Raw genomic sequence first — 237,253 nt, forward strand, 5'->3', positions numbered from 1 at the left:
TCCCTACGCCATATCTGAACTAAGCGTCTAATCTTACAGAAAAAGTAAGTAATAGCAAGGAAATGCATTAGATTATCTTTTGTTTCAGTTTGTGAATTTTCAATGTGCTAAGAGGGAGGTTTATCCGTTTTTGTAACCTTAAAGTTTTGCCTAGAGGGGAAACCCTCTGTGTTTCGAATCTGATTGCCCTATGAGATTATTTTCCATCCTAATTTTACACAGGTGTTCCTTTTACTTTTTAATAAAGTTCTGTTTTCTTTAAAAGAAGAGTATTTGTGGCACCTTAGAGACTAACAAATGTATTAGAACGCTAATAAATGCTCTAATAAATTTGTTAGTCTCTAAGGTGCCACAAGTACTCCTGGTTTTTTTGCGGATACAGATTAACACAGCTGCCACTCTAAAACCCGTTTTCTTTAAGAATCTGATTGGGGTTTTTAGTGTCCCTAAAAACCCAAGGTTGGTCTGTGCTTATCTTGTTTATTCTCAAGCCTCCCCAGGAAAGGGGGTGTAGGGCTTGGGGGGGGGGGGGGGGAGATAGGGTTTCAAGTGGCCCTCCCTAAATGTTTGAATCACTTGGTGGTGGCAGTGTTTACCTAATCCAAAGTACAAGGGGAGAATGTGCGCCTTGGGGAGTTTTTACCCTAAGATGGTAGAAATAAGCTTAGCGGGGGTCTTTCATGCGGGTCCCCACATCTGTACCCTGGAGTTCAGAGTGGGGAGGGAACCCTGACATGCCCAATTCCACTCCACCCGAAGGGTCTTGAGGCAACCTGGTTAGCAACTACAGGGGGAAGGGGGGGACAAGGGGGGGGAAGAATAGCATGACTGGCTCCGATGCTGGGAATCGTGGAGCCAATCTCCAATTCAGAGGAGGATGAGTCACCCTGTGCACACCAAGGGGGCCGCTTCTGAGGGCATCAGAGAACAGCGTCGGGTCGGCAAAGCGTGTAAAGCAGACAACATGGCGCGCTTCCCCTTCCAACAGGGCTGACGGGCATGAAGTCTGAAGCACAAGAGGCTGTCACACCACCAGGTACTGCATCAACCACACTGGTGCGCCTGTCTGCTGGTACTGGGAGCACAGTATCCTGCACTGCCAGGGATACCAGCACCAGCAGGCTCAGCAGATCTCTCGCTGCTGCAAATGCCTTCTGCATGGTTGGTATCGAGACAACCTTGGGTTGCTGCAGTACTGCAGATGTAGAAGGTGCCATCTTTGGCCCTGGGACTTGATGGTGCCCGCCAGTGCTGCAGTGAATGGTGCCCATCATGGCGCCACCTGAGAAGAGGAGTGCTTGGATTTTGGAATCCACATGCTTATTAGATTTAGGTGTTGGTGAACTTCCTCCCTCGGGGCACTGGAGAGGGTGAGCCGCCCTGGGTCTTAGGCCGCAGAGGAGGTGCACGCCTAACCGAAGCCCTTAGTGCTGAGTCAGGATGACTGGGTTCTTAAGGAAGTCTCAGGGCTGCGTCCATAAGCAAAAACTTCAGCCTGGCTTCAATCTTTTTTCAGTCCTTGGCTTAGAGTCTTTGCAATATTAGCAACAATCCCAAATACAAGCTTCCCCCAAACACTTCAAGCAGTGTGAGGGTGGGTTGCTTAAGGGCATCAGCCTAGAAAAGAAACGCAGGGTTTGAAGCCCGGTGACCAAGGCATCCTTCGTACTAAAAACCAGAAACCCCAAATCTGGGGCCTGAAAAAGGAAAGTGCTACAGATCGGATTAGTTACTAGGTACAAAGTAACTATAAAACTGGCTAACTATTTACAAGAAATTTACAATGAGCTGTACACAGAGTACCTGCTAAGGCAAGCCAAGGAATTCCAACGACTCTCATGATGGTAAGAAGGAACTGAAAGGGGCTTCAGGGCTGCTGGGTCCTTTATACCAGCTCATAGTGGCGTGCGAGAGCAAAGGGCTCTTAAGCTTCCCCAACGAGTACAACTGAGGGAAACGTGAGTGTGCGCAGGGCATACACGCACCAAGAGTGGAGTGCACACATGCAATCAGTTGAAGAAAAACTACTGAGGTAAAGCTTAGAGCCACAGCCATAGGAATGCAACTGGCCATCATGGTATATTTCATGAACCAACAGTTTAAACTACAAATGAACAGGGTAGATTGTCCATCTAAGGTGGAACCAAAATACTGAGCAGAGCATTTTGGTTTGAACACAACTTGCCCATTATCTTCTTAATATAGACACACAAGAAAGGTGAAGAGGGAACGTTTGAGGTTTTGCCATGAATAGAATCTAATAGGGGATGCAATACCAGAGTGAATCTGGCACAGAAATGTGCTTGGGACAGATAAGCTAATCTGTGGTGATTTAAGTGACTACAGAAACAAGTGAAAGAAACACCAGCACTGGTGCAGCTACATAAGACACATGCACCCATTTGTGCATTTACATACTGGATTCAAGTTGGGAAGGGAAAATCCCCATTCTCCCCCCCCAACCCCCCGCCACCCCAACTATCTCATTTGATCTATCCCAGCAGCCTCCTTCAAGGACAGGCTGTTGCATTCACTGTGGATCACATAGCGAAGTATTTCTTGCCTCTACCCTGCAAAACACAAGATTTGGTTTGAAACAAGACAGATAAATTAACTGGGCTCACCTCCACTGATAAGCTACAAAGCAGAATACCCGGTTCCCATCAGCAGTTACTTCAGGGCATCAGCTCACCCTGCACTCAGCCCCCGTCACACACACATGCAGGTGTACTTTGCACTGAGACCGAACTGTCCCTATGGTCTGCAGGGCCAGGGAAGCTATTATCTCAAATCCCTTCAGGCTTAAAATCAGAGGATTGGAGGTGGAATTATGAAGCTCTTCTTCCTGTCATAAGATGAATGATACAGTAACTCCCCACTTAACGTCCTCTCACTTAACGTTGTTTCCATCTTATGTCCCTGCTCAATTACAGAACATGCTCCATTAAAAGTTATGCAATGCTTCGCTATAACATCGTTTGGCTGCCTCCTTTGCTCACAACTGGCAGCTCCCCTATCAGCTCCCTGATGCCCCCCCCACAGCACCTCTCGCCCACTGGCAGACCCCACGGATCAGCACCTTCCCCCTCCTCCCACCCACGGCAATCAGTTGGCTTGCGGTGTTCAGGAGGGAGTGGGGAGGAGTGAGGACTCGGCATGCAGGCTCCCTCTCCCTCCCCTGCCTCCCAAATGCTGCAAACCAGCTGATTGCTGCAGGCAGGAGGCAGGGGAGGGAGGGGGGAGGAGCGAGGGTGCATGTGGAGTAAAGGGGGAAAAGGGGGGGAAGAAGAGGCGGGTGAAGGGTGGGGGCTTGGGGGAAGGGGTGGAGTGGGCGGGCAGAAGGTTGAGCCCCCCCACCCCTGGCGCTTGCAGAGTAGGGGAAGCTGCTGCTGCTGGTGCGCAACGTGCTTCTCCTAGCCTACAGCACCTTCAGCCTCCTGGCCTGCCTCCCTGTCCCCAGTGCCAGGGGCTGTGCCTGTGTGGGGTAAGGCGGGGGCACCTCCCAACTATAGTACTGTACTGTACGGCAAAAAAAACAATTTCCCTGGAACCTAACCCCCCCATTTTTTAGGGGAAACTGGATTCGCTTAACATTGTTTCACTTAAAGTCACATTTTTCAGGAACAAAACTACAATGTTAATTGAGGAGTTACTGTACTTGTCCACGGTTCTGCATAAAACTCATGCCCCCATCTATTTTGGGTACTGCAGAGCTGCAACTCCAGATATGCTGAAGTAGACACTGTACCCTGCTTAGCCTTCTCACACCACCAAGTCAAGCCGGAAGGGTTGGGTTTATTTTTCCCAGGTAGTTAATTTGTCTGCTGGGAACTGGATACTTCCTCTTTGCTGCTAATAGCTTTCCCACAGTCACTAGCTCCAAACATTGTTCACTTAGCTCACAGACAATCTTATTCTTCCGATGCCTGAAGTCTGAGCACTTACTAACTGATGCAGTTAGTTTTTGTTTAATGCCCACGTGCTATGAGAGCCTTTCCATTATGCGCGTTTTAGATTCTCTTTCTTAAAGAGAGCATCAGGATTCAAACTTTTGTAAGCGTTTCTTTGCCTTATCATCACAAACATTTAATTTAAATGTGAACTGTAAAGGCAATCACTTTGCTTGATCATTTATGCCTTTATTGTGCTCAAGCAGATTAAAGAGTGAAGCATGATTGTCACTGCTATTTTCCTTGCTGCATCAGTATAGGATAATGCTGCTGCATTTGAGTTTGATCATGCTACAGTAAGACAAACACTGATTTCATTGACGCTTGGTCTGAAAATCTCTGACCACATTGGATCTGGAAGCAAGCTTTCCGCTTCCCTTGTGCAACAAACACAGGACGACTTTCGTTAACATCAAAAGGATTTTAAATGAACAGTTTCACGGTGCTCCTTTCAAATCATAAAATGTGAACTTTACATAAAAATGTGTTTACAAATCATTTCCATTTACACTTGATTCTGCTCATTACTGGCTGGAAATTATATACAGAGACTGGCATTGCAGCTTCACTCATTTGTAAGGAGATTGGAGAATTTATTCAGGAAATAAAAACAGGATTTCCCAGTTCCTAGACATTCTCTTCTGCCTGACATGGCTACTCACAGATGCAGTAGGAGCATGCTAAGCTTTCAGAGAAAAGGGGTACTGCGGATGCCACCAATCCAAGAGACGTACACTGTGCACAGGGTCCAGGACAACTTGTACTCCTTGGTCAAGTCGGGGCTTCTTGCCATTCCAGACAGGAGAATCCTGGAACACCATCCTCACTCTGTGATGTCTCATGTCAGTGCTCACGTTTATTGTGAACTGCAGGGAAGAAAATTGGCAATTTCCTTATTAGACATCTAGGTACTGCTTCCAGAAAATGCCTAGTTTCCCTTCAAATACTATCTACTACTCTGAATGCTGATCCCTGATTCTTATTGGACAAACATTTTCTTTGTGGTGTTTTACATTTAAACTTTATATTTTCAAATAATTAAAAAAAAAAAGCGAAGACCTCCAAGAAGTATGCTTTTTACAAAAAGATACCAGAAAGATATCATTAAAATCTGAAAGTTCAACAAACTCTCTCCTAAAGTTAAAATAAATGTTATTTGGAGCTTTGATCTTATGGAAGTGCAAAACGAGAGAACTTGGACACTATTCTCCAATTCTACCTTGAATACCCGTATGTCATCTAGGATATTTTAGGTGCTGCTGATTAAGATTCCGAGGCACCATGGTAATACAAATCCTCATCCTTCCTTCCCCCAGGAATGGAGCACATTTCGTTGAACATAGTTGTCAAACAGTCCCTTCTAGTTGGGCCTCAAGGGCTGGTGCCATGAATCTACACCAACCGTGAGAGAGTTTAGTGACTTGCAGAAACTAAACTGAAGAAATCCTTGAATGACAGCCCCAATGCACTACGGAAACGCATATTAATTAGTCTGTCGGTGCAGCAAGATTTACAGACAAGCAGTAATGACCAGACCATTTTCTTAGCACATTTCTATGATGCTTACGTGCAGATTTCTTAACACTTACCAAGGTAAGTATCATACCCATTACTACTGGCAGGAAGATGAAGTTGAGGGTGGTGATCTGCAGCAGACAGCAGTCCTGATCAGGATTTGTGTGAACATCCTCATACTGAACAGGTGGCTGAAGACCTCTGCAACAGTTACTCTTCAATCTAGGAGGCTTGACAGAAAGAGAAACCGGTTCATTCAACTAAACTGAAGTCAACCAGAAATTTCACTTCATGTCTAGAGACCATCCTGGCTCAGCAGTGGATTCCTGCCTAACGCCCACCTGTTCGGGCAAAAGGGTTCCATGTTCAATGAAAACCCTGGGATGGAGGGTTTGTAGGACTGTCTCTTTGAAGACAGACTTCAGAGGTCCTGATAAGGTGCTCAGTATTATATGTTTATCCTGAGTCTGGCTAAAGGAGGGTTTCACAAAGATTACTGTCACCTCCTGATCACAGAATCATAGAAGATCAGGGTTGGAAGAAACCTTAGGAGGTATCTAGTCCAACCCCCTGCTCAAAGCAGGACCAACCCCAACTAAATCATCCCAGCCAGGGCTTTGTCAAGCCGGGCCTTAAAAACCTCTAAGGAAGGAGATTTCAACTCCCCGCTAGGTAACCCATCCCAGTGCTTCACCTCCTCCTAGTGAAAAAGTTTTTCCTAATATCCAAGGAAATTAAAAAGGGTTGGTTTTGTTAGCTTCGGAAAGGCTTTTCGTGTGAAGAGATGGAAGACATTAATGCAAAACATTTAAAACTTGGATCCCTAAATGCAGGCCACTAAATCAAAAGGGGCTGGGGTCATCACAACCCCCCCACTGAAGGTATCTGGAGCTGCAGATACTCAGCACCTTGGGTCAGGGGAAGGCAAATCAGCAGCCTAAATATGGACACAGGGATCAAATCCTTTAGACGCTCAAGACTGAAAATGGTGGCCTGTTTTAAAGCGGTAAGAATTGCCTCCTGCTCCAGGTTTCCTATTCAGCAGCTCCACAAGCGCCTTACCTGACCACCTCTGCATTTGGCAATATGTATTTCTTTTACTGTGAGATCGGATATTCCTTGATCTACTGCACCCATCAACAACTCCAGATGAAAAATCATTACAGCTTCAAAACCTGGCCGCCCTGACATTTCAATGGCAAGTGGTTAGCTTTCCTACCTGCTTTTTGAATTTGAAGTTAAATTCCCACATAGGTTCTCGTCTGTTCCCTTCAATCTTTCTGCACCAGAAAAGCACACACTGATATGGAAAAAAAAATACAGCAGGTTATGAGACCCTTAGAGTTAATTATTCCATTTTTTAGTGAAATTCAACACAGGCAAAGAGCTCAAACTACAAATCACAGGAGCAGATGAAGAGATGGCAGCAATCTGGTCCCATTACTTACATTAATGCATACCTGAGAGACAATATCTTTTACTTGACCACCCACCTTCTCTCTAATATCCTGGGACCAACACAGCTACAACTACCCTGCAAACCTGGCATTTTCCATTTGCCAGTCAGAATGTGGCAACCTCACTATATCAGAGGGTGACCCAGCACTTGGGCTCTCGCCAGATAAGCAGTGCTTCCTGTTCCGCTCATCCATTCCATATATAAGAGAAAAGCAGAATGGACTTTGCTCCTCTACATACTATATGGAACAGCCAAATTGAATGGATAAAATCTCAGGTCAGTGTATGCATTCAGCTCACTCGGAATAGAGCAGGAGTGAGGAAGAGCAAACAGCAGACTGGGGAAGGAGAAAACAAAGAGGCAAATGTTAAAAGCGACTGGACAGAGCTGACAAAGCTGGGCGGGGTGGAGAGAGGGTGGAAGGGGCACATCCTATAGAGATGTGCATCTGTGGCACCCAGAGGTCATACTCCCCTTCATTAAGGTAACGTGCTAGTATTTCAAAAATACAAAGCAAAGCTTTGGCTGTGCAGTTCAACCGGTGGCCCAGAACATTGCTTCTTTTCTAAAGGCGGATAAATACATGGGGTCCGATGCCTCATTGCCTCTATGCCAGAGGCAACCAAAGCCTGGATTCCTGGCAAAAGTATCTCAGATATTCTATAGTGTAATCTCTGACTATCACACCTTTATACAGCCGTAGAGCTGTGGGATTCTATGTCCTGGCATGCAATGCTCCAAGAAATAGGAGAGTCTTAGCAGAACTACTGTATTCAAGTGAGGGGGAGGTTGAATAGAGCCCAATATCTATAAGCGGTCAGTGACTGGAAGATGCAGTCATCTGACAGCCATTCAGTAGCCAGTAAGGAGAGAGCCTGACAAATCTCACTCCAGTTGCCAGAGAGCTCGTGTCCAAGTCACAAAAGATACCTACCGTAACAACTGGCCTTAAGTGGGCCTGCTAACAGCCTCAGAAGGAAGGGAAAGAATGGCATGAGTCATGGAGAAAACTCCCCTCTCACTCAGAGATGGTCTTTCTGGGTCAGCGTTAAGGCCTCTTTTGGGTCAATGGGGGGAAACTTATCTGCCAATGCTGTACCTGCTAGCTGCAGTCACTAACACTGTCAAATCTGAGAGGCCGCACCAGCACTAATTGCTTTCATGGACAAAAAAAAGAACAAGGGCGGATGCAATCTGCACCATTTTAATGCAATTTAATTCTAGTTGGGGGTGAGGGACTCATCTGACCCCTCTTGGCACCAAGCCTGGGTCACTCCTACTGTGTGGCTTTGCAGTGATGCAAGGCCTTTCTTTCACTTCACTGCTAAATCATATTCGCAGGCAGGAGTGCGAGAAGGATCTCTGCAGTGGTGAGTCCCCTAGAGGGGAAGCACCAAGCTGAAGAGCAGTTAAGTTCAGGAGCATGGGCTGAATGATCTCCCCAACCGGGTAGCAGCAGCAGACAGTTCTAACCAATTACAATACTGACAGCTCCCTGGATCTTGCTTAGCAGGGGGCATGCAGCAGATACTGCTGGACTTAATTCCATTTGCAGCTGAGTTTGCCGTTCACCTTCTGAATACATCTACACTGCAGCTAGAGATGCAATTCCCAGGGTGGGCAGACCTACATGCGCTTGCTGGAATTAAGCTAGCATGCGGAAAACAACAGCATGGCCACGGTGGCAGCTTAGGCTAGCTGTCCAAGTACCTAACTACCACCTCTGACTGGGTTACACTCAGGCGGTTTGCTCCTCCTGCCACATGACGACACAACCACTCTGCTATTTTAGCATGCTAGTTTGATCAGAGCCAGTGTGTGTACATCTAGAGACCCAGAGCCAGCACGTGCCCTTACAGACACAGCTTCAACTAACAGCTCATGTGATCATGGCAAGTAGTTAAGCACAAAACAGTAAGTACCTCCTAAGGGGCAGAGGATGTCATCCACGTGTCAGCCGTCCTGCCCTTCAGATGTGCACCGTATGGCCTGTCGCTCCACCAAAAATAATGGGGGTGTCTTTAAAGGGCAAACACTTCTGCTGACACCACAACGGCTCCAGTGTCCCACACAAGCTACACTAGGGAAAGAAGAAAGGAAATTAAAGAGGAAAAGCTGGATTCAGTAATATAGGGGTCTGAGTTTCCATTCACTGCATGCACAGTTTACACGAGCATCACCCATCAGTGTTAACAGACCCCTAATGGTCTAACCAAAACCCATGAAAGCAAGGAATCGCAGAGGAAATGTAAGGTCCCATTCAATGTACACCATTGTGCCTAGGCATTGCAGCACATGGAACAAAGAGGACACAGTCTGGAGTCCTGGAGACCAGACATACAAGGCCATTTTTATGCTTTGATGGATTGAAGTCAGACCTCTACTGTTATTCTAACAAAGGCTTATCGTCATTTAATTTCCTTTTTTAAGTGAATGGTAATAAAAAAGTATTACACGCAAGGTATCTTTACAAAACTATTAGTATGGTAGAAGCACCATGAGTGGGCACCAAAGCCGTTATGATGTGAACGTGAATGAATACCAGACACCGACCCTTCCACTGGGGACGGAGGGGGGGTCTCCTAATTAGACCTATAGATGGATGGGGTGACAGGCTGCTCTGACAGGTGGTTAGATTCAGGAGGGACTGAGACTAGACCAGGAGGTTAGTGGAACTGCAGGGTTTTTTCCTTCTTTTTAAGAAAGGCATTGCCTGAACGTGATATTTGGGCAAAGAACTAATAGTTCAGGGAGCAAACAGTTGCAGAGGACTTGGGCACAAAAGGCTGCAAAAGCTCCTTAATCCTGACGTGCAACACGACCTACCTGTTGCTTCTGGCTGTTCTCAGTCTTATCTCAGGGCAACTTGCCACTTTGGCAGTGTCTTCATGTGGGGAGGGACAGAAGCAGCAGGGATATCACAAAGCAAAGAAATGGATTTGTTGTATTTTACATAGAGCAGTGATACTCAGACCTCAGGGGTTCAGGAGCCAAATTACCCATCAACATTACCCAAAAGAGCCACCACCGTGTGAATTCATTATTTCATTTACTATTTACAGCAAAATGACTGCGGGTATTCTAAGTTTGTTAACAACATAGGAAAAGCATCCTGATTGGTTAATAATTAAATGATACAGAGTTTAATGTGTCTCTTGCAGCACATGATGTTAAAACAGCCACCTGTAGCTTGGTTCCCAAGCCCCAGTCTGAGTATCACTGGTGTAAAGTGTCCAACTGAAACCCCACCCTTTGAGACCGAAAACCACGTGTCAGCCAATAGTAAATTAAAGCCAGGCAAGAAACAGACAGAATGAGGGGTTCATGATAAACAGTGACTAAAGAGGGCTAGATACACAAATGCTCCAAGCAAGGACTACAGTGTGGTTTTGCCCAAAGACACAGCAGACAATTCCTCCCCAGCTTCCCTGCCCACTGCACAGCTACACCCCAAAGCAGGCACTTGCTTCTCACACTAGCTCTCCATCTCACAACACTTCCCCCTTCAGAGAAACCGAAGACAATGGTCTGCAGGAGCGTGGTGTGAAAGGACTCTCCTTTTAGAGACTGTCAGAGGCACTTGTGATGCTCTGCCACTGCCCCAGAAGAAACATTCCAAAATAATATAGTTACAACAGTGCAAGTAGTAGACAAAAATGCCTACCTAGCTCAAACTCCTTTTGGAGCCTGGGTTGTGTACAGGAGGGAAGGGGATAATTGTGGATTGTATCAGTGATAGGGCTTCCATCAGTGTAAAACGACATTTTCCTAATTTGTATTACTGGAGTGCTTAGGAGCCCTAGTAACACACCAGGACCCCATTGTGCTAGGGACTGTACAAACACATGTAATTGATAAAGCTTCAGAAGTCAGACTCTTCCTAGCTTCCTATGTATATCACTGATCCAGTGCATGTATTTCACTAGGGTCCAACTGAATCAGATTCATTTCTCTGAAAGGGGAACAATAAAAAGCAGAGAGAGTGTACCAGCTGAACACAGTTTAGTTCACTATCCCAAACAATGCTACTTACTTTGGAATTCTTTAAAGTGCTGGGGGTAGTCTCTGGAATAGCCGGATTCTTGGAGAGACGAGAAGCAAAAGGTTCATACATGTGGTATAACGAACGGATGACACATGCACGGAGGCAGTGCAGCCTTTCCATCGATTCTGGCCGTAAACGAAGAGGCAGGTACGCATCCAGACTGTAGTGCCTAAAGGGAACAGGGACAAACCCAACACCCCTTGAAAAGCCATGACTGTACTGGATTTCAAGTAAATCTCAGGGCGCTACAAAGTAAGTGTTAAAGAAGGTGACTGAATAAAGGGGTCAAACTCTGCTTTTATACCACATCACCCCCTGACATCTCTTGGCTGTCATGTTGCCCCTTCACATACAGCTGGTGTCCAGAGCACCTGCAGCCATCTTCAGATTCTGCAAGGGCACCATACTGTTTCTTCGTTAGATGGCCTGCCAGCCTCAAAAGGTGACTTTGCACCATGATGTGCCAAGGCTGCAGAGTGAGACTTACCAAGGTCTCTAGTATCATTAGTGTGTGGCACAGAGAACAAAGAGGTTGAGAAGCAAGCACAGAAAACAGGGAAGAGTACAAATAGGGAAAGAATGCTGATTTTGTCTGATAAATAACATGCTTGGCAACAGGAATAAATGTCAATCTTCCCAGTGAAAAAGGAGAGTCAAGGATGTGAATGGAGGAAGAAGCTTGAACTTCTGCATAGTGAGCGGACACCTATATGCTCTTCATCTATTCCCTCCTCCTCCTTCTGTACCATCTCCCACTTCTACCATCTTTCTGGCTGCTCCTAAAACCTGGCTCAGTCAGATACAATGCCTTTATTTTCATTAAGTCCTGCTCCTTGTTAATTTATGGGCAGATCACTGCAACTAATGCCTGAGACCAAGAGGCAAAACACCACACAAAAAATTAACCCTTCAAAATCATGCAATGCCATCACTTTCCTGTACGCATTGTGAGAGCGTTGCTCCCAAGATGTGCTCTTATGGGCATGACATTCTTTTGAGCGTTTAGGCCTTGACAATTCGAGCTCCTCATAGTTTTATATCTTGGATTAGACATACAGGAAGATTACAAAATAATGGTTATTTTCAGACTGCGAAACAGACCGGCTAGAGAGCAAATCTCTTAAGAAATACTATTTAAAGTTCTCCAAACAGCAACATTTAATAGAAATAGCCCAGATGAGGATACAGGATGCCAATCACCACCCGTTATAGAATGGCAGTTTTCAGAGGTAAACATGCTGCAACCACATTCAAAAAGAACTATGTTCCAACATCTAGCATAACTGACCCAATGAGGAGATAGATCCCTATTAATAGCTCTGTAGCAAATTCTGCCCAGACACTGCAGGACATGCACAAACACCATAGCGTATGTTTACAAATCTTCATGGTCGCACCTTCTGTAGAGTCTGGTCCAAAAGGCAGCAGTGCAAGTGACAGTCCAGGCTTTTTTGCAAATCAGAGAAAATTTCACTGTATCTTCTGGACGTATGTAGGCAGCCAGCAACAGCCAGATGTCAATGGGATAATCTTCTCCAACAGCCTCATCAGGGTTTTCTAAGCGTAACAAACACACATTAGTGTAACGTAGCTCAGGCATTATAAACCTTAAGGCAAGCAATTTGAGCTGATTGGCTCCTCTCCGTTTGGCACTATTCTGCAAGTGCGCCACGACCTGCCAGTTGCACTAGTTAGCGAGCAGCATGAACTCACACACACTGTAAATGACATGGCTGTGGGACAGCACAGAGGCCATATTAGCCAAACATGGGCTCAGTCCATATGTTTTCATTGCAACCGCTCATCATGAAGAAACTTAAGGCTAGAGGCACCTGAACTCCAAGATATTGTTACCCAATGGAGACTACTGCTCCCTTTGGGTCAGTTTTGTTTTTAAGAGGCATCAAAGCATCATTATGGAGCGTTGGTATCTGTTACACCAAATCGCATACAACGTTAACTTTCCCAAATGACTGGGAAACAAGTGTTTGAGGATGGACCGTTTTTACGTGCTAAGGCCAGGTCTAGACTCTACACTATGTAGGGTATAAGTACCTTGTTCAGAGGTATGAAAAATCCACACCTCTGAGTGACTCAGTTATACTAATCTAACCCCTGGTGTAGACAGCGCTATGGATGAGAGAACTTCTCACAGGCCTGGAGTACCTATGCTGACAGGAGAAGCTCTCCCATCAGCTTGGCAGCATCTTCACTAAAAAGCTACAGCGGTACAGCTTTTTAAGTGTAGACCCACCCATAGGCCCCACTGGTGCTTCAGGGGACCTTCGGGATTTCACTATCAGCATAAACAAAATGTAGAAAAAGAGAAAGAAATGCATTCATCACTGGAGGCTTGTTTAAAGTTTTCCTTTTTGACAGTCATTATCTCTTGGGTAACCCAACTTTAAAAGGTGTTTTGTTTTATCTACATTTCAATTACAACTTCCAAGAAAGCAAACACTTCCAGGAAGGTTTCAGAGTAGCAGCCGTGTTAAGTCTGTATTCGCAAAAAGAAAAGGAGTACTTGTGGCACCTTAGAGACTAACAAATTTATTTGAGCATAAGCTTTCGTGAGCTACAGCTCACTTCATCGGATGCATCCGATGAAGTGAGCTGTAGCTCACGAAAGCTTATGCTCAAATAAATTTGTTAGTCTCTAAGGTGCCACAAGTACTCCTTTCCTTTTTTACTTCCAGGAAGGCTTCTCTACTCATTAACAACCCATTTCCACTCACACAGCGCTCCCAAAACTATTCCACTGAACTAAAGTTTCACATACTTGTTTAATTCCAAATGCACCTAGAAATACCTGTGCACAAAGCACATATATTTTTCCAACAATCTAATACTATCAATGCTGATGGATTTTGCTCAAGTTTTAAAAGACACAGATAGCTCAAATAGATTCTACAGGCCTCACTCAGCATTGAGAAATGTGGGAGAGAACTTTCATTTGGATGTAATAAGGGTGGGTAAAAACTGATGATTATTTCTTTTTTTAAATCCCCGACCAGAATTTTTAAAATTAAATTAAATACAGGTTTGTTTGTTTTTTAAAAGATCCTATTTAAAATTAAATTTGAAATCGACAACCTGTGTTAAGGCCTAAACTTTTTAAAATACGTTAAAATTATTTAAATTAAACACAAAAAATATTAAGCAGTACATATTTGCTACCAAGTTTTAAAGAATGTCAAGTCACTGGCTGAGCACCTGGAACCAAAGTTTGTTAAAATAAGAACAGAAGAATATAAGAATGACCATGTTGGGTCAGACCAAAGGTCCATCTAGCCCAGTATCCTGTCTTCCGACAGTGGCCAATGCCAGGTGCCCCAGAAGAAATGAACAGAACAGGTAATCATCAAGTGATCCATCCCGTCACTCATTCCCAGCTTCTGGCAAACAAAGGCTAAACCAGCTTTTGACATTGCAGGTGCCTTATTGCAAGTCTAGAGAGAGTATTTTCTTCATTTCAGTTTATTCAACCAGTTCAGTCCAATTATTAGTTCATTCAAAGTTGTGACACTGGTTGGGAGTTGAAAAAGCTGGAGAGCTTGTTTTCTTCTTCCCCTCTAGGAATAAAAAAAACTAGATGTGAGAGGGTATGATCTACTAGCTTTAAAACCCTGAAGAACATGACGACCAGAAACAATCAGTTCAATTCATTAACTTAATTATACTTCCTTTGTTTAATAAATGAGTTTTAAATGTAGAATGTTTTGATAACCTTTTTAATCATTTATCATTTTCTACCATGATAAATGTAAAAATTAAGAATCAGAATAAATATAAGTTACGCTATATATTTGTTAAAATAAATGCATATAGATACAGTGCATCTTCCCAGTTAAAAAAAAAGAAGCACCAAATTTAGTATAAAGTCTATACTTAGTTGCAAATGAACTTGTTTTAATGTTTAACAACTAATAAGCATGAACTTTTTTTTAAGAAAATAACTAAAAAGTACAAATGCAAAACATGATCAAAAGCAATGATTAAAAAAATAAAATAAAATAAAAAAAATCAAGGCTTCTCCCGCTTGCTGATTTAAATCACGATTTAAATCTGTCCACCTTGGATGTAGTACGCCCTGTTAGGTTGGGGCTGTATAGGGCCCAAAGATTTCAGACCTAATCTATGGCTAATCCTCAAGGAGGGGTAGAATTTGGGGAAGAATGATAGCTTTGAGATTCAAACTCATGTCTGAAAGTCCAGGTGATCTTGGCTCTTCTATTGACTTATGCCACTTGGGCTTCAGCATGTTTTTTCTTCTTTATGATGGTAAAGGAGCATAGTAAAAAAAAAACAAAACTGCTTTTTTTTTTTTTTTTTACACCTTAGAAATTCAGGTCATCTGTAGGCTAAAATACTGAGTGCCCCACAATCTTTAAGATATTTATCCTCACTCACCCCTGGTGACACAGGGAGGTGCGACTATTCCCATTGTTAAGGCTGTGAGAAAGCGGTTTGCATTTTTTGGTTCAAAAGTTGCTGCCACACTTTGTTAAAATTGCAGTTACCTATCCGGAATATTGCCAGCACCTTTTTCCAAGGCATACAGCCTACCTTCCAAAGCAGGGCAGCAGCACAAATACACTGTTGTCCTGCTTGGCTCCCAAAGGCAAGCATGACGAGGAGTGGCTGGTCTCTTGGCCTTAATTTTGTCATCTCTAAAACTGGGAACTGTTTCTTATGTTACCGGAGTGCTGTGAAGCTAAATTCATTATTATTTGTAAAATGCTTTCAGATTCTCAGATGAAAAGGACCACATAAGTCAATTTCTTTAAAATTAACTACGTTTTTTTATAAAAACTTACAATTTTCCTCACAATTGTATGCAATTAAATTCTGATTGAATTTCAGCTAGGCTATTACCCATTGCACTGTGAAGTTGCATAATCCTGTATCCACAGCATTGCAGCTATATAGTTTATCTACACTGTGGTGCAACTTATATCCTACTGAGCTGCATAAAATAGAATTGCTGAAGCACCGGTTTACTCAGAAGTGACTGGATAAAAAATAAAATAAAAAAAAAGTGGGTCCTTTGCTCCAAATTTGCTCAGTTGACCCTCAAAAAAAAAAATTCACCCTAACATCTTTAATCAACTGCTAGCCTCGCAAACTCAGTCTCGGATCTGAGAGTCAAGCTGGGTTCTTTCAAGCTCATGCATTGTTGCCAGCAATAAGGATTATGCAGAGCAAATGCTGCTCTCAGTTACAGATATACAATTCTGTGTCTTCCATGGGGTTGCACAGATGTAATTGAAATTGTAATTTGAAGACAATGAAGTTGGACCTGATAACCAAACTTAGTTGATAGCTCTGCTGAAGATGAAAGAGCCTGAGCTGTGTTAATTCTGTAAGGCTAACAAAAACTAAAAGTTGTATTTTAACTTTAGTGGCAAATCAACATGACTAATTCCAATACACATTGGGGCTAGCCTGCTGGAAGGTAGTGTCAGTTTACAGTCACTTTTCTGGCTATAACTGCGCTTTCAAAGACGGTGTCCCTAGCCTCTGTTTGCCAGAAGCTGGGAATGAGTGACAGAGAATGGATCACTTGATGATTAACTGTTCTGTTCATTCTCCCTGGGGCACCTGGCATTGGCCACAGTCGGAAGACAGGATACTGGGCTAGATGGACCTTTGGTCAGACCTAGTGTGGCCATTCTTATGTTCTTAATATGAACATTAATCTCCCCACAATGCCCATTTATAGATTTCAATCATTGCTTAAACTGCTAAATATGTAACAACAGCAAAGGTTGCAGAGTTAATGTTGCTAATGGAACCCCTATCTTTTGCATTTCTGGAATGCTTTCGCGTTTGCAACATGACAGGTGATATCCAAACAGGGAAGACATTGGGCTTGTGCTTCGTGATATAAAAGCACCCAACTCTTCCATCAAGGGAAAAGTGGTTTTGGCTTGCTTTTTACATTAGCAGGACACAGTCTCCTGGAATACTGCTCAGAGCTAGGAGAATATCCCCAAAGACATGAGAATGGAATCTGTGCAAGTGACAAGGGCAGCAATTTTTAGCCCAACTGTTTAAGTCTGTTTTTGTTAACAGACTATTTAACTTACATTCCTAACAAACAACTGGAAGATAAGCTCTGTGTGAAAGATACAACACCCTATTCCAGCTGTCAGAGCTCTCACTCCTGTTCTCTAGTCATTCAAGGAATCCTCCCACAAGAACAGGTAATACACTTTATACAAACAATTCAGCAATCCGATGAAGTGAGCTGTAGCTCACGAAAGCTTATGCTCTAATAAATTTGTTAGTCTCTAAGGTGCCACCGGTACTCCTTTTCTTTTTGCGAATTCAGCAATCGCCACCCTTTATTTTTCTTTTAAAAAAAAGGGAGGGATGCTCTCCTCAGACATCAAAATAATAAATAAGGCACAATGTTTTTTTCTTTGCAGGTCTTCTTTCATGTGGCATAACTGTAGGATTTTATATAATGTTTCAATAAAGTTTGCATCTGCAGCACATACATGGTCAAAATCAACCAGTTAGGAATGATTCAATCAACTGCAACAGTCCACCTTCAGTAAGAAAGGGGAGATGACACTCAGGATTGTGGAACCACATCTCCTACCTAGCATTCCTTTGGTTAAGCTTTTGCGCAAACAACTGCATGCACACACACATGCCCAAATGCACTTCACTGAACTCTTTGAAGAGACACATTGCTGATCTGTAAATAGCAGTTATTAGCTTGGCAAATGCAGAAGATGATCCCAGCAAGGACCCTGCAGAGCTGACTGGGCGAGTGAAGGAGCCCTACCTTTGTGCCTCTTGCTTTTCTTTTTTCTAGAGGCAGTTCTCTCGTTGGTGCTTTCCTTAGCATCCATTTCATCGCTACTGTCACAGGATTCCCCAGTCACGGAGAGCACTTCCTCAGCAGGAACACATGAGGCTTCCAAACCACAGAGGGATTTTACTAGAACCAGAAGAAATAGATTTTTTTTTTTTTACACACACACACGGTACACTAGGAGAAGTAACATGAGCTGATTAGGGTCTAAGAGGGCAGGCTGCAGTTGTCAGAGAGGCATCTACATGAGCAATCTTTGCTAATATACTAGAAAGGATATTTCTTCTGATGCTGTAAGAGTGGATGCTTAGTAACGATCCCAATGGCATAACTAGAGTGATGGGGAGTTATGAATGAATCCACCAGTTCCTCTGACAGATCTAACCGATCTTCTGCAAATGACAGACTTTCTTGTCCTGTGGACCCCTTTCTGCCATTTTCAGTTTTGCAAGGACCACGTATCATCTCCAAAACGCATGAATTCATGTTCTATTTTCCTCTATGACTACAGACAGGATGTACTGCCGCTAAGGGAAGACAAAGGAGGGTGCATGGCTAAAGATGCAGGAGAGATTGTGATGGTATAAACTGTATTAGAGCTCTTGTAATTTATCAGCAATTTAATCCCACCAGGTTTCTTTCACCAGTACAGAAACCCATTATTATAACCCATGCCCATAACCAGAGTATGTAACCCATGAGGCTCACTCTTCAGTAAGGGGGATCAATACCTGCAAGACTGGGACAGGCTAAAGAATTAAGATGATATGGAACTGTCTTACAGCACAAAGGATGTGCAAGTGGGACGGATCATGCCTGGGGAGCTGTCACTCAAAGAGGGAGTTTTTAGAAGGGATCACTTGGGGTTGGAAGAGGAGAGTCTCTCAAATATAAAAAGGGACTGATTGGAGGAACAAATTACCTGATACACATTTGTGTTTACTTCCTCAGCTGTTTGGACCGTGGTTGTGACAGATACTGCAACCACATGCAGCATCTTTGAAGACCATATTGTATTAAATTTATGAATGTTCTTTCATTGTGGGCCAGGGATTCCATTCAACTTATGGAAACGGTTCATAGATACTAAGGTCAGAAGGGACCACTCTGATCATCTAGTCCGACCTCCTGCACAGCGCAGGCCACAGAATGTCACCCACCACTCCTATGAAAAACCTCACCCATGTCTGAGCTATTGAAGTCCTCAAATCATGGTTCAAAACTTCAAGGAGCAGAGAAGCCTCCCTCCAGTCAACCATGCCCCATGCTACAGAGGAAGGCAAAAAAACCTCCAGGGCCTCTCCAATCTGCCCTGGAGGAAAACTCCCTCCCGACCCCAAACATGGCAATCAGCCAACCCTGAGCACATGGGCAAGATTCACCAGCCAGATACCCAGGAAAGAGTTTTCTATAGTAAATCAGATCCCATCCATCTAATATCCCATCTCAGGGGATTTGGCCTATTTACCCTGAATATTTAAAGATCAATTACTTACCAAAATCCCATTATCCCATCATACCATCTCCTCCATAAACTTATCGAGTAGAATCTTAAAACCAGATAGATCTTTTGCCCCCACTGCTTCCCTTGGAAGGTTATTCCAAAACTTCACTCCTCTGATGGTTAAAAACCTTCGTCTGATTTCAAGTCTAAACTTCCTGGTGGCCAGTTTATACCCATTTGTTCTTGTGTCCACATTGGTGCTGAGCTGAAATAATTCCTCTCCCTCTCCTATATTTATCCCTCTGATATATTTATAGAGAGCAATCATATCTCCCCTCAACCTTCTTTTAGTTAGGCTAAACAAGCCAAGCTCCTTAAGTCTCCTTTCATAAGACAAGTTTTCCATTCCTCGGATCATCCTAGTAGCCCTTCTCTGTACCTGCTCCAGTTTGAATTCATCCTTTTTAAACATGGGAGACCAGAACTGCACACAGTATTCTAGGTGAGGTCTCACCAGTGCCTTGTATAACGGTACTAAAACCTCCTTATCCCTACTGGAAATGCCTCTCCTGATGCATCCCAAAACCGCATTAGCTTTTTTCACAGCCATATCACATTGGCAGCTCATAGTCATCCTATGATCAACCAATACTCCAAGGTCCTTCTCCTCTTCCGTTACTTCTAATTGATGCATCCCCAATTTATAACTAAAATTCTTGTTATTAATCCCTAAATGCATAACCTTACACTTCTCACTATTAAATTTCATCCTATTACTATTACTCCAGTTTACAAGGTCATCCAGATCCTCCTGTATAATATCCCGATCCTTCTCCGAATTGGCAATACCTCCCAGCTTTGTATCATCTGCAAACTTTATTAGCACACTCCCACTTTTTGTGCCAAGGTCAGTAACAAAAAGATTAAATAAGATTGGTCCCAAAACCGATCCCTGAGGAACTCCACTGGTAACCTCCCTCCAACCTGACAGTTCGCCTTTCAGTAGGACCCGTTGCAGTCTCCCCTTTAACCAATTCCTTATCCACCTTCTGATGTTCATATTGATCCCCATCTTCTCCAATTTAACTAATAATTCCCCATGTGGCACGGTATCAAATGCCTTACTGAAATCTAGGTAAATTAGATCCACTGCATTTCCTTTATCTAAAAAAACTGTTACTTTTTCAAAAAAGGAGATTAGGTTGGTTTGGCACGATCTACCTTTTGTAAAACCATGTTGTATTTTGTCCCATTTACCATTGACTTCAAGTCCTTAACTAATTTCTCCTTCAAAATTTTTTCCAGGACCTTGCATACTACAGATGTCAAACTAACTGGCCTGTAGTTACCTGGATCACTTTTTTTTCCTTTCTTAAAAATAGGAACTATATTAGCAATTCTCCAATCATTCGGTACTACTCCTGAGTTTACAGATTCATTAAAAATTCTTGCTAATGGGCTTGCAATTTCAGGTGCCAATTCCTTTAATATTCTTGGATGAAGATTATCTGGGCCCCCCGATTTAGTCCCATTAAGCTGTTTCAGTTTCGCTTCTACCTCTGATATGGTAATATCTACCTCTATATCCTCCTTCCCATTTGTCATGCTACCATTATCCCCAAGATCCTCTTTAGCCTTATTAAAGACTGAGGCAAAGTATTTGTTTAGATATTGGGCCATGCCTAGATTATCTTTAACCTCCGCTCCATCCTCCGTGTTAAGCGGCCCCACTTCTTCCTTCTTAGTTTTCTTCTTATTTATATGGCTATAGAACCTTTTACTATTGGTTTTAATTCCCTTTGCAAGGTCCAACTCTACTCGACTTTTAGCCTCTCTGACTTTATCCCTACATCTTCTGACCTCAATTAGGTAGCTTTCCTTGCTGATCCCTCCCATCTTCCACTCCCTGTATGCTTTCTGCTTCTTCATAATCACCTCTCTAAGATGCTTGCTCATCCAGCTTGGTCTACAACTCCTTCCTATGAATTTTTTCCCCTTTCTTGGGATACAGGCTTCCGATAGCTTCTGCAGTTTTGATTTAAAGTAATCCCAGGCCTCAACTACCTTTAGATCCATAAGTTCTTCAGTCCAATCCACTTCCCTAACTAATTTCCTTAATTTTTGAAAGTCAGCCCTTTTGAAATCAAAAACCCTAGTTGCAGATTTATTTTTGTTAATCCTTCCATTTAGTTTGAACTGAATTAGCTCATGATCACTTGAGCCAAGATTGTCCCCTACAACCATTTCTTCTATGAGGTCCTCGCTACTCACCAAAATTAAATCTAAAATGGCATCCCCTCTAGTCGGTTCAGCAACTACTTGATGAAGGAATCCATCAGCTATCGCATCTAGGAAAATCTGAGCCCTATTATTATTACTAGCACTGGTCCTCCAGTCTATATCTGGGAAGTTAAAGTCTCCCATGATCACGCAGTTTCCATTAGTATTTACTTTATTAAAGACATTAAAAAGGGCTCTATCCATATCCAAATTAGATCCCGGAGGTCTATAGCACACCCCAAGCACTATCGTAGGAGAGGCTTTACTAGTTTTCTTCCCCAATGTAATTTTTGCCCAGACAGACTCTGTCTTATCCATTGCTTCATGGGAAGAAGATTACCACAACTCCTCTACAAACTAATGAACGGTTTCAGAGTAGCAGCCGTGTTAGTCTGTATTCGCAAAAAGAAAAGGAGGACTTGTGGCACCTTAGAGACTAACAAATTTATTGTATCTGATGAAGTGAGCTGTAGCTCACGAAAGCTTATGCTCAAATAAATTTGTTAGTCTCTAAGGTGCCACAAGTACTCCTTTTCTTAGTTGTAAAAAGGTTCACCTTGCAGTCTATTTAGTAGGATGCCAGTAACTTAAAAAAAAGTCACATTTCTTTCTGAAATGTTTGTTTGAGGAAGTATTTGTAGCACATAAAGTTACTCTAACGGAAAAAAATGAAAGAAAACAGCTCTCCTTTTTTCAATTTATTTTGTACACTTTGGATGCCGACAGTGCCATGGTTTCTTCTGTAGAGGGGAAAATGATTCTGACTATGTGTGGATCTTTCACAGCAACCGGGAGAGGGAAAAAGCTATATATAAAAAAGATAAATGTGATTGCTGGGGACTCAGGGGGCAGGGTCTAGGCCACATGAATATATAGAACTCTCTTAAAAGACTGGAAGTTTCCATTTTATGCATCCCCGTGTTGTCAGCTTTCACGTTTTCCTATCTATAGTCTGTATGTTGTAATGTTCCTGCATCTCTTTATTTTGATATCTGCTCCATGTCTCTTAGGGCTTGTCTACAAGAGGAAATTTTTTCCGCATTACTATATCAGAATAGCTCCCTGTGTGGACACTTATTACAGAATAAAAGTGCATTTTTGTGATTTAGCTTATGTCACATTGGAAGCGTATAACTACAGTGGTATAATTATATCGGTAAATTTCCCCACGTGAACAAGTTCTTAGTTTTTGTTATTAGTATCAATAAATAGTCCATCATTCTATATATGTGACCATTTACTTTTAAGAATGGGAGGTTGACTCAGATTGTTTTCATTGCTCAGAATAGCTGAAAACCTAAGAGCAGATGTTGGCAGCATAGACTATTGATTGCAACAGCCCTCTGAGAAACTGCCTAGCTAGACAAACAGATTCATCAATCAAAAAGAAATCAGAGACACCTCAAAAAAAGAAAAGGAGTACTTGTGCCACCTTAGAGACTAACAAATTACTTTGAGCATAAGCTTTTGTGAGCTACAGCTCACTTTATCGGATGCATTAGCTCACAAAAGCTTGTGGTCAAATTGTTAGTCTCTAAGGTGCCACAAGTACTTCTTTTCTTTTTGCAGATACAGACTAACACAGCTGCTACTCTGAAACCCTCAAAAAAGTAAGACATCACCTGTAATTTGGAAAAGGAATTTCAGCAGCAGTAGCTTAAATACCCACACCTCACCCAGGATTTTTCACTATAAAATTTAATACTGGCAAAGCGTTAGAGATTTCTTAAAACAATATTCTCAGCTTCAGTTAAGAGAGAAGTAGAGTTCTTGCAACACCAGACACAAGATGTTCCTTCCTGTCTAAGGAATCTGTAGATCTAGGTTTTATTTCCAACTCTGTCACAGATTTCCCATGCAACCTCTTGCGTAAATTACTTAGGCCTGGTCTACACTACAAAATTAAGTTAGCTTAACTATATTGCTCAGGGGTATGAAAAACCCACATCCCTGAGCGTCATCATTAAGCCAACCTAACCTCAGTATAGACAGTGCTGTGTCAACAGAAAAATGTTTCCGTTGACCTAGCTACTGCCTCTCAGGAAGGTGGATTACCTATGCCGACAGAACCCCCCCTTTGGCATAGGTGGTGTCTACACTGAAGCTCTACAGCTGTATCACTGCAGCATAGACAAGGCTTTACATTGCCAGCTGTGTGGGGCGGGGTGTGTCTTTTTGTTCTATGTTTGTACAGCACTTGGCACAAGGGGGCCCTGATCCATGCTTGGGGCTCCTAGGCTTTACTGCAACACAATTACTACAATACTCAGGACCAGATTTTCCAAAGCATCCGATGAAGTGAGCTGTAGCTCACGAAAGCTTATGCTCTAATAAATGTGTTAGTCTCTAAGGTGCCACAAGTCCTCCTTTTCTTTTAGCTCCCATTTAGGCACCAAAATAACTATCCAGATTTTCAGAGGGCTGCAGGTGCCACCCCCCACAACCCGCATGGTGCAGGCATTTGACTGGCCAGTGGGAGCCAGAGGAGGGGACAGTGCACAGCTGAGGTGGCGGGATCTCTGGACAGACACACCTTCCTGCAGCACCGCGTTGGCCACAGCTTTTTTCACGCGTCCGGATTTGACGATGGCAGGGTCAGAGTTGGCATAATCTGCCACGGTCACTAGCGGGGAGAGAGAAAGTAGAGGTGTCAGGGAACGGGAGAGGGCTGCCCCCGGGACAGGGAAGGGGTGGGCGAGGCCGGGCGGCGCCCCCTCTCCCCCCCCCAGGGACAGGGGAAGGGTGGGTGGGCGGGGCCAGGCAGCACCCCCTCTCCCCCCCCCGGGGACAGGGGAAGGGTGGGTGGGCGGGCGGGGCGGGGCCGGGCGGTGCCCCCTCTCCCCCCCCCGGGACAGGGGAAGGGTGGGCGGGCGGGGCGGGGCCGGGCGGCGCCCCCTCTCCCCCCCCGGGACAGGGGCCTGTCGGGGGCCGGGAGTGGGCCCCCCCCCGGACGGGGAAGGGTGGGGGGGTCAATCGGGGGCCGGGAGTGGGGCCCCCCCCGGACGGGGAAGGGTGGGGGGGTCAATCGGGGGCCGGGAGTGGGGCCCCCCCCGGACGGGGAAGGGTGGGGGGGTCAATCGGGGGCCGGGAGTGGGGCCCCCCCCGGACGGGGAAGGGTGGGAGGGGTCAATCGGGGGCCGGGAGTGGGGCCCCCCGGACGGGGAAGGGTGGGAGGGGTCAATCAGGGGCCGGGAGTGGGGCCCCCCCGGACGGGGAAGGGTGGGGGGGTCAATCGGGGGCCGGGAGTGGGGCCCCCCCCGGACGGGGAAGGGTGGGGGGGTCAATCGGGGGCCGGGAGTGGGGCCCCCCGGACGGGGAAGGGTGGGAGGGGTCAATCGGGGGCCGGGAGTGGGGCCCCCCCGGACGGGGAAGGGTGGGGGGGTCAATCGGGGGTCGGGAGTGGGGCCCCCCCCGGACGGGGAAGGGTGGGGGGGTCAATCGGGGGCCGGGAGTGGGGCGCCCCCCCCCGGACGGGGAAGGTCGGGCGGGGCCGGGAGTGGGGCCCCCCCCGGACGGGGAAGGGTGGGGGGGTCAATCGGGGGCCGGGAGTGGGGCCCCCCCCGGACGGGGAAGGGTGGGGGGGTCAATCGGGGCCCGGGAGTGGGGCCCCCCCGGACGGGGAAGGGTGGGGGGGTCAATCGGGGGCCGGGAGTGGGGCGCCCCCCCCCGGACAGGGGAAGGTCGGGCGGGGCCGGGCCAGGGGGCTCGGGGAGGGGCGGGGCGGGGGGCGGCGGCCGGGGGTGCCCCGGAGCCCTCACCCCGCTCGGAGCAGACGTCATCGGCCCGGAACTTGAGGCGCTTGCGGGCCCCTCTCCTGCGCATGTCGGCGGCGCGCGGCGCGGGGGTCGGGGCGGGGCGGCTCCGCGGGGCCATGTCCCGGGCGGGAGCGGGGCCGCGCGCTCCGCACCTCCCGGCGCCCGGCTCCGCGCCTCAGCCTGCTCCGGCCCCCCTCTCGCGAGAGCGCCCGCGGGGCGGGGCGGGGCGGGGCGCGGGCAACCCCCGGCCGTCCGCGCGCTCTGACGTCATCGGGCCGGCTGCGGGCGTGGCTGGCCCTGCCACCTTCCTGCTGCTGCGCGAGCCCGACTGTCCGGGCCCGGCGGCGCTTAGCCACGCCCCCTCCGCGGGGCCCCGCCCCCTCGTGCGGGCCCGGGTCTTGCTCCCCAGCCCGTCTCCCCTCCATCGAGAGACAGGGCAACTGTGCTGTGGGGAGCAGAGCCCCTGGCACGGGGGGGGACGGGACACGGTTCCCCGGGCACGGGGGGGAGGGGACACAGAGCTCCTGACACGGGGGGGGGGGAACACGGAACCCCTGACATGAGAGAAGGTTGGGGGGGCAGGGACATAGATCCCCTGGCTGGGGGGGCGGAGCCCCTGGTATGGGGGAAGGTCTGCGGGAGACACAGAGCCCCCGGCATAGGGGAGGGGGACGGAGCCCCTGGCATGTGGGGGGGGAGGGGACACAGATCCTCTTGCTGGGGGGGGCGGCGCAGGGATGGAGCCCCTGGCATGGGGAAAGGTTTAGGGGGACACACAGGGCCCCTGACATGGGGGGAGAGGGAGGGGAGCCGCCTTGGTCAGCAGGGAAGATGCGATGTGAGCTGTCTACACTGAACAAACAGGCCCGCCATACAGCTTCAGAACCCCAGCGTGGCCCTCAGGCCAAAAAGTTTGCCCACCCCCGCGGTAGCGTCACCGTAGCCTATGGGTTCAAATGCATCCGATGAAGTGAGCTGTAGCTCAGGAAAGCTTATGCTCAAATAAATTTGTTAGTCTCTAAGGTGCCACAAGTCCTCCTTTTCTTTTTGCGAATACAGACTTACACGGCTGCTACTCTGAAACCGGGCAAAGAAAAAAAAAGGTTGGAGATAACATTTTCAAAAGGACCCAAATAGCCTGAGCCCCACTGACTTCAAGAGACACTTATGGTCCTACCTGCCTAAGTCACTTTTTCAAATGGGACTTACGCTGCTAAGTGTCTTCGGTGCTTTTGACAATTTTTTGCCCTAGGACTGTGCCATTTACAGTAGTACCGAACCATTCTCAGGTTCAGGATCCCCTTGTGGTAGGTGTCTGCACAGTGGAGTCCTGGTCCATGACAAGGGCTCCTCAGTGCTATGGTAATACAAATAATAGATAACAATAATAAGGTGTGACAGGTTGGTGTTTCTCTTTTTCTTACATATAAAATTCAGGTCTTGTCTACCCTGGAATACTCTGGCAAGTGAGAACAAATGAAAGTAGACATAAGGCAGAAGTCTGAGCAACTGAGAGGGGAAGGCGTATTTTAGTCATATTGTTCAAATCCTGTTGTCTTGTATGGTTTTGGTCACACCAGTGTCCAATGGCCATTTTGGAGAAAGGCTATTCAACACCTCTGCCCCACCCCAGTTGAAGTGTGGGAGCGCACAATACATATCCTCTGAGACGCCAAAAATCCTCTAGCCCAGTGCTTCTCAAGTTATCTGATGTGGGGGACTGACAATTTTTTTTCCCAATGCGTGCGCAGACCGGTAGCCGATGGCTCGCAGGCCAGCACTGGTCCGCGAACCACCACTTTGAGTAGCACTGCTCTAGCAGAATTAGGGAACAGAAGACTTAACAATCCTGATATGTACAAGGTAAAAAAGAGGGGGGCGGGAGAATGACCATGCTTTCTCTATAAACCACTGTGTTCCATATGATTTCTCTTTCTGCCCCTGTTTCTCAGGATGGTTTTTTTGTGATTGTCTAGTATGTTGTTACCTCCAAAGAAGAGAGAGACTCAACAGGAGCTATTGGCAGAGCTGGGGAAGGAAGGAGGGGCCGTGCTTAGAGAAGCAGTATGGCCCAGTGGTTAGGGCACTAATCTAGAACTTGAAAGACTTGAATTCAGTTCCCTGCTCTGCCACAGACTTTCTGTGTGACCTTGGGTAAGTAATTTAGCCTCTCTGTGTTTCCCAGCTGTACAATGGGAATAATAGACAAGGTGGATGAAGTAATACCTTTTATTGGACCAGCTTCTGTTGGTGAGAGAGACAAGAGGCTCTTTCTGAAACAGAGCTCTGTGTAGCTTGAAAGCTTGTCTCTCTCACCATCAGAAGTTGATCCAATAAAAGGTTTTACTTCACCCACCTTGTCTTTTTAATATCCTGGGACTAACACGGCTACAATAATGCATCCAACAGTGGGAATAACAGCACTTCCTTGCCACACATTAATACACACTTTAATGCATTGAAGTTTGTGAAGTGCTCAGATATTACAGTAATGGAGGCCAGCTAAGTACCCAAGATAGACAGATAGTTCCTGGGGATTCAGTATCCCTTGTGGCCTCCCAGCAAAACGTGACACATTAGAACTAGGATATTTATATAACATATTGTGGATGAATATGAATGTGCGGGGAAAGGGCGTGTCTGGGTGTTTGCAAATTACATTTCAACCCTGACAGACACTTGGAGAGGAGCCTGCCAGCATGTCAGCCTGGGGTGTCATACTTTGGGAAGGGCACAGCCCAGACCCATCAATCTAGGCCCAGACACTGGAATTTTACCTGTGACTGACGGCCTGACCCTCCATCCCTAAAGCGCTAATATGCTATTGTGGCGGTGGTGGCGGTGCTCCCCTTCCTGGGGTCATGCCACACGCACTGGGAGGAGGAGGAGGGTTGAAATGACCCAGCGGGCTGCACTTTCAGCCAGGCTTCCCTTTAGCAGATGAAGAGTGCAGTACAGAGAGGGGAAACACCCTCCCCATCAGCCCCCTAAGTGGCTCTCATCTGCCCTGGGTGTGGTGGAGACTGGGTGGGCCATAGGTCACCTCTGGCCTTCCTGCTTTGTTCCCTTGGAAGGGAACAGATAGGGTCTTTGCTTCCCCTTCTGGGAAGGGGCAAGACTCAAGCTCCCACTTAGACTTCTGGTGGGCTCCTGGCTCCCCACACTGGCCCTTGCAAAGGGGAAGTAGGCGATCACTCCTCCTCTGGACTTTGCCTGTCCCTCTCCATGGGGCTGCCATCCCCACAGCCCCAGCAGCCTGCTAGCTGGTCGGGGGAAGTGCGGGGCTGAGAAATCAGGAGATACTGTATGAATTTTTAAATATGAATTTAAAAAAATCACCAACAGGTTGGGTCCACAATCCATAACCCCGCCCCCCCGCCCCAGATAGGGGAATGGAGGGTCACAACGGGGATGGCCACATGGGACATAGAAGGCTTGTTAACAGGAGTGGATCAGGGCCTGCTCTTCCCTGACATGAGGTGCACTTGGGACAAGTCCTCTGGCTGAGGCTTGAAGGCTGGGAGGGAGCCAGAGACCTACCCCCGCCCCCCATTGGCTGGGGCCCTGTGCTTTCAAGAAGGGGGGCTAGCATAGAAAGCCTCTATGGGAACTAGAAGGCAGAGGGGGTGGGGCAGGGGCGGGGCTATGCCTTGATGAAAGGCAGGGGCGGGGCTTAGAGGAGCAGGGCGGGGTGGAGTGGAGTCAGGCGGGGGCGTGGCTAGAGGCGGAGGGGCGGGGCTCGGCCAGCCGGCGCTGCGGCGGCGGGCGGGGAGCTGCTCAGCTGGCTCCTGCATCCGCCGCATCTCCTGGAGCCGGTGAGTGATCGCGAGCGGGGGACCCCTTCTCTCGGGGGGCACTTCCCCGACCCCCGCGATCTCTGAGCCGGGGGCCCCCTCTTATCGGGGGCGGGGGGCAGGCTGCACCGGGGGACCCTTTCGGGGGGCACTGCTCCGGGGGCTCTGAGCCTGGGCCCCCTCTTATCGGGGGAGGGGGCAGACTGCCCTGGGGGTCCCTTTCTCTCGGGGGGCTCAGGGCTCCAGGGATCTCTGAACCCGGGACCCCCGCCCGTGCTGTCAGCTGGGAACACTGCTGGGGGGGTGTCTTTCTGTTGGGTGGGATGACACATTGTCCTGAGGGGTCTCAGAGCCGGGGGGCTCCCTCTTACCGGGGAGGTGTACACTGTCTCTGGGGGGGGGGTCACACTGCTCCAGTGGTTTCTGCACTGGGATGTCCTGTCATGTCCTCATCATGCCCCCTTCCTGCTGCCGAGAGCCCAGGGGAATACAGCCCCTCTCTGCAGTGAGTGAGCAGCGGTGTGGTTGCTCCATCTGGCCCTGAATTTTCCTGCCGGTTTTGGAGGCTTTTTCCACCCTCTTTTGCTGTACCGAGTTCAAGTGGGCTCTCTCCCATGTTGCTTTGTGAAACGCTCACACAGAAAAACAGAGAGCCAGGCTAGCTGCACAGGCAGTAGGGTGAAACTGAGTGGACATGCAGTGCTGGTGAAGGCACACGATAACACAAGAATACAAGGGAAAAAATTATTCCCCACCCTCTTCCAGGTGGTATTAAATACAACATGAAACCATGGAGGTGAACTGCTTTCAGACGGCATTGTGACTTTTCAAGTGACACTGTCCCTTAGACTTGATTTGGGTGCTTTTAACCCATGTCCCCTCAGGCACTGGGGCATCTCCGTTGGGGCATTGTCCGCATTTGATGGAAATGTTTCAGAGTAGCAGCCGTGTTAGTCTGTATCCGCAAAAAGAAAAGGAGGACTTGTGGCACCTTAGAGACTAACAAATTTATTAGAGCATAAGCTTTCGTGAGCTACAGCTCACTTCATCGGATGCATTCCAGTGAAGTGAGCTGTAGCTCACGAAAGCTTATGCTCAAATAAATTTGTTAGTCTCTAAGGTGCCATAAGTACGTCTTTTCTATTTGATGGAAATGAAACTGAGAGCCAGCATCATCTGCGTTAGAAACAGAGGCATTGCCATTCTAGCTCAGACCCAAGGTCCATCTTGTTCAAAGTCCCGTCTCTAGCAGTGACCCCACACCAGATGCTTCTGAGGAAGCTGCAAGAGTACCATAGTAGTCAGAGGTGATCCGTCATCAAAGCCCTTAGTGTCTCATAGTGACAGTAGGGCTAGGAACCAGGTGGGCTTGCTGTGGGTGCCTCTCAACTCTTTGGGGTTTATCTGAGAAGAGTGAATGAAGCCAGCTTACCATAACTCCATTCATCCCTGTAGGTGAGCCCTCAGGGCTTCACGGTCAACAGTGTCTAATGTTAGCAACATATCCAACAATCCTGGGAGATTTTCAGCTTTTGTGTCTACAAGGATGTCTCCTATCTGACCTGCCTCTGTACCTTATTCTGGTTTTGAGTCTAAATTGGGTGGGAGCTAGAGGATTGGTAGAGACCAGGTGTCACTGATGTGCCACCTCTTTCTCAATAATGGGTCTTTTAAAGGGACTGTTCAAGGCAGGAAGCTGACAAGATGGTTTGCACCAAGAATTGGATTCTGGGGCAGAGGCTGCACTGGTTTGTTCTCAGAGTGTTTGGAGCTAGTTTATTAAGGTGTGGATGGTAGTTGGCTGAAATTTGCTAAGAGTTCATTAGGGCACAGGTTCCACAGTTGGATGGTGTCCTGGGAACTTACTGGGCCCAGGACATCTAACTGGGACGGTCTTCACTAATCCCACTCTCCAGAGGGGAGAAAGCTGAGGGGGTGGAGATGATAGCAGCAAGGTTACTATGCCTCTGATGAGTCTGCCTAGGCTGGACATGGAGTCTAAGGTGGCACCAAAGACCACATGAGAGAACTTTAAGGTTTTCATGACTGACGTGAGATCTTGTTATCTGCATGGGTATTATTGGAGCTGCTCAAGCTGACTAATGTCAGAGACTCCAGTGCCAGACTGGACAGCAGCTCTTATTGTTCTGCTAAGGAAGACAGTGAACTTCTTGGGATGGTCCTCTTACCGCTCGCTTAGCAGGCATGTGGGCTCAGATGGCTCTACCTGCTTGGTGGGGTGCCTCCCTGTGATGTTAGAGGAGGCCATATCATCTCCTCATCTCATTGAGCAGCCCCTGGACTGAGCTGCTCTGGTCCTGTACTGGTGGTGGTTTCCCGCCAGGTCTTGGTGTGATACAGGCTAAGCTGTGTGTTTCCTGTGGATGCTGCTGCTCTTGTTGACTGAACTTGTCTTGCTTTGCTTGTTCCTAAGAACCAGGCTGCTGATCCCTTTTTGCCACAGAGATCAGACAGGATTGTCTCAGGAGGGGTCTGGAGAAAGCGTCTGCCCTTGGTCCCTTGCTGGGATATTTGCCTCTGTCTACTGGGGAGGAGGGAACAGGGTTGGCTTGGTGTATCTGTTCTCAGGCTTTGTCCTTCTGCAGTCTGTCAGAAGCCTGGGTTTCAGTGAACCTCCTGGCCCCTTGCTGGTACAGTGCTCTGGAGGAGCGTGTATGTGCCTGAGTACACAATGGCTGTGTGGGGGGAAGTTGAGGAAGAGAGGATTAAGTCCTGGGGTGAGCGGGGGTGATCTGTGGGTCATGAGGTCCCTGGCGGCTCATGTCACCACGGCATATTGCAAAAGAGATTGGCTTCCTTGCCAGAGTCCAGCCACAGAGAGAGGAGTTTTGGGAGGAGAGGAACAGAGATCGAGCCTGGAGCCCGTGATCCTGTTTTAAGGCCACCTAACCCAGGTGTCTAGTGCATGGGAATTTGATGCAGGTACTGCAGCTGTTGGAGATGGGGAAGGAGGAGATGTGTTTAAAAAAAAAAAAAATTATGAACAAATGTCTGGCACCACTGTCATCATCTAGCACAATTTACTCTGGTAAAGTTCTGGTTTAATCTTCTCCAGAGAAGAAATATTAGATTCTTCAGCAAACAGTGAGAGCCTCAAACCTTGCTTTCTAAAAGAAGGGGTTTTCTACTTGGGAATATCTGATCTTCTCTCCCCTGCCATCTCCTCAGATAACTTGCAAACATGGACTGGGAAATCTCTGAGCCATTAATTGAAGGGGCAGCGTGTTGAATCCTCAGCAGAGCTTTTCCTTCAAGTGTTTGAGCTAAAATGTGTGAACAGAATCAGGGTTTAAATGGTCTGGGGGCTGCTGCATGCCCAGGCTTGCGCTGAAATGACTAATGGTGTGAGTTAAAACCGATGTAGTTATTTTGGTGCAAGTTGTGTGGGTATTCATGGAATAAAAGTAGCTACAGAGAATGTAGGCCTTGTCTGAACACGGAAGTTGCACTGGTAGAACAAAAACTGGTTTAAAATGTAGCTTGAGCCAAACAGGTGCAAACCCTTGTGTGTACTCTCTAATGTTGGTTTACCTAGTGCCTGTGAGGCTATACACAGAAATAGCGAAATGGGTTTTCATTCACACTTGTTATTTCAGTGCAATGTTGTGTGTTGACCAGTTCTATTTGTCCATCCTCCTCCCCCGTCACACACCTCTCTCGCTATCTAATCCATCGTATTTATGGTGATGTGGGACATGGAATACATTGCAGATTGTGAGGTGCTCAGATACATCATTACAGGAGCCCTGGGAGGCTGGGCGGTGCTGTTATCAACCTTGCCATGCGCAGACCAGCTCCAGCAAGGGGGCACTTTGAGTTGAGCGTGGTAATTGGACAGACCCCTATCATCGGCCCAACGCAGGGCCGTCTGATGGGCATGTGCTGATGGGTGTGGTGGCAAGATGCATGAGCAGGGCTGGCTCATGCGTGCTCTCATCTGCGGGTGCTGCCGAAGCCACTAGCTGACTGTGATCGTGATGCTACACGACGTGCTGCTGTGTAATGCTCTGTGCCCCTGCAGTGGCTGGTTGGGAAGTGGCTCCCCCGAGCGAGTGCCGGTGGGTGACTTTGGTTGCTGCATTGGTGGAGCGCTTGGCTGCCCCCAGGTGAGTGCAATTTCAGGTCAGGAAATGCCAAACTGTGCACCCAGCTCTCTTTGGGGGAGGTGATCTTGTGCCCTGAGCAGTTAACTGCCTGTGTCTGATGTCCTGAAATAGCAAACCCTCTGCTGCGTGGTTGGGGAGGAGGCAAGGCTGCTGCTGGGATTCTGTGCTCCAGTTTCCCATGATGGAAAGGGTCAATCGCCTTGGCGGGGCTCACATTGTGCAGCTCTGTAAGAGAAGCCGACCTTTGTTCAGAACTGCCGCCAGCCAGCCTGGTGTTGTGCAGAGGGAGGGCTCTGCTTTCATTCCTGGCTGGAAGTGAGCAAAGCCCAGACTTCTTCCCCCAGCCCAAAGCATAACTCAAGACATGGCTAATACATGGGGACAGGACAAATCTGATCTGCTGAGGCATTGACGTCCCTGTTATACCCATGGGATTTCTGTACCCCGTAACACATCCGAGAGATATGCTCACTTAAAGAGGAGTCCTCTTCATGGCTAGGGGGGACGGGCTTGGGCATCAGATGCATTGAGCCCTAGCTCCTGCTTTGAGCCCGCTGTGCCCCATCGGCAAGTCTTGGCAGTCAGTGGCTTTTCCTGTCCGGAAGTTGCTAGTCAGATCCCATCTGCTGTGTGGGCACAGACACAGATTTCTACCCGTTCGTTAGTTTTCTGCATCATGGAACAGCATCCCCTTGTCAGGGCTCTTCCTTCGTAAATCAGGGAAAGTGCTTGTAATATTGCTGGGGAATGAGCATCGCTAGAGCTCCCCTGGAGGTACCTGAATTTCCAAACCATGCCCTAGTCTGACTCACCATTCTTCTTATTGTTGCCATAATGCCAAGAAGCCCCAGGCATGGACCAGGCCCCCGTTGTGCTAGTGCTGTACAGGCACAGATCAAATACAGCCCCTGCTCCAAAGAGCTGACAATCCAAGTAATCCATCAATCTTTTCTATAGCCCGATGCTTGGCATCTGTAAAAGCTCTCTGTTTAGTACCTCCTGCTGCTTCTGTCCCCTGTGAAGAGTCAGAAAAGGCACCCGAGCTTTCTTGGCTGCGGCTGGTTCAAGCCACCTGCTGATTTAGATCTAAAAGGGAGCGACTTGCTTTTCCTGAGCTGTTCAGGTCAGTGGTTCTCAGCCAGGGGTATGCGTGCCCCTGGGGGATACACAGAGGTCTTCCGGGGGTACATCAACTCATCTAGAGATTTGCCTAGTTTTATAACAGGCGACATAAACACACTAGTGAAGTCAGTACAAACTAAAAAAAGAAAAGGAGGACTTGTGGCACCTTAGACACTAACAAATTTATTTGAGCATAAGCTTTTGTGAGCTACAGCTCACTTCATCAGATGCATTCAGTAGAAAATACAGTGGGGAGATTTTATGTACACAGAGAACATGAAACAATGGGTGTCACCATACAGACTGTCACGAGAGTGATCAGGTAAGGTGAGCTATTGCCAGCAGGAGAGCGGGGGCGGGGGGGGGAAACCTTTTGTAGTGATAATCAAGGCAGGCCATTCCCAGCAGTTGACAAGAACGTGTGAGGAACAGTGGGCGGGAGGGAATAAACATGGGGAAATAGTTTTACTTTGTGTAATGACACATCCACTCCCAGTCTTTATTCAAGCCTAAGTTAATTGCATCCAGTTTGCAAATTAATTCCAGTTCAGCAGTTTCTCCTTTTTGAAGTTCTTTTGTTGAGGAATTGCCACTTTTAGGTCTGTAATCGAGTGACCAAAGAGATTGAAGTGTTCTCCAACTGGTTTTTGAATGCAATTTTTCAGTAACAGTGGCTGTTACACTTTTGTATTTGTATGTCTGATTTTGTAAGCAAGTAGTTTTTAAGTGAGGTGAAACTTGTGTGTGTGTGTGTGGGGGGGGGGGTTAGCATAATGCTGGTCCAACTCCACACCACCTCTGCCTGGGTTAGGGATTCCCTGGAGGGTGGAGAAGGCGTCACACACTGCAGGACCAGCTTCCTGCAGAATAGTGAGATGGGCTCAGGCAGCCTGGTTGTGGGGCATTGAGGTGGCATGAGAAAGCACCTGGGGATTACAGTGGATGAGAAGCTGGATATGAGTCAGCAGTGTGCCCAAGAAGGCCAACAGCATATTGGGCTGTATTAATAGGAGCATTGCCAGCAGATCAAGGGAAGTGATTCTTCCCCTCTATTCGGCACTGGTGAGACCACACCTGAAGTATTATGTCCAGTTTTGGTCCCCCCCACGACAGAAGGGATGTGGACAAATTGGAGAGAGTCCAGCCGAGGGCAACAAAAATGACTAGGGGGCTGGGGCACATGACTTACGAGGAGAGGCTGAGGGAACTGGGCTTGTTCCATCTGCAGAAGAGAAGAATGAGGGGGGATTTGATAGCAGCCTTCAACTACTTGAAGGGGAATTCCGAAGAGGATGGAGCTCGGCTGTTCCCAGTGGTGGCAGGTGACAGAACAAGGAGCAATGGTCTCAAGTTGCATTGGGGGAGGTCTAGGTTGGGTATTGGGAAACACTATTTCACAAGGAGGGTGGTGAAGCACTGGAATGGGTTAGCTACAGAGGTGGTGGAATCTCCATCCTTTGAGGTTTTTAAGGCCTGACTTGACAAGGCCCTGGCTGGAATGATTTTTAGTTGGGGTTGGTCCTGCTTTGAGCAGGGGGTTGGACTAGATGACCTCCCGAGGTCTCTTCCAACCCTAAACTTCTATGATTCTAAGAGGCAAGTGGCTTGCTTCAGAAAAGGGTCCATGCTTGGGTGTGCTAGACCTTCAAGTGGGGAGAGTAGCTAGCCCTCCCCATGTCTTCAGTCAGGGAAGAGCCCGCTAAAGAGCACTACGTTCGAGGAGCAGACGGCACGGGAACGGCAACATCCATCAGCAAGGCGGGGCAGGAAGCACAGGGCATCACTTCCCCCTTCCAGCCCCGATGCTCCTTCTTTGGGGCAGGACCATTCCAAGAACTGCCTCAATGCACCTCTTCCCACCCTGTCCTAATTGCGCTAGCACTGGTGATGGGTGCGGCTGGTGCTCTCCTTAGGCACCCTCTCTTCTCCTTGCTGCTGCAGTTGGGGCCCCTTCCTGCTTACACAAAGGCAGGTGCTCAAGGAATCTTCCAAAGATTTCTTTGCACTCCTCTCAGGCCCTGCACAACCGTCTCTTCCCAGCCCCTGCGCACTCTGCTGCTGGTTTTGGTCAGATACCTTGCAAGAGATGATGTAGCTGTAGTGATGCTGAATATCTTGTCGCCTTGCTGGATTTTGATTCCCCCTCCTCCCTACCCCCCCCCCCCGCGTGCGATGCTGTGAAGTCGTTTTTGGTACCATCTCCAATGAGCTGCCTTCACTTCCTTTCAGTTCTCCTACTCCTCGGGGAAGGGGATGTGTTAAGTATGAGAGTCACATGGGCAGATCTTGCTTTTCTCTCGAGCTGTGTTGTGGCTAGAATTTCTTTCCCCTGAAACTTCCCACAGTTGTTACCATGGGCCCGGTTCCATCAGGGGAGCCTTGGTGCGGAGCGGTCACTGGCATTCTACCTGTTGTGGAATGAATAGCATTGGTGATCGCTGGTGCTTAGAGGCTGAATTCAGCACCTTCCTTTGGTACTCCTCCTCTGGAGACCTGCTGGAGCCGTGTTGTGTGTGAGGCTGCCTGGATGGGGCAGCTTGGTCACCTTCCTGTGGACTGACTTGACTGTAGTGCAGTTCTTTGCAGTTCTCTTGGCTGGGTGCACAGTGCATGTCAGTAACATTTCCTGCCCCCACCTGAGGGTGGCGTTGCTGTGTCAGTTAGGGCTCTGCCCCAGAGCAGCCTAACATGATGCAGTCAAATGGCTGCTGCCTTCTGGTATCTGCTTACTTGCTTATCTTGGTATTTTGTTAGCTGGGGCGTGGCGTAGGCTTGTCTACGCTTTAAACTCTGCAGTGGCATAGCTGTAGGTACTCCACCTCCCCAAGAGCTGGTAGCTAGGTCGATAGAAGAATTCTTCTGTCAACCTAGCACTGTCTACACGGGGATGTAGGTTGGCTTAACTATGCCCTGGGCAAACACTGACCTAATTTTCTTATGTAGACCAGGGCTTGCAAAGGCAACTGTCTACCCAGGGGAGAATAATAGATGGCCTACTGCCATTGCACACCTTGTAGTCAAAAGGGGATCGAATGCCTGCCTCTCCGTCTGTGCTTGTCATTTCCCTCACTCTCTTGTTGAGATGCAGTTGGCGCACTTAGCTTTGCAAGGTGAAAGACTCTCATGTCTAGCCAGGCTTTGCAGACGGAAGGGAGGGGACGCAGGGCTGAAGGATTCTTTGCAGCACACATGATCCTCTCCTGCTGAGCTCATTTTGGACTTCAAGATGTGTGGCTGGAAACACGGGTATAAAGCTGGCAGTAGACTGGATTTCCCCACGTACTGGTGCTCTGTGAACAGTTATAGTTGGCAAAGTGCTGCTATGATCTGTAGTATGGTTCTGGGGATAACACAGGGGATGAGTGAAATGGGGACCAGCTGAAGTTGGGAAGGAAGACTTGAAGAGGGGGATGGCTAGGGGATGTGATGCGTGAGCCCCTGAATGAATCTATGATGTTAAACAGAATCTTCGCTGTTGCTTAGCTGCCTTCTCGTGTCTCAGAGGATCTTGCAGCATTAAACAATGGTTGTGGAGAAGTCCTGGAGGTTCCTTCTGCTTAGAAACAGTTATTGTCAATACTCTCTCCTTGACTGGGCTGTAAAGGGTGGTTCCAGGCGCTTGCTGGTATTGCCTGGCTTTTAATGTGGTGGTTTTGTGTTCAGAATGAAGATGTGCAGAGAACAAAACTCCCATTTCCCTGCTGATCCTAGCGACCCTGGACCTTTCCAGGGAGCTGGGCCCATCGTCCACCATGCATGAATGGTACTTGTCTCGCCCCACCAGGAGTCATCAGCATTGGAGAGGAGGTGTAGTTGGCCTTTATGGCTTTGGAGGGGTGGGGTCAGGGGCAGGGGCAGGGAACTCCTTGCTTTGAAAGGGCTCTTCCATTCTCGCCTCCCAGTTGGCGGTCGGTCTGCAAATGTCACCTGAACTTGATGAACTCGCTGAACAGTGAAGGAGTCCCTGGTGTGGCTTAGTTCTGAGATCTTCTCCTTGGAGGTAGGCTGCTGTGTTCATGACTTTCAAGATGAACCAGCTGTCCTGATCAACCTGGGGCCTTGTCTTCTCCAAAATGTAGAAACTTTGGCTCTTTAGTCAGTCATAAAAATTACCAGACCCTTCCAACCTTTAAGCTCTTCTCTGGTCTTCCTCCAGAAGTTGTCCTCCTGCAAGGCAAGGTACCCCAACTGGACGCACTCTTCCAGGGTGGGGCTTCTCCCTGTTCTTCTGTAGCAGTAAAATACCTTCTCTCCTCTTGTTTATAATAATGGTTGTTTTGCTGCAGCCAAGAAACCTGTTACATCTCTGCTGCTACTGCGCAGAGGCAGGATGACCCAGTGGTTAAGATGCTAGCCTGCGGCTCAGGAGACTCTGGTGCAATTCCCTTCTCTGGCACGGACTCCTTGTGGGACTTTGGGCCTGTCACTTAGTCTCTGTGCATCTGTAAAACAGCACTGCCCTGCTTGTAGGGTTGCGTGAGGGTACATATGCTAAAAACTGTGAAGTGCTCAGATACTGAAGTCAGGGGGACTTTAGATAGCAATGCATTCTTGCTCTTCATGGTGCTGAGAATCAGATTCTTACATCCTTCTGACAGGTTTCAGAGTAGCAGCTGTGTTAGTCTGTATTTGCAAAAAGAAAAGGAGTACTTGTGGCACCTTAGAGACTAACAAATTTATTTGAGCATAAGCTTTCGTGAGCTACAGCTCACTTCATCAGAGAAGTGAGCTGTAGCTCACGAAAGCTTATGCTCAAATAAATTTGTTAGTCTCTAAGGTGCCACAAGTACTCCTTTTCTTTTTACATCCTTCTGGTTGCCCAGAAGTGCCAGTGTTTTTACCTACCAATGCAAAAGATTCCCTTTGGATTTTTTAGCTTAGTAAAAGGCATTACCTCTCCTATTTCCTGCCCTGCCATCCCCTGGCACCTGAATCTTTCTGACAACTATCTGCTAATGATAACAGAGGTGCTAACGATATTTCTATCTTTAGTGTTCCTGACAAATTGAAAGTTGAGTCACAGCCCTGTTGTTGATAGCCATTGATAAACCAAATGGAAAGCAACCGTCCTTGCCTCAGCCCCAGCGATTATCCCCAATCCCCTTGTGACTTGTTCATAGTACTGCTCTTATAACGAACTCTTGCTTTGGTTATTTAACCTGCCTGCTCCCCATAGACATGGTCTGAGACTGAGACAGTCGATTCACGTGTTCGAGGGAGATGGTCGCCTTTCCCCTCCTACCTTTAAAGCTTTGGACAGAGAAAGTATTTTGCTCTCCGTTATTGTGATTCCTCTTGGGCTGTGTTGGGGGGAAATAACTTGATCAACTGGGTTTTGTTTAATTTTAGTCACAAGGTTTTAAAAATGACCTGATTTTTAGCAAAGTATGTCTTTTGTGCTTTGTAGCTTAGAAATGGCTTGGCTCTCTCTCTCTCTCTTTTTTTTTTTTTTTTTGCACTTTCTCTCAAAAGTAATTTTAAATCTTAAAAAAACAATCAAAAGTATTAGCATTCGCAATTACTTCATGTTCTCCGCGGGTGCTGGCATCTCTTCAGCACATGGCCAATAAATTGAATTCTAAGAGCTCTGCAGTGAGTGGCACAAGCATGCACTCTGAAGTCTGTTCCACACACACGCACGCTCTCTCGAACCTAAAAATACCGGCACTTTAATGATCAAATGACTTGGCTCTTGCACAGCCACCATTTTCAGAGTAGCAGCCGTGTTAGTCTGTATTCGCAAAAAGAAAAGGAGGACTTGTGGCACCTTAGAGACTAACACATTTATTAGAGCATAAGCTTTCGTGAGCTACAGCTGTAGCCTCTAAGGTGCCACAAGTACTTCTTTTCTTTTTAGCCACCATTTTGTGTTTTACTGTTGCCGTACATCTGCTACCGTGTGAAGGGCCATATCAAGGGTGGGCAAACCTTTTGGCCCGAGGGCCACATCTGGGTGAGGAAATTGCTTGCAGGGTTGGGGCAGGGGATTGGGGTGCGGGGGCGGAGTGTGGTGTGTGGGAGGAGGTGCGGTGTATAGGAAGGGGCTCAGGGCAAGAGGTTGGGGCAGAGGAGTGGTACAGGGTGTATGAGGGGGTTGAGGTGCCGGAGGGGTGCGGGGTGCAGGAGGGGGCTCAGGGCAGGGAGTTGGGGTGCAGGATGTGGCAGGGGGCTCAGGGCAGGGAGATGAGGTGCTGGCAGGGGCCTCAGGGTGGTGGGTTGGGGCGCAGGAGGCGTGCGGGGTGCAGGCAGGGGGCTCAAGGCAGGGAGTTGGGGTGCAGGATGTGGCGGGGGCTCAGGGCAGGGAGTTGGGGTGCAGGAGGGGTTCAGGCTCCGGCCCGGCGCCGCTTACCTAGAGCGGCTCCGGGGTGGTAGCTGCGTGCACCGGGGCCAGGGCAGGGTCCCTGCCTGCCTTCTCCGGCCCCATGCCGCGCCACTCCGGGAAGCGGCCTGCACCACGTCCCTGCATGGCCCCTCGGGGGGTGGGGCACAGAGTTCTGTGTGTTTTCCTCTCCTGTGAGTATCTCCCCCGAAGCTCCCATTGACTGTGGTACCCCATTCCTGGTCAATGGGAGCTTTGGGGGAGGTACTCACAGGCAAGAGCAGCATGCGGAGCTCTCTGCTCCCCCACCCACAGGGGCTGCATGGTGTGGTCGCTTCCAGGAGCAGTGGGCCCCATGGGGGTGGCAGTCCCACGGGCCGGATCCAAAGTCCCGAGGGGCCACATCCTGCTCTATGTATATAGTATTTCAATAATGCACTAGCTCTAGCCATCAGCACAAACTGTTTATTATTTGTATAATCGTAGCACTTAGGAGCCCCAGTGCTGGCCCGCGATCCCATTGTGCTAGGCGCTGTACAAACACGGAGCAAGCAGATGGGCCCTGCCCCATGGGTCTGATTTGGTGCCGTGCCTCCAGGAGGTTCAGTCCACCAGGAGTGGGGAAAAGATCGCTTTGTGCCTTCTGGGCTGTACCATGAGCCAGTATGGCCCCGGCCTAAGTTTAGAGCAGCCCCCAGTAATCCATCCTGTGCTGTGGCCCAGTCCAGAATCCCCACAGCGTGATGCTCTGAGCTTGTCCCCAAGCACATTCCCCACGCTGGAGCTTGTGAGGAGCCGTGGTGTCTCCTGTGTCTGGAAATACTGCCTTGGCTAGCTGCAGCCCCTGTGTGCTGCTAGGGCACTGCATAGGGGTTGGAGTAGGGGACAGAATCTGCTCCATGGCTCCAACTCTATCTAGTGGGAAGAGCAGAGGCTGTGAAACTCGAGCTCTGCAAGGCAGGGAAAATCAGGGCAGGGAGAGAGGAAGGGCCTGGGTTGGGGGGATGAGTGGTGGTGTGTGTGTGGTGGGGCAAAGCTGAGGGTCTTGTAAGGGTCAAGTTCCTAATTGTTTTTTCTTGAATAAGCAGACAAAACCATCACAAACTTTAAAATGTTGTTCAAGGAACAACGCACTGAAAAACCCCAACCAAAATCCCTTTGCCTTTAAGCCATGTGCATGGAAAGTTCAGAGAAGGTAAATGTTCACAGCTCATCCAACCTCTCAATTGTATTACACATGCAGCCTTGACTCTGACATCACCTGTCCACCACCACCACCATCTGTTGTACGAGGATACGCTTGTGTCTGAGCTTTGGAAGTCGCGGACTAAAAATGCCGTGTATCGCATTCTATACGCATTGACTAGCTGGCCATTTATATCATGCGTGATACCTTTCTCGCCATAGTAAATAAGTAATGTGCTAGCCTGGCTTGAGTTCTGTGGATTGGATGAAGGTGGATATGTGGTTGTATCTGGATGGCTGGTCTCCAGTGCTCAATGTGAGGGGAATGTGAATGGTATACTGAGGTTTCCAGTTGGCAGATGGAGGATGGATGAGTAGATTCAGTCTCTTAGCTAATGGTGGATGAGTAGAAGGATATTGTCCTTGACCATCAGGGCATCCGATGAAGTGAGCTGTAGCTCACGAAAGCTTATGCACAAATAAATTTGTTAGTCTCTAAGATGCCACAAGTACTCCTTTTCTTTTTATGATCTTGGAGAAAACCCTGGGTCCTGGGGATTGAAGGAGTCCACACAGTTCCCATGAGGCAAGGAAACCCCAGGTACTTCATCTTTTAATCTTTAACGGAGGGTAGCTGGCTGAAACACCCCTGGCATCACAGTAACGCCTTGCTGTGTGCAGGTTCTTATCATGGTGGGATCTGGATCCTGCCATCTGGGAGCAATTTTTCTGTGAGAGGAGAGGCCAAGATCCAGTGGCTGGAAATTGAAGCTAGACACACACAAACTGCGACTAAGGTGCAGCGAGCGTGACAAACCATTGGTACAAGTTACCATGGATTCTCCATGAGTCGGGCACCTGGAACTGAGATTGGATGTCTTCCAAATGCTCTGCTTGTGCTCAGCCACAATTGAAAGCTTGATGCAGGAATCCGTGGGAGGAATTCTCTGGCCTGTGTTATGCAGGTGGCCAGACCAGATGATCACAAAGTCCCTTCTGGGCCTTAATTTATAGGGGTCCTATGTTGGCAGAGAGACAAGCTTGCTTGAAATAATGAGCATTTGCCCCACTCCCTGGCCTCTTCTGGGGTTCGTTGGCCTGCATGTACAGTAGTGGGCCAGGGGACAGAAAAGCCTGAATAGGTATGGAGCTCTCCTCATTCCAACTTTGCTCACAAATGAGGCTGCAAAGAGGAGTGTGAAACCTGTCTGAGGGTTTCATTGGGTGGCTGTTGCATCTGGCAGAACTCAATACTCTCTGGAATGCTAAGGAGCTCTGAATGCGTTCAGACGACTCGTGGCCACCCAAAATAGCTCTGGTAGAGGAAGCACACATGATTAGGAAGGTTTCAGAGTAGCAGCCGTGTTAGTCTGTATTCGCAAAAAGAAAAGGAGTACTTGTGGCACCTTAGATGAAGTGAGCTGTAGCTCATGAAAGCTTATGCTCTAATAAATTTGTTAGTCTCTAAGGTGCCACAAGTACTCCTTTTCTTTTTATGATTAGGAAGGTGAGGCTAACGGAGATAATTGTACTATGCAGCTTTTTCCCTTGACTCTACAGAATAAGCTGACAAGTGCTTTTATCTAACTTAGATGCTTATCTGCCCCGTTACCATAGTATCTGAGCAGCTCGCAGTCCTTACTGTATTTATCCACCCAGCACATCTGTGCGGTGGAGCTGTGGTGTTATTCCCACTTTACTGGGGGGAACTGTGCCACAGAGAGGGTAAGTGACTCACCCAAGGGCACAGAGGAAGTCTGTGGCAAAGCAGAGAACCTAACCTGGGTCTCAAGTCCCAGACGAGCACCTTAACCTCTAGGCCATCCTTCTGCCTGAGCATGCACAATATACTATGGCCCTAGGCACTGTGGCTGCCTTGAGCACCCCCATGGCGGATGTCCTACATCGGTTTGGATAAGGCCTCCTTTGAAAGGTTGAACTATGGAGGCCTGAATTTTCAGGAACAGTAGGTTCCTCGGTGGTACCAATATCTTAGTAAAGAGGCTGATCTGAGTCTGTTCCCCCAGTCCCTCCTGGGGCTAGCTCACATGAGACATTCCCTCTGGCTGCTTCCCCCAACCTCTTGGTGACCAGGGCTGCAGATGCCAGCTCCCTGCTCAGCTACTTCTCTAGGCTCTTCTGTAACTTGGACCCTTTTCACCCCTCCCAGCCTTTCCTGCTGTGCAGCCATCCCCTCCACCTGCCCTGGTGTCAGTCTTCCTCTGCTACTGGCTCTCGGGTGTGGGCAATGACATGGCTTACCAGGGGCGCTGGAACCATGTGTACAGTGGGGGTGCTGCGAGCCATTGAACCAAACAGTCAACCCTGGATAGGATGGAAACCACATCAAGCCCAGGGGTGCGGCAGCACCCTTAGTTCCAGCACCTACTGCTTCTCTTTGGACAGCCTCCTGTTGCTGCTGCCAGGCATCCTGTCCCCCTGCTACACTCAGTAGCCTCTCTCCCCTAGCACCAGCTCCTTGTTCTTCAGCAGCACCCTTCCCCTAGCCTTCCTGTGTGGCTCGCTCTCTGGCTTGGGCATGTGGAACGTTTGTCACGGCAGTATTTAAACATAGGAGCTAGGAGGGCTCCTACATGGTCTCTGGGGTGGCTCTGCTCAACCACTTCCTTCTCCTTGTCTCTGCCCCCCCCCATTATTTGCATTGCTGATAGTACCCGGGGTCCCAGTCATGGGCTCTGCTGTGCCAGGCACTGTACAAACACAGAAGAAAAAGGCAGTTGTCTGTGGAGCTTAGTCTAGTTCCACTGCCGTTTCCTCCAGCAGCTTCCCCTCCTGCCCCTTGAGGTCTCCATACCCTGCTTCCCCTGCCATGGTCCTGCACCACTAGCCCCACAGCGGTGACTGGGACCCAATTGTCACTCGCTGCCTCCACTCTTGGCCTGCTGGGCCTCTCTTCTCCAAGGTAAATTGGGAGTTTGCCCAGGGGTCGTGACTGGCTTCCTAAAGGGTCTGGCATGATCTGTTTGACTCCATTGGCCTTGGTGACCGGGATCTGAGCTTTCAGAGCTTATCCTAGGGGAGAGGTTAGAAAATCTCTCTGCTCTTACAGATCCTCCACTGATTTGGATGAATGCTAGACCCTCCTTAAGGGAGGCTGTTGGGGGGAGAGCATCCAGCAGCCAGTCCTGTGGGTCTGTGGTGTGCCAGATCTTTCCCTGTGAGTGCGTGCTGGGTGTGTCGAGGGGGTGGATTTGCTAGCTGCCATTTCTGGCTGGTATGAATCTGGCTAACAGCTAGCATGGGCTGTGAGCCAGGGAGGAGAGGGGTGAGAAATGGAGGGCTGGGGAAGGAGAGCGAGGGGCACGTCCGTGCAGGTGGCTGCAGCTTGCTGGGCTGTGATGGAAGCAGGCAGACGGTTGGTTCTGGGTTCTAAAGGGCATGTCAGAGCCGAGGCTCAGCTGCTAGCTTGACAAAGGGCTCTGTGCTCGGGGCATCCCTGCCAACTGGGATAGTGGCAAGTGCTCTTCCTGGCTGAAGGAAGGGCTCCTTTGCTGCACGGGGACCTGCCTGCATCTTTGCGGGGCTGGGTTCACTTTGCCTGCCTCCGCTGAAGGGGAGGGTCCTGTGAGCCACTGGGGAGCTGCTGATTCAACTGAGGAGCTGTGGACGGGAAGTCGGCTCTGGGTACCGCTGTGGCTTTGGTTGGTTTGTTTTCCTTTGTACATTTTAACGTTGTAAGATGGTGAAGTGGGTTATAAAGAGCCCTGCCACTGTGCAGCTGCATCTCTCATTGCAGGGTTGCTCTGGCTGCCTTCACCTCGCGCTTGTCAAGATCTGTAAAAAAAAATAAAATAAAATAAAATAAAATAAACTGCTCGTATTGTCAGATACAGTACAGAGCAAGATGGTCTGAACCCTGGGCGTGCTCTGAGAGTTTGAACAATGAGGCAACCCCACAGGCTGTGTCTGCCTCCACTGCTGAGCTGATGGGAGGAGAGGGAGGGGTTGTGGGGTGTGTGTGTGTGTGTGTGTTTTTATGAAATCCCTTCAAGTCTCCCAGGCTGAGAATTGTATCCACAAATGCAGCTTGTGAGCATCTGGGGAAGCGGTGATGGAGATGCAACGGGGAAGGGAGCTGGTGATGGGAAATCTAAGCTGTTGCTGTGTGTAGCCACTGTTTGTAGCTTGGGCGGAGCAGGGTGTGTGTGTGGGGGGGGAATCATCAGATTTATTAAAAAAAACAGGAGGGTTTCTTGGTAAGAATGAGTAAAATGGGAGAGTAAATTGGCTAGGGTCTAATAACAGGTTTCAGAGTAGCAGCCGTGTTAGTCCGTATTCGCAAAAAGAACAGGAGAACTTGTGGCACCTTAGAGGCTAACATTTATTTGAGTATAAGCTTTCGTGAGCTACATCAGATCCGATGAAGTGAGCTGTAGCTCGCAAAAGCTTATGCTCAAATAAATGTGTTAGTCTCTAAGGTGCCACAAATCCTCCTTTTCTTTTTAGGGTCTAATAATGTCTCTCTGTTTGTGTGCTGGGCAGGAGCTGGAATGAGGGTGGTCTGTGAGACTCCTCCCTCTGGGGTGGGCACCCTGCTGTACAGCATGCTGCTTGCCAGGGCCAGGTCAGATTTCACAGCATCAGCTGGGCTGCAGAGTTCTGGCAAACTGTCTTTCCTTTAAGAAAAGGAGTACTTGTGGCACCTTAGAGACTAACAAATTTATTTGAGCATAAGCTTTCGTGAGCTACAGCTCACTTCACGAAAGCTTACACTCAAATAAATTTGTTAGTCTCTAAGGTGCCACAAGTACTCCTTTTCTTTTTGCGAATACAGACTAACACGGCTGCTACTCTGAAACCTGTCTTTCCTTTGTGCCTGTGGATTCACAGACAAACGTACTGTCTCTGTTTCTCTGCAAATCACGTTGCAGGGAGGGACCATGGCTGGGAGGGTGGGGTTGGTCAGGAGCTGGTCGTGGTGAGGGGTATCTTCCCAGCTCTGCTACTGTCTCCACACACAAGTGTTAAAGGGCAATTCTTCCCTGAAAAGTGACCGTATAACGGGCCTCCCCAGCGTCTTGTCTCTCTCTCTGGGTATGTCTATGCAGCTCGTGAAGGTGTGATCATAGTACAGAAAAGCATACCTTTGCAAGCTGTAATCTAGATAAGGTGACATGGGCTAACAACCAAAGTCCAAGCCTGCCAGGGACCCTGGATATAAACTCTAGTTGCTAGTCCGTGCTGAAGCCCATCTTACCATAGCTACACTCCCGTTGTTACCTGTGCTAAGTAGAGGAGAGCCAGCACGGGTATGGCTACCTGTGCTTCAATCACACCTTCACTTGCAGTGTCGCCGTTACCCACTGAGTCCAGATGAGAGGCGCTCACTACACACACTCTCTCTCTCTCGCTGCCAGCCCTACAGACTTCCCGGGATCGGAGAGTCACGCTGATGTACATTAGCTGAGACGTGTACATTAGCTGTCTTCATTGCAATTCATGCATCCGCTAACTTGCTCCAATTTGGTGGGAAAAGATGGGATGAATCCACTGATATAAGTTCCTGAAGTCTTCCCCTTGCACACTTAAACAAATCTGCGGTTCTGCTGAAGGGTGTCTTCTTTAAATGTCCCAGGTAAAGCAAAAATCCCTCCATTCTCGTCTCCCTAAGTGACCGGATAAAACAGGTGGGCCTTATATCATGCCATGAAAATCATAGACTGAGACAGATGGGAGAACAGGGCTGAGGCCCTTCACAAAGGACCCAGTCAAATGTGAAGACTGTTAGCAAATGCCCTCTGGTTTATATGGATCGTTGTGATGGCAGATTTGGAGAGAAGTGGCATGTCAGTTTTTGGATGGGCATTATCCAGTGTGGCTGACTTTAGATGTTCTGCGTTTCCCAGTTATATCCTCTCATCACTTGCTATTTTTACATAGTCTGGACAAGTAGATGTTAAGCTAGCTCTCTAGTGCTTTTCATCCGTAGATCTCAAAGCACTTTACAAAGAAGGTCAGTATCCTCATCCTCATTTTACATATGGTGAAACTGAGGCACTGATAGGGCAGTGATTTTCCCAGTTTCACTCAGCAGGCCTGTAGCAGAGCTGGGAATAGAAACCAGATCTTCTGAGTACTAGGTCAGTGCTCTTTCTACTAGGCCACACTGCCTCAACTATGTTCCCTCCCACCAAGCTAAATGCAGTTGTTTTTTTGGATCCTGGACTGTGACAGACATGGTGTGTTTTGAAATGTGCCAGCTGATCGTGGATCGGTGGCTATGTTTCAGAAATATGTCTGCCATCCTCCGTACACATTACATGTTTTAGTTACGTGATGCATTTTCTCTGTAAAGCCAGGGCTGTTCGCTGCTGCTTGTTCTCTAGTAGAATTCTCATTATGCCCTAATTGAGACCCAGCCCATGTCATGGATTTCCCTGGGCCTTTCCTCTACTGGAGGATTGTTCGTCTTCTTCCCATTGCACCTGACTCGCCGATGACATTTCCTGAAGTCTGATCCCCTTGAACTCTGCACAGTCAGGAATGGGACCAGAGCTGTACAAGTAGCTGCAGACCTTGGAGCCAAGCTTCTCCATTACTCACACTTGCATTGAGTTCTCACAATGGCTGGAAGCCAAGTTGGACCTTCCTTGGTCAGGACAACACCTCCTGCATCAGGAGTCTGAAGAACCCTTTTGTGCATGAGCATACAGCCCAATCTTCATCACCACTGGCTTCGGGTGCCTGATTCTGGAGACACCTTAAGGTGCCCAGGGTGGGCTCCAAAAAAACCCCAGAGGCTCCCAAATGCACCTGGCTGCTTCTGAAAAATGTGGACTCTGTGTTCTGCCGTTTAGGATACACTGGGAGCTTTGCTTTCTGGTCTTCTCCAGAACCGTGTGTGGGGCTTGGCCTACGCTTAAGTTAGGATGGCACAGCTACATCAGTGAGGGGTGTGACGGTCTAGCCCCTAGTGTAGATGCAGCTGTGTTGATGGAAGAATGCTTCCCTCGGTGTCGCTACCATCATTCGGGGCGCGGTGTTCCCACAACAATGGAAAAACCCCTTTCATCAGTGTAGGCTGGCATTGCGAATCTGGGAGAGTCTCCATAGGGTAGACATACCCTGTGTCTGTCGGGGAGTTACACGCTGGGGAGAGCCATTGCATGTCACAGAATGAGGTATAACGAGCCATGTGTGCATGGGCCCTCAGTGCTGCAGGGAGACTGTGTTCTCTTGGGAAAGAGCTTTGCACGGTGCAGGCCCACAAAATGATCCCAAGTCGTATTTCTCTTCTGTTTTTCTCCTACCTGCACATCAGCTCTTTCAATGCAGCCCTCGCTGGCCGGTGCTCAGGGTGGCTGGACGGGAATGGGCAGGAAAGGTGGTATAGTGGGTAGGCTGCTGGCCCGTGACTCGAGAGACGTGGTTTCAATTCCTGACTTAGTCACAGGCCGTTGGGCAAGTCATTTAATCCGGCCTGTGCCTCTGTGCCCCATCTGTAAAAGGAGGGGAGTAGCCCTGCCCTGGCTCACAGTATCTACATCACAGACGCCCAGGTGCTTGCTCACTACGGTGGTGGTGGTTGTCGCACTCCCTAGGTAGACGTCCCTCTCACTTGCTGCCCTTGGAGCAAAGCACTGGATGTCATTGGGTGCTGTACTGAGGGGGATGGCGTTAATCTGGGGGAAGAAGTGCTGGGGAGGGTGGGCACTGTGCACCCTGGCTGACTGATGGAAATCTAATACCTCAACCACCTCAGCAGGGGTTGAGTGGAGCCTGCCGTGTCACTGGTGCTTAACGTGCACTGCCGTGATGAAGACCACCCTGGTACATCCTGCTGTCACAGCATCAGGGGTTGGCAGCCCCTAGCGTAATGGCTGTGCCGGCATCTGTGTTACAACCTCCCCCATCCCGTTCAGGGAGGCTACCCCCTTGCCCCGCCCCTTCTGCCTGAAGCTCCGCCCCCACAGGAGCCAGAGGAAGCCTGAACCCCTCCCACCGCGGCTTGAGGAGCCACCCCAAGCCCATGCACCGGCCCACCTGCCTGGAGGAGCTGCCCCGAGCTCTGGCTGCCCAGAGGAGCTGCCCCAATCCCTGCCACAGCCCGGCACCCCCAGAGTCACTGGTCCCCCGCCACCCTAGTTTCTGTCTAGGGGTGTCAGGACTATGTTCCTGGAGAGCTTTTCCTTGGGAGCTTTCCCAGTGATCCATTGCTTGTTAGCTCTGGTAGATGCAGATAGTCCAGGTGACTCATTGCTGATCCACAAGGGATCGAACAGGGACATCTGCAGCTGAAAGCAAGAGTGGCTACAGCTTGAGCTACAGAGCCAAAGTGCTCTGTCCGGGGGCTGTAACCACTCACACTTTGTGTATCGGGCACAGAAGGGGACCTTGTAATGCACCCACCAGTGGGTTCTCCTAGGATTAACTGCAGCTCCGGCTGCCTCTGCAGTGTTTCCTTCTCCAAAGTCTGCAGTTCTCTTCACCAGTCTGTGCAGCACGACAGTCTTGATTTGGCATCTAGACCTGATGCTCGCTTTAGGACAGCAGTTCTGCCACTTTGGCCTACTCTGAACTCTTCGGTGCCCCTTTCTGGGGGTTCTGTTCCTGCTAGAATCCTGGAAGTGGGGGCATGCAGATACCACTGTGAAGAGGGGTTGCCCACCTTAACTATGGCCCACTTAGAGCATTGTCTCTTGCCTCTGTGTAGTCTCACTACCCACCAGTCTTCTCTTCTCCTTGGAATCCTGCTCTGATAGGAATTGGGGCTTCAGTGGCAGGAGCTGAGGCAGCTGGGGACCACATGGTTCTGACTGGGATGTTCTTGTGGTCCCAATATCATCTGCTTTTCTAGATGATGACACCAAACTGGTGGGGAGAGGGGCTGCAAGCACTTTGGAGGACGGAATTAGAATTCAGAACGGCCTCAACAAATTGTAGAATTGGTCTGAAATCAACAAGATGAAATTCAATTAAGAAAAGTATAAAGTACTTCACTTTGGAAGGAAAAAATCAACTACACAAATACAACATGGGGAATAACTGGCTAGTACTAGTGAAAAGGAGCTGGGGATTGTCATGGCTCACAAATTGAATGAGTCAACAGTGCGATGCTGTTGTGAAAAAGGCAAATATAATTCCGGGATGTGTTAATAGGAGTGTTGTATGTGAGACGCAGGAGGTAACTGTTGCTCCACTTGTCACTGGTGAGGCGCCAGCTGGAGTACTGTGTCCAGATGTGATTAGAAAGAGGTTAACAAATTGGAGAGAGTCCAGAGGAGAGCAACAAAAATTATCATAGGTTTGGAAAATGTGACCTATGATGACAGGCTGACGGGACTGGGCATGTTTAGTCCTGAGACGAGAAGGCTGAAGGGGAACATATTTCTTCAACTATGTGAAAGGTTGTTATAAAAAGGACAGTGATCTATGAAGGCAGGACAAGAAGGAATTAGCTTAGCTTGCAGCAAAGGATAGTTAGATAGGATTTTCAGAGAAGCTTTCTAACTCCCAAGGTAGTTCAGTGCTGGAACAGGTGACCTAGGGGGGTCGTGGAATCCCCAGCACTGGAGTTTTTTAAGTTTTTTAAGACCAGGCTGGATAAACCTCTGTCAGGGCTGGTCTAGGTTTACTTGGCCCTGCCTCAGTGCAGGGGGCTGGACTTGATGACCTCGCAGGGTCCCTTGCAGCCCCACATCTGTGTTTCTAGGATTGTGAGTCTCCGTACAGAACCCTTCAAGGAAGAGCCCAACCTCACAATGCCATTTGTGACTGCAGATAGGTGCCTGGAGGAGCTCTCCACGGGCCCATGGCATAGGGAGTCAGGGATGGATGTGGCAGGGGAATGAGACAATCTGAAGTGGAAGAGTATGAAAGCTGCAGCCGTCCTGCTGGCTGGCGACATCGTGTGTTGCTGGATGGGGCTGGAGTGATGGGGTCCCTGCCCTTGGAGTTTGGCGTGGGAGGGGCATGGTAATGTTGAAGCTATTCTGAGCTGTCCTCTGTAGGCAGACCAACAGGCAGAGCTGAGCCAATGGGTAGTATACGCAAAAAGAAAAGGAGTACCCGTGGCACCTTAGAGACTAACAAATTTATTAGAGCATAAGCTTTCGTGAGCTACAGCTCACTTCATCGGATGCATTTGGTGGAAAAAGTAGAGGAGAGATTTATATACACACATATAAATACACACATATAAATCTCTCCTCTGCTTTTTCCACCAAATGCATCCGATGAAGTGAGCTGTAGCTCACGAAAGCTTATGCTCTAATAAATTTGTTAGTCTCTAAGGTGCCACAAGTACTCCTTTTCTTTTTGCGAATACAGACTAACACGGCTGCTACTCTGAAATGGGTAGTATAGCATGGACCAGGGCACAGCCGCTCTGGTGCCTCCAGATAGAGCCAGCCTCTAAGGGCTTTTTAGCTGGAGAGTGATGTGGACTCTGGATGACTGGCTAGAGGATCTGCTCAGGGCTGACTCCGGGGAGCGCTGGGCTTGGGAGATCACGGCTAGGCTGCAGAACTCACTGAATTAGTTTAGCTCTGTGGAGCTGACATTTTAGGAGGGAGCTGAATGGAAATTGAGCTGAGCTAATAGCCAGCGCTGCCTTTTGTGGTACGAACAGCTCTGAATTGCGCTCCTCCCGGGAAAGGGAAGGGGCCTCCTTTGAATCTTGGCAGCACGGCTGCAAACCCTGCTGGTCTTCAGATTTTTGGAGTGTTTTCAAGTTGACCCCCTTCATCTTGCTGAAGGTCAGCGCTGCTCTTTCACCATCTGTACTCAGACAGGATAGCCCCCCATGGCTTATTTTCCTGTGTGCTGATTCCCTGTTGGCTTCACATCTCTTTTGGTTGCCTCGGCACGTAAGTGGGTATCCATTGTGTTAGCTTACGATGCTTAGTTTGCATTCTGACAGAGACTGGCAAATAAACATCTCTGACAGAAAACCTGGCTCTCCACCTCTGCTGTGACACAGACACTAAGATACTTTCGGTATACGTACGTCATTCCTCACATAGCATCTGTACACAGTTCAGGAGACCTCACATGACAGTCTGTGGTGAACCAGGATGTACATATCAGAATCGAGATATTCTTGCAACCCACTTGCCAGTTGGCATGAAGGGGTTCTTGGGTCACATGGAGCCCTGCTACTTGCAGGCTATCACCACACACACACACACACACACACACACACACTATTGCCATGGCACTGCTGACTGCGGGCACACAGGCCACGCTCACAATATTTCCCAAAAGAGAGGATTTTTTTTGCACTGGATTTTAACTTCCAAGTGTCCCAGCCTCAGGAACAGCAGCCCAGATCCACTGGGATTTCCAATAATTATAATTCTGTAACAGGCATCACGGGTGGCTTCCCCGAATCCAAAGGAGTGAACTGGTAGCCAGTGAAGGGAGCTCTCCCTGAAGTCATGACAGCTTTATGATGCTTTCCCTATTATCTTCCCCCCAGCCGATGTACCACAGGAACTCACAGACCCAGAACGGGAGCACTAGGATCTCAAAGATGGGTTCCGGGGATTACTTGGGGGCAGTTCTCTGGCCTGTTCTATACAGAAGGTCAGACTAGATGATCATAATGGCCCCTTCTGGCCTTGGAGTCTATTAATTCTGCCAAATGGCCACGAATCGCCCTCAAACTGGGAGTTTGCCTGTAACATTGGGGAAATCGTCTCCCTGATTCACTGATCCCCAAGGGGGTCAGTGAGGGGGCCATTCTCCTCCATACCCAGGGTTGCACACCTGGCTAAGGGCAGTGTGGGGATCTCCTATCATTTTTGAAGTAGCCAAAATAGTAGCTGGCTGAGGCAATGTACCAGAGCAGACAGGTCAATGGTCTAATCCGGTTCACGAGTGAGGCAGGCTAGTGGGCTGAAGGCCGAGGTGCAGTAGAACCACGCAGGGTGACTCTGGTGTGGAGAGCTAGTATCTGTTCCTAGCCCCCAGCTATCTTTTGAAATGTCACGTTCCGAAGAAATCCCTTTATGGCTGCTCGCTACCTGTGTCACTTGTCATCAGCTGCTGAGCTGGGATAACTAGACTTGGCACACAGCTGACTGGAATCTCCTCCCTGTCTGATAAGCGTGCTGGCACCGCTGGATGTTTGCAGGAAGTGACAGCACAGAATTGCTCCTCCTTGTTTGTCAGGGCAGTTGGGGTCATGCCTGGTGTTTCTCTCCATCATTGCCCTTTGTCCACTTGGCATGTGGTGACACTGGCCCCTCTCTCTGTTCTCTTCAGCAGAGCATTACGCTGGCTGAGACCAGGGTATCTGCTCTTCTCCTGCTGTCACAGATCAGGGCAACTGCACCTGTATTTGCCCCGTGATCTCTCCAGGCTTATCAGCCGTCACCTCTCTTGGGCAGAGACTCGCATCCCTTCCCCCCCCCCCCCCGACTAGGGTGTTAAAGCTGTACAGCTCCCTGTTTTAGACTGTGATATCCCCAGCAAGCCAGGCTGCCTAAACAGTTAGGGTCTGCCCTTTGCTTTCTCTCCAGAGGCTATGCCCAGTGTATTGCCAGCAGCTATATGTTGCCGCACGGCTCTTTCTGAGCAAGTACGTTTATTCTTAATGCAAAAAAAAAATATTAAAAACAACGAAAGAACCTACAAGCATGCTAAAAAGATTTCCACTGCATGCTTATTGTCCCAAAAGTCCATTCTTATCTAGTACATTGTCAATATAGTTCAGGGGTCAGCAACCTTTCATAAGTGGTGTGCCAAGTCTTCATTTATTCACTCTAATTTAAGGTTTCGCGTGCCGGTAATGCATTTTAATGTTTTTAGAGGATCTTTCTCTATAAGTCTATATTATATAACTAAACTATTGTTGTATGTAAAGTAAACAAGGTTTTTAAAATGTTTAAGAAGCTTCATTTAAAATTAAATTAAAATGTAGATCTTATCAGTTTTGTGCAGTGCTTCTTAACCTGCAGCGCATGCACCCCTGTGGGTGCGAGATGCCCTTTCTGGGCGTGCAAGACATGCGAGATTTTTTTTTAGAAGGTAAATCATTGAAAACACAAATTAAGCACAGGCACATAAGTACAACTACTTTGTTTCATCAAACCTATTATACATTTTTAACGATTACTGTCATGTACAAAGTTTTCAAGTTTTTAAGCTAATTGTAGTGTAATTTTTGATAAGGGCTGCAGAGCACTGGGCCCAGGCCAGGAGCAGAGCCCTGGGCTGGCGGTCGGTACCCCAAGCCAGCAGGAGGGCTGAGCAGGGCCGGAGGCCCGGACCCCGGCTGGCAGGGGGCCGGGCGGCTGGAACCCCAGACCAGCAGTGAGGTGAGTGGGGCCGGTGGCTGGTATCCCAGGCTGGCAGCAGGCTGAGCGGGGCAGATGGCTGGGACCCCAACTTTCAGTGGGCTGAGCTGGGTTGCAGACAGAACCCCAGACCGGCAGCGACTCACCCACTGCCAGTCTGGGGTTTTGCCGGCTCCTGCCAGCCGGGGTCCTGGTCACCGGCCCCCCTCAGCCTGCTGCCAGCCGGGGGTTCCGTTCACTCAGGCCGGCAGGGGGCTGAGCGGGGCCGGCGACCGAGATCGCAGCTGGCAAGGGGCCGGCAGCCGGAACTCCAGACCATCAGCGGGCTGAGTGGGGCTGGCAGACAGAACCCCAGACCGGCGGCAGGCTGAGCGACTCAGCCCGCTGCCGGTCTGGCATTCCATCCACCGGCTCGTGCCAGCCGAGGTCCTGGCCGCCAGCCCCGCTCAGCTGCTGCCGGCCGGGGGTTCCGTTCACCCAGGCCGGCAGCAGGCTGAGTGGGGCCGGCGGCCCCGGCTGGCAGCAGCGTGCCATTAAAAATTGGCTCGCGTGCCGCAGGTTGCCGACCACTGGGCTAGTCCTTTGCACTCCCAGGCTTCACCTCACATCTCATCCCTAGAGAGGTTACATGCAATCCCTGCTCACAATAATACACATTCTTAGAATGTAAGAACAGCCATACTGGGTCAGATCAATGGTCCCTCTAGCTCAGTATCCGGTCTTCTGACAGTGGCCGGTGCCAGATATTTCAGAGAGAATGAACAGAACAGGGCGATCGTCAAGTGATCCATCTCCCATTGTTCAGTTCCCGCAGTCAGAGGTTTAGGGATACCCAGAGCATGGGGTTACATCCCTGATAACCTTGACTAATAGCCATTTATGTGCCTGTCCTCTGTGAATTTGTCTAATTCTTCCTTGAACTCTGTTATATTTTTGGCCTTCACAACATCCTCTGGCAACAAGTTTCTCCCAGTTGACTGTGTGTTGTGTGAAGTTCTTCCATATGTTTGTTTTAAACATACTGCCTATTCATTTCATGGGGTGACCCCTGATTTTTGTGTTTACCTTTTCACATAACACTTCCCTAGTCACTTTCTCCACACCATCCACAATTTTATAGACCCGTGTCGTATCCCCACTTAGTCATCTCTTTTCTAAGTTGAACAGTCCCGGTCTTTCTAATCTTCACTCGTGCAGCAGCCATTCCATACGCCTAATCGTCTTTGTTGCCTGTCTCTGTACCTTTTCCAATTCTAATATATCTTTGTTGAAATGGGGGGACCAGAACTGCACGCAGTATTCAAGGGGTGGGCAGACAATGGATTTATATAGAGGTATTATGATATTTTCAGTTTTATTATCTATCCCTTTCCTAATGGTTCCTAACTTTCTGTTCGCTTTTTTGACTGCCACTGAACATTGAGTGGATGTTTTCAGAGAACTAGCCACAATGACTCCAAGATCTCTTGAGTGATAACAGCTAATTTAGACTCCGTCGTAGGATTATTTTCTCCAATGTGAATTATTTTGCTCTTATCAGCGTTGAATTTCATATGCCAGTTTAGTGAGGTCTCTTTGCAACTCTTTACAGTCAGCTTTGGACTTGACTATCTTGAGTAATTTTCAGAGTAGCAGCCGTGTTAGTCTGTATTCGCAAAAAGAAAAGGAGTACTTGTGGCACCTTAGAGACTAACAAATTTATTAGAGCATAAGCTTTCGTGAGCTACAGCTCACTTCATCCGATGAAGTGAGCTGTAGCTCACGAAAGCTTATGCTCTAATAAATTTGTTAGTCTCTAAGGTGCCACAAATACTCCTTTTCTTTTTGAGTAATTTTGTATCTGCAAATTTTGCCACCTCCACTGTTCACCCCCTTTTCCAGATCATTTATGAATATGTTCAACAGTACAACAGATCCTTAAATGTACCAAAGGTAGATTGTGCCACACTACCCTGATTTCCTTCTTTGAGAAAACAGATTTTTTTTGAGAGAGAGAAGGGAAATGCAGTAGAATGCCAGTTCCCTTCCTCCACTGTAGAAATGCAGCTGTTAGTTACTCACTAGATTATCTGATGCTTTGCTGGCAGGGCAGAAGGACTTACTGGGCTGGAAGGCTTTTAGCAGCCAACAGGTGATCCCCAATTAAAACCTCTACAGGGCGGGGATATTTCCTGATGCTGTTGGCACTTGGCTGGCAGTTCCCCTCCTGTGGCCTTGATCTCTTTGAGGCAAATAGTCTCTCCTTTCCAGAGTTAGCTTCCTCCCTGTGTCCTCCTCCTGCATTTGTGAAATTGCCTTCTGCTGACAGCTCAGTAAATACCTGCCCAGGCTTTGTGCTCTGGGCAGGAAGAGCCCTGGGAACTGGGGTAGTCCCTGAGCTAGCCAGACCTTGCACTGAGGGCAGTATGTGCATTGTAGGCTCCGAACTGCCTCCACGGCCTATTATCGCTGCTCACGTGATCACAGTTCTGTTGCTAGGGGATCCCATCCGTCTTGACTGTGAAATCTTTCCATGACATTGAGACATTAAATTCTTTGTGCATCTGAATAAATCCTCCTTGGGAGGCAGCGGTGGCTTTCTGCTCCCAGGACGGGAAACTGACTGTACCTTCTTCAGCAGCATCTCTCCTCCTCCTCATGTTGAAAGCACAGTCTGCCTAATTAAAATGGATTTATCTCCGCCTTCAGTCTGTGCAGGTGTAGTGGTACCCTTGGGCTGGGGAATAGGTGCTGCACATAATAGAATGATGCATGCACAGTGCTTTAAAATCTGATGGGTAAGATGTGCTCTCTGCATTGAGGAGCACAGCTGGGGCCCTGTGGTGTCCACAGGTGTGGAATTGTGCTCTAGAGCTTCCGGACTGCTTATTTAAAGTGGAAGCCTGCAGTAATGTCTTCCTGAATCTGCAAACAGCTTGAAACTACACCTGTGTGAGATGCGAATGACCCCATTTATCTCAATGGAGTGTTAACTCTGAAACTTAATGATGACACTGAACACGTCAACATTGTTGACTGCTTCCATTTCTGCTCACTTTAAAAGAAAGACTCAAAGTGCTTAGCCAATAATTCCAAATGGTATCTGGTGCCAAAAGCCCTGATTGCCCCTTACCCAGATGCCAAAGCCCCCAACTCCCCCGCTTCCCCTCCAGGCACCTTCTGTGGTACAGTTATTCACTGTCAATGTGAAAATCTATGGTCCAGTAAACCTATGTGGGGCTCTCACAGGTTTTCAGGGTATCTGCACCTGTATTCCCTTCTCTGTGGTCCACTCCAGGATTTCCTGCTATCACCTGTGTCTGGGCTGGGACTCTCATCCCACTCCCTTCTGACTGGGGGCGGGGGGGGGTTACAGCTGTACAGTTCCCAGCCTTACACTGTGTTATCCCCAGCAAGCCAGTCTGCCTAATGGCCAGCGCCCTGTGTTGCTTTCTCTCCAAGGGCTATGAACAGTGTCTTGCCAGCAGTTACCACCCAGCTCTTTTGCAGCACACACCTTTATTCTTAAAGCAATGGCATTACAGTGAAAACGTATAAAGAAGAGTGAAACACACTAAACAAACCAGGAGTCACCCGTCCGTCTTAAGGGACCTGAGCAGCTCAGTCTTTCCAATCCTTCCACAAGGGTTGGGGCCCCTGGACAGAAAGTTCTGTCCATTTGCTGGATCAGATAGAAGGTTCTGTCTCCCTTCAAGCTCATCCATTGTACCAACAGCTCTTTCTTTGTCTCCTCATCTCTGAAGAGCTTGGCTTGGACCAGCACATGCAAACTACCCCAGGGGGTGGCACCTCTCCAGAGGTTTTTAGTCTCAGTGACTCACCTTAATCACTCCCACTGTGTATAGTTCCTGGAGGAGCTGTGCTAACCCTTCCTGCATGGAGCAGAACACAGTCTTACAGAAAGCGTTCATACATTTAATACATGCAGTATCTTTGGGGACCATATTGTGATTGCAATATCTGTCACGGGGCCAACATTAAATGGAACTAGATATCAAAACGGATGCCCCGGGAGGGGTGCTGTACCCGGTGTTACTTGACTCGAGTTCATAGAAGAATTTCCAGTTCTGAATTTAAATGAGGCCGTTGAGGGATTTCCAGCCAGTTTCTCAGAGTGGCACAGAACCCAGGCCACTGAGCCTTAGCCTAGATCTTATCTAGCCTCTCACATGAGTAAATCTCGGAGCACCTGACAAAGGAAGTAAGAATCATTTGACTGCTGGGGAGAGGTCACTTACCCAAGGTTGCCCTGCAGGCCAGTGACAGAGCCAGGAGTAGAACTCAGGTCTCCTGCATCTCTGGCCAGCGCCGTACTGACTAGGCCACGCTGCTTCCCTTAGGGCCAGCTTGCTACAGAGCATGAGGGCCTAGAGCATCGGCGCTCCTGCAATATGGACAAGAGAAGTGCCGCAGAGTCTGTGGGTTATTAATGCTGAGCAAAAAGAAAAGGAGTATTTGTGGCACCTTAGAGACTAACAAATTTATTAGAGCATAAGCTTTCGTGAGCTACAGCTCACTTCATCGGATGCATTTGGTGGAAAAAATGCTGAGCAGGGATTGTATGCAGGTTTCTTCTCCAAGACACCGGGAGAGAGCACTTGGTAGATGAGGCTGTCCCAGGCATGAGGGATGGCCTGAGAGAAGGCACGAATCGTGGGTAGGAGCCTTGCTATGCAAAATCACTTCACCGTGCATTCTTGTTGTGCAGTCCACCATCAGCATGCGACCTGCCGAGATGTTTTCTTGCAGCCTGTGGCCTCTTCTGTCTCCATGGGCCCTATGCACCAAAAACCTTCCATGAGCGTCTCTTAGCTGAACTCCCCTCCACGGCCTGAGGATGCTCCCTGCTCCTCTTGATGTAGTGGATGCTTATGGCAGAGGAGGAGTGCAGGGGTAGTGGTGGGCACATGGCTGGCTGTTCTGAATACTCAGCACCCAGTGTGCGCTGAGCGGTCGTGAAAACCTGGCCCTTGGGCTGTGTTATGGAGGTGCTGAGGGGCAACTTGCAGGGGAGGGGAGAGGCAGCGGGCACAGGGAATTGGGATTACGGACAATGGAAGCTAGTGAGAGCGCAGAGTTATGTTTGAGGATGCTGGTTGCTGGACCGAGGCTTTGCACCTTGTAATCTATTGTCTGTTTTTGTTCTGCCCTGTTCAATTGGGAATATAACCGTCTCTGATATGGGTCTAAGGGCAGTGCAGCTGGGATCGCTGTGGGGCCATGTAGAGCCAGTGGGGGGGGGGGCATCTCCGCTTCCCACTGTCCACTTGCCAGAATGGTTGGGTGGCTGATTCCTTCCTTCGTTTCTCTGCCTGTGTGAGATTGTAGCTTATTGTGACTCAGGTTCCAAGGCAGGGGGAGCGAGGCACAGAAGCTAGCGAGTGATTGGAAGGAGGCATATATTATTTCTCTTGTCAAGGCTTTAGAGTGTCATTGGCACAGATTTCAACAGCCCCCCTTCGGTGCTGGCAACTCTCTTCCAATTTTACTGAATAAATTAGCACATGCGTCTTGTTATCAGTGTCTGACTTAGCCAGAGCAGGAGCGGTCTATGTCAGAGCGAGTGGAAAAAGCAGGGACTGCCCCAGGCTCTGAGTTGGCAAGTTTCCCTGAACCGGGCTGGGAATTACTAGTTGCTCTTCAGACAAGTCCCTGGCGTGGCATTGGGAAGGTATGAGAGGCCTTCCTGTCTTGTAGGTGAATGACAAATGTTTGCCAAGAAATCCTAAAACTAGACTTCAAAAAGAGAAGAGTGGCTAGCAGCCTTCAACTACCTGAAGGGGGATTCCAAAGAGGATGGAGCTCGGCTGTTCTCAGTGGTGGCAGATGACAGAACTAGGAGCAATGGTCTCAAGTTGCAGTGGGGGAGGTCTAGGTTGGATATTGGGAAACACTGTTTCACTAGGAGGGTGGTGAAGCACTGGAATGTGTTACCTAGGGAGGTGGTGGAATCTCCATCCTTAGAGGTTTTTAAGGCCCAGCTTGACAAAGCCCTGGCTGGGATGATTTAGTTGGGGTTGGTCCTGCTTTGAGCAGGGGGTGGGACTAGATGACCTCCTGAGGTCTCTTCCAACCCCGATATTCTCTGATTCTGTGATAGTCACTGGGCTTTGCTCTGGCATCTGAGCGGCAGCTGCCTTGGCCAACATTACGACAGAGGCTGGAAAGTTCGTCAGTCACCCGCTGTTTCAGAGGAGCGAGGACGTTAGCAGCTCAGGTTCTGCAGGATCCTAGGGGTAATTTCGTTAGTGTGGTATTAACGAGCTATGACTTCGCATATGTACAGACCCTCAGGAATGAGCATTGCTCCAGAGCCATGCGTGGGATGATTTCCACACATGTCACATCTGAATGAATCCAGGTCTCTCCTCACCTCTTCAAAGCCGGTGTCTCAGGCTCTAGCTACAGTATGGCTTGAGGGCCCTATGGCTCCAGCCTTCACCATGGCACTGCTTGCAGTGGCGGTGCTAGTCTTTAGGAACACTAGCAGGGTTCCCTCTCCCCCAGCATGGGTGGCAGCAGGCACCCCAGAAGCCAGTGTAAGTACTCGAGGGGGCAAAGTTATTAAGTTGGGTGCCGGGCTGGGTCTGCTGCAGGCTTCTCTTCCTGCCGCACACAGTCCCTCTGCTGGGGCTGCTCAGGATGGTGGGCCTCAGGATGAACACCCCATTGAGGTGAATGGAGCCATCACTCTCACTGCACACACGACCAGGCTGGCTGCTCCAGTCACTTTTTTTTAGCTTTTCTTCTGGCTGCAGACACTTCCAGTAAAATTCAGATTGTGATCACGGGATTCTAAGAGCTGGAGCTCTAGGCATGGCCTATAGTATCTATGCCTTAATCCAGCCTCGCACATGTACGCTGTGGTCCATTCCTCTACTGTGCTTGAAGGCTGGGGGAGCTAGGGCTTCTGAAGCCAAGTGAGTAATTTTTTGGCTGCATTTGCACAGCCCTGCACTCAGCTCAATGGCATTGCTCGGTGTGTCTGTAACACGATAATGTTTAGATGCTGCATCCGATTGATTCCAGGGAATGCTCTAGGCCTCGAAAGGCAGAACCCTGTGGATTTGGGTTACAAATGGAAAAGTGGAACAGGAAAAATGAGGGACCCAAAGAGCCCCTTTCCTTTGGTTGGCAGAGCCAAACGTCTAGGCTCTGTCATTGTCTGTAGATCAAAGAACCAGCTAATGGTGCATTAACACCTTCCAGGACAACACCCCCTGTGCTTTCATCTGATAGAATGATCTCCTATGTAGGAATTGGAAGCACACAACCCCTGGTGGGGGGAGATTTGGGGACTCTAGTATGGGGGAGGTGGGAAGGGGGAGCATATAGAGCCCCAAGCATGGAAGGGGAGGAAGACCCAGAACCCCTGGTGGGGGGGACCTTGGTATGGGGGAACAGGGGAGCACCAAGAGCCCCAGTCATGGAGGAGGAGAATGAAGGACCTACGGAGCTACTGGTATGTAGTGGAGGGGGAGCTGGGGGTTACGGAGCCCCAGTATGGGGGAGGGGTTGCAGGGAGCCCCTGAAATGGAGCAGGCTTGGAGGGTGGCATTCAGGAAACTCGTAGGATGGAATGGAGGGATGCAAGGAGCCCCGGGTGAGTGCAGTGAGCTTGGCCTGCCCAAGCTATGACATGTGTTCCCCCCCCCTCCCCCCCCGAGACTAACATCTGTTCGCAGAGTATGTCATGACCAACATGCTGCCGCAGGGTGGCTCTCATGTGTAACTTCATATGAAGGGGACGCATCTCAAGGTTAATTTCCAGCTCATGCCCTACATCAGTCTGCAGCAAGTTGCCAAGGAATGGGTGTTCTGTATTCGCTTTGGTGAGCGAATAGTAGGTGCTAATGGGTGTGTCTTGGGACCAGCTTCACTCCAGTGACTTGTTGAATCCTCTGCTTTAACCCCATTTCTGTGCTGCGTGAAGGAAGTATCAAGTCCATTGTGTACCCTTTGCATCATTTGGTCATCTGCCGCTCTGATAAGTGTCTCAAATAAACAGCATGAGAGAGGGGCAGCTTGTGCCCTGCTCATTTCCAGTGCTCTCTGGGCAGTCCCATTGCTGGGAGCAGACCGAAGACCCGTGATCTCGACACAGCATGGACCGTGGGCTAGGTGCAGACAGGCCTGAGGGGTTCCTGGCCCTTCTCCTCTTGTCCCACTGAAAACGGATCATGCCGCATCGAGCCCATCTGCTGTCCTGCCACCTCCGCAGCTCTCTGCTCCTTTTCCACGTTGTTAGTCAGCCCTGCGTAAGAGCTGCTGCCCCAATGAGAAGTAGCCAGCAGGCCGGGGATTGCTCCTCTCTTGTGGAATTTGCCCTGGTGGCAGGTCTTAGATTGGAGAGCAGTGGGGCAGAGTGCTCGCCTCAATAACCCCAGCTTTCTAAAGATTAGAAACGCTCTGCTTTCTCCCATGTGGAGCGGGAATAGTAACATGCCTACGGCTGTCAGAACACCCAGTGTCCTCTGCATGTTGCAGTTATTTAAAGAGCAGAGAATCTCTTCAGTGCTCCTAGAAGGGAAAGCGGATGTCAAGTGTCAAGAGAAATCAAAGGGCCTGGATCTCTCTCTAAGCAAAGCAGGACTTAGCTTTGCAGCACAGGCTTGAGGGCTTTTTACTTCCAATAAGGCACCTGCTGTACATCCAAAAGCTTGTGCCATGCAGCCAAGCAAGCAGGGCAGGATTCCTACCGCAGCCTGGCTCCATCCCAAGGCCTGCTCTGGAGAGGCGGGATTTGCTGACACGCACGCCTAGTGCTCTGCTGGCAGGTTTCCCTTCTGACTAGGATGAGATGGCTGTTCCCAGGTAGTTTTCCTCCCACCCTTTGCGAGGTGGATAAAGCTGATAGTGAGGTGCTCAGATCCTAGGTAGGAGGAGGGGCGTAGAGACTGACAGAGAAGCGGCCTGGCCGTAACCCCCATGAGGTGATGCAATGCCATGTGGATCATGATGAGCTTTAATATGACTAGTGTCTGTATAATAAATGGCAGAAACGCCATGGATGTGAGACAATGGCTCACGATGCTGCTACATGGTCTCTATTAGCTCCGCATCATCTGTCAGTACAATGCTCCGGGAGCGGATTCCAATTTCCTGACTTTTGTGCACTTAAACTCTGGTAACCACAGCAACTGCAACGGTTTCCTTTACCCCCGTCTAGTTCTTTGTAGCATCTCGTGTTCTGTTTGCTCTGACTTTCCATTTCCTGATATTTGCATGTGGCAGAGCATGTCGAGGCTGTGCCAGTCCCCAGTCCAGCAGGGGCCTGGATGAGAATTTGACTTTAGAGTGACATTTGGGCTGCAGTGTGTGGGACTAGACAATGGAGGTGCTGGGGCTGCAAGGGTGAGCTGGCTGGTGCACACTGAGATGAAAACGCCGGAGGGGTGGGGCATTCACATCCCGCTCTCCAGAGCATGCTACTTGTGGAGAGGGGGTTTGCATCAAGAGTAGGGTGACCAGATAGCAACTGTGAAAAAATGGGACAGGGTGGAGTGTAATAGGCGCCTATATAAGAAAAAGTCCCAAAAACCAGGACTGTGCCTTTAAAAATGGGACATCTGGTCACCCTAATCAAGAGGTGGGAGGCTGGGGCCTTTCCAGCTCCCCCTAGCAGTGCACATGTGCGACGCGAGGGGGTTGGTGTGCACTTAAAATGTGGACCTTTTTTTCACAGCCCTGAGCACCATATGCCGACCTAGTCCCTGGCATAGACACAGCTGGGCTTCTGGAAGAATACTTCTGTCCACCTAGCTACTGTTGCTGGAGGAGGCGGTGTTCCTAGGGTGATGGAAAAACCCCTTCGGTTGCTGAGAATCATAGAATATCAGGGTTGGAAGGGACCTCAGGAGGTCATCTAGTCCAACCCCCTGCTCAAAGCTGGACCAATCCCCAATTTTTGCCCCAGATCCCTAAATGGCCCCCTCAGGGATTGAGTTTACAACCCTGGGTTTGGCAGGCCAATGCTCAAACCCCGTGAATGTGTCTGTGCTATGTGGTTATGCCAGTCTAGCTATGGCAGCGTAGCTGCAATGCTGTATTGCCTGTACTCTGAACGCGTGTATGCATTTTGTATCCTTTGGTTCTGCGTAACTTTGCATCCCTGAAATCCAGGCCCCCTGCAATTTCAGGTTATACTAATCTCTGAAACTGTGAAATGTCAAAGCTGTTTCCATAAAAAATGATTTAAAAAACAGAGCCAATTTTTAAAATGTTTGTTAAATTAGAAAACGTCAGGAAAACCACTCCAGTCCCAGGATCGTCACTTTGCTGATCAAACCCAACTCTGCTGGCTTCCCCCTGTAGTGAAAGATGTTCAAATCTTGAATTTGGTGTCTATGCAGAATCGTCGTTGTGTCTCTTGCCACTACTGCTGTGTCCTAAAACTAGAGCAGGTTTGAAAAAAGTATGTCATTACACAAAGTAAAACTATTTCCCCATGGTATTTCTCCCTCCCACCCCACCCCCCACTGTTCCTCTGATATTCTTGTTAACTGCTGGAATTAGCCTACCTGCTTGTCACCATGAAAGGTTTTCCTCCTTTCCCCCCCCTGCTGTTGGTGATGGCTTATCTTAAGTGATCACTCTCCTTACAGTGTGTATGATAAACCCATTGTTTCATGTTCTCTGTGTGTGTGTATATAAATCTCTCCTCTGTTTTTTCCACCAAATGCATCCGATGAAGTGAGCTGTAACTCACGAAAGCTTATGCTCTAATAAATTTGTTAGTCTCTAAGGTGCCACAAGTACTCCTTTTCTTTTTATCCTCAGGAAAGTAAGTGTGTGGGTGGGTGGGTGGATGTGTGTGTGTTGGGCGGGGATATTCCATGACAGCATTCACTCCATTGTCTGACCAGCTCCTCTGGCAGAAGCACAATCATTAAAAATGACAGTCCCCAAACCTGACATTCTAACAGACACTGCATCTACCAAAGAAAGGGAGACGGGGGTGCTATAGTACCTGTCTGTCTTAAGTACTGAGTAATAACCATTAATACTGTTACCGTAATAGCAGAGTGCTTCATATGCTGGATTTATCCTCACATACCCCAGTGCAGTAGGGCATGCTATCGCCTTGTAAGCATTGGGAAACTGAGGCACAGAGACGAAGGGATTTCCCCAAGGTCACAGAGGAAGTCTGTGGCAGAGCCGGGTATTGAACCCAGTCTCCAAGTGCTCTAGCCACTGGCCCATGGTTCTCTGCCTCTTCTGGACACCTCCACCCACCCCAAACACACACTCACACTTCCTATTCTCTAGCCAATTAGCCCCTTTTATACGTCCATCTAGCCATCACACTTTGCATAGGATTATCGCTATGGGGTGTATTGTCCTGGGGCGAGGGGGAAGAACAGCACCACCTCCACCAAGCTGATCCTTGGGAGGGAGCCTTGTTTCCTTTGCCCCTACAGCAGTGGCTAGGCCAGTGGCTTTGGTTCCCAGGTGGGCCTGGTTCTCCTGCTCGCTAGGAACGACCCAACCTGCTGGATTTTCAGGTGAGGAGCCTCCAGAAGCAGCCAGATAGCTGACAGGGAAGGAGATAAACATAAACAGGGAAGGGGAAGATCATTCCAGTTCTGGTCTCGCCCTATTTCCCTTCTCACTATCCCTGTTTCCCATCTCTGTGATTCTCTACTTCTAACTCAATCAATACCCTTCTTAATTGAATGTTCCTGACTCCCCACCCGCAATATGCTGTGCCCAGACCATACGGCACTACCTAACCACTCTTCCAGCACCCTCTCCTCAAAGGCCTGATCTTCCAGAGCGCTCTGAGACCGGTGTGCTGAGCCCTTGAAGATCTGGCCTGGCATGACCTCTGTCCCATCAGTCAAGTCTCTTTGCAGACCTAGCATTAGGGTGACCAGATGTCCCGATTTTATAGGTACAGTCCCAATATTTGGGACTTTTTCTTATGTACGTGCCTATTTCCCACCCTGGACCCCCCCCGTCCCAATTTTTCACACTTTCTATCTGGTCACCCTACCTAGCATGCTAAAATGGAATAGATTTGAGTGTAGCTTAGTAACACTGTGATCTGTAGGAATGTAGCCACAGTGGGGAGGGACAGGCTCTGTAAATAACCAAGCAAAGTCACATTGGGCCTGACCCTACTTTCCTACCACACCCCAGCCTCTTCTGGACTTCTGTGGGAGCATGGGCAGGAAGGGCAGATCCTGACCTTGCCTCTACAGCCATGGAAGGCAGCTGGCAGTGGAGCTAGTGTGATTCTGATCCAGAAGCCATGCTGGTAAATTGGTAGAAATTATGATTACAAGTTAGACACCTGGAATATAATGATATGATAGTGTCTAACCAGCACGGCTTGTGCACTGGGCAACACAGCATGTGAAGTAGGTGAGCAGCCCTCAGTGGTGAAAGAACAGGTTAAGGACTATTTAGAAAAGCTGGGTCCAGAATTAATGCATCCAAGGGTGCTCAGGGAGTTGGTTGATGCAGAGCCATTGGCCATTATCTTTGAAAATTTGTGGCGATCGGGGGAGGCAAAAAAGGCAAATACAGTGCCCATCTTTAAAAAAGGGAAGAAGGAGAACCTGGGGAACTACAGACTGGTCAGCCTCACCTCAGTCCCCAGCAAAATCATGGAGCAGGTCCTCAAGGAATCCATTTTGAAACACTTGGAGGAGAGGAAGGTGATCAGGAACAGTCAACATGGTAGATACGTTGGAGCGTAGGGATAGGATACAGAGTGATCGAGACAAATTGGAAGACTGGGCCAAAAGAAATCTGATGAGATTCAGCAAGGACAAGTGCAGAGTCCTGCACTTAGGACAGAAGAATCCCATGCACTGCTACAGGCCTGGGACAGACTGGCTAAGCAGCAGTTCTGCAGAAAAGGACCTGGGGATTACCGTGGACGAGAAGCTGGATATGAGTCAGCAGTGTGTCCTAGTTGCCAAGAAGGTCAATGGCATATTGGGCTGTATTAGTAGGAGCATTGCCAGCAGATCAAGGGAAGTGATTCTTCCCCTCTATTCAGCACTGGTGAGACCACACCTGGAGTATTGAGTCCAGTTTTGGGCCCCACACTTTAGAAGGGATGTGGACAAATTGCAGAGAATCCAGCGGAAGGCAACAAAAATGATCAGGGGACTGGGGCACATGACTTATGAGGAGAGGCTGAGGGAACTGGGGTTATTTAGTTTGCAGAAGAGAAGAGTGAGGTGGAATTTGATACCTGAAGGGGGGTTCCAAAGAGGAAGGAGCTCAGCTGTTCTCAGTGGTGGTAGATGACAGAACAAGGAGCAATGGTCTCAAGTTGCAGTGGGGGAGGTTTAGGTTGGATATTAGGAAACACTGTTCCACTAGGAGGAGGTGAAGCACTGGGATGGGTTCCCTAGGGAAGTGGTGGAATCTCCGTCCTTAGAGGTTTTTAAGCTTGACAAAGCCCTGGCTGGGATGATTTAGTTGGGGTTGGTCCTGCTTTGAGCAGGGGTTGGACTAGATGACCTCCTGAGATCTCTTCCAACCCTGATATTCTATGAAAGGAAAATTGTGCCTCACTAATCTATTCGAATGTTTTGAATGTGTCCATAAAATAATGAATAAAGAAGGCCTCTTTGAAGTCATTCTATTTGGATTTACACAAAAGCCCTTTGCAAAGTCCCTCACAAGAAGTTACTAAGGAAATGAACCAGTCTTGGAGTGAGTGGATCAGAACTGGCTAAGAGATCCAACAAAGGGTAGGAATAAGTGGTAAATTTTCATCACGGTGAAAGGCTGATAGTGGGTGACAAAGATCCACATGAATACCAGGGTGTTCCAGATCGTTAATAAATGTATGAAAGGGGGTGAGAAGTGAGGTGGCCAAATTTGCAGATGGCACAAAAGTATTTGGCTTAGGCAGAGTGACCTAACCAAGCTGGACGAACAGACAACGTGATGGTAAATAAAATTCAGTGTTGACAAAAGGAAAGTAAGCCACATTTTGGGGGAATAATGCCAGCGATGCATGCACCTCGTAGGGTTTTAAATTAACTGTATCAGCCCAAGAATGGGAATCAGTGAAGACCTCTGCTCTGTGAGCAGCATTGTTTTAAAAAAAAAAAAAAAAAAAAAGCAGACAAAACATTAGGATGCATAAGGGCCAGGATGGGGATTAATATGGACAATACGATGTTACAGAAATTGATAAGGGGCCCTCCCCTGGAATACGGTGTCTAGTTCTGGTCCTCTCCTCTCAAAATGGGGATGACAAAAATAGAAGGGGTTTAGGAGGGGTAATGAGGATGACTAAGGGCATAAAAAAACTCTTCCAGGAAGAGAGACTGAAAAGATATGGGCTGTTTAGCTTTGAGAGGGGATGGGTAAGAGGGGCCATGATAAAAGTATATGGAATAATAAATGGCTGGAGAAGGGAGGGCAGGAGCACCTGTTCTGCCTATCCCGTAACACAAGAACAAGAAGACATTTGATTAAATTATAAGGTGGCACATTCAGAGTCAGTTTTTTGACACAATATGTATTAGCCTGTGGAACTCGCTGCCACCCAATATTACTGAGGCCAAGAGTTCAGTGGACTTGTGAAAAGGACTGGACCTTTTTACGGGGAAGGAGGATATGCAGAGTGAGAACAGTAAATGCTCCAAACAAAGGCTCAAGAGCCAGGAAGGAGTATGAACCCTTGTGTTCAGGCCATGAGCTGACCTCTATCTCTTGAAGTTCAGAAGGAAACTCCTTGGTGGCTGGTTATCGCATAACTGCAGGGTGGCTCAGATCCATGTCTAACCGATAGCAGGCGGTCCAGGTCCTGGCTGCTCAGAGACTGGGGAAGTGAGGAGTGAGTCGTGGCTAGCTCATGCAGATGCTGCAGGGAACCTTCTCCCCTCTCTCACCCTATTGTGCCAATGCAGGGGGCAGTCAGAATTTGGCTGCCAGGTTCAAGAGCCTGGTGGGGGGCTGTCTGAGTGGGATGGGGTGTTCTGGGTTGCACAGCATGGCTGTATTGAAGCAGACTGGGCTATGCCATTTATAAAAGGGGAGCCAGAGTTGCCTCCCACCCCTTGTGCTTTCCAGAGGGTGCAAGTGAACCCCCTGGCGCCTTTTGGAGGGCACCAAGGAGGAAGAGCCAGCAGGAATATGGCTAGTGAGTTAGGAAGAAAACCTAGAGCAAAATGAAGTTGGTTTCCCTGTCCCCTTACTCAGCTCTGTGTTCAGCCGGGGGAAGTGCACCTCTGTTCAGATGCTCATACCCTGTGCCGTGGGGTAGGCCCAGCTATGCGCACACACCCGTCCTGTACCAGGCTGCATAGAGCAAGAAGCATCCGCGAGTCAGAGCCGAGAAGGGGCCAACGCGGAACAGTGGAGGGGCTCTGCTTTCGCCTTGCGTGAAGTCCTCCTACCTCTGCTGACCCTGTTCAAGGTCACTTCTGCTGCAGGGGTGCTCTCCAACAAAGCGCAGCTGCTCGCTGTGCTGTTGTGGCTGTGTGGCGATTGTGGAGAACCAGCAGAGGATAATACTGTTAACTATCATGTCAGTGTTGGTAGCGTTAGGTGCCGGAGAGGTTGTGTAAGATGAATCATATCACCTGTCAGTTTCACTCTCTCTACAGTGCTGATGGTTTGAAGACAGTTTGGGTGGCTGAAAAGGAAAATCTCTGAGTGCAGAAGATGATACTGACATTTTTAGAGGACAATACATCTATTAAACCTTGTTGCTGGTATGTGTGTGAAACCGTCTTTGATCGCCCTGAAGGAGCTGTGGAGAATTCGTTAAGGGCAAACAGAGTCAGAGTTTTTAAGACCAGAAAGGATCTTGGAGAATGGAGCTGCTCAGGGAACACCAGGAATCTCCCATTCCTTCAGCACTCCAGCTGTTTTTTAATTTATATAAATATTGGGGTGAATTTCTAGTGCTGGTAAAAAGTGCCATTTTATTTAAATGCTGGGATTGGTGCACTGAGCTTACCAAAGTTATACAAGACTGCCCCCTCAAGCAGAGGGAGGGGCCCCAGGACTGAGAGTTAGCGAAGTTCTGGGACAAAATATGAACCGGTAGGGATGGAGGTCAGGTCACAGGGAGGGGAGAGGGGGATGCCAAGCAGAGAACCTCAGACAACAGCCACTGCCCTAAGGAGGAGTCCAAGGGCATGGAAAGTGCCAGTGTGGCACCACTGGATCCTGAAGCCTTGGCTATCTATAGGTCAGACATGAGCACTGGCAGTGCCAAATGCCTCCTGTACTCATCCCGCCCTGATGAGACCACCTGTGGAAATTTGGTTTCTGTTGCCCGGTATGTCGTCCTTGATCTTTCTGCTGAGGATGGCCTCCGAGAGGGAGAGGTCGGTGGCTAGCCAGCACTAGCGGTGATGGTATTTTGGTTTTGGCCGGGGTGTGCAATTGGCTTTCTGATGCCCTTGTGCCTGTTGTTTACTGTTTGTACTCCTGTAGGGACAGGACGCCCATTGTGCTGGGCGTGGTACACACTTCTACAGAGTTTTTAGTGTATGGTTTAAACCAGGGCATGAAAAGTGGGTGTGGCATAAAATTGAAGGGGGCGGTACCTTGAGGGTGATGGTCACATCAACGTGAGGGACAGTGGACCAACTTTGGGGCACGAGGCAGGTTTCAAGTCCCAAGGAGGCTTTTATGAAATAAACCAACTAAGAATATTTGTAATTGTGGCGCTGGCCAACCTGCCTAGCCAATTGTGTAACCCACACCCATTTGGGTGCCACTCTGTCCCCTCTCATGCTAACTGGCCCCCATCTAGTGGTTGATGGGCCAGCTTCAGCCTAGGCTGGCAGAGTTGGGTCTTCTAGTTGAGACAGGAAAGCTGCATCCTTTTAGCTCCCCAGGTTCCAGGTTCAGTCCCTGATGCTGATGACCCACCCAGGGGCTTGGCCAGCTAGCTGACCAGACGCATTGTAGTAGAAACGGGCTTAAGGAGGCTAGGATGCTGGCTTTGTGCATTGATGTTTTTGGGTTGTTGGGCTTAGTGTGAGGGTGGCCTGTGATTTACAGGTCAGACAGGATCAGCTGGGACGTAGCTTCTGATCTCAAACTCTGATCTTGGTAGGGTATTCTGTCCTGGGGGGGCTGGCATGCCTGTACAAAGGGGACAGGGGAAGAAGTGGGGCACTGGTAAGGTGGAGGAAGGCACTGTAAGGAGGGGCTAAGTCATGAAGGACCTTAAAGGTGAGGGCAAGAAGTTTGTTGGAAAGGGGGAGCGGTGAGGGCTGTAATGACAGGGCTGGTGGGCCCTATTAGTTCCCAAAATCTCTGCTGTTTTCCAGGGGTTTTGGGGTGGTTCGGGTAAGAAGATGATTATCAAGAAGAGCTGGAATTTGGCCTCTGCCATCAAACCGAGGAAGGGAATTCTCACGGCGGTTTGAGCAGAGCAGCATTCTCTGGTCATTCAGCTTCATAGGTACCCTACAGTTCAAGTATGAAAAGGAAATCTGTCACTCAGCAGCCGCTAAGGACTGGATTGGATGTGGTTGTCACCGGCTCTTGAAGCACTGGGGCAGCGTAACCAGTTTCTTGCTGTTGAAAATGGATGAGAGTTTTTGTTTTTCTTAAATAGCAAAGTGGGGAAGCTTTTTCATCAGTAACAAATCTGCTTCCAGCAACACAGCTCCTAGCAGCCCTGTGGAACTAAAAATACCCTGTAAAGGGGCTAGAGTAGCGTGATGTCTGTTTCCCCTGATTACCAGCTGTTTCCTTGCATTCTAGCTCCTCTAACCAGTTATTATCCGATCAGTAAGGTCCTTTAAAGCCAGACATTATCCTTTACGGAGTGCTACCATATATAATTTTAAGGGTCAAGATAGGCAACAAAATGAAACCTGTTAATTATGGAAGAAGTCAAATCCGTCATGTCTTTAGTTACTGATTTAGGGTCTGATGCTGCTCCCATTAAAGTCAACGGGTACCTTGCTGTCAACTTTAAAGAGTCAGATATGCTGGGGCAAACGTCTTTGAAGTTCTGGAGTGCAATCCAGACCAGTTCCATGTGGCCCTGCAACCATAGATGTCTCACAATGCTTTTGGCACCTTAGAGACTAACAAATTTATTTGAGCATAAGCTTTCGTGAGCTACAGCTCACTTCATCGGATGCTGTAGCTCATGAAAGCTTATGCTCAAATAAATTTGTTAGTCTCTAAGGTGCCACAAGTACTCCTTTTCTTTTTGTGAATACAGACTCACACAGCTGCTACTCTGAAAACTGTAAGGAGAGTGATCAGGTAAGGTGAGCTATTACCAGCAGGAGAGCGGGGGCAGGGGGGAGACCTTTTGTAGTGATAATCAAGGTGGGCCATTTCCAGCAGTTGACAAGAACGTGTGAGGAACAGTGTGTGTGTGGGTGGGGGGGAATAAACATGGGGAAATAGTTTTACTTTGTGTAATGACACATCCTAAGTAACTTAGGCTTGAATAAAGCCTGGGAGTGGATGTGTCATTACACAAAGTTAAACTTTTTACCCATGTTTAATTCCTTCCCCCCCCCCCCCCCCCCATTCCTCACACGTTCTTGTCAACTGCTGGAAATGGCCCATCTTGATTATCACTACAAAAGGTTTTCCCCTGCCCCCCCCCCCCCCCGCTGGTAATAACTCACCTTACCTGATCACTCGTTACAGTCTGTATGGTAACACCCATTGTTTCATGTTCTCTGTGTATATAAAATCTCCCCACTGTATTTTCCACTGAATGCATCCGATGAAGTGAGCTGTAGCTCACGAAAGCTTATGCTCAAATAAATGTGTTAGTCTCTAAGGTGCCACAAGTCCTCCTGTTCTTTTTGCGGATTCAGACTCACACGGCTGCTACTCTGAAACCTGTCCCAATGCTTTGCTGTTGTCGCTCCCAACCTGGGCTGCTCAGAAACAGCCTGTCAGCCAGCAGGTCACCCCCTGAGTGTCTGTGTCTACCCACAGCCCTGATCCAGCAGCTCTGACCCCAGCAGCACACTCTGCTATCCACCAGCCTTGCTTACTACTTGCCGGGGGATCCCAACCCACTCCCAGACCCTATGTTTTCGCAGCCCTCACCTGGACGGTTCATATGCCACAGGTCTGTTGCCCCTGTCCAACAGTTTACTACTTTAACTGGAGTTACCAACTCAATTCAGTTTCTACAACACTGGAATAGTTTAGATTAAAAATAAAGCAAGGTTATTTGATGACAAAGACAAAGGTGCAGAAATCCCACTTCTCACACCATGTGGCAAGATGGCCGATTTTAGTCCGGTGGGTCCTGCGCTTTTCTTGGCAAAGAGAGAGGGTTTAAGTACAAATATAAGGTATTAAAGTCAGAAACAAAGATAAAAAGCTTTCTAGTAGCTAAAATGTAACAAGCTAGCCTTGGTTCAAGGTAAAGTATGGCTGACCATATTCTCAAGTCAGGGTCTCCCCCTGAAGTCAAAGGGCTGGTTCCTTTGTTGTCTTAGGTTAAAGAGAGAGAGATCACCTGGTGTGTGTTTGGCCCTCACTTTTATAGTCCAGTCACCCATTGAAATACATTTTCCTGAGGGTCAACCCTAGATAAAATTCATTCCAGCTGAGAGGATGGAGACCGAGTCCTGTAGTGAAAAGGTGCCATGTTGTTTGCTAAAATGGAGATAGATCAGTCCCTGCTCCCCTTCCTTGCCAAAGAACGGCCACTTGACCAGTGATGGCCAATTAACTTTGACCCCTGGATAGAGGTGCCAGCTTGTCCTTTGTCTTTGAGAAACTGGTTTACCCTGCTCTCCAGACTTGTCTGGTAAACACATTGTTGTCCTAATTTCATCTTATGTTCATAACCCTCTATACACATTTTGTACGTACATGGCACAAGACTAATCCGTGCGGTGTTAGTTTTTAAATGATCGCTCACAAGGTGTGTTTTTTATAAAGATTATACAGTAGTGCGTAGGGTATGAATAAGGGGTGCTTTTGGTCACAGCCTTGTCTTTCCCTGTCGGATACAGGGACTAGTGCACTCATGGCCAGTCCCATCCCTACCGATTATGGTGCCCTACGCAGCCTGAGCACCAGCCCCTCTGCCCCCGCGGGGCCTGCGGGACCGCAGAGGCAGGAGCTGTGTGTGGGGGGTGTGCTTTGGGGGGCCCCATAGGCCCAGAGCGGCCTGGGGGATTAGTGGGGGGGTCTGGCGCCAGTAGTAGGAAGTGGAACGACCCAGACCCAGCCTTGTCGCTCAGGGGAGGGAGCTTGGGGGAAGGGATCCGACCCCCCCATCCTGCACTCACCGGCAGCAGGAAGTGGAGTGACACAGTGGGGAGCCAGCAGAGTGGACCAGGCTGGGGCTGGGTTGCTCTGCTTCCCCCCCCTCCCGCCGCCAGTGAGTGCGGGGGTAGGCCTGAGCCCTGCTGCCAGCGCCAGGCCCCCCGCTAATCCCCTGGGCTGCGTCCATCGCTGGGGAAGGGGCGGAGTGGGGCAGAGGGAGTTGTCCAGGGCCTCTCAACCCCTAGGAACGTCCCTTTCCCTTGCAGTGGGCGCACCCCATAGCAAGGCCAGCTGGGGGATGGGGCTGGCCGCCGGCGCTGCCGCATACAATGCACTCAGCTGCTTAGGGCACCATGAAATTTGGGGCAATTTGGTGCCCCAAATTTTGTGGGGCCCTATGCAGCTGCGTATTCTGCGTATGGCTAAGGACAGCCCCGCTCATGGCACATAGTAAATAATATGGAGCTGCAGTTCCATGGGGCCCTGGGTTCTGCTGCCAGCTCTGCTCCCAATCTACTGCATGATCTTGTTTCCCCTCCCAGCTTGGGGTGCTGGAACAATGTGTATAGTGGGGGTGCTGAGAGACATTGAACCAAACTGTAAACGCTTTGTATGCTGGAAACCACTACAAGCCAGGGGGTGTAGCTGCACCCCCAGCACCCCTAGTTCCAGCAGCTATGCCCCCAATCTTTGCCTGTCTTGTCTGTTTAGACCAGTGGTCCCCAAACGTTTTCAGGATTGCACTCTCCCTTACCCCTGTCCACACCCCTCCACCCTTACCCCCTTCCCCCGAGCCAAGGCTGGGAGCGGGGTCGCGGCTCCGGGAGGGGAGGGACACAGACAGAGGTAAGGGGGCCAAGGCTGGGGGCGGGGCTGGGGCTGGGAGCGGGGCCAGGAATGGAGCCTTGTCAGGGGCTGAGGCTGGGGCTCCATGCCATGGCTGGGGGCGGGGCTGGGTGGCAGTCCCTCCCTGCCCCCTATGGGGGCTGGCCCGGGCCCCACCATGCCACCCTGAACCTTCCTCCACACCCCCCCTTTGTAAACACAGTGATTATCCCGGGCTTGGGCCACACAGGTGCGGCCTGGATAATGGGCAAGGCAATGAATTTGGCTCTCTGGGGTCTGCTTCCCACCTAGTCAAAATCTCATTCTGGGCAGGGGGATTTTCACAGGCTCTCTGCAGGGGATCTGGGAACCCAAACAGTGAAGGGATTTTCGAAGCTGGTGCTTGTTCTTTGGGTCCCTTCTCTTAGCACAGGATGCTCGTGCTCTCCTAATGCCCAGGCTCCGTTAGGTCCTCAGCCACTGAGATTTTTCACAGCCTCATTGCTGCATGATGCTCTGTTCTCTAGCCACTGCAGGTCTCCCAGGGTCTGCTTTGCCCTAATCCCTGATCACTCAAGACTCTTCAGCGCTCCTCTCCTGCGGCACCAGGGCTCTGGCCCCTTACCGACCCCTGCCTTGATAGAAAAGCCTCGGAAAAACATGGGGGGGGGTAAATTGGGTCATTTATTTTTAAGTCATATGTGTATCTGCTTACACCTGCCCCGTTAGTGGGAAGAGCCTGCTTGCTGGGGCTGGAGCCTGCCTGATCCTAAAAATCAGTTATTGACACCCCCGCATGGCCGGAAAAAAGAAAAGGAGGACTTGTGGCACCTTAGAGACTAACACATTTATTTGAGCATAAACTTTCGTGAGCTACAGCTCACTTCATCGGATGCTGATGCCGATACCCCCTCATGGCCGGCTACTGCTCTTCCCTTTCACAGCTGCTGCAGTATTCCCTCCCTTCGCCGTCCCTCTCCGCCTGTCCCAGCCCCTACATCAGCTCCCCGGGATGTCTGCCCTCAGAGCTCACACCTGGCTGGGTGGATGATTGCGCAGTGACTCATTTGAGAAAGGGAGTGGGTATTTTTAAAGGTATTTCCAAGAGCAGCAGCTGATAGACTGTGATTTGCTGTTAACCCAATCGCGAGCGCTATGTCTCAACCCTAACTACAGCAGGGCCGTTGCTTTGCTGTAGCTGGAGACCAGGCTTTCCGCTGAAAGCTCGAATGTTCTAAGTGCTCTAAAATCCGTACCGTTAATCAGATTGCCTTGAAATTTGCCGTGCTGCCTGGAGGATGCTCAGTGAGCCAGGCGGTGCCTGAGAGAGATTTTTTTTATTTTAATATTATTTATTATTATTTATTTATTTATTTTTAAGATTTGACACGATCTGGCAACATTTTCTTGCCTGTGAATACAGATGAAACCAGGGCTCAGATCCTTGCACCATGATCTCAAAGGCTTGAGAGTTACCCCAGCGCCTAGCACCCCCCAGCGCTCTGGGGGCAATAAAATTCAAGCGTTTGCTTCCCCAGTTAGGCCCGCTAAGGCTCACTTGCCTACGTAACACTGAGCTTGTGCAGACAGAGAGACTAACCACGTGGAAAACTACCTTCATATCAAGGGGTCTGGGTGGTTCTGCACAGGTTACAGAAAAGATATATTGGAATTGGAAAAGGATCAGAAAAGGGCAACAAAAATTATTAGGGGTATGGAACGGCTTCCGTAGGAGGAGAGATTAATAAGAATGGGACTTTTCAGCTTGGAAAAGAGACGACTAGGGTGATATGATTGAGGTCTATAAAATCATGACTGGTGTAGAGAAAGTAGATAAGGAAGTGTTGTTTACTCTTCTCATGACACAAGAACTAGGGGTCACCCAATGAATTAATAGGCAGCAGGTTTAAAACAAATAAAAGGAAGTATTTCTTCACACAACGCACAGTCAACCTGTGGAACTCCTTGCCAGAGGATGTTGTGAAGGCCAAGACCATAACAGGGTTCAAAAAAGAACTAGATAAATTCATGGAGGATAGGCCCATCAGTGGCTATTAGCCAGGATGTGCAGGAATGGTGTCCCTAGCCTCTGTTTGCTAGAAGCTGGGAATGGGTGACAGGGGATGGATCATTTGATGATGACCTGTTCTGTTCATTCCCTCTGGGGCACCTGGCCCTGGCCACTGTCGGAAGACAGGATACTGGGCTAAATGGATCTTTGGTCTGACCCAGTAGGGCCGTTCTTATGTCATCAAATTGAAGAAACACCACCCCAGGCTCTGGGGATTTGAAGCCAACTAGGCAGAATTGTGCAGTACCTGGAGTGATATGCCTGCTTCCATCTGCCTCTAGCAAAGGGGAGTTTTGTTTTGGGGAAGTGTAAGCTGAGGACAGCAGGATCTTCCCAAGGGGCTGAAGCGATCTCTTTGAAAAGAAGATGAACAGCACCAGCAAATGCTCGTTTGGACGGAACCCACAGGCGTTGACTTTCAGCTTTTCGCAGGGGTGCTCCACCCTGAGGCCCCGCCTCCACTCCACTCCCGCCCCCGAGACCCCACTCCCACCCACTGCTGAACAGCTGATCGGCGGCGAGCAGGAGGCACTGTCTGGGAGGGGGAGGAGCTGATCGGCGGGTGCCTGGTGGGTGCTGAGCACCCACTATGGTTTTTTTTCCGTGGGTGCTCCAACCCCGGAGCACCCAGGGAGTCAGCACCAATGGGTAGAAATAGTGGGTGAGGGGGAAATCAAAGGGTGATGGGGAGAGGCTGGGGGAGTGGGAGGGGAGGAATGGGAAGGGTCACAGGGGTGAGCAACGGGGAGTGGGGGAGGATAGGAGCAGGGGTGCCCATCAGCACCACATTTCCCTACTGTGTGTGATATGGTCTGGCCCACCAACAGGGGTCTGACCCTCTCCCCCCTTATGCGAGCCGGGTTCTGGAGGGGCTTGGTTATCTGGAGAGATCTGAGTGTCTCTCCTCCTCCCAGTGTGAGAACTGGGATCCCTGCTCCTCAGGGTGTGTGCACTGTCCTGTTCGTCGTCCTATGTGCACCAGGTTCTGGGGGTCCCCTGCCCATCCACGGCAGTCTGTTCCCCCCCATTCCCTGTCCGCCCTCATGTGAACCAGGTTGTGGGGGGGCTTGTTTTCTGAAGGAGTGTCTGTGACCCTCTCTATATCCCTATCCTCACTTCAAGCTGGGTTCTGGGGATCCCTGGGCCCCTGCCTATCTATGGGGCTGTGACCACCCCATTCCTGCTCTGCTGAGGGGAGCCAGATTCTGGAGGTGGGGCTTGGCTTTCTGGGGGTATCTGGGGAAGCCCTGCCTCTGGGTGGGGAACTTAGGGCACACTGCCAAGACTAGGGTGAGAAGCTGAGAACGGATATGCTTGACACACATCAGAAACTCTAGCAGTGGGGAGTGGAGAAGGAGACACCCGCTGGCTTGAATGGAGCCGATTACAGGTCTCTGAGCTATTGTTTCAGGCTGTATTCATTCTCCTGGAGAAAAAAGGGCCCCCTGACCCTTCTCTGAGCCTCCAGTGCTGCTGATTGATGTGTAAAGCCCCTCCCCTCCACTTTCATACATTATTATCTGTCCTGGTGAAGGCTGGGAAGCCCTTCCCATTGAGAGGAGAATCTTCTAAGGGCTCTCCAATCGATGGCTTACACTTGTTTGATTGTTGTGAAGGCCAAGACTACAACAGGGTTCAAAAAAGAACTAATAAGTTCCTGGAGGATAGGTCCATCAATGGCTATTAGCTCTGTTTTCCAGAAGCCACAAGGGGTGGATCACTTGATGATGATCTGTTCTGTTCATTCCCTTTGGGGTATCTGGCACTGGCCACTGTCGGAAGACAGGATATGGGCTAGATGGTGCTTTGGTCTGACCCAGTCTGGCTGTTCTTACGTTACGTTCTGAAATTTGCTAACACTCATTGGAGCGTTGGGTTAGCGATCCAAATATGGGGTCACTGGAGCAAGGGGATTTAAAGCTGCAGCTACCCTGAAAAAAAACAGGATATCCTTAAATTCACAGGTTTCAGAGTAGCAGCCGTGTTAGTCTGTATTCGCAAAAAGAAAAGGAGTACTTGTGGCACCTTAGAGACTAACAAATTTATTAGAGCATAAGCTTTCGTGAGCTACAGCTCACTTCATCGGAAATGCATCCGATGAAGTGAGCTGTAGCTCACGAAAGCTTATGCTCTAATAAATTTGTTAGTCTCTAAGGTGCCACAAGTACTCCTTTTCTTTTTTCTTAAATACACAATTTCTAGCAACTTTGAAGTTGAAAACCCACCCAGAAGAGAAATCGGAGGGGGATCTGGAAGCATGTCTCCCCTACCCATCATTAAAGCCACAGCCTGCTCCTCACTACTGACCATGCCCGGGTAAGTCCCCAGTGCTCTGACCCCCGCCCCAATTCAGAGTTGAAATGATGCAGACTGGAAGCTCAGGATCCACTTGCACCTCTTTCCTCAGGTCAGACCCAGGTCTCCTCCTATCGCTACCCGAGATCTGACACTGCTCAAACTAATTTCCAGATCTCTTCATACCACATTCACAGCAGCTGCTCCCACTTGTTCCTCCACCATTCAGTGCAGCTACCCCTAACCCAGGGAATGCAGCTGGGTGCATGGGGCTACTTCCCAGTGGCTATTGCCAGCTCCAGGGGGGCAGAGTTAAAGTGGTGTGGGCATTTACCTTCCCCCTGTGTTTGCTGGGTTTCAGCCGTTTGTGTTTGCTGAACTCAATGGAAAGGGCACGAGCTATCACTGGGCAACCTTAACATGGTGCTGGCGGTGTGTTTTGTCATTTAATAAAGGTCACAGTTCAGAATCAAAATGTGTTACCGGTGTTTGCGAATAAGATTAAAGCTAGCCGTAATACAGCAGCACTGGTACAGTGCAGACCGAATAACAGACTGAAATCCAGCCCTTTGCTTCCCCTTATTCCTCTGTCAAAACTAGTATGATTTAGGGCTTGTCTACATTTGAAATGCTACCACAGCACAGATGTAGTGCATCTGCATAGACCCTGCCTAGGCCGACGGAAGGGGTTCTCCCGTCTCTGGGGTTAATCCACCTCCCCGAGACGTGGTAGCTGGTTTGGCAGAAGAATTCTTCTGTCAACCTAGCGCTGTTTACACTGGAGGTGAGGTTGGCTTAACGATGCCACTCAGGGTTGTGTGGATTTTTTCACACCCCTAAGCAATGTGGCTGGGTCGACCTAACCTTTCTATGTAGGCCAGGCCTTAGAACGTGCCATGATTTGTTTAACGCACAGTATGAGCTGTAGATGAACGGAGGTGTATGCACAGAAAGCACAGAGCCACCTCTGAAACGCTCGCTGGCTAAGTCAGCTAAATCCTCCCCACGGGGCTGTGGTTGTGTAGTGGGGGAGATTCGGAGGAGGATCCTCAGCAGGGAGGTGCCCAGCATTCACTGACAATCTGTGGAAGTCTGTAAATCCATGCTGGAAAAGCTTGAGCACCCTTATGAAGTTCAATGTGTACATCAGCAGAGCCATCAAATCCGGCCTGGGCAGGGCAGCTCCTGTCCGGCAGTGAGATCCCCTTCTGACACCATTAACCCCAAACTGCCCAGTGCATATGAACAGAGGAGTTGCCATGCCAGTGGTCCAGCTAGTTGTGTGTCCCACAGCAGCTAGTACCTGCTGCTTTGAAGGAGAGGGGAAGAAACCTGCTGTTATTGGTAGGGCCCTACCTAATGCATGACCGTGAAAAACACATCATGGACAGTGACATCTGATCTCCCCCGTGAAAGCTGGTCTTTTGTGTACTTTCACCCTATACTGTACAGATTTCACAAGGGAAACCAGCGTTTCTCAAACTGGGGGTCCCGACCCAAAAGGGAGCTGCGGGGTGGGGGTGGGGGGGTCATGGTATTGTCACCCTTTCTTCTGCGCTGCCTTCAGAGCTGGGCAGCTGGAAAGTGGCAGCTGCTGGCTGAGGGCTCAGGTCTGAAGGCAGCAGCGCAGAAGTAAGGGTGGCAGTACTGTGACCCTCCCCAATGATTCCCCCCCCACACACACAACCCCCTTTTGGGTCAGGACCCCTAGTTACAACACTGTGAAATCTCAGATTTAAAGAGCTGAAATCATGACATTTACAATTTTAAAAATCCTATGACCATGAAATTGACCAAAATGGATCGTGAATTTGGTAGAGCCCTCGGGATAATCTGCCCGTAGAGAGCAGTGGTGCTTAGAGTGTTGATCCCAGGATATGAGAGACGCAAGGAGGGTGAGGGAATCTCTTATTGGACCAACTTCTGTTGGTGGAAGGGACAAACTTTTGAGCTACACTGAGCTCTTGTTTCAGATCTGGGGAAGGTTTGGGCGAGTCGTGTGTTCTCCCCTTTATGCTAAACAATCGGTCCCACTTGTGTTGAGCTGGGACACTCTGCATACCTCTCCAGATCTGAAGCAGAGCTCTGGGTAGCTCGAAAGCTTGTCTCTTCCACCAACAGAAATCGGGCCAATACAAGATATTGCTTTGCCCACCTTGTTTCTCTCAGAGAGCGAGCATCCTCCTGACTCCCATGGGTAGAAGTACGTGGCACAAGGCCGGAAGCAGGAGGGGTTAGACCCTGTCCTGCATTCTCAGGATGGGTTGGTTGATTTTAAGCATTCGCTGTTCTTGTTCACTGTGTGGCAAGATGGCCAAAGTTAGTCTGGTGGGTCCTGCGCTTTTCTTGGTGGGGAGCTAAGATGCCACCCTTTGCCCCTGCTTTTGGGTGTTGAGGACCCCGCTACTAGCCCGGGAAGGTGGTAGAGGAGGGGTCTGGGTTTGCTCCTCACTCTGAGTCCCAGCCCCTCTCAACCCCTGCTGGTTTCTTACCCTCGTCTCCCTTAGGTGGGGTTACCCTCGGCCCTTAGATGCTGGGGGGAGGGAGTCTCCCTGTCCTGCAGGGCAGGGTCTCCCTTACTCAAGTTCTCAGGTCTTCCAAATCTCTCCACACACCTTCAAGCTCCAGTCCGTTATCCTCCCTCCTCTTCCTCTGTCTGCCTGATGCAGGGGGGTTTCTTAGGTTCCTAACAGGGCCTTACTTGACTGCAGGTGCTCCAAGGAAACCTGCAGCCACCTTCCCTAGTCTACAAGGAACCACGCCTTAATTAGCCTTGACTTTATAGCTTTCCCCTCTAGCATTCTTCCACTGCTCCCTGACCTTCCTGTATCACTACAGAAATTTCTAAACCCTTTCTGAGTCTTGCCAAGCTTTGGGCCTCCATGGCATCTTGTGGCGGGGGGTTCCAAAGGCTTCTGGGCCATTGTGTGTGTATGGACAAGTCTTTGCGTGGAGCAGTGGAGCGGCATTTGCTGTGAGTGTCGCAGCTGCAGCTGAGGAAGCCTGTGCCCTCCCAACCCTGCCCATGGCCCAGTTCAAGCCACACGCAGCAGCTGCAGCATTGCTGGGGTTGCATCCATTCACACCAGGCCAGGATTTGCCATAAGCTGGCTGCCGCTCTGTCGTGGCCCTGCCGTCCTTACTCCACCTCGCCGTCTCTCACCGGCCTGGATTTGTGTAGCGGAAGAAGGAATTTGTGGAGAGCTGAGGGAGAAGCGCCCCATACGGGGAAGCAGAACTGGGCTGTAAGCGGGGCATACTTTAGCAGCCTTCTCGTGATATTGGAGGCTGGAGAGGCGGATCCCAGGGCGGGAGGCGTTGGATTCTTACATCTCTTTCCTTCCCCTGGCGGGGCCACATCTGTCATCTCTGTCTCCTTCCACTCTCACAAACAACCCCCCTCTCCATCCCCACACCGGATCCTATATGGATCCCATTCTGTGGAATCCAGTCTTGACCAAAGCACCCCTCTCCTGCCCCTGTCAGAAGAGGCCAGGCTCTGGTATGGCAATTCATCCAGGAAAGGCTAAACCGAAAGGTGGAGAGTGGTGCACTCAGCCCTGACAGCACTTGAGGATTGTAACAAGGCTCCTCCCTTACAGAGCCCCAAGTGAGCCAGCCTCCTGATCTCTTGCTAAGAACTGTGTGGGGCAGGAGAGGCCCGGCCAGCGGTTAGCAGCAAGGGCTGCAACAGAGAGCTAGGAGGGACCCAGGATTAGAGTGGCACAAAGTGCTGCAGGTCTGGACTGAGGTGCATTAGAAGAACTGGGAAGGGGGGTGCCACTGATGTGGCAGGGAGCTGCCTCTCCCTCTTGTGCTTTTCCAGCTGTAATAATTGTAGCATCTCTGTGGGATGGGTTATGCAGCCACGGGTGTCCCATGTGTGCAGAGACAATAGAATCTCCTTCTGGTGTCCTCCGCCCTGTCACCTGATGCTCTCAGTCAGCCTGTATCTCGCTGCTTATCCTGTAACTTTCCCGCTTAGCCAAGCGATTCTTCGCTTTGCAGTTGTGATAAATTTTGCCCTGAGTGCAGCTTCAGTCAGATTTATGGCCGGGTCTCTCTTGGTAGCAAGCGGTTTTTCCTTGGCCAGCGTGCATACCCTCCTGAAGCAGCGTTCCCATAGCCTTTGATTCATGCATTGGGGTCAGGCACAAATTGGCTGGGCTCCTGGAAGGAGGTGCGGGAGTAGCGGGCCCACACAGATGCCTGCTTTCACCATTTAACGTGGCGTTACACTTGGGGCGCTGTTAGCATAGAGTCCGGAAATAGTCCACCGATTTTTCAAATGATTTTAAACTATTTCATAGCAAATCCTTCCAACTGCAGTGGGCACATTTCGGGGGACAATCTCCTGGGCTTTTCCCCTGACTGGCAGCTGCCTTGAGAAAGGGTCAATCAGCCTAGATTGCTCCCATGGGAACATGTGGCTGCTTCTCTTTCTTACTTGTTTGCTTCAGGGACCATAACTCATAGCTAAGGCTAAGATTTAGTCATGGGTATTTCTAATAAAAGTCACGGACAGGTCATGGGCAATAAACAAAAATTCACAGCCCGTGTCCTGTCCATGACTTGTACTATATACCCCTGGCTAAAACTTGAGTGCTCTGGAGTGGGGCTCCAGGCATGCCCCGGGTGCATTGGGGCAGGGGACGTCCCAGGTGCGTCTCTGGTGCTGGGGGTGGGGTGGCGGCATGAGGCCTGGGACCGCCGCTGGTACTCGGGGATGCAGCCCAAGGCTACCACTGGTGCTTGGGGGCAGGGGGAGGCGCGGGGTAGTATTCCTCAGATCTGCCCCAGCAGCAGCTGGTGTGGCTGGCCCAGGGGCTACCCGAGCTGCTCGGGTGGCACCCAGGCCAGCTGCACCAGTCGCTGCAGAAGTCCCGGAAAGTCCCAGAATCCATGCCCTCCTTGACAGACCCACTGCCTTACCCATAGCTTCCAGGGAAAGCCCGGACGCTCTCAAGGGCACAGGTCATTGGTGTCAGATGGGTGGGCGGGCATGACTCTTCTTGTGTGGTGGAAGTCGGTGCATAGTGCTGGAACTGCTTATTAGGAGCAGATGAACGTTAAAGAAACAACTGTCATTTTGCTCCAGCCAAGATCTGGGAGAGCTGCCTGGCTCCATGTTCTCCTCTCCCATGTGTGACTGGATGGCCTGAGCATTCCCCGTTTAACTGGGACAGAAACAGCTGGCCTGCTCCTTGCTCATTGGCTTCCCCCCGCCGCCCATGGGCATCTTACTCACAAGCAGTGCTATACACTGGGGAACTTTGCAGTGCAAACCAGAGGATGCGGCTGTGAGAGATAAAGCATCGGTGGGAATACAGACCCTATAGGAACAGTGGGCGCAAAAAACCTAACTGGGTTCAAGGCTGAGCTTGATAAGTTTATGGAAGGCATGGAGTGATGAGACTGCGTACAAGGGCATGGAGCCGGTCTTTGACTGCTAGCAGCAAATATCTCCAATTGCTGGAGACGGGACACCGGATGGGGAGGGCTCTGAGTTACTACAGAGGATTCTTTCCCAGTTGTCTGGCTGGTGGGTCTTGCCCACATGCTCAGGGTCTAACTGATCGCCATATTTGGGCTTGGGAAGGAATGTTCCCCCAGGTCAGAGTGGCAGAGACCCTCGGCGTTTTTTTCCTTCCCCTGCAGCATGGGGCATAGGTCAGTTGCAGGTTTAAATGGTGGATTCTGTGTAACTTGATGTCTTTGAATCATGATTTGAGGAGTTCAATAACTCAGCCAGTGGTTACGGGTCTGTTACAGGAGAGGGTGGGCGAGGTTCTGTGGCCTGCAGGAGGTCAGACTAGAGGATCATGATGATCCCTTCTGGCCTTAAAGTCTATGAGTCTATTTCTTAAATGGATTTTATCTGGATAGGCTTTAAAGTAATTTTTCTCTATGAAGATGAAGATTCCAGAAAATAAGCCACTTAACCAATGGACTAGTTCCAAAATAGGAAAATGACTGTAAAATGCCTCATTTCTCAGAAGGAAGTGCACATGATGAGACTGAACCCAAGTTATTTTTAATTTTGCTCATGGATATTGAGTGACTGTTTTTTCCAGTCAGCTATTTCTGTAGGATTTTTGCATCAAACTTTGTAAGTGTGAAAGTGGGGGTGGTCAGTTTGATTAATTCTCCATGGGGCAAGGTAGATTTTTAAAGCTGAAATCTAACCAACTAGATTTGCAATTGGATAAGTGTTCTAGTCAATATTAGAATGGAATTGAATAGGAGAACTCCTTTTATTCAGTCCTGGGAGCATTTGCTTTCTAAGTTAATGCTAGATTCATTTCAGGTCAACTCTTACAATGATCTTGGATAGTATTTCTCAGATCTGGACACTTGATTACTCTTAACCTATCAACGCTTTATTAAGTTACCCAGGACTACATCAGTATTCAGTCAACAGTTCATCGACTGTGTGTAGATGCAGCCGAAGATCTGGGCATGTACTGAACGCACCAATACAGGCCTGCAAGCAATTGTCATACGCGATGGGTGAGGCTTAGCAGTTACACCAAGGAACAATGCAAAGCACCAAGATTTCTTTTTACATTTACTTATGACATCAATCATCGCTGGATTAAAAACTGGCGAACTGGTAGGTCTCAAAATGTAATTGTAAATGGGGAATCGTCACTGAGGAGGTCGATCTGTTTCCAGTGTGGTCCCCGCAGGGATTGGTTCTTGGCCCTACACTATTAAATATTTTTGTCAGCGACCTGGAAGAAAACATAAAATCATCACTGATAAAGTTTGGAGATGACACATAATTGGGGAGTGGTAAATAATGAAGAGAACAGGTCACTGGCACAGAACAATCTGGATCACTTACTAAACTGAGTGCAAGCAAACAATATGTGTTTTAATATGGCTAAATGTAAATGTTTCCATCTAAGAACAAAGATTGCAGGCCACACTTACAGGATGGGGGCCTCTATCCTGGGAAGCAGAGATTCTGAAAAAGATTTGGGATTGGGGTGGATAATCAGCTGACCGGGAGCTCCCAGTGTGGCCAAAAGAGCTAATGTGACCCTGGGATGCGTAAAGAGGGGAATCTTGAGCAGGAGCAGAGAGGTGATTTTACTTCTGAATTTGGCACTGGTGCAGCCACTGCTGGAATCCTGTGTCCTGTTCTGGTGCTCACAGTTCAGGAAAGATGTTGATCAACTGGCAGAGGGTTCAGAGAAGAGCCATGAGAATGGTTAAAGGATTAGAAAACCTGCTTTAGAGTGAGAGACTCAGAGAGCTCAACGTATTTGCTTTAACAAAGAGAGGGTTCAGGGTGACTTGAGTACAGACTACAGGTATCTTCATGGGGCTCATATATTGAGTAATGAGCTCTTCAGTCTAGCAGAAAGCTATAGCACGATCCCATGGTCTCTGGCCAGTGCTATGCAGGAGGTCAGATTAGATGATCACAATGGTCCCTTCTGGCCTTGGAATCCATGGAGCAGTTCTTTAGTACTTAACACATTTACCACACTTACAACTTCTTGAAGAAATGCTCTGTGTGTGTTTGTGTGTGTGTTAGGGTTGCCAACTTTCTAATCCCACAAAACCAAACACCCTTGTGCCGCCCCCTGCCCCTTCTCTGAAGCCCCGTCCCCTGCTCACTCCAACCCCCCTCCCTCGGTCACTCGCTCTCCCCCACCTGCACTCACTCGCTCATTTTCACCGAGCTGGAGCAGGGGGTTGGAGTGTGGGAGAGGGTGCGGGCTTTGGGGTGGAGCCAGAAATGAGGGGCGGGAGGGGGCTCCAGGCTGGAGGATTGTGCCAAAGGGTTCTGAGTGTGGAAGGGGGCTCCAGGTTGAGGCAGGGGGTTGGGAAGTATGGGGGTGAGGGCTTTAGCTGAGGGTGTGGGCTTTGGGGTGGGGCCCAGGAAGAGGGGTTTAGGGTGCAGGAGGGGGCTCTGGGCTGGGGCAGGGGTGCAGGGTTGGGGGCTCTATGTTCTGGGAGGAGGTTCTGAGCTGGGGAAGGGGGTTGGGGCATGGGAGGGGGAGCAGGGTATGGGTTCTGGGATGGAGTTTGTGTGTGGAAGTGGATTCCAAGCTGGGGCAGGGGGTTGGAGCACGGGAGGGGGTGTGGGATGGAGTTTATGTGTGGGAGTAGATTCCAAGCTGGGGCAGGGGTTGGGGCATGGGAGGGGGTTCGGGGTATGGGCTCCGGGCGGCGCTTACCTCAGGCGGCTCCCAGAAGCTGCCAGCATGTCCCTCTGGCTCCTAGGCGGAGGCATGGCCAGGAGTTTCCGCATGCTGCCCGTGCCTGCAGGCGCTGCCCTCACAGTTCCCATTGTCCGTGGTTTCCGGCCAATGGGAGCTGTGGAGCCAGCACTCAGGGTGGGGGTGGCATGCAGAGCCACTGTGGCCACCCCTAAGCCTAGGAGCTGGAGGGACGTGCTGGCCACTTCCGGGAGCCATGCAAAGCTGGGTAGGGAGCCTGCCAGCCCTGCGCCAACCGGATTTTTAATGGCCCAGTCAGTGGTGCTGATCAGAGCCGCCAGGGTCCCTTTTCGACCGGGTGTTCCGGTAAAAAACTGGACACCTGGCAACCCTAGTGTGTGTGTGTGTGAGCACGCCATGAACGTATCGCTATGTTCTGTGTTTTAAAAGTTCTGAGAGATTTGAAGCAGGGCTGTGGTTTTGGGAGAGGGGACACGGATGGGGTAAGGGGGCCGAGGCTGGGTGTGGAGTCCCAGGCTGGGGCCAGCAGCCAGGACCCCACATGCAGGCCGGGAGCAGAGCTGTGGGCACGGGGCCAGCAGCTGGGACACCGCGCAAAACCCCCGCACTCTTAGTTCCCTCGCCTGTGTCGAGAGCAGCATCAGGAGGAAGGACAGATTATTGGCGATCGCGGGGAAGTGTCAGCGTAGGACTGTTAGATTGGAACGGGCGGGCATAGGAGGCAGGGTCTTCTCTCTCGAATTGCCTCCTCTCTTGGCTAATGGTGCAGGAGCTATTGATTTCAGGCTCCAGGGCACAGCCAAGCTATTTACTCAGAGCTAAGTGCAGAGACTTGCCGAATACCTGAAGTCATGGGGTGTTTCAGGCTCTCTGCCCCGCTAAAACCTCAGGCCTCTGCAGAGAGGGTGAGGCTATGCTATGTTTTATCAACCATTTTTTCCCCCTTGGGATCAATTTGCTGCTTTTTGGTTAATGTTGGTTCAGCTGATTTAGTATTTTGAAAAGAAGATCTGTAGCCGTGCCCAGAGTCATCAGAGCTGGAGGGGCAGAGCAGGGCATGTCCTCCTGCCAGGGGGAAGAAAAGGAGTCACCAAAACCACCCTTGGCCCTCAGTCTCTGTCCTCCACCACTACTCTTCTGCTTCTCTGCCCCCACCTCTCTCCACCTCTGCCTCTCTGATTGTCCCTTTAAAAGGGCACCCGAAAGGAAATTAGCCATTGCAAAGCAGTGAGTAATATAAAGAGCTACACAGCCATGCTGAGGTCAAAGCTCAAAATGGCCTTTGGTTGGCAAAGGGCCCAATGCAGCAGGGGGCTGAGTGCACTGTTGTGCACCCTCTCCTCATACAAGAACAAGGGGATTCTCCGTGAAATTGGAAAAACAGCGCACTTGACGCTGATTAATGGAAATGCTTTTTCACGGAGCACATCACTAACCTGTGGAACTCATTGCCGTAAGATATCATAGAAGCGAAGAGCTTAGTAGGATTCAAAGAGGGGATTGGATGTTTCTGTGGATAATGAGAACACCCCAGCTACGTTAGGCAGGATACAAGAATCAGAAGAGATATCAACCTCCTGCTTCAGGGCATAATCCAACCGTTAACTGCCAGGGATTAGGAAGAAATTCTTGCTCGTGGCAGGTTATTCCATAATTCTCCACCATGGGGTTCCATGCACCTGTCTCTGAAACAAAGCTGTAGACTAGATGGACCCCTGGTCTCATCCTGCCAGGCAGTTCTGGAGTCCCATTGATCTCTCTTGTGCAAAGGGGTCTGTTGGATGAAAGTAGCTGAGGCCCACTCTGCAGGACCAGGAGTGACTGAAAATCCAGGCTTTGGGCTGTAACTGCCTGTCTTGGGGTCCAGAGGGGAATTTACCCCATTTGCTGCATTAGGTGACATCATACGTAATTGACCCTCCCCCGCCCCCACCAAACCCTGGTGAGGATCCTGTCTCCACTCATCCCTTTCGAGTCTCCGCTCTTTTATTCACCCAGCGCACGAGCCCATGCTGCCAGGAATCAAGGTCTTGGTGACACACCTGAGCACCACGCGCCAGGAACAGATTTGCACCTTTCGGCCTGGCTGCCCCTCTGGCAGGACAGAGGTGAGGAAGGGCCAGATCTCAGGGTGAGCTCGCAATGTCACACACTGAAATATGGCCCGGCCGTCACTTCGTGTGAACAGAGGGGCAACCGGTCAGATTTCAGTGGTGTTATGGCCAAGCAGCCCGAGTAACTCTCCGGACTGCTCCAGCAGCGGCTGGACGGATGTAGGACAGGACCACTGCTTAACAGTGACCAGTCCACAGACCCCCGGCTCCGGGGAACATTGAGCAAATGCAAACACCTTGGGAGCAGGGGTGTTCGCCTTGCCTGGCACCACTGCAGCCCATCGGCAGGGTCCTGGGCTGGATGGGCCATTGGTCTGAGCCGGGATGACACACGTTGCCACCAGCTGGCTGATGCAGCTCTCTCTCCTCTGCCAATTTCCTGGCACTGGCTCCAAGGATTGCTACGGCAGGAGCAACTTCGCCTTCTCTCGTAGCCCTTTGCATGCTCAGGGCCAGACTCTGATCTCACTCTCCTGGCAATCCCATTGAAGCCAGTGGCAATGCTGTGGCTTAATTGCGGTCTGCGAGCCAGGAACCACCCCCATGGTTTCAGAGCAGTGCACGGGGGGTGCATCCGAGATGGGATCCCTCTGCACCTGGGTTTTCAGAGAAAGGAGGGGTTGGGTCTCAGATTCGCAGATCCCAGATCCCCAGGTGGGTGCCCATCTCCAGTTCTCCCAGCTGGTGTACGGCCAGGGGAGGCACCTGCCCCGAGCAGGGCTGGAGATGCGGCTCACCAAATCGCCCTTTGTGAATCATTGCTATATTTGGCCTGGCAGCCACGTGGCTGCAAGTGCCTGCCAGTGCACTCCTGACAGCTGCTGGGAGAGGCCAGAGGGAGGCAGGCAGGCAACAGGGAGAGAGTCCTGACAATCAGAGGAAATTATCTGGCTGATCACTGGGCCCGGAGCCCCGGCTTCCGAATGGCACCGAGCATGAGCACAGCCTGCCGCTGGAGCTAGAGACAACCGCATTGGAGCAGCTCCAATTCTGCACCCCCTGGGAGCCAGCGGGCCCTGCCCAGAGCTCCCACTGAGCTGGGATAGTCCAGCCAGCATGCAGACAGACACTGACAAGGTACATGCTGCATCCTGAAAGTGGGGTCGGCAGCACCTTGCCTTCCAGCTCCTCTCTGGGATCCATTTTCCTCTACTGCACTTCATCTGAGGGAGAAATGGGGTAATGTGGCCTGTTTCTCTGGGGAGATTCCCCCTCCCCCAGAGCCTAGTACTTTAGGGACTCGGATGCAGGTGGGGCTGGTGTGTGGGAAGGTCCCATGATGCCTGTGTGCGTAGATTTGGTTTAGTGCAATGTTTACATCCCCCCCGGATGTTTGTAAGTACAGCCGCAGCGCGGGGGGAGCAGCTGGTAGGTGATGCTTCCCTGGGCCAGTGTAGGAGAGAATGGAGCCATGCCACTGGCCTCCTGCGGGCCAGCAGGTTCCTGAATCCTGACCTACCCTACAAGGCTTGCACTGAGATCCCATGGCAGATAAGGCCAGATAAGGTCTGGCAGGCTAGAGACCTTGGAGGGAGGCTGCTGGGAGGGCGGGCTCATTAGCACCTGCTTGTGGAGGCGGAGAAGCTTAATGTACAGCGCCTGGCGTAATGGGGTCCTGCTCTGGGACGGGGGCTCCTACGTGCTCCAGTACTATAAGCGAGAATCTAATCTGGCTCTCCCGCTGTCTGGAGGGGCTGATGCCGTGCCTCGGTCCTAGCTGGATGTTTGTGAAGGAGTGTGTTGGCAGATCCCAGCCCATGGGGCAGGTAGGAGCCTGGGAAGCAGTGGCAAGCAGGTGGGAAGGGTTTCACTGTGTCTTTTTTCCCATAGGTCACAGACCTGGATTGCAGGCACAGCTCTGTGGGGCAAAGGCTGGGAGAGTATCTCGTTTACTGCAAAGTGCATCGCTCGGCCTCCATTTGTTCCAACAGACTGATTCTCGTTCACCATGTCCAGGCAGGTGAAAAGTCCCCCAGCCCTTCCTAGTGCTACTGGCTTTGCCGGGTCCCTGAAGGGGTGCGTTGTGGAAGGGCACCGCGTTCCTCTCTGAGCCCATGGCTTTGCTGTGCTCTGGCACCCATGCGCTGCGTCAGATGGGATCCACTCATCTGTGGGCTACGAAGCTGTCTGGGTGGCTGGTTGGAATGAACCGCAGAGAGCCAGAGGCTTTCATCTCTTCGGGGGCCTTATTGGTTTAAAGGACACTGTGTAGCCCATGGAGTGGGGAGCGCTGATGTCAGCAATGCAAGCTTCAGCGTAACCAATGACTCGGGGCTGCGAGGTGAGAGCAGGCATGGGGGAGCCTGCACCCTGTCCCAAGCTGCCTGTCTCTGACGATCGCTCCAATGGGCTGTGGGCAGCTATAGCGATGTAATCTGCTGTCCGACCGATCTACAGCCCCAAGAGAGACCCCAGGGAGGTCGTCTAAGCAAACCCCTAGGCAAGGCGAATTGGCCTCTCTGGAGACGGGCGCGTGGCTGAAACGGGCCACCACCATGATGTGCGAGGTGATGCCCACCATCAACGAGGGCGACCCCCTGGGGTCGCAGCAGGGCCCCGACTCGGAGGCCAACTTCGAGCAGCTAATGGTGAACATGCTGGACGAGCGAGACAAGCTGCTGGAAACGCTGCGGGAGACCCGGGAGACTCTGGCCTTGACCCAGAGTCGGTTACAGGAGACCGGGCATGAGCGAGACCAGCTGCAGAGGCAACTCAACTCTGCCCTCCCACAGGTAAGGAGAGCGGCCCCGGAGCTGTGCCGGGGACGAGGGAGGGCCAGGGCTGGGGACCTTGGCAGGACTATGGGAATAGGGTAGATGTCTCTGGGATTTCCCCAGGCTCCTTGCTAGCACTGCTTCACAGCGAGCGTCCAGGCTAGCCCGGTTTGGGCTGCTGCAAACCTGACTGCCTGGTGCTTAAAGCCAGGATGGAGCCAGGAAATGCAGCTCTGCCAGTGGTGCTTTGGGAAAGCGGGGCGAGGCCCACAGGGCAACATTCCCAGAAGCGGCCTCTCATTCCGAGTGCCTGACTTTCGACACCTTGGGCCTGATACTTCCAAAGTGCTGAGCACCCGCAGATCCCATTGGCTGCAGTTGTAGTGATGGTGGCTCAGCACCCCAGCAAATCAAGCGTTAGGTGGGTGAGGTTGGTCACCCGGGAATCGAGGCCCCTTTTGGACGCACTGGCCTTAACGGGGGTAAAGAGACATCCCTGAAGGCGAAGGCCAGCTGCCCGCTCAGTGGGGCCGTTCACGTTCATTATAACCCTTCCTCAGACCCTCGCTTCCCGGTCTGTAAGTTCCCCAGCGCAGGTCGCTCCCCACTGATGGCTTCCTGGAGATTATGCGGGTGGGGAGGGCGGATTCTGCTGTCCCAGTCCCAACAGCTGGGTCCCAGCTTTGGGTCGTGTATCTCTGAACCAGAGCTACTGGGGTTTGGAGAGCGAACGTTAGTGTTCTCCTGCTCACAGCCTTTCCCATCCCGAGGAAGGATGGTCCAGTGGTTAGGGCGCTGACTTGGGAGAACTGGGTTAAAATCCCTGCTCTTCCACAGACTCCCTGGGCGCCCTTGGGTGAGTCCCTTAGTCTCTCTGGCCTTAGTTCCCATCTGTACAACGGGGATAATAGCCCTGCCTCCCACAGCGGGAGTGTGAGGGTAAAGATTGGGAGGTGATCAGCTACTACGGTCATGGGCGCCATAGAAGTGCCAATTATCACTCCTCTGCACGGGGGTGGGGTGGGGCGGGGCGGGGCGGGGCACTGGTGCTGAGCGTCAGAGGCATGTCACGCCCTCAGCACAGGGCAGCGAGGGGCCAACTGTGCTCACGAGCCCAGAGACTTGGCTGCTGTGACCCCCAGCTTTGCCCTCGCCATTGGGCCAGCTTGGCCACTAGCTGAGGGTTTAGCCACTTGGCAGGTTTCCCTGTTTTAATCAAATGTCCCAAACAGTGTGAAGCCTATGGACTGGCTGGAACTGAGCATGGCCGGACGTGAGCCCAGTGTTGCAGGGCTTCGTCACTACCCCCTGTCCCCGCCAGCCTGCAGAGAAGCTCTGCCTGCAGCACATTGCTGGAGCTGCTGGTATCTGTCCCTTTCCAGCCACAGAGCTGAAAGAGCCTTACAAAGTAGGTCAGGATCATTATGCCCTTTGTACGGATGGGGAAACTGAGGCACCGAGTGGGGAAATGACGTGTCCATGGTCACCCAGCTGGTCAGTGGGCAGAGCCACAAATGGGACCGAAGTCTTCTGAGCTCCAGCCCAGTGCTCTATTCACTAGGCCACGCTGCCTCCATTGTGTTGGGACCTGAGCACCTAATTCAGAGAGTTCTAACCAAATTCTCCCTGAGCCTCGGACTGATCAGACGTCCTCCCTGGGGTCTCACTCAATTCATTAACATGGCTGGTTAAAAGGCAAGAGTCTCACAAAAACGCAGGTGTCTCGGGGAGATAAATATGGTTAGTGGATATTTTTGTAGGCCCCAAATATATATTTAATATCAACACCCAGTACTTTTATTGCCTTTTCTATCCATAGTCATCAAAGTGCTTTACAAACCAGGTTGGTATCGTTATCTCCATTGTGCAAATGGGGAAACTGAGGCACAGAGCGGTGAAGTGATTTGCTCAAGGCTACCCAGCAGACCAGTGACCGAGTTGGGAATAGAACCCAGGTCTCCGGATTGCCAGTCCAGTGCCCTCTCCTTATGACCCTATAGCGGTTGTTCTGCTGGGCACACCGCACATACGGTACATAGGGAGGCTGCTGTTCTAGGTAAAAGAAATTGGCCATCTGCCACCAGATGACTTAAATCTTGGGGCATAGTGAGGTGTGCGGTGCAGTCAGTCCTGGCTGCAGATCCTGGATTATAGAATTGAGAAGATCAAGCGAAAAGTTGGCAGGCGAGAACAGTGGTTAATATGCACGGTCTGAGGAGGGAGAAAATGAAGCTTGTTCCTTGACTGGTGGCCCCTCCCGCAGACTGCTGGTCTGGCTGATGTTTGACACCCCTGATGTCGGATGGTGTGTTTGGCAGGGCTCTGGGGATGGCTGGACAAGGACCTTTGGGGCTGGATGAGGAACTTGTCACCCCTGCCTGGGGATCTAACATACTGGCTGACGTCTCAAGATGTTTAGGATAATCCTGAGAGGGCAGTTTGAAGGGGCAATAGCACTGCTTCACCTGTGGAACCCAGGAGCATGTTCCCTGCCCTGGGAGCAGGACTGGCCTCTGGGGCAGCGTGTTATAACTCCATAGCATGGCCCGTTGCAAAGCGGGGTAGTTTAAAGCGTCCTAGGGAACTGCGGCTGCAGGGTCCACACCGACACTTAGCTCGCAGCAGGCTAGTGTGGGGGTAGATTTGCACCCCAGCTTGCTGCGAACTAAGCGTATGTGTAGCCAAGCCCATGGGCTAACCTTCCCCTACACTCCTGGTAGCAGCTGGTGGTGAAACTGAGGCACAGAGAACAATGTGGTTTGCCCTTGGTGGTCAGGGCTGAATTGTCAGAGTTCCTGTCTCCAGTCCCTCGCTCTAACCGCTAGACTCCTTGGCCTCTCCCTATCGACTCAGGAGGGCACTGTCTCTGCTGGAGCACAGGCACTGTGCCAGAATGGACAGCCAAGGTGAGCCAAGCTAATGATGTAATGGCTGGATCTTTGCGGTGTCTGCCGTTCCCCCTGGCTTCAGAGGCAGCACCTCTTGAACTTGGGGCATTAGATCCATGATTAGCCAGGTTAGAACATCCTGGGGCTCTGTCAGCTGGAAAGGCTGCTCCACACCTGGGGAAAAGCTGTCAGGGCATCTTCCACCTAACAGCACAACTAGGGCTTAGGTCCTGGGTGATTTTTCGGGAACTCTAGGAGGTTCCTACCCCCAACTGTCCTGGCTCTGCTGGGTTCCAGGTGTGTGTCAGTCTGTACCTGGCTTCCAGATTATGGCTGTCCACCATGACAGGGCCCCACCAGCTTCTCCTCTTGGGCTCCTGCTCACCTGCTCCCCACCAGTGGCCCCCACAATTCTTCACTCCCTGGAAGAGGAAATGGGGATGTGGTGGTTCTTATTGTCCTTTTCACCAGTAGAACTCAAAGCGCTCTCCAAAGGAGGCCAGCATTATTAGCCCTGTTGTACAGATGGAGAAACTGAGGCACAGAGGGGCAATGACTGACCTGAGGTCACCCAGTAGGCCTTCCTTCCATGGCCCTGCGTTACCCGGGTGGGTGAATGAACACAAACCTTGCTCCCCCACCCCTGACCTCTCCACCTCCTGAACACATGCAATGGGGACACGTGGTTTATTTTTCTTTATTTTGGGCCTGATCCTGAGACATGACCTCAGTGGGAGGCACAGGTGCTGAGCACCCCTCACGATCAGACCCTGGGTGCGACTGAGAAACATGGACCGTGGCACTGTCCCGCTGGCACCTGCATCTGTGTGGCAGCATCTCCTTGACAGTGCGTCAGGCCTGCTAGGCCTTGCCTGTGCTCTGGTGGAGATGGAGGTCTGGGGGGATGCCATGAGGGTCCTGCCGTCCCATTGCGGTGTTCACCCTTTGCACGGGATGCCGTGCGATGTCCGTGGATCTATGGCTGTTCTGTTGGGCGAGAGAAGGCCCCCCCGGTTGTTCTCTCAGTTGCCGTGGCATTCGGGATGCTGGCACGGAGCTCTGCCCTGGGCCCCTCGTGCCGGGAGAGTTGAATTTCAAATGCTGGAAAGCCAGGCCTCGTGGAGTTAGGGGGACGCTTCCCACACAGCGCAGCCCGTGCAATCTGAACTCGGCTGCCGTGCGTGTGGGGCACGAGGAGCTGGGCCTAGAGTGGCAGCACAGCCCTCCCTGAGCCAGCCTGCACTATCGGAGCCCAGCCCAGCTCCCGCTCCTGCCTGTCCAGCCCAGGGGGCCTGGCCGTGCCCTCTGCAGCACCCGCCGCGGCGGAGGCAGGGACTCCGCCCGGGATTCTCTGGGGGACTCGGAGGCAGGGCTCAGAGTGGGTTGGTTCGGGTGCTGGGATGGGGGTGCTCTTACGAAGCGTGGGGGGGGGTGTTAACCACCCTCGTCTCCTAAGGGGGCCACAGCTCCAGGGTGCTGGGGATCCTGGCCTGCGGCCTCACTGCTCCCTGGCTGGTCTCAGGGCTGTTCCCTGCCCGCTGCGGGGTCTCCGCGCGAGTCCCTCTGCCCAGCCTGTCACTGGGAGCCTCTGTCCTTCGGCGGCTGCACCTCACCCTCCCCGATCTCCAGTGGGGAGCAGAGCATGTCCTCCTTGGCCGGCCAGGGCACTGCTGCAGGGGGAGGGGGAGCCGTGCTCTGCACCCTTTGGGGGTGGCTTAGGCTCTGCCTAGACACACGAGAGTAGCCTCCCCTCCCATCCTAGAGCAGAGCAGGGGCCCTGGGCTTGGCCTTCTCCGGCTACCAAGGACTGTTCCTCTGTCATGCGGGATACAGAGCGGTGAAACTCCACCTTCTTTGGAGCCCAGTCCTTCACGCTCGCTAACGGCTCTCTCCTGTCTGGTGGTCCGCACTGCCCCTGAGGTGTCTGTCAGTGGGTCACTGAGACTTGGGGCCCTTGGCATGAGCTGGCGTCTGGCCTGCCAGCACCGCACCGTTAATCCCTCCTCGTTGGCCCCTCGAGCAACGTAAACCTGGGAGGGAAGAAGGGCGTGGCAGGTTCTCGGGCTGACGCTATGTTAACCATTTGCTTAAATCGAGGTGGTCCGGAAGCAGCAAGGACCAGTTCAAAGCCTGGAAAACGGCACCCCCCCACTCCTGCCTTCAGCAGGGATCACCCCTCAAAAACATCCAGCTCTGATGCCTGATCTCAGGGGGCTCCACCCTTCTTGTGGGTGCTGAGCGCTGCCCAAACTCCATCTCTGAGGCTGTTCGCCCTCGGGCATGGCTGGCAGCTGCTTTAGCAGTGGGGTGATGATGCTCATGGAAAAGCCACGAAGCTGCATTCTGGATGCAGCCTGAGCTATAGCGATACGCGGTTAGTGCCGGTAGGTGGTGCTCCAGTCTCATCAAGATCCCGGAGGCCGCTGGCAGGTGCTGTGAAGGGGGCATCTGGTTGAACCGTTGCTGCAGTGGTGAAGGGCACTGGCCTGCAGTCAGCTGGAGTCTGAGCTGCTCAGTCCGTTTGTCTGATTCCTTTGCTGTCTGCTATGGGGGGCTGCTTAACCCTTTCCGAGCTGGGTTCCGCTCACCCGCTGACCACGTCACAGCTGAGCTACTGTTGCTTGTTATTTCATTTAAATTCATGGCGAGAAAGCTCATGCCCAGAGCTCTTGGCAGCATGGCGGCTGATCTATGCATGCTTTGAACTGTATGCCAGATCAGCTGGCACCCTGGGCAGCGTGGCAGGCCGGCTCTGCCGGGAGGTGTCCGGGCAAAGGGCAGCACCAAGGGTTGGTTATTGCGGGACGTGTTGAGGACAGAGTGGCGGGTCGCACTGGGATTCACCCTGTGCTCTGGCATAGCCGGAGTCCTGGGCAGCGTGGCAGTGACGGGCAGGCTTTGCCAGCGTGGTGTGAGGGCGATAGTGGGCTGTGCATGGGCCTTGGGGGGCATCGTGGGACATAGTAAGCCTGATCTGGATGACACAGCAGGCAGGTGGGATTGGAACATGCCCACGCAGCATGGTGAGCTGTATAGAACATGCCTGTATCCCAGGGATGGGTGGGAGTTATTGGGATGGGGAGCCCCACAAACAAGCGCTGTTCGGGTGTGACTGGAGGGCACAGCTGGCAAGGGGTCCTGGGATGTTCCTGGCACCTGGGTGCACAGTGGGCAGACAGCTTGCAGGCCATGGGGAGCCTAGACCGACCTGGGACCTTGTCACTTTCTAACCTTGGCCGGTTTTGAGTTCAGGTGTGTCCAATGGATGTTAATGGACTGAGCTGCCCCATGGAAGGTGAATGCCGGGCCATGTCCCTCATTCAGCTGGCTTGATGCGCTGTCCAAACCAGTCGCAAACAACGGGCCCAGCCACCCGTGTGCATGGCGGGTCTCAAAGCACGCGACCCTCGGCACCCCCGGGGGCCTGCTGCTAGCGTTGGCCAGGCCGGCTCTGGGAGCTGCTACAGTCAGCAGGGGCTGTGCGTGCTCAGCGCCTCCCAGCGTTTGGCCCAGACCTGGTGCGGTACAGGAGGGGTTTCCTGTCTGTGAAGCCACAGGCACTAAAAGCACCAGGGAGGGGCAGCAAGGTGGCTGCAAAGCTGTCTGGACACTGCTAGGCTTTGCAGAGATGGCCCCTCCCCTGCAGGGATGTTTTGCTGGACCTTGCAGAGCCATGCCCTGGTCAGGGAGGAGTTTGCTCTCTGCTGTTCAGATCTCTGCCTCTCCGCCGGCCGGGGAGGGAGTCCAGCCTGGCAGGGGGAGCCTGCTTGAGTCCCCTTTGCCTCCACGCTCCTGTCCCCTCCTGCCTTGCAGGCTCGGCTCTCTGGGTTGCAGAGCAGGGTGTTGTCATGGGCCCATCTGTTCTCTGGGCTGGAGCAGACGCAGGGACTGGGCTGGACGCCTAGGAGCAGCCCCAGCCTGTGGGTCAGGGGAGGGGCTGCCAGTGGAGAACAGGGCTTGCTACAGCGCTCGTGTGAGGGGGGATTGTTCTCTCTGCAGGGCACCTGGGGCTGTTCTGCTCCCACTTATTAAAGGTCTGGAGCCCTGGGAAGGAGCCCTGGCTCTGACCTCCTGCCGGCAGGGAGAGATGCTGATGCCCCCTTGGTATCCTGGCCCATGCACACGGAGCAGGGCTGTCAGCGGCCCCGGTGGAGGGGCAGGCTTTGGCTCTGAGTCTCGCCTGTGTGAAGGCTCATGGGTCCTCTTCCACCAGTGCTCGGTGCGTTGGGGAGAGTGGAGAGCGGGGCTTGGGGACCAACCCATTGGCTACAAGGTGTAGGGCAGGGAGAGTGGGGCCTGAGGTCCCTGCATGGCTGGAGCTCACCGATCAGCCAGGGAGCACAGGAGGCTTGAGACATTTTGGCCCCCTCACTGGCTCTCTTCCAGCATCGGGACCCCTGACCCTCATGCTCCTCCCCCTCCTTCCCCCGAAATCCCGGCGCCAGGGATTTGGCTCCATCTCAGCAAAGACCTTAGATCCTGGGGAGGCGACTTGGCTGAACCTGGTGTGATAAAGCCAGGGCCACGCTGCCCCACAGGCTTGGGCCAGGGCTGGAGGCTGGCAGCTGGCTCACAGTTTGCGGGGACAGGGGCCTCTCACCCTTCAGTGGGTACTGCATGCTGGAAGAAACACAGGAAAATGCTTCTGGGGAAGGGCCCTGCTCCATAGTGCTGGACTGGTCCTGGATCCCACAGGAGCCTGGCGCTTCATGCCAGACTGGGGAGCGAGAGCTGGACTAGCTGACCACAGCCTCTGATTGCGTCCAGCTGACTGCCTGAGCTCGGCGCCCCATGGTCCTTTGTGCCCCCACCCTGGCAAACCTCCAGCTGGCCTGTGGGACCCAGCCCAGACAGCTGTCCACTACGCTGCATCCCCATCCTCCGCTGAACAAAATGCTGCCCCCAAACATGAGTGGGGCAATGCCCCATCACTCTCCTCCTGGACTCCGAGCCCTCTCCCCCAGCTGGGCGAGGGGCCGCTGTGTCCATCCATGGTGGGCAGCTGGAGCGAGAGCATCCCAGGTCACCCTGATGGCGAGGGCTGCCCACCCCACAGGCTGCAGCAGCCACTCCCGGATTAAGGGGCTGTGCGGATTTACTTGCCATTCTTGCTCCAATTCCGATTCCTCCATATCTCTGCACAGGGAACATGCAAGCGAAGCAGAGCAAACTAGGTCACTGCAAAGGGCCTCTGTGCATCTGTGCGCTCCTCCGGGTTCGTCCACTGGGTCCCCCCGCTTGCGGCTCCCCATCCCAGCCATGGGGCTGGCTCCCTCCGACCCTGGGAAGGGGAACAATTAGCTCAGGCAGCAGATGGGGCATTTCTGCGAGCTCCAGAGGCCTCCTCCTGCCGAGTGCATTGCTGATCCTTTCCCAGCGCTCCGTCCCCTGCACAGATAGGCAGGCTCGACGCGAAGCAGCTCCCCGGCTGCCTTCGGCTCGGAGCAGTTCCTTGTGCCTGGACTTCCAGTACCCTGGGTCTCGCTAACCTGCCCCCCGCCCCGGGGCTAGCGCCTGCTCTCCCCCCAGGCTGGCAGAGCCGTGGATTTACAGCTCCAACGGGAGATGATTCCCTGGCATGAATGCAGGGAACAAATCCGTAACGATTCATCTGCCCAATGGGACTAATTTCAGCATGTACATGTACCAGGTAAGCGGGGCTCCCCACCCGGGAAAGGTGCCACAATAGCTGCACTTCTGGAATAGTGGGATTCTGGGCTCTTAGGGCCCAAACGGGACATCAGCCTCATCAATGGGCATCAGTTCTAGTGGGTAAACCCGCCGATTTCCCCCGTTGTGCTCAGAGTTCCTTCTCTGCCAGGCTCCATGTCTGGAGGGGAGACAGGCTGCGAGAGAACCCCCCTCTTGGACCATGCTGGGCACAGACAACACCTTCGCAAATGTCAGGATGGCTGGAGCCCCCACCCCAGGGTCTCTGGCTGTGTTTGCAGCCCCGGTGCTGCTGCTGGCCAGGGAGCACCAGCCCCCAAGCCATGTCGGATACATTTAGAGAGCCCTTGGCTTGTGACGTTTTTGGGGAAGGCCTTGGCTCTTGGCAGTTTTATGGTGGCCCTTAGCTGGTGCCATGTTCAGGGGGTGGCACCCTTGGCTGGCACCGCATTCAGGTCGGGGGGACCCTTTGCTCTTGCTGCATTCAGATGCGGGGGGCACCTGTGACTTGCGGTGCAATAAGGTGAGGGGGAGTCTCTGTTCTGCACTGTAGTGAAGAGTGGGAGCCCTTGGCTCACAGAGGGGTCAGGCTTGCCATGGGAGCTTGCTCTGTGGTCAGGTAAGGTTGAGGGGGGGCAGGCTGGCTGCTTGAATTGACCCGCAGGGCTAGGGGAGTCTGCGTTTGTGGGTGCTCATTGAAGGCCACAGCCAGGACATTAGGCTGGGGGTTCCCAGGCAGAGCAAACCCCTAAGGCCCTATATGCCCTTCCTAGCCAGTGGGTGCGCATGGCCCTGGCTCTCCCTGGGGCCCACTGTTGCTCCCCCCGGCTGTGACAGCGGCCGCTCTCTGCGGGTGGGCGTGCTGGGCACAGCGCCCGAGCTACCTGTGTTCCATACACCAGGATTGTGCTGGGAATAGGAAATAAGGGGAATCCCCCCGATAGGCAATATTGATCTGGGACATGCTGCCCTGCCAGCAGCAGGGCTGAGGCTCCGGTGCCGAGCTGCAGGTAGCTAGCAAGTCATGTCAGGAGATTGCCACGGCTTCAGCAGGAGGGTCAGAGATGCCTACGTGCTCGTGCCCTGCCCTGGCTGCTCTTATAACAAGGGCGTGTGAGGCTGGCAGGAGACATGTTGCTGCCCTGAGCCAGAGCGGGACAGCTGGGTTTTCTGCTTGCTCCCAGGTGTGCTCTGCGAGGAACGAGCAGCCTGCCTTCCCACGCAGGAATTCACGCTCTTGGCATTCATCCCTGTGGCTGGATTGCTTGTTTGGGGCTGGGGGTGGTCTCTTCGAGGAGTTTGTGTGTGTATAAGGTCAGGGTGTGTTTTCTGTTCATAGGGGGCAGGGCTGGGGTTGATGGGAGGATGCACCCCATGCAGACAGGGTCAGGATGGGGCGCATGGGGACTGTGTCAGGGGGTGGGTGGGGCCCCTGTGTCCCCTGGCCCCTCCCAGGGGCTGAGATGCGATCCCTTTACATGTAGTCTCCCTGCGCCTCTGTGAGGTGCCTGCGATTGTCACTAACTGCGTGGCTGCCCCTTGCTTCGGGGCCAGCCCCGGCACGAAGCTCCCAGATGCCACGTGTCGGAGCCCAGGCAGCGATCTCTGCCAAGGGGCCGCCAGAGTGTTGGAGTCATTTTCCTAATCCTCGCTGGCATGCCATGGCCCCCAAAAGGCCGAATTGCTGTGTGATTTCCCGGGGAGGCTAAGCTCCCTTAATGCTTCGTACGTGATTTATTTATTCATGTGTGACTTCATCAGGCTGAAAACACTGGTTTCCAAGCTCCGGCCAGGCCTGCCTTTCCGTGCCTTCCTGGGGCTAATGACTGAGCGCTGATGGCCGCCCCTCTCTGCTCCTGCAGCCTGCACCGCTGGCTTCCAGGCAGAGTCCGTTCTCTGCGTGCTTTTGGAGCGAGGCCCTCTCCCTGTGTCAGTCTGCTCCCAAACCCCTTGGGTTCCTGCCCCAGGCTTCCCCTTCCCTGTGTCTGCAGACCCTTGCAGGCTGTCAGACTTGCTCTCTGCATGTGTCTGTAGCAGGGTCCCTCACGTACTAGCAGGCTCCTGGTTGAGCCCGTTTGCTGCATATACGTGCAGTGGGGCATTCAGCTTCCTGCCGGAGCCTTCTCCCCACAAGCAGTGACATTTGGGCCCAGCATGGGCTTGTAGGTCCTGCCCGAGCTGAGCCTGCTCCCCCAGCTAGCTGCACCTGGGCCCTCTTTGTGCTTCGTTCCTGGGTCTAGAGTTTATTCCCAGGGGCAGATCTGCCATCTGGAAGTGGACCTTTGCTCCTGCAGGCACCCCGCGTACAGCCCAGAGTCAGGCCTTTGTGTGGGAATTAAAGGGCAAGTTGAAAAGACTGCATTGCTTCTTGTTTTGTTCTGTGCCCCTAGCACAGCGGGGCCCGGGTCCATGATTGGGTTCCTAGGGGCTGCTGCAATCCAAACAATAAATAATCCTGATCGCCAAAAGTCCCTATCTCCAGTTGTTTTACGGTAGATTTCCGGTATCAGATGAGGCCCCTGGTGCACCTAATCCTAGGGCTGGGTGAAAACTTGGTTGCAAACAGTGTTGTATGTAAGACGCAGGAGGTCATTGTCCCGCTTGGCTTGGCACTGGTGAGGCCTCAGCTGGAGTCCTGTGTCCAGTGCTGGGTGTCACACGTTAGGGAAGATGTGGACACGTTGGAGAGAGTCCAGAGGAGAGCAACAAAATTGACAAAAGGTTTAGAAAACCTGTCCTACTGCTACAGGGAAAGGTTAAAAACACTGTGTAGTGCTGAGAAAAGAAGACGGAGCGGGGAGCGGATAGTCTCCAAATATGTGAAGGGCTGTTAGAAAGAGGACGGGGATCAATTGTTCTCCATGTCTCCTGAAGGTAGGACAGGTTAGATATTAGGGAAAACTGTCTAACTCTCAGGGGAGTTAAGCTCTGGAGCAGGCTCCCAAGGGAGGTTATGGAATCCCCGTCCCTGGAGGTTTTTAAGAGCAGGTTGGATACACACCTATCAGAGACCGTCTAGGTTTAAAGAAAAGGAGTACTTGTGGCACCTTAGAGACTAACAAATTTATTAGAGCATAAGCTTTCGTGAGCTACAGCTCACTTCATCGGATGCATTTGGTGGAAAAAACAGAGGAGAGATTTATATACACACACAGAGAGAACATGAAACAATGGGTTTATCATACACACTGTAAGGAGAGGTTTCAGAGTAGCAGCCGTGTTAGTCTGTATTCGCAAAAAGAAAAGGAGTACTTGTGGCACCTTAGAGACTAACAAATTTATTAGAGCATAAGCTTTCGTGAGCTACAGCTCACTTCATCCGATGAAGTGAGCTGTAGCTCACGAAAGCTTATGCTCTAATAAATTTGTTAGTCTCTAAGGTGCCACAAGTACTGTAAGGAGAGTGATCACTTAAGATAAGCCATCACCAACAGCAGGGGGGGGAAAGGAGGAAAACCTTCCATGGTGACAAGCAGGTAGGCTAATTCCAGCAGTTAACAAGAATATCAGAGGAACAGTGGGGGGTGGGGTGAGAGGGAGAAATACCATGGGGAAATAGTTTTACTTTGTGTAATGACTCATCCATTCCCAGTCTCTATTCAAGCCTAAGTTAATTGTATCCAGTTTGCAAATTAATTCCAATTCAGCAGTCTCTCATTGGAGTCTGTTTTTGAAGCTTTTTTGTTGAAGTATAGCCACTCTAAGATCTGTGATCGAGTGACCAGAGAGATTGAAGTGTTCTCCAACTGGTTTTTGAATGTTATAATTCTTGACGTCTGATTTATGTTCATTCATTCTTTTACGTAGAGACTGTCCAGTTTGGCCAATGTACATGGCAGAGGGGCATTGCTGGCACATGATGGCATATATCACATTGGTAGATGCGCAGGTGAACGAGCCTCTGATAGTGTGGCTGATGTGATTAGGCCCTATGATGGTGTCCCCTGAATAGATATGTGGACAGAGTTGGCAACGGGCTTTGTTGCAAGGATAGGTTCCTGGGTTAGTGGTTCTGTTGTGTGGTGTGTGGTTGCTGGTGAGTATTTGCTTCAGATTGGGGGGCTGTCTGTAAGCAAGGACTGGTCTATCTCCCAAGATCTGAGAGAGCGATGGCTCGTCCTTCAGGATAGGTTGTAGATCCTTGATGATGCGTTGGAGAGGTTTTAGTTGGGGGCTGAAGGTGATGGCTAGTGGCGTTCTGTTGTTTTCTTTGTTGGGCCTGTCCTGTAGTAGGTGACTTCTGGGTACTCTTCTGGCTCTGTCAATCTGTTTCTTCACTTCAGCAGGTGGGTATTGTAGTTGTAGGAATGCATGATAGAGATCTTGTAGGTGTTTGTCTCTGTCTGAGGGGTTGGAGCAAATGCGGTTATATCGTAGCGCTTGGCTGTAGACAATGGATCGAGTGGTATGATCTGGATGAAAGCTAGAGGCATGTAGGTAGGAATAGCGGTCAGTAGGTTTCTGATATAGGGTGGTGTTTATGTGACCATCGCTTATTAGCACTGTAGTGTCCAGGAAGTGGATCTCTTGTGTGGACTGGTCCAGGCTGAGGTTGATGGTGGGATGGAAATTGTTGAAATCATGGTGGAATTCCTCAAGAGCTTCTTTTCCATGGGTCCAGATGATGAAGATGTCATCAATGTAGCGCAAGTAGAGTAGGGGCATTAGGGGACGAGAGCTGAGGAAGCGTTGTTCTAAGTCAGCCATAAAAATGTTGGCATACTGTGGGGCCATGCGGGTACCCATCGCAGTGCCGCTGATTTGAAGGTATACATTGTCACCAAATGTGAAATAGTTATGGGTCAGGACAAAGTCACAAAGTTCTGCCACCAGGTTAGCCGTGACAGTATCGGGGATACTGTTCCTGACGGCTCGTAGTCCATCTTTGTGTGGAATGTTGGTGTAGAGGGCTTCTACATCCATAGTGGCTAGGATGGTGTTTTTAGAAAGATCACCAATGGACTGTAGTTTCCTCAGGAAATCGGTGGTGTCTCGAAGATAGCTGGGAGTGCTGATAACGAAGGGCCTGAGGAGGGAGTCTACATAGCCAGACAATCCTGCTGTCAGGGTGCCAATACCTGAGATGATGGGGCATCCAGGATTTCCAGGTTTATGGATCTTGGGTAGCAGATAGAATACCCCAGGTCGGGGCTCCAGGGGTGTGTCTGTGTGGATTTGTTCTTGTGCTTTTTCAGGGAGTCAGCACAGGGGGCTGGACTTGATGACCTCCCGAGGTGCCATCCAGCCCCACATTTCTATGATTCTGGGCAAGTGCTTGAAGTTGCTTGAAATCTCATCTTGTAAGGTGTGTGGGATCATGTGAAAATGCAGCGTTTCTTGTTTGTTTGTTTTTGAAAAATGGCATTTGGGTCTGAAATTTGTTCTGGCGTTGGTGTGCCTTTCCGGGATGCCGCTCAAGGTCATTTCAAGAAGAGTTTCGTTACGTGGTTGAAGTTGCATGGTATTTCTCTGCTTCTGCGACTGGCTGAGCTTCTCCCATCACTGGAGAGGCTCAGCAGAAACTTTGATTCCCTCTGTAGTCCTAGAAACAAGGAGAGAGTTTTAGCAAAGGGGACAGGCTATAGGCACCGACTCCATGGGTGCTCTGGGGCTGGAGCACCCACGGAAAAAAATTAGTGGGTGCTCAGCCAAGCTCCCCTGCCCCCCCGCCCCCCTCCAAGCACACCGCATCCTTGCTCCTCCGCTTACCTCCCAGCGCTTCCTGCCCGCCAAACAGCTGTTTGGTGGCACTTAGGACTTTCCAGGAGGGAGTGGGAGGAGCGGGGACACTGTGCTCAGGGGCAGGGGTGTGGACTTGGGGGAAGGGTTTGGAATGGGGGCGGGAAGGGGGTGGGGACTTTGGGGAAGGGGTAGAATGGGGGTAGGCCGAGGGCTGTGCAGGGGTTGGGATGGGGTCGGGGTCGAACAGCTACCGGGAACAGTGGAAGTCAGCACCTATCGGACAGACGTGTTATTTCAGTGTCCGAATCACACCTGAGCAGGGGAATTTTGGAAAGTTTAAAATACTCCCTATTCCTATAAGCCCTGAATCAATATCCAGACTCTTCTCGCTTCCTCATTTCCTCTCTGGTTTTCATGTAGCTGATCAGTAGCAGCATCACCAACCCCAAGCGTTCAAATTTCACGAGTCAGGCCCCACCAATCATGAGATTGACTTAAAAAATCACTGTTGATCTTTTTCTTTGCCATCTGGTTTGTGAGCCTTCAGGGTGCGCTCAGGTCATGTTTTCAAGCTTTTCTCTGCAACCAGGACTAGGAAGAACACAAGATGAGACACTCGGGTCATCACCAGCCTGCAGGAGTTGGGGTTTGAAGAAAAAATCCCAATGACAGTAGAACCTCAGAGTTACGGACATCTCGGGACTGGAGATTGTTCCTAACTCTGCACAAAACCTTACGGCTGTTCTTTCAAACGTTTACAACTGAACATTGACTTCATACAGCTTTGAAACTTTACTGGCCAGAAGAAAAATGCTGTTTTTAACCATCTTAATTTAAATGAGACAAGCAAAGAAACAGTTTCCTTAGCTTGTCAAACCTTTTTTTTAACTTGTATATTTTTAGTAGTTGATGTTTGACACAGCACTGTACTGTATTTGTTTCAGTATTTTTGTCTCTGCTGCTACCTGATTGCGTACGTCCAGTTCCAAACGAGGTGTGCGTTGACCGGTCAGTTCGTAGCTCTGGTGTTCGTAACTCCGAGGTTCTCCTGTATAGTGAGAGACAGGAAGCGTCTCTTTGGCCTTGTCTCTCAGTCTAGCCCCCTGGTTTTTAGCCCCCGTTAGTTTTTAGCCAGCAGAAAAAGCCAGCCTTAGTCTCCTGTACAAAAGGGTTGAAGCTGGCTCTCAGAGTGCAGGGCATTCTGTCTGCAGCAGCTCTCGTGGATCTAGGTCTCTTAGAATTAGGAGCAAGCAAGCAAAGTATTGAGACCCAGGACCTCAGGTGCCTCAATCCCTTTAACAGGGGTGTTAGATACCTAAATCCCTTCAGGGATTTGGGCCTGAGCCTCCAGTCCCTTTGGCCCACATTCAGTGAACAATCCATAGCAGGCCTGAGCCACAGCTAGCCCCACTCAGCCGAGTATTGTGGGGAAGTTCTGACTCTGGGGATCCCCAAGGGCAGGTAAGCCAGCTATCCGGGACCCCAGTGAACTGATGGCTCACAGAGAGCTGCCCCCTCCCCCCCCGGTTAGGATTGCCAGGTGTCCAATTTTCGACTGGAACGCCCAGTCGAAAAGGGACCCTGGTGTCTCCGGTCAGCACCACTTACTGGGCTGTTAAAAGTCCGGTTGGCGGTGCTGTGGTGCTAAGGCAGGCTAGTCCCAACCTGTCCTGGCTCCCGCTGCGCCTCGAAGCAGCCAGCATGTCCGGCTCCTAGGCAGGGGGGCCCAAGGGGCTCTGTGCACTGTCCGTGCCCCGAGCACCAGCTCTGCACTCCCATTGGTCGGGAACTGCGGCCAATGGGAGTTGCGGGGGCGCTGCCTGCGGGCAAGAGCAGCACGTGGAGCCTCCTGGTCCCCCCGCTTAGGAGCTGGACCTGCTGGCTGCTTCGGGGCACAGCACAGAGCCTGCCTTAGCCCCACTATGCCGCTGACCAGGACGGCCCAAGGAAAGCCTGCACTCCAACCCCAAGCCCCAACCTTCTGCCCCAGCCCTGTTCCCCCCCCCAACCTGGAACCCCGTCTTGCACCCCAAACCCCTCATCCCGGCCCCAGCCCAGAGCCTGCATCCCAGCCAGAGCCCTCACCCCCTCCTGCACCCCAACCCCCTGCCTCACTGCACAGCCCCCTCACACACTCCAAATCCCTCGCCCCCACCCCACAGCCTGGAGCCCCCTCCTGCACCCCCAGCCCCACCCTGGAGCCCGCACCCCCAGACAGAATCCTCACCCCCATGCCCCAACCCAGAGCACCCCTCCACCTGAACCCCTCATTTCTGGCCCCTGCGGAGCCCGCACCCCTGCCCCAGCCCAGTGAAAATGAGTGAAGGTGGGGGACAGTGAGCCACTGAGGGAGGGGGAATGTAATGAGCAGGGGCATGGCCTCTGGGAAGGGGCGGGGCTAGGATGTTTGGTTTTGTGCGATTAGAAAGTTGGCAACCCTACCTGCAGTGGGCCACCTTCTCTCCCAGGTGGGACTGCCACCTCTGAGGTACAAGGAACTGGGATGTCCAGGATGCTCCTGAGCCCAGCTGGCAGATGTCCCTGGACAGCGACCTCAACAAAGGCTCGATTCTGGGGAAAACCTGGATGAGGGCAGCCCAGCTCCCAGGGTCAGTTCTTCGCCCCGTGCCAGCGGGGAAAGCAAGCACAGCCCTGCCTCTGCCCTCTGCCAGCAGCCAGGTCTCTGGGCAGCGAGGGGCCTGAGGGACAGTGTCCATGTGGAACAGCTTGGGAGAGGAGTTACCCAGTGCCCTGTACCGCCAGCTCAGCCATGTGAGTGTAATCTGGCCTCCTCGGTCCCCCATCCCAGCGGTGGCTGGGCCACATACAGAGGCTGAGGCTCCTGCTGCAGCCTTGGCTGACAGCGCTGGGTCCAGCTCAGGCAGGAGAGGCTTGTGCTTTAAGAACCACAGGTTGGTCCTGGGTTCATGCCCCACGGCCGACGATCCACATAGGGGCTTGCTCAGTCAGGAGCGGCTCCCCAGAGGCCAGGACCCTGGGTCCCGCATGGCAGTGAAGGGGCTCCCGGAGAGCGCAATGCCATCCACCCTCAGGGAGGAGCCACATGGGGATCTGGTGCTGCAGGGCATGGTTCTCTCTTCTGAGCAAGGTGGCAGCAGGACCCAGCGGTACAAATCCAGCCTTGCGGGATGGCACAGGCCCGGGGCCTCTTCCAGCCCAGGAGATGGACCGGCACACGTCCTCCACTGCTCACTTGAGGGTTACAACTCTCACCTGTCGTGTTCTAAACAGGTGGCAGCGCCTGGGAGTCAGGGAGTAAGTCCTGTATCTCTGCAGAAAGCAGGCTCATAGGGCACGAACAGAGGACCTTTGGCAATGTATCCTCTTATGCGTCTACCACGTTCCCTTCATCCATCACTGTTGTTACTACTCTTGTATTACTGCAGTGCCAGGTGAGACCAGGGCCCCATTGTGCTAGGCAGAATAGGAGACAGTCCCTGCCCTATATAGCTGTGTGTCTATGCAAGGCACACAGTGGGTGGGAGGGGAAACTGAGGCACAGCAGAGGGCCATGACCTGCCTATGGTCACCCAGCTGGTCAGTGGCAGAGCCAGGAAGAGAACCCAGGTCTCCTGGTTTGTCTGGCAAGATTTACTCTTCATAATTCCATGCCATGTATTGCTCAGGATTGCATTATCCCCTAGATGTGTTTAGTTTTCTCTTAACATTTATTCTGCTGTGTTACTAGCCTGGGTGTTAGATTTAAGTGATGAAAAGCACCGGAGCCGAGCCTCCTTGAACCTCATAAGGGGATGGGAGAATAGACCGCCTCAGACCTGCAGGACTCCCGTGGAAGAATGAGGATGCCTTAGAGACTGTCTGAGGCTTATAATTGAATGGAAGTGTCAAAGCCACTGTACAGATGGCTTTGGACACATTCCTTTTCTAACCGTTCCGTTCCCCCCTATAATGCCAAGTCAATAGCGCTGATTTCCCAGCATAAACAGCCTTCCTGCCTCTCCTTTTCTTCACAACGCAGGCCTGTCAGAAACAATCAGTCCAATTAGGGGCCTGAAATGAGATTAATCACGCAGATGGATCCAATTTATTCCTTGAGTTCCATTGCGGTAGTCAAGTCAAAGTGCTCCTGCCACGAAGGGATGACGGATATTAGCTTTGCTTCAGAAACACCGTGCTACGTTCTCCTTCTTGCTGCAGGAGATGCTTGGAGACAGAGAGGATGACTCTTGTCTAATTGATGTCTTTCTAAATTTTGTGTCTTAAAATTGCAAGTTGTATCCTTTCCCGAGAGCCTCTCCTGTGTTCTCAGGAATCTGACTAGGAGTTTCGGCACTTTAAATTCACCCCTGACATCAGCAGACCGTCAGACCAGGGGCCCAGAGCGCTCTCAGAGGAGCTGCAGGCCCATGTTTCCACACCGGCTAAGGTTTGAGTCCATCGCAGAGGGACAGGACGAGCTGTGACGTGCAGAGCCCTTACTGCTGATCCATGGAGATCTGCCAGCTCTCATGGTTCAGGCTGCTGCTCCTTGCAAAGAAAGATCTTGGGACAACGGTAAAAGCAGCTGGAATAAGACAGAGCTGCCAGCCCACTAGAGGCTGCTGCCCCCTTTGAGAGGGAGGAGAAGAGAAGAGATTGGAGATCACAAGTAACAGGAATGGAACCACTAGTGGGGCTGGAGTTGCCCCAGCCACCAGTGGGCTGGGCTGCCAAGTGAGAGGAATGTCTGGGACAGAAGGAGACCTGGCAGCTGGAGCAAGGGATGAGAAGGATCAGGCAGGAGGGCAGGGGGAAGGGAACGATAGAAGCTTATGCACAGGAGCGGGGGGGACAAAGAAAGTAGCACAGATAAGGGGGGAATGAAATTAACTCTATTCAAACAGGACAACAAACATATTGCTTTGGAGGCACTGAACAAAAGCCCCAGGGCTTCCCTAATATCCCTTCCCTCAGCCATCAAGTGTTGAGATTGCCTGGGGGTGCAGCCAGCTGGAGAACGGGATCGCGGGTGGGAAGCATCCACCAGATGATCTCTCTGTTAAGACAGGGTCCGTGCTGGAATGGTTGAGGTGTTGGCTAGAGAACTGGAGCCAGGGGGCCTGATGCTCACCCTGCCCTGCACCTTACGGTCACCTGTGCAGTGCGGGCGGGAATCTGAATGGGCCTGCTTTGCCCGGGTGTCCGCGACAGACATGGTGTGGAATTGTTGGACCCAAGGCCTTTGCATCATCGTGAGTTACTGTAGGATGTGTGGCACACCCTGGGCTGCCATTACAGGGAATACAGAGAAATGGGCTGGCGTGAGAAGATCCGTCACCCATATCCATCCATTGTTCAGCTGGAGCTAAGGAGCATTTCCCTCTCCCCTGGGACTCTGGTCCCAGGGTGATTGGGCAAGTGGGGGTGGGGGGAAGTGTAGTACAGAAAAGCAGATAAGTTGATAGACTGTAAACCGAGACTTAACCCGTGATCAGTGGGCGCCTGCTTAGTTTGTTACACACCACCCAGCCTGTCTGCGGGGGGCCCGGATTCTCTCTTAGCTACATTGGTGTAAATCTGGATTTACTGCAGACTCAAACTTGAGACCGAGCTGGGCCAAAAACAAGGCCCATATGTATGAGAGCTCTGGCTAATTCAGCCTCTGCAAACCACTGACTGAGGCAAGGGACCTGGAGGAAAGATGGAATATGCTTCTGTAGCTAAGGACCGTTGGGCCAGAGCCTCAGCATTGACTTCAGCATAACTACACCAATTTACAGCATCTCGAGATGTAGCTATAATGGAAAGCGTATGCTCAAAGGGGCAGAGTTAGGGTTATGCAGGCAGCCTTAACTTTGGCATTCCCTGATTTGGGAGTACTTTCACTTTGCTTTCTTAATGTTCTTGTCTGGATTAAAACTTAAAACCATACGGCTGTAAGGAACCCTTCACGCAATCCCACCCTATCAGCCTGTTCATCAACACATCAAGCTCCATCTTATACCCAGATACATGTTTGCCCCCACGACTTGTGTTGGGAGGTGGTTCCAGAACCTCCCTGGTTAGAAACCCTCTTCTCATTTCCAGCTTACATGTATTTGTGGCCAGTTTATCCCCATTTGTTCTGGTGCCAACAATCTCCATTAACTTCAGTTGTGCTTCTGCCTTGCTGGCGTTTGCCCCCCCCCAATGTATTTATAGAGAGCAACTGGGTCCCCCCTCAGCCTTCCTCTTGCCATCTGCTCTCATCAAACAGGCTCTCCATCCCTAGCAGCCCTTCTCTGTATCTGCTCCAATTTGACTTTAAATTGGTTTAAAAAAGCAATTTAAACTGGTGCAAAACCCCTTTGTGAACACTGTTAATTAGATTTAAATAGGGCTTTTAGTGCTACAGTGTAACTCAGGAAGGAATCGAGTTAAAGTACCGTGCTGAGAACCAAGTGGAAACCAAATTAGGTGTAGCAGCCCAGGTTGCACCAGTTTCATAATGTCATAGATTTTAAGACTAGAAGGGACCATTGTGCCTGTGTAATGCACACGTCCTGCAGCTCACTGGACAGAGAACTTCACCCGGGATTCCTGCCTCCAACCTAGAGCTTGTGGTCAAGCTGGAGATGTAGAAAAGAGATGTTCAGTGTTGATTTATAAACTTCAAGTCACGGTGAATCCAACACATCTCTTGTAAGATTTTTCCAAAGGTTAGTTACAGGGCTGTCAAGTGATTAAAAAATTAATCGCGATTAATCTCACTGTTAAGCAATAAGAGAATACCATGTATTTAAATAGTTTTGGATATTTTCTACATTTTCAAATATATTGATTTCAATTACAACTCAGAATACAAAGTGTACAGTGCTCACTTTCTATTATTATTTTTGATGACAAATATTTGCACTGTGAAAAAGAAAGGAAATAGTATTTTTCAATTCACTTCATACAAGTACTGTAGTGCAATCTCTATCATGAAAGCTGAACTTACAAATGTAGAATTATGTACAAAAAATAACTCCACTCTAAAATAAAACAAAGTAAAACTTTAGAGCCCACAAGTCCACTCAGTCCTACTTCTTGTTCAGCCAATAGCTTAAACAAGTTTGTTTACATTTGCAGGAGATAATGCTGCCTGTTTCTTGTTTAAAATGTCACCTGAAAGTGAGAACAGGCATTCTCATGGCACTGTTGTAGCCGGCATCACAAGATATTTATATGCCAGATGCGCTAAAGATTCATATGTCCCTTCATGCTTCAACCACCATTCCAGAGGACATGCATCCATGCCCATGACAGGTTCTCCTCGATAACAATCCAAAGCGGTGCAGACCGGTGCACATTCAATTTCATTATCTGAGTCAGATGCCACTAGCAGAAGTTGATTTTTCTTTTTTGGTGGTTCGGGTTCTGTAGTTTCCGCATTAGAGTGTTGCTCTTTTAACTCTTCTGAAAGCATGCACCACACCTCCTCCCTGTCAGATTTTGAAAGGCACTTCAGATTCTTAAACCTTGGGTCGAGTGCTGTAGCTATCTTTAGAAATCTCACATTGGTGCCTTCTTTGTGTTTTGTCAAATCTGCAGTGAAAGTGTTCTTAAAATGAACAACATGTGCTGGGTCGTCATCCGAGACTGCTATCATATGAAATATATGGCAGGATGCAGGTAAAACAGCAGGAGACATGCAATTTCCCCCCAAGGAGTTCAGTCACAAATTTAATTAGCACGTTTTTTTAATGAGCATCATCAGCATGGAAGCATGTCTGAGTGGTGGTCAAAGCATGAAGGGGCATATGAATGTTTAGCATGGTGTGAGGAATGCCAGGAGTTGGGAGTCCTGATGCCACAGGTGAAGAATACAGATCACACTATCATCACTCCGAGAGCTAGAATCATGCTGGAGAGGACACTGAAAGATGCCATCCGCTGCCAATAAGTGGAAAATCTGAAACGGAAGACGGACCAGGGCAAGGCGTTCAGGGTGACTTGCAAGTGGGACGTCAGCAACCACTTCCTCCCGGGGGCAGCTTCACCTGATTTGCCAACCAGAGGGCCCGGGTCAACTGTGTCCCACTGAACGGAGCCATCCGCCACGGGAATCGGGACAAGCGATGCAGGAAGTGCGGCTACACCAACAAGACACTACTCCATGTCTTGTGTAGCTGCAAGCCCCATTCCGGAGCCTGGCAGCTGCAACACAATGTCATCCAAGATCGCCTGGCCAGAGCCATCCCGCACCCGTGGGGAAGGTTGCCATAAACTCCACTATCCCCGGAACCGATAGCCAACTGTGACCCGGACATCATCATCACCAACGAGGACCAGAAGAAGATCACGGTGGATGTCATAGTGCCCTTCGAGAACAGGACCCCGGCCTTCCATGATGCCCGAGCTCGAAAGGTAGAGAAATATGCCTCTCTGGCCAAAACCTTGAGAGGTAAGGGTTACCAGGTCCAGACACACGCACTGATGGTCGGAGCCTTAGGCACATGGGACCCCAGTAACGAACGAGTGCTGAGAGAATGTGGAATTGGTCAACGCTACTGTTCTGGGCTCGAAGCACCACAGGTCTGGCAGAAGTACTCTGAGAAAAATGAGGCTTACACACAGCTGTGAGTTATTGGCTTTATTGAAGGTTAGTGACCCAACCGCAACGGGGTCTCCAAGCGTTGCAGTCACGGAGGCGGGGAACCCAGGATGGAGTCCGACGGAGGGGCAGACAGTCAGCATTAATAAGCATTACACAAAAACAGCTCATGAATATAAAGTTAGGTGCTTCTTAAAGGGGGGCTTTCTACTACCTGGCAAAGGGCCATGCAAAGCAGCTGTGTCCTTCAAAAACTATCTCTATCCCAAAGTAACGAAGCAGCTATCTATGTCCCACAGTAGCCTCTCGGCTCGAGAAAGTGGAAGCTCCCTAGCTAGGCTGTAACAAAGTCTTCCGCAGTCCCTTACAGCTACGCTCAGCTGATGCAGCAACTCATGGTATTGGATGCCATCAGGTGGTCGAGGGACATCTACATAGAACACATCACTGGACATCGGCAATATCAAGAGGGAGGAGTTGGAGTACTGATGAGAAGTGTAGTCAGGAAAGTAACAAATACTGTCCTCACAGATTGTATTTTCTAAATGGACAACCAACTTAATTCTCAATTACTGAGGGACAATCTCCACTCATTGATATAATTTGCTTTCTACAACCAAAACTCTGTACAACTTTTCATGAGTGATGCACCTGTGTATTTAGATTCTAATATCTAAACTGTATTGTTAAATCTATTCACCTAAATTTGGGTTATTGCTGATTCTGTACTCTATGTATCATATGACTTTAAAAACAAACTTTGTATTTGTGGAAAGAGAAAAGGAGTACTTGTGGCACCTTAGAGACTAACAAATTTATTTGAGCTTAAGCTTTCGTGAGCTACAGCTCACTTCATCGGTTGCATTTGGTGGAAGTGAGCCGTAGCTCACGAAAGCTTATGCTCAAATAAATTTGTTAGTCTCTAAGGTGCTACAAGTACTCCTTTTCTTTTTGCGAATACAGACTAACACGGCTGCTACTCTGAAACGAGTGACCAGAGAGATTGAAGTGATCTCCAACTGGTTTTTGAAAGTTATAATTCTTGACGTCTGATTTGTGTCCATTTATTCTTTTACGTAGAGACTGTCCAGTTTGACCAATGTACATGGCAGAGGGGCATTGCTGGCACATGATGGCATATAACATTGGTAGATGTGCAGGTGAACGAGCCTCTGATAGTGTGGCTGATATGATTAGGCCCTATGATGGTGTCCCCTGAATAGATATGTGGACAGAGTTGGCAACAGGCTTTGTTGCAGGGATAGGTTCCTGGGTTAGTGGTTCTGTTGTATAGTGTGTGGTTGCTGGTGAGTATTTGCTTCAGGTTGGGGGCTGTCTGTAAGCAAGGACTGGCCTGTCTCCCAAAATCTGTGAGAGTGATGGGTTGTCCGTCAGGATAAGTTGTAGATCCTTGATGACGCGTTGGAGAGGTTTTAGTTGGGGGCTGAAGGTGATGGCTAGTGGCGTTCTGTTGAACAAGAACAAATCCGCAGACACACCCCTGGAACCCTGACCTGGGGTATTCTGTCTGCTACCCAAGATCCATAAACCTGGAAATCCTGGACGCCCCATCATCTCAGGCATTGGCACCCTGACAGCAGGATTGTCTGGCTATGTAGACTCCCTCCTCAGGCCCTACGCTACCAGCACTCCCAGCTATCTTCGAGACACCACTGACTTCCTGAGGAAACTACAGTCCATTGGTGATCTTCCTGAAAACACCATCCTGGCCACTATGGATGTAGAAGCCTCTACACCAATCTTCCACACAAAGATGGACTACAAGCTGCCAGGAACAGTATCCCCGATAATGTCATGGCTAACCTAGTGGCCAAACTTTGTGACTTTGTCCTCATCCATAACTATTTCACATTTGGGGACAATTCATACCTTCAAATCAGCGGCACTGCGATTGGTACCCGCATGGCCCCACAGCATGCCAACATTTTTATGGCTGACTTAGAACAACGCTTCCTCAGCTCTCGTCCCCTAATGCCCCTACTCTACTTGCGCTACATTGATGACATTTTCATCATCTGCACCCATGGAAAAGAAGCCCTTGAGGAATTCCACCATGATTTCAACAATTTCCATCCCACCATCAACCTCAGCCTGGACCAGTCCACACAAGAGATCCACTTCCTGGACACTACGGTGCTAATAAGCGATGGTCACATAAACACCACCCTATATCGGAAACCTACTGACCGCTATTCCTACCTACATGCCTCTAGCTTTCATCCAGATCACACCACACGATCCATTGTCTACAGCCAAGCTCTACGATATAACCGCATTTGCTCCAACCCCTCAGACAGAGACAAACACCTACAAGATCTCTATCATGCATTCCTACAACTACAATACCCACCTGCTGAAGTGAAGAAACAGATTGACAGAGCCAGAAGAGTACCCAGAAGTCACCTACTCCAGGACAGGCCCAACAAAGAAAATAACAAAACGCCACTAGCCATCACCTTCAGCCCTCAACTAAAACCTCTCCAATGCATCATCAAGGATCTACAACCTATCCTGAAGGACGACCCATCACTCTCACAGATCTTGGGAGACAGGCCAGTCCTTGCTTACAGACAGCCCCCCAACCTGAAGCAAATACTCACCAGCAACCACACACCACACAACAGAACCACTAACCCAGGAACCTATCCTTGCAACAAAGCCCGTTGCCAACTCTGTCCACATATCTATTCAGGGGACACCATCATAGGGCCTAATCACATCAGCCACACTATCAGAGGCTCATTCACCTGCGCGTCTACCAATGTGATATATGCCATCATGTGCCAGCAATGTCCCTCTGCCATGTACATTGGTCAAACTGGACAGTCTCTACGTAAAAGAATAAATGGACACAAATCAGACGTCAAGAATTATAACATTCAAAAACCAGTCGGAGAACACTTCAATCTCTCTGATCACTAGATTACAGACCTGAGGGTGGTTATCCTTCAACAAAAAAAATTTAAAAACAGACTCCAAGGAGAGACTGCTGAATTGGAATTAATTTGCAAACTGGATACAATTAACTTAGGCTTGAATAGAGACTGGGAGTGGATGGGTCATTACACGAAGTAAACTATTTCCCCATGTTATTTCTCCCCCCACCCCACCCCCCACTGTTCCTCAGACGTTCTTGTTAACTGCTGGAAATGGCCCACCTTGATTATCACCATAAAAGGTTTTCCTCCTCCCTCTCCCCCCTCCTCCCCCCCCCCCCCGCTGGTAATAGCTCATCTTAAGTGATCACTCTCCTTACAGTTTTCAGAGTAGCAGCCGTGTTAGTCTGTATTCGCAAAAAGAAAAGGAGTACTTGTGGCACCTTAGAGACTAACAAATTTATTAGAGCATAAGCTTTCGTGAGCTACAGCTCACTTCATCGGATGCATTTGGTGGAAAAAACAGAGGAGAGATTTATATACACACACATTCTCTGTGTGTGTGTATATAAATCTCTCCTCTGTTTTTTCCACCAAATGCATCCGATGAAGTGAGCTGTAGCTCACGAAAGCTTATGCTCTAATAAATTTGTTAGTCTCTAAGGTGCCACAAGTACTCCTTTTCTTTCTCCTTACAGTGTGTATGATAAAACCCATTGTTTCATGTTCTCTGTGTGAGTATATAAATCTCCCCACTGTATTTGTCACTGAATGCATCCAATGAAGTGAGCTGTAGCTCATGAAAGCTTATGCTCAAATAAATTTGTTCGTCTCTAAGGTGCCACAAGTCCTCCTTTTCTTTTTGCGAATACAGACTAACACGGCTGCTACTCTGAAACCTTTGTATTTGTGGATAATCTAAGCATTATACCCAGACGTACAGTCACTCTTTTCCCAACCTATGTATTATATAATTTTTTAACATTTGCTTTAATACATTTTTTATATCTCGCACGTACATACCTTGCAATGCCGGCTACAAAAGTGCCATGCAAATGTCTGTTCTCACTTTCAGGTGACACTGTAAATAAGAAGTGGACAGCATTATCTCCCATAAATGTAAACAAACTTGTTTGTCTGAGCGATTGGCTGAACAAGAACTGAGTGGACTTGTAGGCTCTAAAGTTTTACTTTGTTTTGTTTTGAGCGCAGTTATATAGCAAAAAAAAAATCTACATTTTTAATTTGCACTTTCATGCTAAAGAGATTGCACTACAGTACTTGTATGAGGTGAATTGAAAATTACTCTTTCTTTTGTTTACAAATATTTGCATTGTTAAAATGATCTAAAATAATAATATAAAGTGAGAAGTGTATATTTTGTACTCTGTGTTGTAATTGAAATCAATATATTTGAAAATGTAGAAAACATCCACAAATATTTAATAAATTTCAATTGGTATTGTATTGTTTAACTGTACGATTAAAAGTGAGATTGATCGCAATTAATTTTTTTAATTGCGATTAATTTTTTGGAGTTAATCGCATGAGTTAACTCTGATTAATCGACAGCCCTAGTTAGTTATCCTCAGAGGTAAAAATGTGCCCTTTATTTCCAATCTTACTTCGTTTAGCTTCATAGTCCATGATCTTGTGCTTAAGTTGCCTCTTAGCCCCGCTAGTTTAAAAGACTGAATGTCATGGGTTTCTCACGGGTTTTCCAGCCCTGGGATCATTCTTGTAGCTCTTTTCTTGCACGCTTTCCATATTTTCAACATCTTTTTTGCAAGTGTGGACCCCAGAACTGGGCACAGTGTTCCCGTACTGGTCTCACCAGTGCCATATATGGAGGTAATACCAGTTCTGTGAGGCATAGGAATAATCCTTAGCTTTTCTATCGCACTTTTCATCAGTAGATCTCCAAGCACTTCACATTATCCTCACTGGGCGGAGAGGGAAACAACGAACCATGGGGCGGGTCCTTCGGGCTCGCAGCTCTGTCTGCCTAGTTATACTGACCTACACTTTGGGTTTTAATACAAGCCCTGAAGATTTGGAATGTCTGGAGCTGCCTTTTTCGGGGGGTCCCCTCCTTGGGCCCTTTTGGTTAGTTTCCAGCTCTGTTTATAATCATTCTTAATTTGAGCCATTGAGCTATTAGGCCTCCCTGTTTCACTTTCTAATCCACTTATAGGTATCCCTGCTTAGCCTGGAAAGCTTGTGATAGTCCAGCCTTCTCTGCACGTGCTGAGATCTACAGTCAGAGCGAGATCTGCCACGCAGTTCTCTCATCTGCAAGGGCTCTTGGTCAGCAACAGAGGGAAGGAGACACTTACTCTTAACTCTACCCTCAAAGAAAGGGGAAAAGAAAGGAAAGATCTTTTTATATGAGGCCCCCAGGGAAAATCTATGCTGCAACGTGACCACCTTATCGCTATTCCCAAGAGTCAGTTGCGGGATGGGCGTAAAGGGCCAAGTTCACAGCGGAATCTGGCTCCAATGAAGTCACGTACATTACGCTAACGTAGACACCCCTAGCCTTGCATCCCCTTGCAATCACCTTATCTGCCCTCTCTGAATTTGGCCCTCTGAATCTCAGCCCCGGGGAGTCTTGATGGGTGTAACTTGCCAGCTGAGGGGCCAGAAGAGGAGTGCAGCAAGTAAAGGGACTAACTGGAAGGTGTAAATCGGTGCATGGTAAAGTAGCCCCCACCCTATTCTGATTTCTACCTTCTCGTATCCTCAGTGGGTCAGATTTGGAGGTGATCTGTATATGAGGATGATACATGTTAATATAACCTGCCCTTTCTTCCCTGGGTTACTGGGGAGCAGGCGATGCTTACCTGCATGCCCGGGTGCCTGATGATGTCAGCAGTAAAGGAAATCCGGAGTACCCTGGGGTGATGTTGGCTGGATGGGAATCCTCTCTCCACTCCTCTCCTACAGTCCTCTGACTTGCAAAGGAAATTAAAAATGGCCGTGCCTCCACCTGGCTGGGCCCTGTTCACTCTCAAGGGCGTGCCTTGGGAGCCTCCAGGAATGAACCTGAGCTCATCTTTGCAATGGGTCTAAACCAAAAACCCTAATTCTAAACAATCTGCACTTACACTGGAGTGAGCACATCTTTCCTTAACAATTTAAGAATGACAGACTGCGATTAAATGTCACTGCTAATTTAAATCAGCAGGGGGCAGTTCGATAAATCAATTAACAAATACAGTTTACAGTAGTAAATGAAACTTCTCGAACTTGCATTTACACGGCCCCCATTTACCCCACCCCTGAGTGTGTGCACGCTTCTGGGTTTCAGAGTTCTAGATGCTCGTGTGGGCACTTTGTTGGTCCAGTGAATCCATCTAGCCAGGGCAACAAGGGGCAGAACAACTCTAATTTGGAAATAGGGTTAGGGTTAGACTGGAGTTGTTTGAACCAGAGGTCAACAACCACTTTGGAGAAGAGGTGGAGTGGTCTTTCCCAAACCAAGGTGGTGGTTACACCCACTGCCTTCGCTGCATGCCCACCTCAGTCAGCTCCGGGCACAGCAACAGCCTCTGTGGTTCCCTGTTTGGTCAAAGCCCCAGCAGGCTCGCAGCAGCAGCTTCTGGCTTCCTAGCAGCATGTGGCCTCTTGGCTTGGACAGAGCTCCATCAAGCCATCTCCACTCCTCTTCAAAAAATGGAGCCCACCGCATGCTCTCCTCGCATCCCCTGGCAGTCTCTCTTCCCCAAGGCCTCCTGGGAGTTGTCGTCTCCAAGGCTGGATCGCAGCGCTCAGGGTCTTCCGCGCCGGAACTCTCCCAGTTAAGTCCAGAGACCCCTCTAGTAAGGGGCGCCTACGTTAGCAAGGGACTCCAATGTGTTCGCTAGACACTCAGAGCAGTCCCTGCGCCAGAGTCGACAGGAGTCTAACTGGTGTCACTTACACCTGGAGGAGCTGAAAGAAGCTGTGATTTACACCAGCTTAAACTCACCCCTGAGTTTGGCCCAGGGCCTTGAATAGATGCACCTATCCCTGGGGAGATACACTGCTGTACTGCCAAGTTCCTTTCCATCAGCCTCCAGGCTCCACACTAGGGAGGGACGCTAGAGGAGAGACAGTGGTAAGCATCCAATCCAGCAGGCGTGGGTCAGCCTCTCTCTATCAGTGGGTGGGGGGTAGAGGGGGAGTACTAGGGTGAGCATGCTGGCCAGGGAGGGATAGGAACTGACTGAGCTTCTCCCTCGGAGGCAGGAACGGGATGGGGATGGTAGAGGAGATGCCAAGAATGGAACAGACTTTTTCCAGCCAGCCCGTCTCCAGCCTCGCAGGATTCTCAGCTGGCGCTAGGGCTGCAGCCTGGCCCTGCACCAGCTGTGTCCTAGGCCCGCTCTGGGGAGAAGCAGTGCCCCAAGTTTGGAGCCAGCGAGTGCCACGACAGGCACTGATTATACCTCTGCAAGGGGTGCTCGTAACTTCCTGGGCCCTGTGGGGCAGTTCTGGGGAGAGGCGCTGCCTCTAGATAGCTAAAAGCATTGTCCCTCACTCCGCTCTGCAGAGCACAATGGCAACACTTGCAATTTCATCCACATTGTGATGGGGAGCGATTGGCTGGCACAAATGGCTTGGACGATGGCTCCTGCAGCCTTGGCTGCGTTCTGGATAGGGGACTTGCTTTCCTCCTGCGTGATTGAGTGTGAGCCCTGTTTTCGGAGCACCCCAGTGGGTGGTGCATGTTAATTCTAGTGGGGGCAGGAGCTGTCTGGGTGTCGCACAGATTTTTTTTTTTAATCTCTTTGCTGTTCAGGATGAAGGATTGGTTTGCTAGAGCAAGCGGTCCAGTCTCTGCAGGCTGTCAGCATCACGTAGCCTAGGACTGCTCTGTAAACGGTGTCCTCCCTTCCCCTGCTTGCGACAGCACAGACCAGGATAACTGGAGCCTTCTCTGTGCGGATCACTCAATAGACAGCATGTGACAACTTCTGTTCTGCTTGGGGGTCAGCCAGGTTTCCTGGTTCAGCTGCAGCTAGCATCACTTTTTGCATGGTTACGGCCCGTATCCAGCATGAGGAGTATCTGCTGTGTGGAGCTGTAATGGTGATGGGCAAAGTCATTCTGCCTGACGCAGGTGTGACTTGGGTATGCAATGTTGTGAGTTTGTACAGCACCGAGCACAGCCAGGCCCTGGTGTATGACGAGGACTTCTAGGCATCACCGTCATGCAAATAATAATAGTAATTGCAAGTGTGCCACCACACTTGCCATATTTCCAAAGGATTCATCAGCTGGGGATGGTTTTGGGGAAAATTTGTGCATCTCCCTTTGCAAATTTCCCCAGTGAAATCTGCAGCAGGTGACTGTTCCCTGCCCAATTAGCCATTCTGGGAATTGCCAAAGGTGTGCTGTTCTATTTGCCATTCTCGGGACTCTCACTTGGACAGGGCCAACTGTAGCCTTTTGCATAGGCTCACAGAATAATTTTTCAGGTCTCTTCACACTTCAGAGATTGCTGTGCATCATGTTCAGGTACCTGTGCCCAGAGTTGGCCTTGACATTTTTGGGAAGGCCAGCTATGGAGATTCACCCTGATATTTTTTGCTAGGGCTCCCAAAATCCGGGGTGCTGTGAGCTATCTATAGTGATGCTTGTGGTTTGCGTCTAAACTCTTCTCAAGATGCGTTTCAGCCTATGAAGGGACTTTGTAAACGTATCCCTAAATATGAAATAGCCATCAATGTGCCAACCTCATCTGGATGCTTAGGAGCCTCGGAACATACGTGGCGTGTCTCACAGCCATGCTTTCTGCTTGTTGGCTTTCACAGAGCCCCTGCGTAATCCATAGAGAGTAACACATGTGCTACTGAGCTCTTGCATAACACAGAGATAGAGACACACACACGTGCTGTCAGCCTTTGCGGTGTCTCACTTAATCCATAAGGGATATACAGAGTGAGAGGCTGGGGAAGCGTCTGCCAGGAGGGGCTCTAGGTTGGATGGATATGGGCTCTGGCTCATCTCCCAAAGAGAGACTGGCTAATTTTCTGAGTCTGCTAGTAAATGGGGATTGTTGATGAATTCGCCCAGTTCGGCTTCATGTTGAAAAGCAGGCAGGTCCAGGGAGTACTTGTGTTCTCATTGATTGGATTTCTTTCTCCAAAACACTGACGTGTCCCAAATGGCATGTACGATACCAGGGAGCCAGGGTTCACCATCCCTATGGCACTTGGTTTAAAAAAACCAATGGCGTTATCAGTGATATAAAAGCCATTTGGGATACCCCAGGAAGCAACTCAGAGTGGCTTGGAACCTGTTGCAGTAAAACACCCAATTAGCACAGAGTCCTTGACAGGAAGAAGAGGTAGGAAAAGCAGAAAATCTATTGCATAAACAGTCAAGTTTTATACTGAGGTTGGTGTGCTACAGAACTCCCGATATCAACAGGTGGATGCAAAATAAAGATTTTGCAACATGGAGATGCAAAATAAAGATTTAGGTAGGATTTGACGGGCACCAACAGGTGCCCACAAACTGGACTCATTATGTGTGCTCAGCATTCATAAGAAAGGCCATCAAGCCCTGTATCCTTTCTACCAACAGTGGCCAATGCCAGGTGCCCCAGAGGGAGTGAACCTAACAGGTAATGATCTAGTGATCTCTTTCCTGCCATCCATCTCCATCCTCTGACAGACAGAAGCTAGGGACACCATTCCTTACCCATCCTGGCTAATAGCCATTAATGGACTTAACTTCCATGAATTTATCCAGTTCTCTTTTAAACCCTGATATAGTCCTAGCCTTCACAACCTCCTCAGGCAAGGAGTTCCACAGATTGACTGTGCACTGAGTGAAGAAGAACTTCCTTTCATTTGTTTTAAACCTGCTACCCATTAATTTTGTTTGGTGACCCCCAGTTCTTATATTCTGGGAACAAGTAAATAACTTTTCCGTATTCACTTTCTCCACACCACTCATGATTTTATAGACCTCTATCATATCCCCCCTTAGTCTCCTCTTTTCCAAGCTGAAAAGTCCTAGCCTCTTTAATCTCTCCTCATATGGGGCCCGTTCCAAACCCCTAATTATTTTAGTTGCCCTTTTCTGAACCTTTTCTAATGCCAGTATATCTTTTTTGAGATGAGGGGACCACATCTGTATGCAGTATTCAAGATGTGGGCGTACCATCGATTTATATAAGGGCAATAAGATATTCTCCGTCTTATTCTCTATCCCTTTCTTAATGAGTCATAGAATCATAGAATATCAGGGTTGCTTTTTTGCTTGGACATCTTCAGAGAACTATCCACGATGACTCCAAGATCTTTCTCCTGATTCATTGTAGCTAAATTAGCCCCCATCATATTGTATGTATAATTGGGGTTATTTTTTTCCAATGTGCATTACTTTACATTTATCCACATTACATTTCATTTGCCATTTTGTTGCCCAATCACTTAGTTTTGAGAGATCTTTTTGAAGTTCTTCACAGTCTGCTTTGGTCTTAACAATCTTGAGCAGATCCCTTTAGTATCATCTGCAAATTTTGCCACCTCACTGTTTACCCCTTTCTCCAGATCATTTATGAATAAGTTGAAGAGGATGGGTCCTAGGACTGACCCTTGGGGAACACTACTAGTTACTCCCTCCATTCTGAAAATTTACCGTTTATTCCTACCCTTTGCTCCTTGTCTTTTAACCAGTTCTCAATCCATGAGGTTGAGATTTCCCTCAGACTGAGATTTCCTACAGATTTCCCTCCCGAGCTTGGATACAAAAAAAGCATCTGAAACGTTAAACAAGACACAGACAGAGGGATCCAATCTCCTGATTTACATTCCACCTCGTCAACTGTTCTTAGTTTAAAAGGGGCTCGAGCTTTAATCGGATTCTGAGCATAGGAAAAAAAACAGATTAAAAAGTCCCTCCGGGAATAGTATCCACGTGGGGAAAGTTGCCTTCTCCAGGGTCAGGGGTTGGGGCATCAGCAGAGAGATAAAAACATAATCCCATCTAGTCATGCCCTGCACATCAGGGAGGCCAACGTGCTTCCTATTTTGACAATTTGCCTGATGGCTGGAAGGATTCACACCTTGTTGGAAGAGAGCCCTCGGGCTGGGCCATCTCAAATGGTCACCTGTGCTGTTATGTCCCCTCTGCATTGTCTTGTGTCTGTGCACTGCCTCATCTCAAAGGGGCTGTCTTCTGCAGACTCCCTCCACCCTATGCTCTCCTGCATACCTGCTGATGGGCACCGGTCCTCGCTCTGTCTGCCTTTTAGTAATCAGTATTGCTATTACTGTAGTGCCCCAGTCCAGAGCAGAGTACCACGGGCTAGGTGCTGTGCAAAGCCATGATCCCTGTTCCAAGAAGCTCCCAATTCCATGTGTCTCCTTTAGCCTGTCAACACACGAAGAGGAGCAGTGGCATGATGGGATCCTCTGGACCTGTGATCAGAGCGGTCAGAACCCCAGGAGTGTTATAAATTCTGTATAGAATGGAATAGAAACTCCGGAGAGAGGAGCAATGGGCAGCATTTGTCTGGGCTAAGCTGTGGATAGCTGATCTTAATTTCCAAGGAGAAAATCTTCTCATCCAAGCCCCTGCGAGGTTAAAAACAGGGGTGTTTCTGTGTGTCTTTTCCCTTCCTGTTCAGCAAGATCATACGTACGATTGCACTGTTTGCAAAGAAGCTGCTGTAGGAACACACGGACTAATTTTGTATTATACAGAGGAGAAAAAGTGCCTTTTCCACGTACTTTTGACAGCTCTATGAGAAACACTTCTTGTTAATAATACACTCCCCACCCCCACCAGTAACCAAGAGAAATACCCCTCCCTCATCAAACACCCACCCAAGAAGCCCGAGTGAATGGATGATCTTTGCAGGATGTTCTAAAGGGCAACACATCTGGGCTGCTTTGGACCAAGCTGGGGTGCAAGGGCCAAAGTCAGACCCCCCCTTGTAAACCGTGAGGGCTCCAGCTGGAGTGCCTATGCTGATTGAAGCCGGTGGAGTGGGGAGAGAGGCGGTCTCTGGAGCAGGTGCCGGGCTACTTAGGGCTCCGTAGCTCCAAGTCCACATCTCAAACTGCACCCTCGGCAGCCAGTGCAGTGCCTGGGGCCCGGGGGCAATGTGCTTACGACGGGGCGCGCTGCTCAGTTTAGTATTTCTCTCCACTGGTTCAGTTCTTGTGCAAAGCTGCCAAGCAGACCCACTGAGAGCTTCCTGGGCAAATGCTGTTCTCCTGGGTGCATACTGCAGCTAAGGAACTGTGGAGACAGCCCCTGCTCAATGCGTTCCAAGCTGTTTCTAAATCCTCGGCTAGTGTTTAGACCCCCTGGTAAAACCCCCCAGATTCTGCCCTGTCTGAAGACGCCTGATTTACTGTGATGTTCTGGTGGGCGCTCAGCACAGTTCAGACTTTCTTGCGCTTTTGATCTGCTGCTTCCAGCCCTTAGACCAGACGAGGTAATTTCTCTCTGGTCTCTCCAAATGCTGCTGCTCTAGAGGCAGACACCTAGATTGTCAAATATAGGGAGCAACATAGGGAGCAAGGATGGCTCAGAGGTTAGTGTGGAAATCTGGGACTTGGGAGACCCAGGTTCAGGTCTCTACTGTGCCACAGCCTCCCTGTGTGACCTTGGGTGAGTCACTTCCCCTCTCTGGGCCTCAGTTTCCCATCTGTATAATGGAGATACAGCACTGCCCTGCCACATGGGGTAAACGTTGCAAGGCTCGGATACTACGGTGATGGAGGTCATAGAAGTACCTTAGACCAGACATCCTGCACGGCACAGACAGGTGTAGGAGGCTGGTGGGCTGGGTTAAGTGGGGCTGCTGTGAGCAACATGCTCCAGAACCACTTGCTCTAGGAGCCCTGGAGCTGCTTCCTGTCTAGATAGCAAATGGGGCTGCCTGCATGGCTCTTGGGGAGAGCAATGTGAGGGCCGATTGGGTCCTGCCAGGGGAGGGCAGTTATTTCAGGGGAGCCAGGGAGGCAGATGAAGAAACTGGAGATGTTGGAATCTGAACCAAGAGGAGCTTGTGGTGGTTCCATTAGCTCCAGAGAATTGTTCTCAACTGTTTGGTAGGAGAGGGAGGCTGGACAGGGTAGGGGAATCCCCCATTCACTCTTTCTCTGTGTGACGGGTTGGACCCCTTGGGAAGCCACCTGATGTGCTGAGATACCAGTGAGTCTACCTGTTCTGCTAGCATGGGCCCCCTTTAACCTGTCTTGCTGAGCCAGGCTCTGAAAACCTCCTCGAACACACACACACACAGGTAGGGCGACACCCAGCCGCAGATCAACTCTGGGAAGACTCTGCTTAAGGGACTTGCTCCAGCACTCAGATGTCCACCTCCCTTGGAGTGCAGACCCAAAGGTATGTTATGAAATCCACCTCCTCCCTCAATGTGGAGGAAGGTATGCACAACTTCTCGCCCCCCGCCCCTCAGTTAGAAATTACAGAAACTGGGTTATATTATAAATAAAACAAATTTTATTAACTACAAAAGACAGATTTTAAGTGGTAAAATGGGTAGCAAACAGAATAAAGCAGATTACTAAGCAAATGAAATCAAACACACAAACTAAGCTAGTTTCACTAAAGCAATTGGTTACAAATAATATTTCTCACCCTTGATAGCATTGCAGGCAGTTTGCAAAGTTTCTGTGGTTCAGAGTTCCAGTTATATTCCTTTTCAGACTGGACCTGTCTCAGTCTGGACTTCCCCCTTGCCTTCCCTTTTGCAGTCTTTCTTCTTGGGCAGACAGGCTATGGAGAGGAGGAGACCTGTTTGCCTTCCTCCCCACCCTTAAATAGGATTTACATAAGACAGGAATCTTTTGTTTCCCAAACTTGACCCCCCTCCCCTTCCCTTACAGTGGAAAGTTACAAGAAGTCCCAGGTAATGTTTTAGTATCAGGTGACAAGACCTGCTGACTCTGTAGGCTAACAGCGTCCATGAGTCAGGAGCAGTATGGGGGGTCCGCAGGAAGGCCAAGCTTTTCATAGTCTATCATCCTCGCTGATGGGCCATCCCCTGTCTGGCTTTTCCGTGGTTGTACCTGAAGTGTTAACAGTAGGCATCACTCAAAGTAGCATAGCTGAAATACAGATTCATAGTCAATATTCCTAACTTCAGATATACAAATGATACAAAAAGAAAAGGAGGACTTGTGGCACCTTAGAGACTAACAAATTTATTTGAGCATAAGCTTTCATGAGCTACAGCTCACTTCATCGGATGCATTTAGTGGAATATACATTAACAATGAAATGATACAGGCACACAGATTGTATAATCACATTCAGTAAATCATACCCTTTCCAATGATATCTCACATGAACCATCTGGCATAAAATATCTCTCAGTTATGTCATTCGTATCATAAGCATATTTTCATAAGGAATATGGAATGCAATGTCACACTCTGGATAACCTGAGCCCACAGGCCAGCTCAGTTGTAAATTCTGGCCAGAGCACGTACAATGAGCCCTGGAACTCAGACCGATGCATACAGCAGGGGCTTGTCATACAGGGAGCATGTGCTCTGGGGCTGTATTAGCTGCTGGTTGGTTAGTGGGTCAAATTTAAGGTGGTGGTTTTAGCCTAAAAAGTGCTACATGGTTGGAGATTGATAGCTGGCCTCTCTCCCTGAGCAGTACTGCTGCAGTCATGATGAGTGGGGTGGAGACCTAGGTGTAGTTTGGTGTAACGGAGGTGGGGGTGGTGGCAGGGCATCCCTCTGAAACCACCAGGCTTAGCAGCCAGGGTACCCAGCAAGGCCTATGTCCCCCCTGGGAGTCTAAAGACGGTGGAGGCAGTTGTTTCTGGAGGAGGCGAAGTTTTGCTCAGGAAGAGGCTGTCTGTCCGGTTGAGCTGAGGATGGTGTTTGGCTGGGAGTTCACTGTTGGCATCATTCTGGCTGTATTGTAGTTTTAAACAGTGTCAGAGGCCCCCAAAGTAGCAGATCGGGGCCTCGCTTGTGTTCAGTCTGAACAGATATGCACTAGGACAGTGCATTTCTTCTCGGGGGCTTGTAAAGCCTCCCAGCACTCAGGGCAGCGCCTGGCCTCTCTGCGATCTCCACTCACTGTAGCATTGTGACCTTTTGCAGGAGTTTGCCACGCTGACGAGAGAACTCAATGCCTGTCGAGAGCAGCTACTGGAGCGGGAAGAGGAGATTTCGGAGCTGAAAGCCGAGCGGAATAACACCAGGGTAAGTCATGGGGAATAACGTCCATTCCTAGCTCTGATACCTGGCTGCTTCTAAGGCTCTGTGAGCAGAGGTGCTTATTAAAAACCCCAGTGGTTCCCAACTCTGGGACTAACTATACCGGCTAGAGCTGGGCAGAGTGGGAGCAATTGCTATGCAAGCCCTGTGCTGTCTTCCCCCTTGCATGTACACTCTGGTTTGTAGCATTCTGGGCAAGCTGGCGATAGAGAAAGAGTCTCTGGAGTTTGTCCCCTAGGGACCTCCCTCGGCGGGATCTCATTCTGTACTGAGTTGTGTACGGCTTGGGAACAGAACCCCCCATCATTTCTCTACCACCCTCATACTTACTACACTGCAGTGTATGGACTGCCATACTGGCTGTTCTGACTGTCCTGGATCCCCACACAGCACTAAAGAGGAACCTCGGTCCTACACTATAGAAATCCCTGCTGGTCCAGCCCTGCCCCAGGCCCTAAGCTTTGCTAAGGAACTTCACACTGCAGTAGCCCCTCAGCTCAAGCTACGCTTCCCCTCTCAACACGGCCAATCCGTTGCAGTGTGCTGGGGCCTGAGCTTGGGGGAGCAAAGATGCCGTGCAGCAGGGATCTGTGTAGTGTGGCCTTTAGCCGCACGGTGTTTATTTTCAATGGCTAGGGCGAGGTGAGTGTGCGATGGAGATTTTGTGGCTGTGTTTTCTGGCTGTTCATCATACGTTTTCCCCAGGTCTGAGCATAAGGCAGGGTGGGTGCTCCATGCTTCGTGGGAGAGATCTCCAAAGGCTTCTTGGTCTTTGCAGCTAGGTGAGGAGGGGTCCCCAGATCTCCCTCCCCAATAACAAGAGGTTTCACATTTGTAGCCCCCACTGTGCGCTGGGCAGGTGGTAAAGCATGTGCCCAGGTCTGGGCTGTGGAGCTGGGTTGGTCGCCCAGATGGGGGCTGCCGTGTGTTGTGCCACTGTGGTCTGTGCTCTGGAACTGGGGAGGAGAGAAATGCCCTGTTCAGCCCCCCCGGGCTGAGACTGGAGAGCAGGGCCATGGGAGGCGGTGAAGGCTTCTCCCTCCCTCTCTTGCAGCTCTTGCTGGAGCACCTGGAGTGCCTGGTCTCGAGACACGAGCGCTCGCTGAGGATGACGGTGGTGAAGCGGCAGGCTCAGTCCCCATCCGGCGTCTCCAGCGAAGTGGAAGTCCTCAAAGCGCTGAAGTCATTGTTCGAACATCACAAAGCGCTGGATGAAAAGGTGAGCTGCCCACAGAGGGGCCTGGAGCCAGCTGGGGCCCTGCCCCCTTACCATCGCCAGCTGCCCCGCACCTGGGACACTCTGTATCCAGCTAGCATCCAGCCCCCTCCCTCTCTGTGTTCATGGATGGAGAAGGCTGGACTTGAGGCCTATGAGAAGGCAGCTCCCAGAAATAACCCTCAAGCCATTTCTTTCCCCACCTCCTTTTTTCTCCTGTGCAAAGCAGAACCTCCTTGTCTCTAAGCAGCTGGACGTCTTTCCCTGAGTGGGACCGTAGGGCTCACTGCAGTCCTCTGGGGCATTATGGCAGCGAGATCACGCTCCCCCTGGATTTTTATCTGGAGCTCTCCTGGCAGAAATGGGTCAGCCAGAGAGCTGCAGGCGTTGACTTGCTTAACCCAGTGCTTCTCGGCACGTGACTTGTGCAAGGGACGGATGGGTCGGTCTCAGCATTGTCAGCGGCTGGGGAGAAGCAGAGGAGCAGTTTGGCCCCGTGGCAGAGGAGTTGGGAGGGTTCAGATAGCTACCGGGGCTCAGAGGCATGGCAGGGCTCGGCAGTGGGGGGATCAGTCATCTGGAAAGAGCTGGCTCATATGAGAGCCCTGGTGTCCTGTCCCTGCAGGCTGAAAGTCAAGGGGCCTCCATCAGTGTTCGGGGGCAGATCCTCTGCCTTATGCCGCTCCCACAGGGGATCTCTGCCAGCTGGGATAAGGTGGAACAGCCCCCAGGCTGCTCTAACCTGGCCTGGGGCAGAGACTCAGAGACATAATTGGTGGCTGGTTCTTGGCTTCTCCTCTTCTGGCCTGCAGCACCAGCACCCCTCCTGCTCTCCCGGGGCTCCCCCGGCCCAGCAGGGAAGCTGGCAAAGGAGCTGTTTGAGCGACTGTCTTCTCCCCCCTGCGATGATGCTGCAGGCCCCATGCACTCCTGGCTCTCCCCAGAGCCCAGGGGAGCTGGCAGGGAGGCAGTGACCCTATTACTCTGTAGCCACAGGCCTGGTTCAGGTTCTTCAGGGCACAGCTCTATGGCATAGTCACAGTCCAGACTCGCGTGTAAACATCTCTGGGACACGCCGCTGGCTGGCTGCCCTGGGGGAGCGCATGGCTGTTGGGGGGTAGATGGGATTATGCTGGGGTGCCTGTCGCTGGTGGTGGGATGCTGACCCCTCCCCCAGTGATACCCTGGCCTCGGGCGCCTCCCTGCTCGGGCCTCGGGCTGCCCTGACCCCACACTGCTGCATGCTGCGGACGGATGGCTGGGGGTGCTGGCGCTGGCAGTGCGGTTCTTTCTGGAAAGCCAACTCGGGGAGCCTGGAGGTGGAAAGAGGAGGAGAGTTAGCAGAGGGGGAGGGCTGGAGCCAAGTGGGATGGGAGTAGCCCACTTATATAGACAGGGGAGCAAAATCCTGGGCCCTGTCTGAGCAACTGTGGCTCCAGGGCAGCCTGGTGATGAGACGCCTTGTATGCAGCTCACACGGCACAGGGGTGGGGGATCTGACCTGATGCCCATGCTCAGCCCTTAGTGGAACGGCACCGTGGGAGTAGCACAAACTCGAATCACTCAGTGACCCCCAGGCTTTCCCCCTGCAGCCCCTCCTGGCTCTGGCCCGTGGCTGATGATCGGGCAGTGCCATGCTGCTAGGGTGTGTTCCTGGGTCCCAGCACGTGCTGGGTCTGGGCAGGGAGTCGGGCCAAGTCGAGGAGTCAGCAGTGCCCACCCAGCAGCTGAGTAACAGCCTTTCCCGTTGTCTCGAATGCCTGCAGGTCAGAGAGCGCTTGCGAGCGGCATTAGAGCGAGTGGCAACCTTAGAAGAGCAGCTGGCGAGTGCCCATCAGCAGGTAAGAGGGGGCTTTGGGATCCACCCTTGGGGCCCGCGGGGCCTCATCTGCTACTGACATCGGGGTGGGCCGCCGTGTGCTTCCTGGGGGGATGCGGCCGAAAAAAACACTGATGCTCCTCCAGGCCTCCTTGGTCCGGCCCGGAGCAGCAGGCACCTAAGCGGACAGTGAACCCATCTGCTCGGGGGCAGAGGCGTGACTCCTGCCTTAACCCCGTTTGATCTGTGAACTCCAGGAGAGAGACCAGTCTTCATCCCCTTGAAGGAAGAAGCTCCTGGTCCTTTGGCCTGTGTGTCTACACTGCGCTCCGAGCTGTGACGGCAGCACCGGTAGACCTGCCCAGGCCAGCTGTGGCCTAGCTAGCTCGGGAACCATCGGCAGCGAAGCCCCAGCAGCCCGGGCTTCCGTATGGGCTGTAAAAGCACAGCCTGGGCTCTGGGTACGTACTTGAGGGACAAGTCTGTGCTACCGTAGCATCGCTGCTATTGGGATTGGCGCCAGCTGGGTCCGAGCTAGCCGGGTCTGTCTGCGTGCGCTTTAGTCACGTCTCTGATTGCAGTGGGAGCATCCCCTGGGCAATGAATCCAGCGCTAGAGATGGGATCTTAGACCACATCTGAGAGCGGAGAATGGGGCTTTCTCTCCTCCTCCGGACTTGTGGCTCTTTCCCTTGTTTGCCCCAATGGACAGCCACCCATCTTTGGCCCTCTCTCTCCTGCGGGGGGAGACCCATTCCCGGGACTTGGCCACCCTGGGCCGCCATCTCGCCCCAACTGTCGCAGGATGAGGCCGCTGCCCTGTGACTCACTGGCTCATGAGCGTGGGTTTGTGCTGTGTGGCGCCGGTTTGGGCTCTCACTAGAACCACGTGTGCCTCTGCGCCACCCTTCTCGTGCATTGCACAATAGGGTACGCACGGGCGGCGCCGGCCTGGGTTCCCGAGGCTTGTGCAAAGGAAGGTGCTGGCACAAAATTGGAGAGTGTCAGGGGTGTCTTCCTAAAGGCGGTGCCCGTGGGATGCAACCGGGACATGGGTGATCGTGCCCAGTGATCAGAGCCAGAGTAGCTGAGGATCAGAGCCAGGTTACTGGAGGGAGGCAAGGCAGGGCCAAGGCAGGAGCTATCGTAGCCAGGGGCGAATGTTGTGAGCGACGGCTGGGCTGCTGGCTGTTCCCACTCATTGGGCAGCCTTCTACAAGCCAGCTGTGCTCATTAGGTTGCCTGGAGCCTGACTCTGCTGCAGTCCCTGCTTGCTGACAGGCGGAGAGGGGGGAGAGCAGAAGGTACGGGGAGCTGGGTGATTGGGTGGGTTGAGTATGATCTTCCTCTCTCTGGCCTTTCGCCCCAGTTCCCTCCCTCCCTTCAGAAATAAACCAGCCCAGTCACACGAATGCAGTGCCCTGGCACTGCCAGGGGGTATGGTGAGGGTGCATGTCAGCAGCTGGGCAGAGAGCAGGGGGCATGGCGGATCTTGCTCTTCAGCGTGATTTTCCTATCTCGGGTCTATCCCGTTTCTCCGAGCCCGACCCCCATGTGCCAGCCCAATTCCTCCCACCTGTGGGTCCACATGTTAGAGAGTTTGTAGGTGGGGATCAAGGGGCAGATCCTCAGTTGGTGCGAATTGTTATCACTCCATTGCTGTCATGAGACCCATAACTCGACAGCAAGGACAGCTTACGCTAGCTCAGGATCTACCTCTTGTTACCTACCTACACATACACAATCCATTTTCACCGCTCCCTTGTATGCGGGCTAACGCTACCGATCAGCTGGGCTTTCCAGGCCCTCCTTTGGGTGCAGATTTGCTCTAGCTTGGCCAGAAGTGATGGGCTGGATGCAGAAGTCCCTCCGAAGGTTCTCTGGCCTTTGCTGTGCAGGTCAGGCTAGATGATCACAATGGTGCCTTTAAATCTCTGACTCTGTGAACAACGATCTCAGTTATTGCAGTGCAGGGGCCCGCAGCCCTGGCAGGGAGCGGAGGGCCTGGGGCACTAAAAGTAGGGCTGGGAGCTTATGCCTAAACGTGGTTGCATTTTGCAGGTAACTGTTCTGCAGCAGGGCCCTGCGCAGAGGGAAGCCCCAGTCGGAGAAGATGAGAAAAGGGTGGAGGGCAAGGAACCAGGGCAAAAGACTCTATGGAAGGTGAGAGCCCTTTCCGAGGGGCAGAGAGGTCCTGTGCTATTCCATGCCTGCCATCTGAGTGGCGGCTGTGCGTAGCTGCAGGTGACCTCGGAGCTTTTTGGGGTGAGTTTGTCATCCTGTTTCCCCAAGTGCCCAAGCACAGAGCTGGTTCCCTGACATTTCATGATCCTTTTCCTTGCCTTGTGATCTCAGGACATGCCAGGCAAATTGGGTTTCCCCCCTTCTGGGAGAGGGAAGCGGTGTGAAGCCGTGGTGAGAGCAGAGGACTGGGCTGGAGGACGTTGTGGGCCATGCTTTCCAAGTGAGGCACCTGTGGGGCACTGCTAACCAGGGCATCGAGCACTTCACTGGGCCCATGATTAAACAGGGAGCAGATAAAATGTACTGTGAGCCCAAATCCTCCTGCTTAAGTGGAGACCATCTGCTTCAAACAGTCCCCACCCCAGACAGAAGGCTCCACATCCCTGCTCTGCACCCGCCAGCAGCTCTCCACTAGCCAGCTTGGCCGGCTTCCCTGCAGGCAATTCTCTGGGCCCTCTGTAAGACGCTGCTCCACCCCAGCGCTAAAGCTTTCTGTCCTGTGGTTCTGCAGAGACTTCCCAATGGTTCCATCCACCCCAACGACGAGGCGAGTCGGGTGGTGGAGCTGCAGGAGCTCCTGGAGAAGCAGAACTTCGAGCTTGCGCAAGCTAAAGAGCGGCTGGCGGGGCTGGTGGCCAGTGTTGCTGAGCTGGAAGAGGATCTAGGCACCGCCAGGAAGGATCTTATAAAATCAGAAGAGATAAGCAGCAAGTACCAAAGGGATCTGCGAGAGGTCAGATGCTTGTGCTCCAGCTGTGCTAACAATCCCTGTGCTCTTAACAGCATGGGGCAGCGTCAAAGCGCCGGGCAGATAGTGACCAATTCAGTTTCCAGGCGCTCTGCTGCAGGCAGGATCTTTGCCATGTAGGCGGTGGGTGTAAATAGGCCAGGGGTGGCTTTGGTGTCCTCGCCTGCACTCCACCTCTTACCCTCCCTCCTCCACCCCTGTCCCCCACTGCTCCCTGCATCCCTGCGAGCAGTGGACCCTCACGTGGTGGGGGGGGGAGAGGAGGGACGGGGAGACCACGAGTGGTGGGGGCCTCAGGGGAAGGGGTGTGTGGAGGAGAGCAGGGACACGTCCTTGTGGGGGCGCAGGAGAGGAGGAGCGTGGTGTGGGCCAAGCAGGCAGGGGGCTGAGTGGTGGTGGGGCCTGGGGCCGAGCAAGGATGGAATGTGGTCAGGGCCATGCGCAGAAGAGGCGGGGCAGGGTGCCAGCCTCCCCCAGGGGAAACTTCCCGCGCCGTCCATGTACCTTGCTCCTCTTTTAGACCGGGGGAAACAAAGGCAGAGAGGCTAAAGGGCCACATTATTTCTTTTTATTTTCCAAACAAGGCCATCGCTTCTGGAGGCCTGTTTTGGGGGATCTCTGCCCCTTTGCCTGCTCAAAGTCCCCAGACATGCTGCTGTCCCATGGCAGCAAGACGTGTTGGTGCCGAGGTCTGTGGCTTTACTGCTGCTACTTCCAGCCTGTTGCTGGCAGTAGGCTGGCTCCTCTTCAGGGCTTTACACTTGGATAGGGGTTTTCAGCTTACTCTGCGCAGGAGGGTCTGTTGCCATGACCGTGACCCCCGATTGCTGTCAAGCCCTGTCCTATTAGCTCCTACTGCTCTAAACCCCTCTCTGGCATGTGCCAGGGCTCCCCCTTCCGTGCTCAGGCTTGGGGACAGTAGCCTGTGGGCTTGTGGATCGCTGTGACACTGCCGGTGCCCTGTCCCCACAGGCTCTGGCTCAGAAGGACGACATGGAGGAGAGGATCACCACGCTGGAGAAGCGCTACCTGGCAGCCCAGAGAGAAGCCACCTCCATCCACGACCTCAATGACAAGCTGGAGAATGAGCTGGCCAACAAGGAGTCTCTACATCGCCAGGTACTGGGCCTTCCCCAGCATTGCAGCAGCAGTGTACGTACAGGAAACAGCTTGGGGGGGGGGGCTGCATACTCAATAGCTGCCTGGAAGCCCCTGTCCTTCCCCTCGGCTGAGCATCCTGTCTGGAGGTGCCTGCCTGCCCCGTCGGCCTGCTGATCAGCAGTCAGTCTTCCCTGGAAGCCGTTTGTCAGGGCTCCAGAGCCAGCTGCACCTTACACTCTCTCAGGGTGCCACCCCATGGTTCTCCCACTCTCCGACCAGGTCCCTCCTCCATAGCACCTTGGGTTCTCGCGGGGGTCGCTCAGCTTGGCTGAGGCAGGGGCTAACTTTTCCCAGATGCCCCAGCCTCTGGGGACTGGAGTTCAGCCTGCCTTCCAGCAGTCTTTGCCTCAGTCTCTGCCCAGTCCTTCATGGGCTTTCCTTGTATCCTTCAAAGTTCTTTTCTCCAATTTTTCCTGCCTGGATCCTGTGGTTACCAGCCCTCCCGTGGTCAGAGTTAAAACTTCAGAGGTAAAACTTCAAAAGCAAATGACACCTGCATTATCTTTTTAAGTACTGGTAAATGGGGCTGTCTGAACCTATTGTCCCCTTTCCTGCAAGTAACTGCTGCTTGGATTAACCCCTTGTAACCAGATCTTAAACAACACAGTCCAAACAGATGGGACATATAATATTCATAAAATATTACAGGTATTGCCACATCCTTCACACCCTCCCACTGCAAGGTCAGGTGCTGTGCTGGGCTCAGCCCGCTCCAGTTAATTAGATGCAGCCATTGTTACTGCTGAGAAAGGGACTGAGGTCAGGGAAATCTCAGCAGGGGTGTCACTGCAGAGGTCCTAGGTTTAGACCCAACTGCCAGCCCAGCTGATACCCAGAGCTAGCAAAAATGTATTGTGTGAGGGGTAGTTTTTCCATCCTGCATAATTAACCTGTGGAACTCACCACCCCAAGAGATTATTGAGGTCAAGAACTCAGCAGGATTTAGGATGGAGTTATCCCTTTCTAGGGATAGTGCAAACATCCACAGCCATGTTAAGGAGGGTAAAAAAATTAATAAGTAATAAAACCCTCCTGCTTCAGGGCATGAGCCAATCACAACTACCAGGGGTCAGGAAGAAACTTCCCACATGGGCAGGTAATTCCACAGTTGCCCACTAGGGGGAGCCTTGCACTTTCTTCTGCCGCAGGTGCGGTGGAGCCAGGAGACTGGTCGATTGGTGTGACCCAGGCTGGCAATATCTGTCGGGGGGAGACTAGCCAAGTTTGGTGCTTTTCATGAACCCCCAGTCTCTGAAATTCACCCAGCCAAGGAGGGCAGATTCCCCTGGCCCTTCCTGTTTGCTTGTGTGTGTGTGTCAGCTGGGATGATTCGGGGGCATAGAGGGCTCCGTGTGAAGTGTGTCTCCTCTGCATTGTCCTGCAGTGTGAGGAGAAGGCTCGGCACCTTCAGGAGCTGCTGGAGCTGGCTGAGCAGAAACTGCAGCAAACGATGAGGAAGGCAGAGACGCTGCCGGAGGTAGAAGCAGAGCTTGCCCAGAGGATAGCAGCCCTTACCAAGGTAAGTGGGCAGTGGGAGTAGCCAGGCCCTGCTGGGACCCTCCCCAGAGAACATCCCCCGCCCCCCATTATTCATAGATTCTTAGGCCAGAAGGACCTGTTAATCCCCTAGTCTGACCGCCTGTCTAACACAGGCCATTCAGCCCTAGCAAGGAGCCGAGAGGATCCACTGCCCTTTCAGGGGTTGCCTGGATGGTGCATGACTGTTGCTGATGCAGAACCCCAAGGCCTTTGACAGCATTAAGTGATGGGGCACTATGGATGCGCGTGCCAGAGCGGAGCTGCCTGTGTGACTCCGCTAGAGAGAGGAGCAGAGAGGCTGCTCCTGGGGCTATGCCATCTGAACTTGCTGGCAGTTGGGCTCCATTGAGGGGTTCGGCGAAGAGTGGGGCCAAATAACCCCGTGGTGGTGGTGGGGAGCTGGGGGTTGCTTGCGGGGCTGTGGCCTGAACTACGTGGGTGGTGCTGGGGATGAGGTGGGGGGAGTGCAGGCAGAGAAGAGGCGTGACTTAGGTGGCCAATGCCACACCCACCCTTCCTGCTACCTGAGCTCCTGCGGCTCTGGGATGTGTGGGTGTCCAGGTCCCTCCGCCCGGTTCCTCCAGTCCATCTGCCGCATTTCAGTTTAATTCTGGCACCTGCTGCCTGCCAGGGTATGCACCAACCCAGACACCCAGCAGGCACCACCGGGGCACTCGGCCTCGAGCAACCCTTAACGGGGCAGAAGTGTCTCTAAGACGCCCACGATAGGCAGAGCTGGGGCTGCCCCAGGGATGGGCGGGGTATATCAGCCACTGTGGCCTTTGTCTTTACAACCTCCTTTGTGCCTCATCATTAACCTCCTCTGCCTCCCTGCTCCTGCCCGGCTGTCTGATCCTTGCCAGCTCATGCTGCCAGACTCTCCTCGCCTTTGCTGAGGGTGCTCAATAGGCTGTGCCCGGCCTCCGTGCCTGGGGGAGTATGGGGCACCCAGGAGCTGGGGAGAGAGGGAGCCCATGCCAAGCGGGGAGAAGGGTTCCCCTACCTGTTGCAGAGCAGTTTACTGGAAATGTGTGGGACGGGGCCTGCTGGAGGGCAGGGGAAACCCCAAGCCCCAGAGAGGCAGGAGTTACCTGCCTGGTCTCATCATTGCTTGGTGCAGAGCAGCACAGTGAGCCACGAACATCTGTAATGTTGTGTTTGAACAAGGGTTCTTTCAGCACCCTAACACCAGGCTCGAGAGCCAGTGCACAAAGCCCAGCTGAGCCCTCTGCCAGGGCCGCCCAGTCCCCAAGCCCCCAATGGAGAGCTGTCACTGCCCGCTCAGTGAGCGAGTCCAGCTGACATGCCTGGGGACACCACAGGGGTCCTGTCGAGTCGAGTGCTGGAGTGCACTGAAGTCCCATTGCCCTCTCTGGTGGGTCAGTGCGGTTCCTAGGCAGGATGGCCGCTCTCTGGAGCCTCACGTGCTGGCTTCTCCTAGAAGCTTCCTTGGATTTTCCTAGGCGGAGGAGAGGCACGGGAGCATCGAGGAGCATCTGCGGCAGCTGGAGAGTCAGCTGGAGGAGAAGAACCAGGAGCTGGCGAGGGTAAGGTCCACCAATGCAGAAGTCACATGCCTGCTGTGGACACAAGCTGGGCTGCTGCTCCTCTGCTCCCATTTGTGGCATCTCTGCATGGGAATGCGAAGCGGCGGAAGAGATGCGGGTGGCTCTGTGTGGGGCTGGGGAAGGAGGTGCTTGTGGGGCGTTCTGGGAGGAGCTCTGGGTGCGGGGATGGGGAATCTCCCATGCCATGTTTGCTTTATCTCTGTGGCTTTATCTAGGCTACCCATTAAGGTTACTCAGATGTACGGGTGTTAAACTGCACCTACTCCTGGTGCTCAGAAGGATGTCAAATGCGCTGAGCTCCCTTCATTTATAGCTCCTCTCCCACCACACACACACACCCGTTTTCCCCTAGTCTAAACAAGGCCTGTCTCTGGGAGGACTGAATTCTACTTAGCATATCTCTCAGGTGCCACATGACCAGGGCTCATCACTGAATTTGGTCCTCTGGTGGGATCATTAGCGGCACTGACTGGGAGCACGACATGAATGCTGATCCATGCCCTTGGGGGACTGAAAGATGGTGGGTACTGCCATATTCGCCACATCCTTTGCACGACTTTAGCGAGCACCTTCCATCTGAGGTTCTCAAAGTCCTTCCCGTGTGGACACATCATCCCCACCGCAGCCCTGTGAGGCTGGAAGGAATTATCATCCCTGGTTTACGGATGAGAAAACCGAGGTCCAGCAAGAGGAAATGGTTTTCCCGAGGCCCAGCACTGAGCCACTAGCACAGCTGGGAATATGATCCAATCTCCTGACTCCCAGTCGTGTGCTTGAACCGGGGGGAAAGCCCTGATCTCTGTCTCTGAAGCTGTGCAGTGTAAACAGAGGGCTGCTCTCCTGCTCCTGGGTTGCTCACCATCTAGTCTTCAGGGCTTTGCCCCATCATGCGAACTGCATGGTAATCTCGCTCCATCTGTTTGATCCAGTGATGTACCACCTTAGAGCCCTGGGCCTGCTTCTCCACTCTCACAGCTGTAACGCTCTTGGAGTCAGGGCGGTGACACTGGTGCGGAACAGGGCAGAAGAGAGGAGAAGAGGGCCAGAGGCTGTGGTGTGTGGTGGCTATTCACTTGCAGGAAGCACTGGTTAAATTGCTGAGCATCTTCTCTGCATCAGCAGAGCCGAACTCACCTCCCTCTCACGGGCCCTCTTTCGTCCCCGCAGGGAGCTTGAATTGACTGTAAAGGGTCAGGCCCTAAGCTAGTATCTTGTACTCGGCCTCAGCTTACTGGGGACCAGCCCCAAAAGTAGACTTGTGCTGTGCACACAGTGATCTCAGGCTTGCTGGTGGGGTCACTCCCAGACCATCTTAACCCAGCTCAGCAGTGTGTGGCTGGTCTAAGTGGAGGGGCTCCCTTACTTGACAGAAGCAATGAGAGAAACAGGGACTGGATACGGCTGCTTTTCCCCACCCGTGACTGGCTCTGGGTCATGGGCAAAGCTAGAACAAGAAGCCTTGGGAAACCATGTTCTAGATTTCCTGCCAGACGTGTGTTACGTGGTTAGAACCACCAGCCGCTGTCAAACCAGCCAGCCAAGCACCTGTTCCAGCAATAGGCTGGGTGAACTGTATGGAGAGACAGGGTGAGGCCGGGGTCATGGGAGAGCTGTGCAGAGAGCTCGGCAGGGCTCCCAGGCATGGCGGGAGCTGCAGGAGGATAAGGTAGCTGTGTGGAGAAGCCCCAAGGATGGCAGGGAGAGCTCTTGGATGGGAGCTCACCAGCTCCATCTGCCTCTGGCCAGGTGACCCTCTCCACCGACTTACAAAGAGTCCTCTTCTCCAGGAATGAACAGCCTCAGACACTTGTTTATGGCCTCAGACCCAATGGGCCTCCCGCCTCTGGGCCCCAGGGGGGGATCAGGACCCCGCCCCGCCTTTCTGAAGCATATGGAATTGTGAGCTGCTCTCCTTGGGTTGTCCTTGTGATCCTCTGATGTTGGTGATAATCTCCCAGTGTGCCTCGGCTCTGCCCCTCGTTATTTTCGAAGAACCCAGTCAGCTCTTGCACGTTTGAAGCTTGGAAACGCAGGCGCTTCTGCACGCCCCAAGAGCTAAAGCATACAAATAAATAAATAAATTCTCTGCTCTGGTAACTCAAAACTGTCTGACTCCAGCCCAGCAGAGTCCTGTGTGAATCCTGCTCTTGGGCCTGGAAGAATTTCAACCTAAATCTTCACTTATTTCCGACGGTTAGTGACAGTCTGAAAACAGGGGCTTGGAATGACCATGTGAATATGCCCCCCTAGCCAAGCAGTGCCCACAGCACTGTTCAGGAGGGTCACTGGCACCCAGGCAGGTTTCCTTACTTGAGTGCTCAGGGGAGGCTGGCAATCTGGGGAGAAGGCAGCAGGGGCATTTCGACAGCCAGGAACTGAGAGACTTTGGATCAGGTGTACAATGGGTGCATCTCTTTCATTCCCCGTGGTGGGTAAGGCTGGAAGTCATTAGAAATTTTGGGGGTCTCTTGAACTCCTAGGTCCGCACCCCTTGACAGCAACCAGCTTCCCCAATATCCACCACTGCATCCAACACCAATGGGGAAGCTGGGCGCTTGTGCTTAATCCACCAGCAGTGAAATAGCTAACAGTGTTGGCATGTTGTGTGACATGTCATCATTAGGGTTCAGAGTCAGCCCCCACTGAAATCAGTGGGACAGGTAACACCTGGTCATGCTCTCTGCAGGCTCAGGGAGACCACATGGCAGCAGTTTCAACCAGGTTCACATTCAATAGGTTCTTTTTGCTAAATCCTACAGGCACCAAATGATGGCCTGGAAGCGGTCCCAGTGCTGGGTAGGGGCCTGTGGTGGCCAGGAGATGGGCTAGGCCTTTCCCAACTCGGATAAAGAACTATTTGAAAAGCATCCTCTCAGCGCTCCCAGCTCCAGGGACTCAGACTGCTGATTGCCATTTACCGTTGCAGGCCCGGCAGCGAGAGAAGATGAACGAGGAGCATAATAAGCGTCTGTCTGACACGGTGGATCGGCTGCTGAGTGAGTCCAATGAGCGGCTGCAGCTTCACTTGAAGGAGCGGATGGCAGCCTTGGAGGAAAAGGTACCAGCTGCAGAGTGAGGGGCAAGAGGAGACCATGACGGCTCTGTGGAGAGCACAGCTTTGCAGCCTCTGCCCAGGGGAGAGATGAGTGGAAGGGCTGGAAAAACCAGGACTCGGATTTCCAACCCCACTGTGGGATTGGTCATCCCTGTCTACTGGGAATCGGGCAGCTCTGCAAATCTCACCTGCTGCCTCCCAGGCTGGTCACTAGCAGTCCCGATTCAGTGTTACTCGCTATTATTCATATTGCGGTAACATCTACAGGCCACTGTGCGGGACACTGCCAGGGAGCAGAAGGTCCCTGCCCCAAAGAGCTTACAGGCTAGCTAGGCGAGACTGCCACAGTGTGGGGAGCAGGGATGAGGCACATGGTGTGCGTGTGTGTGTATGTAGGGGGTTGTCTGTGGCACATGCCGGATTGCTCGCCCTTCGTTTCAGGACTGGGGGATCCTATAGGAGCAGTGGGGGAAGGAACCTCACTGGTGTGAAGATGGAGCTTGGTAAATTTATGAAGGGCATGATATGACAGGGCTGCCTGTGATAGTGGGGCCTGGACTTGATGGCCTCAGAGATCCCATCCCATCGGATGTTCTTCTCATGGCTTGGGGCAGGCCCAGTGCAGGCCTGCGAAGTTTGCAGATATTGTTTATTCACACTCCATTTTGTGGCAGCCGCGGGTACCCGAGGAAGGGATTTTAAAGCAGATGGTTGATGCCGCAGCTAGTTATCGCCAAGATGGATCTGTCCGTGCGATCGCTCCCACTGCCAATCACTGCCAGCTGAGAGTCTGGAAAACGTCCCCTTCTGTTCTGACGGGTGTCCATCAGCCTGGCCCCCTCTGAGGCTCATTGACCACGTGGGCACATGTCCACTGAATGAGCTAAACAGACTCCCTCTTTCTCTCTTTCTCATTTTTTATGTTTAAGAATACGTTGTTGCAAGAGCTGGAAAGCGCCCAAAAGCAGATTGAGGCACAGCAGCATGACAAGGTACGTGCCGCTCCAGGGGGCTGCCTCACTCCCAGTCCCATGCCCGTGGCAGCCGCATCTATTGAAAACACCCTGGTTACGGGTTCAAGAGCCGGGATCCCAAAACGCCCAGCAGCACGAGTCCCATAAATAAAGCCATGCCATGGCGTGGGTGAAAGCTGCGAGTCCCACCAGCCCTTGGTGTTATTTAACAGGCACATTCTCTCCAGTCTGAGCTGTCTCAAGATTTATCCTCGTCCCCAGCGTAACCATGCCCCTTCCAAAGGGAGCGTAAAGTTGGCCAGCTGATTCTTGCTCCCTGCCCCTTCCTCCTAGTTTATCTGAGGGGGATTTGCAGAATAACTCGCAGGCTCTGGGGAAAGCCATGCTAAGCAGGTGAAGTTTCCATAGGGTGAGTCTCCTGGACTACCTTGGCGCTTGCTGAAGGTGGTTCCACAGCTCAGGGCTGCCTGCCAGGGAAGCAGCTCACCCTAATCCCTAGGAGCTCGCTCCATCTCGGAGTGACAGTTGATCTTAGCCCGGCCTTCAGAAGGCCTTGAAGATCAGGAGCAGGACTTTGCCTCTCCCTTGCACCTTGCTGAGACGCCAGTGTGGAGTCTAAGCAGCCCTGCTTTCATCTCCAGGCCTCTCTCATAACTATCCTTGGGCTGCTCTCAGCTAGCCCTTCCTCTTTTATGCTGTCTGCTGCCCCCTGGCCCCTCGGGATGTGTGAGCATGGCCTTAGCTGTTGGCATCTCCTGCTAGCAGGGCTATGGCTGCTCAGGGCGGTATAAGGAACCGGATGTTTGGGAACTGACATTGTGCTCTGTGCTTGGCGGAAGGAGCATTTGGAGAAACCCAAGTTTTGATCTGTTTGCATACAGGACTGGGGGGAGGGATAGCTCAGTGGTTTGAGCATTAGCTTGCTAAACCCAGGGTTGTGAGTTCAATCCTTGAGGGGGCCATTTAGGGATTTGGGGCAAAAATTGGGGATTGGTCCTGCTTTGAGCAGGGGGTTGGACTAGATGATCTCCTGAAGTCCCTTCCAACCCTGATATTCTATGATTCTATGATTCTAGGACTGGAGCCTGGTGCGATGGTGTCACCTGGTCTTCGTCCATTTACACTAGCCCCCCATCGAGTCATTGCTGATGCATCTGGCCTCACGAGCAGTGTCTTGATGGGATGTGGCTGCCGCCTTCTGGGAAGGCAGGAGTTTGCCAGGCGGCGATAATGGTTTCCTGGCTCCAGTCCAGTCTCTGATGCCTCCTTGCCTAGCTGTGGCCTCTCCGTTGGCAGCTATTAATTTATAACGGGGCCACTTAGTGCAGATGCAAGTTTCTGATTAGGAGAGAGCTGCTGGCTAGCTGGCAGTGGGTGGAGCTGGGCTAGAGGCTGATTTGGCTGCCAGGGCGGATTCCTTGCTATCAGCCCTTTCGCTGGGATAAGTGCAAACCTTCACATGGCAAGGCATGGAGCGAAAGCTGGAGATCCAAGTGGGCTCAGTTCTCCTTCATGTAACAAACCAACAATAGATTTCCATCATTGCCCTGTGTATGCATCTGTCTGTTCCCTCTATAACACACCTAGCTGTCCCTACACAGGCCCTAGCTGCATCATCTACCGTTGCCTGCATTCCCCGTGGCTTTTCAGACACGTTAAAGACGCCCAGAGCCTGGGATGGGTGTGATATTTTAAAATAGGTTTAACTGTAGAGAAACTAGATTCCCCAAAAGCTGAGCTGCTCAGTACAAACTAACCTCCCGTCCCGTCTCTCGTTTCTTTCTGAACAGAGAAGGTTGTCAGATGAAATTGACAAACTGAGGTCGGAGGTTGACCAGCTAAAGACAAGAAGCGGGACATTTGCGGACAGCGTACATACGAGGTAAGGACTTCAGGCTTGGCCACAGACTGTCTTGCTGCCCTGTGTGCACTGCACGCCAGCTTCTTGGGTGTGACGGGATCTATCAGGCCTTCTCTGCCCCCTGCAGCAGCCATCGGTTTCCTCCCTAGCTCCGGGAAAATCTGCTCAGACAAGGCTATCAGCGAGGCAGCTGGCAGACCGGCCAGCAAGGCTGGCCTGCTTCTTCTCAGTGGCAGAGCTGTGGGAACTGGGAAGAGGAGGAGCTCCCCAGTGCTAGCCCAGAATCTCAGGGACAGGTCAGGCCTTACCCTCAAGTACTACAATTAAGTGCTTGCATTTGAAGGATTTTTTCCCCCTGTACTTAAAAATGCAGACAGCCGCATCCTGAGTTCATGCTGTTGTTCAACTGATGAGAGAGACCCGCAGTGCTTAAGTCACGGGTCACCCCGCTCCAAGTAGGTGGCCACAACTTACAGAGTAAGGCAGGGAACACCTGCAATCCTGCACATGGTCCCTTTGGGGGCGCTGCAGAGCAGCCCCACCTGCCACACGGGGCCATAGACCTGAACCGTGGGCGTGTTCAGGTTCCTGCTCTCTCGGATTCTCTCCCTGCACCGTGAGCGGTGATCAAGGAGCAGCGCTGGTGTCTTTGGGGCTGGCAGGATCGAGCTGCAGATTGAGCTGAGACTAGCGCTGGGCTGCGGGAGCGGGGTGGGGGGGGGAATCCCTGAAGTTTGCTGAGTCAGACCCAACGGCATTTGGATTCCTTTTCTGTGGCAGTAGCTTGAATGCGGTGTCAGGCATATCCAAAATGAAAATGTGTAGGGCTGGGGTCCCACTGGGGTCCCATGGAACGGCGCCTGTTTCTGCTTCCACACACGGAGTCCGAGCTGCTGCCGGTCCTGCTGGGAGCTGGACTTGCCATGACCCAACCACGTGCAGGATCTTGGCTCCACTTGCTCACGCAGGCTGAGGGCGCAGGGAGAGGAGAATGAAACCTCCACCTCCTCTTCTCTCCCCTTCCAAGGCTGGATCGCCCAACTCCCTTTCGTCTTCAGGCTGGGCTGGAGAACTTGTGAATTGTGGAGCCAGAAAATGGATGTGGGAGGCGGGGCAGGGGTGCCTGGGGAGGGGCAGATTGTGCCTGGGTCAGGATAGGGGACTTGTGGGGGGGAGGGGGTGTCTCTGCCCGCCATCAAGAGGTTGTGGGGTTCCGACTGACACTTGAAGTGTATCCACCTTCTGCCACTCAGCGGTTGATACATAAGATGGTGTCACCCGGTTGGGGCACCGTGGCTGGAATCCTGATCTCCCTCCGCTGGGGGTGGCAGGACAGGCCTCTCGCCAGGGTGCTGCCCCCCCCACCTCCCAACCCCTCCATCCTTTTGCAGCAGGCCCTGGCTAGCAGGCGACAAACAGGGAGGTGAAGGAGGAGCTGGGGTTTCTGTCCGGGGGACAGCCCCTTTTCTCAAACCCACTGTGCTTTCTCACCCCCTGCACCTGAGCAGGTTGGCCCAGTTAGCAGGGAGCTGATGGAGAAGGGGGTCGCCGAGTGTTCCTGTGCCCCTGCTCCTTGGGTCTTTGAACATCACCCCAGCAGGCCGGAGCATCAGACAGGATGCACAGAATAGGCCAGCAAGCGGTGGAAGGGTAGGAGGAATGTCCAGGGAGCAGCGGGACTGGGGGCTTGTTATCTGCACTAATAATGGCGGGGGGCTTATTGCTCCCAGCACAACATGAGCCCAGAACCAGACCAGCTTCCCATCCACAGACAGGCTGGAAATCCCACTGTGTCCTAGTGGCCTGGGTTCAATCCCATGCTCCCTTGCTCTGCTCCTGTGAGCCCTCCCAGCAGGGGCTCCTGCTGGCCTGGAGCTCAGCTGCTGCCCCACTTTTTGCAAGGGTGCAGCAATGCGCCCCATTGGGCAGGACCCATCTGATGGCCATAGCCCTGCCCCCGCCCTTCCCCACTCACGGAGTAGAGACTGGGGAACCTGGCAGCATCAGCCTCTTGTCGGTCTGGTGCTGGGGGCTTGGAGAACTTGTCTGTCCTCTCCAGGCCACCTCAACCCTTGAATCCGCTACGGGAGATAGACTCCCGCAGGTGGTGTAGAGCCGAAAGCTTCTTACGACAGATGTAATACTAGACCCATCACCTCTCTCTCTGCTCCCATTATCCACCCCTTGCCCGTAGATTAATGAATGTCAGGGGCTAGACCCAAGGCTTTTGGGCTCGTGTCTGTGTGCAGTGTTGGCTGCTGGAGCCAGTATTGCATTTGCTGCTATGCAGATTGGATTCCACTGTTAGGGAAATATGGATTGCATTTCTGTTTACAACAAAGGACTGCAGAGTCAGCAGATAGAGACAGGGCAGAGCCTGCTCTCATATCCACTGGTGCAGGAAGGTGCTATAATATTTGCTGCACACTTGGCTGTGAAGATTAAGAAGAAAAAAACGATATATAGATTGCTACAGCAGCTTTCCTAATTTGCCAGGTGCTTTTCAGTGGTGCGGGATTCTTTGCTGCCTTTGGAATGACAGAAGCATTGATTGAGATTCTCCACGGTGACTTCCCCCCGCCCGTTTCTCTGAATCTAGTGGCCTTTTCTGGCCACGATGATTTTTGTACAAATGTAACTATCACGGCAAACACCAGAAAAACAATTATTTTTAAAGCCTATCGTGCAGCTTCCCATCTGTAAGGAGGAGGCAAGTCCAGATCACGGCCGGGCCACTCTGCACACCTGGTTGCATTGGCTAAAGTCCTCAATGAGATTACTGCAGCTTTATGATCCAGTGAAACAACTATGCCACAGAGGACAGTATCTCACCACAGGATCCCCTAGGAAAAAGAGCACGGGACATCTTAGCAACATCAGCTGCCCAGGTCTTCATTTCAGTAGTGGCTTCATGCTCTGCTTGGACCCTTACTGATGGGATGGGGAAGCTTCTGCAGCTACTACCACAAGGCCATCCAAAAGATCCAGGTAGCCCGCTGCCTTTTCACAGCACTGTCGCTGTTGGTTTTTTTTTACTTCTTAATCTTCACAGCCAAGTGTGCAACAAATATTATAGCACCTTCCTGCCCCAGTGGAGCACAACACTCCCACCATCTGTCTGCTGGCAACATGTCTGAGACGCAGCGCTAGGGAAGCCGCGGGTAAGAGGCTCGTTGCTTTCCTGTTGGCTGGGGCAGGCTGTTGGAACCATACCTGACTCAGCCGACACGGCAGCTGGAAATAAAGCAACTGACTTGTAGGGCAGCTGGAAATTTTCCATCAGGACTGGTTTTTGATGGAAAATTGCGTTATCAACCACAGAAAATTTCTCAGGAAAAGCATCTGTTTCCTGTGGAAAACTTTGTTTTTGTTTTGTTTTGTTTTTTGGTCAAACCTGACTGCTCGAAAACCCAAATGTTTTGATTTAGATACGCTGCTGTGATGGTTCATGGGAGCTGTAGTTCAGATGCCTCATGTCCCCATTGTCATCTATGAGCTAGACTCACCAGCTGGACTACATCTCCCATGATACACCATGGCCACGGGCTCCCTGATATAATCTTGAAAAGAGACTGGTGCATCATGGGAGATGCAGTCCAACTAGGAAACCCAGCCCCATGCAGGAGGATGGAGGCATACGCCCACGAACTATGACTCCCATGGCAGCATTTCAGATCTGACATTTTACCAGGTTGGCCAACATTTTTTACTTTATGAATTTCCATCAAAAAGTCAAAAATGTTCATATAAAATTTAGACAAAAAATGTATGTTGTGGGCCTTTTCCTGGCAAAACACCCATTTTTCTGCTAACAAGCAGAAGCGCATATTGCCTACTCAGCGTCCACATCTGCTCCGACTCGCTCCTCAGACAATCTGGTCCTTTTGTCCCATCTATGACTGAGGCAGTGGGCAGCAGGAACACGGAGAAGACTCCTGTCACCATGCTGTTGTTAGAGGAGCGATGGTTTTAAAGTTTCTAGTCACAGACCACAGCCAGCAGGTCCTGTAGGGATCTTGGTGGGAGCGAGAGGGAGTCCCTGACATCTGTTCTCTGACTTCTCCAAAGACCTTCCAGTAGGTCCAAGTGCAATCAGCTGTAGAGCCCCACAGCAGCTGCATCATCCCTTGGAAAAGGGCTTAGAATTGCCTTTGACGCTGTATTTCCCCAACGGCCAGGGCTTGCCATCCCCCAGTCCGCTCCTGATGTGGAGGAGCCAGTTTGTGGTCAAGAATGGATCTGAGGTGGAGTTGGCTGGATATCTGATAGGGGCAGGTAGCATTGGGCATTGGCAAGAGGATTTGATGTTACTGCCAGTAGAAGCTGGGACGTGTCTGCAGAGCATGCCAGCGGTTCTTAAAACTGTGCCAGCACCTAGCAGCTTGACCAAGTGAATGACTGAGTGTCATGGGGCAACCCACCTGCAGCCCCTCCCGCGACAGGTTGCGGCATGACAAGCGTGACTGTCTCAGTTTCCTTTCTTCTGAGTCCCCGGTTACTCTATACCAGGCTCTCTCGCCCCTCCTTGGGGCTGGTTTATTACCAAGCCATCGTGTAAATAGTCCAAAACAAGTCTCAACACATAGTCACCCCCAGTGCATGGGGGCCTTAAAATCTCAGGACAGATAGTCCCTTGGTGCGCCCCATACCTGGGCTTGTCATTGGTCCTCTCCTATCATTCTGCCAGGACAGCCACTGCAGCCTTTCCAGCTAGAGTACAACACCGCTCTTCCCAGAGGGGCCCCCAATGCCTCTCTGCTGGGAGATCATCCTCACCATCAGTCCCCCTGTTCCATTAACCTCTCCTGGTGTGGAGATGCCCATGGCTAAGCCCTCTGCTTAGCCTGCCTTCAGCCCTGTCTGGCCCTCAGCTTCCACTATCCAGCTTAGAAATCAGCAGGCAGGTCCCTCTTCTGACTTCAATCCTCTCCATTCCTCTAGCCCTGGCTCGCCAGCCAGCAAACCTCTCTTGCTGCTCTCCAGCCTTCCCCCAACACCCTCTTACAGCTTCTTTCAGGGACTTTCTCCAGGTCTCTGGCAGCTCTCACCTGCCCTAACTCTAACCCTAACCCTCTCTCTGCCCCATTTATATGGCCCAGGTGCCTTCGGCCCATCAAGGACCCTATGCCCCATTACCTGTGACCTAAGGCACACTGGGGCCTTTGGCCTGGAAATTCCATTTGAAACCCTCCTTTTCCTCTCGGTTAAGGGACTGCTGTTCATAGGAATTGCCAGACCAGACCAGGGGTCCATCTAGTCCAGGATCCTGTCTCCAACAGTGGCCAGCATCAGCTGCTTCAGAGGAAGGTGACCGGACTCCCTAGGTGACACCTGTGGAATACCCTGCCCAAGGGGGAATTTTGTCCCTAACCCCATCAGTTAAAGGTTGGCTTAGTCTTATACCAACCTAGAGCACAAGGGTTACGTTCCGTAGAAAAAGGAGACGAGGATATATCTAATCTACTCTTGCTCCATCAGTCCGGGCTGGTCAAGCAGGCAGTGCATTGTACTCCTATAAAGCTTCTTTCAGCATTGGCCATGCACCTGTCTGGATGCCTTTCCTGTACAGACGTGGGCCTGAGCTGGAAAACTCAGCTGAGGCTTGTCGACCTGGCTCTGGAGGGCAGCTGTTTAAATTGTGTGGCTGGCTGGGTGAGCAACAAAGCAGCATGTCACTCTCCCTGGCAACGAACTACATTGCAAAAAACGGCACCGGAGGTGGTGCAGAGGTTGTTGCTGACCCAGCGCTCAGTCTGGAGAGCGGTAACGTTTGCTGAGGACAGCAGGACTGGCAATCTCATTAGTAACGGGGCGTGTCCTACATCCCCCTTTGGAAAGATTCAGACATGAGGGGGGGATGGCTTAGGGAGTTGCTGATGGAAACTGAAGTGAGCCTGTGTAGGGTGCTGTATTTGAAAAGCATGAGGTGACATGCGACACGGATTGGTGGGTAAAGGTCTGGAACATGCTGGCAGTGAAAGAGATCAGGGCCAGATTAAGATATTTAGGGATCTAAAGATGCAGATAGGTGCCTAGTGAGAGTGACAAAAGCTCCAAAACAGACTAGTCACCTGACTCCCGTTGGAAATCACGTTTAGTCTCCTAGTGGGATTTTCAAAAGTGCCTAATTGAGTTAGGGGCCGAAATACCAGTGACTTCCGATGGGAGTCAGGCTCCTGACCTGGTTAGGTGATTTTGTCCATCCCACTAGGCACCTGTCTGCACCTTTTGGTACCTAAATACCTTTGTAGATCTGGCCCTAAGAGACTCAGGCTCGGACCAAAGTGAAGTGGGGAAGGCCGTGGCCACCTGCGGCACAAAAGGCCAACATGATTCCAGGCTTCATGACAAGTGCTGTCGTGAAGAAGACAAGGGAAACAATTCCATCACTGGACAAAGGCAGGGTGAGGCCACATCTCAAACTGCGCTGGCTTGTGCACTGGCTACCTCACTAGGATGCCCAGGTCTGAGCTCCTGTACTGCGCAGAGGTGTGGCGAGGAGAGTGGCTCAAACATTTGCTATCCAAAAGGGTTTTTCAAATGAAATGAATAAAACCTGTCCATTTGTGGGAACCTCCCTGCCCCGAATGGTTGGTTTTAAACTGAAATTTTTCAGCTTTTTGATGAACCCCACAAAAATATTGAAAAAAAAAATTTGACAAAAAGGAAACAGTTTTGGTTTTGTTGAAATTTTTGGTGGTGGTGCTGGGGGTTGGGTGGGTGGATCACTTCCTGGCCAGCTCTAGTGGCAGATCTTCACCATGGGGATAGGCTGAAGTGAACTATGGAGAAGAGAAGGCTGCAGGGGGATCTTGGGGGACTTGAGTCCTGTTGGGAGGATCACACGAGTTCGGATGAGAACTATGTGAACTCAGGGGCAGGGGCTCACAGGGGAATGAGTAAATACACTGCAGGGCTTGTTCTTAGTGGCTCGGTTCTCTTAGCCAGGTGGTTGGTACCTGTACTGCCTAGCACACGGAGGTGCAAGAAAACATGAGCCATTACTTGGGCCCAGATCCTGATCTGAGTGGGAGTTAGATGCCTAAATATCTTTGAGGAGCTGGGCCTTGGGTGCCAGTTGCATCGCAGGTTGGCTGGTTACCTGCACTAGTTCTTGCTCACACCCACCAGGTGGAACTGCCTCTCCAGAGTCAGGGGTGGGGAGAAATCTCCCTGGGATCTAGAGACAGTGAGGTAGGGGCTTCACTTTCCTCCAGAGCCCTGAGCAGGCACTGTCAGTTCAGACTAGGTGGTCACAGCCCCGGGAGCTCAGACTTCCCCGTCTCCATCTCTTCTTCCCTTCAGTGCAAACCCGGGCTGGACACAGAGCGCACCGGCTCGGCCTGTGGGGTGGGAGACGGGTTTAGCAGCCTTCCGCATGAGCCAGCTCGTCCCAGGCAGGAGGGGATGCACCTGTGCTATCATAACTGCAGCATTTCACACCGTTGCTCTTCTCCATCGTTCTCGTAGGTCCCACGTGGGTAGCGCCACGGACCTCAGGTACCCCCTGAGCACTGGGGTTCATGCCCCCGCTGAGACCTTTGGGACGCCTCCTGGACTGCACCGGCCACAGAAGGGTCGGTTTGCAGCTCTGCGAGAAGAAGCCCCCAAGGTAAAATTCCCCAGTGTCGGCCTTGCTCCGAGTGCGGCTCGTGGCTGATCTCCAGCCAGCGGCTCCGAGGGCGGTGGCCGGCCTGCGTGCAGGCTCCAGTTACGCCTGCGGCTTGGAGTGTGTTACGGATCTTTTGCAACTGAAACAGCTGTGGCAGCTGCCTGTGTCCTTTCGAATGAGGGGGGCTTTGCTGGGGTCATTAGGCAGGGACAGCTGCAGGGCTACTGCCCTAAACCCCCTTCTTAGCCAAGAGGTTCCTTATTGTGTGGGGAAGTGACTGGACCGTGGCCAGGCCAGCACTTACTCCCTGGTTTAAAGTGCAGGGTGAAGTGGGTTCACAGTGCCATTACATGCACATGCACATGGCACGGGGCTGGCATGGGGGGTTGAGGGTCAGCGGAGCTGGTTGGCGTGCACTTACGGCCCTTGGTGAATAGAGAGCACTGCCCTGAGCAGAGTGTCTCTGTTGATTTCCCTGGGGAATGGCCTGGATCCTCTCACCAGGATCAGGCTCTTGAGCACCTGGGGGCCCCGTTCCATGGGACTTAGCACTGTGGGGCGGGGCTTTCCCTTCAGCTTGGCTTAAGGGGGCGTCCCCTCTCCCTGGGACCCAAATTGAGAGGGAAGGGTCTCCCCAGGGCCCAGCTCTAGGGTATGTGGGGGGGCCCCTTGCCCTGGGACCCAAATGTGGGGGCCCCTCTTCCCAGGAACCAGGTTGAGAGAGAAGGCTCTCCCCAGGGTCTGGGTCTGGGGGTCATATGGGGGGCCATCTCCCCGGGGCCCAGGTCTGAGATTGCTGGAGGGCAGTGTGTTGGTGCCTTTGTGCACAAGAGTCTCCTGGCACAGTTGTGAGAGGGAGGCTCACACAGGAATGAGGGGCACTCGGTGGCGCCTCGCCAGGGAGCAGACCCTGCCCCTACTCAAGGGGAGCCGTTGCTGGCTGCTTCACCTTGATGGCGTGGTCCCAGCTGCTCAAAGTTAGGAGCCTAACTCCCATGGGTTGAGCCCTGGCCTTTGCTGCATGGTGGGGAAGTAATGACCTGTGTGGAGTCTGCCGTCTCTCAGGACTGGGAGCAGGCCCAGCCAGGCGGCGTCCTGGCCGCTGTGTCTCACGCCTTCGACAGCGACCAGGAAATCTCGGACATGGAGGAGGATGATCGCGAGGCGCTCTTCAGCTCCATGGACGTGCTGTCCCCCAGCGGGCACTCCGACGCCCAGACCCTGGCCATCATGCTGCAGGAGCAGCTGGACGCCATCAACGAAGAGATCAGGTAGAATCTGCGGAGTGTCTGGTTCTGAGTGCAGCCATGAGGGGCAGGAGGGCCGGGGATATGGGTGCAGGGGAATGTCAGGAGGGGCAGGAGGGAAGGGGGAATTTGGGAGCCTGCAGGGGAATGTGGGGAGGGGCAGGAGGGAAGGGGGAATTTGGGGGCATACAGGGGAATATGGGGGGGCAGGAGGGAAGGGGGAATTTGCGGGGTGCAGAGGCAGGAGGGGAGGGGCAGGAGGGAAGGGGGAATTTGCGGGGTGCAGAGGCAGGAGGGGAGGGGCAGGAGGGAAGGGGGAATTTGGGGGTGTGCAGGTGAATGTGGGGAGGGCAGGAGGGAAGGGGGAATTTGGGAGCCTGCAGGGGAATATGGGGAGGGGCAGAAGGGAAGGGGGAATTTGCGGGGTACAGGGGAATGTCGGGAGGGGCAGGAGGGAAGGGGGAATTTGGGGGCATGCAGGAGAATGTCAGGAGGGGCAGGAGGGAAGGGGGAATTTGGGGACGTGCAGGGGAATGTCAGGAGGGGCAGGAGGGAAGGGAGAATTTGGGGGCATGCAGGGGAATGTCAGGAGGGGCAGGAGGGAAGGGGGAATTTGGGGACGTGCAGGGGAATGTCAGGAGGGGCAGGAGGGAAGGGAGAATTTGGGGGCATGCAGGGGAATGTCGGGAGGGGGATTCTGGAGGACGGGGTGGGAATTTAGCTGTACCCTCTGTCTGCTTTGCCCTGCTCTGGTGACCAAGATCTGCTGCAAACCCAGCAGACCGGGTCACTCGGCTTAGGGTACTTGCGCTGCCCAGAGTGGACGAAAGCAGCTGGAGCATCCTCAGGACCATGGCGTGGGCGTTCCAGCGGGCGGGAAGGATGGAAGGCTGAGATCCGGAATGATTTGGCGAGACGAAGCATCGTGGGGCAGCATCCTCTAGGGGCTCCTTGGGGCGTGTTCACGTGTGACATTTTTAACTAAGAGAAGCCCTGGGAGATCCCAGACGAAGCCCCGCTGTGCTGGAGTTATAGGGAAGGGTTCATATCAAAATACACTGCAGGGGCTCCTGAACAACCTTTGTTCTGCCTGGTCTTTGGGGCGGGCCCCGGGTCCATCCCTTTTGCTCCTGAGGGACGGGGCCCGGCTGCCGCTGCTGGAGTGGAGAAGGGGCCCCCATGCAGCCGCCTCCCTGAGAGGGGACAGGGGCCTCCTGGCACTGCAGCTGGGGGGCAGAGCCCTGTGGTGCCATCCCATTTGGCCGCTGGAATCTGGCAGCAGTGGAGGTAGGAGGCGGGACGGGGAACCCCCAAGAATGGCAACTGGGCCGTCAGCGGGGAAGCGGGATTTCTGCCACACCTCACCCCGTCTGCAATTCCTCAGGATGATTCAAGAGGAGAAGGAATCCACGGAGCTGCGCGCTGAGGAGCTGGAGACCCGCGTCACGAGTGGCAGCATGGAGGGCCTGAACCTGATGCAGCTCCGCAAACGGGCTTCCATCCCCACCTCCCTGACAGCCCTGTCCCTGGCTAGCTCCTCGCCCCCGGTCAGCGGGCGCTCCACCCCGAAGCTGTCCTCTCGCAGCGCCGCTCAGGACCTGGACCGCATGGGGATCATGACACTGGTGAGCCGGGCAGGGTGCGCTGGTGCTAGCCAAGGCCGCTGAACCCACTGGAGCCCGCGGGCGCCGCTCTGGGATCTCCCCACATAGCACCTGCCTGCCTGTGGGGTGGGGGCACAGCACGGTGTCTCTGAGCCCGCAGGTGGCACCTCTGGATGCTGCTCACTAGAACTTCATGGCCCGTTGTGTGTTCATTCGCACGCCTGCTCCTGGCCAGCGCAACTACGTCATGCTGTTCCCAGTGGAAAGGGGGCACGAGGCAGCCTGGAGGCCTGGGGGAGGCGGGGGCTGATGGGGGGACGAATGCAGGGGCGGTTATGAGGGCATAAGAGTGATGTGTGAATGAAGGTGGGGCGGGTCGGGGGCTGGATGGAAAGGTGGGTGTACCAAGTGTGGGAGTGTACATGGCGGGGGGGGTGTACCCAGGCAGGGATGTGTGTGAGGGTGTAGATGGATATGTAGTGTTGGCTGGGCAGGTGGACAGGTACCTGAAGGGGGGTGTAGGTGGGTTGGGTGTGAGGATGGAGTTGTGTGTAGAACTGAGCAGGGGGTGGGTGTATGAGGGCGGTGTGAACTGTGGGGGTGTATGGGAGGGTAGCCAGTTGTGTGGGTGCGGGGGGGGGTGTTGAAAGCCCCGCGTGTGTGTTGCCGATTCCCTGCGTTGATGTGCCCAGCCCTAGGGAAAGCCGTGCGTAGCCCGCACCTGGCTTTGTGGGCTGTCTGGGGTGGGCGTTTTGCAGTCAGCACCTCTGTCGCTTTGCTCTGCCCACAGGGGAATTCTCAGCTAACTGCCTCCCTTTCTGTGTCTCTTTCTGTTTGCCTCTTGCAACCAGCCCAGTGACTTACGGAAGCACCGGAGGAAGCTGCTTGTGAGTCGCTCTCTAATTCCTCTGGCTCTTGGACTCTCTCTCTTGCTCCTGTCCCAGGCCCCGCTGCGGTGCCTGTAGACTTGTTGAACCGCACGCGGGAGCTGCTCATGGGTGTTTGTATCCTGAGGAATGAAAGCTGGTCGGGGGAAGGATTGTGAGCAATATGGGGCTGGGGCTGTGCCCTGGGATGTCCATATGTTTGAACAGCACCTGGAACAGTAGGCTCTGATCCTGCCTGGGATCTCTGGGTGCTGCTGCAATATCTGTACACAGACAGAGAGAGGGGTGTACTGAAAGTGGTCTGAACCCACTCTGCCTCTCCACGTTTTCCAGCATGGAGCTCCTAACGGAAAGGCCAAATCCCGTGTCAGGCTGGGCCCAGGGTCTGTCCGTGGGACACATGAGTGACACTCAGCCATTCTCAGACACATCCGCAGGAGACAGCAGAATGACTCACCTGCAGCTCCGATCACCACTGTCCAGCGCTGCCCCTTTCACTCCACACATCACTGCAGCACAGAAATGAGTGTCCTGCGGGCAGCCCAGGTTTGTGGGGAGAAACGGGGGCCAGGTGCTGCCTGGGATGCAAGCCAAGAGCTGTGTCACATAACACGTACACGGACAGGGCCCCTGCCATCCCCTCTGCGTGAAGAGAGGCACTGTGCAGTACCACTTACCCGGGAGAAATCCCTGGGGAACGGGTTCTGGATTGCTGTCCCGGGCAGTTCATGCCCTCGGATATGTGTGTACGCCAATCTTCATCGCATGTGCACAGCTCCTATGCTACACCGAGGAGCTGGCTGTCTCCCTGGGCTCGCTTGCAGCCACCCCCAGTCCTAGCCGCAGGACTCTCCGGGCAGACGTCTGGGCCCGGGGGGTCTCTGCGTGCTTTGAATGCTGCTCGACAGGTCAGTGACAGTCAGGACTGGGATAATGAGCAGCGCCTGTCGATGGACGCAGCCCGTGGGGGTGTTCGGTGGCGGGGAGTGGCCTTGGGAGCCCGCTGGCATCTGTGGGACTGTGGCTGGGTGGTGTTGTTTTAGGCCAGCTCAAGGACGGCAGCGTAGAAATCAGCCTCTATTCCCAGCTCTTCCATAGGGTAGGGCCTGATGGACAGAGCACAGCAGTGTGGTTGATCCGCTAACAGATCTTTGTTGCTGTGGAGAAAACGTCCTGTACAGCCCAGCCTGGTGCTATGTTCAAGCTCCCCTCCCTCGGACACGGATGGGGGTGCCTGCCTGTCTCTCAGACCCTTCCTGGTTGGCTTTGCCTGTGGGCTTCGTCCCGCGAGCCGTTCCTGCTGCAGCAGCTGGCGAGCGGGGTTCCCCAGAGGGCAGTGTGGAGGAGAAGGGCACTTTATCTCCGTCTAGGTGCTGACAGCTCAGGCGACCTCCGAGTGCGTGGATGGAACCAGCTCGAGCCAGGGATGGGTTTTGAAGGGAAAACCCTGAGTGATGGCGGGTGAGAGGTGGTCGGGCCCAAAAGTTAAAACGGACATGGTGAGAAGAAGGAAGAGATAATAAGCAACGGGCCAGAGCAACACCGGTGACGTTCAGAGCACAGCGAGGAAGGTCACGAGTCAAGGAGCCAGCTGCAGCGTGAGCGCAGCCTGGCTAGTGCATTAGCCCTTATTACTTCCCTGCCCGGGTATTTGAACAACAGTTTCCCAGGCATTTGACGGACAGGCCCAGGGTATCTCTGCCTTGCAGCTGGTGTGCACATGCCTGCCTGCAACCCTGGGTAATTACTCACAGGGCTAGCCCATGGTGTTGCTCCCGTACCAGAGCTGGCTCCATCAAAGCTTGCCCAGGTGAGCTGCAGTGACACCCCGTGATTGCAGTATAGACATACCCCTAGAGACAAGGTCTCCTGCCCCAAGAAACAGTGTAGAGGGCCCACGTACAAGTCAGGAGCACGGATGGCAGAGGTGAGGCCTGGAGGTGCTGATATAAACAGTAGCACACTCCTGTTCAGGGTAGGCAGCAAGGCAGAGGTTAGGCTCCTGGACAGAGAGGGGCTATTCTGCCCTTGTCTAGGTGCAGTGCAGAATCACACTGGCTTGCCTGTTCCATTTGCTAGCCCATATTTGCCCTCTGTCACAGGCTAGCCCCAGTCCTGCTCTCTGGAGGGACGGCCAGGTGTTGTGCATGGGCATAACTGCTGGACCCCCCACATGTTGCGAAGCCCCCTGGCTCTGGGTGGAGGCTGGTCACTGTTCTGGGCTTACTCACTCCACATCCAGACCCTGTGTCTATTGCCATTCTGGGACAGTGGGATCCTGCAGTCACAGATGGGGAGACAATCTGAGTGACTAGCCCAAAGTCACAGAGAGGGTCTGTGGCAGAGCAGGGATTTGAACCCAGGTCTCCCAGGTGCTGGACTAACGCCTTGCCCACCAGACCAGCCTTCCTCTGGGAACTATGCACCGCCTGCCTTCTTCCTGTTTTTATTAAGAGCAGGTTAGACAAACCCTTCAGGGATGGTCTAGATAAGACTAGTCTGCCATGAGTGCAGAAGACAGGACTAGATGACCTCTCGCGGTCCCTTCCAGACCTACGATTGTGTGATTCAACTACTGAGGCTCTCCTTCTAGGGATGCTCTGACATCCTGCCCCGTGCACAGACTCTAGAATAACTTCCAGAAAAATCTCAATTTGTGTTTGGAGAGAATCCGAGGAAAGGCAGCAACAGCGAGAAGAGCCTGAGGGCCTGACCTGTGGAGAGAGACTAGCCGAGCGTGCGGACAACGGGAACCATGAGGGGATGATACCAGGGTCTCCGTTGCCAGAGGCTATCGCACAAGAGAGGAAGCACCATTAGATACAGAGATTCCAAGGGAGCAGCCTGTAGCTCTGACAGACACGTCTCGCAACCAGGGCACCTGGACAGTTCATCGTCTTGCTGAGGGAAGTCAAGCCCCCCGGACTAGTGTCATCGGTGAAGAGACAGGAAAAAGCCCTTCAGTGTGAGAGAACGGTCCTGCACTGGGGCAGGGAATGGGCAGAGGACACAGGAGCTCTCCCCCAACCCTGGCATCGATGGTCCTGCTGTCGCTCTTGCATTCATTGGTGCAGCTGTCATGCCTGCCGGCGCATCCCGTCCTGCTGCTGGTTGTGCAGGCAGCGTGCTGGCTGCACGCATGCCCGTCACACCTGCATGCATCGGCCCACAGGCTGCAACCTCCTGTGCCTCTGTGTTCAATTGTGCGGCCTGCCCTGGACTTTGCCACAAGTGTACCAACGATGTGTAGAAAGAATAGTAAATAAGGCAGGTGACCAGCTTGGCTTAAAAGTGAAATCCTTGCTGATCTTAAACATGAAAAAGAAGCTTACAAGAAGTGGAAGATTGGACAAATGATGAGGGAAGAGTATAAAAATATTGCTCAGGCATACAGGAGTGAAATCGGGAAGGCCAAATCACACCTGGAGTTGCAGCTAGCAAGAGATGTTAAGAATAACAAGAAGAGTTTCTTCAGATATGTTAGCAACAAGAAGAAAGTCAAGAAAAGTGTGGGCCCCTTACTGAATGAGGGAGGCAACCTAGTGACAGAGGATGTGGAAAAAGCGAATGTACTCAATGCTTTTTTTGCCTCTGTTTTCACAAACAAGGTCGGCTCCCAGACTGCTGCACTGGGCAGCACAGCATGGGGAGGAGGTGACCAGCCCTCAGTGGAGAAAGAAGTGGTTCGGGACTATTTAGAAAAGCTGGACGAGCACAAATCCATGGGACTGGATGTGCTGCATCCAAGAGTGCTAAAGGAGTTGGCAGATCTGACTGCAGAGCTATTGGCCATTATCTTTGAAAATTCCTGGTGATTGGGGGAGGTTCCGGATGACTGGAAAAAGGCTAATGTAGTGCCCATCTTTAAAAAAGGAAAGGAGGAGGATCCAGGGAACTACAGGCCAGTCAGCATCACCTCAGTCCTTGGAAAAATCATGGAGCAGGTCCTCAAGGAATCAATACTGAAGCACTTAGAGGAGAGGAAAGTGATCAGGAACAGTCAGCATGGATTCACCAAGGGCAAGTCATGCCTGACTGATCTAATTGCCTTCTATGACAAGATAACTGGCTCTGTGGATGAGGGGAAAGCAGTGGATGTGTTATTCCTTGACTTTAGCAAAGCTTTTGACACGGTCTCCCACAGTATTCTTGCCAGCAAGTTAAAGAAGTATGGGCTGGATGAATGGACTATAACTCGGATAGAAAGCTGGTTAGATCATCGGGCTCAACGGATAGTGATCAATGGCTCCATGTCTAGTTGGCAGCCGGTATCAAGTGGAGTGCTCCAAGGGTCGGTCCTGGGGCCAGTTTTGTTCAGTATCTTCATTAATGATCTGGAGGATGGCGTGGATTGCACCCTCAGCAAGTTTGCAGATGACACTAAACTGGGAGGAGAGGTAGATACGCTGGAGGGTAGGGATAGAATACAGAGGGCCCTCGACAAATTAGAGGATTGGGCCAAAAGAAATCTGATGAGGTTCAACAAGGACAAGTGCAGAGTCCTGCACTTAGGATAGAAGAATCCCATGCACCGCTACAGACTAGGGACCGAATGGCTAGGCAGCAGTTCTGCAGAAAAGTACCTAGGAGTTACAGTCGATGAGAAGCTGGATATGAGTCAACAGTGTGCCCTTGTTGCCAAGAAGGCCAATGGCATTATACAGCCAATGGCTGTATACGTAGGGGCATTGCCAGCAGATCGAGGGATGTGATTGTTCCCCTCTATTCGACATTGGTGAGGCCTCATCTGGAGTACTGTGTCCAGTTTTGGGCCCCACACTACAAGAAGGATGTGGAAAAATTGGAAAGCATCCAGCGGAAGGCAACAAAAATGATTAGGGGACTGGAACACATGACTTATGAGGAGAGGCTGAGGGAACTGGGATTGTTTAATCTGCAGAAGAGAAGAATGAGGGGGGATTTGATAGCTACTTTCAACTACCTGAAAGGGGGTTCCAAAGAGGATGGATCTAGACTGTTCTCAGTGGTGGCAGATGACAGAACAAGGTGCAATGGTCTCAAGTTGCAGTGTGGGGGGGTCTATTTTGGATATTAGGAAAAACTTTTTCACTAGGAGGGTGGTGAAACACTGGAATGTGTTACCTAGGGAGGTGGTGGAATCTCCTTCCTTAGAAGTTTTTAAGGTCAGGCTTGCCAAAGCCCTGACTGGGATGATTTAGTTGGGGTTGGTCCTGCTTTGAGCAGGGGATTGGACTATATGACCTCCTGAGGTTCCTTCCAACCCTGATATTCTATGATTCTATGAAGTCTGCCAGCATCCATGGCCATCTCCCTGCTCCAGAGCCAAGTCTTTTGTATTGTGCAGGGAAGCATGTTTGCCATCTCTGCTGTGGTACTTCAGGTGCCCCAGTGTCAGGCTCAATGCCAGCAGGGATCTGTGCCGAGGGGAGACCATTCCACTTGGTATGGATACAGGGGCAGACTCAGGACGCTGTGTTTTCCTCTAGACTTGCACCAAGAGCTCCGTTCAAGTAGGGTGGAGTCCTTGCTAATGCCTCCTAAGAAGCAGCCACAGGAGGATTTCAAAAGTGCCAGCTGAAGATGTTGCAGCTCTGCCTCAACCATGGCCCCAACCCAGATCCTGGCACCAACTGTGTCACTTGTCCACACTCTCTGCTCCCATGTGTAGCTTCTTTCCCATTTGGTGCCCACTTGTGCAGTCCCTCTAGCCCCGGAGCATGTGGGGCCAGGGGCCTGCATACAGATCGGCCAGCCAGAAAAGCCATTGCTGCATTAGTCAAGGAGGGAACGACCTCCCTTTCCCTGCAACACCCCGACCTCACCATGGAGGACAGGCACCCAACCAAAACCGGGGCAGTTTGGCCCAGATCCACAAAGGGACTCGGGCTCCGAATTTCCATTGATTTCAGTGGAAGTTAGGAGCCCAAACACCTTTGTGGATTTGTGCCGTCGTGCCATGGGGTGGGAGGACGTCCAGGCCAGTGCGAGGTTATTGCCTGGGCCCAGTGGGGAGCTGCAAAGATGTCGGGCTGACTCACCTAACTGGTGCCCACCGCTTGTAGCTCCCTGCAGCGGACATCTGCTCTTTTAGCCTACGGGGGCTGGGTGCAGGCTGAATCCAAGGCTAGGACATGGGCATGTTTCCTTTGGAATTTAGGGAGACTGCTCATTCCCGCACAGCATTGTGGGACCCAAAGGGCACCTCCTTTCTCTGCCACGCCCCGCTCTTATCAGGTGCTCTCTCTGCCCTTTATGGGCACGTCGCCCCTGCTGGTCTGGGAACAGGCCCTCACCTGAGCTCTGGTTCAGGGCATGCAGTGAGAAGAGGCTGCCATGGCACATAAAAACCACTGAGGCCCTGTTCTCACTTCACTTTTAAAGGCACTGGCTGGCTAGCTGCTCCTGGAGCTGGGGCTGGGCGTGTCTGTTAGAGGCGGGTTAGCTCTGGGGGCAGGGATCTTTGCTGTTTAACCTCACTGCTCCATTGTTTGTTTAGTCGCCAGCCGCTCGGGATGAGAACCGAGAAGATAAAACCACCATAAAATGTGAGACTTCCCCTCCTTCCTCACCCAGGACACTGCGGCTGGAGAAGCTGGGGCATCCTGCCCTCAGTCAGGAGGATGGCAAAAGGTACGGGGGGCAGGAGGGGGCCTGGCAAGCGGATGCATTCTGCCAGTGCCACCTCTCATGGTGTGTGGTGGAGCAGGGAAACCCTCCTACAAGCCATGGGGATGGAAAGAATAAAGGCACCAGATGCTTTAAACACCAGACCTGATGTCATAGGTGAGCAGGGATCTGACAGGACTAAGGCTGTGGCTGGTGGCCTTTGGGCTTCTGGGCTAGACAACGGGGCCCATACTGGTGACTCAGGGCTCTCCCTCCCAGCCTAGAGATGCTGGGAGTGGTGTGTACCCTATGGTAACTCCCAGGTAGTAGGGTGCAGCGACTTCACCTCATCCACTCCGCTTGGAACCCGGGGTTCGCCGGGCCTCACGTTCTGAGGCAAGGGTGGTTGGGAATGAGAAGACGGACGATGGCTCCCAACTTGTATCCCTCCGGCCGAGCCCAGATCGCCGGAGAAGCCGTGTCAGATGAGGCTCGGTTCACTGCCTCCATTGCGTTAGCCCGGAACGGAGGTGAACAGCGAGGATATGCGCTCTTCTAGCCAGGGCGGATGGTAAAGGTGGCCAAGGGATGGCTAGGTGTGAGGGACCTACCCCCTCTGGAACCAAAGGCTCTTTGTCTTCCCCCGGTGCATATCCGTGGGACCCAGGCAGTTTGCTGTATGCGTCCTTGGCCAGCATCTCTTCTCCCCCACTGCTCGGCAGTGCCAGAGGCTGGCTACTGCTCAGCTCCTGTGTGTGCGGCCTGGAGTGCATGGTGTGTAAACACAAAGAAGGTTTACTGCTCCCTCGGGGGAGTAGCAGGCTCTGGGAGGCATCTGGGTTTCCCTGCTCATTGCTCCGGGTGCTGCTATTTGGTGCTGCTCCAAATAAAGAACAATCTGAAGGTTTTGCCTGTTCTCTCTTCCCCCCTCCCCCTTTCTTAGCTCTTTGGAGGAGCAGACAAGCAACCTGAGCAGCAGTACCAGCAGCCAGGACTCCCTGCACAAAGGCTCCAAGAGAAAAGGAATCAAATCTTCCATTGGGCGCTTGTTTGGCAAGAAAGAGAAAGGCCGCCTGATTCAGCTGAGCCGAGACGGAGCCACTGGGCACGGTCTGAGTCTCTTCCTTCCCCTGTAAAGAAGGGCAGGGTGTGATGTGGGGTGACAGGCCCTGGGAAGCACCTTCTGAGTGGCTGTCTCTCTTGCTTGGGATTCAGCATGAGAGATGGTGGGGGGGCTGCTGTCTGCGCGGCAGGTGCAGGGGGGGAACCAAGCCTTATTCTGGGTAGGATTAGGTCTCTGTTAAACGGTTAGCCCTGCTCTGAAGGACTGTGTCCTTACAGTCTCTGGGCATGCACAGCCACGCTGCAGCTGCTGACTTCGGCTTGGCCTCTACGCAGGTGCAGCGACGTCTGTTAGGGTGGGTGATTTTTTTAGCGTTCTAGCAGGACCGGTATAACCCCTAGTGTGGGTACAGTTATACTGATATAAAGGTGCAGAGCTTATTCCCCTTTCCATGCTAGAGTGTAGACATAGCCATATGCACATTCATACTAGGATAACTGCAGCCACACGAGTGGAGTTGTCCGGCTATAACCATACCGGTCGAATTGACGGGGCCCAACGATTGGGTGTAGGTCAGAGCTTAACGCTGTCTCCTATTGCTTCTCACTCATTTGATGCCTTAATTCCCTCAAATTTGCTTTCTGAAATCGTACCCTGCTGCCAGGTTAGATACATTCTGCAAAGCCCTCTGAAATGCAGAGCATGTCGAAAGTGCTAAGTACGGTATTATTTTAATTATAAAGCTCTTGACATCAAAGGGAATGGGACATCTAGAAGAACTGGATGGAAAAAAACCCCCTTGATTGGCCTCACCAAAGGGTCCAGCGACCGTGGGGTGGTAGCATCTGTTGTACTGTAAATGGGTCGGGGCGGGGCGTGTTGCCCTCTCTGCAGTGGTTCACCCTGTGCTGCAGCCATGCGTGCCCACGTGGTACAGCACTAGGCAGGTGGCTGTGACTGCTTGGGGGCAGGAGCTGGGGACTAGATGATGGCTAGTCTAATCTTCAGAACCATTTGGCTCCTTTCCTAGTTCTGATGTCCGATCCTGAGCTCAGCATACAAGATTCGCTGGGACTTGGCAAGCTGGGAGCCCAAGCAGAGAGGGACCGGCGGCTGAGAAAGAAGTAAGCATACCTGTTTCTCTGCTCCTATGTGAGGCAGGGAGGAGGAGGCCTGCAAGATGGCAGCAAGGGTAGGCCTATCTGGGAATGCTGAATCCTGAGTGTCTCTCTCTCCACCCAAAAAGAAAAGGAGTACTTGTGGCACCTTAGAGACTAACAAATTTATTAGAGCATAAGCTTTCGTGAGCTACAGCTCATTTCATCGGATGCATTTCGAATGCATCCAATGAAGTGAGCTGTAGCTCACGAAAGCTTATGCTCTAATAAATTTGTTAGTCTCTAAGGTGCCACAAGTACTCCTTTTCTTTTTGCGAATACAGACTAACACGGCTGCTACTATGAAATCTCTCCACCCAGGTTCTGCTGAGCTGAGACATCTGGTCACTGCTCCCTTTCCTGAGTCAGCCGTACCTCTGTTATTGTGTCGCTAAGTACAGTGTCCTACTGCCTGTAGCAATTGCTTCTGTGCCCATTGTACTCCTGCTGGGTTTGTCCATATGTACCTGTGTCTTGCAGATAACTGTCTTCAGCATCCTCTTCTTAGCTCCCACCACATTGACTGAAGGTGTGGGAGGTAGTGAGCCTGCAGCACTTGGTAGAGGCAGTGTGTGTTTGTGGAGAACCTGGCCCTCTGTGACTAAATCTTCCCTCACCGTTTCCTTCCAGACACGAGCTTTTGGAAGATGCTCGAAGGAAAGGCATGCCCTTTGCTCAGTGGGATGGACCGACAGTGGTCTCTTGGTTGGAGGTGAGGCTGGGCATTTTAGTGGAGAGGTTGACGCTGACGCAAATAGAGCTGGGCGAAAAATTTTAGAACTATAGTTTATTTGCTGAAAAGTGCAGTTTTTGGTCAACCGAAATGATTTGCGGATTTGGGTTGAATTCAGTGAATAGTTTTGGCAGGAGGAAGAAGCTGTAACCTTTCATTTTGACATTGTATAATTGAACAGCTTCATTTTGTTTAGCTAGATTTGTGAAAATGAACATAAAAAGGGGTAAAAAACCAAACCCAACCCTGAAAACAAAACCAAAAAAACACCCCAAATTCATTTCAGGTTGAACAAAATGTTTTGTTTGACCCAACTTTAATTTTTTATTTGTTTTTTTGTTTTTCATTTCAACCTGAAACAGATTTTTTTTTTTTTGGTTCATCCACCAAACTGGAAAATCATTTATTCGCTCAGCTTGAGACAGAAACATATCCATTGTGCGACTCATGATAGACCTTGTGTTTGTGCTGTTTCTCTCCCCTCTTCTGTGGTACATAAATCGGACATAAAAATACAAAAGTGTCACAGCACACTACTTTTTAAAGCGAGGTGAAACTTAGGGGTACGCAAGACAAATCAAACTACTGAAAGGGGGACAGTATTCTGGAAAGGTTGAGAGCCACTGGTCTAGGGATCGCAGCTGGGGATGGGGGGCACATGGGTACAGGCCCCTGGGCACTACAGTACTGAAACATGGCTGACTTTCTCATTTTTATCATAGGATTATAAAATAAAGCAATTGGAAAATAAATATTGTACTTACATTTCAGTGTATAGTATATGGACCACTATAAATAAGTCATTCTCTGTATGAAATTTTAGTTTGTATTGACATCGCTAGTGCTGTTTCTGTTGCCTGTTGTAAAAACTGGGCAAATCTCTAGATGAGTTGATGTACCCCCGGAAGACTTCTGTGTACCCCCCAGGGGTATGCGTACCCCTGGTTGAGAACCACTGTCCTAGAGTATCAGGAGCATAGAACGACTCCAGCTCTATGCTGATGGAGCCAGGCTCCCTAGCCTGCTATTGCAATGGGAATTGTCTGGGGATATGTGGACATAGCTTTAACAAAATGATTCAAAAAGGACAAACCCTACGGTTGTTTTTTCCTGAACCCTCAGTGTCGGGAATGGCGGTTGTGTCCCTTGTTAGCACGTGTGTGTCTAGGTGGAGATGGGCACATGAAACCCTTTGCTTTCCTCTGTGTTGCCAGCTGTGGGTGGGCATGCCCGCCTGGTATGTGGCAGCCTGCAGAGCCAACGTGAAGAGCGGTGCCATCATGTCTGCCTTGTCCGATACAGAGATCCAGAGAGAGATCGGCATCAGCAACCCGCTTCACCGGCTGAAATTGCGCCTGGCCATTCAGGAAATGGTATCGCTAACAAGTCCTTCGGCTCCGCCCACCTCGAGGACGGTAAGTGCTTCACAGCCGCAGAGATCCTTGTATATAATGTGGCGGAGACCCTGAACCTGTTTGTGGGGTGTCATCCATCCCCCTGTCAGAGAAAGACGATATGGAGGACAATGTACCCTGCCAGCTTTTCCAAAGGAAAAAGCAGTTTTTCTTTCATACTTGATACCAGAGATTATCCAGTGGAGCCGGCTGTGAAGGGAGCAGAGTTTCATTTTTCTTGCTCACTTGCAGGTGAGCAGGAATTCACAAGACCATTGCTTCAGCTTGAAACAGCCTGACGATGGGAGTGGGAGCTATATCAGACTGCTTCCTCCCAGTTAAAGATGAAGTGGTTTGCGCTAATCATAGAATCATAGAACATCAGGGTTGGAAGGGACCTCAGCAGGTCATCTAGTCCAACCCCCTGCTCAAAGCAGAACCAATCCCCAAATAAATCATCCCAGCCAGGGCTTTGTCAAGCTTGACCTTAAAAACCTCAAAGGAAGGAGATTCCACCACCTCCCTAGGTAACACATTCCAGTGCTTCACCACTTTCCTAGTGAATGTCATCTTCTCACTGGATCTGCTGTTTGGATTTCATTCAGCCTCTGAAAAGCTGAAGTACTAGAAGTCTGGGAATCTACGTTCAAGTGGTGCTCATGTTCCAGGATAAATTATTGCTTTGTAAGGAACATATATGACTTGCCACATTGCAACAAACTATCTGGTCCGTCCAGTATCCTGTCTCCATCACTGGTCAATGCCAGAAGCTTCAGAGGAAGAACTAAAACCCTCATGATGTACCTGGCCAATTGCCCGATACTTTCCGTAGGGGTGAAATTCCTTCCTGATCCAGGCCTCCTGACCTCTGAAATATGAGAAATGATATCTGCTTCAGCCTAGGTAGTGTAACGGTGGTGCTATTCTTGCTCCTATGACTGTTGACTTTGTTTTTGAATCTCATCCCACTTTTCTTCTTCAAGTAGACACAGCTGTGTGTGCTACTTAGGTGTGTGCATGCCCAGTGCACCAGAGCTGGAAAACTTTGCCCAGCAATGCCCAAATGGGCGGCACTTACGGTTTGTGCCCCAAGCAGGGCAGCACCACCCCAGCCCCCTCAGTTCCTTCTCACCGGGTGTGGCTACAGTCAGAACTCCATGTGGTGTTTCACCCCCTGCTCATTGGTCTGTTTCTGAGAATTTTTTTCTTACATATAGCCGTTCGTTATACCTCTGGGTAAGTTTATGTTAGTTTAGTTACAGTAGCTGTCTTCTCTCTCACCACGGTTCAAGCGCCGCTTGTCCTGTGGGACGGCTATCCCCAGCAGTGACCCCCACACGAGGTGAGCAGTGCTCCATCTGCAAGTCATTCACAAAGAGAACTTGGGTGACGAGACTCATAGAATCATAGAAGATTAGGGTTGGAAGAGACCTCAGGAGGTCATCTAGTCCAACATCCTGCTCAAAGCAGGACCAATCCCCAACGAAATCATCCCAGCTAGGGCTTTGTCAAGCCTGACCTTAAAAACCTCTAAGGAAGGAGATTCCACCACCTCCCTAGGAAACCCATTCCAGTGCTTCACCACCCTCCTAGTGAAATAGTGTTTCCTAATATCCAAAATAGACCTCCCCCACTGCAACTTGAGACCATTGCTCCTTGTTCTGTCATCTGCCACCACTGAGAACAGCCGAGCTCCTTCCTCTTTGGAACCCCCCTTCAGGTAGTTGAAGGCTGCTATCAAATCCCCCCTCACTCTTCTCTTCTGCAAACTAAACAAGCCCAGTTCCCCCAACCTCTCCTCGTAAGTCATGTGTCCCTGCCCCCTAATCATTTTCATTGCCCTCTCCTGGACTCTTTCCAATTTGTCCACATCCTTTCTGTAGTGGGGGGATGAAAACTGGATGCAATACTCCAGATGTGGCCTCACCAGTGCCGAATAGAGGGGAATAATCACTTCCCTCGATCTGCTGGCAATGCTCCTACTAATGCAGCCCAATATGCCGTGAGCCTTCTTGGCAACACAGGCATATGGTCGACTCATATCCAGCTTCTCATCCGTTGTAATCCCCAGGTCCTTTTCAGCAGAACTGCCACTTAGCCAGTCGGTCCCTAGTCTGTAGCGGTGCATGGGATTCTTCTGTCCTAAGTGCAGGACTCTGCACTTGTCCTTGTTGAACCTCATCTGATTTCTTTTGGCCCAGTCCTCCAATTTGTCTAGGTCTCTGGACTCTATCCCTACCCTCCAGCATATCTACCTCTTCCCCCAGTTTAGTGTAATCCGTGAACTTGCTGAGGGTGCAATCCACACCATCATCCAGATCATTAATGAAGATGTTGAATAAAACCGGCCCCAGGACCAATCCTCTGGGGCACTCTGCTTGATACTGGCTGCCAGCTAGAAATCGGGCCATTGATCACTACCCATGGAGTCCAACAATCTAGCCGGTTTTCTATCCACTTTATAGTCCATTAATCCAATCCACACTTTTTTAACTAGCTGGATAGAGTACTGTGGGAGACTGTACCAAAAGCTTTGCTAAGGTCAAGGTATATCACATCCACCGCTTTCCCCATATCCAGAGAGCCAGTTATCTCCTCGTAGAAGGCAATCAGGTTGGTCAGGCATGACTTGCCCTTGGTGAATCCATGTTGACTATTCCTGATCACCTTCCTTTCCTCCCCTTGCTTCAAAAATGGATTCCTTGAGGACCTGCTCCATGATTTTTCCAGGGACTGAGGTGAAGCTGACCGGTCTGTAGTTCTCCTTCTTTCTTTTTTAAAAGATGGGCACTATATTTTCCTTTTTCCAATCTTCTGGGCCCTCCCCTGATCACCATGAGTTTTCAGAGATAATGGCCTATGGCTCTGCAATCACATCAGCAAACTCCCTCAGCACCCTCGGATGCATTGCATCCGGCCCCATGGACTTGTGCATGTCCAGCTTTTCTAAATAGTCCTTAACCTGTTCTTTCACCACTGAGGGCTGCTCACCTCCTCCCCATACTCTGGGAGCTGACCTTAGTCTGTGAAGACTGAGGCAAAAAAAGCATTGAGTACTTCAGCTTTTTCCACATCATCTGTCACTAGGTTGCCTCCCCCATTCAGTAAGGATCCCACACTTTCCCTGACCACTTTCTTGTTGCTAACATACCTGTAGAAACCCTTCTTGTTACCCTTCACATCTCTTGCTAGCTGCAACTCCAATTTTGCTTTGGCCTTCCTGATTTCACTCCTGCATGCTCAAGCAATATTTTTATAGTCCTCCCCAGTCAACTGTCCAAGTTTCCACTTCTTGTAAGTTCACCGAAGATTTCTCTGTTAAGCCAAGCTGGTCGCCTGCTATATTTGTTATTCTTTCTGCACATCAGGATGATTTATTCCTGTGCCCTCAATAAGGATTCTTTAAAATACAGCCAGCTCTCCTGGACTCCTTTCCCCCTTATATTAGCTTCCCAGGGGATTCTGCCCATCAGTTCCCTGAAGGAATCAAAGTCTGCTTTTCTGAAGTCCAGGATCCGTATCCTGCTGCTCTCCTTTCTTCATTTTGTCAGGGTCCTGAACTCGACCATCTCATGGTCACTGCTGCCCAGGTTGCCACCCACTTCTACTTCCCCTACCAATTCTTCTCTATTTGTGAGCAGCAGGTCAAGAGGATGACGGCCCCTAGTTGGTTCCTCCAGCACTTGCACCAGGAAGTTCTCCCCAACTCTCTCCAAAAACTTCCTGGATTGTCAGTGCACTGTTGTATTGCTCTCCCAGCAGATGTCGGGGTGATTGAAGTCCCCCATGAGAACCAGGGACTGTGCTCTGGAAACTTCTGTTAGTTGTCCAAAGAAAGCCTTGTCTACCTCATCCCCCTGATCCGGTGGTCTATAGGAGACACCCACCACGACATCACCCTTGTTGCTCTCACCTCTAAACTTAACCCAAAGACTCTCAACAGGCTTTTCTCCAGTTTCATACTGGAGCTCTGAGCAATCATACAGCTCCCTTACCTACAGCACAACTCCTCCCCCTTTCCTCCCCCGCCTATCCTTCCTGACAGTCTACACGCATCCATGAGACTGCTCCAGTCATCTGAGTTATCCCACCGAGTCTCTGTTGTTCCAATCACATCATAGTTCCTTGACTGTGCCAGGACTTCCAATTCTTCCTGCTTCTTTCCCAGGCTTCTTGTGTTTGTGTACAGGCACCTAAGATAACTAGCCGATTGCCCTGCTTTCTCAGTATGAATCAGGAGTCCTCCCCTGTTGCACCCTCATCCCGGTATCCCACTTCCCCACTTACCTCAAGACTTAGGTCTCCATCCTCCAGTGAACCTAGTTTAAAGCCCTCCTCACTAGGTTAGCAAGCCTGCTTCCAAAGATGCTCTTCCCTCTCTTCGTTAGGTAGATCCCATCTCTTCCTAGCAATCCTCCTTCCTGGAACATCCCATGGTCGAAGTATCCAAAGCCCTCTCTCTGACACCACCTGCGTAACCACGCATTTACCTCCACAGTTCGATGGTCCCTACCTGGGCCTTTTCCTTCAACAGGGAGGATGGACGAGAACAAGACTTGTGCCTCAAACTTCTTTATCCTTCTTCCCAGAGCCACATAGTCTGCAGTGACCTACTCAAGGCCCACGTGGAGAAGTAGGAAGGGGTAGCGGTCTGAGGGCTTGATCAGTCTCAGCAAATGCTCCATCACATCCTGAATTCTAGCTCCAGGCAAGCAGCACACTTCTTGAGTTTCCCAATCTGGACGGCAGATGGATGACTCCGTCCCTCTGAGGAAGGAGTCCCCGACCACCACCACCCGTCTCCTCCTCTTGGGAGTGGTGGTCATGGAACCCCCATCCCTAGGACAGTGCATCCCATGCCTTCTGGTCGATGGGGTCTCCTTCTGATCCCTTCCCTCAGATGACTCTTCCAAACCATTCTCCACTGCAGTACCTGTGCAGAGAGCCTGAAAACAGTTTCGCACCTCTATCTGCATTGGGAGGCACATAGGTTCTCCTCTTTCTTCTTCTGGAGGTCACATGCTGCCAATTTTCTTCCCCGTTCTGCACTTCCCTCTCTGATTCTTTAGCATGCTATGCCTGCAGTACCAAATGCTGACTTCCATCCAGAAAGTCTTCATTTTCTCTGATGCAACGCAGGGTTGATACTTGCGTCTCTAGTCCTTTAACCTTCTCTTCCAATACGGAGACCAGCTTGCGCTTCATACAGACTAGAAGTCACTTCTACCCTCTGGGAGAAAGATCAATATGGCACATCCTGTGCAGGTCACAACAGCTGATTGCTCACTATCCATATTGTCTTCCTTCTAAGAGCCTCTTCAGATGTTGTATTTACTGCTCACAGAAGCCTGAAAGGCAAAAACTCTGTGGGAACTCCCCTCAGGTGAACTCCCAGGCTAACTCCTTCTGTTGGCAGTTCACTCGGTTCGCAGCTGATTTCTTTTTTATAAGGCTGCTGCCTCGAAGCAGTTGCCCAAGCTCAAAGCCTTCCCTCCAATCAACCACTCAAGGCCCACCTGGAACAAAGCACTCCCAATTCACACTTTTCAAACAAACAACCACACAAATAGCCACCCTGTTGGAGCAGGCCATGAGGCTCGCTTTGGCACCACGGCCTCGTCTGATCGGCAGTCGCAATCGGAGCCAGCAAGCGATGCCGCCCCGCACTCGGGCATTGATGTTTCCCACAAGAGGAAGAGGGGTCGTTCTTCCTCCTCCGGTACGGTGAGGAAAAGGTCCCGTAAAATGAGCTGGGACCATTCCAGGGCTCGGGAAGACTCCTCTTCTTCTTCCTCTTCCAAGAGGAGTGCTGACCGGCACCGTACTCCCTCTGGCACACAGGATGGAGCAGGTCTGTCTAACTGCTCCGCAGTACCATGCCGAGAGCCCCTACCATCAACTCCAGTTCTGGCCATTGAGTCCGGTACCAATTAACGTCAGCACCAGTGCTGACTGTCTCCATGCCAACAGCTACCTGGTGGCATCTGACCTGCTTTGCCTCTCAGTCCTGGATTCTCCACTTGTTCCGGAGTTCTCTGATGCCGTGGCTTCTACTGTCTCATCCCAACTCTGCCCTTGGCACGTCACAGAGCTGCCAGGTTCATCAGCACCAGAACTCGTACCACCCAAGCTTCAGACTGTGGAGCATCTTTGGTACATCTTAGGCCCTTAGCCTAGGTACCAGCAGCTCTTCTGGTGCCATATGGGAGTGTGCCTCTCTCCGGACCACTGGTACCAATCCCCCGTTCCTCTTCAGCACTGATGCTGCCCCCGTATGGGGCTTCAGATGTCTGTTTGTTTTCTCTGTCAACGCTGGCTCCCCTGTTGTCACTAGAGGCCCTCTGAGACTTCTCAATATCCACGTCAGGGTCATCTTCTCCCTCGTCATCAAATAGGCACCAGAGATTGCCCGCAGATCACCATTGATACCGAGATACCGCAGTCAAGACGGAGCTCTTGGCCTAGTGCCTACTGGCTACCAATGCTTTATCCATATGCCCAGTGGCCTCTTTAGACTCCTTGGGACGTTCCTCGGTCCCTAAGGTCCCGCTCTTCAACGCGCTCCAGAGTGAGCACCAGTCCCAATGGTGGCTCCCTCTGTCAAACCATCTCAGCGGCCGGTGACTGCTGAGCCCATCCTCCCGGACTCGGGTTATTCCAATCAGATCTTATGGCGCCAGAACAGGACCTGTCGCTGATGCAATGAACTGCCTTGGACGACTTGCCCCTGCCGGAATCTTCCCCTCCTTCGGGACCCAAGGACTTTCAGGTGTATCTGGACCTCCAGAGGCAGATGGGTGCCACCTTGGGCAGGCTTCCCTCAGGAGAATATGCATAAGCTGCTGTCTGATGGCCAGGTTTTATTTTCAGAAAAGAAGACGAAACCCTGCTCTCTTTTAAAGACCCTACCCCACCCCCCCGAGCTACTTTATGTTCTTTGAGAGTATACACTCCAGCCATGAAGACATGCCACTATTGTGGTCAGTAGCCACAGCAGCCATGTCTTCTACTTAGGTGACTCCCGAGCGGTATGCATGGGAAGTAGAGCTCGGAGTCTGTTTAAACAAGGACTGCAGGATTGCCTTCCCCAAGTTTGGAAGGGCGCAGCAGTGATTGGTAGATCATGCACAGAGGACCAAGTGGCAGCCCTGCCAATGTCCAATATAGGGATGTCACTTAGAAATGTCATCTACTCAAAGAAGTAAAAACACTCACTTACCTGTACCTGTTGTTCTTCAAGGTGTGATGCGGACGTGTATTCCACGGCCCACCCTCCGTCCCCTCTGCATCGGAGTCTGTGCTTATGACATTTGGTGCAAAGGAACTGAGAGGGTCAGGGTGGTGCTGGCCTTCTGTGGCCAGAGGAGGGGCTGAGCGCTGCCCCATGGGTACTGTGAGGCAAAGTTCTCCGATTCCAGTGCTCTGGGAACGCACACGTCTAAGTAGCAGACACCTCTGCATCACATCTCAAAGAACAACAGTTACAAGTAGAGACTAACAAATTTATTTGAGCATAAGCTTTCGTGAGCTACAGCTCGCTTCATCGGAACGCATCCGATGAAGTGAGCTGTAGCTCACAAAAGCTTATGCTCAAATAAATTTGTTAGTCTCTAAGATGCCACAAGTCCTCCTTTTCTTTTTGTGAATACAAACTAACACGCTGCTACTCTGTAACCAGATACAAGTAGGTAACCATCTTTTCCCCTCACTGGTATTCCGAAGCAACAAATTCCACTAATTAAATACGCACTGTGTGAAATACTACTGCATTTTATCCATTTTAAATGTGCTCTTTGTTCTTGGAATGGGGTGGCTGGGTGCACCCTTCTCAGCATGGCTCATCATTCTATCCTGTTACACGTCTTACCTCTTTTACTAAGGTAAGGAGTCCTAGGTAAATTTCATGGAAGCTGAAAGTGTGTTTCTTGACAAGAATGTAAGGAATCCACCAGTGTCCTTTAGGATTAGATAAACAGAACCAGATTCTGATCTCAATCTGATGTAAATGAGCAGTAATTCCTGGTGTGAAACCAGTGGGAGAGAAGAATCCAACCATAAAGTCTGTATATGTCTCGTTGTAATCCACTGAAATACCATCTCTAGTTGAACTTGCTTCACTAAGAATTTTGAGCAGACTGTTGTGCTCCTGTTGAATCATGCTGTTGATCTTTCTCTGATTGACCTTTCTGACCTTTTCCCTCTAGTCCTCCGGAAATGTCTGGCTCACACACGAGGAGATGGAGAACATGGCAACTTCCACCAAAACGGTTAGTTTCTTGTGTCTAATCCCGTCTCCCATCTGAATAGCATGTCAGTTACCAAGCTGAAGGAGTGTTTGTCCTGAAATCTCAGTCCAGTTGAATGGAAAGGGATATGTATCTCATGCAGTCATAGCAAGGTGCCTTTTGGAAAATGGTTTGTGCATGCTTAGAAGCTGCTTTTGAGCTTTTAATAACTTTCTACAGCTGCTTTTTTATTCCCCAAATAAGAAATATTTTCTCCTTTTTCAAGGTCCTATTGGTTTTGCTGAGACCATGATGACAGTGTCTCTCTGTCCACCTGTAGTAAAAAAGAAAAAGACCCACTGAAATCAAGAAGATTCAGAGAAACCAGCCCAGAATGTGAAATCCTGACAAATACCCCCCGCACCCCGTCCCCAAAGTCATGAGCCAAACTTCCATTTATTTCAATGGGGCCAGGACTTTAGGGGTCTCAGTCTCTTTCTTAGTGGCCAGGTGTCCACATCACAAAACCTGCCCTCACAAGGGATGTTAATCAGCCTGCGTTGGCCCTGCAGGTGTTGAGTGTGGGTCACCAGCATAGTGTCCAGGTCAGGGATGGCGCAAGCTGGCCGGGCGATGCAGTGGAAGCTTGCACTGCCTCTGTCTGACTTGTGTCTGTTCTTTGGGAAATGGAGGCTCTCAGCCTGGCATCTCTGCCCAGTGCTACACCCACTTGTCACGATGAGCGTGTGCTCTAGAGGCGTCTGTGCCAGGCTCCAAGCCCGAAGTAAACGCTGGGGAGAACAGGACTCCTGGAGCGTAGCAGCACTGCGGATGGTATCCAGGGTGAAAACCTGGCCCCATCAAAATCAGTGGCAAAACTCCCTTTGATTCACGCAGGATTAGGATTGCACCAGGGCTCAATTGCAGTCTAGTTGACAGACACATGTTCCTAAATTGCATATGAAGTGAACATTCCTGTTTCCCGTCTGGCTGACTCAGGTCAGGACTCTCGCAAAGGACCCTGAGTCTCTCTAGTACCTTTCCTCTGACCGCAATTTATCACCTTTCAGATATGTGTTCTGTTCTATTCATGTTTTAAGGGCATGACCCCTCGAGGCAGAGGTACTGACTTTACCTGTTGTTTTTGTTGACATGCTACATTTGTTACAATTAGGACACAGAGGAGGGCAGCTGGGCACAGGTGAGACCTCCATGTCATCTCTTTCCATGTCTGTTAGCTAGGCGAACCGGGGTCAGGAGCAGGGCTGCCGCCCAGAGAATCTCACACAACCCTCTTGCGAATTGAATGCCCTAGTGACACTGTGTGTGTCCAATCACATCACTCCATTTCCACTCCCTTGGACAATTATTCAGCATTTAGCCCCGCCCTTTTGCCCCTTAAACCCTGCCCCCAAAGGGATGTCACTGGAAGGTCGGTGAAGGCAGCACAGAGAATGCTCGAAGAAGGGTTTTTCCCTTGCCTTTTTTTCTATTGTGGTTTGTTGACTCTTCCTTTGTATCATTGTATAGTGAGGATAGTGTTCCTGGAGCTGGAGCTTCATCTCTTAGCTCTCACCAACCAATAACATGTATTAACCCATACGCTCCTGCACCAGGAACATGGCCCTTTCATTGCTGGTTGAGGTGGAATGCCATGTTTCTTTTGACTCCCATTTTAGATGTCGCAGGAACTAACACAGCACACCATTTCTGGGTTTGTGTACTGCAGGTGACAGACTAGGCTGAGATTTGGCATGTCAGGGCAGGGGCCTTCACCATTTCCGAGGCATGAAAAATACACGGCTAAAAGCGCTGTGTGACTGTGTTAATTCTCAGCCCTGGATTCCCTGGTGCCTGGAAATGGTTTTCTAAAATTGGGGACCCATTTCTAGTAAAAATGCTTGTGATCTCATCTCTCCATACATGGCATGTCCTGTGGTCACCGGTCATCGTCCATCCACTCCACAGTCTGTTAGTAAAGTTGGCAAATGACTGGATGATAGAATGAGCTGGTTGGGCCCAAACTATTCCCCCAACCCTAGCTTCTGGGGAGCTCTGATTTTGAGTCCGGATCTGGATTCCAGTTCTGATCATCTGGGCGCCTCTAGAGCATGTTAGTCAGGACTTTCCTTCCCTGGACTTGGTAAAAACCATAGGGCAGGCAGTGTAGCAGTGTTCCAGCAGCGATTGCAATCCCGCCTCTCTCCCCGCCGCCCTTAGTAACCTAGCCCCTCGCCTGTTCTGTTTGATCAGACATGCCTGTCAAATGCGTCACTGGCTTTGTAGCTAAAGACAAGACATCTCTGTTCTGTTCGGCGCGTGACTGTCCTTTCCAGGAGAAAAGAGTAAAGCCCTCCATTAGCAACAGTAATAAAGATCCTGAGAACAGCTGTAGTGCTGCACATCTGGCAGCATTGGTTAACCGTCTCATTCCCCCGGGAGGGAAGGAAGTATCCATTTATAGAGGGGTAGGGGCAGGGAATGAAGAAACACTGAAGTGATGCCAAGCAAATTGCCTTTCCTGGTAGAAAGACAACACTGCCCCCACTCCCGGTATTGGAACAGGGTCTGTTTTAGGGATATGTAGGGGTGGGAGAGTACTTCCTGCCAAGGATTAAAAAACAGGGGTTGATATATCACGTGTAGCCCTCCAGGGCCTGTGAGTCCTGCTCACTTGCTGATGTGGTTGGAGTTAACGATAGTATCATTTGGGCCTGATCCTTGATTGCCCTGCGCCTGGTGTAAAGTGGGTGCTGAACTGCTGTGTGGATGGGGTGGCATTTTAAACTGACTTGAGACTGGCATCAGTAACCGCACCAGGGGGCAGGGCAGTGGAGCAGGAGGCCCTTTCTCTCCTCCTTCCTGATTTACATTTAACTGTCTACATTTCTGCCTAACTTCCAGAAGTGGGGCTTAAACCGGAGAAGTGCTGAGCAGTCCCCGGGCATCAGAGAATGCTGAGCCGCTGAGCTTTTCTCAGCAAATATTCTACGAGTTGCCCTGTTACCAGCATAACATTTATGTTATGAAATTTAAGTACCAAAATAGTGAGGGGGAAAAATTTTGGCCCCTGGTTTTAATTTTGATTTATAGAACATCATTTATCCAACCATTGCAAAATGCCTTGCAAAAGTTAATTAAGCCTCAAAACATCTGTGTGAGATACTGTAGGCAAGTATCCAACTGGTTACACTTAATAAGAACCATGTAGCCCATGCCCACTTAACGTGGCGCTCTGTCACCCTCTAGCGGTGGCTGGGGCATATATAGAGGTTGAAGAGTTCGCTTGCGGCTAGAATTAGTCGGGAATTTTTCAACAAAATATTTTTTTAATCCGAAAATGCGATTTTATCAGAACCTATCTGTTTGCAGGAAAGGGTGAATGTCACTGAATTTCTCGTTCTGAAAAATTAATTGGAAAAAAAAAGTTTTGACATTGCTGGAACGTCTCGTTTTGACTTTTTTGAGATGCACAAGTACCATTTTTGTTCTGAAACTTAAGTTAATTTAAGGTTTAAAAAGTAAAAAAAAAAAATTAAACAGGTCAAAATTGAAACAAAATGTTTTGAGATTATCAGAACAAAGCGTTCAATAGACTCGATCTAAAAATATTTTTGGATTTTTCAGTTTGTGAAAGTTTTCAAGACTTTAAATTTTTGGTCCCAGTTTGAGAGAGAGAATTTTCAGAGTCTCATGGGAAAGCCATTTCCTGCCCAACACTAGCTTCAGCCTTGGCTAACAGAACTGGGTCCCTTAGCTCAGACAAGGGAGCGTCATGCTTTCGGATCCAAGGGTCCCTTCTTCCATCAATCCATCCAGGGTTGGGGCATTATAAATATAACACCTAGCTTTTATACTGGCTTTTCATCTGTATTTCTCTAATCTATGACATGTCTGCTCAGACAGAGAAGCACTGACTCAAGTTATTAACTTATCAAAACACAATTTATTAGTAATTGGACGGACATTTGCAAAAGCAAAATTCCCAATAAAACCAATTCAGCTGAAAATCACCCACCTTCTTCTAAATACAAGAGCTTTGAAAAAACATCTTGCACCAGCATGTCCTAAAGCGCCACCATTGAGTCCCCTGGAAAGTTGTGTCTGCAGGGCTGATGAGAGCCGGCATGTATCCACGCTTTTCCCTTTGCTTTCACAGACGCTGGCCTATGGGGACATGAACCATGAATGGATTGGGAATGAATGGCTGCCTAGTTTGGGGCTCCCGCAGTATCGCAGCTACTTTATGGAGTGTCTCGTTGATGCTCGGATGCTGGACCACCTGACTAAGAAAGATCTCAGAGTGCACCTAAAGATGGTCGACAGCTTCCATCGGTGAGCTGGTCTTCCTTGGAAGGTGTCAAGAGTATTAAGTCCCTTCCTGAGCAGTAAAGGAGAAGGCCTGTTGCAACCATGCTAGCATATGGGGGCTGTAGGTCTTGTGATTTCAAGGGTTCCTAAGTGGGATTCTCCACAGATTTTAGCCAGACCCAGCTGGTGTGGCTGACCATGGTCAGACACCGGCTTTGGAGGAAGAGTTATTCAGGTTCAAACTGGATGGTCTGGAACAACTTAGAAAGGCTGATGTTCTCCTTCATGAAATTCCCTGTGCAGATCCCCAGTGTAGGTGGTTGTGTGGCACAGAACCATTCAATCCAGGTCAACCACAAGGGGTGGAGCAATTTCTGACCCAGGAGTAGAACATCCCAAAGCACAAAGGTAAAAGGCCCCCCCTGCTCATCTGTCTGTCCCTCCCTTTGTTCACCTTCTGGAACAGTCATGGAAGCAGCTCATCCATTTCTCTGACCTTGCATTGGAGTGAGGGTGGGGGGGGGGGGGTGTAAGAACACTGGGGTCATGGTTGGGGTCATTAGTGTCGGCTGTAGAGTGAACTAGAGTTTGCCATCACTGCTGCAATGGGATCAGCTTGCAGGCCACGTGAGGGGAGATCCTGAAGCCCTGGAGGGTTGAGAGACTTTGTGAGACAGCCAGTTGTCCATAATGGATGATTGCATCCGGTGCCCAAGGGGCCTCGGTGAGGGCTTCTCTTCTGGTGGCTGGTGCATCTTTTGCTCTCCGGGTTACAAGTGAATGTGGTGCCCTCAAATCTGCTCCCTTCTCCCAACCCACAGCCCTTTGCAGAGCCAGGCAATCCCCTCAGGGGATCCACCTCCCCAAAGCCCCTGAGTCATGAGAAGCTAACTTGAATCTGAATCTGCCACCCATGGATCCATCAGCAGATGGCTCCGTCCCGGAGGTGTAGAGTCTAGCACCATGAGGTGTCAAGGCCTCAGCAAGCTGTGGGGAAACAGTAAAACCAAAGCAGGCTCTTGAGTGGAGCTGTGGCAAAGAGCCAGGATTAGACAGGCACAGCTGGTCTCTGCTCCCCAGGAGGGGATCCAGGTTGGGCACAAACCCGAACAGCTTCCTTCCTCTGCTCCCATCTCTTGGTGAAGCACTATTTAAAGGATGGTCACACTTGCGCTGTGAACCCTTGAGGTTAAATGCAGGTCCAGATCCCTGGGCTCAGCCATGTGATGCCTGGCACAGTCTAGGAGGAGGGTTGAAGGGGGCTGATGGTGTGGCCATTGGACAGCAAGCCAGTACCAAGGGGAAGCTCGGAACAGCGCTGAAGCCAGAGTCCCAATGCCAAAAGGACTGACCGCTCGTTGTCCCCTGGGAGCAGCTGCCAGTGTCTGTCCCTAGCAAGTGTGAGGCTGCCATTTCAAGCTGGATGTGCTTGTCTCTCGTTTCTGGAACCCGGCCAGCTGCCAGAGGGCCGTCTCCATATTTCTGTTTGGTTTGTGCTCCTTGGTGTCCCCCCGGAGATTGTTTCTTTGCGCGGGGATCTGCAGGGGGTTTCTCCAGGCACAGAAGAGATTCCTGGATCTTTTGGCTTTACATCCACATGACCCCTCCCTCCCTCTCGTCAGAGCCTTTGCAGAGATCTCAGTGAGGCAGGGAGCCTTTCAGACCTGGGGTTTGGACCGCTCCGATCCCTATGCAGTGCAAACGTATAGATGACTTGCAGCTGCTCTGTAACTCACCAGTCAATGCCGGTCCCTCCTCCTGTTTGGAGCTGCAGAAAATCCTAGCTCCTGGGAGGTGATCTTCCGACTCCTACCCATTCACACTTCTGAGTCCCCCACCCCGTTCCAGCATCCCTCCCTGCCTCACAAAGTCAGACAGAGCGTGACGGCCAGCACATCGCAAAGAATGCAGCCCGTTTCCTTTACAAAGACACCGCTGAAATGAAGCATCTGTTCAGCACAAGGGGGGACTACGTCCCGCTGCAGCTGTTTCTTCGGTCCAGGAGGTCAGTGATTTCACTGAGGGAAGCAGGGGGACTCCCAGCCTGGAATGGCTTCCCAGATCTGTCCCCTCGTCTGTGCAGTGCGCCCTGCTTTGCTTTGCAAGCCACACTCCATTCTGCGTGGATCTGCAGCTGCCAGACCTTCCTGTGGCATTCCTCCCTCTGCCCTTCCCAGGCACGTCACTAGGGGGTCACTACCATGGGCAGAGCTGGTGCCCAGGAAATCAGAGAAGAGCTCCAGGGCCTTGCACCTGGATGTAAGAGGCTGCATTTGGGTCACGAAAGCTTCACTGGGGAACTGCAGCTGGGCTCCCTGGCAGGAGCTTAAACACAAGTGTGTTGGGAGCGGGACGCACAAGGAGCATCCCCACTCCCTTACGTGGAGGTTGTCACAGTGCAGGCCTGGCTCCCTTTGTGCACCGCTGAGGGTGAGGAGGAGGCAAGGCCATGACCTCCCCTCCCTAACACCAGCCTGTTATGGCATGTGGGGGCAGGACAGTGTGCTGCAGCCCTTGACGGTGTGTCACAATGGGCGTGCTCCCCGACACATTGAGGCCCTCTGGGGTGCAGCTCTATGTTGCGCTGACTGAGAGCTGGGTCGTGTCCCCTGCTCCCAGGAATGGAAGTTGGGTGCATGGTGGGTCTTCAGAAAGTCCCACCGCAACTTCCTCTGCAAGGACAGTACAACATCTCTTGATCCTTGCCAGTGACTGAAGTGCAGGTTCCTGGGCCCTGTGCAGCATCAGGACTAATCGCAGAGCTCCCTGGCACTTCCAGAACCCCTGCTCCAGCTAGCAACCAGGAAACCCGAGGCTACCGAATTTCCGGGCAAGAGAGTTCTGACCTGTCAAAGGGCTGTGTCAGTGAGTTTGGATCCATGCCCTCCCATGCAGATAGAACAGGTGGAGGCTGAATGCCCCAGTACAGCTGATAGTGCATATGAATACAGGACTGAATGGCACAGACACATCCCAGCCTAGGGACAGCAAACCCCTAGGCCCAGATCCAAAGTATTTAGGTTCCTAAGTGCCATTAAAATCAATGGCTGTTAGGTGCCTACATACCTTTGAGGATCTGGGCGCTAAAGCTGGCCCTGTTGAGTACCAGGGACTCTGGTACTCGACAGGTGAGCTAGCTGGAAGGATTTCTCTCAGCGCTGATGTCTTTGACCTTCTCCACTATGGTGTTTTTGAGTTGAGAGTTTCCCTCTAGGGAGTGTTGATAATATGGCTCAACCGTTTCTCAGAGCATCCGTCTGCCGAGTTGTGAACCTTGCTGAGAAGCAAATGCCTCCCTCTCTTGTCTTAGTGTATCCTATCCCAAGCATTGAGTGATGTGTTGTGTTTCCCCAGCACCAGCCTACAGTATGGCATCATGTGCCTGAAGAGGTTAAATTATGACCGCAAAGAGCTTCAGAGGAGGCGAGAGGAAAGCCAGCACGAAATCAAAGGTCAGTAACAATTTAAAAGAGCTGCTTGCGTCTCAGGGGAAATGTCAGCAGGAGAGACCCCACCGCCTTCTATTTCTGTTCCTTCATTTTATAATACAAAAGGCAACACTTCCCAACCAATGTCATACAGTCACTAGCCCTTTCCCCTCTAAATATAGAGGAAATTGCAGCTACTCCATGAATATGTGAGAAGCCAGGCAAATTGTGATTTATTAGTAAGTTTTGCTCGCTACAGAATACTTGCTTGGAAGCAAAGTCATTTTTACCGGCTCCTCGGTCCCCTTTGAAGTCCTGATCCTGTTTGTCAGATCACGTTCGTTTGAACCAACACGGGATTCTGACGGCAGACGGGAGATGAATGGCAAGAGCAGAGAAGCCATGAGGATATAAAGAGCCCCCACTAGCAGCTCTATTGCAGTTGGACTCAAATGAAGAATTGGTTGAACTTAACTGGAAAGCCCACTTAATGACAGAATTTGACTTAAAGAATGTCTGCCCCTGCAGTGAATTTAGTTTCCACAGGGAATTGGACAGGTTTCAGAGTAGCAGCCGTGTTAGTCTGTATTCGCAAAAAGAAAAGGAGGACTTGTGGCACCTTAGCAACTAATAAATGTATTTGAGCATAAGCTTTCGTGAGCTACAGCTCACTTCATCGGATGTATTTCTGTGTCAAGTGGGTCGGTATTTTCAACTCTCTTGAACAGAACTGGGAAAATTAAACTATGGAAAATCACCACTAAGAGATCTCAAGTAGGTAATATAAAATGCACCAATTTTCCTGCTTGCATCAGCGGATCTACCCAGGCTTATAGATAGCTATCTTTGCTTGGCAAGGTAAATATACCATTTAAACAAGCAAAAAAAGGATGAAATCCTGACCCTGTTGAAGTCGAGGTTGGGGCGGGGAAGATGCCAGGTTTTCAGCCAGAGAACTTGGCTCTCTGAGTAGCATTGTTTCTAATCTGAATGGGGTTTCCAACTCCTCCCCAAGCATCTGCACCTTTCTGCTTTCACTGCTAAAGACGGTGGGCTGGAATTGTACAGGGAGGTCACAGTACACCATGTGCAGAGAATCATAGAAGATTAGGGTTGGAAGAGACCTCAGGAAGTCACCTAGTCCAACCCCCTGCTCAAAGCAGGACCAACCCCAACTAAATCATCCCAGCCAGGTCTTAAAAACCTCTAAGGCTGGAGATTCCACCACCTCCCAAGGTAACCCATTCCAGTGCTTCACCATGTCACATGGCAATGTCAGAGGGAGAGAAATCTGGTCACTGCAGGCTCTTGGTGATAGCAGATGGTCTCACCGCTGCCTCGTGATGCAAGACCCAAAGACACATACAATGTGTTGATCGTGTCTCTAGCAGAGGTGGATGGGGAGTAGAGAGGGGTAATTAAATGGGCAAGATGCGGAGAGACAGTGTCAGGGCAGCTCCTCCAGGAACTAGGATCTTGTGGGGGGAGATGGAGGGCTGCAAGGAGCCTGTGGTACATGCAATAGGATTGGTTGGCAGAACCTACAGGGTGTGCACCCTCCTAGTATAAGTGTCTATTGCTTAGGTTCTCTCTTTATTTATCCTTCTGTGTCGGGATAACAGCAGTGAAGGTCCCACTCCTCAATTTCCTTTCTGGTTTGAGTTTTTTTGTAAACGTCCGTGAGAATACGATCACAGCACCTGAGCATTTACTGCTGCTGCTGGTCAACAGGCAGGAGGGATAGTGGTCCCAGGGCCAGGCCTAGCCAAACCCCTTCATTTTGTCCGAGAAGACAGGTGATCAGCTTTCTCTGTAGCTCCTGGCAATGTGGCTACTTCAATAAGCCGTGAGGAAATATATATACCGGCAACACACTGTGTTCTGTCATATTGTCACCCTGCCACGAGGATGGGCAAAGTTCAAGACTCAGTAGGGATCAAGAGATACCTGAAAATTGATCTAACTCAAGGTTTGGTGTGTACTGAATGTCTGATCCTGCTGTCTTCCAGATGTTTTGGTCTGGACCAATGATCAGGTCATTCACTGGATCCAGTCCATTGGGCTTAGGGAGTTTGCAAATAACCTCATCGAGAGTGGAGTCCATGGAGCACTCCTAGCTTTGGATGAAAATTTTGACCATAATAGTCTGGCACTTGTACTACAAATACCCACGCAGAATACCCAGGTAAGGAGAACATTTCCACCATGGGCTTGCCAGGAGATTATTGCATATTATCGGTCTGTCTATCTGTCTCCATCCTCTCATCCGCTTAAGTATTTCTAAGGCATCCATCTCCTTGGTATCGAGGTGCTGGTGTGTTCTTCTTGGGGTTTCACAGAACGCGAAGAGAGAGTCATCCAAACGACTCTGCCTTGAAAATGCAATGGTTTTCCTCCTGACTGGACTCTGCCGTTTCCATTGATACTGGAGGGTTTGATATTGTTCGCACCATGTCAAGGATCTGTTTTAGAGTAGCTAGATCCAGCCAGCTAGCTTCAGCTCTGTGTGTCACATGGCAGCCCAGCAGCATTTGGAGGGACCTGTCCTTTCCTCACAGCTGCTGCACTGCTAGTTGAACACTTGGATCTGTTCGAGCGCGTGGCAATCCCGTGTTGGCGTCAGTCATTCCCCAGAGACAGGGTGTTACTGTTACTCATTTGATCTTATTTTCAGGCACGGCAGGTGATGGAGAGAGAATTCAACAATTTGCTTGCGTTGGGCACAGACAGAAGGCTGGACGATGTGAGTACAAAGTACTATCTTGTGACTGAGTCGTGCTGGGGATCTGAAAAGATGTGGGTCCCTTCTGTAGGATGAGAAATAGACAACATGGCAGAGGGTTGGAGGGGAGACAACAGCTAGGTTGCCCTTGTAAGAATTGATTTTTTCACCCCCTATGGGAGAGGACTTCAATGCTCAAACCCCTGCACAGCCTGAACTACCTTGGTTACACTCTGGGGGGGTATGCTGGTTGAGGAAATGGATATACAGAGCCATGGGCATTGATGGCTGCTCACAAGCAGGGGGGAGGATCCATTTCTGCACTAGGAAAACCGGTATATTTTGTAAGGTACGAAGGCTCTGGCATTATTTCTGTAGGCGCAGGTGTCAGTGCCAGCCACACCTTGGCTCTTCTCTTTGTTAAAGAAAACAGGCTCACCAACTAGCAAGTGTACAGGTTGTGGGGTCAGCCCTCTAGGGAAAGAGGGGGAGCAGTAGGACTTGAATAATTTTAGCCTGTACTAGCCAAAGCCCTGCGGAATGGGCTGTTGGGGACAGTCTGGCATTCAGGAATAGACTAGATGGAATCTAATGGGTCTTTTCGACCTTCATTTTCTGTGGGCCAAATCCCAAGAGGCGCAGGGCAGCTCTTAGTGACGATGCTGGCTCTCCTCTGATTTTAGAGCAGAATTAGCTTTAGTGTTATCTTTTACTGGCCATCTAAGGCTGGTAAGAGCCAGGTGGCTGCAGAAGCTGGCTAACAAGGGGCTCAGCTGTAAGTGTGTTTTTTGATGTTCTGTAATTTGAAGAGGTTTCCACGCTGAGTCTGCCCGTTCACTCCCTGATGTGTAAATTTGTACCTATTGTGAGTCACTGTCCCGGCTAGTTCATGTACCATGATCAGTGTATGATTCTGTCAATAAATACAAACCTGTGTTCAAAGAATGTGCAGGGTCTCTTTAAATGCTGCAGGTCTGGTGACGTTCTGGGGCAGCGGCAGTCGCTCTGAAGCTCTCTCTAACATGCAAGACAAAACCTGACACACATTTCTACTGGGGGTGGGAGGGGACCAAGAACTAGTTGGACGTCAGCGACACAATGCTGGGGATTTTGTTTCCATCCTGTGCCCGGCGTCATGCAGCACCAGCCACTCTACAAGCCAGGCTGAGCGTTGTGCTCAGGCACAGGTCGTCAATGTGCTACCAGTGCTGCCTGAATTCTCCGTGCTCGGGATGGGACCATAGGCTGGTGACCGAGTGGGACACTTTCCGAGTTAAGGATTTTGAGTCATCAAGCCTCGTGGCATGTGACTAAATCCCACCAAGTCTGTCAGCCACTCACTGCCTGCTCTGTGTCCCTTTCTATCTGCCGGTAGGCTAGGGTGATGCATCATAACGCTTTGCACGTCCGCCAACGCGTTCAATTTTCAGGACGTAAATTACTGCTCATAACATTTGACAGAGGCAGGCGGGTCACTGTCATTATCACAGGTATGCAGCCCCTGGGTTTCTTTGCACTTTCTTTTTCTGTTCTTGGCACTGAGGGCCAGATTTTCCAAAGATCTCAGCACCCAACATGCCCCCCTCACCCTCCCCCCCTCCCCTTGCTGAACCCTTCTGAAAATCTGACTGCTTATTTAGATGCCTCAGTGGGAGAGAGACTGTCCTAAAAATTTTGGTCTCAGCCTCCTTTGCTTTAATCAGTGATGAAAAAGCAAAGCAGCAGCTTTCAAGCCGTGTCTCAGGTGCAACCCGGAGACATTCAGTATGGACTGGCCTGATCAGCCTATCTGCTGCCTCAGGGCAGGCGAGGATGTAGCTGGATGTGGAGTCTGTTTGAGAAGGTCTCACAGTCTGCAAGAGCTGGCTGGTCCTGTGGGGTTGGCTCTCCTTGCATCTCGCTGCTTCCATCAGGGTGTGTGCCCTGCATTGCAGTGAAGACAATTGAAAGCACAGGTGTTCTTTGCCAGCACAGCTCATCGAGCCAGCATTCGCTGCAGAGATGTTATGGACTCCCGAATGGCAGCGGGGATGGGAACAGGCAATTGCAAATGGGAGGGAGGTGGCTGTGAGACAGTCTCCTCAAAGAGGTGACCTCCACTCCTTACGGAACAGCCTGAAAATGCCGATCTCTTGGTACACACAAACTGACAGATGTTTCTCAGGCTCTTACTGAGGGAGCAACCCTGCCGTGGCCCTTTGGGCAAGCATTGGCACCATCTCCTTGTAGCAAACACTTGTAATTGCAAAAAGAAAAGGAGTACTTGTGGCACCTTAGAGACTAACACATTTATATATTATTGTATATTTATGTATTATATTTATATAAATATAAATTTGTTAGTCTCTAAAGTGCCACAAGTCCTCCTTTTCTTTTTGCGAATACAGACTAACACGGCTGCTACTCTGAAACTTGTAATTGCAGCAGTGCACTTATGTGAATTGGGCATATTCCCCCATGAGAACAATATATGTCCCCACTGGCTTGGAAGGGATCTAGGCGGGTCTGTCCTTCCCACCAGCAGGGTGGTGGAGTTACAAGGTTCCTAATAAATTACAGAAAGTGCCTGCTTGTTCCCAAGAAACAACTGGAATATATGGGGTATCCTGCTAGGGATGGGTCAGCTGGAAGTCTTCCTTCACAAAAAGTGAGCCATGCCAGGGCCGTGGCAGGAAGGATATGGCACAGCAAGGACTAGGTGGCAGACTTGAGATATGATAGCCATAGCAGTTTTGTAATAGCCCCAGCACCTCCACCGCAGGTACCCTCAGTGATTATCATCATTTATTATTTGTATTATGGTAGCACCTAGGAGCCCCAGCCATGGAGCAGAATCCCATTGTGCTAGGCACTGTACAGACGCCCAGCAAAAAGATAGCCCCTGCCCCACAGAGCTGACAATCGAAGCAAGTCACAGCCACTGCACCTGTTTGACAGATAACTTCCAAGGTGACCAGGCTTAGCGGCTGCCCAGGGACAATGGGAAATATTCTATGTATTCACGTGGATTGATAGGGAATAAAAAAAGCAGCCATCCCACCACTCCGGGAAGATTTCTGGAGGCACAGGTGGCCGTCGGGTGCTTAACTCTCAAAGTCAAGGGGAGGTGGGTGTCTAAATGCAATCTGTGCTTTTGAAAATCAGCGCTTAGGTGACCAGGATGTAACTTAAAACCCAAACATGAAAAACCCACGCCATTATAAGCGAACAGCCGCCATTCCAGCCAGCGACCAGGCACGCCGAGAGCTGGGACAAGCCTCTCTCTCCCGCAACTTGCCATCGTATGGACAAGCCCTCCATTTCACATGCTCAGGAAAAGGCTCGAGCTTAGGCCTGGCACGCTCCGTCCCTGAAGCCGAGATTACAGTTAGCGTCAAGGCATGCAGGCCGGGATGGGAGCCCACACTCAGGGGACTTGGTCCCTTCAGGGAACTTGCCTGGCCAGCCCTGCCCTAGAAATGAGCATGGGCCTGTCTGGGCTTTGGGCCTCCACTACCCTGACAGACCAGAGGTGGGTCTGATTGAAGACAGTCAGGTCCCATATCCTACCTCATTAAGCTGGGGAGGACAAGCCTTACCCGTATGCCAGGAAGCCCTCAAACAGTTTCTGTGATGTCAGGGGCCTGAGCAGCCCCTCTAGAACCGGGTTCCTCAGCTTTCCCCACACAGCATCCTAAAGCCACTACTTTTCCCTCATGCCATCCCCTTTCCCAGAGCCCTTTGCATCCATATCCCAGAGCCCTTTATACAAAAAACGGATAATAAATGCAGGTCCCTCACTGCCAAGGCCAGTCTCTTTACAGAGTAGCTACAGTATGAAGTCATTGCTCGGCTTTGGACAAGCCTTTAGTGCGCCAGCGACCGCCAATGGGAGAGTGAATCAAAAGCGTGGAAGGGACCAATGTGACATAAACAAGTCAACAGGTGGTTCCGATAATTAAATTAGAGCCAGCCAGAAAATTACTTTTTTTTTCCCCAGTGGAAAATTTCAGTTTTTCAGTGAAAATTTGAATACCAAAATATTTGGATTTGGAAATGCTGTGGTGCCCCATGGGAGTTGTAGCTTGGGTGCCTCATGCATCCATTCTCCTGTAAAGGCTTGGCTTGTACTACATCTGTCATGGTGCACCACGGTGTTTTCTCATAGCAAGAAGTGGTGCATCATGGGAGCCCCATCTGTGATGCGTCATGGGAGAGACAGTCTGCTAGGGAGCCTGGCCCATAGAGCAGAATGGAGACATGTGGCAACTCCACTGCAATTCCCATGAGGCATTGCGGCACCAGAGCCAAATAAAAATATTTCCGTTTTCAGAGGAATTGTTTCCATTTTGAGGTGTTAAGTTTTTCAACTAAAATTCAGATGTTTCCACGGAGAGCAGACACTTGTTGCAAAAACAACAATCAATCGGTTTTTCATCAAAAAATAGTTTTGACGTCAAATTTTTGACCAGGCCTACGTCTGTGCTAGTTCAAGCTAATTAACTCTTAGTGGCAATCCCAATGCAGGATGGACAAACCTCCTAGGGCAATGAAACCTGAGAGAAAAGAAGCCCTGGTATCTGGGTAGGTTCTTTGGAAAGAAAGGGCCTTGTTGGCGTGGATGCCAGCTGCGTAGACCTTTGCCCTTGCACGTTCTTTGTGCCCAGTGCCGCATGAGAGCGTATGAATTCTGTGACACCCATCACTGTACAAGCACATCTGTACTCCCTGATGGAGGGAGATACATGAGTGGGGATGTGAGGGAATGATCACTGGGAGATAAACCGCTGACTTCTAGACCTGGTTCAGTTGTCTCTCTCTTGTCCGTGCGGTAGCTACCTGGGAAAGTCAAACCCTCATGAGCTATAGCATTAGGGCGTGTCTACATGAGGAAATTGGCTGGCTAGAAGAGGTATTCTGGAATTGCGCCACATGTGGATTCTCTGTTTTGGAATAAAAGGGATTTTATTCCAAGATAATTACTCCACTATGGAAGTACATTAAACTGAATTAAGGGCTTGCCTACGTGGAAAATTAATTTTTAAAGTGGATTAGTTAAATCACACTAACCCCTATGTGGATGCTCTCATTCAGAATTAAAGTGACCTTAATTCTCTTTCATTTAATTCAGTTCCAAAGCCACTTTAATTCTTAATGAGAATGTCCACAGAGAGGTTTAATTCCATTAACTAATGTACTTTTAAAAGTTAATTAGGATTCACTTTCCTGAGTTTCCCTGTTTGTGTAGTCAAGCCCTGAAGCCACTTTTATTCTGCATGGGAGTGTCCACATGGGCTTGATCATGTTTAAATTCACGTGTTTAATGAATCTGGAATAATTTTCCTTGTAGACAAACCCTTTATTGTCCAGGAGTCATGGCTGGGCCGGGTTGGTGTCACACGCCACCATGTGGCAGTTTGTGGCCCTTTCGTTCCGCGTGGCTGAGCCCACGGGGATGGTAGTTCAGCTGCCCCGTGAGGGGGCCATTCATTTTGGGCTAGTGACAGGGAAGGGCCAGCCGGCCGGAGAACCTCCCAGGGGGCTGTGAATGGAGGATGCGGGGGAAGTGGGTGCCACTGACGGAATGGCAGTGGCGGTACCTGAGCTGCATGGATGAGCCCTCCCCGTCATCTCGTCCGTCCCCCCTACAGTGCAGCAGGGGTGTCTGAGTCCATCTCTGGTGCTGCAGGCAGTGTGTGATCCTCCCCACCCACGCACACACTGTGCCGCTGGCGTGTGTCGGCGCCCCTCACACACACACCCCGCCCCGACTGGTGTGAGAGCCCGCTGTGCCCGGAGCTGCGCGTCTGGCTGTGAAAGGCGTAACCTGGCATTCCCTTGCAGGGTGAGGACAAGGCCTTCCGGCGAACCCCGTCCTGGAGAAAGCGCTTTCGCCCTCGAGACGTTCACAGCATCGACATGCTCAGCGGCTCGGCCGAGACGCTCCCCGCCGGATTCCGAGCCACCGCCTTGGTGCCCTTGCCGCCCCCCTCAGCCCCGCTGAAGAAAATGCCACCAGAAGGTAGGACATGGGCCCTCCAGCCCCAGCTCCCTAGGGGCTTCTTTGCAAAGCAGACGCCTCTCAAACCAGCATCTGCTGTCCTGGGCGAGCAGTTAGCATCACGCTGTGACAGTGCCTGGTGAGCCAGAAGTCATTGCCCCAGTGAGTCTCCAGGGTAAAAGCTGGCCTCCACAATGGAAATCCAGCCCAAGGGAGTCTGAGAGGGGAGCTAGTCATAGTTGGGCTAAACTTGGAGACTAGCCTGAGATACAGAGAGAATAAATCCTTCAGATCCATGAGAAGTAAGAGGCCCTGGAGCCACATCCGGGGGGAAGGGGGCAATCAAGGAGGATGAGGAGATTGCAGAGAAGCAAAATGATGATTGCACATTTGCACCCACCATGGAGGGTGCTGGGGGGACACCTTCTAGGCAGTGAATGGGAGGCCGTGCAGTCTCTTCCCTGAGCATCTTCATGAAAGGGCAACAAGGAGGTGAAACACCAAGTTCCCTAGCTGTCTGTCTATCACAGGTCTGTCACCATAACATCAAAACATAAGTCACCAGGGCCAGACATCCCCAGGAAGCCTGGCCGAGCCACAGAGCTACGATCAAAGCTCTGACGTATCCGTTAGCCCAGCTGCTGTCCGAGGGAGACAGAGGGGGACAGTGCGGTACCTCTCTGTAACCCATTTTCTGTTCACTCCACGTTGCTGCTATTACTAGTTCAGCGTTGACATCCCTGCTGCTGATGCTCAGGTCCCGGATGGCATCAAGGGCTATTTGCCATAGGACAGTAGCAGTTTCCACAGCATCAGCAGCATTTCATTGATTCATAGACATGAATGGACCATTCATGAAAGGACAATTCTGATCATCCACTCTGACTTCCCGCATCACACAGGCCAGAGAGCTTCTCCCAGGGATTTCAGCATCCAGCCCGTCTATTTCTGGTGACAGAACTGGGAGAAATGGCACCCAAGCCCCAGTGCCCATCCTAACTCTGTTCTCTCCTTTGGATTGAAGCTGTGGTCAGCCGGAAGCTTAGAGCAGACGAGCAATGATCCATTCTCCCTTGGTTACTCTTTGGGGATGGCTAGACTGCAATCATGGGGTGCCACTGCAGCTCCGGTGGACCTACCTACGCAAGCATTGACCTAGCTAGCTCCAGTACCAGAAGCAGCAAAACCATGGCAGTGCGCACTTCGGTGGGGACCGTCCCAGCCTGGCTGGCGCCATGGAGCAGCTGTTCCATGCTGCAGCACTCGATCAAAGCTAGCTCAGGTGTGTCTGCTCGAGCTGCCGTCGTGTCCTGTGACTGAAGCCTGGACGGACACTGAGCCCCGCCCCAGGCAGGGTGCCCCTGTTGACATTCCCAGGTCTTCCAAAATCGTGAGTTGGGCCCCTCCAAAAAGCAGGAGATTGGCCTAAAAAGTCAAAAGGTTGAATTAAAAAAAAAAAAAAAAAAAGGACATTGGGCTCGTCGCCTTTGTCTTCTGGTTTCTGAGCCTTTGGGCTGCGCTCAAACATCCAAGCAGAGGTGCCGAGTTTGTAATCTGCTGGGGGGGGTGTTCTGCCTGCCGGCCCCACCTAGGCCCCGCCCCCACTCCACTCCCCAATGCCCCGCCCTGCTTCTTCCCACCCCGGCCCCACCTCTTCCTGCCCCCACCCCGCCTCTTCCACACCCAGTGCCCCCCCCGAACATGCTTCACCCTCGCTCCTCCCCCCAGCACCTCCTGATGCCTCGAAACATCCGCTCGTGACAGGCAGGAGGCACTGGGAGGGAGAAGGAGGCACTGATTGGCAGCTACCAGTGGGTGACAGTGGGAGAAGCGTTGATAGGGGGCTGCCAGTGAGTGCTCAGTATCCACCATTTTTTTCCCCATGGGTGCTCCAGCCCCAGAGCACCCACAGAGTCGACGCCTATACATCCAAGCATTTCTCCTCAATCACGCGGGCTAGAAACTTACTTAGGAGTCGCAGAGCCTCTTACCAAATCAAGGGACTCCAGGAGTTGGGGCTTTCAGAAAACCACCTAGTAGTGGGAGACTCCGGATAAGATCGCGAGAGTCGGTGACACAGGAACGCATTCTGCAGGGAAATAAAGCCCAAGAGAAGCATTCTGCAGGGCAGGCTTCACAAAGGAGAAAACGAGATCATGTCCCAAGAGGTGGAATAGTTCAAACATCCTGGGTCAGATTCAGAGAAGAGTTTACACAAGCATAGGGAAGGCTGAAGGGAATCTGAGCTGGTGTAACGTACTCCTTCCCCCCTCCAAGTAGGAGTTACACCAAATCAGCCTGCTTCTGGCCTCTCTGTGACATCGCCGGAGAACTCGCTCTCGTTGTGTGACAGCAATGCATGCACCCTACTGTACAGAACCAGCCACTCATTTGGGCTTATTAACTGAAATAATGCAGTCCTTTCGAGTCCAAACAACTAACTCCTGTCCCTTCCCAATAACAGCCCAGCTGGAGCCACGTCCATGGGCAGCTGAGGGTTAATTATGAGCTAGGTCCGGGCATCCCTAATCGCATGCTTTGTGTTTTACTCTGACCGGCTTGCAGTTGGTGCGTCTGGGCCGCAAAGATTGGAGACCTCCACAGTCCGAACGTATTCCTGCTGAGGGTCATTCTGTAAGGGGAATCAGCCCAGACTGTGGGTAAGTTTAAGGAAGACCAAGGTACAGTAGCTGAAATGGCAATAATCCAAACAGCCGCCGGGGGTCTACTCGTCGAGCCCAAGGAAAGACCCAGTACAGCCTTCTACTGCTGGATTCCTCTTGCTGGCACGGCTATGCCTCTGTCCTCCTCTCCGCCTCCCTCCCGGGGAAGGAGCTCTGAGCCAGCTCACCTAGAGAGGTTCCAAAGGGGATGAGGTCATTAGCACGTCAGCAGGGTTTCCTGATTTCCCCAGGACTTTCCTTTGGAGCTTCAGAAGTAAACAGCTTCTCATTGTTATTGCAGGGCTTAAAGACCCCAGTTGGGGATCCCTCGCTGCACTAGGCCCTGTAAATACAAATGCTGCAAAGGCAGCCCATGGCCCAGAGAGCTCATAGTCTAGTATTCACAGAGGATAAGAGTGAAGACAAGGTGGGTGAGGAAATATCTTTCATTGGACCAACTTCTGTTGGTGGAAAGGACAAGCTTTTGAGTGACACAGAGCTCGTCTTCAGCTGTTGCTTCTATTGCTAGCACCTTTTGGAGACCATCACTGTGACCTTCCCCAGGGTACGATCTGGGCTGTTGAACAGCTGTGTCCCCTTAACTCTCCAACCTGGGGTGCCTTTTACACGGCTTCGCTGTGAGAACCACCGCTCCTGGCCTGCTCTCAAATAGCCTCCAGCATGCAAATTCACTTCCAGCTGAATTATGTGAGTGCGGCTAGCCACTCCTGAATTGTATTGTAGAGCAACACCAGCAAATTCTTAGACCCAGACTTGACCCCAGAAATGTGTGTCTTGTATTGCCCAGATCTTTCCTTCTGGACAATACAAACTCATAGAAAGGCCGTCATTTCATTAATAGAAAATGATATGCAAAAATCCTTTTGTCTCCAGTGGAGGTTCCCAAATACTTCAATCCAAACACACACTGGTTTAAATAAAACAATAAAACAAGCTTATCAAGTACAGAAAGATGGATTTTAAGTGATTACAAGTAGTGAGGCATATTAGTCAAAATTGGTTACCAAGAAATAAAAGGTAAACGACAAACTAATATTTACCTTAACAAGCTAAGTGAATTCAAAGCAAAAGGTTTTTCTCACCATTTGCTTACACCAGTGTAGCTGGATCTTTCAGCCAGCACTAGTTCCCCAGTTCAGTGACGCGTCCTTTGTCTTTCAAATGTAGTTGATGCCATGAGGGGAAAGAGGTAATTTGGGGCCTCTTTTCCTCATTTTTATATCTTTTCCTCTGCTCAGAGAATCCTCTCCAGCTGGGGATCAGACAACAACAAGTCTGTTCCTTTGCCAATTTTTGAAAATTTTTCACTCACACCCTTTTTCCTGCCAAGGAGTGGCCATTTAACCAACTGATAGTCCATTTGATTATATTGGCACCTGGTAGAAGTGCAGGCTATCCTTTTATCTCTGGGGAACTGGTCTGAGGCTGTTTCCCCAGACTTAGCACATGCCTTATACAGTAGAGTTTTATAACTTTACATACAATGTTGCTGCATATATTTTACCAGGACAATAATGTTCAGCAGATTGAGTTTTCAAATGATGCCCCACATGTGTACTTTGTACAAAATTTATCCTAGACTTATAAAAAGAGTGAATGTAAGAGTTCAAACTGTCACAGCATCACCAAACGCTGTCTCCTGCTCATTAGTGAGTTTGCATGTGGCAGGTTAGTGTCCTGACTTGGCCTCCCTTCGACACTCCTGCCTAGCTAACTCCAGACCTGAGGAAGAGCTCAGTGACGCGTGTCCCTTCTACCCACAGAAGTTGGTCCAAGAGAAAATATTCCCTCACACTCCTTATCCCAGTCTAGTGTTTAGATAGTATGCAGCAGGGAATAAAGAGACAAGTGGGGAGGGCGCTGGCTAAGAAGAGGGACCAGTACCTCTGCAGTCAGTTTTAATGGGATGCTGCTTTCTGAACATTTAATTCTAACTAAGGATTCTCGTCTGATCTGCTGTGGATGGACATAGAGATATAGCCCCACAATGCTTGCAGAGACACGCCAATGTAATTGCAGGAAAGATGTTTCATAATCCTCTACAGCCTGTCATCTGCTGATGTAAATCAGCTCCATTGCAATCAATGGTCTGTGCTGGTTTACCCCAGCCAAGTGTACAGCCTGGACATCAAAGGAGGTCACTTTCCACCCTCGTCTTCATGGGGATTTGACAGAGTAACGCACAGGGTACGTCCCAGTGGTTGGAGCTTGAGCTTAGAGTCAGGACTCTCGGGCTCTGTTCCTGGCAATGTCTTTGCTGTGTGACTCAGTGCCGGTCACTTCGCCCGCTTGCACAGAGCACTGGCATCAATCCACCGTGGAGCAGTTCTGTTCATCAGCACGTCCCCGCTCCAAAGCACGTTAACCTCAGTAAGACACTCCCCTGCTGCATGTGAATTCATTAATGAGCGGGTGACCGTGCTTTGCAGTGCTGGCCAGAAGGCGCTAGAACAGGCCCGGTACATGGAACTGGAGCACAGGGGCCTGGTGGGCCTGCAGCAGGGGGACGAGTACAGAGGGGGCTGACACGTCTGACGTGAAGGCTATGCAGCCTGGAGCCTGGGGAGGATGACGTTCAGTGTGAGACTATGGGTGGCCATTGAAGGTGGCACAGAGCAACTAAGCTAGCGTTGGGCCTGCATCAGGTGCATTGGTCTCAGGGACCTGTCTGCCCCTGAGGCAATTACTCAAACCTGCCTGTCTAGAGTGCACCCCGTTCCCATTAACTCCCAGGTCGCTGCTCCCCTCTGCTCACTTGCTTGCTGGATTGGTCCAGGTGATCTTCACTGAGAGCTGGTGAGTGGGGAGGGGCTGAGCAGGGGGCAAGGGCAGGCTCCGAGCTCTCCTCTTGGGGCTCATGGAGATGTGCTGCCAGTCACGAAGGGAAATGGATCACAGGGCTCTTGCATTCTCCTGCATCACACCCTGTGAGGACGTCGGACACTCCCTGATCCTTCTCCAGGTGCTGATCAATGCATTGTACAGCAGGGGCAGCTCTGGCTGATGGAAACACTGCGCCCCCTGAGAGGATGCTCCCATTGCCCTCCCAGCTGGTTGTTGTTAATTGTTCCTATCTGTACTGCAGTGGTGCCTACAGACCAGGGTCCTTCTGTGCTAGGGGCTGTCCAGAGACCTAGGCAGATCTGGTCCCTGCCCCCCAGGAGACTGTCCCTGACAAGCTCAACCTTCTGGCGTTGCGCAAACAGCCAGCCTTGTCTCTGTCCTGGAGCTGCCTCCACCTCCTGATTTGGGAGGGCCCCACTGGAATGGAAAAAGTGCAGCCTAGTGGTGAGGGCGTTAGCCAGAGACCCAGGTTCAATTCCTGGCTCTGCCACAAATTCCCTGTGTGACCTTGGGCAAGTTACCTAGCCTCTCTGGGCCTCAGTCCCCATCTGTGCAATGGAGCAATAGCCCGGCCCTACCTCCCAGCAGAACGTGAGGGTAAAGATTGCGCTACCCTTGTAAAGATTGCAAGGAACGCTTAGACTCTACGGCAATGGGGGCTATCGAAGTCCCTGAGATAGATAAGCCAGGGGGTTGCTAACCCCCTGCCCTGCTCCACGGCAAGCCCCAGCTGCTCGAGCCCCTGGAGGAAGGCAAGTGGAAGCTGCTGCAGCTCTGTGTCATGTCTCCTCATGCTCACAGGGCCTCTCGCACTTTGTCTTGCAGCACCATTCCCACTACCTGTATGGCTACATGCTGGCTGCCTTCCGGGACTAGGCCGGAATCCAGACCACGTCTGCTCCTCTGCTCCAAAGACCAGACACTACAGGCCACGTGGACCGAAAAGGACGCTCGCCGCCTCCTGCTTGTACACAACCCCGCCCCCTCCCGGTCTTCTCTTGGGTCCCCCTAGGTCCCAGTAACCTCTGTGGCTTTGCAGCCATCCTCACCTGCCTCACGGACACAGGCTCTTCCAAGAGCGGTACGGGGCACCTCTCTGCTGCAGGCATGGTCAGCTGGCCGCGCTGTGTTTCCATCAGCAAGGTCTGGCCCCGTGTGCGGGGTGGAGACGCCTTGAGGCCAGCCTGCAAGATTTGTCCACTTTGTTTCTGTGTCTGTTTCGTTTTGCTGATCTAGCTGAGGGCAGCCGCGCTGGTGTCTCCTCACCGCGGGCACTAGGGAGCCAAGGAGAAAACAAGAGGGAATCCCCCTTCTCTATAATACACGAGCCGTGGTGCCAGGCCTCATGGCTAGGAGCTTCTGCCAGGACAGCCCACGGGCTGGGGAAGACACCGGGCTTAAGCACCAAGCCACAGGGCATATGGGCTGCTGCAGAGAGGGGGTTGCCCTCGGGGGTGGGGTGAGAGGGGTCTGTGGTGCAGAGAGGGGGCTGCCCTGGAGGGTGGGGTGAGAGAGCTCTGTGCTGGTGCAGAGAGGGGGCTGCCCCTCACAGAGAGGTGAGCTTAGTGACTAGGCCGGGTTACGCAGTATTTTCACGTGCCGTGTGTACACTGAGCAGTGTGTGTGTGTGTGTGTGTGTGTGTGTGTGTGAACTGAGCTGATGCTGAGAGCACTCTGAGGATTCGAGGCACCAAACTGATCTGCAATGGGCTGTGAGGGGGAGGCCGGGAGCTGCCCCCACGCCTCCCTTTCCAGCCACGTATGCTCTAGAAGTGCACATGACACATTAGACATTCAAACAGCGGATGATCTCACCACCCCTCCCTTTCCTGCTTGGTCGCCCAGGAAATGACTACACCTGCCCCAGCCGTGGGTGCAGCGGGAGCTCCCACCACCGCCCCTCTGAGGTTAGGTAGCAATTGGTACAGAAGGCTCTTGACTCTTTCCATTTCATCCTTGTAGGGTAGGATCTCTTTGTCTCCTCATGCCACTTTTGCCTTGTGTGGCCCCTGTTTCTGGTGTGGTATTTATAGATGGCTGGAATGACCTATACTCATCATGTTCTGTTTGGAAGTGCAATATCAGAGACTGTACAGTTGCAATGTCTTTTGGTGTATTACTTGCCTAATACAGTATTAAATATTTTTTTAATTTGAAGAGTAAGTGACCCCTTTATATCAATACCCCGTTTCTTTGTCATATTATTGGTACTGCATGGATTCCAAGCCCTGAAATGGGGTGGGGAAGGATGTAAGTGTGTTCCAATAAACAGGATTTTAAAGCAACAGGTGGCTTGTGCTTTATTCTCCTCTGTATCCATGCCCATTGGAAGACCACCGCAGCTCAGCCTCAACTTCACTGGGGGTCATTTAGAAGAGCCACTAGATAAAGTGAGCTGTAGCTCATGAAAGGTTATGCTCAAATAAATTTGTTAGTCTCTACGGTGACACAAGTCCTCCTTTTCTTTTTGTGGATACAGACTAACACGGCTGCTACTCTGAAACCTAGATAAAGGTGGTGGCTCTAACGCCACCAGTAGCTGTCTTCTGCCAACGGAAGGCCGATGAGCATGTCCTGGAATGAAAACATCCCGGCTGGGCTCTTGGGCAGGTCTGGCTGAGAAAATCTGCCTTGCATGCACATGAAGAGCTCCCTTGCATCGTTGCCCCTACTTTTGCAGGATGCAAAACCACCAACGGCTGCTCTTGAATCTCTGCCATGCTGATGCCACTCTTGGGAATCTACTCCCCAAAACGATTGGTCTTTGCTGCATAATGGGACTCTCTCCTCCCCCATGGGACTTGGCACTTCAAAGCCCCGGACTCAAATGTTAGCAAACCGGGAAATGTGGAGTTAAGCCTCCCCACAAATCCCTGCAAAGAATATTAGGGTGGCAAGAACAAACAACCCATAAACTTGGAAATTTCACAGGGCTGTGGTCAGTACAGCTTCACACACAATTCATCCTCAACTGTGCCCCCTTGAGAGTGCCAACACCTTTCTGTATAGCTCCTTTGGGAGTGAACAATATTTGACTGACCTGCAGGAACCTAATTGTAGGAACACCCCCAATGCATTCTTAGCTTCTTTACTTGTGATTGTACAACTGGAAACGAACCAGAAAGGCAGCACAGCTTGACATGTCAACCAGCAGTAATTATTCCTCGTATTAATGCAGCTCAGAGGCCACAGTGAAGGACTAGATGATCAGGAGTCTTGATTTGGTATTGTAGAGAAACCAAGAAAAAGGCCATTTTTGTTAGGGAAAGGCCCGAAGTTCCCAGTTCCTGTTGTGTCCCTCCGGGGGCAAAGCTGAGGTTGTGTTGTGTGCAAAGTAGCATCGTAATGCTTCATTTCCAAGTTGTCAGGTTCTCATGCTGTTGAGCCCCAATGGAAAGAATGAGAGGGTTCAGAAGAAAGCTACAAGACCGATTCCCAGCTTGGAATGCATTTATCTGAGAGAAGGTTAAGAGGTGATTTGATAATGTTCCAAAAGTACCTATGAGGGGGAGAAGATTTCTGATACTAGACAACTCTTTAAACTAGCAGACAAAGCTTGTTTATGCCATGATTCCATGGCTGGAAGTTGAAGCTAGATAAATTCAGGATAGAAATAAGGTGTAACTTTTTAGCAATGAGGGTAATTAACTGTTGGAACAACTTCTGAGGGGTTTCTCACCGTGTAAATGATTTGCTCTTGCTCAGACACTAACTATTGGTCTCCAAACAGGAATCGCCGGGTGAAATGCCCTGGCCTGTATTATGCAGAGGGTCAGACTAGATGATCACAAAAATCTGTTCAGGCCTTAAAAATCTATGAATCTTGGAACTGGAGCACATGACACATCTGGAACTTCCTGCACTGGCTAGTGTCTAGCACAAGGTGCTGCGGAGTGAGAGATCCCCATTTTAAGGGACAGTGGGGGCTTGCACAGCTAGGGAGGCAGGACATCCTCTACTCTTCCTCTGCAGGTAGAAGGGGCATTCCTCCCCCTTCCACCACAGGGAACCTGGCATTCTTGGAGCTAAGGTGGATGAGGACAGGCAGATCAAAGGAGGGGTGTGGTCCAATTCTCTGAGCACGGGGCTAAGATCCAGGGACTTCTGTGTACGGTCTCCAGAATTGAGTTCTGACACTCTGTGCCTTACCTAGTTCACAGGAGTGTTACTTTATTGTTACTTTTTGTATTGAGGTAGCAGCTATCAGCCCCAGCCATGGACCTCACCCCCATTGCGAGCTAGGGGCTGTACAAACACAGCCCAAAAAGCATGTTGAAGATGTGTTGTGACTATCAGTTGTAAGGGAAGCTCATGGTACGAAAACGCTGGGAATTACACGAGTGACTAGAAGGGGAACATTCCTGTGTAGCATTGATCTAAATTAGTGCCCCAGCCAGCTCCTGTTGAAATTAGCACTGGAACTCCCAGTGACTTCAATTGGGTTAACTCTTGCATCCTCCTCTCCTCTGGGTTTGCTTCCCGGACTCCTAATGGAAGCAGATCCACAAGGCTGGCAAGAAGCAGCCAGTCTCCCACAGCGAACCATGCCTGAGAGAGGGACAGTGACCTTCAGGCAACACAGAGACCCAGAAGCCATTTCAAACGAGACTGCCTTTATTTAAAAAAAAGTCCAAATAAGTTAGCAAAAATAACAATAAAAAACCCCACCCTGGCAACTCCACACAGCGCTCAGTAGAAAAGACCCCGATGGCAGCATTTACACGGCTCCCACGCCTGCAAAACGCCAGCTGGCAAAGGAAGTTGGTCAAACAGCATCTTTTAAAAACAAACAAAAAAAAACAAAAACCACACACAAACATTGGCCCCCAAAGAAACAAACTTCCACAAACAGGGAACGAAACACAAAGCCCACGCTGGAATCCTTCCGTCTCACACGGAAGTTGTGTTGCTTCTGCTCCCCTCCCTTAAGTACCAGTTACAATAAATCATGTCAAAATGCTTTGATCAGTCAGTTCTAGCCCTTTTTTTCAGAGAGGCCAAGAACCCATAACTCCTATTGAAGTGGGGACTCAGCACCCCTGAAAATCAGGTCACTAGCTTGTGTATTAATGTAGGCTTCATTTTAAACAGCCGGTTTATCCTTTGTCTCTTAGCTGACCAAGTGGAAACACTCTGCAATGATTAGGGAATTGGATAAGTGGCTTCACCGGTTACAGTCTATGACTTTGGACAGGTAAATACATTTTCCAGTGTCTGAAGAGTTCTGGTGCCAAATTTCCACCTCATTACCAGCCGGGGAAGACTCTAAAAAGCCCCAGAGGCTTCCGCCAGCCTCAGTTTTGAACCCTCTCTTCTTGGAACGTGACAGCCACATCCTCCACCGCGATGCTTTCAACAATCGAGGACAGGGAGTGAAGGTTGTGGTCTTCAGAGGATTCGTCATTTAACAAGTGATCTACAGAGAGCAAGAGAGGAAACCGTATGAAGGTGATTTTGGGGACCAAACTGCCGATGAAGGTGACTGAGGGAGACCCAAGGGGAATAACCAGGATCCCTGCAGCTGAAAGGGAAGGAACTAATCTGTTCAGGGCCGTTGCGCTGTCCAGAAAGTGTTTGCCTTGATCACCAAAGTGTTTCTAGCTCTGCCAAGCCATGGAAGATCGGCACTTAGGGTGTGGCTCTCCCATCATTCCTTCAGTACGTGGGTGTTACAGGGAGTCAAACTTGCCCAGCTTCACTGACCTGCCAGGAAAGGTGACAATTGTTCCCTGCTGTGATCCCCTGTCCGCAGCCCTGAAAAAGGGGTGAGAGAAATGCCAATGTGTGGTGGACACCTTAAGTAGTTTCTGTTCCCATATGCAAGGGCCCTTCTAGGGTAAGTAATGAAATGTCAGAGATGGGAAAACGGGTCATGTGCACCATGTCTTAACAGAGCTGAGTCATGAGAACAATCAGAGACTGGTAAACACTGAAAAGATTAGGACTGTTTCCTCATGTCCCCTCTTATTCATCTCCTCTCAGAGGTAAAGTGTACAAAATAATTGATGATGTAGTAAAGGGAGATAACGTCTATTCACAAAAAGTTACATGAGAGCAGGGGGATGTTCAATGAAACTGAAAAGCAGCAGATTCAAAACTGCTAAAGGGAAATCCTTCTCACACTCCATGAGTGCCCAGTGGAACTCACTGCCACAAGAGCTCACTGATTCATGAGCTGGAACACATGACTTATGAGGAGAGGCTGAGGGAACTGGGATTGTTTAGTCTGCAGAAGAGAAGAATGGGGGGGATTTGATAGCTGCTTTCAACTACCTGAAAGGGGGTTCCAAAGAGGATGGATCTAGACTGTTCTCAGTGGTAGCAGATGACAGAACGAGGAGTACTGGTCTCAAGTTGCAGTGGGGGAGGTTTAGGTTGGATATTGAGAAAAACTTTTTCACTAGGAGGGTGGTGAAACACTGGAATGCGTTACCTAGGGAGGTGGTGGAATCTCCTTCCTTAGAAGTTTTTAAGGTCAGGCTTGCCAAAGCCCTGACTGGGATGATTTAGTCCAGGGTTGGTCCTGCTTTGAGCAGGGGGTTGGACTAGATACCTCCTGAGGTCCCTTCCAACCCTGATATTCTATGATTCTATGATTCCAAAAGAGTGGCAGGATTCAGAAAAGAGTGAGACATTTATAACAAGAAGAAAAGGAGTACTTGTGGCCCCTTAGAGACTAACAAATTTAATTGAGCATAAGCTTTCGTGAGCTACAGCTCACTTTATCGGATGCATTCGATGAAGTGAGCTGTAGCTCACGAAAGTTTATGCTCAATTAAATTTGTTAGTCTCTAAGGTGCCACAAGTACTCCTTTTCTTTTTGCGAATACAGACTAACACGGCTGCTACTCTGAAACTTGTCATTTATAACAAGGTTAGCATAAGCTGACCTGTAACTCTGGGGTCAGGAGGAAGCTGTCCATGAGGGCAGGTTATCCCAGAACTGCTAGTGCAGGTTTCTCCCTCTGAAGCAGCTGGCACTGGCCACTGTTGGAAACAAGATACTGGAGTAGCTGGACCCTCGGTCTGATCAGTCTGGCAATTCCTAATTTCCTATTGTCTCATGGACACCTCCTCTCTTGTTAGCAATTACTCCACCCCCTCTCTCTTCCCACTCGATGCTGTCGGAATATCAGCACTTGCTGACATAGGAAAAGGCCTTTCAGGAAGCAAGGAATATGTCTGGTTGAAAATTTTCCCTTAAATCTTCTTTCCAACAGTAAATTGGGTTTTTGATTAAATGAAAAATGTTTGGGGAAAGTGTCTGCTTTCTGTGGGAAATTTACCATTTTTTGTTAAAAAACCAAAAAAAAACCCAAACTGAAGATTTGCAGCAGAAAATGTTTTTTTAGCTGGACATTCTTCAGTTTTCAGCATTTTTGTTTTGGTGGGGGTTTTTTTTTTTTGGTTTTTTTTCCAAACCAAAAGTCCAAATTTCCCCTGGAATAAAGCATGCATTTTTCCAGTCAGCCCCAGTCCTGAATGTATTTCGAGATGATGTGAGTTAGCAGCTGGAACTAAGGAGGAACCAAAACCAGCTGAGCAGCTGCTTTCTCAATTGCCAACTGCAAGTGGGTATCATACAGCCTGCGTCTTAAAGCTATGTTGCGTCTACCCTGAATCAGTGCAGTCAGAATAATCCAGCGTGATGGCCTGACAGACAGGAAACAATATGGACAGAAAAGAACAGGGATCCTCCAGCCATCTCCCACCTAATCAATTCTGTGCCGGGGGCTGGGGCTTCAGGTGTTGGGGGTAGCCCCATCTCTCCTGTTTGCTGCCTGTAGCACACAGGTTAGCCTCCTAGGACTGAAATGCTTTAGTCTAAATTCAGTCTCAGTACAAGGGTATCTGGGTGAAATGTGCTGGCTGGTGTTATGCAGGAGTTCAGTCTAGGGTGTTCCCTTCGGGCCTTAAGCGCTCTAAACCCCTCTAGGAAAGGATGAGTATCAGCTCAGGCGTTACAGCTTGGGTGAAAATAGCCTGCTGTGCCCAAAAGGGGAAACCTGCAACCCAGTGATGGTGAACAAGGCTTAGGGTACGTCTCACAGCAAAAAAAGACCCGTGGCAGGGAGTCTCAGGGTCCGTTGACTTGGGCTTGTGCTGCAGGGCTAAAAATAGCAGTGTAGACATTCGGGCTCAGGCTGGAGCCTGGGCTTTGAGACCTAGCGAAGGGGGAGGGACTCAGAGCCCAGTTCGAGCTAGTTGACCTGACTCTGAGATTCACTGCCACGGCGGGGCGGGGCCCTTGTGCTGTGTAGACATACCCCTAGTGGGGAGAGGGGACATCAAGACTGACATGAGTTTGCAATGTCTGGATCCTTTTGCGGTGCCGAAGGAAGGCCAGTGTTATTCTGGGCATGTGCTGAGGGTTCTGCTCCTGATTCTCAAATCGCTGAAAAGGCAGCAAAGGGGCAGTCTAGCTCCACAGGTAATACCCCTTCAGAACAGAAGTAAATCCTGGATTCTCCTGAACTCAGAGGGAGAAAAGAGCTCATCGGTTTAGGAGCATCTGGAGTCTCATCTCTCAGAATAACAAAAGCCTGAAGGATGAGAAAATAGGAACCAAGCAACCCTTTCCCCTTTCCTAGAGAAAAATTCCTCTGGGGTCTGGAAAAATGTGGCTAAGAACCAACCCTGGGTGCCCTCCTTCCACTTGGGGCCATCCCCCACCACCACAACACTCCTCAGTTCCTCCCACCCTATCTGCTGTGGCTTCTGGAGGAGGTGGTCCCATACCAGGCTCACTCCCTCCCTCAATCGCCGTAGCAACAAGTTCTGGGAGGTGGCAGCCAGGACCTCAAATGCTGCCAACTGGGCCATTCTCATGCCCTGGCCAGGCAGGCAGGGCTTGCAGAAACCTGAGGAGGCTCTGGGGAGATGAGCTGTTGGGTACACCACCAATCGGCGGTTAAAGGGACAGTCTGGGTCCCGCTGCTGCACCAAAAGGGTGGATGGTCAGTAGCTGCCCTTGGCTCAGAAGATGCTGCCTTGGGGATCTGAGGACTAGCTGAGCAGCTGCCTGTCTCCTGGATATCCGGAAGGACCATCTGGATGCCCCTTGAAAACAGTGGACTGGGGATGATGGCCTCTGGGCCTATCAAAAAGACAAGGCAAAGGGGAGACTGGGCCTGTAGGGAAGAGAGGAGGTTATGTGAGAAGGGAACAGGGAGGCCTTTTGGAGGGAGCTGTGTCCCCAAAGCTCAGAGAATTTGGATAAACACCCAGTTCTCTGAGCTGAACTCTGCAGTTTTTTGTCCTTCATCCCAGAAGCACTGGGACAAAGAGGCCAGTCTGGGGTGTATGCACTGCTTACCCCCAGGGTTACTGCTGAATTCCAGCTGGGTGCTCCACTCTGGGCTGCAGGAGGCACTGTTGGACCCACACTCACTGGCCACCTGTAATTAGGAAGAGACAATCATTGTTAGGGTTACTCATGCCAACAGCGCTACCCTCACACTGGGTCTTCTCCCAGGTGTGCTCTGAAATGCTCCACTCAGTTGGCCCAGATGGCCCTAGCTCTCCTCTCCCTCAATCCCAGTGAGAAAAGCAAACCTGTTTTAAAAATCACATTCAGTCCATGTGGAAGCACACTGCCACTATCTCCAACCTGCTCAGAGTGAGAAGTCCTATGTTTTCAATATTAATTAAGAATCAAAACAACGAGCTCCCAAGGTGGACTCTGTGAGACCCATGGGCAAGGATTGGACCTTGAGGAGAGTGTCCAGATCTTATAAGTGGCAGATCAGATAATTAATGGTTGTTCTGTACTCATGGGAGCTGAGAGTGTGTGAGCAGGATTAGGGTATTGTTGTTCTACCTTAACAGGTCCCATGATGGTCTAGCTCAATCCTTAGGAATATTTTTGTCCCCTGGAGCTCAGGGCAGAATTTCCATTCCTGGGATTCAAGAAAGAAAGGGACAGTAAATTGAACCCCAACAGGATCAGGTGCTGTGAAGGACAATAGGGGCTTTAACTCTGGTGAGTCTTTCTACACATCTGTGTAGGGTCAATTGCTAACAAGCCTGGGGTTGGGAATTTCTCTCCTGTGGAGGAGGCAGAGACCCCAGCAGATGGACCAAAGATGCGGGGAGCAAAGGGAAGGTTTTAGGAGCATGAACGCGGTATGAGAAGAAATAGGGACACTGGAGAGAAAAGCAAGTGGGGGAAAGCTCCTGAGAAGACGTGAAAAGGGAAAAGCACTTTGGCCCGTGGAGGGGAGAAGTGTGAAGTGAGATATTGAACATAGCAGAAACTGAAATGGAAGCAAGAGCAAATGAAGGGAGAGGGGAGGGACTGGCCACCCTCACTGGAGCTGGGAAGCACATAGCAGTGTCTGTGCTCCAACCGTTCCCTGGTCATACCCGCACCCCGCCATGCGGCTTCTCAGCTTCTCTCTGAAACCACAGTGCGGAGCAATGGTGCTGAGATCAAAATGGGGCCGTACTGGGGACAACTGTTCCGATAAGAGTTCTAGTTTGGAGTCATCATACCTCCTCCTGGCAAACATTCCTTGCATATAAACAGTCCTGTCACCTAGATGCCTAGATGCTATCGGAGGGGGAACGGGGGGTTAACAGAAGATGCCATTGGGTAGGGCTACACTGCAGTCGGAGGTCATGCAACAGCAATCCCCACTCCTTAGTCCCCTTTGGGCCGGTCTTCACTAGAGTTTTTTTACCTGGAGTTAACAGGGTGCTAATTGACTTGTAATTAACACAGTTGTAAAGGCTGGTATGGACCAACTACATGTTTGATCAAAGCTACAGACACCACAGGGATTAACCTAGAGTTGCTTCTCCAACTGGTGGATCATGACCTCTGGGATGAGGGGGGACAGTCAGAAAAGGCAATCAGGGGCCCAGGGGGGTACTGAAAATGTTATTACAATCTCTAAGCAAAGAAAACCTTGCTCCCTCACTACTGATGTTTCAAGGTCAAGTACTGTCTTTCACCCTCTCAAGGGTCCCACACAAATACATTCTATAGGCATAGCATTGACAACATTATTTACTCTTGCGTTGCAAACGTAAGGGGGAAGGAAATATTTCACTTCAAAGAATGGGTTACCAACCTGAAAAGACAAAATGTGAAAGGGTGAAGATCAAATGTAGCCTGGCCCACATGTGGTGGTGGGGACAGGGTCCACACCAGCCTTTTTTATACGTTATGTATCTTGAGTTAACTGGCAATTCTTTAACTCCAGGTAAAAAGTCTAGTGAAGACAGATCCCCCTTGTCTCTTCTCACACATTAAACAGGGAAACAGTGCGCAAAATCACTGGGATTTATACAGACTGATCTGCTCCCTTGCGTTGTGAGATGCTGTCTTCACTGCAAAAAGAGAGATGTTTTTCTCTCAAAATAACTAACTTGAGAGAGTGATCTTGATGTAAAATCCTGGTGTACATAGGACATTGTAGTTTTCACTTTGATGAAGCAAGTTGTGGTAAACCCCAGGAAGGGGAGAAAGGCTATAGGATTGATCTCATCTAGGTATATGGAGCTACTTTTGCCTTGTCTCCACAAAGTTTTTACATCAATGTAACCATCTTGAAATAAAAATGCACCAATTCTTTGCACTGAAGGTATCACCATGACTGCATTTGGAAAGAAGTTATTGTTTAACAGAATCAAAGGCATTAGTAAATCAAAATTCATCTTCTCTTGTATTTTGTTTTTCTGTGGTGATTTACATTGTTCCAATTATCCAGTAAGTTAACCCACAAGCATGATCTGGTTGAAAAATGGTAAGTATTTTCCAGGAAAAAAAATTCAAACTTTTTCATGGATTTTTTTAAATCACTTTCCAGCTAAGTGAATTGAAATGTACAATGTTTGTTTTGTTTCAGAGAGAAAAGGTGGGTGACATAACAGCTTTTATTGGCCCAACTTCAGTTGGTGAAAGGCAAGCTTTCAAGCCACACACAGCTCTTCTTCAGTTCTTCATGTTTAATTGAATATGTCCATTTTGTTTGGCTTTTCATTTCCTTGGTTTTTGTTTGTTTTATCCCCATGGAAAAGGGAGAGAAATGAAAAATATGGAGAAAAAAACTAAAAAACCCAAAACACAATTTAAAATGTCAGTTCATAACAAAACAATGTGCATTTTTCATTTTGACTTTTGTCCAAAAATAGAAAAATGTAATGGTAATGAATTTGTTTCACAAAAAGGTTAGATTTTACATTATACACTTAAAGTAAACACCTTTGATCAGTCCTACCGAGGAGTTGGGAGGAGGAGAAGAGGTAAGGAGGCTAAAATGGGTTAAAGAAAAGTTAGTAGCCCTGACAGTTTAACATAGCACTTGCCTGGGTTCAGGTTGTTTTGGTAAGCAGTTTGCATTGATTTAATTTCATACTGTAGGAGAAATTCATATAAATCAATTCCAGTTGAGCATACTTTCTAGTTTTCACACCTTTGTTCCTATAGATTTGCCTCATCTGGTTGTTTTCTTGTGGAGATTTTTCTTAATTCTAATCATTATAATGAAAGAAAAGTAACGAAACAAGAAAGAAAAAAACATTTCACAGCCAGATCTGTGCCTCGGGAACTGTGATCCATAGAGCATGGGCAGCGAGATATTGCAAACAAAGAGCTCCTCTGGTGAGGTCCTGAACACCCTCAACTCCTGTTGACCACAATAGGAATGTGCAGGGTGCTGCGCACCTCACAGGATTGAGTCCAGAATGCATTGCAGTCTTTCATGTTTCTTAAAATGTGCAAAAATGTTATGGAAGTTTTGTGGTATTGACAACTCTTATATTTTCTCAGGAGTCTCATAATAGTTAGTATTTTTCTTAAATCTCCAGCTCCTGAAGTCAAGTGACTACATGGCTATATCAGCTGTCTTTTTTGTTGTCGTTTTAAAGTAAGCTCCTAGCCCCAGGGGTTCCAGAGAAAAGCTTGACTGGAGTGTAACTCTAGTGGTTGAGAAACCAGGGGGCAAATAAAAGAGCCCAATGTGTATTATCTTTTAAAAATCTCATCATTTTTAAGACAGTCTTGTTGTGGTGGTGGGTACTGACCAGAAATGGGCAAAGAATGGATTTTTCAGCTCACGGGCAATTCCAAAACATTTAAAATATAAAACTGTCTTAGGTCAAACTGAAAACAATTTTTTAATTTTTTTTTTAGGAGAATTGAAAAGTACAAAAAAAATTCAACGTGAAACTAAAAAATGGACCCAGCTCTAGCCCTGACTCACGAGTTTTGAATGTGTATGGTTGGCAGTTCTGGTTCTGAGACTCTGGGTTGGGCCCCGATGCCCTTGTGTGGCACTTGGATGGACACACTGAATAAAACAAATGTGCTAAACAGATGGCCTTGTTCCCAGCCACACCCACATCCTCTTGTCCTCTCCTTTGCACATGCGCGGGGGCTTGCCACTCAAGTGCCATCTGCCGCAAAGACAGTTCCAGGTGCCGATCTCATTTGCTGTAAGGATGTGCAAACATTTGCTCTTAGCATGCCTGGCTCAGGGGTCTTTCTATGAGACTAGCACAGGAAGTTAACTTTTTTTTATTGCCTAGTGCATTTACTGCCCAAATATTATGATCCAATATATACAGCATGTACCAGATTCTCCATTACATGGCAGCAGCTCTAGCAACACTGAATCCAGGCACAAGGCTGTTTTGCCAGAGCAGAGCAGAGCAGTGAGAACATATTGGCAAATCTGCCCTGATGCATCCACCTGCAGGAATGCATCCTATACACAAAATATTGACTCTTTCCTGGGCAATGCCATCTTGCAGGCACTGTGTCTTGTTACATTCTAAGCCTTTGTGAAAGGAGAAAGGATGGCGCTTGCCCACGCAGAGAGGAGCATTTCAAGATCCCTCTTGGTTTGCTTGTTGTCATTATCAGCAGCCACAAGTTGTACCTGAGCTTGGCCTAAGGAGGAGCATGGGGGGTTATTGTGGAAGGGGTTATAGGGCATATCAGGCATTTAATGCTGACGAGCTAAACCGCTTTGCAACCTGTGCCCCTGGGGCTGCTCACACTGACCAGGGGATCGTCACCTGCTTTCTTGACTGGGCTCCATGTGCCCCTTTCTGGGTCACTTTTGCCAGCCCATTTTCAGATGTCACCAGCCTCGACTCTCAGCCCTTCTAGTTCACCTTCCCCTGGACTGGGAGGCAGGGGGTGTAAATGCACTCTCCATGGCTGGGAAGTGGTGGTCGCTCTGCTCCCTCTCTCTATGGGTGGGGGCCGGCTATGGAAGCTGCAGTCTCCCTGGGCAGGGGCAGCTCTGGAAGCTGCGGTCTATCTATGGGCGGGGGCCGGCTGTGGAAACTGCGGTCTCCCTAGGCAGGGGCTGGCTATGGAAGCTGCGGTCTCCCTGGGCGGAGGCCAGCTATAGAATCTGCAGTCTCTCTATGGGCAGGGGTCGGCTATGGAAGCTGGGGTCTCCCTGGGCGGGGGCCGGCTATGGAAGCTGGGGTCTCCCTGGGCGGGGGCCGGCTATGGAAGCTGGGGTCTCCCTGGGCGGGGGCTGGCTATGAAAGCTGCGGTCTCCCTGGGTGGGGCGCTGGGCACTTACCCCTGGCTGGGAGGCGCTGCTGCGGTAACGTAGGTCCCGCTGCTCCCGCTCCTGCTGGTTGAGGGTGCTGAGCAGGGTCTGCAGACGCTCGATGTACTGGATGGCACTACGCAGGATCTCCACCTTGGGCAGCCGCTGGTTGGGGTTCAGTAACGTGCTCCGTTTCAGGGCCTCGAAGGCTTCGTTCACCTTTTTTAACCTCCGCTTCTCCCGCAGGGTGGCGGCGCGGCGCCGGTCGATGGAGACCGTTTTCCTCTTGCAGATCTTGCACGCCCAGGGCAGACACTGGCCGGGGCAGTGCTCAGGCAGGGGTGAGCCCTTCTCCTCCAGCCCCGTCCTGCCCTCAGGACACAGCCCGAGGCCTGGCCGCTCCTGGTACGCCCCCTGCTCGTAGCCCTGCAAACGGGAGCTCAAATAGTTTTCGCCATCGTAAAATCTCTGGTCTGGAAAGAAGTACGGGTTGGTCTCAAAGAGCTCCATGGGCAAGCGGCTGGCGGGGAGCAGCCTCCTCAGAGTGTCCGGCTGCTCTGTCTCCTAACACCAACTGTTTGGTGGCATTTAAACCCTGGCGCTGGCATTAAATCACAGAGATAAATATAGAAAAACCTAAAGGAAACCTGAGCCTGCCCTAAGCTGCTGCCTCACATCAAAACTTGTCCATCTGATTTCATGTGCTCTCCCTGCGGGGATTAGGCTGCCCGGGGCTGCACTGCATCTGGGGGGGGACGGGGGAACTGGCATGTGTTGGACAGCAGCTCAGCCACCTCGCAAACAACGGCCTTGTTTGAGTCCTTCTCATTTCTTCTCTTTCCAGCGCTGTTGATGATCAGGCTGCTCCCGGGGCTGGCAGCTCCACGCCGCATTCCTCCATCATCTGCTGCCTTCAGTTATTGCTCCCGGCCAGGGCCAGGGCCAACGCCTCACAGCCCGGCCTGCACTCGGGAGAAAGGCCAGCTCAGTTCCCGGCTCCGACAGGGGCAGGCCCTTGGGGTGTCCCTCACACACCAAGCCCTGCCCGCACTGCCCCACACCACAGGCTTGCGCTACCCCTCCCCTCGCCCCCTGCTCTGCCCCTCACTGCAGGCCTGCTCCACTTGGAGCCTCACATGCTCTGCCCCGCCCCTCACTGCCTGCCCCACGCCACCCCTCTGGTCATGCCCCTGCTTCCCATCCCCTCATGCCCCACTCTGCCCCCCCCACGCCCTGCCCCTCATACCCTGCTCTGCCCCTCACTGCAGGCCTGCTCCACCTGGAGCCTCACATGCTCTGCCCCGCCCCTCACTGCCTGCCCCACGCTGCCCCTCTGGTCATGCCCCTGCTTCCCATCCCCTCATGCCCCACTCTGCCCCCCCCCCACGCCCTGCCCCTCACACCCTGCTCTGCCCCTCACTGCAGGCCTGCTCCACCTGGAGCCTCACATGCTCTGCCCCGCCCCTCACTGCCTGCCCCACGCCGCCCCTCTGGTCATGCCCCTGCTTCCCATCCCCTCATGCCCCACTCTGCCCCCCCCCACGCCCTGCCCCTCACACCCTGCTCTGCCCCTCACTGCAGGCCTGCTCCACCTGGAGCCTCACATGCTCTGCCCCGCCCCTCACTGCCTGCCCCACGCCGCCCCTCTGGTCATGCCCCTGCTTCCCATCCCCTCATGCCCCACTCTGCCCCCCCCCCACGCCCTGCCCCTCACACCCTGCTCTGCCCCTCACTGCAGGCCTGCTCCACCTGGAGCCTCACAAGCTCTGCCCCTCCCTTCACACCCTGCCCCATGCCGCCCCTCTGTCATGCCCCCCCTTCCCGTCCCCTCATGTCCCTCTCTGCCCCTCCCCTCACGCCCTGCCCCATTCTCCTCCTCCCCTCACACCCCACTCTGCCCCTCTGGATATGCCCCAGCCTGCCCTTCATTTCCAACCTCACTCTGCCCCGCCCCTCACACCGCCCCTTGCTCAGCCCCTCCCCACCATACCTCTCCCATCCTGCTCTACTCACCACGTCCCCCCTGCTCTGCTCCTCCTCTCCTCCCCTCATGCACTCTGCCCATCCCCTCGCCCTCTCACCTATGGGATTGCCCACTCTGACACATTGCTCATTGTGCCCCTATTCCCACCAGTCTCTGCCAGTCACGTGCCCCTCAGCCTGGCCCATCTCTCTGTCTCTTTCCCCTGGTCCCCCACCATTCCACCTGCACTTTCTCTGACTCACTGCTGGGTCTGACACTCCCAGCTATTCGCTCCAACCCACCATCTCACCAGCCTGGCTGGTCTCTTGACTTTGGGCCTTGTCCTGCTGTTCCTCCCATACCCAGAACTCCCAATGCAGCCAGAAGGTGTGGCAGGAATGTATGTGGGGGGTCGAGCCTTTGGTTTGTACCAAACGCTGCACGTGGTCTGATCTCTCCGCATCCCAGCTCCTTCTCGGAGCATCACCTCTCATGGTGCCAGGCTAGCACCCTCTCTGGTGCTCATACTCTTCTCCGTGTCACTGCTACCCATCCACCCTGCTACATACCCATCCATCCATCCGTCCCTGCCAATCTTCATCCATCCCTCCAACCCCATACACACTTATCCAGCCAGCCCCTATACTCCCATCCCTCCCTCCTCACACTCATCCAGCCAGCCCGCTACACACCCATCCATCCACCCCTCCCTCCTCATACTCACCCATCCATCAGTCCATCCATCCATCCCCACACACGTATCCAGCCAGCCCCCTACACACCCATCCCTCCCTCCTCACAGTCATCCATCCACCCATTCCTCCCCCTACACACCCACCCATCCATCCCTCCCTCCTCACATTCACCCATCCATCCTTACCAATCCTCATTCATCCCCTTCCACACTCATCCATCCATCCATCCCCCTACACACCCATCCCTCCCTCCTCACATTCATCCATCCATCAGTCCATCCATCCATCCATCCCCATGCTCATCCATCTATCCACCTCCATACACATCTATCCATCCATCCCTGCCAATACTCATCCACCCCTCCATACACTTATCCAGCCAGCTCCCTACACACGCATCCCTCCCTCCCTCCTCACACTCACCCATCCATCCATCCCACTACACACCCATCTGTCCCTCCCTCTCCCTACACACCCGTCCATTTATCCGCATACTCATCCATTTATCCATCTCCATACACATCTATCCATCCATCCCTGCCCATGCTCACCCATCCATCCATCCCCCTACACATCTATCCATCCCCTTCCACACTCGTCCATCCCCATAATTGCCGAGCCCTTCCTCCAGTGGTCCATCCTCCCCATTATATTGCTCCCAGCAGAAACCCTAGGAAACAGGCCAGTCCCCAAGGTGCTGGAGATTAGCCAGTGTCCTATGGTTTATTATTAAACAATTTGTGTTGTGGTAGCACCTGAAGTCCACAACCAAGTTGGGCCTCTCTGTGCTGGGCGCTGTACAAACATATAATAAACAATGGACCGTGCCCCAGTCAGTGTCCATGCAGAGCAGCCAGGAGTCCAGCTTTAAGGCTAGATTTTCCAAAGAGCTCAGCAGGCTGGGTACAGAGCTCTTTTGGGAATCTGGCCCCACATCAGGGCATGATGCTCAGTGTATCCCCTGGGAAGGATGAAAGGCAAAGCAGACAGTTGTTCGAAGGAGGGTAGAGATTTTGCGCTGGATGTTTACAGCGGTAAACCATCCCCTCCAACCGAGGTGAGCATCTTATTGATACTAACTCTTCCCCCTCCTCTACCATCTCAAACAACTGGGCAGCCATTAACTAAGGGAGCTTCTCCGCTCCCCTGTGTGTCCCCAGTTTGCAAACTGGGAAACGGAGTCATTGGGAAATGAGTCACTGTGTGCAAACGGCAGTGCCAGGATTTTAACCCGCATCCTAGCTCCTAGCCACCTGCTCTGGCCACAAGGCCACATCCCTCCATCTTTGTCTTTAGTTTAGTTTAGTGTTGATTATTTTTGCATTAGGAACGTAAGAAACTTCCAACCACCTCCTCCCATTTGGGGAGAGCCTTTCTCCTGCTCCAGGCCAAATACCAGCAGCGGGATTGGTCAGTGGAAAGAATGTCAGCAAAGGGAAGGGCAAAATGTGATAATATTTTCCTTCCCCAAATCCCCACCCGCAGTGGGAGGAACTTGCAGTTTAACATTCACTTCTTAACCCCCCATGCTTAAACTCTCAGTGACTTCAGGCTGACCTCAAGCATATTTAGAATCTGCTGCTGGTACAGGCAGAAATCAAAGCTGCCAGCAGTTTGTCTCTAAGGACTGGCTCCTTTCTGGTGTCCCCCATTGATCTGCGACCACTGGAAAAGTGGCACCCATTCAACTTCTAAAAGGAGGCAGAGTGTCATGAGCTGGGGGATGGGATTGTGGCCCTTCCCAGTCCAGATACTCCCCATCAGCATGTGAGATTTTCCATTACCAGATAGGCACAAAGGCCACAGAAGGCATCCATAGGCTGTAAGGTCCAACCTTCCGCCCCTCCCCAACTCCATGAGTGTGTTCTTCTGAGCCCTGAAGTGTGCTTAACCACTACCCAACCCCACCCCAAGTGTGTTATCCACTGGGCCGTCCCCTCCATAGGATTGGAGCACCCTATGGGATTTAGGAAAATTTGGTCTGATCCCTTCCAGGCTCACTGCCCCAGCGACTGCAGTCCGTTTGAATCTTATCTGAGTCTGACCCAGACCAAGCCCTCTGCCAGCATGACCCCCAGTGGTGATTGCTGTGGGTGGGAACCATTAAAACTTTGCTCACAGCAGTATGGGGAACTGGCAGAAACACAAAGGCCTTTAGATAAGGTGCTGAAAACTGTGTCTGGGTGATTCGTAATCCAATCCCCCTTGCTCTGAGGGTTAAACCTCCGTCTGCCAAGGAAATGTGGAAGTGTCAGAACATCTGAGATTTCATGGCAAATAATTATACAAACTATAAAACTGTTGGCAGAACAATAGTGACACAAAGCATGGGCATCACACTCCTCATAGCTCTGGTGTCATCTCTGGCCTGGTCGGGTTAAGGATGAGAATTCTTTAAATATAACAGGAATAAAAACAATCCCAGCTGCAGGTTAGGTCCGTTATGAGATAGAATCGGTACAATGGACAGGAATGACTACAAAAAGACAGACGTATTCTGCAAATACTTCTGTACTGTGTTTGGAGAGAAGCTGATGGTGTATTCACAGCTTACAGTGATAATGAAATACTCTCTATTCCTACACTAACTAGGGAAGATGCTAAGCAGTATCTACTGAAGTTAAACATTTTTAACCTGCAGGGCCAGATAACTTGCACTCAAATGCAAGAAGAATTATCAAGAATTTAGGCTGCTAGGAAAGAGACTGAAATGCAGGACCTCTATGGTGGCATTCTCAGAAATGCTTCCAGTTCCACATGCAGGGCCAGGTAGGCAGGCAGAGCTTCAGAGTCGCAATGCGTGGATGAGATGATGATGTAGAGAGGAGATGTTTAGACTGATTAGGAACTGGGGAAACTTTTGGGATGGGGAGCCTATACAGTAAGGATGGGCTCCATCTAAACCAAAGTGGATCCAGACGGCTGACACTAAACATTAAAAAAGTTGCAGAGCAGGTTTTAAACTAAGAGATGGGGAAAGCCGATGGCTGCAGAGGTGCACGTGGATCGGACAGAGACGTCTCTTAGGGGAGAGTCTATTGACAGAGATTCTCTAGGTTTTAGTCAGGAGGAGGGGATGGAAGAGGATAAAGTATGGGCCAGATCAAACGAGAAACATTCACATAAAGAATCTGACACATTAGAAAAGGGCAAACAAATAACCAGTGACAAGTTTTTAAAGTGCTTGTACACAAATGCTAGAAATCTAAATAATAAGATGGGTGAACTAAAGTGCCTCGTGTTAAAGAAGGATATTGATATAATAGGCAACACAGAAACCTGGTGGAGTGAGGACAATCAATGGGACACAATCATTCCGGGGTACAAAATGTGTCAGAAGGACAGAACAGTCATGTGGTGGGGGGAGGGGCACTATATGTGAAAGAAAATGTAGAATCAAATGAAATAAAAATCTTAAATGAATCCACATGTTCCATAGAATCTCTGTGGATAGTAATTCCAGGCTCTAATAAGAATATAACCTATTGTCCATGAGCCATGCTGTGTGGCCCACCCATCACATCTTGTTATGTCTGCTTTCCACAACAATATCTTTCACACCACTGCGTTCTCTGATCATTTCATTTGGGATGCGATCCAGAAGGGAAATTCCCAACATAGCTCGTTCCATTTCCCTTTCAGCTACTGACAGCCGCTGTTCTTTTCACTTAGTCAGTGTCCATGTTTCACTGCCATACAGCATGGCTGGCAGCACTGTTAAATTGAAGATATTTGTATGTGTGGTCTTGTCAATTTTTCCTTTGAGGACGGCCTTGATGGAATTAAAATGCACACCATCCTGCCCGAATCCTTTGCAAGAGTTCTCCATTCAGGTCTTAGCGCATATTAACTTCTTGGCCCAAATATATGTACTGTTCCACGTCTTTGATTTCTTCTCCTGTTACCATTATTCAGGCTTTTCGTAAGACATCTGATCGCATGTATTTCGTTTTGCAGCTGTTCATTTTCAGGCCGACCTGACTGCTTTTCTTGTCGAGTCTCCGTAGCATGCTCTGCAGTTGGTTGGTGCTTTTGGCAATTAGTACGATGTCGTCCATGAATCTGAGATGGGATAATCGTTCTCCGTTTATGTTTACACCACTCCTCCAATTGATCTTGTTCATAACCATTTCGAGGCAGGCGGTGAATAGTTTCGGTGAAATCGTATCTCCTTGCTTTACACCTTTCTCAATTGGGATGTGGAGGGGAGTTACGAGGGGAGTAATGTCTGTTGTACATCCAGTATTCGCTTCCTTCAACAAACTGATGTACTGCATGTTAATGCCCTGCTCTGCGAGCTCCTTTAATATTGTGTTAAACTCGACGCTATCAAAGGCCTTTTCATAGTCGATGAAAGCAATGCACAGTGGGAGTTTGTATTCCCTCGCTCTTCCTAGGAGCTGGCTAAAGGTAAATATATGGTCGATCGTGTTGAAATTTCTTCAAAACCCTGCCTGCTTTCTCAGTTGTTGTTCATCCAGACTCTGCGAGAGTCAGTTCATTATCACCTTTGTAAAGAGCTTGTAGATGTGAGAGAGCAAGCATATAGGGAGGTAGTTCTTAAGATTTTCTCAATCGCCCTTCTTGTGCAGCAAAATGGTATTTGACTCCTTCCAGCTTGATGATATTTTTCCTTCTTCAAGATGTCGACTAAATCTTAAAGCGAGGGCCTTCCAAAGTTTTTCGCCTCCTGCAGAAATAATTTCTGACATTATTCCATCTTTGGAGCTTTTCCCTTCTTCATCTTGTGTAGTGCACTTCGGACTTCACTGACGATTATTGGTGGGACGCGTTCTTCTCACTCTTGGAGCATTGGGAGAGGGACGTTGATTCTTGATTTGAACAGTTCTGTATAGAACTCCTTGCAGACGTCCTCCATCCCTACTCCATTGATTACTGTCTCTCCGTCCTTGTTCTTCAGTTCTGTTATGCTCAGTATATACTGCGTCAGTTCCTGCTTGCATGTCCTGAGGCTCTTGCATGATTCAGCTGTTTTGAGGAGCTTTTCTTTCTGGAAGTTCTCCAAGTCATACTTCAGTTTTCACCGTATAAGCTTGCACAGAATAGAGTACTCGAGGTTGTTATCCGAACTTCTTTTCATGTTTCTCCGCTTCTCCAACAAGCTTTTTGTTTCATTCGAGATTCTTCCCTTCGCTTTCTTCAGCTTTTCAAATTCAGCTGCTTTTATGCAATGTCTCAGCTTGCCAACAAAGATAGTATAGTCCTCATCACACTTTTCCATCTGGCTCCAGTCAAACCCAGAAATTGCTTTCTTCAGCTTTGCGTCATTGAATGTTTTTGGCCGCTGTTTCCTGTTTGCCATCTGTAATGCCTTCTTTTTCACCACTTAGTCAAAAATCAACTTCGCTCTAAGCAGGCGATGGTCACTGCCGGTGTTGAAAGGCTGCACCACAGAGATGTCTTGAATGATGCGCCTTTTATTGACTAAAATATAGTTGATTTCATTCTTGCTCTTCGCGTTTGGCGCGATCCATGTCCACTTTCTTGCGGTCTTCTTTTTGTACCAGGTTTTTGCCACGTACAGTTCTTTTGTTTCGGCCATCCCTACCAGCCTTTCTCCTTTCATTCCTTTCGCCACAGCTGTATCTCCCTATGAACTTTTCACCAGCTTTCCCTTGCCCGACCTTGGCATTGAAATCTCCCATCGTGACAGTGTAAGTGGATTTTTGTGCGAGGGCTCTTTCGAGCTCTTGGTAGAATTCTTTCACTTCTTCGTCCTCACTTGTACTTGTGGGCGCGTAGGCCTGTATGACCTTGAGGGTAGCTTTTGACTCCATCTGAAGATGCAGCACACCAATACGTGATGATATTAGCTGGCATGATATGACTTTCGAAGACCAATCTTTACTGTTGATAAATCCGACTCCTCCAACATTTCTAGAGCCATCTCCCTTTCCGAGCCTCACAGCGCTTCCATCCTTCCAGTTGACTTCCAACTCCTTCTTTGATCGGGTTTCACAGACACCGAGGATATCGCATCTTATCCTTTTCTTCTCCTCCATCAGGTGGTTTAACGTTTCCGCCCTCACCAGCAACCTACAATTGTAAGTACCATGCAGCGAAGGTTGGCCTAGCACCTGACATTTTTAGCAACCTCTTGTCGCTCAACTTCCGCTCTGCCACCATAGAACGGTTCGATGATGTGCAGGGAACTAAGACCCATTTACTCGTGTTGTTTTAGCCGTTAACTTCAAGCCATCCCACTGGCTAGGCGAGCAGGCATGCATACCTCCTCAAGCTTAGCTAGCCTTCAATCTCTAAGAAGAAGGATGAGTGCTCTTTCCCCTGAGAGAGCAATCCCCCTCTCTGGACTGGATAGTCCAACACCTTTGTAGCATGGTTAGACCAACCAGGGCATAATATAGTAACATGTAACATTTCTGTGGTGGGAAGAACACCTCAACAGCACAACACTGTGGCATTTAATTTCAGAAAGGGAAACTATGCAAAAATGAGGAGGTTAGTTAAACAGAAATTAAAAGGTACAGTGACTAGAGTGAAATCCCTGCAAGCTGCATGGACACTTTTCAAAGACACCATGATAGAGGCTCAACTTAAATGTATACCCCAAATTAAAAAACACAGTAAAAGAACTATAAAAGAGCCACTGTGGCTTAACAACCATGTACAAGAAGCAGTGAGAGATAAAAAGGCATCTTTTAAAAAGTGGAAGTCAAATCTTAGTGAGGTAAATAGAAAGGAGCATAAACACTGCCAAATTAAATGTAAAAATGTAATAAGAAAAACCAAAAAGGAGTTTGAAGAACAGCTAGCCAAAAATTCAAATGGTAATAACAAAATATTTTTAAAGTACATCAGAAGCAGGAAGCCTACTAAACCACCAGTGGGGCCCCTCGACGATCTAGATACAAAGGAGCACTTAAAGACGATAAAGTCATTGCAGAGAAACTAAATGAATTGTTTGCTTCAGTCTTCATGGCTGAGGATGTTAGGGAGATTCCCAAACCTGAGCCGTCTTTTGTAGGTGACAAATCTGAGGAATTTTCACAGATTGAAGTGTCACTAGAATGAAATTAGTAATTTCCACCAAATGAAATTAATGGGCAGCAGGTTTAAAACAAATAAAAGGAAGTTCTTCTTCACTCAGCGCACAGTCAACCTGTGGAACTCCTTGCCTGAGGAGATTGTGAAGCCTAGGACTATAACATGGTTTAAAAGAGAACTGGATAAATTCATGGAGGTTAAGTCCTTTAATGGCTATTAGCCAGGATGGGTAAGGAATGGTGTCCCTATACTCTATCTGTCAGAGGTTGGAGATGGAAGGCAGGAGAGAGATCACTTGGTCATTTCCTGTTAGTGCCCTCTGGGGCACCTGGCATTGGCCACTGTGGGTAGACAGGATACTGGGCTGGATAGACCTTTGGTCTGACCTAGTATGGCCATTCTTATGTTCTTATGTTCTAATTAGAATGCAATAGAAGAATTAGCCTTGGAGTTCTCCAAGTCATTGATATTGATGTTGAAAAGAGCTCTTTGGACTATTGATGTGTATTTCTAATGAATCTTGGAATACTGGGAAAATTCCAGGGAATTTGGATCCAAGTTAGTCTGACATTGATACCAGGCAAAATCATGGAATGGCTGATATGAAATGCAATCATTAGAAGAATTAATGGATGGCAGCATAATTAATGTCAATCAATGTGGTTTTATGGAAAATAGGTCTTGTCAAACTAGCTTGATATTGTTTTTGATGCAATTAAAAGTTTGGTTGATAAAGAATATTTGCTTTGACATAACGTACTTAAACTTCTATAAAGAATGTGACTGTTCCACATGGCATTTTACCAACATCCTGATTTTAAAAAATTAGCACTGTACAAAATCAATGTAGCACAAATTAAATTGACTAAAACCTGGCTAACTGATAGATCTCACAAGGATTTGTTCTTGGCCTAGTGCTGTTCACTACAATGATCTGGAAGAAAATATAAAAACATTGGTAAACTGATGGCATCGTAAATAATGACAAGGACCGGTCAGTAATGCAAAGCAATTTGGATTATTTGGTAAACTGTGCTCATCTGAACAGTATCAATCCTAATATTGCCAAATGCAAAGTCATGCATCTAGGAATAGCCTTGTCTCTGTAGATCACACTTACAGAATGGGGAACTGAGAAGAACTTAAGAGGGCATGGTGGAAACCAATTGAACATGAGCTCGCGGTGCAATGCTATGGTTAATAGAGCTAATATGACCCTTGGATATATAAGCAGATGAATATCAAATAGGATTAAGGAAATGGTATTAACTATATATAGTATTGAAGAGACCATTACTAGTCTACTGTGTTCAGTTCTGGTGTCCACATTTTTTAAAAGAGTATTGAAAAATTGGAGAGGCTTCAGAAAAGATTTACAAGAATGATTCAAGGTCAAGAGACTAAAGAAGCTCAATTTATTTACTTACTCAAAGGGAAGGTTAAGAGGTGACATGATCATGCTCTATAAGATCCTACATGGGGAGAAGATTTCCAGAGGTCTCTTTAATTGAGCAGACAATAACAAAATAGAGAAGCTGAAGACTTCTTGGACAACTAGATTTGGGAAGCATACTAACCCGGATTCAAGTAAGACATGAACTGGCCACTAAGGAATCTGAGAGACATACTGGGTCAGAACAGTGGTCCATCTAGCCCAGTATCCTGTCTTCTGACAGTGGCCAATGCCAGGTGCCCCAGAGGTAATGGACAGAACAGGTAATTATCAAGTGATCCATTCCCTGTGGCCTATTCCCAGCTTCTGGCTAACAGAGGCTAGGGACACCATCCTAATAGCCATTGATGGACCTATCCTCCATGAAATTATCTAGTTCTTTTTTGAAATTTATTATAGTCTTGGCCTTCACAACATCCTCTAGCAAGGACTTCCACAGACTGACTGTACGTTGTGTGAGAAAATGCTTCCTTTTGTTTGTTTTAAACCTGCTGCCTATTAATTTTATTTGGTTACTCCCTAGTTCTTGTGTTATGAGGAGTAAATAACACTTCCTTATTTACTTTCTCCACATCAGTCATGATTTTATAGACCTCTATCATATCCCCTCGTAGTCATCTCTTTTCCAAGCTGAAAAGTCCCAGTCTTATTAATTGCTCCTCATACGGCAGCCGTTCCATACCTCAAATCATTTTTGTTGCCCTTTTCTGAACCTTTTCCAAATCCAATATATCTTTTTTGAGATGTGGTGACCACATCTGCATTCAATATTAAAGATGTGGGCTTACCACGGATTTATATAGAGGCAATATGATATTTTCTGTTTTACTATCTATCCTTTTCTTAATGATTCCCAACATTCTGTTTGCTTTTTTGATTGCCACTTCAAATTGAGTGGATGTTTTCAGAGAACTATCCACAATGACTCTAAAATCTCTTTCTTGAGTGATAACAGCTAATTTAGACCCCATCATTTTATATGTATAGTTGGGATTATGTTTTCCAATGTTCATTACTTTGCATTTATCAACATTGAATTTCATCTGCCCTTTTGTTGCCCAGTCACCCAGTTTGGGACTTAACTAGCTTGAGTAGTTTTGTATCATCTGAAAATTTGACCGTCTCACCGTTTATCCCTTTTTCTAGATCATTTATGAATATGTTGAATAGGACTGATCCAAGTACAGACCCCTGGGGGACACCACTATTTACCATTCTGAAAACTGACCATTTATTCCTACCCTTTGTTTCCTATATTGTAACCAGTTACCAATCCATAAGAGGACCTTTCCTCTTATCCCATGACCACTTACTTTGCTTAAGAGTGTTTGTTGAGAGACCTTGTCAAAGGCTTTCTGAAAATCTAAGTACACTGTATCCACTGGATCCCCCTTGTCCACATGCTTGTTGACCCTCTCAAAAAATTCTAGTAGATTGGTGAGGCATGATTTCCCTTTACAAAAACTATGTTGACTCTTCCCCAACAAATTATGTTCATCTATGTGTCTGACAATTTTGTTCTTTACTATAGTTTCAATCAGTTTGCCCAATACTGAAGTCAGACTTACTGGCCTGTAAATGCTGGGATCATCTCTGGAGCTCTTTTAAAAAAATTGGTGTCACATTAGCTATCTTCTAGTCATTTGGCACAGAAGCTTATTTAAATGAGAGGTTACAAACTACAGTTAGTAGTTTTACAATTTCCATTTGAGTTTTTTCAGAACTCTTGGGTAAATATTATCTGGTCCTGATGATTTATTACTGTTTAGTTTATCAATTTGTTCCAAAACCTCCTCTAATGACATCTCAGTCTGGGACAGTTCCCAGATTTGTCACCTAAAAAGAATGGCTCAGGTTTGGGAATTTCTTTCACATTCTCAGCTGTGAAGACCAATGCAAATAATTCATTTAGTTTCTCCACAATGACCTTATCATCCTTGAGTGCTCCTTTAGCATCTCGATCATGCAGTGACCCCACTGGTTGTTTAGCAGGCTTCCTGCTTCTGATGTACTTAAAAGAAATTGCTATTACTTTTTGAGTCTTTTTGGTTAATTGTTCTTCAAATTCTTTTTTGGCCTTCTTAATTGTATTTTTACACTTCATTTGCCAGTGTTTATGCTCCTTTCTATTTTCCTCACTAGGATTTAACTTCCACTTTTTAAAGGATACCTTTTTGTCTCTCACTGCTTCTTTTACTTCGTTGTTTAGCCACAGTGGCACTTTTTTGGTTCTCTTACTATGTTTTTTTATCTGGGCTATACCTTGAGCCTCTGTTATGGTGTCTTTAAAAAGTTTCCATACAGCTTGCAGGGATTTCACTTTTGGCACTGTACCTTTTAATTTCTGTTTAACTAACTTCCTCATTTTTGTGTAATTCCCCTTTCTGAAATTAAATGGTACAGTGTTGGGCTGCTGTGGTGTTTTCTCCATCACAGGGATGTTAAATTTAATTATATTATGGTCACTATTACCAAGCGGTCCAGCTATATTCACCTCTTGGACCAGATCCTATGCTGCACTTAGGACTAAATTAAGAATTGCCTCTCATCTCATGGGTTCCAGGACTAGCTGCTCCAAGAAGCAGTCATTTAAGGTATCAAGAAACTTTATTTCTGCATCCTGTCCTGAGGTGACATGTACCCCGTCAATATGGGGATAGTTGAAATCTCCCCATTATTACTGAGGTTTTTTTATTTTTATAGCCTCTAATCTCCCTGAGCATTTCACAGTCACTATCACCATCCTGGCCAGGTGGTCAGTAATATATCCCTACCACTATATTCTTATTATTAGAGCATGGAATTACTATCCAAAGAGATTCTATAGTACTGTTTGCTTCATTTAAGATTTTTACTTCATTTGACTCTACGCTTTCTTTCACATAGAGTCCCACTCCCCCACCAGCACAACCTGTTCTGTCCTTCCGATATATTTTATACCGTGGTATTACTGTGTCCCATTGATTATCCTCATTCCACCAAGTTACTGTGATGCCCCTTATTTCAATATCCTCATGTAATACGAGGCACTCTAGTTCACCCATCTAATTATTTAGACTTCTAGCATTTGTATATAAGCACTTTAAAAACTTGTCACTTCTTAGCTGTCTGCCATTACATGATGTAACTGAATGGGACACTTTTTCATCTGACTGTTGATGAGATCAGAGAGGAGGCCTGTGTAGCAGGGTGCTGGTGCAAAAGCATCTAATTAGCCCCTGCCCAGTCAGCTCCAATCAGGGGAAACAGATTGGGGCTGATGGAAAGGGCCTGATGCTGGCCTGAGGATTGGCAACACCTGCTGGCCTGACAAGCCAAGGGCTATAAAGGCTGGGAGGGAGCCAAAAGGCGGGGGGCAGCCTGGGAGAAGTCAGTCAGGGAGGGGACTGGAGGCCTCCTAGCTGAAGGCTGACTCTGCCCATGAAAGAGGTGACTAATCCTGTAAAGCTTGTATATAGATAGACACTGGTGGTGGGATAATCTTAAGTAAATAAAGACATGGGTGTTGCACAATGCTGAAGCCTCTCTGAGCCTTATTGGGGGCAGCAAGCGGGCCCCAGGAAGAGGGGTGGGTCGTGAACCCTCTTACAGCCTGGTAGTTCATAACTACTAGAGGCAAGAGGATGAGGTGGCATTATACACAGCTGGAGGCAGGTGAAGATGGGCAGGCTGTGACCACTAGAGAGAAGAGTACCAGTGTGCATTCCACACAGCTAGAGGTTTCCAGTTGGTACCAGGTTCTCAGTATGGAAACTGCGGAAGATCTCTCTGAAGATCCAGTTGGTCGAATGAAATGGAGAGGTGCATGGGGACACACCTGTGGGCAGCTTTTCTGCCTGACCTATCAGAAAATCAAGCTTACCCATAAAGAGATTTTCAACCATCCAAGGAAGACAGATGATCCTCGTTGGAGATTCAATACTATGAAGAATAGAAAGAACATTCTGCAAGTGATAGGTGGACAACAGGACAGTGTGCTGCCTTCCCCGGGCCAAGACAGAAGATGTCACTCTATGCTTGGATAGGCTTCTGAAGTCAACAAAGATCCACTGGTGATTATGTATATCAGGACTAATGACATTGCGTCGTGGGATATCGCTCAGATTATAGATTACTTTGGGGAACTTGGAAAGAAGCTGAAGGAGAAGAATGTCCTAGTGATCTTCTTGGAGATCATTCCAGTTCCAGGAGCAAAGGAAAACAGAGGGCAGAAGATTCTGGAAATGAACCACTGGCTAGTAGTGTAAGGTAGAGGGGTTTGGTTTTGTGTAACACAGGTCCACTTTCAATGGGGAGAGGGAGCTGTATAGTTTGGATGACCTGCATCCCAGGAGAAGGGGAACCAGTCTCCAAGGGTACAGGCTGGCTAGTCTAGTCAGGGGGAGCTTTAACTAATTACAAAAGGGGAGGGCGAAAAGGGAAGATATGGGAACTCGGCACAAAGTTGAGATGTTGGGAACAAAATTAATAGAAGAACAAAAGGAAGTGGAGAGAAGAAATTCTTTAGTTGCCTATACACCAATGCTAGGAGCCTAGGTAATAAACAAGAGCAATTGGAATTGCTGATTTATGAACATCAATTCATCCTAGCTGCTATTACTGAAACTCGGTAGGATTCACATGACTGGAATGTTAAAATCAAGGTATAACCCCTTTAGGACAGTTCAAGTGGGCAAATGTGAAGGGCACTCTGTGCAAAATGGCATTACCTGTTTCTAAGTACTGAAGCAAATGATTTTTATACTTATGGATCAGTGTTCAAACAAATAAAGCACAAGATCAGGAACTAGTTGGTGTCTGCTACAGACCACCAATCATGCTAGAGAACAGGACAACTTTTCGTTCCTTAAACACCTGTCTACAATGTGTAGGGAAAAGAGCTGTGTGATCATGGGGAAACTTTTTTTTAAAAATCAAAATGGCTTGTTTCAGAAATTTTGAAACAAAGTTTTGATTTTTTTGTTTTGAAACAGTGTTTCCATTAGAAATCTAGCTAGGCACACGCACACGGGTGGAAAACAACCAGAAACAAAACAAAAAACACCACCACTAAAACGATTCATTTTGGCTTGAACAAAATATTTTGTGTGATCCAAAACTTTTCAGCCTTTCATGTTGTTTGGCTCCTGACCTGAAATGTCTATTATTTGCTCAGCTATAGCATGGCCCCACAGTATGACAACATTTTTATGGCTGACTTAGAACAACGCTTCCTCAGCTCTCGTCTCCTAATGCCCCTACTCTACTTGCACTACACTGATGACATCTTCATCATCTGGACCCATGGAAAAGAAGCCTTTGAGGAATTCCACCAGGATTTCAACAATTTCCATCCCACCATCAACCTCAGCCTGGACCAGTCCACACAAGAGATCCACTTCCTGGACACTACGGTGCTAATAAGCGATGGTCACATAAACACCACCCTATATCAGAAACCTACTGACCGCTATTCCTACCTACAAGCCTCTAGCTTTCATCCAGATCATACCACTCGATCCATTGTCTACAGCCAAGCTCTACGATATAACCGCATTTGCTCCAACCCCTCAGACAGAGACAAACACCTACAAGATCTCTATCATGCATTTCTACAACTACAATACTCACCTGCTGAAGTGAAGAAACAGATTGACAGAGCCAGAAGAGTACCCAGAAGTCACCTACTCCAGGACAGGCCCAACAAAGAAAATAACAGAACGCCACTAGCCATCACCTTCAGCCCCCAACTAAAACCTCTCCAACGCATCATCAAGGATCTACAACCTATCCTGAAGGACGACCCATCACTCTCACAGATCTTGGGAGACAGGCCAGTCCTTGCTTACAGACAGCCCCGCAATCTGAAGCAAATACTCACCAGCAACCACACACCACACAACAGAACCACCAACCCAGGAACCTATCCTTGCAACAAAGCCCGTTGCCAACTCTGTCCACATATCTATTCAGGGGACACCATCATAGGGCCTAATCACATCAGCCACACTATCAGAGGCTCGTTCACCTGCACATCTACCAATGTGATATATGCCATCATGTGCCAGCAATGCCCCTCTGCCATGTACATTGGTCAAACTGGACAGTCTCTACATAAAAGAATGAATGGACACAATCAGACATCAAGAATTATAACATTCAAAAACCAGTTGGAGAACACTTCAATCTGTCCGGTCACTCGATTACAGACCTGAGAGTGGCTATCCTTCAACAAAAAAGCTTCAAAAACAGACTCCAATGAGAGACTGCTGAATTGGAATTAATTTGCAAACTGGATACAATTAACTTAGGCTTGAATAGAGACTGGGAATGGATGAGTCATTACACAAAGTAAAACTATTTCCCCATGTTATTTCTCCCCCCCCACCCTACCCCCCACTGTTCCTCAGATATTCTTGTTAACTGCTGGAAATAGCCTACCTTGCTTGTCACCATGAAAGGTTTCCCTCCTTTCCCCCCCTGCTGCTGGTGATGGCTTATCTTAAGTGATCACTCTCCTTACAGTGTGTATGATAAACCCATTGTTTCTTGTTCTCTGTGTGTATATCAATCTCCCCTCTGTTTTTTCCACCAAATGCATCCGATGAAGTGAGCTGTAGCTCACGAAAGCTTATGCTCTAATAAATTTGTTAGTCTCTAAGGTGCCACAAGTACTCCTTTCCTTTTTGCGAATACAGACTAACACGGCTGCTTCTCTGAAACCTGTCAGCTATAGCGGTAACACATCAGGGGTACGTCTCCACTTGTGGCGGTATGTAGAGTACAAACACTGCACACCCAGCTATCATGGGGATAAATAGCAGTGTAAACCGTGAGGCACAGTTTAGGGAAGCAGAGTGCACCCCCAGACATGGGCTCTACACAGCTCTCCACACACCCAAACACTACTCTGCTATTCTTTGCAGCGTCGTGTCTTGCTGCCTCCCTGTTGCTTGAGCCTTTTGCCGCGGCGTCTAGCTACCCAGGCAATGCTTGTTCTCTACACGCTGCCATAAATAGAGACATAGCCTAGGAGAGCACATCTGGGTGGGGGCCATGTAGCCTTAGCTAGCTTTCACTCTTGGTCATTGGGACACTCTTGGTCAGGGGATCTGAGGGGTGAGGGCTGGGGGAGAGGGGGAGCCCCTCCCCACGTAGCCCCTTTTTGCGCCTTGAGAGTGAGGGCTGAGGCTCATTCCTGGGCAGCCAGGCAGCAGGCCAGGCGAGTGTATAGAGGCGATTTATGTCCCTCTCTAATTCCGAGCTGGCTGGGGGATTAGGGCTCTGCTGCCTGCTGTCAGGTTAGACTGTGATGGATGGTCACTGATGGTAACAACACAAAGGCGACATTGTGTGTTTGTATAAGAGGCGAACGTGTTCCGATCCGTCACGGGGTGACCTTACTGTGTTAAAAGGAGGAGGGAGGCTGGAAGGCCCTGGCAGGGGCTGCTCACACGTTCAGAACCAGTGAGGAAAATTTGCTGCAAGCCAGAGCTGAGCCCAGTCTAAAAATACCAGTCCATTGAGAAAACCACAGAGATCAACATTTGCCCTTGGTTCCCAGGGTCTGTACCAGAGGCACAACCCTCTGAGACTGCTTCTGAGAACAGGATTCAAATGCATGTCTGTGTTTTGATGGAGAAAGACAAAGAGAGCTGGAGACATTCTCTGAAGAATGCTGTGTTATCATGGGAAATCCCACTTCTCCCAGAAAAGCAGCTTCTCCTAACATGGGAGGACATGATTCAGATAACCATGTCTCTGATACAGCTCTGATGAGACACATGTAGGGACCCTCAGGGGCTTGACTCATTCAGAAATATCCCTTTGTTTTGGATTCTTCCTTTTGTATTATCTGAAAACCTCAAACGTTTAAAACAGACACATCATAGCACCAGCTAAGCCGCTTTGCCATTAGAATAATAGAATCATAGAATATCCGGGTTGGAAGGGACCTCAGGAGGTATCTAGTCCAACCCCCTGCTCAAAGCAGGACCAACCCCAACTAAACCATCCCAGTCAGGGCTTTGTCAAGCCTGACCTTACAAACCTCTAAGGAAGGAGATTCCACCACCTCCCTAGGGAACCCATTCCAGTGCTTCACCAGCCTCCTTGTGAAAAAGTTTTTCCTAATATCCAACCTAAACCTCCCCCCCTGCAACTTGAGACCATTTAGACCAACCGGCTGTGGCTTCTTTCATCTGTGATCTCCTTCTGGGTAACGACATAGATCCAACTGCAGCAAAAACCAAACAGGTAACGTGGAGTAATGAACACCTTATGCTGTAGGGTAAAAAGAAATAACATAATCTATGTAACAGCCAGAGTGTGAGCCTGGAGGCTGCTAGCACAGATTCCTGCTAGCAAAGATATCAGCATGCTGGGATGAGAACACAAGAATGTATTCAACCTAACTTATTGACCTGTGTTTGAGCCGAAGGGCAGTAGTGGGGTGGAGATGTAAGGAATTCTTCTATCTTTGGGGCATTTGGATCACTTGATGATTACCTGTTTTGTTCATTCCCTCTGAAGCACCTGGCATTGGCAGATGGGATACTGGACTAGATGGACCATTGGTCTGACCCAGTAGGGCCGTTCTTATGTTCAGTTCACCCTCTTTGGATGCTGCTTGATAGTCCCTGCTGGACTGTCTTGTATTTGGCTCAGGAGGATACCTCAAAGGGACAAGTTTGGGATCTTTTTGGCAGGCATTTTCAAAACAATTCCCCAAGGAAGTGGCCCCCTCGCCACCAGAGGGAACGATTTGCAAAGCACAATGGGTGAAATCCACAGGCCCCATTGAAGTTAATGGGAGTTTTGACTTCAGTGGTGCTAGGATTTCACTTAGTATTTTTGAGAATTTTGTCTGAGCTGCTTGATCCTCTCAGTATATGGCTAGGGGCCAGAAGAAAGGAGAGAGTTAATCTTGGCAATTGCTGGCTTTGTCTGTGCACAAAAGTTGTACCCATTTAACAAAACCATTTTACAATCAGTTTCCTTAACTGGTGCAGACCCCTAAGGTGACACTCTTCAATTGGTTCCTGCCAGGCTTCTCTCCAACGAGCTTAAATGGATAACCAACACCACTGGGACTTCTCAGCTGCTGACGATAAAGTGCTTTGCTAGAACTGAGGCCTTAATGTCTTCATTAGTGAGCTGGAGAGGGGTGAGTTGGAGCAGGTAGTGGGCCCCAGGATCAGTGGTCCCGAGTGACTCAGTCGGTACCCTCAGAACTCTTCTGGCACAAGATCAGTTACATTTCCCTCCTTTAAGGGTAAAGCTAAATGCTAACACCCTGCCTGAAATAAACAGGGGCTCCCAACAAGCTAATTTGGCCACCAGTTTCCGTATTGGAAATGGATGTATTGAGCAAGAAGTTATGTACAAAAGAGGAACACAGAAAGGTAAGATATTAATTGCTGCACCATGGGGCTGAGTTCTCTTGGAATATAATGCTGGATGGGATCCAGTGTTGGAGCTAATATGGGGTGGGGGGTGACCCCCCCCGGTGGCCTTTGGGGGGGTACGTGTGATGTCTTTTTGGAAAGCAAGCCTGCCCCACAATCATTTGGCAGTGGTGGCTCCTGTCCCATGGGTCAGGGCCTGGCTCCCTGCTCCGGGCATTGAAACATGGCACACAGGATTGTGTGGCACTGCGACCCTATGTCACAATGCCCAGTGCAGGGAGCCTGCCCCATGGGACAGGAGCTGCTGCTGCCCGCTGAGTGTGGAATGGGTTCACTCACTCTCCAGCCCCCCACCCTGGGCCTCCCCTCCACACTGGGCTAGGATTAGGATTGAGGTGCAGGTGTGAAGGGTGCTTCTGGGGGGTGGTTAATGCTCCTTCAGCTGTCACCTCCACCCCGCTGCATTGCAAAACCTGGCTCTACCACTGATGGGATCCTCTTGAAATATGGCTTACAAATTAAGTTGGGGCTAAATAGTAGAGACTCAGGGCTCAGATAGTATTTCCCTTCAGTTCATGGGATCTTTCCCTAAGGAGCAGGGTTGGATCACCTTCCTCATTCCACTGCCAGAGGTCTCAGGACAGTATCTGAACCACACCCATTCTCTTAGCCATAATGGCTAGTCTCTCTGCTCTGTGGTCTCAGTGGACATGGAAAGAAAGCTCCTTCTCGTCTTTCTATTCTGGAGCTTCTTGGCTTGTGAGTTCTCCAGGCCAAGGGGTTCTGGCCATTACAGTAGCTGTCAACATTGTCATCTCTGAAATACAGCACAATCTTCCATGACGCAACTTTCCTGATTACTCCAAACACTTGGGCCTGGTCTACACTTGGAAACTACGTCACTCACTGCAATGAACAATCCACACCCCCAAGCGATGCAATGAAATTGACCTAAGCCCTGGTCTGGATGGCTCTAAGTCAATGGAAGAATTTGCCTAATGACATAGCTAGGGCCTCCTGGGGAGGTGGATTACCCACGCTGGCAAGAGAAGCTCTCCCATTGGCGTAGGTAGCATCTTCACTGAAGCACTGCCACGGCACTGCTGCAGCCTTCTAAGTGTAGATCTGCCCTTAATTTGGTTTTCTCATGAAAACACATAATGGTTCAGATTGGGAGGGGACTTTCAGATTCGTTTTGGTCTGGATGGGCTGCAAACTGGCTAGAAGACCACTCCCGAAGGTGTGGTATTGAGTTGTGGGGAGCTGCAGGCATGGAGGTTAGGGCTGGTTTGATTTGGAAGGGACCAAGGGCGGAGTGTGGGAAGACTGGCAGAAAGGTCAGGGAAAGTGTGGGACCCTTACTGAATGGGGGAGGCAACCTAGTGACAGATGATGTAGAAAAAGCTGAAGTACTCAATGCTTTTTTTGCCTCGGCCTTCACAGACAAGGTCAGCTCCCAGGCAACACAGAATGGGGAGAAGGTGAACAGCCTCAATGGTAAAAGAACAGGTTAAGGACTATTTAGAAAAGCTGGACATGCACAAGTCCATGGGTCCAGATCGAATGCATCCAAGGGTGCTGAGGGAATTGGCTGATGTGACTGCAGAGCCATTGGCCATTATCTTTGAAAACTCTTGGTGATTGGGGGAGGTCCTGGATGACTGGTTATCTGAGCTTCTTAACCCTTTACAGGTAAAGGAGAGATTTTATGCTACCCTTAGCTGTATGTTTATGACAGGGGCAAACCTGGCTGTTGGGGAAGATGGAGGAGGGGACCTGAAAAGGAAATGGAGGCCGTTAGCATGAGCCCTGGGGAGGATACTGGCATCAGTCACCGTGATGGAGAAGGGAAGCTGTTGAGAGAAGATAAGGTTTAGTCGTGTGGAGCTTGGCCTGGCAGAGGGACATCCAGGAAGTGAATTCCCATAATAATAATAATAACACCTAGCACTTAAAGAGCAGTGTGCACCATTAGATCTCAAAGCACTTTACAAAGGACGTCTGTGTCTTCATCCCCATTTTGCAGATGGGCAAACTGAGGCACAGAAAGGGGAAGTTACTAGCCCAAGGTTACTCTGCAGGCCAGTGGCAGAGATGGGAATAGAATCCAGATCTCCTATGTCTCAGTCCAGGCTTTGTCCATGGGGCCACACTGCCTCTGCATAATGAC

At 50.5% G+C, this 237,253-nt stretch overlaps 3 protein-coding genes and 1 long non-coding RNA gene across 8 annotated transcripts; 1 reads left to right on the plus strand and 3 right to left on the minus strand.

Moving 5' to 3' along the window:
• Positions 1–4,356: 4,356 nt before the first annotated feature.
• TMEM183A (transmembrane protein 183A) lies at positions 4,357–25,446 on the minus strand. Its single transcript, XM_038380307.2, has 8 exons — positions 25,278–25,446; positions 24,053–24,142; positions 17,766–17,921; positions 12,367–12,526; positions 10,958–11,138; positions 6,685–6,765; positions 5,540–5,695; positions 4,357–4,816 (listed from the first exon to the last, which is right to left on the minus strand). The coding sequence occupies exons 1-8, from the start codon at positions 25,390–25,392 to the stop codon at positions 4,631–4,633; spliced, it is 1,125 nt and encodes a 374-aa protein (XP_038236235.1). The 5' UTR covers positions 25,393–25,446; the 3' UTR covers positions 4,357–4,630.
• Positions 22,205–24,044, minus strand: LOC122457125. The gene is made up of 2 exons (XR_006276476.1): positions 23,120–24,044; positions 22,205–22,920 (listed from the first exon to the last, which is right to left on the minus strand). It is a non-coding gene; the product is annotated as an uncharacterized LOC122457125 (long non-coding RNA).
• A 3,532-nt stretch (positions 25,447–28,978) lies between the features above and the next one.
• PPFIA4 (PTPRF interacting protein alpha 4) lies at positions 28,979–202,329 on the plus strand. 5 transcript variants are annotated; one of them, XM_038380190.1, is made up of 31 exons: positions 28,979–29,089; positions 92,613–93,514; positions 131,265–131,366; positions 132,436–132,600; positions 134,364–134,438; positions 136,477–136,578; positions 137,171–137,392; positions 138,380–138,526; positions 139,953–140,087; positions 141,571–141,654; positions 144,602–144,733; positions 145,660–145,722; positions 147,495–147,586; positions 155,036–155,177; positions 156,243–156,448; positions 157,809–158,049; positions 158,880–158,915; positions 165,394–165,527; positions 166,447–166,613; positions 167,597–167,690; positions 168,354–168,435; positions 169,671–169,871; positions 178,055–178,117; positions 179,250–179,276; positions 182,235–182,410; positions 185,741–185,838; positions 187,824–187,999; positions 188,489–188,557; positions 194,360–194,537; positions 197,082–197,176; positions 200,870–202,329. In XM_038380190.1, the coding sequence occupies exons 2-30, from the start codon at positions 93,278–93,280 to the stop codon at positions 197,138–197,140; spliced, it is 3,705 nt and encodes a 1,234-aa protein (XP_038236118.1). In that variant the 5' UTR covers positions 28,979–29,089; positions 92,613–93,277; the 3' UTR covers positions 197,141–197,176; positions 200,870–202,329. The 5 variants fall into 5 exon arrangements, with proteins under 5 accessions (XP_038236118.1, XP_043356364.1, XP_038236120.1 ...); XM_038380192.1 differs by lacking the exon at positions 179,250–179,276 and having other exon boundaries at positions 29,011–29,089; XM_043500427.1 differs by lacking the exon at positions 158,880–158,915 and having other exon boundaries at positions 29,011–29,089.
• Positions 202,330–204,367: 2,038 nt separating this feature from the next.
• MYOG (myogenin) lies at positions 204,368–215,459 on the minus strand. Its single transcript, XM_038380127.2, has 3 exons — positions 214,591–215,459; positions 209,361–209,442; positions 204,368–205,460 (listed from the first exon to the last, which is right to left on the minus strand). The coding sequence occupies exons 1-3, from the start codon at positions 215,068–215,070 to the stop codon at positions 205,339–205,341; spliced, it is 684 nt and encodes a 227-aa protein (XP_038236055.1). The 5' UTR covers positions 215,071–215,459; the 3' UTR covers positions 204,368–205,338.
• Positions 215,460–237,253: the final 21,794 nt, after the last annotated feature.

This window comes from Dermochelys coriacea, chromosome 21 (genome assembly GCF_009764565.3).
Source record: "Dermochelys coriacea isolate rDerCor1 chromosome 21, rDerCor1.pri.v4, whole genome shotgun sequence".
Classification (NCBI taxonomy): Eukaryota; Metazoa; Chordata; order Testudines; family Dermochelyidae; genus Dermochelys; species Dermochelys coriacea.

Excerpts from the sequence above, each read along its gene's own strand:
- TMEM183A (XM_038380307.2), bottom strand. The coding sequence starts at position 25,392 with ATGGCCCCGCGGAGCCGCCCCGCCCCGACCCCCGCGCCGCGCGCCGCC. Across the intron at positions 24,143-25,277 it reads TGACGTCTGCTCCGAGCGGG|TGACCGTGGCAGATTATGCC; the intron begins GTGAGGGCTCCG and ends TCTCCCCGCTAG. Across the intron at positions 5,696-6,684 it reads ACTTCAAATTCAAAAAGCAG|CCTCCTAGATTGAAGAGTAA; the intron begins GTAGGAAAGCTA and ends CTTTCTGTCAAG.
- PPFIA4 (XM_038380190.1), top strand. The coding sequence starts at position 93,278 with ATGATGTGCGAGGTGATGCCCACCATCAACGAGGGCGACCCCCTGGGG. Across the intron at positions 138,527-139,952 it reads AGGAGTCTCTACATCGCCAG|TGTGAGGAGAAGGCTCGGCA; the intron begins GTACTGGGCCTT and ends ATTGTCCTGCAG. Across the intron at positions 145,723-147,494 it reads AGGCACAGCAGCATGACAAG|AGAAGGTTGTCAGATGAAAT; the intron begins GTACGTGCCGCT and ends CTTTCTGAACAG.
- MYOG (XM_038380127.2), bottom strand. The coding sequence starts at position 215,070 with ATGGAGCTCTTTGAGACCAACCCGTACTTCTTTCCAGACCAGAGATTT. Across the intron at positions 209,443-214,590 it reads GCAGCGCCTCCCAGCCAGGG|GTGGCCAGTGAGTGTGGGTC; the intron begins GTAAGTGCCCAG and ends TCCTAATTACAG. Across the intron at positions 205,461-209,360 it reads ATTCAGCAGTAACCCTGGGG|ATCACTTGTTAAATGACGAA; the intron begins GTAAGCAGTGCA and ends TGCTCTCTGTAG.